This window comes from Hypanus sabinus, chromosome 23, assembly GCF_030144855.1.
Source record: "Hypanus sabinus isolate sHypSab1 chromosome 23, sHypSab1.hap1, whole genome shotgun sequence".
NCBI lineage: Eukaryota > Metazoa > Chordata > Chondrichthyes > Myliobatiformes > Dasyatidae > Hypanus > Hypanus sabinus.
Genome location: NC_082728.1, coordinates 47846048 through 48134405, shown reverse-complemented (window position 1 = coordinate 48134405; position 288358 = coordinate 47846048). Strand labels below are relative to the sequence as shown.

Genomic DNA, 288358 nt, shown 5'->3' with positions numbered 1-288358 from the left:
TTAGAAATTCCTCCCTATCACTGTGTGAATTTACAAATCCCTCCTCATCACTGAATGACTTTACAAATCCCCTCATGACTGAGTGCATTTACAAATCCCCCTTCCCCATCACTGAGTGCATTTACCAATTCCCCTTCCACATCACTGAGTGCATTTAAAAATTCCTACCCATCAGTGAGTGAATTTACAAATCCCTCCCCATCACTGAGTGAATTTACAAACCCCACCCCATCACTGTGTATTTACAAATCCCTCCCATCACTGAGTGAATTTACGAATCCCTCCCCATCACTGATCGCCTTTACAAATCCCCCACAACTCTGAGCGCATTTACGAATCCACCCCATCACTGACTGAATATACAAATCCCTCCCCATCACTGAGTGACTTTACAAATCCCCCCATGACGGAGTGCATTTACAAATCCCCCTTCCCCATCACTGAGTGCATTTACAAATCTCCCCTCCCCATCACTGAGTGAATTTGCAAATCCCTCCACATCACTGAGCGCATTTACAAATCTCTCCACATCTCTGAGCGCATTTACAAATCACCACATTATTGAGTGAAATTACAAATCCCTCCCCATTACTGTGAGAATTTACAAATCCCTCCCCATCACTGAGTGCATTTACAAATCCCCCACATCTCTGAGTGAATTTACAAATCCCTCCCCTTCACTGCGTTAATTTTCAAATTGCTCCCCATCACTGAGTGCATTTATATATCCCTCCCTCCCCCATAACTCAGTGTTTTTATAAACCCCACATCACTGTGTGAATTTACAAACCCCTCCCCATCACTGTGTGAATTTACAAATGACCAATCAGTGAGTGAATTTACAAAATCCTCCACATCACTGTGTGAATTTACAAACCCCTCCCCATCACTGTGTGAATTTACAAATGACCAATCAGTGAGTGAATTTACAAAATCCTCCACATCACTGTGCATTTACAAATCCCCACATAACTGACTGAATTTACAAATCCCACCCATTACTGAGCGCATTTACAAATCCCTCCGCATCACTGACTGAATATACAAATCCCTTCATCACTGAGTGAATTTGCAAATTCCTCAGCATCACTGAGTGCATTTACAATTCCCCCCATCACTGAGTGAATTTACAAATCCCTCCCCATTACTGAGTGAACGTACAAATCCCTCCACATCACTGAGCGAATTTACAAATCCCCCACATCACTGAGCGCATTTACAAATCGCCCCCATTACTGTGTGAATTTACAAATCCCTCCCCATTACATAATGAATTTACAAATTCCTCCACATCATAGCGCGCATTTACAAAACAGGCCGCATCACTGAGCACATTTCAAAATCCCCCCAACACCGAGTGCATTTACAAATCACCCCTCCCCATCACTGAGTGCATTTACAAATCACGCCTCCCCATCACTGAGTGCATTTACAAATCCCCCTTCCCCATCACTGAGTGCATTTACAAATCACCCCTCCCCATCACTGAGTGAATTTGCAAATTCCTCTGCATCACTAAGCGCATTTACAAATCATCCCTCCCCATCACTGAGTGAATTTGCAAATTCCGCCGCATCACTGAGCGTATTTACAAATCCCTCCCCATGACTGAGTGCATTTACAAATCCCTCCCCAACACTGTGTTAATTTACAAATCCCTCCCCATCGGTGAGTGAATTTACAAATCCCTCCACATCACTGAGCGCATTTACAAATCTCTCCACATCTCTGAGCGCATTTACAAATCCCCCCATTATTGAGTGAAATTACAAATCCCTCCCCATCACTGAGTGAATTTACAAATCCATCCCCATTACTGGTTGAAATTTCAAATCCCCCACATCACTGAGTGCATTTACAAATTTCCCCTCCCCATCACTGAGTGAATTTGCAAATTCCTCCGCATCACTGAGCGCCTTTACAAATCCCTCCCCATTGCTGAGAGAATTTACAAATCCCTCCCATTACTGAGTGAATATACAAATCCCAGCCCATTACTGAGTGAATTTACAAATCCCTCCCCATCACTGAGTGAATTTACATATCTCTCCACATCTCTGAGCGCATTTACAAATCCCCCCTTTACTGAGTGAATTGACAAATCCCTCCCCATTACTGAGAGAATTTACAAATCCCTCCCTAACACTGAGTGAATTTAAAAATCCCTCCCCATTACTGAGTGAATTTACAAATTCCTCCGCATCACTGAGCGCCATTACAAATCCCTCCCCATTGCTGAGAGAATTTACAAATTCCTCCCATTACTGAGTGAATATACAAATCCCACCCCATTACTGAGTGAATTTACAAATCCCTCCCCATCACTGTGTGAATTTACATATCTCTCCACATCTCTGAGCGCATTTACAAATCCCCCCCTTTACTGAGTGAATTGACAAATCCCCCTTCCCCATCACTGAGTTCATTTACAAATCTCCCCTCCCCATCACTGAGTGAATTTGCAAATTCCTCCCCATTATTGAGTGAACGTACAAATCCCTCCACATCACTGAGCGAATTTACAAATCCCCCACATCACTGAGCGCATTTACAAATCTCTCCACATCTCTGAGCGAATTTACAAATCGCCCCCATTACTGTGTGAATTTACAAATCCCTCCCCATCACTGCGTTCATTTTCAAATTGCTCCCCATCACTGAGTGCATTTATATATCCCTCCCTCCCCCATAACTCAGTGTTTTTATAAACCCGCATCACTGTGTGAATTTACAAACCCCTCCCCATCACTGTGTGAATTTACAAATGACCAATCAGTGAGTGAATTTACAAAATCCTCCACATCACTGTGTGAATTTACAAACCCCTCCCCATCACTGTGTGAATTTACAAATGACCAATCAGTGAGTGAATTTACAAAATCCTCCACATCACTGTGCATTTACAAATCCCCACATAACTGACTGAATTTACAAATCCCACCCATTACTGAGCGCATTTACAAATCCCTCCGCATCACTGACTGAATATACAAATCCCTTCATCACTGAGTGAATTTGCAAATTCCTAGGCATCACTGGGTGCATTTACAATTCCCCCCATCACTGAGTGAATTTACAAATCCCTCCCCATTATTGAGTGAACGTACAAATCCCTCCACATCACTGAGCGAATTTACAAATCCCCCACATCACTGAGCGCATTTACAAATCTCTCCACATCTCTGAGCGAATTTACAAATCGCCCCCATTACTGTGTGAATTTACAAATCCCTCCCCATCACTGCGTTCATTTTCAAATTGCTCCCCATCACTGAGTGCATTTATATATCCCTCCCTCCCCCATAACTCAGTGTTTTTATGAACCCGCATCACTGTGTGAATTTACAAACCCCTCCCCATCACTGTGTGAATTTACAAATGACCAATCAGTGAGTGAATTTACAAAATCCTCCACATCACTGTGTGAATTTACAAACCCCTCCCCATCACTGAGTGAATTTACAAATCCCTCCCCATTACTGATTGAATTTACAAATCCCTCCCCATTACTGGTTGAAATTTCAAATCCCCCACATCACTGAGTGCATTTACAAATTTCCCCTCCCCATCACTGAGTGAATTTGCAAATTCCTCCGCATCACTGAGCGCCTTTACAAATCCCTCCCCATTGCTGAGAGAATTTACAAATCCCTCCCATTACTGAGTGAATATACAAATCCCACCCCATTACTGAGTGAATTTACAAATCCCTCCCCATCACTGAGTGAATTTACATATCTCTCCACATCTCTGAGCGCATTTACAAATCCCCCCTTTACTGAGTGAATTGACAAATCCCTCCCCATTACTGAGAGAATTTACAAATCCCTCCCTAACACTGAGTGAATTTAAAAATCCCTCCCCATTACTGAGTGAATTTACAAATTCCTCCGCATCACTGAGCGCCATTACAAATCCCTCCCCATTGCTGAGAGAATTTACAAATTCCTCCCATTACTGAGTGAATATACAAATCCCACCCCATTACTGAGTGAATTTACAAATCCCTCCCCATCACTGAGTGAATTTACATATCTCTCCACATCTCTGAGCGCATTTACAAATCCCCCCCTTTACTGAGTGAATTGACAAATCCCCCTTCCCCATCACTGAGTTCATTTACAAATCTCCCCTCCCCATCACTGAGTGAATTTGCAAATTCCTCCGCATCACTGAGTGGATTTAAAAATTCATCCCCATCACTGTGAGAATTTACAAATTACTCCCATAACTGAGTGAATTTACAAATCCCTCGCCATCACTGAGTGAATTTTCAAATCCCTAACATCACTGAGTGAATTTACAAATTCCTCCCCATCACTGAGTGAATTTACAAATCCCTCCCCATCACTGAGTGAATTTACAAATCCCCCACATCTCTGAGTGAATTTACAAATCCCTCCCCTTCACTCAGTGTATTTACAAATCTCTCCCTATCACTGAGTGAATTTACAAATCCCTCCCCATTATTGAGTGAATTTACAAATCCCTCCCCATTACTGAGTGCATTTACAAATCCCCCTTCCCCATGACTGAGTGCATTTACAAATCCCCCTTCCCCATCACTGAGTGCATTTACAAATCACCCCTCCCCATCACTGAGTGAATTTGCAAATTCCTCCGCATCACTGAGTGGATTTAAAAATTCATCCCCATCACTGTCAGAATTTACAAATCACTCCCATAACTGAGTGAATTTACAAATCCCTCGCCATCACTGAGTGAATTTACAAATCCCTCCCCATTACTGAGTGAATTTTCAAATCCCCCACATCACTGAGTGCATTTACAAATTTCCCCTCCACATCAATGAGTGAATTTACAAATCCCTCCCCAACACTGAGTGAATTTACAAATCCCCATATCACTGAGTGCATTTACGAACCCCTCCCTATCACTGTGTGAATTTACAAATCCCTCCCCATTACTGAGTGAACTTACAAATCGCCCCATGACTGAGTGCATTTACAAATCCCACTTCCCCATCTCTGAGTGCATTTACAAATTCCTCCGCATCACTGAGTGCATTTAAAAATTCCTCCCCATCACTGAGCGCATTTGCAAATACCCCACATCTCTGAGTGCATTTCTGAATCCACCCCATCACTGATTGCATTTACAAATCCCACTTCCCCATGACTGAGTGCATTTACAAATCACTCCCCATCACTGAGTGAATTTACAAACCCCTACCTATCACTGTGTGAATTTACAAATACCTCTCCATCACTGAGTGAATTTACAAATCCCTCCCCAACACTGAGGGAAATTACAAATCCCCTCATCACTGAGTGCATTTAGAAATTCCTCCCTATCACTGTGTGAATTTACAAATCCCTCCCCATCACTGAGTGAATTTACAAACCCCACCCCATCACTGTGTATTTACAAATCCCTCCCATCACTGAGTGAATTTACGAATCCCTCCCCATCACTGATCGCCTTTACAAATCCCCCACAACTCTGAGCGCATTTACTAATCCACCCCATCACTGACTGAATTTACAAATCCCTCCCCATCACTGAGTGACTTTACAAATCCCCCCATGACGGAGTGCATTTACAAATCCCCCTTCCCCATCACTGAGTGCATTTACAAATCTCCCCTCCCCATCACTGAGTGAATTTGCAAATCCCTCCACATCACTGAGCGCATTTACAAATCTCTCCACATCTCTGAGCGCATTTACAAATCCCCCCATTATTGAGTGAAATTACAAATCCCTCCCCATTACTGTGAGAATTTACAAATCCCTCCCCATCACTGAGTGCATTTACAAATCCCCCACATCTCTGAGTGAATTTACAAATCCCTCCCCTTCACTGCGTTAATTTTCAAATTGCTCCCCATCACTGAGTGCATTTATATATCCCTCCCTCCCCCATAACTCAGTGTTTTTATAAACCCCACATCACTGTGTGAATTTACAAACCCCTCCCCATTACTGAGAGAATTTACATATCTCTCCACATCTCTGAGCGCATTTACAAATCCCCCCTTTACTGAGTGAATTGACAAATCCCTCCCCATTACTGAGAGAATTTACAAATCCCTCCCTAACACTGAGTGAATTTAAAAATCTCTCCCCATTACTGAGTGAATTTACAAATTCCTCCGCATCACTGAGCGCCATTACAAATCCCTCCCCATTGCTGAGAGAATTTACAAATTCCTCCCATTACTGAGTGAATATACAAATCCCACCCCATTACTGAGTGAATTTACAAATCCCTCCCCATCACTGAGTGAATTTACATATCTCTCCACATCTCTGAGCGCATTTACAAATCCCCCCCTTTACTGAGTGAATTGACAAATCCCCCTTCCCCATCACTGAGTTCATTTACAAATCTCCCCTCCCCTTCACTGAGTGAATTTGCAAATTCCTCCGCATCACTGAGTGGATTTAAAAATTCATCCCCATCACTGTGAGAATTTACAAATCACTCCCATAACTGAGTGAATTTACAAATCCCTCGCCATCACTGAGTGAATTTTCAAATCCCTAACATCACTGAGTGAATTTACAAATTCCTCCCCATCACTGAGTGAATTTACAAATCCCTCCCCATCACTGAGTGAATTTACAAATCCCCCACATCTCTGAGTGAATTTACAAATCCCTCCCCTTCACTCAGTGTATTTACAAATCTCTCCCTATCACTGAGTGAATTTACAAATCCCTCCCCATTATTGAGTGAATTTACAAATCCCTCCCCATTACTGAGTGCATTTACAAATCCCCCTTCCCCATGACTGAGTGCATTTACAAATCCCCCTTCCCCATCACTGAGCGCATTTACAAATCACCCCTCCCCATCACTGAGCGCATTTACAAATCCCTCCCCATCACTGAGTGACTTTACAAATCCCCCCATGACTGAGTACATTTACAAATCCCCATTCCCCATCCTGAGTTCATTTACAAATCTCCCCTCCCCATCACTGAGTGAATTTGCAAATTCCTCCGCATCACTGAGTGGATTTAAAAATTCATCCCCATCACTGTCAGAATTTACAAATCACTCCCATAACTGAGGGAATTTACAAATCCCTCCCTATCACTGTGTGAATTTACAAATCCCTCCCCATTACTGAGTGAACTTACAAATTGCCCCATGACTGAGTGCATTTACAAATCCCCCTTCCCCATCTCTGAGTGCATTTACAAATTCCTCCGCATCACTGAGTGCATTTAAAAATTCCTCCCCATCACTGAGCGCATTTGCAAATACCCCACATCTCTGAGTGCATTTCTGAATCCACCCCATCACTGATTGCATTTACAAATCCCACTTCCCCATGACTGAGTGCATTTACAAATCACTCCCCATCACTGAGTGAATTTACAAACCCCTACCTATCACTGTGTGAATTTACAAATACCTCTCCATCACTGAGTGAATTTACAAATCCCTCCCCAACACTGAGGGAAATTACAAATCCCCTCATCACTGAGTGCATTTAGAAATTCCTCCCTATCACTGTGTGAATTTACAAATCCCTCCTCATCACTGAATGACTTTACAAATCCCCTCATGACTGAGTGCATTTACAAATCCCCCTTCCCCATCACTGAGTGCATTTACCAATTCCCCTTCCACATCACTGAGTGCATTTAAAAATTCCTACCCATCAGTGAGTGAATTTACAAATCCCTCCCCATCACTGAGTGAATTTACAAACCCCACCCCATCACTGTGTATTTACAAATCCCTCCCATCACTGAGTGAATTTACGAATCCCTCCACATCACTGATCGCCTTTACAAATCCCCCACAACTCTGAGCGCATTTACGAATCCACCCCATCACTGACTGAATATACAAATCCCTCCCCATCACTGAGTGACTTTACAAATCCCCCCATGACGGAGTGCATTTACAAATCCCCCTTCCCCATCACTGAGTGCATTTACAAATCTCCCCTCCCCATCACTGAGTGAATTTGCAAATCCCTCCACATCACTGAGCGCATTTACAAATCTCTCCACATCTCTGAGCGCATTTACAAATCACCCCATTATTGAGTGAAATTACAAATCCCTCCCCATTACTGTGAGAATTTACAAATCCCTCCCCATCACTGAGTGCATTTACAAATCCCCCACATCTCTGAGTGAATTTACAAATCCCTCCCCTTCACTGCGTTAATTTTCAAATTGCTCCCCATCACTGAGTGCATTTATATATCCCTCCCTCCCCCATAACTCAGTGTTTTTATAAACCCCACATCACTGTGTGAATTTACAAACCCCTCCCCATCACTGTGTGAATTTACAAATGACCAATCAGTGAGTGAATTTACAAAATCCTCCACATCACTGTGTGAATTTACAAACCCCTCCCCATCACTGTGTGAATTTACAAATGACCAATCAGTGAGTGAATTTACAAAATCCTCCACATCACTGTGCATTTACAAATCCCCACATAACTGACTGAATTTACAAATCCCACCCATTACTGAGCGCATTTACAAATCCCTCCGCATCACTGACTGAATATACAAATCCCTTCATCACTGAGTGAATTTGCAAATTCCTCAGCATCACTGAGTGCATTTACAATTCCCCCCATCACTGAGTGAATTTACAAATCCCTCCCCATTACTGAGTGAACGTACAAATCCCTCCACATCACTGAGCGAATTTACAAATCCCCCACATCACTGAGCGCATTTACAAATCGCCCCCATTACTGTGTGAATTTACAAATCCCTCCCCATTACATAATGAATTTACAAATTCCTCCACATCATAGCGCGCATTTACAAAACCGGCCGCATCACTGAGCACATTTCAAAATCCCCCCAACACCGAGTGCATTTACAAATCACCCCTCCCCATCACTGAGTGCATTTACAAATCACGCCTCCCCATCACTGAGTGCATTTACAAATCACCCCTCCCCATCACTGAGTGAATTTGCAAATTCCTCTGCATCACTAAGCGCATTTACAAATCACCCCTCCCCATCACTGAGTGAATTTGCAAATTCCGCCGCATCACTGAGCGCATTTACAAATCCCTCCCCATGACTGAGTGCATTTACAAATCCCTCCCCAACACTGTGTTAATTTACAAATCCCTCCCCATCGGTGAGTGAATTTACAAATCCCTCCACATCACTGAGCGCATTTACAAATCTCTCCACATCTCTGAGCGCATTTACAAATCCCCCCATTATTGAGTGAAATTACAAATCCCTCCCCATCACTGAGTGAATTTACAAATCCATCCCCATTACTGGTTGAAATTTCAAATCCCCCACATCACTGAGTGCATTTACAAATTTCCCCTCCCCATCACTGAGTGAATTTGCAAATTCCTCCGCATCACTGAGCGCCTTTACAAATCCCTCCCCATTGCTGAGAGAATTTACAAATCCCTCCCATTACTGAGTGAATATACAAATCCCAGCCCATTACTGAGTGAATTTACAAATCCCTCCCCATCACTGAGTGAATTTACATATCTCTCCACATCTCTGAGCGCATTTACAAATCCCCCCTTTACTGAGTGAATTGACAAATCCCTCCCCATTACTGAGAGAATTTACAAATCCCTCCCTAACACTGAGTGAATTTAAAAATCCCTCCCCATTACTGAGTGAATTTACAAATTCCTCCGCATCACTGAGCGCCATTACAAATCCCTCCCCATTGCTGAGAGAATTTACAAATTCCTCCCATTACTGAGTGAATATACAAATCCCACCCCATTACTGAGTGAATTTACAAATCCCTCCCCATCACTGAGTGAATTTACATATCTCTCCACATCTCTGAGCGCATTTACAAATCCCCCCCTTTACTGAGTGAATTGACAAATCCCCCTTCCCCATCACTGAGTTCATTTACAAATCTCCCCTCCCCATCACTGAGTGAATTTGCAAATTCCTCCCCATTATTGAGTGAACGTACAAATCCCTCCACATCACTGAGCGAATTTACAAATCCCCCACATCACTGAGCGCATTTACAAATCTCTCCACATCTCTGAGCAAATTTACAAATCGCCCCCATTACTGTGTGAATTTACAAATCCCTCCCCATCACTGCGTTAATTTTCAAATTGCTCCCCATCACTGAGTGCATTTATATATCCCTCCCTCCCCCATAACTCAGTGTTTTTATAAACCCGCATCACTGTGTGAATTTACAAACCCCTCCCCATCACTGTGTGAATTTACAAATGACCAATCAGTGAGTGAATTTACAAAATCCTCCACATCACTGTGTGAATTTAGAAACCCCTCCCCATCACTGTGTGAATTTACAAATGACCAATCAGTGAGTGAATTTACAAAATCCTCCACATCACTGTGCATTTACAAATCCCCACATAACTGACTGAATTTACAAATCCCACCCATTACTGAGCGCATTTACAAATCCCTCCGCATCACTGACTGAATATACAAATCCCTTCATCACTGAGTGAATTTGCAAATTCCTCAGCATCACTGAGTGAATTTACATATCTCTCCACATCTCTGAGCGCATTTACAAATCCCCCCTTTACTGAGTGAATTGACAAATCCTTCCCCATTACTGAATGAATTTACAAATTACTCCACATCATAGCGCGCATTTTCAAAACCGGCCGCATCACTGAGCACATTTCAAAATCCCCCCAACACCGAGTGCATTTACATATCACCCCTCCCCATCACTGAGTGCATTTACAAATTACCCCTCCCCATCACTGAGTGAATTTGCAAATTCCTCCACATCACTGAGGGCATTTACAAATCACGCCTCCCCATCACTGAGTGCATTTACAAATCCCCCTTCCCCATCACTGAGTGCATTTACAAATCACCCCTCCCCATCACTGAGTGAATTTGCAAATTCCTCTGCATCACTAAGCGCATTTACAAATCACCCCTCCCCATCACTGAGTGAATTTGCAAATTCCGCCGCATCACTGAGCGCATTTACAAATTCCTCCCCAACACTGTGTTAATTTACAAATCCCTCCCCATCGGTGAGTGAATTTACAAATCCCTCCACATCACTGAGCGCATTTACAAATCTCTCCACATCTCTGAGCGCATTTACAAATCCCCCCATTATTGAGTGAAATTACAAATCCCTCCCCATCACTGAGTGAATTTACAAATCCATCCCCATTACTGGTTGAAATTTCAAATCCCCCACATCACTGAGTGCATTTACAAATTTCCCCTCCCCATCACTGAGTGAATTTGCAAATTCCTCCGCATCACTGAGCGCCTTTACAAATCCCTCCCCATTGCTGAGAGAATTTACAAATCCCTCCCATTACTGAGTGAATATACAAATCCCCCACATCACTGAGCGCATTTACAAATCTCTCCACATCTCTGAGCGAATTTACAAATCGCCCCCATTACTGTGTGAATTTACAAATCCCTCCCCATCACTGCGTTAATTTTCAATTTGCTCCCCATCACTGAGTGCATTTATATATCCCTCCCTCCCCCATAACTCAGTGTTTTTATGAACCCGCATCACTGTGTGAATTTACAAACCCCTCCCCATCACTGTGTGAATTTACAAATGACCAATCAGTGAGTGAATTTACAAAATCCTCCACATCACTGTGTGAATTTACAAACCCCTCCCCATCACTGTGTGAATTTACAAATGACCAATCAGTGAGTGAATTTACAAAATCCTCCACATCACTGTGCATTTACAAATCCCCACATAACTGACTGAATTTACAAATCCCACCCATTACTGAGCGCATTTACAAATCCCTCCGCATCACTGACTGAATATACAAATCCCTTCATCACTGAGTGAATTTGCAAATTCCTCAGCATCACTGAGTGCATTTACAATTCCCCCCATCACTGAGTGAATTTACAAATCCCTCCCCATTATTGAGTGAACGTACAAATCCCTCCACATCACTGAGCGAATTTACAAATCCCCCACATCACTGAGCGCATTTACAAATCTCTCCACATCTCTGAGCGAATTTACAATTCGCCCCCATTATTGTGTGAATTTACAAATCCCTCCCCATTACTGAATGAATTTACAAATTACTCCACATCATAGCGCGCATTTTCAAAACCGGCCGCATCACTGAGCACATTTCAAAATCCCCCCAACACCGAGTGCATTTACAAATCACCCCTCCCCATCACTGAGTGCATTTACAAATTACCCCTCCCCATCACTGAGTGAATTTGCAAATTCCTCCACATCACTGAGTGCATTTACAAATCACGCCTCCCCATCACTGAGTGCATTTACAAATCCCCCTTCCCCATCACTGAGTGCATTTACAAATCACCCCTCCCCATCACTGAGTGAATTTGCAAATTCCTCTGCATCACTAAGGGCATTTACAAATCACCCCTCCCCATCACTGAGTGAATTTGCAAATTCCGCCGCATCACTGAGCGCATTTACAAATCCCTCCCCATGACTGAGTGCATTTACAAATCCCTCCCCAACACTGTGTTAATTTACAAATCCCTCCCCATCGGTGAGTGAATTTACAAATCCCTCCACATCACTGAGCGCATTTACAAATCTCTCCACATCTCTGAGCGCATTTACAAATCCCCCCATTATTGAGTGAAATTACAAATCCCTCCCCATCACTGAGTGAATTTACAAATCCATCCCCATTACTGGTTGAAATTTCAAATCCCCCACATCACTGAGTGCATTTACAAATTTCCCCTCCCCATCACTGAGTGAATTTGCAAATTCCTCCGCATCACTGAGCGCCTTTACAAATCCCTCCCCATTGCTGAGAGAATTTACAAATCCCTCCCATTACTGAGTGAATATACAAATCCCAGCCCATTACTGAGTGAATTTACAAATCCCTCCCCATCACTGAGTGAATTTACATATCTCTCCACATCTCTGAGCGCATTTACAAATCCCCCCTTTACTGAGTGAATTGACAAATCCCTCCCCATTACTGAGAGAATTTACAAATCCCTCCCTAACACTGAGTGAATTTAAAAATCCCTCCCCATTACTGAGTGAATTTACAAATTCCTCCGCATCACTGAGCGCCATTACAAATCCCTCCCCATTGCTGAGAGAATTTACAAATTCCTCCCATTACTGAGTGAATATACAAATCCCACCCCATTACTGAGTGAATTTACAAATCCCTCCCCATCACTGAGTGAATTTACATATCTCTCCACATCTCTGAGCGCATTTACAAATCCCCCCCTTTACTGAGTGAATTGACAAATCCCCCTTCCCCATCACTGAGTTCATTTACAAATCTCCCCTCCCCATCACTGAGTGAATTTGCAAATTCCTCCCCATTATTGAGTGAACGTACAAATCCCTCCACATCACTGAGCGAATTTACAAATCCCCCACATCACTGAGCGCATTTACAAATCTCTCCACATCTCTGAGCGAATTTACAAATCGCCCCCATTACTGTGTGAATTTACAAATCCCTCCCCATCACTGCGTTAATTTTCAAATTGCTGCCCATCACTGAGTGCATTTATATATCCCTCCCTCCCCCATAACTCAGTGTTTTTATAAACCCGCATCACTGTGTGAATTTACAAACCCCTCCCCATCACTGTGTGAATTTACAAATGACCAATCAGTGAGTGAATTTACAAAATCCTCCACATCACTGTGTGAATTTAGAAACCCCTCCCCATCACTGTGTGAATTTACAAATGACCAATCAGTGAGTGAATTTACAAAATCCTCCACATCACTGTGCATTTACAAATCCCCACATAACTGACTGAATTTACAAATCCCACCCATTACTGAGCGCATTTACAAATCCCTCCGCATCACTGACTGAATATACAAATCCCTTCATCACTGAGTGAATTTGCAAATTCCTCAGCATCACTGAGTGCATTTACAATTCCCCCCATCACTGAGTGAATTTACAAATCCCTCCCCATTAATGAGTGAACGTACAAATCCCTCCACATCACTGAGCGAATTTACAAATCCCCCACATCACTGAGCGCATTTACAAATCTCTCCACATCTCTGAGCGAATTTACAAATCGCCCCCATTACTGTGTGAATTTACAAATCCCTCCCCATCACTGCGTTCATTTTCAAATTGCTCCCCATCACTGAGTGCATTTATATATCCCTCCCTCCCCCATAACTCAGTGTTTTTATAAACCCGCATCACTGTGTGAATTTACAAACCCCTCCCCATCACTGTGTGAATTTACAAATGACCAATCAGTGAGTGAATTTACAAAATCCTCCACATCACTGTGTGAATTTACAAACCCCTCCCCATCACTGTGTGAATTTACAAATGACCAATCAGTGAGTGAATTTACAAAATCCTCCACATCACTGTGCATTTACAAATCCCCACATAACTGACTGAATTTACAAATCCCACACATTACTGAGCGCATTTACAAATCCCTCCGCATCACTGACTGAATATACAAATCCCTTCATCACTGAGTGAATTTGCAAATTCCTCAGCATCACTGAGTGAATTTACATATCTCTCCACATCTCTGAGCGCATTTACAAATCCCCCCTTTACTGAGTGAATTGACAAATCCCTCCCCATTACTGAATGAATTTACAAATTACTCCACATCATAGCGCGCATTTTCAAAACCGGCCGCATCACTGAGCACATTTCAAAATCCCCCCAACACCGAGTGCATTTACAAATCACCCCTCCCCATCACTGAGTGCATTTACAAATTACCCCTCCCCATCACTGAGTGAATTTGCAAATTCCTCCACATCACTGAGTGCATTTACAAATCACGCCTCCCCATCACTGAGTGCATTTACAAATCCCCCTTCCCCATCACTGAGTGCATTTACAAATCACCCCTCCCCATCACTGAGTGAATTTGCAAATTCCTCTGCATCACTAAGCGCATTTACAAATCACCCCTCCCCATCACTGAGTGAATTTGCAAATTCCGCCGCATCACTGAGCGCATTTACAAATTCCTCCCCAACACTGTGTTAATTTACAAATCCCTCCCCATCGGTGAGTGAATTTACAAGTCCCTCCACATCACTGAGCGCATTTACAAATCTCTCCACATCTCTGAGCGCATTTACAAATCCCCCCATTATTGAGTGAAATTACAAATCCCTCCCCATCACTGAGTGAATTTACAAATCCATCCCCATTACTGGTTGAAATTTCAAATCCCCCACATCACTGAGTGCATTTACAAATTTCCCCTCCCCATCACTGAGTGAATTTGCAAATTCCTCCGCATCACTGAGAGCCTTTACAAATCCCTCCCCATTGCTGAGAGAATTTACAAATCCCTCCCATTACTGAGTGAATATACAAATCCCCCACATCACTGAGCGCATTTACAAATCTCTCCACATCTCTGAGCGAATTTACAAATCGCCCCCATTACTGTGTGAATTTACAAATCCCTCCCCATCACTGCGTTAATTTTCAATTTGCTCCCCATCACTGAGTGCATTTATATATCCCTCCCTTCCCCATAACTCAGTGTTTTTATGAACCCGCATCACTGTGTGAATTTACAAACCCCTCCCCATCACTGTGTGAATTTACAAATGACCAATCAGTGAGTGAATTTACAAAATCCTCCACATCACTGTGTGAATTTACAAACCCCTCCCCATCACTGTGTGAATTTACAAATGACCAATCAGTGAGTGAATTTACAAAATCCTCCACATCACTGTGCATTTACAAATCCCCACATAACTGACTGAATTTACAAATCCCACCCATTACTGAGCGCATTTACAAATCCCTCCGCATCACTGACTGAATATACAAATCCCTTCATCACTGAGTGAATTTGCAAATTCCTCAGCATCACTGAGTGCATTTACAATTCCCCCCATCACTGAGTGAATTTACAAATCCCTCCCCATTATTGAGTGAACGTACAAATCCCTCCACATCACTGAGCGAATTTACAAATCCCCCACATCACTGAGCGCATTTACAAATCTCTCCACATCTCTGAGCGAATTTACAATTCGCCCCCATTATTGTGTGAATTTACAAATCCCTCCCCATTACTGAATGAATTTACAAATTACTCCACATCATAGCGCGCATTTTCAAAACCGGCCGCATCACTGAGCACATTTCAAAATCCCCCCAACACCGAGTGCATTTACAAATCACCCCTCCCCATCACTGAGTGCATTTACAAATTACCCCTCCCCATCACTGAGTGAATTTGCAAATTCCTCCACATCACTGAGTGCATTTACAAATCACGCCTCCCCATCACTGAGTGCATTTACAAATCCCCCTTCCCCATCACTGAGTGCATTTACAAATCACCCCTCCCCATCACTGAGTGAATTTGCAAATTCCTCTGCATCACTAAGCGCATTTACAAATCACCCCTCCCCATCACTGAGTGAATTTGCAAATTCCGCCGCATCACTGAGCGCATTTACAAATCCCTCCCCATGACTGAGTGCATTTACAAATCCCTCCCCAACACTGTGTTAATTTACAAATCCCTCCCCATCGGTGAGTGAATTTACAAATCCCTCCACATCACTGAGCGCATTTACAAATCTCTCCACATCTCTGAGCGCATTTACAAATCCCCCCATTATTGAGTGAAATTACAAATCCCTCCCCATCACTGAGTGAATTTACAAATCCATCCCCATTACTGGTTGAAATTTCAAATCCCCCACATCACTGAGTGCATTTACAAATTTCCCCTCCCCATCACTGAGTGAATTTGCAAATTCCTCCGCATCACTGAGCGCCTTTACAAATCCCTCCCCATTGCTGAGAGAATTTACAAATCCCTCCCATTACTGAGTGAATATACAAATCCCAGCCCATTACTGAGTGAATTTACAAATCCCTCCCCATCACTGAGTGAATTTACATATCTCTCCACATCTCTGAGCGCATTTACAAATCCCCCCTTTACTGAGTGAATTGACAAATCCCTCCCCATTACTGAGAGAATTTACAAATCCCTCCCTAACACTGAGTGAATTTAAAAATCCCTCCCGATTACTGAGTGAATTTACAAATTCCTCCGCATCACTGAGCGCCATTACAAATCCCTCCCCATTGCTGAGAGAATTTACAAATTCCTCCCATTACTGAGTGAATATACAAATCCCACCCCATTACTGAGTGAATTTACAAATCCCTCCCCATCACTGAGTGAATTTACATATCTCTCCACATCTCTGAGCGCATTTACAAATCCCCCCCTTTACTGAGTGAATTGACAAATCCCCCTTCCCCATCACTGAGTTCATTTACAAATCTCCCCTCCCCATCACTGAGTGAATTTGCAAATTCCTCCCCATTATTGAGTGAACGTACAAATCCCTCCACATCACTGAACGAATTTACAAATCCCCCACATCACTGAGCGCATTTACAAATCTCTCCACATCTCTGAGCGAATTTACAAATCGCCCCCATTACTGTGTGAATTTACAAATCCCTCCCCATCACTGCGTTAATTTTCAAATTGCTGCCCATCACTGAGTGCATTTATATATCCCTCCCTCCCCCATAACTCAGTGTTTTTATAAACCCGCATCACTGTGTGAATTTACAAACCCCTCCCCATCACTGTGTGAATTTACAAATGACCAATCAGTGAGTGAATTTACAAAATCCTCCACATCACTGTGTGAATTTAGAAACCCCTCCCCATCACTGTGTGAATTTACAAATGACCAATCAGTGAGTGAATTTACAAAATCCTCCACATCACTGTGCATTTACAAATCCCCACATAACTGACTGAATTTACAAATCCCACCCATTACTGAGCGCATTTACAAATCCCTCCGCATCACTGACTGAATATACAAATCCCTTCATCACTGAGTGAATTTGCAAATTCCTCAGCATCACTGAGTGCATTTACAATTCCCCCCATCACTGAGTGAATTTACAAATCCCTCCCCATTAATGAGTGAACGTACAAATCCCTCCACATCACTGAGCGAATTTACAAATCCCCCACATCACTGAGCGCATTTACAAATCTCTCCACATCTCTGAGCGAATTTACAAATCGCCCCCATTACTGTGTGAATTTACAAATCCCTCCCCATCACTGCGTTCATTTTCAAATTGCTCCCCATCACTGAGTGCATTTATATATCCCTCCCTCCCCCATAACTCAGTGTTTTTATAAACCCGCATCACTGTGTGAATTTACAAACCCCTCCCCATCACTGTGTGAATTTACAAATGACCAATCAGTGAGTGAATTTACAAAATCCTCCACAGCACTGTGTGAATTTACAAACCCCTCCCCATCACTGTGTGAATTTACAAATGACCAATCAGTGAGTGAATTTACAAAATCCTCCACATCACTGTGCATTTACAAATCCCCACATAACTGACTGAATTTACAAATCCCACACATTACTGAGCGCATTTACAAATCCCTCCGCATCACTGACTGAATATACAAATCCCTTCATCACTGAGTGAATTTGCAAATTCCTCAGCATCACTGAGTGCATTTACAATTCCCCCCATCACTGAGTGAATTTACAAATCCCTCCCCATTATTGAGTGAACGTACAAATCCCTCCACATCACTGAGCGAATTTACAAATCCCCCACATCACTGAGCGCATTTACAAATCTCTCCACATCTCTGAGCGAATTTACAAATCGCCCCCATTACTGTGTGAATTTACAAATCCCTCCCCATCACTGCGTTCATTTTCAAATTGCTCCCCATCACTGAGTGCATTTATATATCCCTCCCTCCCCCATAACTCAGTGTTTTTATAAACCCGCATCACTGTGTGAATTTACAAACCCCTCCCCATCACTGTGTGAATTTACAAATGACCAATCAGTGAGTGAATTTACAAAATCCTCCACATCACTGTGTGAATTTACAAACCCCTCCCCATCACTGTGTGAATTTACAAATGACCAATCAGTGAGTGAATTTACAAAATCCTCCACATCACTGTGCATTTACAAATCCCCACATAACTGACTGAATTTACAAATCCCTCCCCATTACTGAATGAATTTACAAATTACTCCACATCATAGCGCGCATTTACAAAACCGGCCGCATCACTGAGCACATTTCAAAATCCCCCCAACACCGAGTGCATTTACAAATCACCCCTCCCCATCACTGAGTGCATTTACAAATCACGCCTCCCCATCACTGAGTGCATTTACAAATCACCCCTCCCCATCACTGAGTGCATTTACAAATTACCCCTCCCCATCACTGAGTGAATTTGCAAATACCTCCACATCACTGAGTGCATTTACAAATCACGCCTCCCCATCACTGAGTGCATTTACAAATCCCCCTTCCCCATCACTGAGTGCATTTACAAATCACCCCTCCCCATCACTGAGTGAATTTGCAAATTCCTCTGCATCACTAAGCGTATTTACAAATCACCCCTCCCCATCACTGAGTGAATTTGCAAATTCCGCCGCATCACTGAGCGCATTTACAAATCCCTCCCCATGACTGAGTGCATTTACAAGTCCCTCCCCAACACTGTTAATTTACAAATCCCTCCCCATCGGTGAGTGAATTTACAAATCGCCCCATGACTGAGTGCATTTACAAATCCCCCTTCCCCATCACTGAGTGCATTTACAAATCACCCCTCCCCATCACTGAGTGAATTTGCAAATTCCTCTGCATCACTGAGCGCATTTACAAATCACCCCTCCCCATCACTGAGTGAATTTACAAATCCCTCCCCATTATTGAGTGAATTTACAAATCCCTCCCGATTACTGAGTGCATTTACAAATCCCTCCCCATGACTGAGTACATTTACAAATCCCCATTCCCCATCCTGAGTTCATTTACAAATCTCCCCTTCCCATCACTGAGTGAATTTGCAAATTCCTCCGCATCACTGAGTGGATTTAAAAATTCATCCCCATCACTGTCAGAATTTACAAATCACTCCCATAACTGAGTGAATTTACAAATCCCTCGCCATCACTGAGTGAATTTACAAATCCCTCCCCATTACTGAGTGAATTTTCAAATCCCCCACATCACTGAGTGCATTTACAAATTTCCCCTCCCCATCAATGAGTGAATTTACAAATCCCTCCCCAACACTGAGTGAATTTACAAATCCCCATATCACTGAGTGCATTTACGAACCCCTCCCTATCACTGTGTGAATTTACAAATCCCTCCCCATTACTGAGTGAACTTACAAATCGCCCCATGACTGAGTGCATTTACAAATCCCACTTTCCCATCTCTGAGTGCATTTACAAATTCCTCCGCATCACTGAGTGCATTTAAAAATTCCTCCCCATCACTGAGCGCATTTACAAATACCCCACATCTCTGAGTGCATTTCTGAATCCACCCCATCACTGATTGCATTTACAAATCCCACTTCCCCATGACTGAGTGCATTTACAAATCACTCCCCATCACTGAGTGAATTTACAAACCCCTACCTATCACTGTGTGAATTTACAAATACCTCTCCATCACTGAGTGAATTTACAAATCCCTCCCCAACACTGAGGGAAATTACAAATCCCCTCATCACTGAGTGCATTTAGAAATTCCTCCCTATCACTGTGTGAATTTACAAATCCCTCCCCATCACTGAGTGACTTTACAAATCCCCTCATGACTGAGTGCATTTACAAATCCCCCTTCCCCATCACTGAGTGCATTTACCAATTCCCCTTCCACATCACTGAGTGCATTTAAAAATTCCTACCCATCAGTGAGTGAATTTACAAATCCCTCCCCATCACTGAGTGAATTTACAAACCCCACCCCATCACTGTGTATTTACAAATCCCTCCCATCACTGAGTGCATTTACAAATCACGCCTCCCCATCACTGAGTGCATTTACAAATCCCCCTTCCCCATCACTGAGTGCATTTACAAATCACCCCTCCCCATCACTGAGTGAATTTGCAAATTCCTCTGCATCACTGAGCGCATTTACAAATCACCCCTCCCCATCACTGAGTGAATTTACAAATCCCTCCCCATTATTGAGTGAATTTACAAATCCCTCCCGATTACTGAGTGCATTTACAAATCCCTCCCCATGACTGAGTACATTTACAAATCCCCATTCCCCATCCTGAGTTCATTTACAAATCTCCCCTCCCCATCACTGAGTGAATTTGCAAATTCCTCCGCATCACTGAGTGGATTTAAAAATTCATCCCCATCACTGTCAGAATTTACAAATCACTCCCATAACTGAGTGAATTTACAAATCCCTCGCCATTACTGAGTGAATTTACAAATCCCTCCCCATTACTGAGTGAATTTTCAAATCCCCCACATCACTGAGTGCATTTACAAATTTCCCCTCCCCATCAATGAGTGAATTTACAAATCCCTCCCCAACACTGAGTGAATTTACAAATCCCCATATCACTGAGTGCATTTACGAACCCCTCCCTATCACTGTGTGAATTTACAAATCCCTCCCCATTACTGAGTGAACGTACAAATCCCTCCACATCACTGAGCGAATTTACAAATCCCCCACATCACTGAGTGTATTTACAAATCCCTCCCATCACTGAGCGCATTTACAAATCCCCCATATCTCTGAGCGCATTTATGAATCCACCCCATCACTGAGTGAATTTACAATTCCCTCCCCATTACTGACTGATTTCACAAATCCCTCCCCATCACTGAGTGACTTTACAAATCCCCCCATGACGGAGTGCATTTACAAATCCCCCTTCCCCATCACTGAATGCATTTACAAATTTCCCCTCCCCATCACTGAGTGAATTTACAAATCCCTCCCCATTGCTGAGAGAATTTACAAATCCTTCCCATTACTGAGTGAATTTTCAAATCCCGCCCCATCACAGAGCGCATTTACACAACCCGCCGCATCACTGAGCACATTTAAGAATTCCCCCAACACTGATTGCATTTACAAATCTCCGCTCCCCTTCACTGAGTGAATTTGCAAATTCCTCCGCATCACTGAGTGCATTTACAAATCCCTCCCCATTACTGAGTGAATTTACAAATCGCTCCCCATTACTGAGTGAATTTAAAAATCCCTCCCCATCTCTGAGCAAATTTACAAATCCATCCCGATCAGTGAGCAAATTTTCAATTCCATCCCCTTCACTGATTGAATTTACAAACCCCTCCACATCACAGAACGCATTTACAAATCCCTCCCATCACTGAGTGAACTTACAAATCCCTCCCCATCACTGAGGGCATTTGCAAATCCTGCCCCATCCCTGTGTGAATTTACAAATCCCCCACATCTCTGAGTGAATTTACAAATCCCTCCCCATCACTGTGTTAATTTTCAAATTGCTCCCCATCACTGAGTGCATTTATATATCCCTCCCTCCCCCATAACTCAGTGTTTTTATAAACCCCACATCACTGTGTGAATTTACAAACCCCTCCCCATCACTGTGTGAATTTACAAATGACCAATCAGTGAGTGAATTTACAAAATCCTCCACATCACTGTGTGAATTTACAAACCCCTCCCCATCACTGTGTGAATTTACAAATGACCAATCAGTGAGTGAATTTACAAAATCCTCCACATCACTGTGCATTTACAAATCCCCACATAACTGACTGAATTTACAAATCCCACCCATTACTGAGCGCATTTACAAATCCCTCCGCATCACTGACTGAATATACAAATCCCTTCATCACTGAGTGAATTTGCAAATTCCTCAGCATCACTGAGTGCATTTACAATTCCCCCCATCACTGAGTGAATTTACAAATCCCTCCCCATTACTGAGTGAACGTACAAATCCCTCCACATCACTGAGCGAATTTACAAATCCCCAATATCACTGAGCGCATTTACAAATCTCTCCACATCTCTGAGCGAATTTACAAATCGCCCCCATTACTGTGTGAATTTACAAATCCCTCCCCATTACTGACTGAATTTACAAATCCCTCCCCTTCACTCAGTGTATTTACAAATCTCACCCTATCACTGTGTGAATTTACAAATCCCTCCCCATTATTGAATTAATTTACAAATCCCTCCCCATCACTGAGTGAATTTACAAATCCCCCACATCTCTGAGTGAATTTACAAGTCCCTCCCCATTACTGAGTGAATTTACAAATCGCTCCCCATTACTGAGTGAATTTAAAAATCCCTCCCCATCTCTGAGCAAATTTACAAATCCATCCCGATCAGTGAGCAAATTTTCAATTCCATCCCCTTCACTGATTGAATTTACAAACCCCTCCACATCACAGAACGCATTTACAAATCCCTCCCATCACTGAGTGAACTTACAAATCCCTCCCCATCACTGAGGGCATTTGCAAATCCTGCCCCATCCCTGTGTGAATTTACAAATCCCCCACATCTCTGAGTGAATTTACAAATCCCTCCCCATCACTGCGTTAATTTTCAAATTGCTCCCCATCACTGAGTGCATTTATATATCCCTCCCTCCCCCATAACTCAGTGTTTTTATAAACCCCACATCACTCTGTGAATTTACAAACCCCTCCCCATCACTGTGTGAATTTACAAATGACCAATCAGTGAGTGAATTTACAAAATCCTCCACATCACTGTGTGAATTTACAAACCCCTCCCCATCACTGTGTGAATTTACAAATGACCAATCAGTGAGTGAATTTACAAAATCCTCCACATCACTGTGCATTTACAAATCCCCACATAACTGACTGAATTTACAAATCCCACCCATTACTGAGTGCATTTACAAATCCCTCCGCATTACTGACTGAATATACAAATCCCTTCATCACTGAGTGAATTTGCAAATTCCTCAGCATCACTAAGTGCATTTACAATTCCCACCATCACTGAGTGAATTTACAAATCCCTCCCCATTACTGAGTGAACGTACAAATCCCTCCACATCACTGAGCGAATTTACAAATCCCCCACATCACTGAGCGCATTTACAAATCTCTCCACATCTCTGAGCGAATTTACAAATCGCCCCCATTACTGTGTGAATTTACAAATCCCTCCCCATTACTGACTGAATTTACAAATCCCTCCCCTTCACTCAGTGTATTTACAAATCTCACCCTATCACTGAGTGAATTTACAAATCCCTCCCCATTATTGAATTAATTTACAAATCCCTCCCCATCACTGAGTGAATTTACAAATCCCCCACATCTCTGAGTGAATTTACAAATCCCTCCCCTTCACTCAGTGTATTTACAAATCTCTCCCTATCACTGAGTGAATTTACAAATCCCTCCCCATTATTGAGTTAATTTACAAATCCCTGCCCATCGCTGAGTAAATTTCCAAATTGCTCCCCATCACTGAGTGCATTTATATATCTCTCCCTCCCCCATAACTCAGTGTTTTTATAAACCCCACATCACTGTGTGAATTTACAAATCCCTCCCCATTACTGAGAGAATTTACAAATCCCTCCCTAACACTGAGTGAAGTTAAAAATCCCCCCAACACCGAGTGCATTTACAAATCACCCCTCCCTATCACTGAGTGCATTTACAAATCACCCCTCCCCATCACTGAGTGAATTTGCAAATTCCTCCACATCACTGAGTGCAATTACAAATACCCCCATGAATGAGTGACTTTACAAATCCCTCCCCAACACTGAGGGAATTTACAAATCCCCTCATCACTGAGTACGTTTAGAAATTCCTCCCTATCACTGTGTGAATTTACATATCCCTCCCCATTACTGATTAAATTTACAAATCCCTCCCCATCACTGAGTGACTTTACAAATCCCCTCATGACTGAGTGCATTTACAAATCCCCCTTCCCCATCACTGAGGGCATTTACAAATCCCCATTCCACATCACTGAGTGCATTTAAAAATGCCTTCCCATCAGTGAGTGAATTTACAAATCCTTCCACATTTCTGAGCGCATTTACAAATCCCTCCCCATCACTGTGTATTTACAAATCCCTCCCCATCACTGAGTGAATTTACAAACCCCACCCCATCACTGAGTGTATTTACAAATCCCTCCCATCACTGAGCGCATTTACAAATCCCCCATATCTCTGAGCGCATTTATGAATCCACCCCATCACTGAGTGAATTTACAATTCCCTCCCCATTACTGACTGATTTCACAAATCCCTCCCCATCACTGAGTGACTTTACAAATCCCCCCATGACGGAGTGCATTTACAAATCCCCCTTCCCCATCACTGAATGCATTTACAAATTTCCCCTCCCCATCACTGAGTGAATTTACAAATCCCTCCCCATTGCTGAGAGAATTTACAAATCCTTCCCATTACTGAGTGAATTTTCAAATCCCTCCCCATCACAGAGCGCATTTACACAACCCGCCGCATCACTGAGCACATTTAAGAATTCCCCCAACACTGATTGCATTTACAAAACTCTGCTCCCCTTCACTGAGTGAATTTGCAAATTCCTCCGCATCACTGAGTGCATTTACAAATCCCTCCCCATTACTGAGTGAATTTACAAATCGCTCCCCATTACTGAGTGAATTTAAAAATCCCTCCCCATCTCTGAGCAAATTTACAAATCCATCCCGATCAGTGAGCAAATCTTCAATTCCATCCCCTTCACTGATTGAATTTACAAACCCCTCCACATCACAGAACGCATTTACAAATCCCTCCCATCACTGAGTGAACTTACAAATCCCTCCCCATCACTGAGGGCATTTGCAAATCCTGCCCCATCCCTGTGTGAATTTACAAATCCCCCACATCTCTGAGTGAATTTACAAATCCCTCCCCATCACTGCGTTAATTTTCAAATTGCTCCCCATCACTGAGTGCATTTATATATCCCTCCCTCCCCCATAACTCAGTGTTTTTATAAACCCCACATCACTCTGTGAATTTACAAACCCCTCCCCATCACTGTGTGAATTTACAAATGACCAATCAGTGAGTGAATTTACAAAATCCTCCACATCACTGTGTGAATTTACAAACCCCTCCCCATCACTGTGTGAATTTACAAATGACCAATCAGTGAGTGAATTTACAAAATCCTCCACATCACTGTGCATTTACAAATCCCCACATAACTGACTGAATTTACAAATCCCACCCATTACTGAGCGCATTTACAAATCCCTCCGCATCACTGACTGAATATACAAATCCCTTCATCACTGAGTGAATTTGCAAATTCCTCAGCATCACTGAGTGCATTTACAATTCCCACCATCACTGAGTGAATTTACAAATCCCTCCCCATTACTGAGTGAACGTACAAATCCCTCCACATCACTGAGCGAATTTACAAATCCCCCACATCACTGAGCGCATTTACAAATCTCTCCACATCTCTGAGCGAATTTACAAATCGCCCCCATTACTGTGTGAATTTACAAATCCCTCCCCATTACTGAATGAATTTACAAATTCCTCCACATCATAGCGCGCATTTACAAAACCGGCCGCATCACTGAGCACATTTCAAAATCCCCCCAACACCGAGTGCATTTACAAATCACCCTTCCCCATCACTGAGTGCATTTACAAATCACCCCTCCCCATCACTGAGTGAATTTGCAAATTCCTCTGCATCACTAAGCGCATTTACAAATCACCCCTCCCCATCACTGAGTGAATTTGCAAATTCCTCTGCATCACTAAGCGCATTTACAAATCACCCCTCCCCATCACTGAGTGCATTTGCAAATTCCGCCGCATCACTGAGCGCATTTACAAATCCCTCCCCAACACTGTGTTAATTTACAAATCCCTCCCCATCGGTGAGTGAATTTACAAATCCCACCCCATTACTGAGTGAATTTAGAAATCCCTCCACATCACTGAGCGCATTTACAAATCTCTCCACATCTCTGAGCGCATTTACAAATCCCCCCATTATTGAGTGAAATTACAAATCCCTCCCCATTACTGTGAGAATTTACAAATCCCTCCACATCTCTGAGTGAATTTACAAATCCCTCCCCATTACTGAATGAGCTTACAAATCCCTCCCCATTATTGAGTGAATTTACAAATCCCTCCCCATTACTGAATGAGCTTACAAATCCCTCCCCATTATTGAGTGAATTTACATATCCCTCCCCATCACTGAGTGAATTTACAAATCCCTCCCCATCACTGAGTGAATTTACAAATCCCCCACATCTCTGAGTGAATTTACAAATCCCTCCCCATCACTGTGTGAATTTACAAACCCCTCCCCATCACTGTGTGAATTTACAAATGACCAATCAGTGAGTGAATTTACAAAATCCTCCACATCACTGTGTGAATTTACAAACCCCTCCCCATCACTGTGTGAATTTACAAATGACCAATCAGTGAGTGAATTTACAAAATCCTCCACATCACTGTGCATTTACAAATCCCCACATAACTGACTGAATTTACAAATCCCACCCATTACTGAGCGCATTTACAAATCCCTCCGCATCACTGACTGAATATACAAATCCCTTCATCACTGAGTGAATTTGCAAATTCCTCAGCATCACTGAGTGCATTTACAATTCCCCCCATCACTGAGTGAATTTACAAATCCCCCACATCTCTGAGTGAATTTACAAATCCCTCCCCTTCACTCAGTGTATTTACAAATCTCTCCCTATCACTGAGTGAATTTACAAATCCCTCCCCATTATTCAGTGAATTTACAAATCCCTCCCCATTACTGAGTGCATTTACAAATCCCCCTTCCCCATCACTGAGTGCATTTACAAATCACCCCTCCCCATCACTGAGTGAATTTGCAAATTCCGCCGCATCACTGAGCGCATTTACAAATCCCTCCCCATGACTGAGTGCATTTACAAATCCCCCTTCCCCATCACTGAGTTCATTTACAAATCTCCCCTCCCCATCACTGAGTGAATTTGCAAATTCCTCCGCATCACTGAGTGGATTTAAAAATTCATCCCCATCACTGTCAGAATTTACAAATCACTCCCATAACTGAGTGAATTTACAAATCCCTCCACATTACTGAGTGAATTTTCAAATCCCCCACATCACTGAGTGCATTTACAAATTTCCCCTCCCCATCAATGAGTGAATTTACAAATCCCTCCCCAACACTGAGTGAATTTACAAATCCCCATATCACTGAGTGCATTTACGAACCCCTCCCTATCACTGTGTGAATTTACAAATCCCTCCCCATTACTGAGTGAACTTACAAATCGCCCCATGACTGAGTGCATTTACAAATCCCCCTTCCTCATCTCTGAGTGCATTTACAAATTCCTCCGCATCACTGAGTGCATTTAAAAATTCCTCCCCATCACTGAGCGCATTTACAAATACCCCACATCGCTGAGTGCATTTCTGAATCCACACCATCACTGAGTGCATTTACAAATCCCACTTCCCCATGACTGAGTGCATTTACAAATCACTCCCCATCACTGAGTGAATTTACAAACCCCTACTTATCACTGTGTGAATTTACAAATACCTCTCCATCACTGAGTGAATTTACAAATCCCTCCCCCACACTGAGGGAAATTACAAATCCCCTCATCACTGAGTGCATTTAGAAATTCCTCCCTATCACTGTGTGAATTTACATATCCCTCCCCATTACTGATTAAATTTACAAATCCCTCCCCATCACTGAGTGACTTTACAAATCCCCTCATGACTGAGTGCATTTACAAATCCCCCTTCCCCATCACTGAGTGCATTTCCCAATTCCCCTTCCACATCACTGAGTGCATTTAAAAATTCCTACCCATCAGTGAGTGAATTTACAAATCCCTCCCCATCACTGTGTGAATTTACAAACCCCACCCCATCACTGTGTATTTACAAATCCCTCCATATCACTGAGCGCACTTACAAATCCGTCCCCATTACCGATTGAATTTACAAATCCCTCCCCATCACTGAGTGAATTTACAAATCCCCCACATCTCTGAGCGCATTTACAAATGTCTCCACATCTCTGAGCGAATTTACAAATCGCCCCCATTACTGAGTGAATTTACAAATCCCTCCACATTACTGAGTGAATTTTCAAATCCCCCACATCACTGAGTGCATTTACAAATTTCCCCTCCCCATCAATGAGTGAATTTACAAATCCCTCCCCAACACTGAGTGAATTTACAAATCCCCATATCACTGAGTGCATTTACGAACCCCTCCCTATCACTGTGTGAATTTACAAATCCCTCCCCATTACTGAGTGAACTTACAAATCGCCCCATGACTGAGTGCATTTACAAATCCCCCTTCCTCATCTCTGAGTGCATTTACAAATTCCTCCGCATCACTGAGTGCATTTAAAAATTCCTCCCCATCACTGAGCGCATTTACAAATACCCCACATCGCTGAGTGCATTTCTGAATCCACACCATCACTGAGTGCATTTACAAATCCCACTTCCCCATGACTGAGTGCATTTACAAATCACTCCCCATCACTGAGTGAATTTACAAACCCCTACTTATCACTGTGTGAATTTACAAATACCTCTCCATCACTGAGTGAATTTACAAATCCCTCCCCCACACTGAGGGAAATTACAAATCCCCTCATCACTGAGTGCATTTAGAAATTCCTCCCTATCACTGTGTGAATTTACATATCCCTCCCCATTACTGATTAAATTTACAAATCCCTCCCCATCACTGAGTGACTTTACAAATCCCCTCATGACTGAGTGCATTTACAAATCCCCCTTCCCCATCACTGAGTGCATTTCCCAATTCCCCTTCCACATCACTGAGTGCATTTAAAAATTCCTACCCATCAGTGAGTGAATTTACAAATCCCTCCCCATCACTGTGTGAATTTACAAACCCCACCCCATCACTGTGTATTTACAAATCCCTCCATATCACTGAGCGCACTTACAAATCCGTCCCCATTACCGATTGAATTTACAAATCCCTCCCCATCACTGAGTGAATTTACAAATCCCCCACATCTCTGAGCGCATTTACAAATGTCTCCACATCTCTGAGCGAATTTACAAATCGCCCCCATTACTGAGTGAATTTACAAATCCCTCCCCTTCACTCAGTGTATTTACAAATCTCTCCCTATCAGTGAGTGAATTTACAAATCCCTCCCCATTATTGAGTGAATTTACAAATCCCTCCCCATTACTGAGTGCATTTACAAATCCCCCTTCCCCATCACTGAGTGCATTTACAAATCACCCCTCCCCATCACTGAGTGAATTTGCAAATTCCTCCGCATCACTGAGTGGATTTAAAAATTCATCCCCATCACTGTCAGAATTTACAAATCACTCCCATAACTGAGTGAATTTACAAATCCCTCGCCATCACTGAGTGAATTTACAAATCCCTCCCCATTACTGAATGAATTTTCAAATCCCCCACATCACTGAGTGCATTTACAAATTTCCCCTCCCCATCACTGAGTGAATTTACAAATCCCTCCCCAACACTGAGTGAATTTACAAATCCCCATATCACTGAGTGCATTTACGAACCCCTCCCTATCACTGTGTGAATTTACATATCCCTCCCCATCACTGAGGGCATTTGCAAATCCTGCCCCATCCCTGTGTGAATTTACAAATCCCCCACATCTCTGAGTGAATTTACAAATCCCTCCCCATCACTGCGTTAATTTTCAAATTGCTCCCCATCACTGAGTGCATTTATATATCCCTCCCTCCCCCATAACTCAGTGTTTTTATAAACCCCACATCACTCTGTGAATTTACAAACCCCTCCCCATCACTGTGTGAATTTACAAATGACCAATCAGTGAGTGAATTTACAAAATCCTCCACATCACTGTGTGAATTTACAAATGACCAATCAATGAGTGAATTTACAAAATCCTCCACATCACTGTGCATTTACAAATCCCCACATAACTGACTGAATTTACAAATCCCACCCATTGCTGAGCGCATTTACAAATCCCTCCGCATCACTGACTGAATATACAAATCCCTTCATCACTGAGTGAATTTGCAAATTCCTCAGCATCACTGAGTGCATTTACAATTCCCCCCATCACTGAGTGAATTTACAAATCCCTCCCCATTACTGAGTGAACGTACAAATCCCTCCACATCACTGAGCGAATTTACAAATCCCCCACATCACTGAGCGCATTTACAAATCTCTCCACATCTCTGAGCGAATTTACAAATCGCCCCCATTACTGTGTGAATTTACAAATCCCTCCCCATTACTGAATGAATTTACAAATTCCTCCACATCATAGCGCGCATTTACAAAACCGGCCGCATCACTGAGCACATTTCAAAATCCCCCCAACACCGAGTGCATTTACAAATCACCCCTCCCCATCACTGAGTGCATTTACAAATTACCCCTACCCATCACTGAGTGAATTTGCAAATTCCTCTGCATCACTAAGCACATTTACAAATCACCCCTCCCCATCACTGAGTGAATTTGCAAATTCCTCTGCATCACTGAGCGCATTTACAAATCCCTCCCCATGACTGAGTGCATTTACAAATCCCTCCCCAACACTGTGTTAATTTACAAATCCCTCCCCATCGGTGAGTGAATTTACAAATCCCACCCCATCACTGAGTGAATTTGCAAATCCCTCCACATCACTGAGCGCATTTACAAATCTCTCCACATCTCTGAGCGCATTTACAAATCCCCCCATTATTGAGTGAAATTACAAATCCCTCCCCATTACTGTGAGAATTTACAAATCCCTCCACATCTCTGAGTGCATTTACAAATCCCCCCCATTACTGACTGAATTTACAAATCCCTCCCCTTCACTCAGTGTATTTACAAATCTCTCCCTATCACTGAGTGAATTTACAAATCCCTCCCCATTATTGAGTTAATTTACAAATCCCTCCCCATCACTGAGTGAATTTACAAATCCCCCACATCTCTGAGTGAATTTGCAAATCCCTCCACATCACTGAGCGCATTTACAAATCTCTCCACATCTCTGAGCGCATTTACAAATCCCCCCATTATTGAGTGAAATTACAAATCCCTCCCCATTACTGTGAGAATTTACAAATCCCTCCACATCTCTGAGTGCATTTACAAATCCCCCCCATTACTGACTGAATTTACAAATCCCTCCCCTTCACTCAGTGTATTTACAAATCTCTCCCTATCACTGAGTGAATTTACAAATCCCTCCCCATTATTGAGTTAATTTACAAATCCCTCCCCATCACTGAGTGAATTTACAAATCCCCCACATCTCTGAGTGAATTTACAAATCCCTCCCCTTCACTCAGTGTATTTACAAATCTCTCCCTATCACTGAGTGAATTTACAAATCCCTCCCCATTATTGAGTTAATTTACAAATCCCTGCCCATCACTGAGTAAATTTCCAAATTGCTCCCCATCACTGAGTGCATTTATATATCCCTCCCTCCCCCATAACTCAGTGTTTTTATAAACCCCACATCACTGTGTGAATTTACAAATCCCTCCCCTTCACTGAGCACATTTACAAACCCCTCCCCATCACTGTGTGAATTTACAAATCCCCATCACTGAATGCATTCAAAAATCTCTCACCATCATTGAGTGCACTTACAAATCCCCCCATCACCGAGAGCATTTACAAATGACCAATCAGTGAGTGAATTTACAAAATCCTCCACAGCACTGTGAATTTACAAATCCCCACATAACTGACTGAATTTACAAATCCCACCTATCACTGAGCGCATTTTCAAATCCCTCCGCATCACTGACTGAATATACAAATCCCCCCATCACTGAGTGAATTTGCAAATTCCTCAGCATCACTGAGTGCATTTACAATTCCCCCCATCACTGAGTGAATTTACAAATCCGTCCCCATTACTGATTGAATTTACAAATCCCTCCCCTTCACTCAGTGTATTTACAAATCTCTCCCTATCACTGAGTGAATTTACAAATCCCTCCGCATTATTGAGTTAATTTACAAATCCCTCCCCATCACTGAGTGAATTTACAAATCCCCCACATCTCTGTGAATTTATAAATCCCTCCCCTTTACTCAGTGTATTTACAAATCTCTCCCTATCACTGAGTGAATTTACAAATCCCTCCCCATTATTGAGTTAATTTACAAATCCCTGCCCATCACTGAGTAAATTTCCAAATTGCTCCCCATCACTGAGTGCATTTATATATCCCTCCCTCCCCCATAACTCAATGTTTTTATAAACCCCACATCACTGTGTGAATTTACAAATCCCTCCCCTTCACTGAGCACATTTACAAACCCCTCCCCATCACTGTGTGAATTTACAAATCCCCATCACTGAACGCATTCAAAAATCTCTCACCATCATTGAGTGCACTTACAAATCCCCCCATCACTGAGAGCATTTACAAATGACCAATCAGTGAGTGAATTTACAAAATCCTCCACAGCACTGTGCATTTACAAATCCCCACATAACTGACTGAATTTACAAATCCCACCCATTACTGAGCGCATTTACAAATCCCTCCGCATCACTGACTGAATATACAAATCCCCCCATCACTGAGTGAATTTGCAAATTCCTCAGCATCACTGAGTGCATTTACAATTCCCCCCATCACTGAGTGAATTTACAAATCCCTCCCCATTACTGAGTGAACTTACAAATCCCTCCACATCACTGAGCGCACTTACAAATCCGTCCCCATTACTGATTGAATTTACAAATCCCTCCCCATCACTGAGTGAATTTACAAATGCCCCACATCACTGAGCGCATTTACAAATCTCTCCACATCTCTGAGCGAATTTACAAATCGCCCCCATTACTGAGTGAATTTACAAATCCCTCCCCATTACTGAATGAATTTACAAATTCCTCCACATCATAGCGCGCATTTACAAAACCGGCCGCATCGCTGAGCACATTTAAAAATCCCCCCAACACCGAGTGCATTTACAAATAACCCCTCCCCATCACTGAGTGCATTTACAAATCACCCCTCCCCATCACTGAGCGAATTTGCAAATTCTTCCACATCACTGAGTGCATTTACAAATACCCCCATGAATGAGTGAATTTACAAATCCCTCCCCATAAGTGAGTGAATTTACAAATCCCACCCCATTACTGATTGAATTTTCAAATCCCTCCCCATCACTGAGTGAATTTACAAATGTCTCCACATCTCTGAGCGAATTTACAAATCGCCCCCATTACTGAGTGAATTTACAAATCCCTCCCCATTACTGAGCGCATTGACAAATCCCTCAGCATCACTGACTGAATATACAAATCCCCCTCATCACTGAGTGCATTTACAATTCCCCCCATCACTGCGTTAATTTACAAATCCCTCCCCATCTCTGAGTGAATTTACAAATCCCACCCCATTACTGAGTGAATTTACAAATCCCTCCCCATCACTGAGTGAATTTACAAATCCCCCACATCTCTGAGCGCATTTACAAATGTCTCCTAATCTCTGAGCGAATTTACAAATCGCCCCCATTACTGAGTGAATTTACAAATCCCTCCCCTTCACTCAGTGTATTTACAAATCTCTCCCTATCACTGAGTGAATTTACAAATCCCTCCCCATTATTGAGTGAATTTACAAATCCCTCCCCATTACTGAGTGCATTTACAAATCCCCCTTCCCCATGACTGAGTGCATTTACAAATCCCCCTTCCTCATGACTGAGTTCATTTACAAATCACCCCTCCCCATCACTGAGTGAATTTGCTAATTCCTCTGCATCACTGAGCGCCATTACAAATCCCTCCCCATGACTGAGTGCATTTACAAATCCCCCTTCCCCATCACTGAGTTCATTTACAAATCTCCCCTCCCCATCACTGAGTGAATTTGCAAATTCCTCCGCATCACTGAGTGGATTTAAAAATTCATCCCCATCACTGTCAGAATTAACAAATCACTCCCATCACTGAGTGAATTTACAAATCCCTCGCCATCACTGAGAGAATTTACAAATCCCTCCCCATTACTGAATGAATTTTCAAATCCCCCACATCACTGAGTGCATTTACAAATTTCCCCTCCCCATCACTGAGTGAATTTACAAATCCCTCCCCAACACTGAGTGAATTTACAAATCCCCATATCACTGAGTGCATTTACGAACCCCTCCCTATCACTGTGTGAATTTACATATCCCTCCCCATCACTGAGGGCAGTTGCAAATCCTGCCCCATCCCTGTGTGAATTTACAAATCCCCCACATCTCTGAGTGAATTTACAAATCCCTCCCCATCACTGCGTTAATTTTCAAATTGCTCCCCATCACTGAGTGCATTTATATATCCCTCCCTCCCCCATAACTCAGTGTTTTTATAAACCCCACATCACTGTGTGAATTTACAAACTCCTCCCCATCACTGTGTGAATTTACAAATGACCAGTGAGTGAATTTACAAAATCCTCCACATCACTGTGTGAATTTACAAACCCCTCCCCATCACTGTGTGAATTTACAAATGACCAATCAGTGAGTGAATTTACAAAATCCTCCACATCACTGTGCATTTACAAATCCCCACATAACAGACTGAATTTACAAATCCCACCCATTACTGAGCGCATTTACAAAGCCCTCCGCATCACTGACTGAATATACAAATCCCCCCATCACTGAGTGAATTTGCAAATTCCTCAGCATCACTGAGTGCATTTACAATTCCCCCCATCACTGAGTGAATTTACAAATCCCTCCCCATTACTGAGTGAACGTACAAATCCCTCCACATCACTGAGCGAATTTACAAATCCCCCACATCACTGAGCGCATTTACAAATCTCTCCACATCTCTGAGCAAATTTACAAATCGCCCCCATTACTGTGTGAATTTACAAATCCCTCCCCATTACTGAATGAATTTACAAATTCCTACACATCATAGCGCGCATTTACAAAACCGGCCGCATCACTGAGCACATTTCAAAATCCCCCCAACACCGAGTGCATTTACAAATCACCCCTCCCCATCACTGAGTGCATTTACAAATTACCCCTCCCCATCACTGAGTGAATTTACAAATCCCCCACATCTCTGTGAATTTATAAATCCCTCCCCTTTACTCAGTGTATTTACAAATCTCTTCCTATCACTGAGTGAATTTACAAATCCCTCCCCATTATTGAGTTAATTTACAAATCCCTGCCCATCACTGAGTAAATTTCCAAATTGCTCCCCATCACTGAGTGCATTTATATATCCCTCCCTCCCCCATAACTCAATGTTTTTATAAACCCCACATCACTGTGTGAATTTACAAATCCCTCCCCTTCACTGAGCACATTTACAAACCCCTCCCCATCACTGTGTGAATTTACAAATCCCCATCACTGAACGCATTCAAAAATCTCTCACCATCATTGAGTGCACTTACAAATCCCCCCATCACTGAGAGCATTTACAAATGACCAATCAGTGAGTGAATTTACAAAATCCTCCACAGCACTGTGCATTTACAAATCCCCACATAACTGACTGAATTTACAAATCCCACCCATTACTGAGCGCATTTACAAATCCCTCCGCATCACTGACTGAATATACAAATCCCCCCATCACTGAGTGAATTTGCAAATTCCTCAGCATCACTGAGTGCATTTACAATTCCCCCCATCACTGAGTGAATTTACAAATCCCTCCCCATTACTGAGTGAACTTACAAATCCCTCCACATCACTGAGCGCACTTACAAATCCGTCCCCATTACTGATTGAATTTACAAATCCCTCCCCATCACTGAGTGAATTTACAAATGCCCCACATCACTGAGCGCATTTACAAATCTCTCCACATCTCTGAGCGAATTTACAAATCGCCCCCATTACTGAGTGAATTTACAAATCCCTCCCCATTACTGAATGAATTTACAAATTCCTCCACATCATAGCGCGCATTTACAAAACCGGCCGCATCGCTGAGCACATTTAAAAATCCCCCCAACACCGAGTGCATTTACAAATAACCCCTCCCCATCACTGAGTGCATTTACAAATCACCCCTCCCCATCACTGAGCGAATTTGCAAATTCTTCCACATCACTGAGTGCATTTACAAATACCCCCATGAATGAGTGAATTTACAAATCCCTCCCCATAAGTGAGTGAATTTACAAATCCCACCCCATTACTGATTGAATTTTCAAATCCCTCCCCATCACTGAGTGAATTTACAAATGTCTCCACATCTCTGAGCGAATTTACAAATCGCCCCCATTACTGAGTGAATTTACAAATCCCTCCCCATTACTGAGTGAATTTACAAATCCCTCCCCATTACTGAGCGCATTTACAAATCCCTCAGCATCACTGACTGAATATACAAATCCCTCTCATCACTGAGTGCATTTACAATTCCCACCATCACTGCGTTAATTTACAAATCCCTCCCCATCTCTGAGTGAATTTACAAATCCCACCCCATTACTGAGTGAATTTACAAATCCCTCCCCATCACTGAGTGAATTTACAAATCCCCCACATCTCTCAGCGCATTTACATATGTCTCCTAATCTCTGAGCGAATTTACAAATCGCACCCATTACTGAGTGAACTTACAAATCCCTCCCCTTCACTCAGTGTATTTACAAATCTCTCCCTATCACTGAGTGAATTTACAAATCCCTCCCCATTATTGAGTGAATTTACAAATCCCTCCCCATTACTGAGTGCATTTACAAATCCCCCTTCCCCATGACTGAGTGCATTTACAAATCCCCCTTCCCCATCACTGAGTGCATTTACAAATCACCCCTCCCCATTACTGAGTGAATTTACAAATCCCTCCCCATTATTGAGTGAATTTACAAATCCCTCCCCATTACTGAGTGCATTTACAAATCCCTCCCCATGACTGAGTGCATTTACAAATCCCCATTCCCCATCACTGAGTGAATTTGCAAATTCCTCCGCATCACTGAGTGGATTTAAAAATTCATTCCCATCACTGTCAGAATTTACAAATCACTCCCATAACTGAGTGAATTTACAAATCCCTCGCCATCACTGAGTTAATTTACAAATCCCTCCCCATTACTGAGTGAATTTTCAAATCCCCCACATCACTGAGTGCATTTACAAATTTCCCCTCCCCATCAATGAGTGAATTTACAAATCCCTCCCCAACACTGAGTGAATTTACAAATCCCCATATCACTGAGTGCATTTACGAACCCCTCCCTATCACTGTGTGAATTTACAAATCCCTCCCCATACTGAGTGAACTTACAAATCGCCCCATGACTGAGTGCATTTACAAATCCCCTTTCCCCATCTCTGAGTGCATTTACAAATTCCTCCGCATCACTGAGTGCATTTAAAAATTCCTCCCCATCACTGAGCGCATTTACAAATACCCCACATCTCTGAGTGCATTTCTGAATCCACCCCATCACTGAGTGCATTTACAAATCCCACTTCCCCATGACTGAGTGCATTTACAAATCACTCCCCATCACTGAGTGACTTTACAAATCCCCTCATGACTGAGTGAATTTACAAATCCCCCTTCCCCATCACTGAGTGCATTTCCCAATTCCCCTTCCACATCACTGAGTGCATTTAAAAATTCCTCCCATCAGTGAGTGAATTTACAAATCCCTCCCCATCACTGAGTGAATTTACAAACCCCACCCCATCACTGTGTATTTACAAATCCCTCCCATCACTGAGTGAATTTACGAATCACGCCCCATCACTGATCGCCTTTACAAATCCCCCACAACTCTGAGCGCATTTACGAATCCACCCCATCACTGACTGAATTTACAAATCCCTCCCCATCACTGAGTGACTTTACAAATCCCCCCATGACGGAGTGCATTTACAAATCCCCCTTCCCCATTACTGAGTGCATTTACAAATTCCTCCCCATCACTGAGTGAATTTGCAAATTCCTCCGCATCACTGAGCGCCTTTACAAATCCCTCCCCATTGCTGAGAGAATTTACAAATCCCTCCCATTACTGAGTGAATTTACAAATCCCTCCCCATTACTGATTGAATTTACAAATCCCTCCCCATTACTGGTTGAAATTACAAATCCCCCGCATTACTGAGTGCATTTACAAATTTCCCCTCCGCATCACTGAGTGCATTTACAAATTTCCCCTCCCCATCACTGAGTGAATTTGCAAATTCCTCCGCATCACTGAGCGCCTTTACAAATCCCTCCCCATTGCTGAGAGAATTTACAAATCCCTCCCATTACTGAGTGAGTATACAAATCCCACCCCATTACTGAGTGAATTTACAAATCCCTCCCCATCACTGAGTGAATTTACATATCTCTCCACATCTCTGAGCGCATTTACAAATCCCCCCTTTACTGAGTGAAATTACAAATCCCTCCCCATTACTGTGAGAATTTACAAATCCCTCCACATCTCTGAGTGCATTTACAAATCCCCCCCATTACTGACTGAATTTACAAATCCCTCCCCTTCACTCAGTGTATTTACAAATCTCTGCCTATCACTAAGTGAATTTACAAATCCCTCCCCATTATTGAGTGCATTTACAAATCCCTCCCCATTACTGAGTGCATTTACAAATCCCCCTTCCCCATCACTGAGTTCATTTACAAATCTCCCCTCCCCATCTCTGAGTGAATTTGCAAATTCCTCCGCATCACTGAGTGGATTTAAAAATTCATCCCCATCACTGTCAGAATTTACAAATCACTCCCATAACTGAGTGAATTTACAAATCCCTCGCCATCACTGAGTGAATTTACAAATCCCTCCCCATTACTGAATGAATTTTCAAATCCCCCACATCACTGAGTGCATTTACAAATTTCCCCTCCCCATCACTGAGTGAATTTACAAATCCCTCCCCAACACTGAGTGAATTTACAAATCCCCATATCACTGAGTGCATTTACGAACCCCTCCCTATCACTGTGTGAATTTACATATCCCTCCCCATCACTGAGGGCATTTGCAAATCCTGCCCCATCCCTGTGTGAATTTACAAATCCCCCACATCTCTGAGTGAATTTACAAATCCCTCCCCATCACTGCGTTAATTTTCAAATTGCTCCCCATCACTGAGTGCATTTATATATCCCTCCCTCCCCCATAACTCAGTGTTTTTATAAACCCCACATCACTCTGTGAATTTACAAACCCCTCCCCATCACTGTGTGAATTTACAAATGACCAATCAGTGAGTGAATTTACAAAATCCTCCACATCACTGTGCATTTACAAATCCCCACATAACTGACTGAATTTACAAATCCCACCCATTACTGAGCGCATTTACAAAGCCCTCCGCATCACTGACTGAATATACAAATCCCTTCATCACTGAGTGAATTTGCAAATTCCTCAGCATCACTGAGTGCATTTACAATTCCCCCCATCACTGAGTGAATTTACAAATCCCTCCCCATTACTGAGTGAACGTACAAATCCCTCCACATCACTGAGCGAATTTACAAATCCCCCACATCACTGAGCGCATTTACAAATCTCTCCACATCTCTGAGTGAATTTACGAATCCCGCCCCATCACTGATCGCCTTTACAAATCCCCCACAACTCTGAGCGCATTTACGAATCCACCCCATCACTGACTGAATTTACAAATCCCTCCCCATTACTGAGTGAATTTACAAACCCCACCCCATCACTGTGTATTTACAAATCCCTCCCATCACTGAGTGAATTTACGAATCCCGCCCCATCACTGATCGCCTTTACAAATCCCCCACATCACTGAGTGCATTTACAAATTTCCCCTCCCCATCAATGAGTGAATTTACAAATCCCTCCCCATTACTGAATGAATTTACAAATTCCTACACATCATAGCGCGCATTTACAAAACCGGCCGCATCACTGAGCACATTTCAAAAGCCCCCAACACCGAGTGCATTTACAAATCACCCCTCCCCATCACTGAGTGAATTTACAAATCCCTCCCCAACACTGAGTGAATTTACAAATCCCCATATCACTGAGTGCATTTACGAACCCCTCCCTATCACTGTGTGAATTTACAAATCCCTCCCCATTACTGAGTGAACTTACAAATCGCCCCATGACTGAGTGCATTTACAAATCCCCTTTCCCCATCTCTGAGTGCATTTACAAATTCCTCCGCATCACTGAGTGCATTTAAAAATTCCTCCCCATCACTGAGCGCATTTACAAATACCCCACATCTCTGAGTGCATTTCTGAATCCACCCCATCACTGAGTGCATTTACAAATCCCACTTCCCCTTGACTGAGTGCATTTACAAATCACTCCCCATCACTGAGTGAATTTACAAACCCCTACCTATCACTGTGTGAATTTACAAATACCTCTCCATCACTGAGTGAATTTACAAATCCCTCCCCAACACTGAGGGAAATTACAAATCCCCTCATCACTGAGTGCATTTAGAAATTCCTCCCTATCACTGTGTGAATTTACATATCCCTCCCCATTACTGATTAAATTTACAAATCCCTCCCCATCACTGAGTGACTTTACAAATCCCCTCATGACTGAGTGCATTTACAAATCCCCCTTCCCCATCAATGAGTGCATTTCCCAATTCCCCTTCCACATCACTGAGTGCATTTAAAAATTCCTACCCATCAGTGAGTGAATTTACAAATCCCTCCCCATCACTGAGTGAATTTACAAACCCCACCCCATCACTGTGTATTTACAAATCCCTCACATCACTGAGTGAATTTATGAATCACGCCCCATCACTGATCGCCTTTACAAATCCCCCACAACTCTGAGCGCATTTACGAATCCACCCCATCACTGACTGAATTTACAAATCCCTCCCCATCACTGAGTGACTTTACAAATCCCCCCATGACGGAGTGCATTTACAAATCCCCCTTCCCCATCACTGAGTGCATTTACAAATCTCCCCTCCCCATCACTGAGTGAATTTGCAAATCCCTCCACATCACTGAGCGCATTTAGAAATATCTCCACATCTCTGAGCGCATTTACAAATCCCCCCATTATTGAGTGAAATTACAAATCCCTCCCCATTACTGTGAGAATTTACAAATCTCTCCACATCTCTGAGTGCATTTACAAATCCCCCCCATTACTGACTGAATTTACAAATCCCTCCCCTTCACTCAGTGTATTTACAAATCTCTGCCTATCACTGAGTGAATTTACAAATCCCTCCCCATTATTGAGTTAATTTACAAATCCCTTCCCATCACTGAGTGAATTTACAAATCCCCCACATCTCTGAGTGAATTTACAAATCCCTCCCCTTCACTCAGTGTATTTACAAATCTCTCCCTATCACTGAGTGAATTTACAAATCCCTCCCCATTATTGAGTTAATTTACAAATCCCTGCCCATCACTGAGTAAATTTCCAAATTGCTCCCCATCACTGAGTGCATTTATATATCCCTCCCTCCCCCATAACACAGTGTTTTTATAAACCCCACATCACTGTGTGAATTTACAAATCCCTCCCCTTCACTGAGCACATTTACAAACCCCTCCCCATCACTGTGTGAATTTACAAATCCCCATCACTGAATGCATTCAAAAATCTCTCACCATCATTGAGTGCACTTACAAATCCCCCCATCACTGAGAGCATTTACAAATGACCAATCAGTGAGTGAATTTACAAAATCCTCCACAGCACTGTGCATTTACAAATCCCCACATAACTGACTGAATTTACAAATCCCACCTATCACTGAGCGCATTTACAAATCCCTCCGCATCACTGACTGAATATACAAATCCCCCATCACTGAGTGAATTTGCAAATTCCTCAGCATCACTGAGTGCATTTACAATTCCCCCCATCACTGAGTGAATTTACAAATCCGTCCCCATTACTGATTGAATTTACAAATCCCTCCACATCACTGAGTGAATTTACAAATGCCCCACATCACTGAGCGCATTTACAAATCTCTCCACATCTCTGAGTGAATTTACGAATCCCGCCCCATCACTGATCGCCTTTACAAATCCCCCACAACTCTGAGCGCATTTACGAATCCACCCCATCACTGACTGAATTTACAAATCCCTCCCAATCACTGAGTGACTTTACAAATCCCCCTTCCCCATCGGTGAGTGAATTTACAAATCCCACCCCATTACTGAGTGAATTTAGAAATCCCTCCACATCACTGAGCGCATTTACAAATCTCTCCACATCTCTGAGCGCATTTACAAATCCCCCCATTATTGAGTGAAATTACAAATCCCTCCCCATTACTGTGAGAATTTACAAATCCCTCCCCATCACTGAGTGCATTTACAAATCCCCCACATCTCTGAGTGCATTTACAAATCGCCCCCATTACTGACTGAATTTACAAATCCCTCTCTAACACTGAATTTACAAATCCCTCCCCATTACTGAATGAGCTTACAAATCCCTCCCCATTATTGAGTGAATTTACAAATCCCCCACATCTCTGAGTGAATTTACAAATCCCTCCCCTTCACTCAGTGTATTTACAAATCTCTCCCCATCACTGAGTGAATTTGCAAATTCCTCAGCATCACTGAGTGCATTTACAATTCCCCCCATCACTGAGTGAGTTTACAAATCCCTCCCCATTACTGAGTGAACGTACAAATCCCTCCACATCACTGAGCGAATTTACAAATCCCCCACATCACTGAGCGCATTTACAAATCTCTCCACATCTCTGAGCGAATTTACAAATCGCCCCCATTACTGTGTGAATTTACAAATCCCTCCCCATTACTGAATGAATTTACAAATTCCTCCACGCATTTACAAAACCGGCCGCATCACTGAGCACATTTAAAAATCCCCCCAACACCGAGTGCATTTACAAATCACCCCTCCCCATCACTGAGTGCATTTACAAATCACCCCTCCCCATCACTGAGTGAATTTGCAAATTCCTCCACATCACTGAGTGCATTTACAAATACCCCATGAATGAGTGACTTTACAAATCCCTCCCCAACACTGAGGGAATTTACAAATCCCCTCATCACTGAGTGCGTTTAGAAATTCCTCCCTATCACTGTGTGAATTTACATATCCCTCCCCATTACTGATTAAATTTACAAATCCCTCCCCATCACTGAGTGACTTTACAAATCCCCTCATGACTGAGTGCATTTACAAATCCCCCTTCCCCATCACTGAGTTCATTTACAAATCCCCCTTCCACATCACTGAGTGAATTTACAAATCACCCCTCCCCATCACTGAGTGAATTTGCAAATTCCTCCACATCACTGAGTGCATTTACAAATACCCCATGAATGAGTGACTTTACAAATCCCTCCCCAACACTGAGGGAATTTACAAATCCCCTCATCACTGAGTGCGTTTAGAAATTCCTCCCTATCACTGTGTGAATTTACATATCCCTCCCCATTACTGATTAAATTTACAAATCCCTCCCCATCACTGAGTGACTTTACAAATCCCCTCATGACTGAGTGCATTTACAAATCCCCCTTCCCCATCACTGAGTTCATTTACAAATCCCCCTTCCACATCACTGAGTGAATTTACAAATCACCCCTCCCCATCACTGAGTGAATTTGCAAATTCCTCCACATCACTGAGTGCATTTACAAATACCCCATGAATGAGTGACTTTACAAATCCCTCCCCAACACTGAGGGAATTTACAAATCCCCTCATCACTGAGTGCGTTTAGAAATTCCTCCCTATCACTGTGTGAATTTACATATCCCTCCCCATTACTGATTAAATTTACAAATCCCTCCCCATCACTGAGTGACTTTACAAATCCCCTCATGACTGAGTGCATTTACAAATCCCCCTTCCCCATCACTGAGGGCATTTACAAATCCCCTTCCACATCACTGAGTGCATTAAAAAATTCCTTCCCATCAGTGAGTGAATTTACAAATCCTTCCACATTTCTGAGCGCATTTACAAATCCCTCCCCATCACTGTGTATTTACAAATTCCTCCGCATCACTGAGTGCATTTACAAATCCCTCCCCATTACTGAGTGAATTTACAAATCGCTCCCCATTACCGAGTGAATTTAAAAATCCCTCCCCATCTCTGAGCAAATTTACAAATCCATCCCGATCAGTGAGCAAATTTTCAATTCCATCCCCTTCACTGATTGAATTTACAAACCCCTCCACATCACAGAACGCATTTACAAATCCCTCCCATCACTGAGTGAACTTACAAATCCCTCCCCATCACTGAGGGCATTTGCAAATCCTGCCCCATCCCTGTGTGAATTTACAAATCCCCCACATCTCTGAGTGAATTTACAAATCCCTCCCCATCACTGCGTTAATTTTCAAATGACCAATCAGTGAGTGAATTTACAAAATCCTCCACATCACTGTGTGAATTTACAAACCCCTCCCCATCACTGTGTGAATTTACAAATGACCAATCAGTGAGTGAATTTACAAAATCCTCCACATCACTGTGTGAATTTACAAACCCCTCCCCATCACTGTGTGAATTTACAAATGACCAATCAGTGAGTGAATTTACAAAATCCTCCACATCACTGTGCATTTACAAATCCCCACATAACTGACTGAATTTACAAATCCCACCCATTACTGAGCGCATTTACAAAGCCCTCCGCATCACTGACTGAATATACAAATCCCTTCATCACTGAGTGAATTTGCAAATTCCTCAGCATCACTGAGTGCATTTACAATTCCCCCCATCACTGAGTGAATTTACAAATCCCTCCCCATTACTGAGTGAACGTACAAATCCCTCCACATCTCTGAGTGAATTTACGAATCCCGCCCCATCACTGATCGCCTTTACAAATCCCCCACAACTCTGAGCGCATTTACGAATCCACCCCATCACTGACTGAATTTACAAATCCCTCCCAATCACTGAGTGACTTTACAAATCCCCCCATGACGGAGTGCATTTACAAATCCCCCTTCCCCATCGGTGAGTGAATTTACAAATCCCACCCCATTACTGAGTGAATTTAGAAATCCCTCCACATCACTGAGCGCATTTACAAATCTCTCCACATCTCTGAGCGCATTTACAAATCCCCCCATTATTGAGTGAAATTACAAATCCCTCCCCATTACTGTGAGAATTTACAAATCCCTCCACATCTCTGAGTACATTTACGAATCCACCCCATCACTGACTGAATTTACAAATCCCTCCCAATCACTGAGTGCATTTACAAATCCCCCTTCCCCATCGGTGAGTGAATTTACAAATCCCACCCCATTACTGAGTGAATTTAGAAATCCCTCCACATCAATGAGCGCATTTACAAATCTCTCCACATCTCTGAGCGCATTTACAAATCCCCCCATTATTGAGTGAAATTACAAATCCCTCCCCATTACTGTGAGAATTTACAAATCCCTCCACATCTCTGAGTGCATTTACAAATCGCCCCCATTACTGACTGAATTTACAAATCCCTCTCTAACACTGAGTGAATTTACAAATCCCACCCCATTACTGAATGAGCTTACAAATCCCTCCCCATTATTGAGTGAATTTACAAATCCCCCACATCTCTGAGTGAATTTACAAATCCCTCCCCTTCACTCAGTGTATTTACAAATCTCTCCCTATCACTGAGTGAATTTACAAATCCCTCCCCATTACTGAGTGCATTTACAAATCCCCCTTCCCCATGACTGAGTGCATTTACAAATCCCCCTTCCCCATCACTGAGTGCATTTACAAATCACCCCTCCCCATCACTGAGTGAATTTGCAAATTCCTCTGCATCACTGAGCGCATTTACAAATCACCCCTCCCCATCACTGAGTGAATTTGCAAATTCCGCCGCATCACTGAGGGCATTTACAAATACCCCATGAATGAGTGACTTTACAAATCCCTCCCCAACACTGAGGGAATTTACAAATCCCCTCATCACTGAGTGCGTTTAGAAATTCCTCCCTATCACTGTGTGAATTTACATATCCCTCCCCATTACTGATTAAATTTACAAATCCCTCCCCATCACTGAGTGACTTTACAAATCCCCTCATGACTGAGTGCATTTACAAATCCCCCTTCCCCATCACTGAGTTCATTTACAAATCCCCCTTCCACATCACTGAGTGAATTTACAAATCACCCCTCCCCATCACTGAGTGAATTTGCAAATTCCTCCACATCACTGAGTGCATTTACAAATACCCCATGAATGAGTGACTTTACAAATCCCTCCCCAACACTGAGGGAATTTACAAATCCCCTCATCACTGAGTGCGTTTAGAAATTCCTCCCTATCACTGTGTGAATTTACATATCCCTCCCCATTACTGATTAAATTTACAAATCCCTCCCCATCACTGAGTGACTTTACAAATCCCCTCATGACTGAGTGCATTTACAAATCCCCCTTCCCCATCACTGAGTTCATTTACAAATCCCCCTTCCACATCACTGAGTGAATTTACAAATCACCCCTCCCCATCACTGAGTGAATTTGCAAATTCCTCCACATCACTGAGTGCATTTACAAATACCCCATGAATGAGTGACTTTACAAATCCCTCCCCAACACTGAGGGAATTTACAAATCCCCTCATCACTGAGTGCGTTTAGAAATTCCTCCCTATCACTGTGTGAATTTACATATCCCTCCCCATTACTGATTAAATTTACAAATCCCTCCCCATCACTGAGTGACTTTACAAATCCCCTCATGACTGAGTGCATTTACAAATCCCCCTTCCCCATCACTGAGGGCATTTACAAATCCCCTTCCACATCACTGAGTGCATTAAAAAATTCCTTCCCATCAGTGAGTGAATTTACAAATCCTTCCACATTTCTGAGCGCATTTACAAATCCCTCCCCATCACTGTGTATTTACAAATTCCTCCGCATCACTGAGTGCATTTACAAATCCCTCCCCATTACTGAGTGAATTTACAAATCGCTCCCCATTACCGAGTGAATTTAAAAATCCCTCCCCATCTCTGAGCAAATTTACAAATCCATCCCGATCAGTGAGCAAATTTTCAATTCCATCCCCTTCACTGATTGAATTTACAAACCCCTCCACATCACAGAACGCATTTACAAATCCCTCCCATCACTGAGTGAACTTACAAATCCCTCCCCATCACTGAGGGCATTTGCAAATCCTGCCCCATCCCTGTGTGAATTTACAAATCCCCCACATCTCTGAGTGAATTTACAAATCCCTCCCCATCACTGCGTTAATTTTCAAATGACCAATCAGTGAGTGAATTTACAAAATCCTCCACATCACTGTGTGAATTTACAAACCCCTCCCCATCACTGTGTGAATTTACAAATGACCAATCAGTGAGTGAATTTACAAAATCCTCCACATCACTGTGTGAATTTACAAACCCCTCCCCATCACTGTGTGAATTTACAAATGACCAATCAGTGAGTGAATTTACAAAATCCTCCACATCACTGTGCATTTACAAATCCCCACATAACTGACTGAATTTACAAATCCCACCCATTACTGAGCGCATTTACAAAGCCCTCCGCATCACTGACTGAATATACAAATCCCTTCATCACTGAGTGAATTTGCAAATTCCTCAGCATCACTGAGTGCATTTACAATTCCCCCCATCACTGAGTGAATTTACAAATCCCTCCCCATTACTGAGTGAACGTACAAATCCCTCCACATCTCTGAGTGAATTTACGAATCCCGCCCCATCACTGATCGCCTTTACAAATCCCCCACAACTCTGAGCGCATTTACGAATCCACCCCATCACTGACTGAATTTACAAATCCCTCCCAATCACTGAGTGACTTTACAAATCCCCCCATGACGGAGTGCATTTACAAATCCCCCTTCCCCATCGGTGAGTGAATTTACAAATCCCACCCCATTACTGAGTGAATTTAGAAATCCCTCCACATCACTGAGCGCATTTACAAATCTCTCCACATCTCTGAGCGCATTTACAAATCCCCCCATTATTGAGTGAAATTACAAATCCCTCCCCATTACTGTGAGAATTTACAAATCCCTCCACATCTCTGAGTACATTTACGAATCCACCCCATCACTGACTGAATTTACAAATCCCTCCCAATCACTGAGTGCATTTACAAATCCCCCTTCCCCATCGGTGAGTGAATTTACAAATCCCACCCCATTACTGAGTGAATTTAGAAATCCCTCCACATCAATGAGCGCATTTACAAATCTCTCCACATCTCTGAGCGCATTTACAAATCCCCCCATTATTGAGTGAAATTACAAATCCCTCCCCATTACTGTGAGAATTTACAAATCCCTCCACATCTCTGAGTGCATTTACAAATCGCCCCCATTACTGACTGAATTTACAAATCCCTCTCTAACACTGAGTGAATTTACAAATCCCACCCCATTACTGAATGAGCTTACAAATCCCTCCCCATTATTGAGTGAATTTACAAATCCCCCACATCTCTGAGTGAATTTACAAATCCCTCCCCTTCACTCAGTGTATTTACAAATCTCTCCCTATCACTGAGTGAATTTACAAATCCCTCCCCATTACTGAGTGCATTTACAAATCCCCCTTCCCCATGACTGAGTGCATTTACAAATCCCCCTTCCCCATCACTGAGTGCATTTACAAATCACCCCTCCCCATCACTGAGTGAATTTGCAAATTCCTCTGCATCACTGAGCGCATTTACAAATCACCCCTCCCCATCACTGAGTGAATTTGCAAATTCCGCCGCATCACTGAGGGCATTTACAAATCCCTCCCCATGACTGAGTGCATTTACAAATCCCCCTTCCCCATCATGAGTTCATTTACAAATCTCCCCTCCCCATCACTGAGTGAATTTGCAAATCCCTCCACATCACTGAGAGCATTTAGAAATCTCTCCACATCTCTGAGCGCATTTACAAATCCCCCCATTATTGAGTGAAATTACAAATCCCTCACCATTACTGTGAGAATTTACAAATCCCTCCACATCTCTGAGTGCATTTACAAATCCCCCCCATTACTGACTGAATTTACAAATCCCTCCCCTTCACTCAGTGTATTTACAAATCTCTGCCTATCACTGAGTGAATTTACAAATCCCTCCCCATTATTGAGTTAATTTACAAATCCCTCCCCATAACTGAGTGAATTTACAAATCCCCCACATCTCTGAGTGAATTTACAAATCCCTCCCCATTATTGAGTTAATTTACAAATCCCTGCCCATCACTGAGTAAATTTCCAAATTGCTCCCCATCACTGAGTGCATTTATATATCCCTCCCTCCCCCATAACTCAATGTTTTTATAAACCCCACATCACTGTGTGAATTTACAAATCCCTCCCCTTCACTGAGCACATTTACAAACCCCTCCCCATCACTGTGTGAATTTACAAATCCCCATCACTGAATGCATTCAAAAATCTCTCACCATCATTGAGTGCACTTACAAATCCCCCCATCACTGAGAGCATTTACAAATGACCAATCAGTGAGTGAATTTACAAAATCCTCCACAGCACTGTGCATTTACAAATCCCCACATAACTGACTGAATTTACAAATCCCACCCATTACTGAGCGCATTTTCAAATCCCTCCGCATCACTGACTGAATATACAAATCCCCCCATCACTGAGTGAATTTGCAAATTCCTCAGCATCACTGAGTGCATTTACAATTCCCCCCATCACTGAGTGAATTTACAAATCCCTCCCCATTACTGAGTGAACTTACAAATCCCTCCACATCACTGAGCGCACTTACAAATCCGTCCCCATTACTGATTGAATTTACAAATCCCTCCACATCACTGAGTGAATTTACAAATGCCCCACATCACTGAGCGCATTTACAAATCTCTCCACATCTCTGAGTGAATTTACGAATCCCGCCCCATCACTGATCGCCTTTACAAATCCCCCACAACTCTGAGCGCATTTACGAATCCACCCCATCAATGACTGAATTTACAAATCCCTCCCAATCACTGAGTGCATTTACAAATCCCACTTCCCCATCGGTGAGTGAATTTACAAATCCCACCCCATTACTGAGTGAATTTAGAAATCCCTCCACATCACTGAGCGCATTTACAAATCTCTCCACATCTCTGAGCGCATTTACAAATCCCCCCATTATTGAGTTAAATTACAAATCCCTCCCCATTACTGTGAGAATTTACAAATCCCTCCACATCTCTGAGTGCATTTACAAATCGCCCCCATTACTGACTGAATTTACAAATCCCTCTCTAACACTGAGTGAATTTACAAATCCCACCCCATTACTGAATGAGCTTACAAATCCCTCCCCATTATTGAGTGAATTTACAAATCCCCCACATCTCTGAGTGAATTTACAAATCCCTCCCCTTCACTCAGTGTATTTACAAATCTCTCCCTATCACTGAGTGAATTTACAAATCCCTCCCCATTATTGAGTGAATTTACAAATCCCTCCACATTACTGAGTGCATTTACAAATCCCCCTTCCCCATGACTGAGTGCATTTACAAATCCCCCTTCCCCATCACTGAGTGCATTTACAAATCACCCCTCCCCATCGGTGAGTGAATTTACAAATCCCACCCCATTACTGAGTGAATTTAGAAATCCCTCCACATCACTGAGCGCATTTACAAATCTCTCCACATCTCTGAGCGCATTTACAAATCCCCCCATTATTGAGTGAAATTACAAATCCCTCCCCATTACTGTGAGAATTTACAAATCCCTCCACATCTCTGAGTGCATTTACGAATCCACCCCATCACTGACTGAATTTACAAATCCCTCCCAATCACTGAGTGCATTTACAAATCCCCCTTCCCCATCGGTGAGTGAATTTACAAATCCCACCCCATTACTGAGTGAATTTAGAAATCCCTCCACATCACTGAGCGCATTTACAAATCTCTCCACATCTCTGAGCGCATTTACAAATCCCCCCATTATTGAGTGAAATTACAAATCCCTCCCCATTACTGTGAGAATTTACAAATCCCTCCACATCTCTGAGTGCATTTACAAATCGCCCCCATTACTGACTGAATTTACAAATCCCTCTCTAACACTGAGTGAATTTACAAATCCCACCCCATTACTGAATGAGCTTACAAATCCCTCCCCATTATTGAGTGAATTTACAAATCCCCCACATCTCTGAGTGAATTTACAAATCCCTCCCCTTCACTCAGTGTATTTACAAATCTCTCCCTATCACTGAGTGAATTTACAAATCCCTCCCCATTATTGAGTGAATTTACAAATCCCTCCCCATTACTGAGTGCATTTACAAATCCCCCCTCCCCATGACTGAGTGCATTTACAAATCCCCCTTCCCCATCACTGAGTGCATTTACAAATCACCCCTCCCCATCACTGAGTGAATTTGCAAATTCCTCTGCATCACTGAGCGCATTTACAAATCACCCCTCCCCATCACTGAGTGAATTTGCAAATTCCGCCGCATCACTGAGGGCATTTACAAATCCCTCCCCATGACTGAGTACATTTACAAATCCCCATTCCCCATCATGAGTTCATTTACAAATCTCCCCTCCCCATCACTGAGTGAATTTGCAAATCCCTCCACATCACTGAGCGCATTTAGAAATCTCTCCACATCTCTGAGCGCATTTACAAATCCCCCCATTATTGAGTGAAATTACAAATCCCTCCCCATTACTCTGAGAATTTACAAATCCCTCCACATCTCTGAGTGCATTTACAAATCCCCCCATTACTGACTGAATTTACAAATCCCTCCCCTTCACTCAGTGTATTTACAAATCTCTGCCTATCACTGAGTGAATTTACAAATCCCTCCCCATTATTGAGTTAATTTACAAATCCCTCCCCATCACTGAGTGAATTTACAAATCCCCCACATCTCTGAGTGAATTTACAAATCCCTCCCCATTATTGAGTTAATTTACAAATCCCTGCCCATCACTGAGTAAATTTCCAAATTTCTCCCCATCACTGAGTGCTTTTATATATCCCTCCCTCCCCCATAACTCAGTGTTTTTATAAACCCCACATCACTGTGTGAATTTACAAATCCCTCCCCTTCACTGAGCACATTTACAAACCCCTCCCCATCACTGTGTGAATTTACAAATCCCCATCACTGAATGCATTCAAAAATCTCTCACCATCATTGAGTGCACTTACAAATCCCCCCATCACTGAGAGCATTTACAAATGACCAATCAGTGAGTGAATTTACAAAATCCTCCACAGCACTGTGCATTTATAAATCCCCACATAACTGACTGAATTTACAAATCCCACCTATCACTGAGCGCATTTACAAATCCCTCCGCATCACTGACTGAATATACAAATCCCCCATCACTGAGTGAATTTGCAAATTCCTCAGCATCACTGAGTGCATTTACAATTCCCCCCATCACTGAGTGAATTTACAAATCCGTCCCCATTACTGATTGAAATTACAAATCCCTCCACATCACTGAGTGAATTTACAAATGCCCCACATCACTGAGCGCATTTACAAATCTCTCCACATCTCTGAGTGAATTTACGAATCCCGCCCCATCACTGATCGCCTTTACAAATCCCCCACAACTCTGAGCGCATTTACGAATCCACCCCATCACTGACTGAATTTACAAATCCCTCCCAATCACTGAGTGACTTTACAAATCCCCCCATGACGGAATGCATTTACAAATCCCCCTTCCCCATCGGTGAGTGAATTTACAAATCCCACCCCATTACTGAGTGAATTTAGAAATCCCTCCACATCACTGAGCGCATTTACAAATCTCTCCACATCTCTGAGCGCATTTACAAATCCCCCCATTATTGAGTGAAATTACAAATCCCTCCCCATTACTGTGAGAATTTACAAATCCCTCCACATCTCTGAGTGCATTTACAAATCGCCCCCATTACTGACTGAATTTACAAATCCCTCTCTAACACTGAGTGAATTTACAAATCCCACCCCATTACTGAATGAGCTTACAAATCCCTCCCCATTATTGAGTGAATTTACAAATCCCCCACATCTCTGAGTGAATTTACAAATCCCTCCCCTTCACTCAGTGTATTTACAAATCTCTCCCTATCACTGAGTGAATTTACAAATCCCTCCCCATTATTGAGTGAATTTACAAATCCCTCCCCATTACTGAGTGCATTTACAAATCCCTCCCCATGACTGAGTGCATTCACAAATCCCCATTCCCCATCATGAGTTCATTTACAAATCTCCCCTCCCCATCACTGAGTGAATTTGCAAATCCCTCCACATCACTGAGCGCATTTAGAAATCTCTCCACATCTCTGAGCGCATTTACAAATCCCCCCATTATTGAGTGAAATTACAAATCCCTCCCCATTACTCGGAGAATTTACAAATCCCTCCACATCTCTGAGTGCATTTACAAATCCCCCCATTACTGACTGAATTTACAAATCCCTCCCCTTCACTCAGTGTATTTACAAATCTCTGCCTATCACTGAGTGAATTTACAAATCCCTCCCCATTATTGAGTTAATTTACAAATCCCTCCCCATCACTGAGTGAATTTACAAATCCCCCACATCTCTGAGTGAATTTACAAATCCCTCCCCATTATTGAGTTAATTTACAAATCCCTGCCCATCACTGAGTAAATTTCCAAATTTCTCCCCATCACTGAGTGCTTTTATATATCCCTCCCTCCCCCATAACTCAGTGTTTTTATAAACCCCACATCACTGTGTGAATTTACAAATCCCTCCCCTTCACTGAGCACATTTACAAACCCCTCCCCATCACTGTGTGAATTTACAAATCCCCATCACTGAATGCATTCAAAAATCTCTCACCATCATTGAGTGCACTTACAAATCCCCCCATCACTGAGAGCATTTACAAATGACCAATCAGTGAGTGAATTTACAAAATCCTCCACAGCACTGTGCATTTATAAATCCCCACATAACTGACTGAATTTACAAATCCCACCTATCACTGAGCGCATTTACAAATCCCTCCGCATCACTGACTGAATATACAAATCCCCCATCACTGAGTGAATTTGCAAATTCCTCAGCATCACTGAGTGCATTTACAATTCCCCCCATCACTGAGTGAATTTACAAATCCGTCCCCATTACTGATTGAAATTACAAATCCCTCCACATCACTGAGTGAATTTACAAATGCCCCACATCACTGAGCGCATTTACAAATCTCTCCACATCTCTGAGTGAATTTACGAATCCCGCCCCATCACTGATCGCCTTTACAAATCCCCCACAACTCTGAGCGCATTTACGAATCCACCCCATCACTGACTGAATTTACAAATCCCTCCCAATCACTGAGTGACTTTACAAATCCCCCCATGACGGAGTGCATTTACAATTCCCCCTTCCCCATCGGTGAGTGAATTTACAAATCCCACCCCATTACTGAGTGAATTTAGAAATCCCTCCACATCACTGAGCGCATTTACAAATCTCTCCACATCTCTGAGCGCATTTACAAATCCCCCCATTATTGAGTGAAATTACAAATCCCTCCCCATTACTGTGAGAATTTACAAATCCCTCCACATCTCTGAGTGCATTTACAAATCGCCCCCATTACTGACTGAATTTACAAATCCCTCTCTAACACTGAATTTACAAATCCCTCCCCATTACTGAATGAGCTTACAAATCCCTCCCCATTATTGAGTGAATTTACAAATCCCCCACATCTGAGTGAATTTACAAATCCCTCCCCTTCACTCAGTGTATTTACAAATCTCTCCCCATCACTGAGTGAATTTGCAAATTCCTCAGAATCACTGAGTGCATTTACAATTCCCCCCATCACTGAGTGAATTTACAAATCCCTCCCCATTACTGAGTGAACGTACAAATCCCTCCACATCACTGAGCGAATTTACAAATCCCCCACATCACTGAGCGCATTTACAAATCTCTCCACATCTCTGAGCGAATTTACAAATCGCCCCCATTACTGTGTGAATTTACAAATCCCTCCCCATTACTGAATGAATTTACAAATTCCTCCACGCATTTACAAAACCGGCCGCATCACTGAGCACATTTAAAAATCCCCCCAACACCGAGTGCATTTACAAATCACCCCTCCCCATCACCGAGTGCATTTACAAATCACCCCTCCCCATCACTGAGTGAATTTGCAAATTCCTCCACATCACTGAGTGCATTTACAAATACCCCATGAATGAGTGACTTTACAAATCCCTCCCCAACACTGAGGGAATTTACAAATCCCCTCATCACTGAGTGCGTTTAGAAATTCCTCCCTATCACTGTGTGAATTTACATATCCCTCCCCATTACTGATTAAATTTACAAATCCCTCCCCATCACTGAGTGACTTTACAAATCCCCTCATGACTGAGTGCATTTACAAATCCCCCTTCCCCATCAGTGAGTGAATTTACAAATCCTTCCACATTTCTGAGCGCATTTACAAATCCCTCCCCATCACTGTGTATTTACAAATTCCTCCGCATCACTGAGTGCATTTACAAATCCCTCCCCATTACTGAGTGAATTTACAAATCGCTCCCCATTACCGAGTGAATTTAAAAATCCCTCCCCATCTCTGAGCAAATTTACAAATCCATCCCGATCAGTGAGCAAATTTTCAATTCCATCCCCTTCACTGATTGAATTTACAAACCCCTCCACATCACAGAACGCATTTACAAATCCCTCCCATCACTGAGTGAACTTACAAATCCCTCCCCATCACTGAGGGCATTTGCAAATCCTGCCCCATCTCTGAGTGAATTTACAAATCCCTCCCCATCACTGTGTGAATTTACAAACCCCTCCCCATCACTGTGTGAATTTACAAATGACCAATCAGTGAGTGAATTTACAAAATCCTCCACATCACTGTGTGAATTTACAAACCCCTCCCCATCACTGTGTGAATTTACAAATGACCAATCAGTGAGTGAATTTACAAAATCCTCCACATCACTGTGCATTTACAAATCCCCACATAACTGACTGAATTTACAAATCCCACCCATTACTGAGCGCATTTACAAAGCCCTCCGCATCACTGACTGAATATACAAATCCCTTCATCACTGAGTGAATTTGCAAATTCCTCAGCATCACTGAGTGCATTTACAATTCCCCCCATCACTGAGTGAATTTACAAATCCCTCCCCATTACTGAGTGAACGTACAAATCCCTCCACATCACTGAGCGAATTTACAAATCCCCCACATCACTGAGCGCATTTACAAATCTCTCCACATCTCTGAGTGAATTTACGAATCCCGCCCCATCACTGATCGCCTTTACAAATCCCCCACAACTCTGAGCGCATTTACGAATCCACCCCATCACTGACTGAATTTACAAATCCCTCCCAATCACTGAGTGACTTTACAAATCCCCCCATGACGGAGTGCATTTACAAATCCCCCTTCCCCATCGGTGAGTGAATTTACAAATCCCACCCCATTACTGAGTGAATTTAGAAATCCCTCCACATCACTGAGCGCATTTACAAATCTCTCCACATCTCTGAGCGCATTTACAAATCCCCCCATTATTGAGTGAAATTACAAATCCCTCCCCATTACTGTGAGAATTTACAAATCCCTCCACATCTCTGAGTACATTTACGAATACACCCCATCACTGACTGAATTTACAAATCCCTCCCAATCACTGAGTGCATTTACAAATCCCCCTTCCCCATCGGTGAGTGAATTTACAAATCCCACCCCATTACTGAGTGAATTTAGAAATCCCTCCACATTACTGAGCGCATTTACAAATCTCTCCACATCTCTGAGCGCATTTACAAATCCCCCCATTATTGAGTGAAATTACAAATCCCTCCCCATTACTGTGAGAATTTACAAATCCCTCCACATCTCTGAGTGCATTTACAAATCGCCCCCATTACTGAATGAGCTTACAAATCCCTCCCCATTATTGAGTGAATTTACAAATCCCCCACATCTCTGAGTGAATTTACAAATCCCTCCCCTTCACTCAATGTATTTACAAATCTCTCCCTATCACTGAGTGAATTTACAAATCCCTCCCCATTATTGAGTGAATTTACAAATCCCCCTTCCCCATGACTGAGTGCATTTACAAATCCCCCTTCCCCATGACTGAGTGCATTTACAAATCCCCCTTCCCCATGACTGAGTGCATTTACAAATCACCCCTCCCCATCACTGAGTGAATTTGAAATTCCGCCGCATCACTGAGCGCATTTACAAATCCCTCCCCATGACTGAGTGCATTCACAAATCCCCATTCCCCATCACTGAGTGAATTTACAAATCTCCCCTCCCCATCACTGAGTGAATTTGCAAATTCCTCCGCATCACTGAGTGGAATTAAAAATTCATCCCCATCACTGTCAGAATTTACAAATCACTCCCATAACTGAGTGAATTTACAAATCCCTCGCCATCACTGAGTGAATTTACAAATCCTCCCCATTAGTGAATGAATTTTCAAATCCCCCACATCACTGAGTGCATTTACAAATTTCCCCTCCCCATCACTGAGTGAATTTACAAATCCCTCCCCAACACTCAGTGAATTTACAAATCCCCATATCACTGAGTGCATTTACGAACCCCTCCCTATCACTGTGTGAATTTACATATCCCTCCCCATTACTGAGTGAACTTACAAATCGCCCCATGACTGAGTGCATTTACAAATCCCCCTTCCCCATCTCTGAGTGCATTTACAAATTCCTCCGCATCACTGAGTGCATTTAAAAATTCCTCCCCATCACTGAGCGCATTTACAAATACCCCACATCTCTGAGTGCATTTCTGAATCCACCCCATCACTGAGTGCATTTACCAATCCCACTTCCCCATGACTGAGTGCATTTACAAATCACTCCCCATCACTGAGTGAATTTACAAACCCCTACCTATCACGGTGTGAATTTACAAATACCTCTCCATCACTGAGTGAATTTACAAATCCCTCCCCAACACTGAGGGAAATTACAAATCCCCTCATCACTGAGTGCATTTAGAAATTCCTCCCTATCACTGTGTGAATTTACATATCCCTCCCCATTACTGATTAAATTTACAAATCCCTTCCCATCACTGAGTGACTTACAAATCCCCTCATGATTGAGTGCATTTACAAATCCCCCTTCCCCATCACTGAGAGCATTTACAAATTCCCCTTCCACATCACTGAGTGCATTTAAAAATTCCTACCCATCAGTGAGTGAATTTACAAACCCCACCCCATCACTGTGTATTTACAAATCCCTCCCATCACTGAGTGAATTTACGAAACCCGCCCCATCACTGATCGCCTTTACAAATCCCCCACAACTCTGAGCGCATTTAAGAATCCACCCCATCACTGACTGAATTTACAAATCCCTCCCCATCACTGAGTGACTTTACAAATCCCCCCATGACGGAGTGCATTTACAAATCCCCCTTCCCCATCACTGAGTGCATTTACAAATCTCCCCTCCCCATCACTGAGTGAATTTGCAAATCCCTCCACTTCACTGAGCGCATTTAGAAATCTCTCCACATCTCTGAGCGCATTTACAAATCCCCCCATTATTGAGTGAAATTACAAATCCCTCCCCATTACTGTGAGAATTTACAAATCCCTCCCCATCACTGAGTGAATTTACAAATCCCCCACATCTCTGAGTGAATTTACAAATCCCTCCCCTTCACTCAGTGTATTTACAAATCTCTCCCTATCACTGAGTGAATTTACAAATCCCTCCCCATTATTGAGTTAATTTACAAATCCCTGCCCATCACTGAGTAAATTTCCAAATTGCTCCCCATCACTGAGTGCATTTATATATCCCTCCCTCCCCCATAACTCAGTGTTTTTATAAACCCCACATCACTGAGTGAATTTACAAATCCCTCCCCTTCACTGAGCACATTTACAAACCCCTCCCCATCACTGTGTGAATTTACAAATCCCCATCACTGAATGCATTCAAAAATCTCTCACCATCATTGAGTGCACTTACAAATCCCCCCATCACTGAGAGCATTTACAAATGACCAATCAGTGAGTGAATTTACAAAATCCTCCAAAGCACTGTGCATTTACAAATCCCCACATAACTGACTGAATTTACAAATCCCACCTATCACTGAGCGCATTTACAAATCCCTCCGCATCACTGACTGAATATACAAAACCCCCATCACTGAGTGAATTTGCAAATTCCTCAGCATCACTGAGTGCATTTACAATTCCCCCCATCACTGAGTGAATTTACAAATCCGTCCCCATTACTGATTGAATTTACAAATCCCTCTCTAACACTGAGTGAATTTACAAATCCCCCACATCACTGAGCGCATTTACAAATCTCTCCACATCTCTGAGTGAATTTACGAATCCCGCCCCATCACTGACTGAATTTACAAATCCCTCCCAATCACTGAGTGACTTTACAAATCCCCCCATGACAGAGTGCATTTACAAATCCCCCTTCCCAATGAATGAGTGCATTTACAAATCCCCCTTCCCCATCACTGAGTGCATTTACAAATCACCCCTCCCCATCACTGAGTGAATTTGCAAATTCCTCTGCATCACTGAGCGCATTTACAAATCACCCCTCCCCATCACTGAGTGAATTTGAAATTTCGCCGCATCACTGATCACATTTACAAATCCCTCCCCATGACTGAGTGCATTCCCAAATCCCCATTCCCCATCCTGAGTTCATTTACAAATCTCCCCTCCCCATCATGAGTGAATTTGCAAATTCCTCCGCATCACTGAGTGGAATTAAAAATTCATCCCCATCACTGTCAGAATTTACAAATCCCCTCATGACTGAGTGCATTTACAAATCCCCCTTCCCCATCACTGAGAGCATTTACAAATTCCCCTTCCACATCACTGAGTGTATTTAAAAATTCCTACCCATCAGTGAGTGAATTTACAAATCCCTCCCCATCACTGAGTGAATTTACAAACCCCACCCCATCACTGTGTATTTACAAATCCCTCCCATCACTGAGTGAATTTACGAATCACGCCCCATCACTGATCGCCTTTACAAATCCCCCACAACTCTGAGCGCATTTACGAATCCACCCCATCACTGACTGAATTTACAAATCCCTCCCCATTACTGAGTGAATTTACAAACCCCACCCCATCACTGTGTATTTACAAATCCCTCCCATCACTGAGTGAATTTACGAATCCCGCCCCATCACTGATCGCCTTTACAAATCCCCCACAACTCTGAGCGCATTTAAGAATCCACCCCATCACTGACTGAATTTACAAATCCCTCCCCATCACTGAGTGACTTTACAAATCCCCCCATGACTGAGTGCATTTACAAATCCCCCTTCCCCATCACTGAGTGCATTTACAAATCTCCCCTCCCCATCACTGAGTGAATTTGCAAATCCCTCCACATCACTGAGCGCATTTAGAAATCTCTCCACATCTCTGAGCGCATTTACAAATCCCCCCATTATTGAGTGAAATTACAAATCCCTCCCCATTACTGTGAGAATTTACAAATCCCTCCCCATCACTGAGTGAATTTACAAATCCCCCACATCTCTGAGTGAATTTACAAATCCCTCCCCTTCACTCAGTGTATTTACAAATCTCTCCCTATCACTGAGTGAATTTACAAATCCCTCCCCATTATTGAGTTAATTTACAAATCCCTGCCCATCACTGAGTAAATTTCCAAATTGCTCCCCATCACTGAGTGCATTTATATATCCCTCCCTCCCCCATAACTCAGTGTTTTTATAAACCCCACATCACTGAGTGAATTTACAAATCCCTCCCCTTCACTGAGCACATTTACAAACCCCTCCCCATCACTGTGTGAATTTACAAATCCCCATCACTGAATGCATTCAAAAATCTCTCACCATCATTGAGTGCACTTACAAATCCCCCCATCACTGAGAGCATTTACAAATGACCAATCAGTGAGTGAATTTACAAAATCCTCCAAAGCACTGTGCATTTACAAATCCCCACATAACTGACTGAATTTACAAATCCCACCTATCACTGAGCGCATTTACAAATCCCTCCGCATCACTGACTGAATATACAAAACCCCCATCACTGAGTGAATTTGCAAATTCCTCAGCATCACTGAGTGCATTTACAATTCCCCCCATCACTGAGTGAATTTACAAATCCCCCACAACTCTGAGCGCATTTACGAATCCACCCCATCACTGACTGAATTTACAAATCCCTCCCAATCACTGAGTGACTTTACAAATCCCCCCATGACAGAGTGCATTTACAAATCCCCCTTCCCCATTGGTGAGTGAATTTACAAATCCCACCCCATTACTGAGTGAATTTAGAAATCCCTCCACATCACTGAGCGCATTTACAAATCTCTCCACATGTCTGAGCGCATTTACAAATCCCCCCATTATTGAGTGAAATTACAAATCCCTCCCCATTACTGTGAGAATTTACAAATCCCCCACATCTCTGGGTGAATTTACAAATCCCTCCCCTTCACTCAGTGTATTTACAAATCTCTCCCTATCACTGAGTGAATTTACAAATCCCTCCCCATTATTGAGTGAATTTACAAATCCCTCCCCATTACTGAGTGCATTTACAAATCCCCCTTCCCCATGACTGAGTGCATTTACAAATCCCCCTTCCCCATCACTGAGTGCATTTACAAATCACCCCTCCCCATCACTGAGTGAATTTGCAAATTCCTCTGCATCACTGAGCGCATTTACAAATCACCCCTCCCCATCACTGAGTGAATTTGAAATTCCGCCGCATCACTGATCGCATTTACAAATCCCTCCCCATGACTGAGTGCATTCACAAATCCCCATTCCCCATCCTGAGTTCATTTACAAATCTCCCCTCCCCATCACTGAGTGAATTTGCAAATTCCTCCGCATCACTGAGTGGAATTAAAAATTCATCCCCATCACTGTCAGAATTTACAAATCCCCTCATGACTGAGTGCATTTACAAATCCCCCTTCCCCATCACTGAGAGCATTTACAAATTCCCCTTCCACATCACTGAGTGTATTTAAAAATTCCTACCCATCAGTGAGTGAATTTACAAACCCCACCCCATCACTGTGTATTTACAAATCCCTCCCATCACTGAGTGAATTTACGAATCCCGCCCCATCACTGATCGCCTTTACAAATCCCCCACAACTCTGAGCGCATTTACGAATCCACCCCATCACTGACTGAATTTACAAATCCCTCCCCATCACTGAGTGACTTTACAAATCCCCCCATGACGGAGTGCATTTACAAATCCCCCTTCCCCATCACTGAGTGCATTTACAAATCTCCCCTCCCCATCACTGAGTGAATTTGCAAATCCCTCCACATCACTGAGCGCATTTAGTAATCTCTCCACATCTCTGAGCGCATTTACAAATCCCCCCATTATTGAGTGAAATTACAAATCCCTCCCCATTACTGTGAGAATTTACAAATCCCTCCACATCTCTGAGTGCATTTACAAATCCCCCCCATTACTGACTGAATTTACAAATCCCTCCCCTTCACTCAGTGTATTTACAAATCTCTCCCTATCATTGAGTGAATTTACAAATCCCTCCCCATTATTGAGTTAATTTACAAATCCCTCCCCATCACTGAGTGAATTTACAAATCCCCCACATCTCTGAGTGAATTTACAAATCCCTCCCCTTCACTCAGTGTATTTACAAATCTCTCCCTATCACTGAGTGAATTTACAAATCCCTCCCCATTATTGAGTTAATTTACAAATCCCTGCCCATCACTGAGTAAATTTCCAAATTGCTCCCCATCACTGAGTGCATTTATATATCCCTCCCTCCCCCATAACTCAGTGTTTTTATAAACCCCACATCACTGTGTGAATTTACAAATCCCTCCCCTTCACTGAGCACATTTACAAAACCCTCCCCATCACTGTGTGAATTTACAAATCCCCATCACTGAATGCATTCAAAAATCTCTCACCATCATTGAGTGCACTTACAAATCCCCCCATCACTGAGAGCATTTACAAATGACCAATCAGTGAGTGAATTTACAAAATCCTCCACAGCACTGTGCATTTACAAATCCCCACATAACTGACTGAATTTACAAATCCCACCCATTACTGAGCGCATTTACAAATCCCTCCGCATCGCTGACTGAATATACAAATCCCCCCATCACTGAGTAAATTTGCAAATTCCTCAGCATCACTGAGTGCATTTACAATTCCCCCCATCACTGAGTGAATTTACAAATCCGTCCCCATTACTGAGTGAATTTATAAATGCCCCACATCACTGAGCGCATTTACAAATCTCTCCACATCTCTGAGCGAATTTACAAATCGCCCCCATTACTGAGTAAATTTACAAATCCCTCCCAATTACTGAATGAATTTACAAATTCCTCCACATCATAGCGCGCATTTACAAAACCGGCCGCATCGCTGAGCACATTTAAAACTCCCCCAAAACCGAGTGCATTTACAAATCACCCCTCCCCAACACTGAGTGAATTTGCAAATTCCTCCACATCACTGAGTGCATTTACAAATACCCCCATGAATGAGTGAATTTACAGATCCCTCCCCATAAGTGAGTGAATTTACAAATCCCACCCCATTACTGATTGAATTTTCAAATCCCTCCCCATCACTGAGTGAATTTACAAATGTCTCCACATCTGAGCGAATTTACAAATCGCCCCCATTACTGAGTGAATTTACAAATCCCTCCCCATTACTGAGTGAATTTACAAATCCCTCCAATTACTGAGCGCATTTACAAATCCCTCAGCATCACTGACTGAATATACAAATCCCCCTCATCACTGAGTGCATTTACAATTCCCCCCATCACTGCGTTAATTTACAAATCCCTCCCCATCTCTGAGTGAATTTACAAATCCCTCCATATCACTGAGCGCACTTACAAATCCGTCCCCATTACCGATTGAATTTACAAATCGCCCCCATTACTGAGTGAATTTACAAATCCCTCCCCTTCACTCAGTGTATTTACAAATCTCTCCCTATCACTGAGTGAATTTACAAATCCCTCCCCATTACTGAGTGCATTTACAAATCCCCCTTCCCCATGACTGAGTGCATTTACAAATCCCCCTTCCCCATCACTGAGTGAATTTGCAAATTCCTCTGCATCACTGAGCGCATTTACAAATCACCCCTCCCCATCACTGAGTGAATTTGCAAATTCCTCCGCATCACTGAGTGGATTTAAAAATTCATCCCCATCACTGTCAAAATTTACAAATCACTCCCATAACTGAGTGAATTTACAAATCCCTCGCCATCACTGAGTGAATTTACAAATCCCTCCCCATTACTGAATGAATTTTCAAATCCCCCACATCACTGAGTGCATTTACAAATTTCCCCTCCCCATCACTGAGTGAATTTACAAATCCCTCCCCAACACTGAGTGAATTTACAAATCCCCATATCACTGAGTGCATTTACGAACCCCTCCCTATCACTGTGTGAATTTACATATCCCTCCCCATTACTGAGTGAATTTACAAATCGCCCCATGACTGAGTGCATTTACAAATCCCCCTTCCCCATCTCTGAGGGCATTTACAAATTCCTCCGCATCACTGAGTGCATTTAAAAATTCCTCCCCATCACTGAGCGCATTTACAAATACCCCACATCGCTGAGTGCATTTCTGAATCCACCCCATCACTGAGTGCATTTACCAATCCCACTTCCCCATGACTGAGTGCATTTACAAATCACTCCCCATCACTGAGTGAATTTACAAACCCCTACCTATCACTGTGTGAATTTACAAATACCTCTCCATCACTGAGTGAATTTACAAATCCCTCCCCAACAATGAGGGAAATTACAAATCCCCTCATCACTGAGTGCATTTAGAAATTCCTCCCTATCACTGTGTGAATTTACATATCCCTCCCCATTACTGATTAAATTTACAAATCCCTCCCCATCACTGAGTGACTTTACAAATCCCCTCATGACTGAGTGCATTTACAAATCCCCCTTCCCCATCACTGAGAGCATTTACAAATTCCCCTTCCACATCACTCAGTGCATTTAAAAATTCCTACCCATCAGTGAGTGAATTTACAAATCCCTCCCCATCACTGAGTGAATTTACAAACCCCACCCCATCACTGTGTATTTACAAATCCCTCCCATCACTGAGTGAATTTACGAATCCCGCCCCATCACTGATCGCCTTTACAAATCCCACACAACTCTGAGCGCATTTACGAATCCACCCCATCACTGACTGAATTTACAAATCCCTCCCCATCACTGAGTGACTTTACAAATCCCCCCATGACGGAGTGCATTTACAAATACCCCTTCCCCATCACTGTGTGCATTTACAAATCTCCCCTCCCCATCACTGAGTGAATTTGCAAATCCCTCCACATCACTGAGCGCATTTACAAATCTCTCCACATCTCTGAGCGCATTTACAAATCCCCCCATTATTGAGTGAAATTACAAATCCCTCCCCATTACTGTGAGAATTTACAAATCCCTCCACATCTCTGAGTGAAATTACAAATCCCTCCCCATTACTGTGAGAATTTACAAATCCCTCTACATCTCTGAGTGCATTTACAAATCCCCCCCATTACTGACTGAATTTACAAATCCCTCCCCTTCACTCAGTGTATTTACAAATCTCTCCCTATCACTGAGTGAATTTACAAATCCCTCCCCATTATTGAGTTAATTTACAAATCCCTCCCCATCACTGAGTGAATTTACAAATCCCCCACATCTCTGAGTGAATTTACAAATCCCTCCCCTTCACTCAGAGTATTTACAAATCTCTCCCTATCACTGAGTGAATTTACAAATCCCTCCACATTACTGAGTGCATTTACAAATCCCCCTTCCCCATGACTGAGTGCATTTACAAATCCCCCTTCCCCATCACTGAGTGCATTTACAAATCACCCCTCCCCATCACTGAGTGAATTTGCAAATTCCTCTGCATCACTGAGCGCATTTACAAATCACCCCTCCCCATCACTGAGTGAATTTACAAACCCCACCCCATCACTGTGTATTTACAAATCCCTCCCATCACTGAGTGAATTTACGAATCCCGCCCCATCACTGATCGCCTTTACTAATCCCACACAACTCTGAGCGCATTTACGAATCCACCCCATCACTGACTGAATTTACAAATCCCTCCCCATCACTGAGTGACTTTACAAATCCCCCCATGACGGAGTGCATTTACAAATACCCCTTCCCCATCACTGAGTGCATTTACAAATCTCCCCTCCCCATTACTGAGTGAATTTGCAAATCACTCCACATCACTGAGCGCATTTACAAATCTCTCCACATCTCTGAGCGCATTTACAAATCCCCCCATTATTGAGTGAAATTACAAATCCCTCCCCATTACTGTGAGAATTTACAAATCCCTCTACATCTCTGAGTGCATTTACAAATCCCCCCCATTACTGACTGAATTTACAAATCCCTCCCCTTCACTCAGTGTATTTACAAATCTCTCCCTATCACTGAGTGAATTTACAAATCCCTCCCCATTATTGAGTTAATTTACAAATCCCTCCCCATCACTGAGTGAATTTACAAATCCCCCACATCTCTGAGTGAATTTACAAATCCCTCCCCTTCACTCAGTGTATTTACAAATCTCTCCCTATCACTGAGTGAATTTACAAATCCCTCCACATTACTGAGTGCATTTACAAATCCCCCTTCCCCATGACTGAGTGCATTTACAAATCCCCCTTCCCCATCACTGAGTGCATTTACAAATCACCCCTCCCCATCACTGAGTGAATTTGCAAATTCCTCCGCATCACTGAGTGGATTTAAAAATTCATCCCCATCACTGTCAGAATTTACAAATCAATCCCATAACTGAGTGAATTTACAAATCCCTCGCCATCACTGAGTGAATTTACAAATCCCTCCCCATTACTGAATGAATTTTCAAATCCCCCACATCACTGAGTGCATTTACAAATTTCCCCTCCCCATCACTGAGTGAATTTACAAATCCCTCCCCAACACTGAGTGAATTTACAAATCCCCATATCACTGAGTGCATTTACGAACCCCTCCCTATCACTGTGTGAATTTACATATCCCTCCCCATTACTGAGTGAACTTACAAATCGCCCCATGACTGAGTGCATTTACAAATCCCCCTTCCCCATCTCTGAGTGCATTTACAAATTCCTCCGCATCACTGAGTGCATTTAAAAATTCCTCCCCATCACTGAGCGCATTTACAAATACCCCACATCTCTGAGTGCATTTCTGAATCCACCCCATCACTGAGTGCATTTACCAATCCCACTTCCCCATGACTGAGTGCATTTTCAAATCACTCCCCATCACTGAGTGAATTTACAAACCCCTACCTATCACTGTGTGAATTTACAAATTCCTCTCCATCACTGAGTGAATTTACAAATCCCTCCCCAACACTGAGGGAAATTACAAATCCCCTCATCACTGAGTGCATTTAGAAATTCCTCCCTATCACTGTGTGAATTTACATATCTCTCCCCATTACTGATTAAATTTACAAATCCCTCCCTATCACTGAGTGACTTTACAAATCCCCTCATGACTGAGTGCATTTACAAATCCCCCTTCCCCATCACTGAGAGCATTTACAAATTCCCCTTCCACATCACTGAGTGCATTTAAAAACTCCTACCCATCAGTGAGTGAATTTACAAATCCCTCCCCATCACTGAGTGAATTTACAAACCCCACCCCATCACTGTGTATTTACAAATCCCTCACATCACTGAGTGAATTTACAAATCCCGCCCCATCACTGATCGCCTTTACAAATCCCACACAACTCTGAGCGCATTTACGAATCCACCGCATCACTGACTGAATTTACAAATCCCTCCCCATCACTGAGTGACTTTACAAATCCCCCCATGACGGAGTGCATTTACAAATCCCCCTTCCCCATCACTGAGTGCATTTACAAATCTCCCCTCCCCATCACTGAGTGAATTTGCAAATCCCTCCACATCACTGAGCGCATTTACAAATCTCTCCACATCTCTGAGCGCATTTACAAATCCCCCCATTGTTGAGTGAAATTACAAATCCCTCCCCATTACTGAGTGAATTTACAAATCCCTCCCCATTACTGAGCGCATTTACAAATCCCTCAGCATCACTGACTGAATATACAAATCCCCCTCATCACTGAGTGCATTTACAATTCCCCCCATCACTGCGTTAATTTACAAATCCCTCCCCATCACTGAGTGAATTTACAAATCCCCCACATCACTGAGCGCATTTACAAATGTCTCCGCATCTCTGAGCGAATTTACAAATCGCCCCCATAACTGAGTGAATTTACAAATCCCTCGCCATCACTGAGTGAATTTACAAATCCCTCCCCATTACTAAGTGAATTTTCAAATCCCCCACATCACTGAGTGCATTTACAAATTTCCCCTCCCCATCACTGAGTGAATTTACAAATCCCCCCCATTACTGACTGAATTTACAAATCCCTCCCCTTCACTGAGCACATTTACAAACCCCTCCCCCACTGTGTGAATTTACAAATCCCCATCACTGAATGCATTCAAAAATCTCTCACCATCATTGAGTGCACTTACAAATCCCCACATCACTGAGAGCATTTACAAATGACCAATCAGTGAGTGAATTTACAAAATCCTCCACAGCACTGTGCATTTACAAATCCCCACATAACTGACTGAATTTGCAAATCCCACCCATTACTGAGCGCATTTACAAATCCCTCCGCATCACTGACTGAATATACAAATCCCCCCATCACTGAGTGAATTTGCAAATGCCCCACATCACTGAGCGCATTTACAAATGTCTCCACATCATAGCGCGCATTTACAAAACCGGCCGCATCGCTGAGCACATTTAAAAATCCCCCCAACACCGAGTGCATTTACAAATAACCCCTCCCCATCACTGAGTGCATTTACAAATCACCCCTCCCCATCACTGAGTGAATTTGCAAATTCCTCCAGATCACTGAGTGCATTTACAAATACCCCCATGAATGAGTGAATTTACAAATCCCTCCCCATAAGTGAGTGAATTTACAAATCCCACCCCATTACTGATTGAATTTTCAAATCCCTCCCCATCACTGTGTGAATTTACAAATGTCTCCACATCTGAGCGAATTTACAAATCGCCCCCATTACTGAGTGAATTTACAAATCCCTCCCCATTACTGAGTGAATTTATAAATGCCACACATCTCTGAGCGCATTTACAAATGTCTCCACATCTCTGAGCGAATTTACAAATCGCCCCCATTACTGAGTGAATTTACAAATCCCTCCCCATTACTGAGTGAATTTACAAATCCCTCCCCATTACTGAGCGCATTTACAAATCCCTCAGCATCACTGACTGAATATACAAATCCCCCTCATCACTGAGTGCATTTACAATTCCCCCCATCACTGCGTTAATTTACAAATCCCTCCCCATCACTGAGTGAATTTACAAATCCCCCACATCACTGAGCGCATTTACAAATGTCTCCGCATCTCTGAGCGAATTTACAAATCGCCCCCATAACTGAGTGAATTTACAAATCCCTCGCCATCACTGAGTGAATTTACAAATCCCTCCCCATTACTGAGTGAATTTTCAAATCCCCCACATCACTGAGTGCATTTACAAATTTCCCCTCCCCATCACTGAGTGAATTTACAAATCCCTCCCCAACACTGAGTGAATTTACAAATCCCCATATCACTGAGTGCATTTACGAACCCCTCCCTATCACTGTGTGAATTTACATATCCCTCCCCATTACTGAGTGAACTTACAAATTGCCCCATGACTGAGTGCATTTACAAATCCCCCTTCCCCATCTCTGAGTGCATTTACAAATTCCTCCGCATCACTGAGCGCATTTACAAATCCCACTTCCCCATGACTGAGTGCATTTACAAATCACTCCCCATCACTGAGTGAATTTACAATCCCCTACCTATCACTGTGTGAATTTACAAATACCTCTCCATCGCTGAGTGAATTTACAAATCCCTCCCCATCACTGAGTGACTTTACAAATCCCCTCATGACTGAGTGCATTTACAAATCCCCCTTCCGCATCACTGAGAACATTTACAAATTCCCCTTCCACATCACTGAGTGCATTTAAAAATTCCTACCCATCAGTGAGTGAATTTACAAATCCCTCCCCATCACTGAGTGAATTTACAAACCCCACCACATCACTGTGTATTTACAAATCCCTCCCATCACTGAGTGAATTTACGAATCACGACCCATCACTGAGTGACTTTACAAATCCCCCCATGACGGAGTGCATTTACAAATCCCCCTGCCCCATCACTGAGAGCATTTACAAATCTCCCCTCCGCATCACTGAGTGAATTTGCAAATCCCCCACATCACTGAGCGCATTTTCAAATCTCTCCACATCTCTGAGCGCATTTACAAATCCCCCCATTATTGAGTGAAATTATAAATCCCTCCGCATCACTGACTGAATATACAAATCCCCCCATCACTGAGTGAATTTGCAAATTCCTCAGCATCACTGAGTGCATTTACAATTCCCCCCATCACTGAGTGAATTTACAAATCCCTCCCCATTACTGAGTGAACTTACAAATCCCTCCACATCACTGAGCGCACTTACAAATCCATCCCCATTACTGATTGAATTTACAAATCCCTCCCCATCACTGAGTGAATTTACAAATGCCCCACATCACTGAGCGCATTTACAAATCTCTCCACATCTCTGAGCGAATTTACAAATCGCCCCCATTACTGAGTGAATTTACAAATCCCTCCCCATTACTGAATGAATTTACAAATTCCTCCACATCATAGCGCGCATTTACAAAACTGGCCGCATCGCTGAGCACATTTAAAAATCCCCCCAACACCGAGTGCATTTACAAATAACCCCTCCCCATCACTGAGTGCATTTACAAATCACCCCTCCCCATCACTGAGTGAATTTGCAAATTCCTCCGCATCACAGTGTGCATTTACAAATACCCCCATGAATGAGTGAATTTACAAATCCCTCCCCATAAGTGAGTGAATTTACAAATCCCACCCCATTACTGATTGAATTTTTAAATCCCTCCCCATCACTGAGTGAATTTACAAATCCCCCACATCTCTGAGCGCATTTACAAATGTCTCCACATCTCTGAGCGAATTTACAAATCGCCCCCATTACTGAGTGAATTTACAAATCCCTCCCCATTACTAAGTGAATTTACAAATCCCTCCCCATTACTGAGCGCATTTACAAATCCCTCAGCATCACTGACTGAATATACAAATCCCCCTCATCACTGTGTGAATTTACAAATCCCCACTTCACTGAGTGCATTTACAACCCCTCCCTATCACTGTGTGAATTTACAAATCCCTCCCCATCACTGAGTGAATTTACAAATCCCCCACTTCACTGAGGGCATTTACAAATCCCTCCCATCACTGATGCATTTTTCAAAACTGTCCCTCCCCCATCACTGAGTGTATTTACAAATCCCAAATCAATGTGTGAATTTACAACTCCCCCCATCACTGAATGCGTTCAAAAATCTCTACCCATCATTGATTGCTTTTACAAATCACCCCCCATTACCGGCAGGCTTTACAAATCCCCCAATCACTGAGTGAATATACAAATCTCTCCCCATCACTGAGCGAATATAGAAATCCCTGCCCATCACTGAGTGACTTTACAAATCACCCCATGACTGAGTGCATTTACAAATTCTCCTTCCCCATCTCTGAGTGCATTTAAAAATTCCTCCCCATCACTGAGTGAATTTACCAATCCTGCCACATCTCTGAGCGCCTTTACAAATCCTCCACATCTCTGAGTGCATTTATGAATCCACCCCATCACTGAGTGACTTTACAAATCCCCCCATGACAAAGTGCATTTACAAATCCCCCTTCCCCATCACTGAGTGCATTTACAAACCCCCTCCCTATCACTGTGTGAATTTACAAATCCCTCCCCATCACTGAGTGAATTTACAAATCCCTCCACATCTCTGAGTGCATTTACAAATCCCCCCCATTACTGACTGAATTTACAAATCCCTCTCTAACACTGAGTGAATTTACAAATCCCTCCCCATAACTGAATGAGCTTACAAATCCCTCCCCATTATTGAGTGAATTTACAAATCCCTCCCCATCACTGAGTGAATTTACAAATCCCCCACATCTGAGTGAATTTACAAATCCCTCCCCTTCACTCAGTGTATTTACAAATCTCTCCCTATCACTGAGTGAATTTACAAATCCCTCCCCATTATTGAGTTAATTTACAAATCCCTGCCCATCACTGAGTAAATTTCCAAATTGCTCCCCATCACTGAGTGCATTTATATATCCCTCCCTCCCCCATAACTCAATGTTTTTATAAACCCCACATCACTGTGTGAATTTACAAATCCCTCCCCTTCACTGAGCACATTTACAAACCCCTCCCCATCACTGTGTGAATTTACAAATCCCCATCACTGAATGCATTCAAAAATCTCTCACCATCATTGAGTGCACTTACAAATCCCCCCATCACTGAGAGCATTTACAAATGACCAATCAGTGAGTGAATTTACAAAATCCTCCACATCACTGTGCATTTACAAATCCCCACATAACTGACTGAATTTACAAATCCCACCCATTACTGAGTGCATTTACAAATCCCTCCGCATCACTGACTGAATATACAAATCCCCCATCACTGAGTGAATTTGCAAATTCCTCAGCATCACTGAGTGCATTTACAATTCCCCCCATCACTGAGTGAATTTACAAATCCCTCCCCATTACTGAGTGAACTTACAAATCCCTCCACATCACTGAGCGCACTTACAAATCCGTCCCCATTACTGATTGAATTTACAAATCCCTCCCCATTACTGAGTGAATTTACAAATCCCTCCCCATTACTGAGTGAACTTACAAATCCCTCCACATCACTGAGCGCACTTACAAATCCGTCCCCATTACTGATTGAATTTACAAATCCCTCCCCATCACTGAGTGAATTTATAAATGCCCCACATCACTGAGCGCATTTACAAATCTCTCCACATCTCTGAGCGAATTTACAAATCGCCCCCATTACTGAGTGAATTTACAAATCCCTCCCCATTACTGAATGAATTTACAAATTCCTCCACATCACAGCGCACATTTACAAAACCGGCCGCATCACTGAGCACATTTACAAATCCCCCCAACACCGAGTGCATTTACAAATAACCCCTCCCCATCACTGAGTGCATTTACAAATCACCCCTCCCCATCACTGAGTGAATTTGCAAATTCCTCCACATCACTGAGTGCATTTACAAATACCCCCATGAATGAGTGAATTTACAAATCCCTCCCCATAAGTGAGTGAATTTACAAATCCCACCCCATTACTGATTGAATTTTCAAATCCCTCCCCATCACTGAGTGAATTTACAAATCCCCCACATCTCTGAGCGCATTTACAAATCGCCCCCATTACTGAGTGAATTTACAAATCCCTCCCCATTACTGAGAGAATTTACAAATTCCTCCCTAACACTGAGTGAATTTAAAAATCCCTCCCCATTACTGAATAAATTTAAATTCCTCCCGATCACAGCGCGTATTTACAAAACCAGCCGCATCACTGAGCACATTTAAAAATCCCCCCAACACCGAGTGCATTTACAAATCACCCCTCCCCATCACTGAGTGCATTTACAAATCACCCCTCCCCATCACTGAGTGTATTTACAAATCCCAAATCAATGTGTGAATTTACAACTCCCCCCATCACTGAATGCGTTCAAAAATCTCTACCCATCATTGATTGCCTTTACAAATCACCCCCCATTACCGGCAGGCTTTACAAATCCCCCAATCACTGAGTGAATATACAAATCTCTCCCCATCACTGAGCGAATATACAAATCCCTGCCCATCACTGAGTGACGTTACAAATCCCCCCATGACTGAGTGCATTTACAAATTCTCCTTCCCCATCTCTGAGTGCATTTAAAAATTCCTCCCCATCACTGAGTGAATTTACCAATCCTGCCCCATCTCTGAGCGCCTTTACAAATCCTCCACATCTCTGAGTGCATTTATGAATCCACCCCATCACTGAGTGACTTTACAAATCCCCCCATGACAAAGTGCATTTACAAATCCTCCTTCCCCATCACTGAGTGCATTTACAAACCCCCTCCCTATCACTGTGTGAATTTACAAATCCCTCCCCATCACTGAGTGAATTTACAAATCCCTCCACATCTCTGAGTGCATTTACAAATCCCCCCCATTACTGACTGAATTTACAAATCCCTCTCTAACACTGAGTGAATTTACAAATCCCTCCCCATTACTGAATGAGCTTACAAATCCCTCCCCATTATTGAGTGAATTTACAAATCCCTCCCCATCACTGAGTGAATTTACAAATCCCTCCCCTTCACTCAGTGTATTTACAAATCTCTCCCTATCACTGAGTGAATTTACAAATCCCTCCCCATTATTGAGTTAATTAACAAATCCCTGCCCATCACTGAGTAAATTTCCAAATTGCTCCCCATCACTGAGTGCATTTATATATCCCTCCCTCCCCCATAACTCAGTGTTTTTATAAACCCCACATCACTGTGTGAATTTATAAATCCCTCCCCTTCACTGAGCACATTTACAAACCCCTCCCCATCACTGTGTGAATTTACAAATCCCCATCACTGAATGCATTCAAAAATCTCTCACCATCATTGAGTGCACTTACAAATCCCCCCATCACTGAGAGCATTTACAAATGACCAATCAGTGAGTGAATTTACAAAATCCTCCACATCACTGTGCATTTACAAATCCCCACATAACTGACTGAATTTACAAATCCCACCCATTACTGAGTGCATTTACAAATCCCTCCGCATCACTGACTGAATATACAAATCCCCCCATCACTGAGTGAATTTGCAAATTCCTCAGCATCACTGAGTGCATTTACAATTCCCCCCATCACTGAGTGAATTTACAAATCCCTCCCCATTACTGAGTGAACTTACAAATCCCTCCACATCACTGAGCGCACTTACAAATCCGTCCCCATTACTGATTGAATTTACAAATCCCTCCCCATTACTGAGTGAATTTACAAATCCCTCCCCATTACTGAGTGAACTTACAAATCCCTCCACATCACTGAGCGCACTTACAAATCCGTCCCCATTACTGATTGAATTTACAAATCCCTCCCCATTACTGAGTGAATTTACAAATCCCTCCCCATTACTGAGTGAACTTACAAATCCCTCCACATCACTGAGCGCACTTACAAATCCGTCCCCATTACTGATTGAATTTACAAATCCCTCCCCATCACTGAGTGAATTTATAAATGCCACACATCACTGAGCGCATTTACAAATCTCTCCACATCTCTGAGCGAATTTACAAATCGCCCCCATTACTGAGTGAATTTACAAATCCCTCCCCATTACTGAATGAATTTACAAATTCCTCCACATCACAGCGCGCATTTACAAAACCGGCCGCATCACTGAGCACATTTACAAATCCCCCCAACACCGAGTGCATTTACAAATAACCCCTCCCCATCACTGAGTGCATTTACAAATCACCCCTCCCCATCACTGAGTGAATTTGCAAATTCCTCCACATCACTGAGTGCATTTACAAATACCCCCATGAATGAGTGAATTTACAAATCCCTCCCCATAAGTGAGTGAATTTACAAATCCCACCCCATTACTGAGTGAATTTACAAATCCTTCCCCATTACTGAGTGAATTTACAAATCCCTCCCCATTACTGAGAGAATTTACAAATTCCTCCCTAACACTGAGTGAATTTAAAAATCCCTCCCCATTACTGAATAAATTTAAATTCCTCCCAATCACAGCGCGTATTTACAAAACCAGCCGCATCACTGAGCACATTTAAAAATCCCCCCAACACCGAGTGCATTTACAAATCACCCCTCCCCATCACTGAGTGTATTTACAAATCCCAAATCAATGTGTGAATTTACAACTCCCCCCATCACTGAATGCGTTCAAAAATCTCTACCCATCATTGATTGCCTTTACAAATCACCCCCCATTACCGGCAGGCTTTACAAATCCCCCAATCACTGAGTGAATATACAAATCTCTCCCCATCACTGAGCGAATATACAAATCCCTGCCCATCACTGAGTGACTTTACAAATCCCCCCATGACTGAGTGCATTTACAAATTCTCCTTCCCCATCTCTGAGTGCATTTAAAGATTCCTCCCCACCACTGAGTGAATTTACCAATCCTGCCCCATCTCTGAACGCCTTTACAAATCCTCCACATCTCTGAGTGCATTTATGAATCCACCCCATCACTGAGTGACTTTACAAATCCCCCCATGACAGAGTGCATTTACAAATCCCCCTTCCCCATCACTGAGTGCATTTACAAACCCCCTCCCTATCACTGTGTGAATTTACAAATCCCTCCCCATCACTGAGTGAACTTACAAATCCCCCACTTCACTGAGGGCATTTACAAACCCCTCCCTATCACTGTGTGTATTTACAAATCCCTCCCCATCACTGAGTGAATTTATAAATCCCCACATCACTGAGTGCATTTACAAACCCCTCCCTATCACTGTGTGAATTTACAAATCCCTCCCCATCACTGAGTGAATTTATAAATCCCCACATCACTGAGTGCATTTACGAATCCCTCCCTATCACTGTGTGAATTTACATATCCCTCCCCATTACTGAGTGAACTTACAAATCGCCCCATGATTGAGTGCATTTACAAATCCCCTTTCCCCATCTCTGAGTGCATTTACAAATCCCCCTTCCACATCACTGAGTGCATTTAAAAATTCCTCCCCATCACCGAGCGCATTTACAAATACCCCACATCTCTGAGCGCATTTCTGAATCCACCCCATCACTGACTGAATTTACAAATTACTCCCCATCACTGAGTGACTTTACAAATCCCCCCATGACGGAGTGCATTACAAATCCCCCTTCCCCATCACTGAGTCCATTTACAAATCCCTCCCAATCACTGAGTGAATATACAAATCTGTCCCCATCACTGAGCGAATTTATAAATCCCTCCCCATCACTGAGTGCATTTACAAATCTCCCCTCCCCATCACTGAGTGAATTTGCAAATTCCTCCGCATCACTGAGCACATTTAAAAATCCCCCCAACACCGAGCGCATTTACAAATCCCTCCCCATGACTGAGTTCATTTACAAATCTCCCCTCCCCATCACTGTGAGAATTTACAAATCACTCCCATCACTGAGTGAATTTACAAAACACTCCCATCACTGAGTGAATTTACAAATCCCTCGCCATCACTGAGTGAATTTACAAATCCCCACATCACTGAGTGCATTTACAAATCCCTCCCCTCCCCATTACTAAGTGAACTTACAAATCGCCCCATGACTGAGTGCACTTACAAATCCCCTTTCCCCATCTCTGAGTGCATTTACAAATCCCCTTCCACATCACTGAGTGCATTTAAAAATTCCTCCCCATCACCAAGCGCATTTACAAATACCCCACATCTCTGAGCGCATTTACAAATACCCCACATCTCTGAGCGCATTTCTGAATCCACCGCATCACTGAGTGCATTTACAAATCTCCCCTCCCCATCACTGAGTGCATTTACAAATCCCTCCCCATCACTGTGAGAATTTACAAATCAGTCCCATCACTGAGTGCATTTACAAATACCTCGCAATCACTGAGTGAATTTACAAATCTCCCCTCCCCATCACTGAGTGCATTTACAAATCCACCTTCCACATCACTGAGTGCATTTAAAAATTCCTCCCCATCACCGAGCGCATTTACAAATACCCCACATCTCTGAGCGAATTTCTGAATCCACCCCATCACTGAGTGCATTTACAAATCTCCCCTCCCCATTACTGAGTGAATTTACAAATCCCTCCCCATCACTGAGTGAATTTACAAATCCCTCCCCATTACTGAGTGAATTTACAAATTCCACCCCATCACAGCACGCATTTACAAAACCGGCCGCATCACTGAGCACATTTAAAAATCCCCCCAACACCGAGTGCATTTACAAATCTCCCCTCCCCATTACTGAGTGAATTTACAAATCCCTCCCCATCACTGAGTGAATTTACAAATCCCTCCCCATGACTGAGTGCATTTACAAATCCCCATTCCCCATCCTGAGTTCATTTACAAATCCCCCTTCCCCATCCTGAGTTCATTTACAAATCTCCCCTCCCCATCACTGAGTGAATTTGCAAGTTCCTCCGCATCACTGAGTGCATTTAAAAACTCATCCCCATCACTGTGAGAATTTACAAATCACTCCCATCACTGAGTGAATTTACAAATCCCTCGCCATCACTGAGTGAATTTACAAATTCCTCCCCATCGCTGTGAACTTACAAATCACCCCATGACTGAGTGCATTTACAAATTCTCCTTCCCCATCTCTGAGTGCATTTAAAAATTCCTCCCCATCACTGAGTGAATTTACCAATCTTGCCCCATCTCTGAGCGCCTTTACAAATCCTCCACATCTCTGAGTGCATTTATGAATCCACCCCATCACTGAGTGACTTTACAAATCCCCCCATGACAGAGTGTATTTACAAATCCCCCTTCCGCATCACTGAGTGCATTTACAAACCCCTACCTATCACTGTGTGAATTTACAAATTGCTCCCCATTACTGAGTGAATTTACAAATTCCACCCCATCACAGCGCACATTTACAAAACCGGCCGCATCACTGAGCACATTTAAAAATCCCCCCAACACCGAGTGCATTTACAAATCACCCCTCCCCATCACTGAGTGAATTTGCAAATTCCGCCGCATCACTGAGCGCATTTACAAATCCCTCCCCATGACTGAGTGCATTTACAAATCCCCCTTCCCCATCCTGAGTTCATTTACAAATCTCCCCTCCCCATCACTGAGTGAATTTGCAAGTTCCTCCGCATCACTGAGTGCATTTAAAAACTCATCCCCATCACTGTGAGAATTTACAAATCACTCCCATCACTGAGTGAATTTACAAATCCCTCGACATCACTGAGTGAATTTACAAATCCCCACATCACTGAGTGCATTTACGAATCCCTCCCTATCACTGTGTGAATTTACATATCCCTCCCCATTACTGAGTGAACTTACAAATCGCCCCATGACTGAGTGCATTTACAAATCCCCCTTCCACATCACTTAGTGCATTTAAAAATTCCTCCCCATCACCGAGCGCATTTACAAATACCCCACATCTCTGAGCGCATTTCTGAATCCACCCCATCACTGAGTGCATTTACAAATCCCCCTTCCCCATCACTGAGTGCATTTACAAATCCCTCCCCATCACTGTGAGAATTTACAAATCAGTCCCATCACAGAGTGAATTTACAAATACCTCGCCATCACTGAGTGCATTTACAAATCTCTCTTCCCCATGACTGAGTGAATTTACAAATCTCCCCTCCCCATCACTGTGAGAATTTACAAATCAGTCCCATCACTGAGTGCATTTACAAATTCACCTTCCACATCACTGGGTGCATTTAAAAATTCCTCCCCATCACCGAGCGCATTTACAAATACCCCACATCTCTGAGCGCATTTCTGAATCCACCCCATCACTGACTGAATTTACAAATTCCTCCCCATCACTGAGTGACTTTACAAATCCCCCCATGACGGAGTGCATTTACAATTCCCCCTTCCCCATCACCGAGCGCATTTACAAATACCCCACATCTCTGAGCGCATTTCTGAATCCACCCCATGACTGAGTGCAGTTACAAATCCCCCTTCCACATCACTTAGTGCATTTAAAAATTCCTCCCCATCACCGAGCGCATTTACAAATACCCCTTCCCCATCCTGAGTTCATTTACAAATCTCCCCTCCCCATCACTGAGTGAATTTGCAAGTTCCTCCGCATCACTGAGTGCATTTAAAAACTCATCCCCATCACTGTGAGAATTTACAAATCACTCCCATCACTGAGTGAATTTACAAATCCCTCGACATCACTGAGTGAATTTACAAATCCCCACATCACTGAGTGCATTTACGAATCCCTCCCTATCACTGTGTGAATTTACATATCCCTCCCCATTACTGAGTGAACTTACAAATCGCCCCATGACTGAGTGCATTTACAAATCCCCCTTCCACATCACTTAGTGCATTTAAAAATTCCTCCCCATCACCGAGCGCATTTACAAATACCCCACATCTCTGAGCGCATTTCTGAATCCACCCCATCACTGAGTGCATTTACAAATCCCCCTTCCCCATCACTGAGTGCATTTACAAATCCCTCCCCATCACTGTGAGAATTTACAAATCAGTCCCATCACAGAGTGAATTTACAAATACCTCGCCATCACTGAGTGCATTTACAAATCTCTCTTCCCCATGACTGAGTGAATTTACAAATCTCCCCTCCCCATCACTGTGAGAATTTACAAATCAGTCCCATCACTGAGTGCATTTACAAATTCACCTTCCACATCACTGGGTGCATTTAAAAATTCCTCCCCATCACCGAGCGCATTTACAAATACCCCACATCTCTGAGCGCATTTCTGAATCCACCCCATCACTGACTGAATTTACAAATTCCTCCCCATCACTGAGTGACTTTACAAATCCCCCCATGACGGAGTGCATTTACAATTCCCCCTTCCCCATCACCGAGCGCATTTACAAATACCCCACATCTCTGAGCGCATTTCTGAATCCACCCCATGACTGAGTGCAGTTACAAATCCCCCTTCCACATCACTTAGTGCATTTAAAAATTCCTCCCCATCACCGAGCGCATTTACAAATACCCCTTCCCCATCCTGAGTTCATTTACAAATCTCCCCTCCCCATCACTGAGTGAATTTGCAAGTTCCTCCGCATCACTGAGTGCATTTAAAAACTCATCCCCATCACTGTGAGAATTTACAAATCACTCCCATCACTGAGTGAATTTACAAATCCCTCGACATCACTGAGTGAATTTACAAATCCCCACATCACTGAGTGCATTTACGAATCCCTCCCTATCACTGTGTGAATTTACATATCCCTCCCCATTACTGAGTGAACTTACAAATCGCCCCATGACTGAGTGCATTTACAAATCCCCCTTCCACATCACTTAGTGCATTTAAAAATTCCTCCCCATCACCGAGCGCATTTACAAATACCCCACATCTCTGAGCGCATTTCTGAATCCACCCCATCACTGAGTGCATTTACAAATCCCCCTTCCCCATCACTGAGTGCATTTACAAATCCCTCCCCATCACTGTGAGAATTTACAAATCAGTCCCATCACAGAGTGAATTTACAAATACCTCGCCATCACTGAGTGCATTTACAAATCTCTCTTCCCCATGACTGAGTGAATTTACAAATCTCCCCTCCCCATCACTGTGAGAATTTACAAATCAGTCCCATCACTGAGTGCATTTACAAATTCACCTTCCACATCACTGGGTGCATTTAAAAATTCCTCCCCATCACCGAGCGCATTTACAAATACCCCACATCTCTGAGCGCATTTCTGAATCCACCCCATCACTGACTGAATTTACAAATTCCTCCCCATCACTGAGTGACTTTACAAATCCCCCCATGACGGAGTGCATTTACAATTCCCCCTTCCCCATCACTGAGTGCATTTACAGATCTCCCCTCCCCATCACTGAGTGAATTTACAAATCAGTCCCATCATTGAGTGGATTTACAAATACCTCCCTATCACTGTGTGAATTTACAAATCCCTCCCCATTACTGACTGAATTTACAAATCCCTCCCCATCACTGAGTGACATTACAAATCCCCCCATGACGGAGTGCATTTACAAATCCCCCACATCACTGAGGGCATTTACAAAACTCTCCCATTCTCTGAGCGCATTTACCAATCTCTCCCATCATGAAGTGCATTTACAATCCCTCCCCAACACTGAGTGAATTTATAAATCCCGCCCCATCATTGAGTGAATTTACAAATCCCCCCATGACTGAGTGCATTTACAAATCCCCCTCCCCATGAATGAGTGCATTTACAAATCTCCCCTCCCCATCACTGACCGCATTTACAAATCTTTCCCCATCACTGAGAGAATTTACAAACCACCCCCATCGCTGAGTGAATTTACAAGTCCCTCCCATCACTGAGTGAATTTACAAATCTCGCCCCATCACTGAGTGAATTTAAAAATCCTCCACATCTCTGAGTGCATTTATGAATCCACCCCATCACTGAGTGAATTTACAAATCTTGCCCCATCACTGAGCGCATTTAAAAATCCTCCACATCTCTGAGTGCATTTATGAATCCACCCCATCACTGAGTGACTTTACAAATCCCCCCATGACAGAGTGCATTTACAAATCCCCCTTCCCCATCACTGAGTGCATTTACAAACCCCCTCCCTATCACTGTGTGAATTTACAAACCCCCTCCCTATCACTGTGTGAATTTACAACTCCCTCCCCATCACTGAGTGACATTACAAATCCCCCACATCACTGAGGGCATTTACAAAACTCTCTCATTCTCTGAGCGCATTTACCAATCTCTCCCATCACGAAGTGCATTTACAGATTCCTCCCCATCACTGAGTGAATTTACAAATCCCTTTCCATCACTGAGTGAATTTACAAATCCCTCCCCTTCACTGAACGCTTTTGCAAATCCCTCTCCACCTCTGAGTGAATTTCCAAATCCCACCCCATCTCTGAGCGCATTTACAAATCCTACTCCCCATCACTGAGTGAACTTACAAATCCCCCTCCATCTCTGAGTGAATTTGCAAATCCTACTCCCCATCACTGAGAGAATTTACAAATCACTCCCCATCACAGAGTGAATTTACAAATCCCATCCCAACACTGAGTTAATTTACAAATCCCTCCCAATCACTATGTAAATATACTAATCCCCCCTTATCGCTAAGTGAATTTACAAATCTCTCCCTAGTACTGAGTGAATTTACAAGTCCCTCCCCATCACTGTGTGAATTTTCAAATCCTTTTCCATCACTGAGCGCATTTTCAAATCCCTCCCCATCTCTGAGCGCATTTACAGATCCCTCCCCATCACTGAGCTCATTTACAAATCCCCCCATCACTGAGCGAATTTACAAATCCCACCCCATCACTGAATGAATTTACAAATCCCTCCCCATCACTGAGTGAATTTACAAATCCCTCCCCATCACTGAGTAAATTTGCAAAATCTTCTGCATCACTGTCTGCATTTACAAAACCCTCCCCATTACTGAGTGAATTTACAAAACCCTCCCCATCACTGAGTGTATTTACAAATCACTCCCCATTACTGAGTGAATTTACAAATCCCTCCAAATCACTGAGTGAATTTATAACTCATTCCCCATTACTGAGTGAATTTACAAATCCCACCCCATCACTGAATGAATTTACAAGTCCCTCCCCATCACTGTGTGAATTTTCAAATCCTTTTCCATCACTGAGCGCATTTTCAAATCCCTCCCCATCTCTGAGCGCATTTACAGATCCCTCCCCATCACTGAGCTCATTTACAAATCCCCCCATCACTGAGCGAATTTACAAATCCCACCCCATCACTGAATGAATTTACAAATCCCTCCCCATCACTGAGTGAATTTACAAATCCCTCCCCATCACTGAGTAAATTTGCAAAATCTTCTGCATCACTGTCTGCATTTACAAAACCCTCCCCATTACTGAGTGAATTTACAAAACCCTCCCCATCACTGAGTGTATTTACAAATCACTCCCCATTACTGAGTGAATTTACAAATCCCTCCAAATCACTGAGTGAATTTATAACTCATTCCCCATTACTGAGTGAATTTACAAATCCCACCCCATCACTGAATGAATTTACAAATCCCTCCCCATCACTGAGTGAATTTACAAATCCCTCCACATCACTGAGCGCACTTACAAATCCGTCCCCATTACTGATTGAATTTACAAATCCCTCCCCATCACTGAGTGAATTTATAAATGCCCCACATCACTGAGCGCATTTACAAATCTCTCCACATCTCTGAGCGAATTTACAAATCGCCCCCATTACTGAGTGAATTTACAAATCCCTCCCCATTACTGAATGAATTTACAAATTCCTCCACATCACAGCGCACATTTACAAAACCGGCCGCATCACTGAGCACATTTACAAATCCCCCCAACACCGAGTGCATTTACAAATAACCCCTCCCCATCACTGAGTGCATTTACAAATCACCCCTCCCCATCACTGAGTGAATTTGCAAATTCCTCCACATCACTGAGTGCATTTACAAATACCCCCATGAATGAGTGAATTTACAAATCCCTCCCCATAAGTGAGTGAATTTACAAATCCCACCCCATTACTGATTGAATTTTCAAATCCCTCCCCATCACTGAGTGAATTTACAAATCCCCCACATCTCTGAGCGCATTTACAAATCGCCCCCATTACTGAGTGAATTTACAAATCCCTCCCCATTACTGAGAGAATTTACAAATTCCTCCCTAACACTGAGTGAATTTAAAAATCCCTCCCCATTACTGAATAAATTTAAATTCCTCCCGATCACAGCGCGTATTTACAAAACCAGCCGCATCACTGAGCACATTTAAAAATCCCCCCAACACCGAGTGCATTTACAAATCACCCCTCCCCATCACTGAGTGCATTTACAAATCACCCCTCCCCATCACTGAGTGTATTTACAAATCCCAAATCAATGTGTGAATTTACAACTCCCCCCATCACTGAATGCGTTCAAAAATCTCTACCCATCATTGATTGCCTTTACAAATCACCCCCCATTACCGGCAGGCTTTACAAATCCCCCAATCACTGAGTGAATATACAAATCTCTCCCCATCACTGAGCGAATATACAAATCCCTGCCCATCACTGAGTGACGTTACAAATCCCCCCATGACTGAGTGCATTTACAAATTCTCCTTCCCCATCTCTGAGTGCATTTAAAAATTCCTCCCCATCACTGAGTGAATTTACCAATCCTGCCCCATCTCTGAGCGCCTTTACAAATCCTCCACATCTCTGAGTGCATTTATGAATCCACCCCATCACTGAGTGACTTTACAAATCCCCCCATGACAAAGTGCATTTACAAATCCTCCTTCCCCATCACTGAGTGCATTTACAAACCCCCTCCCTATCACTGTGTGAATTTACAAATCCCTCCCCATCACTGAGTGAATTTACAAATCCCTCCACATCTCTGAGTGCATTTACAAATCCCCCCCATTACTGACTGAATTTACAAATCCCTCTCTAACACTGAGTGAATTTACAAATCCCTCCCCATTACTGAATGAGCTTACAAATCCCTCCCCATTATTGAGTGAATTTACAAATCCCTCCCCATCACTGAGTGAATTTACAAATCCCTCCCCTTCACTCAGTGTATTTACAAATCTCTCCCTATCACTGAGTGAATTTACAAATCCCTCCCCATTATTGAGTTAATTAACAAATCCCTGCCCATCACTGAGTAAATTTCCAAATTGCTCCCCATCACTGAGTGCATTTATATATCCCTCCCTCCCCCATAACTCAGTGTTTTTATAAACCCCACATCACTGTGTGAATTTATAAATCCCTCCCCTTCACTGAGCACATTTACAAACCCCTCCCCATCACTGTGTGAATTTACAAATCCCCATCACTGAATGCATTCAAAAATCTCTCACCATCATTGAGTGCACTTACAAATCCCCCCATCACTGAGAGCATTTACAAATGACCAATCAGTGAGTGAATTTACAAAATCCTCCACATCACTGTGCATTTACAAATCCCCACATAACTGACTGAATTTACAAATCCCACCCATTACTGAGTGCATTTACAAATCCCTCCGCATCACTGACTGAATATACAAATCCCCCCATCACTGAGTGAATTTGCAAATTCCTCAGCATCACTGAGTGCATTTACAATTCCCCCCATCACTGAGTGAATTTACAAATCCCTCCCCATTACTGAGTGAACTTACAAATCCCTCCACATCACTGAGCGCACTTACAAATCCGTCCCCATTACTGATTGAATTTACAAATCCCTCCCCATTACTGAGTGAATTTACAAATCCCTCCCCATTACTGAGTGAACTTACAAATCCCTCCACATCACTGAGCGCACTTACAAATCCGTCCCCATTACTGATTGAATTTACAAATCCCTCCCCATTACTGAGTGAATTTACAAATCCCTCCCCATTACTGAGTGAACTTACAAATCCCTCCACATCACTGAGCGCACTTACAAATCCGTCCCCATTACTGATTGAATTTACAAATCCCTCCCCATCACTGAGTGAATTTATAAATGCCACACATCACTGAGCGCATTTACAAATCTCTCCACATCTCTGAGCGAATTTACAAATCGCCCCCATTACTGAGTGAATTTACAAATCCCTCCCCATTACTGAATGAATTTACAAATTCCTCCACATCACAGCGCGCATTTACAAAACCGGCCGCATCACTGAGCACATTTACAAATCCCCCCAACACCGAGTGCATTTACAAATAACCCCTCCCCATCACTGAGTGCATTTACAAATCACCCCTCCCCATCACTGAGTGAATTTGCAAATTCCTCCACATCACTGAGTGCATTTACAAATACCCCCATGAATGAGTGAATTTACAAATCCCTCCCCATAAGTGAGTGAATTTACAAATCCCACCCCATTACTGAGTGAATTTACAAATCCTTCCCCATTACTGAGTGAATTTACAAATCCCTCCCCATTACTGAGAGAATTTACAAATTCCTCCCTAACACTGAGTGAATTTAAAAATCCCTCCCCATTACTGAATAAATTTAAATTCCTCCCAATCACAGCGCGTATTTACAAAACCAGCCGCATCACTGAGCACATTTAAAAATCCCCCCAACACCGAGTGCATTTACAAATCACCCCTCCCCATCACTGAGTGTATTTACAAATCCCAAATCAATGTGTGAATTTACAACTCCCCCCATCACTGAATGCGTTCAAAAATCTCTACCCATCATTGATTGCCTTTACAAATCACCCCCCATTACCGGCAGGCTTTACAAATCCCCCAATCACTGAGTGAATATACAAATCTCTCCCCATCACTGAGCGAATATACAAATCCCTGCCCATCACTGAGTGACTTTACAAATCCCCCCATGACTGAGTGCATTTACAAATTCTCCTTCCCCATCTCTGAGTGCATTTAAAGATTCCTCCCCACCACTGAGTGAATTTACCAATCCTGCCCCATCTCTGAACGCCTTTACAAATCCTCCACATCTCTGAGTGCATTTATGAATCCACCCCATCACTGAGTGACTTTACAAATCCCCCCATGACAGAGTGCATTTACAAATCCCCCTTCCCCATCACTGAGTGCATTTACAAACCCCCTCCGTATCACTGTGTGAATTTACAAATCCCTCCCCATCACTGAGTGAACTTACAAATCCCCCACTTCACTGAGGGCATTTACAAACCCCTCCCTATCACTGTGTGTATTTACAAATCCCTCCCCATCACTGAGTGAATTTATAAATCCCCACATCACTGAGTGCATTTACAAACCCCTCCCTATCACTGTGTGAATTTACAAATCCCTCCCCATCACTGAGTGAATTTATAAATCCCCACATCACTGAGTGCATTTACGAATCCCTCCCTATCACTGTGTGAATTTACATATCCCTCCCCATTACTGAGTGAACTTACAAATCGCCCCATGATTGAGTGCATTTACAAATCCCCTTTCCCCATCTCTGAGTGCATTTACAAATCCCCCTTCCACATCACTGAGTGCATTTAAAAATTCCTCCCCATCACCGAGCGCATTTACAAATACCCCACATCTCTGAGCGCATTTCTGAATCCACCCCATCACTGACTGAATTTACAAATTACTCCCCATCACTGAGTGACTTTACAAATCCCCCCATGACGGAGTGCATTACAAATCCCCCTTCCCCATCACTGAGTCCATTTACAAATCCCTCCCAATCACTGAGTGAATATACAAATCTGTCCCCATCACTGAGCGAATTTATAAATCCCTCCCCATCACTGAGTGCATTTACAAATCTCCCCTCCCCATCACTGAGTGAATTTGCAAATTCCTCCGCATCACTGAGCACATTTAAAAATCCCCCCAACACCGAGCGCATTTACAAATCCCTCCCCATGACTGAGTTCATTTACAAATCTCCCCTCCCCATCACTGTGAGAATTTACAAATCACTCCCATCACTGAGTGAATTTACAAAACACTCCCATCACTGAGTGAATTTACAAATCCCTCGCCATCACTGAGTGAATTTACAAATCCCCACATCACTGAGTGCATTTACAAATCCCTCCCCTCCCCATTACTAAGTGAACTTACAAATCGCCCCATGACTGAGTGCACTTACAAATCCCCTTTCCCCATCTCTGAGTGCATTTACAAATCCCCTTCCACATCACTGAGTGCATTTAAAAATTCCTCCCCATCACCAAGCGCATTTACAAATACCCCACATCTCTGAGCGCATTTACAAATACCCCACATCTCTGAGCGCATTTCTGAATCCACCGCATCACTGAGTGCATTTACAAATCTCCCCTCCCCATCACTGAGTGCATTTACAAATCCCTCCCCATCACTGTGAGAATTTACAAATCAGTCCCATCACTGAGTGCATTTACAAATACCTCGCAATCACTGAGTGAATTTACAAATCTCCCCTCCCCATCACTGAGTGCATTTACAAATCCACCTTCCACATCACTGAGTGCATTTAAAAATTCCTCCCCATCACCGAGCGCATTTACAAATACCCCACATCTCTGAGCGAATTTCTGAATCCACCCCATCACTGAGTGCATTTACAAATCTCCCCTCCCCATTACTGAGTGAATTTACAAATCCCTCCCCATCACTGAGTGAATTTACAAATCCCTCCCCATTACTGAGTGAATTTACAAATTCCACCCCATCACAGCACGCATTTACAAAACCGGCCGCATCACTGAGCACATTTAAAAATCCCCCCAACACCGAGTGCATTTACAAATCTCCCCTCCCCATTACTGAGTGAATTTACAAATCCCTCCCCATCACTGAGTGAATTTACAAATCCCTCCCCATGACTGAGTGCATTTACAAATCCCCATTCCCCATCCTGAGTTCATTTACAAATCCCCCTTCCCCATCCTGAGTTCATTTACAAATCTCCCCTCCCCATCACTGAGTGAATTTGCAAGTTCCTCCGCATCACTGAGTGCATTTAAAAACTCATCCCCATCACTGTGAGAATTTACAAATCACTCCCATCACTGAGTGAATTTACAAATCCCTCGCCATCACTGAGTGAATTTACAAATTCCTCCCCATCGCTGTGAACTTACAAATCACCCCATGACTGAGTGCATTTACAAATTCTCCTTCCCCATCTCTGAGTGCATTTAAAAATTCCTCCCCATCACTGAGTGAATTTACCAATCTTGCCCCATCTCTGAGCGCCTTTACAAATCCTCCACATCTCTGAGTGCATTTATGAATCCACCCCATCACTGAGTGACTTTACAAATCCCCCCATGACAGAGTGTATTTACAAATCCCCCTTCCGCATCACTGAGTGCATTTACAAACCCCTACCTATCACTGTGTGAATTTACAAATTGCTCCCCATTACTGAGTGAATTTACAAATTCCACCCCATCACAGCGCACATTTACAAAACCGGCCGCATCACTGAGCACATTTAAAAATCCCCCCAACACCGAGTGCATTTACAAATCACCCCTCCCCATCACTGAGTGAATTTGCAAATTCCGCCGCATCACTGAGCGCATTTACAAATCCCTCCCCATGACTGAGTGCATTTACAAATCCCCCTTCCCCATCCTGAGTTCATTTACAAATCTCCCCTCCCCATCACTGAGTGAATTTGCAAGTTCCTCCGCATCACTGAGTGCATTTAAAAACTCATCCCCATCACTGTGAGAATTTACAAATCACTCCCATCACTGAGTGAATTTACAAATCCCTCGACATCACTGAGTAAATTTACAAATCCCCACATCACTGAGTGCATTTACGAATCCCTCCCTATCACTGTGTGAATTTACATATCCCTCCCCATTACTGAGTGAACTTACAAATCGCCCCATGACTGAGTGCATTTACAAATCCCCCTTCCACATCACTTAGTGCATTTAAAAATTCCTCCCCATCACCGAGCGCATTTACAAATACCCCACATCTCTGAGCGCATTTCTGAATCCACCCCATCACTGAGTGCATTTACAAATCCCCCTTCCCCATCACTGAGTGCATTTACAAATCCCTCCCCATCACTGTGAGAATTTACAAATCAGTCCCATCACAGAGTGAATTTACAAATACCTCGCCATCACTGAGTGCATTTACAAATCTCTCTTCCCCATGACTGAGTGAATTTACAAATCTCCCCTCCCCATCACTGTGAGAATTTACAAATCAGTCCCATCACTGAGTGCATTTACAAATTCACCTTCCACATCACTGGGTGCATTTAAAAATTCCTCCCCATCACCGAGCGCATTTACAAATACCCCACATCTCTGAGCGCATTTCTGAATCCACCCCATCACTGACTGAATTTACAAATTCCTCCCCATCACTGAGTGACTTTACAAATCCCCCCATGACGGAGTGCATTTACAATTCCCCCTTCCCCATCACCGAGCGCATTTACAAATACCCCACATCTCTGAGCGCATTTCTGAATCTACCCCATGACTGAGTGCAGTTACAAATCCCCCTTCCACATCACTTAGTGCATTTAAAAATTCCTCCCCATCACCGAGCGCATTTACAAATACCCCTTCCCCATCCTGAGTTCATTTACAAATCTCCCCTCCCCATCACTGAGTGAATTTGCAAGTTCCTCCGCATCACTGAGTGCATTTAAAAACTCATCCCCATCACTGTGAGAATTTACAAATCACTCCCATCACTGAGTGAATTTACAAATCCCTCGACATCACTGAGTGAATTTACAAATCCCCACATCACTGAGTGCATTTACGAATCCCTCCCTATCACTGTGTGAATTTACATATCCCTCCCCATTACTGAGTGAACTTACAAATCGCCCCATGACTGAGTGCATTTACAAATCCCCCTTCCACATCACTTAGTGCATTTAAAAATTCCTCCCCATCACCGAGCGCATTTACAAATACCCCACATCTCTGAGCGCATTTCTGAATCCACCCCATCACTGAGTGCATTTACAAATCCCCCTTCCCCATCACTGAGTGCATTTACAAATCCCTCCCCATCACTGTGAGAATTTACAAATCAGTCCCATCACAGAGTGAATTTACAAATACCTCGCCATCACTGAGTGCATTTACAAATCTCTCTTCCCCATGACTGAGTGAATTTACAAATCTCCCCTCCCCATCACTGTGAGAATTTACAAATCAGTCCCATCACTGAGTGCATTTACAAATTCACCTTCCACATCACTGGGTGCATTTAAAAATTCCTCCCCATCACCGAGCGCATTTACAAATACCCCACATCTCTGAGCGCATTTCTGAATCCACCCCATCACTGACTGAATTTACAAATTCCTCCCCATCACTGAGTGACTTTACAAATCCCCCCATGACGGAGTGCATTTACAATTCCCCCTTCCCCATCACCGAGCGCATTTACAAATACCCCACATCTCTGAGCGCATTTCTGAATCCACCCCATGACTGAGTGCAGTTACAAATCCCCCTTCCACATCACTTAGTGCATTTAAAAATTCCTCCCCATCACCGAGCGCATTTACAAATACCCCTTCCCCATCCTGAGTTCATTTACAAATCTCCCCTCCCCATCACTGAGTGAATTTGCAAGTTCCTCCGCATCACTGAGTGCATTTAAAAACTCATCCCCATCACTGTGAGAATTTACAAATCACTCCCATCACTGAGTGAATTTACAAATCCCTCGACATCACTGAGTGAATTTACAAATCCCCACATCACTGAGTGCATTTACGAATCCCTCCCTATCACTGTGTGAATTTACATATCCCTCCCCATTACTGAGTGAACTTACAAATCGCCCCATGACTGAGTGCATTTACAAATCCCCCTTCCACATCACTTAGTGCATTTAAAAATTCCTCCCCATCACCGAGCGCATTTACAAATACCCCACATCTCTGAGCGCATTTCTGAATCCACCCCATCACTGAGTGCATTTACAAATCCCCCTTCCCCATCACTGAGTGCATTTACAAATCCCTCCCCATCACTGTGAGAATTTACAAATCAGTCCCATCACAGAGTGAATTTACAAATACCTCGCCATCACTGAGTGCATTTACAAATCTCTCTTCCCCATGACTGAGTGAATTTACAAATCTCCCCTCCCCATCACTGTGAGAATTTACAAATCAGTCCCATCACTGAGTGCATTTACAAATTCACCTTCCACATCACTGGGTGCATTTAAAAATTCCTCCCCATCACCGAGCGCATTTACAAATACCCCACATCTCTGAGCGCATTTCTGAATCCACCCCATCACTGACTGAATTTACAAATTCCTCCCCATCACTGAGTGACTTTACAAATCCCCCCATGACGGAGTGCATTTACAATTCCCCCTTCCCCATCACTGAGTGCATTTACAGATCTCCCCTCCCCATCACTGAGTGAATTTACAAATCAGTCCCATCATTGAGTGGATTTACAAATACCTCCCTATCACTGTGTGAATTTACAAATCCCTCCCCATTACTGACTGAATTTACAAATCCCTCCCCATCACTGAGTGACATTACAAATCCCCCCATGACGGAGTGCATTTACAAATCCCCCACATCACTGAGGGCATTTACAAAACTCTCCCATTCTCTGAGCGCATTTACCAATCTCTCCCATCATGAAGTGCATTTACAAATCCCTCCCCAACACTGAGTGAATTTATAAATCCCGCCCCATCATTGAGTGAATTTACAAATCCCCCCATGACTGAGTGCATTTACAAATCCCCCTCCCCATGAATGAGTGCATTTACAAATCTCCCCTCCCCATCACTGACCGCATTTACAAATCTTTCCCCATCACTGAGAGAATTTACAAACCACCCCCATCGCTGAGTGAATTTACAAGTCCCTCCCATCACTGAGTGAATTTACAAATCTCGCCCCATCACTGAGTGAATTTAAAAATCCTCCACATCTCTGAGTGCATTTATGAATCCACCCCATCACTGAGTGAATTTACAAATCTTGCCCCATCACTGAGCGCATTTAAAAATCCTCCACATCTCTGAGTGCATTTATGAATCCACCCCATCACTGAGTGACTTTACAAATCCCCCCATGACAGAGTGCATTTACAAATCCCCCTTCCCCATCACTGAGTGCATTTACAAACCCCCTCCCTATCACTGTGTGAATTTACAAACCCCCTCCCTATCACTGTGTGAATTTACAACTCCCTCCCCATCACTGAGTGACATTACAAATCCCCCACATCACTGAGGGCATTTACAAAACTCTCTCATTCTCTGAGCGCATTTACCAATCTCTCCCATCACGAAGTGCATTTACAGATTCCTCCCCATCACTGAGTGAATTTACAAATCCCTTTCCATCACTGAGTGAATTTACAAATCCCTCCCCTTCACTGAACGCTTTTGCAAATCCCTCTCCACCTCTGAGTGAATTTCCAAATCCCACCCCATCTCTGAGCGCATTTACAAATCCTACTCCCCATCACTGAGTGAACTTACAAATCCCCCTCCATCTCTGAGTGAATTTGCAAATCCTACTCCCCATCACTGAGAGAATTTACAAATCACTCCCCATCACAGAGTGAATTTACAAATCCCATCCCAACACTGAGTTAATTTACAAATCCCTCCCAATCACTATGTAAATATACTAATCCCCCCTTATCGCTAAGTGAATTTACAAATCTCTCCCTAGTACTGAGTGAATTTACAAGTCCCTCCCCATCACTGTGTGAATTTTCAAATCCTTTTCCATCACTGAGCGCATTTTCAAATCCCTCCCCATCTCTGAGCGCATTTACAGATCCCTCCCCATCACTGAGCTCATTTACAAATCCCCCCATCACTGAGCGAATTTACAAATCCCACCCCATCACTGAATGAATTTACAAATCCCTCCCCATCACTGAGTGAATTTACAAATCCCTCCCCATCACTGAGTAAATTTGCAAAATCTTCTGCATCACTGTCTGCATTTACAAAACCCTCCCCATTACTGAGTGAATTTACAAAACCCTCCCCATCACTGAGTGTATTTACAAATCACTCCCCATTACTGAGTGAATTTACAAATCCCTCCAAATCACTGAGTGAATTTATAACTCATTCCCCATTACTGAGTGAATTTACAAATCCCACCCCATCACTGAATGAATTTACAAGTCCCTCCCCATCACTGTGTGAATTTTCAAATCCTTTTCCATCACTGAGCGCATTTTCAAATCCCTCCCCATCTCTGAGCGCATTTACAGATCCCTCCCCATCACTGAGCTCATTTACAAATCCCCCCATCACTGAGCGAATTTACAAATCCCACCCCATCACTGAATGAATTTACAAATCCCTCCCCATCACTGAGTGAATTTACAAATCCCTCCCCATCACTGAGTAAATTTGCAAAATCTTCTGCATCACTGTCTGCATTTACAAAACCCTCCCCATTACTGAGTGAATTTACAAAACCCTCCCCATCACTGAGTGTATTTACAAATCACTCCCCATTACTGAGTGAATTTACAAATCCCTCCAAATCACTGAGTGAATTTATAACTCATTCCCCATTACTGAGTGAATTTACAAATCCCACCCCATCACTGAATGAATTTACAAATCCCTCCCCATCACTGTGTGAATTTACAATCATCACCCCATCACTGAGTAAATTTACAAATCCCACCCATCACTGATCGCATTTACAATTCCCTCCGCATCAGTAAGTGAATATACAAATCCCTCCCCATCAGTGAGTGAATTTACAAATCACTCTCCGTCACTGAGTGAATTTACAAATCCCACCCATCACTGATCGCATTTACAATTCCCTCCGCATCAGTAAGTGAATATACAAATCCCTGCACATCACTGATCGCATTTACAAATCCCTCCCCACCACTGAGCGCATTTACAAATCACTCCCCGTCACCGTGCATTTACAAGTCCAGCCCTATCACTCAGTGAATTTACTAATCCCTCTCTATCACTGAGCGAATTTACTAATCCCTCCCTATCACTGAGTGAATTTGCAAATTGCTCCCAATCCCTGAACACATTTACAAATCCTTCCCCATCACTGAGTGCATTTACAAATCCCTCCTTCCTCAATCACTGAGTTTATTTATGAATCCCTCCGCCTCAGTGACTGAATTTACAAATCCCCCCCATCCTGAGTTCATTTACAAATCACCCCTCCCCATCACTGAGTGAATTTGCAAATTCCGCCGCATCACTGAGTGCATTTACGAATCCCTCCCTATCACTGTGTGAATTTACAAATCCCTCCCCATTACTGACTGAATTTACAAATCCCTCCCCATCACTGAGTGACTTTACAAATCCCCCACATCACTGAGGACATTTACAAAACTCTCCCATTCTCTGACCGCATTTAACAATCTCTCCCATCACGAAGTGCATTTACAAATCCCTCCCCAACACTGTGAGAATTTACAAATCACTCCCATCACTGAGTGCATTTACAAATCCCACTCCCCATGAATGAGTGCATTTACAAATCTCCCCTCCCCATCACTGACCGCATTTACAAATCTTTCCCCATCACTGAGAGAATTTACAAACCACCCCCATCGCTGAGTGAATTTACAAGTCCCTCGCATCACCGAGTGAAGTTACAAATCTTGCCCCATCACTGAGCGCATTTAAAAATCCTCCACATCTCTGAGTGCATTTATGAATCCACCCCATCACTGAGTGACTTTACAAATCCCCCCATGACAGAGTGCATTTACAAATCCCCCTTCCCCATCACTGAGTGCATTTACAAACCCCCTCCCTATCATTGTGTGAATTTACAAATCCCTCCCCATCACTGAGTGAATTTACAAATCCCCCACATCACTGAGGGCATTTACAAAACTCTCCCCATCTCGGAGCGCATTTAGAAATCTCTCCCATCACGGAGTGCATTTACAAATTCCTCCCCAACACTGAGTGAATTTACAAATCCCCACTTCGCTGAGTGCATTTACAAACCCCTCCCTATCTCTGTGTGAATTTACAAATCCCTCCCCATTACTGACTGAATTTACAAATTCCTCCCCATCACTGAGTGACTTTACAAATCCCCCCATGACGGAGTGCATTTACAAATCCCCCTTCCCCATCACTGAGTGAATTTACAAATTCCTCCGCATCACTGAGTGGATTTAAAAATTCCTTCCCATCACTGTGTGAATTTACAAAACACTCCCATCACTAAGTGAATTTACAAATCCCGCCCCATCACTGAGAGCCTTTACAGATCCCCCATATCTCTGAGTGCGTTTATGAATCCACCCCATCACTGAGTGAATTTACAATTCCCTCCCCATTACTGACTGAATTTACAAATCCCTCCCCATCGCTGTGAACTTACAAATCCCCCCATGACTGAGTGCATTTACAAATTCTCCTTCCCCATCTCTGAGTGCATTTAAAAATTCCTCCCCATCACTGAGTGAATTTACCAATCCTGCCCCATCTCTGAGCGCCTTTACAAATCCTCCACATCTCTGAGTGCATTTATGAATCCACCCCATCACTGAGTGACTTTACAAATCCCCCCATGACAGGGTGTATTTACAAATCCCCCTTCCCCATCACTGAGTGCATTTACAAACCCCCTCCCTATCACTGTGTGAATTTACAAATCCCTCCCCATCACTGAGTGAATTTACAAATCCCCCACTTCTCTGAGCGCATTTACAAATCTCTCCCATCACGGAGTGCATTTACAAATCCCTCCCCCTCACTGAGTGAATTTATAAATCCCCACATCACTGAGTGCATTTACAAACCCCTACCTATCACTGTGTGAATTTACAAATTGCTCCCCATTACTGTGACTGAATTTACAAATCCCTCCCCATTACTGACTGAATTTACAAATCCCTCCCCATTACTGAGTGAATTTACAAATTCCTCCCCATCACAGCGCACATTTACAAAACCGGCCGCATCACTGAGCGCATTTACAAATCCCTACCCATGACTGAGTGCATTTACAAATCCCCCTTCCCCATCCTGAGTTCATTTACAAATCTCCCCTCCCCATCACTGAGTGAATTTGCAAGTTCCTCCGCATCACTGAGTGCATTTAAAAACTCATCCCCATCACTGTGAGAATTTACAAATCACTCCCATCACTGAGTGAATTTACAAATCCCTCGACATCACTGAGTGAATTTACAAATCCCCACATCACTGAGTGCATTTACGAATCCCTCCCTATCACTGTGTGAATTTACATATCCCTCCCCATTACTGAGTGAACTTACAAATCGCCCCATGACTGAGTGCATTTACAAATCCCCCTTCCACATCACTTAGTGCATTTAAAAATTCCTCCCCATCACCGAGCGCATTTACAAATACCCCACATCTCTGAGCGCATTTCTGAATCCACCCCATGACTGAGTGCATTTACAAATTCCCCTTCCACATCACTTAGTGCATTTAAAAATTCCTCCCCATCACCGAGCGCATTTACAAATACCCCACATCTCTGAGCGCATTTCTGAATCCACCCCATCACTGAGTGCATTTACAAATCCCCCTTCCCCATCACTGAGTGTATTTACAAATCCCTCCCCATCACTGTGAGAATTTACAAATCAGTCCCATCACAGAGTGAATTTACAAATACCTCGCCATCACTGAGCGCATTTACAAATCTCTCTTCCCCATGACTGAGTGAATTTACAAATCTCCCCTCCCCATCACTGTGAGAATTTACAAATCAGTCCCATCACTGAGTGCATTTACAAATTCACCTTCCACATCATTGGGTGCATTTAAAAATTCCTCCCCATCACCGAGCGCATTTACAAATACCCCACATCTCTGAGCGCATTTCTGAATCCACCCCATCACTGAATGAATTTACAAATTCCTCCCCATCACTGAGTGACTTTACAAATCCCCCCATGACGGAGTGCATTTACAATTCCCCCTTCCCCATCACTGAGTGCATTTACAGATCTCCCCTCCCCATCACTGAGTGAATTTACAAATCAGTCCCATCATTGAGTGGATTTACAAATACCTCCCTATCACTGTGTGAATTTACAAATCCCTCCCCATTACTGACTGAATTTACAAATCCCTCCCCATCACTGAGTGAATTTACAAATCCCCCACATCACTGAGGGCATTTACAAATCCCCCACATCACTGAGGGCATTTACAAAACTCTCCCATTCTCTGACCGCATTTACCAATCTCTCCCATCATGAAGTGCATTTACAAATCCCTCCCCAACACTGAGTGAATTTATAAATCCCGCCCCATCACTGAGTGACTTTACAAATCCCCCCATGACTGAGTGCATTTACAAATCCCCCTCCCCATGAATGAGTGCATTTACAAATCTCCCCTCCCCATCACTGACCGCATTTACAAATCTTTCCCCATCACTGAGAGAATTTACAAACCACCCCCATCGCTGAGTGAATTTACAAGTCCCTCCCATCACTGAGTGAATTTACAAATCTTGCCCCATCACTGAGCGCATTTAAAAATCCTCCACATCTCTGAGTGCATTTATGAATCCACCCCATCACTGAGTGACTTTACAAATCCCCCCATGACAGAGTGCATTTACAAATCCCCCTTCCCCATCACTGAGTGCATTTACAAATCCCCCTTCCCCATCACTGAGTGACTTTACAAATCCCCCCATGACAGAGTGCATTTACAAATCCCCCTTCCCCATCACTGAGTGAATTTACAAATCTTGCCCCATCACTGAGCGCATTTAAAAATCCTCCACATCTCTGAGTGCATTTATGAATCCACCCCATCACTGAGTGACTTTACAAATCCCCTCATGACTGAGTGCATTTACAAATCCCCCTTCCCCATCACTGAGTGCATTTACAAACCCCCTCCCTATCACTGTGTGAATTTACAAATCCCTCCCCATTACTGACTGAATTTACAAATCCCTCCCCATCACTGAGTGACATTACAAATCCCCCACAACACTGAGGGCATTTACAAAACTCTCTCATTCTCTGAGCGCATTTACCAATCTCTCCCATCACGAAGTGCATTTACAAATCCCTCCCCAACACTGAGTGAATTTATAAATCCCGCCCCATCATTGAGTGAATTTACAAATCCCCCCATGACTGAGTGCATTTACAGATTCCTCCCCATCACTGAGTGAATTTACAAATCCCTCCCCTTCACTGAACGCTTTTGCAAATCCCTCTCCACCTCTGAGTGAATTTCCAAATCCCACCCCATCTCTGAGCGCATTTACAAATCCTACTCCCCATCACTGAGTGCTTACAAATCCCCCTCCATCTCTGAGTAAATTTGCAAATCCTACTCCCCATCACTGAGAGCATTTACAAATCACTCCCCATCACAGAGTGAATTTACAAAACCCATCCCAACACTGAGTTAATTTACAAATCCCTCCCAATCACTATGTAAATATACTAATCCCCCCTTATCGCTAAGTGAATTTACAAATCTCTCCCTAGTACTGAGTGAATTTACAAGTCCCTCCCCATCACTGTGTGAATTTTCAAATCCTTTCCCATCACTGAGCGCATTTTCAAATCCCTCCCCATCTCTGAGCACATTTACAGATCCCTCCCCATCACTGAGTGAATTTACAAATCCCCAGATCACAGAGTGAATTTATAAATCACCCCTCCCCATCACTGAGTGAATTTACAAATTCCTCCCCATCACTGAGCTCATTTACAAATCCCCCCATCACTGAGTGAATTTACAAATCCCCCCATCACTGAGCGAATTTACAAATCCCACCCCATCACTGAATGAATTTACAAATCCCTCCCTATCACTGAGTGAATTTACAAATCCCTTCCCATCACTGAGTAAATTTGCAAAATCTTCTGCATCACTGTCTGCATTTACAAAACCCTCCCCATTACTGAGTGAATTTACAAAACCCTCCCCATCACTGAGTGTATTTACAAATCACTCCCCATTACTGAGTGAATTTACAAATCCCTCCAAATCACTGAGTGAATTTATAACTCATTCCCCATTACTGAGTGAATTTACAAATCCCACCTCATCACTGAATGAATTTACAAATCCCTCCCCATCACTGTGTGAATTTACAATCATCACCCCATCACTGAGTGAATTTACAAATCCCACCCATCACTGATCGCATTTACAATTCCCTCCGCATCAGTAAGTGAATATACAAATCCCTCCCCATCAGTGAGTGAATTTACAAATCACTCCCCGTCACTGAGTGAATTTACAAATCCCACCCATCACTGATCGCATTTACAATTCCCTCCGCATCAGTAAGTGAATATACAAATCCCTGCACATCACTGATCGCATTTACAAATCCCTCCCCACCACTGAGCGCATTTACAAATCACTCCCCGTCACCGTGCATTTACAAGTCCAGCCCTATCACTCAGTGAATTTACTAATCCCTCTCTATCACTGAGCGAATTTACTAATCCCTTCCTATCACTGAGTGAATTTGCAAATTGCTCCCAATCCCTGAACACATTTACAAATCCTTCCCCATCACTGAGTGCATTTACAAATCCGTCCCTCCTCAATCACTGAGTTTATTTATGAATCCCTCCGCCTCAGTGACTGAATTTACAAATCCCCCCCATCACTGAGTGCGTTTACAAATCCCTCCCCATTACTGAGTGAATTTACAAATCATTCCCGTCACTGAGTACATTGACAAATCACTCCCTATAACTGAGTGAATTTACAAATCCCACCCCGTTACTGAGTGAATATACAAATATATCCCCATCACTGAGAGCATTTAGAAATCCCCCCATCACTGAGTTTATTTAGCAATCCCTCCCTCATCAATGACTGAGTGCATTTAAAAAACCTTCCGCCTCTTTGACTGAATTTCCAAATCCCCCCATTACTGAGTGCGTTTAGAAATCCCCCCTCCCCATCACTGAGTGATTTACTAATCCCTCCCTATCACTGAGTGAATTTACAAATCCCTCCCTATCAGTGAGTGAATTTACAATCCCCACCAGATCACTGAGTGAATTTACGAATCATTCCCGTCACTGAGTACATTGACAAATCACTCCCTATAACTGAGTGAATTTACAAATCCCACCCCGTTACTGAGTGAACTTCCAAATCCCTCCCCATCACTCAGTGAATTTCCAAATCCTTCCCCATCACTGAGTGAATTTACAAATATATCCCCATCACTGAGAGCATTTAGAAAACCCCCATCACTGAGTTTATTGACCAATCCCTCCCTCATCAATGACTGAGTGCATTTAAAAAACCTTCCGCCTCAGTGACTGAATTTCCAAATCCCCCCATTACTGAGTGTGTTTAGAAATCCCCCCTCCCCATCACTGAGTGAATTTACAAATCCCCACATCACTGAGTGCATTTACGAATCCCTCCCTATCACTGTGTGAATTTACATATCCCTCCCCATTACTGAGTGAACTTACAAATCGCCCCATGACTGAGTGCATTTACAAATCCCCCTTCCACATCACTTAGTGCATTTAAAAATTCCTCCCCATCACCGAGCGCATTTACAAATACCCCACATCTCTGAGCGCATTTCTGAATCCACCCCATGACTGAGTGCATTTACAAATTCCCCTTCCACATCACTTAGTGCATTTAAAAATTCCTCCCCATCACCGAGCGCATTTACAAATACCCCACATCTCTGAGCGCATTTCTGAATCCACCCCATCACTGAGTGCATTTACAAATCCCCCTTCCCCATCACTGAGTGTATTTACAAATCCCTCCCCATCACTGTGAGAATTTACAAATCAGTCCCATCACAGAGTGAATTTACAAATACCTCGCCATCACTGAGCGCATTTACAAATCTCTCTTCCCCATGACTGAGTGAATTTACAAATCTCCCCTCCCCATCACTGTGAGAATTTACAAATCAGTCCCATCACTGAGTGCATTTACAAATTCACCTTCCACATCATTGGGTGCATTTAAAAATTCCTCCCCATCACCGAGCGCATTTACAAATACCCCACATCTCTGAGCGCATTTCTGAATCCACCCCATCACTGAATGAATTTACAAATTCCTCCCCATCACTGAGTGACTTTACAAATCCCCCCATGACGGAGTGCATTTACAATTCCCCCTTCCCCATCACTGAGTGCATTTACAGATCTCCCCTCCCCATCACTGAGTGAATTTACAAATCAGTCCCATCATTGAGTGGATTTACAAATACCTCCCTATCACTGTGTGAATTTACAAATCCCTCCCCATTACTGACTGAATTTACAAATCCCTCCCCATCACTGAGTGAATTTACAAATCCCCCACATCACTGAGGGCATTTACAAATCCCCCACATCACTGAGGGCATTTACAAAACTCTCCCATTCTCTGACCGCATTTACCAATCTCTCCCATCATGAAGTGCATTTACAAATCCCTCCCCAACACTGAGTGAATTTATAAATCCCGCCCCATCACTGAGTGACTTTACAAATCCCCCCATGACTGAGTGCATTTACAAATCCCCCTCCCCATGAATGAGTGCATTTACAAATCTCCCCTCCCCATCACTGACCGCATTTACAAATCTTTCCCCATCACTGAGAGAATTTACAAACCACCCCCATCGCTGAGTGAATTTACAAGTCCCTCCCATCACTGAGTGAATTTACAAATCTTGCCCCATCACTGAGCGCATTTAAAAATCCTCCACATCTCTGAGTGCATTTATGAATCCACCCCATCACTGAGTGACTTTACAAATCCCCCCATGACAGAGTGCATTTACAAATCCCCCTTCCCCATCACTGAGTGCATTTACAAATCCCCCTTCCCCATCACTGAGTGACTTTACAAATCCCCCCATGACAGAGTGCATTTACAAATCCCACCCCATCACTGAATGAATTTACAAATCCCTCCCTATCACTGAGTGAATTTACAAATCCCTTCCCATCACTGAGTAAATTTGCAAAATCTTCTGCATCACTGTCTGCATTTACAAAACCCTCCCCATTACTGAGTGAATTTACAAAACCCTCCCCATCACTGAGTGTATTTACAAATCACTCCCCATTACTGAGTGAATTTACAAATCCCTCCAAATCACTGAGTGAATTTATAACTCATTCCCCATTACTGAGTGAATTTACAAATCCCACCTCATCACTGAATGAATTTACAAATCCCTCCCCATCACTGTGTGAATTTACAATCATCACCCCATCACTGAGTGAATTTACAAATCCCACCCATCACTGATCGCATTTACAATTCCCTCCGCATCAGTAAGTGAATATACAAATCCCTCCCCATCAGTGAGTGAATTTACAAATCACTCCCCGTCACTGAGTGAATTTACAAATCCCACCCATCACTGATCGCATTTACAATTCCCTCCGCATCAGTAAGTGAATATACAAATCCCTGCACATCACTGATCGCATTTACAAATCCCTCCCCACCACTGAGCGCATTTACAAATCACTCCCCGTCACCGTGCATTTACAAGTCCAGCCCTATCACTCAGTGAATTTACTAATCCCTCTCTATCACTGAGCGAATTTACTAATCCCTTCCTATCACTGAGTGAATTTGCAAATTGCTCCCAATCCCTGAACACATTTACAAATCCTTCCCCATCACTGAGTGCATTTACAAATCCGTCCCTCCTCAATCACTGAGTTTATTTATGAATCCCTCCGCCTCAGTGACTGAATTTACAAATCCCCCCCATCACTGAGTGCGTTTACAAATCCCTCCCCATTACTGAGTGAATTTACAAATCATTCCCGTCACTGAGTACATTGACAAATCACTCCCTATAACTGAGTGAATTTACAAATCCCACCCCGTTACTGAGTGAATATACAAATATATCCCCATCACTGAGAGCATTTAGAAATCCCCCCATCACTGAGTTTATTTAGCAATCCCTCCCTCATCAATGACTGAGTGCATTTAAAAAACCTTCCGCCTCTTTGACTGAATTTCCAAATCCCCCCATTACTGAGTGCGTTTAGAAATCCCCCCTCCCCATCACTGAGTGATTTACTAATCCCTCCCTATCACTGAGTGAATTTACAAATCCCTCCCTATCAGTGAGTGAATTTACAATCCCCACCAGATCACTGAGTGAATTTACGAATCATTCCCGTCACTGAGTACATTGACAAATCACTCCCTATAACTGAGTGAATTTACAAATCCCACCCCGTTACTGAGTGAACTTCCAAATCCCTCCCCATCACTCAGTGAATTTCCAAATCCTTCCCCATCACTGAGTGAATTTACAAATATATCCCCATCACTGAGAGCATTTAGAAAACCCCCATCACTGAGTTTATTGACCAATCCCTCCCTCATCAATGACTGAGTGCATTTAAAAAACCTTCCGCCTCAGTGACTGAATTTCCAAATCCCCCCATTACTGAGTGTGTTTAGAAATCCCCCCTCCCCATCACTGAGTGATTTACTAATCCCTCCCTATCACTGAGTGAATTTGCAAATCACTCCCTATCATTGAAGACATTTAGAAATCCGTCCCCATCACTGTGCATTTACAAATCCCTCCCCATCACTGAGTGAATTTACAAATCCCTCCCCATCACTGAGTGAATTTACAAATCCCTCTGCATTACTGAGTAAATTTACAAATCATTCCCATCACTGAATACATTGAGAAATCCTCCCTACCCATCACTGAGTAAATTTCAAAATTCTTCCGCATTACTGATCGCATTTACAAATCCCTCCCCATCACTGAATCCATTTACAAATCCCTCCCCGTCACTCTGCATTTACAAATCCAGCCCTATCACTGAGTGAATTTACAAATCCCTCCCCATCACTGAGTGCATTTACAAATCCCTCAGTATCACTGAGTGAATTTACATATCCCTCCCCATTACTGAGTGAATTTACAAATCCCTCCCCATCACTGAGTGCATTTACAAATCCTTCCCCATCACTGAGGGCATTTACAAATCCCTCCCTCCTCAATCACTGAGTGTATTTACAAATCCCTCCGCCTCAGTGACAGAATTTACAAATCCCCCCATCACTGAGTGCGTTTACAAATCCCCCCTCCCCAACACTGAGTGAATTTACAAATCCCTCCCCTTCACTGAGTGAACTTACACATCCTTCCCCATCACTGTGAATTGACAAATCCCTCCCAATACCGAGCGAATGTACAAAGCCCTCCTCAACACTGAGCACATTTACAAATCCCTCCCCATCACAGAGTGAATTTACAAATCCCATCCCAACACTGTTAATTTACAAATCCCTCGCAATTGCTAAGGAAATATACAAATCCCCCCTCATCGCTGAGCGAATTTACAAATTACTCCCATCACTGAATGAATTTACAAATCGCTCCCCATCACTGAGTGAATTTATAAATCCCCACATCACTGAGTGCATTTACAAATCCCTCCCCATCACTGAGTGCATTTACAAATCCCTCAGTATCACTGAGTGAATTTACATATCCCTCCCCATCACTGAATGAATTTACAAATCCCTCCCCATCACTGAGTGCATTTACAAATCCCTCCCCATCACTGAGTGCATTTACAAATCCCTCAGTATCACTGAGTGAATTTACATATCCCTCCCCATCACTGAATGAATTTACAAATCCCTCCCCATCACTGAGTGCATTTACAAATCCCTCCCCATCACTGAGTGAATTTACAAATCCCCCAGATCACTGAGCTAATTTACAAATCCCTCCCCATACCTGAGTGAATTTACATATCCCTCCCCATCACTGAATGAATTTACAAATCCCTCCCCATCACTGAGTGCATTTACAAATCCCTACCCATCACTGAGTGCAATTCCAAATCCCACCCCATCTCTGAGCGCATTTACAAATCCTACTCCCCATCACTGAGTGAATTTACAAATCACTCCCCATCACAGAGTGAATTGACAAATACCTCCCAATCACTAAGTAAATATACTAATCCCTCCTCAACACTGAGCGCATTTACACATCCCTCCCCATCACTGAATGAACTTACAAATCCCTCCCCATCACTGAGTGAATTTGCAAATCCCTCCCCATCACTGAGTGAATTTACAAATCCCCCAGATCACTGAGCTAATTTACAAATCCCTCCCCATACCTGAGTGAATTTACAAATCCCTCCCCATCACAGAGTGAATATACAAATCCCACCCCAACACTGAGTGATTTACAAATCCCCCAGGTCAATGTGCTAATTTGCAAATCCCTCCCCATCACTGAGTGAATTTACAAATCCCCCAGATCGCTGAGCTAATTTACAAATCCCTCCCCATCACAAAGTGAATTTATAAATCCCTCCCCATCCCTGAGTGAATTTACAAATCTCTCCCCATCACTGAATGAACTTACAAATCCCTCCCCATCACTGAGCACATTTACAAATCCCTCTCCATCACTGTGTGAATTTACAAATCCCTCCCCTTCACTGAACGCATATACTCCCTCCCCATCTCTGAGTGAATTTGCAAATCTCTCCCCATCACTGTGTTAATATCCAGATCCCTTCCCGTCACTGAGTGCAATTACAAATCCTTCCCCCATCTCTGAGTGAATTTACAAATCCCACTCCCCATCACTGAGTGAATTTACAAATCACTCCCCATTACTGAGTGAATTTACAAATCCCTCCCTATCAGTGAGTGAATTTACAATCCCCACCAGATCACTGAGCTACTTTACAAATCCCTCCCAATCACTGAGTGAACTTACAAATCCCTCCCCATCTCTGAGTGAATTTGCAAATCTCTCCCCATCACTGAGTTAATTTACAAATCACTCCCCATTACTGAGTGAATTTACAAATCCTTCCCTATCACTGAGTACATTGACAAATCCTCCCTCCACATCACTGAGTAAATTTGCAAATTCTTCCGCATCACTGAGTGCATTTACAAATCCCTCCGCATCACTGAGTGAATTTACAAATCACTCCCCAACACTGAGCGCATTTACAAATCGCACCCCATCACTGAATACATTTACAAGTCCCTCCCCGTCACTCTGCATTTACAAATCCAGCCCTATCACTGAGTGAATTTGCAAATCACTTCCAATCCCTGAACACATTTACAAATCCCTCCCCATCACTGAGTGCATTTACAAATCCTTCCCCATCACTGAGTGCATTTACAAATCCCTCCCTCCTCAATCACTGAGTGTATTTACAAATCCCTCCGCCTCAGTGACTGAATTTACAAATCCCCCCATCACTGAGTGCGTTTACAAATCCCCCCTCCCCAACACTGAGTGAATTTACAAATCGATCCCTATCACTGAACACATTTACAAATCGCTCCCCGTCACTGTGCATTTTCAAATCCCGCCCATCACTGAGTGAATTTAAAAATTCCTCCCTATCACTGAGTGAATTTGCAAATCACTCCCTATCATTGAAGACATTTAGAAATCCGTCCCCATCACTGTGCATTTACAAATCCCTCCCCATCACTGAGTGAATTTACAAATCCCTCCCCATCACTGAGTGAATTTACAAATCCCTCTGCATTACTGAGTAAATTTACAAATCATTCCCATCACTGAATACATTGAGAAATCCTCCCTACCCATCACTGAGTAAATTTCAAAATTCTTCCGCATTACTGATCGCATTTACAAATCCCTCCCCATCACTGAATCCATTTACAAATCCCTCCCCGTCACTCTGCATTTACAAATCCAGCCCTATCACTGAGTGAATTTACAAATCCCTCCCCATCACTGAGTGCATTTACAAATCCCTCAGTATCACTGAGTGAATTTACATATCCCTCCCCATTACTGAGTGAATTTACAAATCCCTCCCCATCACTGAGTGCATTTACAAATCCTTCCCCATCACTGAGGGCATTTACAAATCCCTCCCTCCTCAATCACTGAGTGTATTTACAAATCCCTCCGCCTCAGTGACAGAATTTACAAATCCCCCCATCACTGAGTGCGTTTACAAATCCCCCCTCCCCAACACTGAGTGAATTTACAAATCCCTCCCCTTCACTGAGTGAACTTACACATCCTTCCCCATCACTGTGAATTGACAAATCCCTCCCAATACCGAGCGAATGTACAAAGCCCTCCTCAACACTGAGCACATTTACAAATCCCTCCCCATCACAGAGTGAATTTACAAATCCCATCCCAACACTGTTAATTTACAAATCCCTCGCAATTGCTAAGGAAATATACAAATCCCCCCTCATCGCTGAGTGAATTTACAAATTACTCCCATCACTGAATGAATTTACAAATCGCTCCCCATCACTGAGTGAATTTATAAATCCCCACATCACTGAGTGCATTTACAAATCCCTCCCCATCACTGAGTGCATTTACAAATCCCTCAGTATCACTGAGTGAATTTACATATCCCTCCCCATCACTGAATGAATTTACAAATCCCTCCCCATCACTGAGTGCATTTACAAATCCCTCCCCATCACTGAGTGCATTTACAAATCCCTCAGTATCACTGAGTGAATTTACATATCCCTCCCCATCACTGAATGAATTTACAAATCCCTCCCCATCACTGAGTGCATTTACAAATCCCTCCCCATCACTGAGTGAATTTACAAATCCCCCAGATCACTGAGCTAATTTACAAATCCCTCCCCATACCTGAGTGAATTTACATATCCCTCCCCATCACTGAATGAATTTACAAATCCCTCCCCATCACTGAGTGCATTTACAAATCCCTACCCATCACTGAGTGCAATTCCAAATCCCACCCCATCTCTGAGCGCATTTACAAATCCTACTCCCCATCACTGAGTGAATTTACAAATCACTCCCCATCACAGAGTGAATTGACAAATACCTCCCAATCACTAAGTAAATATACTAATCCCTCCTCAACACTGAGCGCATTTACACATCCCTCCCCATCACTGAATGAACTTACAAATCCCTCCCCATCACTGAGTGAATTTGCAAATCCCTCCCCATCACTGAGTGAATTTACAAATCCCCCAGATCACTGAGCTAATTTACAAATCCCTCCCCATACCTGAGTGAATTTACAAATCCCTCCCCATCACAGAGTGAATATACAAATCCCACCCCAACACTGAGTGATTTACAAATCCCCCAGGTCAATGTGCTAATTTGCAAATCCCTCCCCATCACTGAGTGAATTTACAAATCCCCCAGATCGCTGAGCTAATTTACAAATCCCTCCCCATCACAAAGTGAATTTATAAATCCCTCCCCATCCCTGAGTGAATTTACAAATCTCTCCCCATCACTGAATGAACTTACAAATCCCTCCCCATCACTGAGCACATTTACAAATCCCTCTCCATCACTGTGTGAATTTACAAATCCCTCCCCTTCACTGAACGCATATACTCCCTCCCCATCTCTGAGTGAATTTGCAAATCTCTCCCCATCACTGTGTTAATATCCAGATCCCTTCCCGTCACTGAGTGCAATTACAAATCCTTCCCCCATCTCTGAGTGAATTTACAAATCCCACTCCCCATCACTGAGTGAATTTACAAATCACTCCCCATTACTGAGTGAATTTACAAATCCCTCCCTATCAGTGAGTGAATTTACAATCCCCACCAGATCACTGAGCTACTTTACAAATCCCTCCCAATCACTGAGTGAACTTACAAATCCCTCCCCATCTCTGAGTGAATTTGCAAATCTCTCCCCATCACTGAGTTAATTTACAAATCACTCCCCATTACTGAGTGAATTTACAAATCCTTCCCTATCACTGAGTACATTGACAAATCCTCCCTCCACATCACTGAGTAAATTTGCAAATTCTTCCGCATCACTGAGTGCATTTACAAATCCCTCCGCATCACTGAGTGAATTTACAAATCACTCCCCAACACTGAGCGCATTTACAAATCGCACCCCATCACTGAATACATTTACAAGTCCCTCCCCGTCACTCTGCATTTACAAATCCAGCCCTATCACTGAGTGAATTTGCAAATCACTTCCAATCCCTGAACACATTTACAAATCCCTCCCCATCACTGAGTGCATTTACAAATCCTTCCCCATCACTGAGTGCATTTACAAATCCCTCCCTCCTCAATCACTGAGTGTATTTACAAATCCCTCCGCCTCAGTGACTGAATTTACAAATCCCCCCATCACTGAGTGCGTTTACAAATCCCCCCTCCCCAACACTGAGTGAATTTACAAATCGATCCCTATCACTGAACACATTTACAAATCGCTCCCCGTCACTGTGCATTTTCAAATCCCGCCCATCACTGAGTGAATTTAAAAATTCCTCCCTATCACTGAGTGAATTTGCAAATCATTCACCATCACTGAACACATTTACAAATTCCTCCCAATCACTAAATAAGTATACTAATCCCCCCTCATCACTGAATGAATTTACTGATCCCACCCCATCACTGAGTGCTATTACAAATCCCTCCCCATCTCTGAGCGCATTTACAAATCCTACTCCCCATCACTGAATGAATTTACAAATCACTCCCCGTCACAGAGTGAATTTACAAATCCCATCCCAACACCGAGCGCATTTACAAATCCCTCCCCGTCACAGAGTGAATTTACAAGTCCCATCCCAACACTGAGTGAATTTACAAATCCCTCCCAATCACTAAATATACTATTCCCCCCCTCATCTCTGAGTGAATTTACAAATCTCTCCCTATTACTGAGTGAATATACAAATCCCTCCTCAACACTGAGTGCATTTACACATCCCTCCCCATCACTGACTGAACTTACAAATCCCTCCCCATCACTGAACGCATTTACTCCTCCCTCCCCATCTCTGAGTGAATTTGCAAATCTCTCCCCATCACTGTGTTAATTTACAGATCCTTTCCCATCTCTGAGTGCAATTACAAATCCCTCCCCATCTCTGAGTGAAGTTACAATCCCAGCCCATCACTGAATGAATTTACAAATCCCTCCCCATCACTGAGTGCATTTACAAATCCCTCCCCATCACTGAGTGCATTTACAAATCTCTCCCCGTCACTGTGTTAATTTACAGATCCTTTCCCATCTCTGAGTGCAATTACAAATCCCTCCCCATCTCTGAGTGAAGTTACAATCCCTCCCCATCACTGAATGAATTTACAAATCCCTCCCCATCACTGAGTGCATTTACAAATCCCTCCCCGTCACAGAGTGAATTTACAAGTCCCATCCCAACACTGAGTGAATTTACAAATCCCTCCCAATCACTAAATATACTATTCCCCCCCTCATCTCTGAGTGAATTTACAAATCTCTCCCTATTACTGAGTGAATATACAAATCCCTCCTCAACACTGAGTGCATTTACACATCCCTCCCCATCACTGACTGAACTTACAAATCCCAGCCCATCACTGAATGAACTTACAAATCCCTCCCCATCACTGAACGCATTTACTCCTCCCTCCCCATCTCTGAGTGAATTTGCAAATCTCTCCCCATCACTGTGTTAATTTACAGATCCTTTCCCGTCTCTGAGTGCAATTACAAATCCCTCCCCATCTCTGAGTGAAGTTACAATCCCAGCCCATCACTGAATGAATTTACAAATCCCTCCCCATCACTGAGTGCATTTACAAATCCCTCCCCATCACTGAGTGAATTTGCAAATCTCTCCCCATCACTGTGTTAATTTACAGATCCTTTCCCGTCTCTGAGTGCAATTACAAATCCCTCCCCATCTCTGAGTGAAGTTACAATCCCTCCCCATCACTGAATGAATTTACAAATCCCTCCCCATCACTGAGTGCATTTACAAATCCCTCCCCATCACTGAGTGAATTTACAAATCCCCCAGATCACTGAGCTAATTTACAAATCCCTCCCCATACCTGAGTGAATTTACATATCCCTCCCCATCACTGAATGAATTTACAAATCCCTCCCCATCACTGAGTGCATTTACAAATCCCTCCCCATCACTGAGTGAATTTACAAATCCCCCAGATCACTGAGCTAATTTACAAATCCCTCCCCATACCTGAGTGAATTTACATATCCCTCCCCATCACTGAATGAATTTACAAATCCCTCCCCATCACTGAGTGCATTTACAAATCCCTACCCATCTCTGAGTGCAATTCCAAATCCCACCCCATCTCTGAGTGCATTTACAAATCCTACTCCCCATCACTGAGTGAATTTACAAATCACTCCCCATCACAGAGTGAATTGACAAATACCTCCCAATCACTAAGTAAATATACTAATCCCTCCTCAACACTGAGCGCATTTACACATCCCTCCCCATCACTGAATGAACTTACAAATCCCTCCCCATCACTGAGTGAATTTGCAAATCCCTCCCCATCACTGAGTGAATTTACAAATCCCCCAGATCACTGAGCTAATTTACAAATCCCTCCCCATACCTGAGTGAATTTACATATCCCTCCCCATCACTGAATGAATTTACAAATCCCTCCCCATCACTGAGTGCATTTACAAATCCCTCCCCATCACTGAGTGAATTTACAAATCCCCCAGATCACTGAGCTAATTTACAAATCCCTCCCCATACCTGAGTGAATTTACATATCCCTCCCCATCACTGAATGAATTTACAAATCCCTCCCCATCACTGAGTGCATTTACAAATCCCTACCCATCACTGAGTGCAATTCCAAATCCCACCCCATCTCTGAGCGCATTTACAAATCCTACTCCCCATCACTGAGTGAATTTACAAATCACTCCCCATCACAGAGTGAATTGACAAATACCTCCCAATCACTAAGTAAATATACTAATCCCTCCTCAACACTGAGCGCATTTACACATCCCTCCCCATCACTGAATGAACTTACAAATCCCTCCCCATCACTGAGTGAATTTGCAAATCCCTCCCCATCACTGAGTGAATTTACAAATCCCCCAGATCACTGAGCTAATTTACAAATCCCTCCCCATACCTGAGTGAATTTACAAATCCCTCCCCATCACAGAGTGAATATACAAATCCCACCCCAACACTGAGTGATTTACAAATCCCCCAGGTCAATGTGCTAATTTGCAAATCCCTCCCCATCACTGAGTGAATTTACAAATCCCCCAGATCGCTGAGCTAATTTACAAATCCCTCCCCATCACAAAGTGAATTTATAAATCCCTCCCCATCCCTGAGTGAATTTACAAATCTCTCCCCATCACTGAATGAACTTACAAATCCCTCCCCATCACTGAGCACATTTACAAATCCCTCTCCATCACTGTGTGAATTTACAAATCCCTCCCCTTCACTGAACGCATATACTCCCTCCCCATCTCTGAGTGAATTTGCAAATCTCTCCCCATCACTGTGTTAATATCCAGATCCCTTCCCGTCACTGAGTGCAATTACAAATCCTTCCCCCATCTCTGAGTGAATTTACAAATCCCACTCCCCATCACTGAGTGAATTTACAAATCACTCCCCATTACTGAGTGAATTTACAAATCCCTCCCTATCAGTGAGTGAATTTACAATCCCCACCAGATCACTGAGCTACTTTACAAATCCCTCCCAATCACTGAGTGAACTTACAAATCCCTCCCCATCTCTGAGTGAATTTGCAAATCTCTCCCCATCACTGAGTTAATTTACAAATCACTCCCCATTACTGAGTGAATTTACAAATCCTTCCCTATCACTGAGTACATTGACAAATCCTCCCTCCACATCACTGAGTAAATTTGCAAATTCTTCCGCATCACTGAGTGCATTTACAAATCCCTCCGCATCACTGAGTGAATTTACAAATCACTCCCCAACACTGAGCGCATTTACAAATCGCACCCCATCACTGAATACATTTACAAATCCCTCCCCGTCACTCTGCATTTACAAATCCAGCCCTATCACTGAGTGAATTTGCAAATCACTTCCAATCCCTGAACACATTTACAAATCCCTCCCCATCACTGAGTGCATTTACAAATCCTTCCCCATCACTGAGTGCATTTACAAATCCCTCCCTCCTCAATCACTGAGTGTATTTACAAATCCCTCCGCCTCAGTGACTGAATTTACAAATCCCCCCATCACTGAGTGCGTTTACAAATCCCCCCTCCCCAACACTGAGTGAATTTACAAATCGATCCCTATCACTGAACACATTTACAAATCGCTCCCCGTCACTGTGCATTTTCAAATCCCGCCCATCACTGAGTGAATTTAAAAATTCCTCCCTATCACTGAGTGAATTTGCAAATCATTCACCATCACTGAACACATTTACAAATTCCTCCCAATCACTAAATAAGTATACTAATCCCCCCTCATCGCTGAATGAATTTACTGATCCCACCCCATCACTGAGTGCTATTACAAATCCCTCCCCATCTCTGAGCGCATTTACAAATCCTACTCCCCATCACTGAATGAATTTACAAATCACTCCCCGTCACAGAGTGAATTTACAAATCCCATCCCAACACCGAGCACATTTACAAATCCCTCCCCGTCACAGAGTGAATTTACAAGTCCCATCCCAACACTGAGTGAATTTACAAATCCCTCCCAATCACTAAATATACTATTCCCCCCCTCATCTCTGAGTGAATTTACAAATCTCTCCCTATTACTGAGTGAATATACAAATCCCTCCTCAACACTGAGTGCATTTACACATCCCTCCCCATCACTGACTGAACTTACAAATCCCAGCCCATCACTGAATGAACTTACAAATCCCTCCCCATCACTGAACGCATTTACTCCTCCCTCCCCATCTCTGAGTGAATTTGCAAATCTCTCCCCATCACTGTGTTAATTTACAGATCCTTTCCCGTCTCTGAGTGCAATTACAAATCCCTCCCCATCTCTGAGTGAAGTTACAATCCCAGCCCATCACTGAATGAACTTACAAATCCCTCCCCATCACTGAGAGAAGTTACAAATCCCTCCCAATCACTGGGTGAATTTACAAATCCCTCCCAATACCGAGCACATTTACAAATCCCTACTAAACACCGAGCGCATTTACAAATCCCTCCCCATCACAGAGTGAATATACAAATCCCACCCCAACACTGAGTGAATTTACAAATCCCCCAGATCAGTGAGCCAATTTGCAAATCCCTCATCACTGTGTGAATTTATAAATCCCTCCTCATCACTGAGCGCATTTACAGATTCCTCCCCATCACTGATTGAATTTACAAAACCCCAGATCACTGAGCTAATTAACAAATCCCTCCCCATCACTGGGTGAATTTACAAATCCCTCTCCATCACTCAGTGAATTTACAAATCCATCCTCTTCACTGAGTGAACTTACACATCCTTCCCCATCACTGAGTGAATTGACAAATCCCTCCCAATACCGAGCGAATTTACAAATCCCTCCTCAACACTGAGTTAATTTACAAATCCCTCCCCATCACAGAGTGAATTTACAAATCCAATCCCAACACTGAGTTAATTTACAAATCCCTCCCCATCACTGAGTGAATTTACCAATCCCTGGCAATTATTAAGTAAATATACAAATCCCCCCTCATCGCTGAGTGAATTTACAAATCGCTCCCCATCACTGGGCGCATTTAAAAATCCCTCCCCATCACAGAGTGAATTTACAAATCCCTCCCAATCACTGAGTGAACTTACAAATCCCTCACCATCTCTGAGTGAATTTGCAAATCTCTCCCCATCACTGAGTTAATTTACATATCCCTACCTGTCACTGAGTGCAATTACAAATCCCTCCCTATCTCTCAGCGCATTTTCAAATCCTACTTCCCATCACTGTGAATTTACAAATCCCTCCCAATACCGAGCGCATTTACAAATCCCTCCCCATCGCAGAGTGAATTTACAAATCCCCCAGATCAGTGAGCTAATTTATATATCCCTCCGCATCACTGAGTGAATTTACAAATCCCCGAGATCACTGAGCTAATTTACAAATCCCTCCCCATCACTGAGTGAATTTACAAATCCCTCCCCATGGCTGAGTGAACTTACAAATCCTTCCACATCACTGAGTTAATTTACAAATCACTCCCCATCACAGAGTGAATTTACAAATCCCATCCCAATACCGGGCGCATTTACAAATCCCTCGTCAACACTGAGCACATTAACACATCCCTCCCGATCACAGAGTGAATTTACAAATCCCTCCCCATCACAGAGTGAATTTACAAATCCCTCTCCATCACTCAGTGAATTTCCAAATCCATCTCCTTCACTGAGTGAACTTACACATCCTTCCCCATCGCTGAGTGAATTTACAAATCCCACCCCATCACTGAATGAATTTACAAATCCCTCCCCATCACTGTGCATTTTCAAATCCCGCCCGTCATGGAGTAAATTTCCAACTCTCTCCCCATCACTGAGTGAATTTACAATTCCCCCAGATCACTGAGCTAATTTACAAATCCCTACCCATCACTGAGTGAATTTACAAATCCCACTCCATCACTGAGTGAACATACAAATCCCTCACCATCTCTGAGTGAATTTGCAAATCTCTCCCCATCACTGAGTTAATTTACCTATCCCTACCTGTCACTGAGCGCTATTACTAATCCTTCCCTATCTCTGAGCACATTTACAAATCCTACTCCCCATCACAGAGTGAATTTACAATTCCCCCAGATCAGTGAGCTAATTTACAAATCCATCTCCTTCACTGAGTGAACTTACACATCCTTCCCCATCACTGAGTGAATTGACAAATCCCTCCCAATACCGAGCGAATTTACAAATCCCTCCTCAACACTGAGTTAATTTACAAATCCCTCCCCATCACTGTGTGAATTTACAAATCCCTCCCCATCACTAAGCGCATTTACAAATCCCTCCCCATCACTGAGTGAATTTACAAATCCCTTTCCATCACTGAGTGAATTTACAAATCCCTCCCCTTCACTGAACGCTTTTGCAAATCCCTCTCCACCTCTGAGTGAATTTACAAATCCCTCCCCATCACAGAGTGAATTTACAAATCCCATCCCATCACTGAATGCACTTACAAATCCCTCCCCATCACAGAGTGAATTTACAAATCCCATCCCATCACTGAATGCACTTACAAATCCCTCCCCATCACTAAGCGCATTTACAAATCCCTCTCCATCACTGAGTGAACTTACACATCCTTCCCCATCACTGAGTGAATTGACAAATCCCTCCCAATACCGAGCGAATTTACAAATCCCTCCTCAACACTGTTAATTTACAAATCCCACTCCCCATCACTGAGTGAATTTACAAATCCCTCCCAATACCGAGCACATTTACAAATCCCTCCCCATCACTGAGTGAATTTACAAATCCCTCCCCATCATAGAGTGAATTTACAAATCCCACTCCAACATTGAGTGAGTTCACAAATTCCTCCCCATCACTGAGTGAATTTACAAATCCCCCAGATCAGTGAGCTAATTTGCGAATCCCTCTATTGCTTTATTAGTGGATAAAATTAAAGAAATTGATAAGATTTATTCCGTGACTCCAACCAAAGAACTTCGTAAGAAGAGAGTTGAGCTTCAAATGGAGTATAGCTTATTATTAACTTCTTCAATTGAGAATCAATTAATTAGGACCAGGGCTCAATTTTATATTCATAGTGATCGAACTGGCAAATTGTTAGCTAACCAATTAAAAGCTATCTCGACTAAGCAACAAATTATTAAAATTCGTAAACAAGACGGCAATCTGACTACTGATCGTAAAGAAATCAATAACACTTTTCAAGATTTTTATAAATCTTTATATCAGTCAGAATTTGATGGCGATCTGTCCATGATGGATAACTTTTTTAACAATTTGAATATTCCCAAACTGACAGATGAAGATCGTAGCTTGTTCGATGCTCCTATCTCTTTGGCCGAAATAGGAGAGGCCATCTCATCAATGAATTCAGGGAAAGCTCCTGGTCCTGATGGTTATATTATAGAATTTTTTAAAACTTTTTCTTCTTTGCTTTCCCCTTGGTTATGTGAAATTTTTAATGATGCATTTGTTAAGAAGAGATTACCTCAGTCTTTTTATGAAGCTACTATCTCTCTAATTCTTAAAAAAGATAAGGATCCCACTCTATGTGCATCTTATCACCCTATATCACTATTAAATGTAGACTCTAAGATTCTTACAAAAATTTTAGCTATTAGGTTAGAAAAGGTACTATCACAGATTATTTCAGAAGACCAAACTGGTTTTATAAGGAATCGGTATTCCTTTTTTAATATTGGAAAATTAATTAATATAATTTATACTTCATCACCCACAATTCCAGAATGTGTTATTTCACTAGATGCTGAAAAAGCTTTTGATAGAGTTGAATGGGCATACTTATTTAACACTTTGAGATATTTTAATTTTAGTCCTAATTTTATATCATGGATCAAACTAATATATCATAAACCTGTTGCTTCTGTTCTTACAAATAATTACAGATCTTCTTTTTTTCAATTATCTTGTGGTACGAGACAAGGTTGTCCCTTAAGTCCTTTATTGTTTAATATTGCATTAGAACCTTTAGCCATTGCTATTCGTGAATCTCCTAATATTTTTGGTATTACCTGCAATGAGAAATTATACAAGTTATCACTTTATGCTGATGACTTGTTGTTATATATTTCTGATCCTGACAGGTCTATTCCCGCTATTTTATCCTTGTTGGTTCAATTTGGTAGTTTTTCTGGTTATAAACTAAACTTGGATAAGAGTGATTTATTCCCTTTAAACGCACAAACTTTATTGAATGAAAAGATACCATTGAAAGTTGTTGATGATAACTTTATCTATTTAGGTATAAAAATTACCAAGAAATATAAAGATTTATTTACATTGAATTTTTTACCTATGCTTTATCAAATTCAACAACTTACTACAAGATGGTCTCCCTTATCCTTATCATTAGTTGGTTGGATTAATGCTATTAAAATGATGATTCTACCGAAATTTTTATATTTATTTCAAGCTTTACCAATTTTTATTCCTAACATTGCCTCAAAAATTTCCTCATTTGTGTGGCAAAATAAAAACCCCAGGTTAAGTAAAAGGCAATTACAAAAATCTAAAAAAGATGGTGGTTTAGCTTTACCTAACTTTAGATTTTACTATTGGGCGAATAATATTCGTAACTTAATTTATTGGAAATCAGATTTGGATTCACCATTGTGCCCACAGTGGGTAAATTTAGAATGCAATGAGGCACAGGGATATTCTCTATTCTCTGTTCTGGATTCTTCTCTTTCTGCCGATTTAGTTAAATTCAATAAACAGATATCCAACCCTGTTGTCAAACATACATTACGAATTTGGTTTCAATTTCGTAAATTTTTTACTCTGAAAAACTTTGTTCTTGATAGCCCTATTTTACTTAATTTTTTTTTCAAACCTTCTTTGACAGATCAAGCTTTTAGCATATGGAAAAGGAAAGGTATAAAATGCTTTCGTGATCTCTTCTTTGAAGGTAGTTTGATGTCTTTCTACCAACTTTCCAACAAATTTGAGTTACCTAAATCTAACTTTTTTAGATATCTACAAATTAGAATTTTTTTTACCTAAAATTCTACCATCCTTCCCCAATTCAACCTCAATGGACTTTTTAGGTATGATTTTTACCTTAAATCCCTATCAGAAGGGATTAGTGGCTTTTATTTATAATATGATTATGAAGATACAACCAGAAATATCAGGTAGAATTAAACAAGAATGGGAAAAAGAACTTCAATATAATATATCAAAAGAAAAATGGGAAAAATTTTTACAAATGGTTAATTCTTCTTCTATATGTGCTAAACATGCGTTAATACAATTTAAAATTGTACATAGAGCTCCTATGTCTAAAGATAAACTTGCTCGATTCTACTCTCATATTAACCCTCAATGTGACAGATGTCATTCAGATGTTAGTTCATTGACCCATATGTTTTGGTCATGTCCCACCTTATATAATTATTGGAAGGACATATTTGCTCCCATTTCCTCAATTTGGAATATCGATTTACAACCTCATTTTATTACTGCAATTTTTGGTATACCAAATGAGGATGGTAATCAGTTTTCCCCTTCAATTAGATGAATGATTGCTTTTGTAACATTAATGGCCAGAAGGTCTATATTACAAAATTGGAAAGAAGTAAATCCTCCTACCACATTTCAGTGGCTCTCTCAAACTATGTCTTATCTGAGCTTGGAAAAAATTAGAAGCACTATTTTTGACTCATCAGTTAAATTTGAAGAAACTTGGGGACCGTTCATTCGACATTTTCATATGAATTAATTTGACCTCTTCCAGACCTTCTCTCTGTCTATTCTTGTTCTGGTATGGAGTTCCGGAGTTTTTGGCACTATCATATACAAATAAACTGTTATTATTGCCCATGTTAGTTTAGTTTAGTGTTTTTTTTCTTAATATATATTTTTTGCTTGTATTTTTACATTTTTTTTCTTTTTCTTTTGACGATTATTCTTATTTTTCTCATATAATTATTATAGACTTGATTGATAATGTATTTTGTTTTTCTGTTGATATTTTAATAGGATATTGTTATCCTACTATTAATTCAATTTCAAGTCTTATGCATTTATAACCTATTCATTATTATGTTATGTTTTTTTATATATGAAATTCAATAAAAAGATTGAAAAAGAAAGAATTTGCGAATCCCTCCCCATCACTGAGTGAATTTACAAATCCCTCTCCATCACTGAGTGAATTTACAAATCCCTCCCCTTCACTGAGTGAACTTACAAATCCCTCCCCATCTCTGAGTGAATTTGCAAATCTCTCCCCATCACCGAGTGAATTTACAAATCCCTCCCCATCACTGAGCACATTTACAGATTCCTCCCCATCACTGAGTGAACTTACAAATCCCCCTCCATCTCTGAGTGAATTTGCAAATCCTACTCCCCATCACTGAGTGAATTTACAAATCACTCCCCATCACAGAGTGAATTTACAAATCCCATCCCAACACTGAGTTAATTTACAAATCCCTCCCAATCACTATGTAAATATACTAATCCCCCCTTATCGCTAAGTGAATTTACAAATCTCTCCCTAGTACTGAGTGAATTTACAAGTCCCTCCCCATCACTGTGTGAATTTTCAAATCCTTCCCCATCACTGAGCGCATTTTCAAATCCCTCCCCATCTCTGAGCGCATTTACAGATCCCTCCCCATCACTGAGTGAATTTACAAATCCCCACATCACTGAGTGAATTTACAAATCACCCCTCCCCATCACTGAGTGAATTTACAAATTCCTCCCCATCACTGAGCTCATTTACAAATCCCCCCATCACTGAGTGAATTTACAAATCCCCCCATCACTGAGCGAATTTACAAATCCCACCCCATCACTGAATGAATTAACAAATCCCTCCCCATCACTGAGTGAATTTACAAATCCCTCCTGATCTCTGAGCCCATTTACAAATCCCTCCCCATCACTGAGTGAATTTACAAATCCTCCCCATCTCTGTGCACATTTACAAATCCCTCCCCATCACTGAGTACCTTTACAAGTCCCTGCCCATCACTGAGTGAATTTACAAATCTTCCCCTCTGCATCAGTGAGTGAATTTACAAATCACCCCCTTCCCGTCACTGCGTGTTTTTCCAAATCTCCCCCCCCTCCCCATCACTGAACTTATTTACAATGAGCACTGTCACAAGAATGTAGCATCCATTTTCAAGGCCACTACCATCCAGGCTATGCTCTCTTTCACTGCTACTATTGGGTAGTAGGTACAGGAGTATAGAGAGAAGAGACAATCTCCACCCAGAGAGCATCTGTCTTCAAAATCAACCTTGTCTCTACTGTTCTGGGGCAATAGTGTGCTGTGAATTTGATAAGTAGTTCTTCACAATTACAACCTGCATTTTACTAGTCACACTTAACTTTTCAAAATGGACTACATTGGTCTTAATTGACATCAAACCTGCAGAGGTATTATGCAAGAGACTAAAATCTCCTTTAAACAGATAGTTTTAAAGCAGTGTTTTATAGGGAGAGATGTAGAGATTTAGGAAAGAAATTCCAGAACATAGTTCTGAGGTGATTGAAGTGTAGCTGCCAATGCAAGCATTGTAATTGACATAAAATGTGTAAAGTGCTCATCTTTGTCAACCTGATCAATGCATGGATGCCTACCGTATGCTATGGATTCAAAACTTCACCAGTTGGCAGTGAAGTACAGAAGCTGGCTTTCCACAACCTAACCACAAATTAATCAGAGAGATGTAGTATATCTACTTTATTCTATCCTGCATCTGTCTATTTAAATGTAGCACAATAGAATATAACTTTTAAAAGCTCTGGCTATTCACCAATATTGTTGACTGGATAATGGAGTTCCTCAATACAGGTCTCTTGCTGCAGGATCCATGCAATGAACTCAGCATTGTGATTATTTCAATCAGATGTGACAGCCTGTAATTTCTTAAATGAGTCTGTCAATTATGAGTTTCTAATTGGTCTTGTCAATTTTTTAAGGACAATGAAAGGTAAGAGAAACAATTCAAACATGTCCATTGAAATGCAGATATTCCCACTTCTTGCAAAAGGAATACTAAGGGAAGCTGAGACAGATGCCCCCAGGGAACATGGAGGAAGAACTTAGTAGTGATTAATACAAATTCAAATTAATATTGTTGAAAAAACAATATTTTGGAAAATACAGATGAATAATTTGTTACATGATAACTAGCTGGTGTGGCATGCTTGGGATGGTGAAAGTTAATTTTGTACCCATGGAAACTAAAGATCTCCAACATTGCTCATGCAATTTCTGGGTCTGCTGAAGATGAATAGACTGAGACTGGCAGCTGGGATTAGTCACCGGCAATTTTATCATTATTAAGATGGCAAGAGGTGAACTGGATGGACCTTGGCCTTTTCTCAAGTAGTAAATCATCTCTGTAATGGTCCTTATGGGAAAACAAGGAAACAAATGGGATATGCAGCAGGTTATTGGTTTTCCCTTCAATAAAGTAGATCATCCAGATGAATATCCTTAACGGTGCGGATGGCCGGGATGTGTATGTGGGACTGGCACCTCTACAATTAGTACCTGCTTCAACAGCAGTCACACCCAGTGGGAAAATCCCCTGAACTTTAACCTTTTCATTGGTTTCTAAATAGAAACATCTGCATTGAAGCTAAGTGAAATAATCTCAGGACAACCAACTAATTTGTGCTCTATAATCTCCTCCATTTGGATCCTGTCTGCTAAATTAAATATTGCTCAGAGAACTGGACATAATGTCTCGTGTGAGTGCAGAAGACAAAAAACTGTGCAATAAGTAAGAAGAATATGAGATAATGAGATAACGAGTCCTTAAAGTGATATCATTGGTTGAGGGGACATTTCAATGATGGGGCAAGTGAGTGTAGTTGTCCCCTTTTATTCAAGAGTCTGAAAGTTGAGGGGTAGCAACTGTTCATGAACCTGGTGGTGAAAGTCCTGAGGCTCCTGTACCTTCTACCTGCTGGCAGTAGCAAGAAGAGACCATGGCCTGGGAGGTGGGGGTCTCTGGGAATGGATGCTGCTTTCCTACTACAGCATTTCATACAGATGTGCTCAATGACTGGGAGGACTTTACTCCTGATATCCACTACTTTTCCATTCAAAGACATCGGTGCTTCCATTCCCGGCTGTGATGCCTGGTCTGGAAACATGAGTGGGCAGTACAATAAAATGTGGTAAACATTATGCAGAGCAGGACAAACAATTCTGTTCTTCCAAAAACACGAATAATGAATACTATGGGAGATCTATGGCTGGCAAGGTCCTGAAGTCATACTTATAACCCCCTGAGTACTGAAGATTGAAAGAGTAATCTGCTTCAGGGAGAATAAAGAATCTGTTAGTGTGAATAGAAAAAAAAACTGTCTTCTCATGGGGCAGTCCACAATATGAAGGAATTGCATGACTTAAAATCGGTTAATCTAATCAGGGATAACGTCAGTAAGTAGTTTGTTACACACATAGTAACATAAATTTCGGCTGTATGTCTTTCTATCAAAAGTCAATGGGAGAAAACTACCTATGTTTATTAAAATATGGTTGAATTAATAAAATTGTGCATTGATATCACACTTTATATGGTATTAAGGGGACGAAGGGTTTAGAGGCTTGCGTGTCTGAATGACTCGAAGGGCCTTGTACTTTGACTCTCGGTAGGGTCACCTTGCCAAACAGGTCAAAGGGTCGAGGCCAGACTAAGAGTGGTCCACCAGTCCTCCAGGTTCGGAGGTTCCGCTCAGGGCTAATATCCTGACTGGTCCAAAAAAAATGTTATGGAAACAGCAATGAAGAAAACGGCAGCGCCGTAACGGGTAGTAAGTTATGGGGTATTATAGTCAGATACTTATTTATAATGTGAGAAATCGACCAGCCCATTTGTACGTACGTTCCCCAAGTTCACTTGTTTATTAATGTTGAGTGACGAATACATACGCAGAGTGCCATGAAATCTTTTACATCCATTCGAGAGAACATCCAACTATCAACACTTCCTCCGAAAGAGTGACATTCAAAATCCTGCACTCAGCATTTATAGTACGGGAGTGGGACCTCGGCCCATAATCTTCAGCAGTGACATTGCTTTGAAGGAAGCCACAGCTCGGTAAACGTGTGCCTATACAGGAACCAAAAGCAGACCCTCCAGTCCCCTGAGTCTGCACCAGTTAGATCCTGAATGATTTGTATCTCAACTTGGTTTATCGGCCTGATACCCACGTCCCTTACTATTCTTATAGAAGATTAAAAATTGGATTAGTTTTCATTAGCCCTAAGCAACACTTGGCAGATTGTCCTTTGCTTGGCACGCATTTAAATTGCCATGCTTTGCAAGAATCTTAATTTTAATCGATGTTTGAAGTTAGGCGTTGACGCAGTCCTCGTTCTTATATTCACACCGGATCTATTTGAAGCTGGATTTGACACTGACTATCGCAGCACATGACAGAAAGTTTTTTTTAAAACACCAGCATTTTGCTACAGCACGATACAATCTATATAATTATAATCAAGCCAGTGTAGTGAATCACAACATCTACTGGTCAACCAGATTGACTTCAGCTGTATAGATAGAATGAATCACTTCGCCTCTGCGCAAGTAATACAAATTTCAAGACCCGGCTTCCTCGATATAATTATGTAACGAAAGCCCGCCCCCTTTCAAATCCAGTCCAATTAGAATCCGATAGATTTACATAAACGCGCCCACAACTCCAGTCTGGGCCAATAGAAATTGCCCGTGCGCTGGTCCAGCTGGTTCGGAGTTTGTCCTGCCGGAATGAATGAATGAATCAATGAATGAAAAGTGCCGGGAGCCAGGGATGGGGAGAAGGGGAGAGCTGGAATGAAGCAGGACGGGGAGAGAGGGAGTTAGACACAGCAGACGGCTTGTTGGAGAAAACACATACATAGGCACTGACACAAACACACACAGAGACACACTGCTCCCACACGGGGTGTAAAGCAAGGGTGGGAAACAAAGTTGTATTGATGGTTTGAGGATCACTGAAGAGTTTGGTGGCGGCAGGCAATGGACTGGTGCTGAGAGCGGCGGAGAAGAGGCACTCATGCCGGAGGATGGGTGAAGATGGGAATGGCCCAGAGGAATGGCATGTAGGACCTTCCACCAACGCAGCCCGTCTACTTGTGGTGCCCGGCTCGGCAGGCTCCTGCACAAACTCTTGGCCATGCTCTCCCTTTTCACCCTCTCGCTTTTCTGCTTCTACCTGCTGGCAGGCTGTTGTGACTCCATCCCGCTGGAGCCCGGCTTGAGCCGGCAGGGGCGGCCGAGGAGGACGGTCACGGCGCAGCCGGCGGACGAGGAGCCCTCGTCCGGATCGTATACGCCGGTAGCCGTGGACGGCGCCGAGCCTCAGCAGGGCAGCGGGGCACCCGAGGCGGGACGTGTGGCGGCGGCGGCGGTCCGACCGCTCAACGGCACGGCGAGGGCGGGCGGCCGCTGGTGGTGCGCTCTCCGGCGGCTGCCCGAGGCTCTCATCATCGGCGTGAAGAAGGGAGGCACCCGCGCCTTGCTCGAGTTCATGCGGCTGCACCCGGCCGTCAGGGCGCTGGGCGCCGAGCCGCACTTCTTCGACAGGCACTACGCCAAGGGGCTGCAGTGGTACAGGTAAGGTGCCCACGGGAGGGGAGAGAAGAAGGGAGGGAGAGGCGGGAAAGGCGAATGGAGGGATCTCGGTTTGGGATGGAGAGATGTTTTTGCATGCTAGGAAAGGTCGATCCCTGAGACACTCCTCCCCTCACTCTCAGACCCCGATTTCCCACCCTCACCTGGCCCCGCACTCCAGCCTCAGAGCGAGGTCCTAACCCTGACCCCTTACTCTTCTCCATCACCTGATCCTCTACACCCCACCCTCCTTCCGGGATCACCACCAGCCTTGAGGTCACGGACTCCACTCCCTGATGGGGGTCTCATTGTCAACCCACGCCTCCCACCTTCAGACAGAAGTTCTGGCATCATCTCCCCTCCCCCACCACCTGTTCCTCCAGACCTTACCCTGGGTTCAGCGACCACTGCCTTTCCCACCACCCTGATTCACCCTTCGCCCACCTCCGCGGTCACGGATTTACTTTCTCGCCGAGGGCCCTGATACTCATACCCTCTCTCTCTCTCTCCATCCCTTCACCTGCTTGATTCACTCCTTCACCCTCAGTCCGGGTCTTATCCTTGATCATGTTATCCTCGACACATCCACCCGCACCGGAGGGTTCCTGGCCCTCCATCAACCCGGAATCACTGATTCACCCCTAACCCTCGAAGTGAGGGCCTGACCTCCACTCCTTCGCCTGATCCGGCATCTCACTCCACCCTCAGATTCCTTCACCCCACAAACCCTTCCCACTGATTTAACCCCTCACCTCATCGTTTCCCCAACATAAAGTACCCCTTCCTCTCCTGGTGCATTCTCTGGTATTAAACTATTGAACCGTTGATAAACTACCCGCCACATACGGGGTCACTAACTACACCTCCCTGATGTGGACATTTATCCTTCAGCTCCCTCCTCACACGAGGTCTCTGATTTCCCCCTCCGCCAGGGTGGGAGCGCTAACACCCCCTCCTCGAGGAGTCACTTTTTTTGTTACTACGGCGCATAAAGTTCGGCCGTTCAGCCCGTCAGGTGCAAGCCGAAAGCCGGGGAGGATCCCGTCGGCCCCACCCTTACTATTTCTCTGCACCCCTGCTTCGGCTCTCTTGATTCTCCTCTGACACTTACTCAAGGGGCCCGATTACAATTGCAAAGGGTCTCCGGCTGTGCCGTCCCAGCCCTGTCCCCCATCTCCCCCTCCCCTCCAGCCTACTATCCCAGGGCGACTGATTCCCCAGAGCAGATCCTCCGGATGCCTCACTGACGGAAGAGGTGACTACAGAGCTGCGGCACTCGCTTTACCCCGAGCTGGGTTCAGTGACTCGGTGGGAGATGGGGGAAACGATACACGGAAAGTCAACGCATTCTACTCCTCCGAGCAAGGCGTAACTTGTATTTAAATATAATTTATCCGCCGGCTCACACCACCATTCAAAATCATTATCCGGGCCCATTCGTCTTTATTTGTCTATTTATCATATCGCATTATTAGCTGCTCCTGTAAATAATCTCTAACCATTACTGTGTCATAATTTACTATGCTGATCGATATGTCCATACGGTATTTATTTCTCTATCTTTCTGCCTCACGACGTAGTACCAAATTAAAATGCCCATCTACAACTATCCCTCTTCCCCTCCCCCACTCTCTCTCCCCTCCTCCCCCTCTGTCTCTCTCTTCCCCTCCTTAACACTGTTACAATTCCTTTAGAACAGTTTGTATGTCGGATTATTTCAGCAACTCTCGTAACTGAAGGTGGTTTCGGCCGGTATATCCCCGGCTCTATCGCGGACTTCTGCCTCGCTGAATTCTACCTGACGCCCCCCTCCCACCCACTGGAATAACAGATGCGAGGACTGCTGCTGAGTTAGGAGCTAAAAATCTCCGAGATATTTATTATTGGATAACTAAAATGGAGTTGTCCCGTTCTTGTTTGGAGTTTACATAGAATCAAATGGGAACTGGCCGTTCCGCTCACCTGTGCTTCCCTCAGTCCCCGCCTCTCCCAGCCTGCCCAATTCCCCATTCCTATTCAGCTTTTGTGTAGATTGTCGGAAATTTAACTAACTCTCTGGCGAACTACTCTCCCCTCTCTTACTTCCTCCTTGCTACAGAGAAGGAGCGACTCCGACGGAGCCTAGGCCAGTCATTTGCCAACCATTTGTATAGGAGTGCACGCGTCCCTAAACAGCAGCGTGTGTACAGTCAGCAGAAGGAACTTATCAAAACTTGGGTAAACCCAAATAAAAGGGAGGCTTTTATATGCAGGACGTATCCCGAAGAGTACACGCTCGCTTCGCCTATTAAAAGTAAAAAGCACGGGCTAATGAAGTTTAATGTTCCAATGGTCTGCCCCATGTTACGGTACACCACTCCCGATCAATGCTGATCGGAAATAATACGTGTTTGCAATAATGTGTCAATCAGCATCTTTAACCCGCACCTTATAATAAATGGTCTTTTAAAAATCACTTCGCCGTTTTAAAAGGACGGGGTTTGTACTTAATGGAGTACACCCGGGCTCTGGGAATTTCACTGAGATCAGGCTGGAGATGGGTCTTTTAGTATCTATATCAATCACTGTGCATTACTTGGCGTGAAGTCCAGTCCCCCTGAGGTCTACTTATATTCGCCGATCTCAGATTTAAGGAAAGTGCTGATTAATATTTGAAAAGACAGACCGTCACCCTCTGCTACATGTTAATGGTTTCTTCACGCAACCATCATGTGCATATGTTCTCATTTGCGTGTATAGCCGATTGTAAGTCGGAGCTACGCGTTGACTGGGAGGGGAGGTCCGCGAACTGCGCGGTTTACGTTGTGAGACATCTCTGAATGTGTGTTTTCGGGCTTCCTTCGCAAGTTGAAAGCGCACACTGCGGCGCCACCTGCCGGTGTCTCGTATGTACAGGAAGGTTTACAGAAAAGGTTTAAAGTTTTTGCATTTTACTGGAATGGCATCCAATAAGTGTTTAATCAGTCCCAGCTTGAATCCTGACCTGACAAACTGCAAATGTTTGTCCAGGTTAAACCAAAAAAGGTCTTGTTTGGTTTCCTTTCAAAGATGAACCCACCTAGCACAGCATTTGATACTGGATAGTACTTTGCAAAGTAAAATTGTGTCCAGTTGTAAGAATTACTGTGCATATGTACTTGCAGCGACTTGTATTTTTATTGCATGCTCTGTGAGCTGAAAAAAAGCTTTGGATAAAAAAAAACCTCCCACATACATTAATACAATTCAACTCCAATTTATTTACTGACAAATGATCAAATGTGCCCATGTTATAGCTATCTATTTTTATTAATTAAGAACTGTTATGCAATGGTTCTTGCTTCATGATTTTAAAAAGCCCAATAGTTTTGTAGAGAGTAGACTTCAAGAACAGCTTTGTGGGGTGGTGATTGAAGTCAGTAGTGGAATCTCTCTGGGCCAGTTGCAGGCTGCTCTTAGCCACAGGCCTGTGGAGGAGGGCTGGCAGAGGCCTGGAGCACAGGTTTTTGGCACTTTGCTCTGATGTGTGGTGAGGACTCAGTGGGCATGTGTCACGTCAGTAGTAGGTGACTTTGTTGAGCATTTTAGTGCCATATGCCATGCACAGAGAGCTAATGAAACCCTTGACACAAACAATGAGCAGTTAATTACCGAAAAGTCATGAGCCCAGTATATGCCAGGTAGGAAAACAGAGGAGAACTAAACTAGGCCTGATAAGAATATTTCATTTTCCATACTTTTTTAATATATAATAATGTTGTCTAACACTGGCTTATTTTTGGCTGAACTGATTTGATGAAGTATATTTCTTTTCTAACCTACAATGCTATTATTTTGGTAATAACTGCTAATAGTCTGGAGTACAGTACATACTTGTAAATACAAAGGAGCATACAAAACTTTCAGAATCAGGTTTAACACCACTGGCATATGTCGTGAAATTTATTAACTTAGCAGCAGCAGTACATGATAATATAGAAAAAATAAGTAAATTAATATCAGTAATTATATGTTTTAAAATAGTTAAATTAAAAATAGTGCAAAAACAAAAATAATATTTTTTTAAAGTGAGGTGGTGTTCATGGGTTCAATGTCCATTTAGGAATTGGATGGCAGAGGGGAAGAAGCTGTTCCTGAATCGCTGAGTATGTGCCTTTAGGCTTCTGTACCTCCTTCCTGATGGTAACAGTGAGAAGAGGGCATGCTCTTTAACATGCATAACTTAATTCTGCTCATTTGTATTTAAAAGGCCACAGTATTTACAAATTTATGAACTGTCACGGTTTAATATACGATCAATATTATGGGCAACTCTACTGGGATATTGTGTTAATATCTTATTAAACACTACCCATCTTTAATGGTGTGGAAATTAAAAATGTGCTCTTTCTTCTGGTGTTTGGGCCATGGATGGTGCCATGTTCTCCAGATATCACTGTATTTTAACATAGTCAAGGTGCATCTAATTGGGTACATTGGGTACCTTTAAATGCAGAAGTAATCTGATCCACAATAAGTCTAGATATCCCAGCCAGCAATGGTCATGCAATATTAATGACCTGATTTGGACTTTGTCCAGTATATTCCAAGCATTGATAGGTCTATCTTAAGTAGGGTGTTTACACTGAATTTGAAAATTTGTTCTGTGAACTGAAATGTTGTCAGATTGTTGTTTACTTCTAATGTCCAAGGAAGGAAATTAACTGCTTTTGCTGTCCGAACTATACATGACTCTCATCCTGTAGCTGATTCTCAATTGCATTTTCAAGTAGCTTGTGAAACCATCCCAGGCAGAAAAGCTGGAGTGATCGAAGAAGACGTGCCACTACCTTATTAATGCAGTTAGGAATGGAAACTCGGCACAGTGATGCCAGCATAGGAATGAATTTAAATAAAGCTGTTAAGGTTGGAGGATGCAAAGCTGTGTAACGTAGACAGCAACAATCCTTACAGCATACTTCTTTTTATCGGGACAGCACTCTTACCCATCATGCACAAATATAGCAGCTTTTCAAATGATGGAGTTTTTCAGGAACTGGATACTGGTTGGGACATCCCATCTGGGAAACAGTGCTTCAGGAAGTGCCAACTGGAAAACTGATGTTCCGACGCTCATTAGAATGGTGAACTTTAAAATGTAGTGGAGAACCACTTAGAAATAGTCAGCCTGACACCATTTAGGTTGGACAACCAATAGAATTTGAAGACCTTTTGTGGTGAACTATGTGCCTGTTGGGACACGCCCCCTGCTGACTGCTCCTGTGGCTCCTCCCACAGGCCCCTGTATAAAGGAGATCTGAGGCCTGACGCTCGGCCTCAGTCTCCAGGACATAGTATGATGGACACTCACTCCTGGTTCCTTCTTCCCGTCAATAAAAGCCGATATCTCGCCTTACGTCTCAGTGTGAGTTATTGATGGTGCATCACCTTTGGAATACATTTCCAAGGACAATAACAACTAGACATTAACAATTAGAAAAATAGAGGGCCATGGGTAACCCTAGTAATTTCTAAAGTTCAGCAAAGCACTGTGGGTTGAAGGGTCTGTATTGTGCTGTAGGTTTTCTATGTTTCTAACCCTCAGTTACCTTGAATACAATATGGAATGAAATTATTTTTAAAATCCTCCTGATTTTAGAGATCTGAAATAAAAGCAAGGAATCTTGGAAACGTTCCTCAGGTCAGGATGCATCTGTGGAAAGAGAATGAGGGTTAACTTCTCAGGTGTGAGACCCTTCATTAAAACTGGGGGAAACAAGTATAATTTCAGTTGCAGAAAGGATGGACAGAACAAAGGGAAAGGATGGCGTTAAGTTTATTGTGCTGGTGATGTTGTGATGAAGCTGCTTAGTCCATAGGTTATGGTTTGTGTTGGTGCGTGGCCAAGTGGTTAAGGCGTTGCTCTAGTGATCTGAAGGTCACTAGTTCGAGCCTCAGCTAAGGTAGCGTGTCGTGTCCTTGACCAAGGCACTTAACCACATATTGCTCTGCGACGACACCAGTGCCGAGCTGTATCGGCTCTTGCCCTTCCCTTGGACAATGTTAGTGGCATGGAGAGGGGAGACTTGCAGCATGGGCAGCTCCCATACAACCCTGCCCAGGCCTGCGCCGTGGAAACTTTCCAAGGCGCAAATTCATGGTCTCTCGAGACTAACGAATGCCCATTACTATTAGTATTATGGTTTAAAAGAGAGTAAATGAACTACAGAGCATGTGAAATATAGAAATATATGCTGTAGGGAATGGCAGGAAAAACAGGACAGTTAGATATCCTGTAACAGCTCTGACCAGTTCTGATATAAATAGAGGAAGCAAGTTACTGAAACAGTTATATTCTGTGGTGATTTTAAAAAGTTGCATTGTGTCTAGATGGAAGACGAGATGCAATACAGGTGTCCCCTGCTTTATGAATGTTCGCTTTACGCCACTTTGCTTTTACAAAAGACCTACATTAGTAACCTGTTTTCGCATTATAAAGAGGATTTTCACTTTTATAAAAGTTTTTCTCGTATAAATTAATGATTCTTCACTTTATGCCATTTTGGCTTAAGAAAAGTTTCATAGGAACGCTTTACCTTTGTAAAGTGGGGGGGAACACCTGTACTTCAAACTGAAGAAATACAGTGCAGGAAGCTGGTCAATGTGGGAGTGAGATTGAGAACTAAACCAACAGACAAGGTGTTACACAACATTTTAAAATGATTTGGGTTCTCTGAAGTAGAGGACCAATGAACACCAAACAATCTACACCTGACTGAAATGTGGAATATCACTGCTTTACCTGAAAATAATGTTTTAGTCCCTACATGTTGGGAAGGGATTAGGTGAATGGACACATCATATACTTCCTGTGGTTGCTAAGGAGAATAACTAATCCGTTCAGCATTTGCAAGCGCGTTGTAGTGCAGGGTCGACTTATCAATAGGCACAATTCCCAGAGTTCCATTTACTTGTACAGCCTTCAAAGTTGGGATACAAAATTTCTTGTTCAATACTAGGTATGATGACTTAAACTATACACATCTTTTGGAAATGTTTTCCACTAGGGAAAAAAAACAGGACTTTGTTAGTAAGAAGAAATGTTTAATCTCCCACAGTCTTTATAATTTTGCTCAGAGTCTATAGTTTGAAGCAGCGTAGGATGGGAAATTAACATCTCCCAGTTGGAGAGCCTATTTTTACAAGAGTGTGTTACTCTGCAGAGGATGTGTATTTGCTGAATGTGAAATTGATGCTCCCACACTTGTCTTCTGCGTCTGTTTAGTGAAATGTATGTGGAGACATGACATGTATATATGTATGTCAAATGTATGTTTGTTGTGTATGAAAGTGCACATGTACACATCTTTGCATATCTTTTTTCTCTGTTTGCCTCAATGATTTTTCTCTATCCTCTATCTTCACTTTCTCACCTTCTCTTCTCTCTCGTTATCCCTCCAGCCCTCACTCTCCACTCATTTTTCCTTCACTTTTTAGACATCTCTCACTTTCCCTCTCCCCTCCGTATTCTGCAACTCTTTATCCCTCTCTCTCATCCCCGCGTCTCTTTCTCCTTAGAACCTACTATCCACCTCTCCCTTTATTCTCTCCATCTCTTTATCTTTCTTTATATCCCTCTTCCTTTCTTTATCCTCCCAGCTCTGTATCCTTTGGCTGTAACCTGATCATTAATCATTCTGCCATCAGTCGATGTTCCTGGTCACTAACCAACTTGCCAATTCCCTTTCTGAACCTGACAATCTCTCCATCAAAATCCAAAGATCTGAAATTCCCTTCCCTAAAGTTGTTTCATGATGATCCTGTGTCTTTAATGAGGCTAACCATTTTTATAATATCCCTTTGTAAAATGCCATGAAACTCTTTTCTGAATATGAGTGCAAGGTGTTGAAGTACCCGGTACAGACTGTTACAGCCACAAGCACAACTCAGCATTAAATTCAGGGCTGATGATAAAACAGAATCCATTTCAATAATGCTACTTAAATAAAGGTAGAGAAGCAACGTGTCCAAATATTGGAGTGGTATGGTGGTGTCGTGATTAGCGTAATGTTTTACAGCACAAACAATCGACAATAGACAAAAAACAATAGGTGCAGGAGTAGGCCATTCGGCCCTTCGAGCCAGCACTGCCATTCAATGTGATCATTGCTGATCATCCACAATCCCCATTCCTGCCTTCTCCCCATATCCCCAAACTCTGCTATCTTTAAGAGCTCTATCTAACTCTTTCTTGAAAGCATCCAGAGAATTGGCCTTCATTGCCTTCTGAGGCAGAGCATTCCATAGATCCACAACGCTCTGGTGAAAAAGTTTTTCCTCAACTCTGTTCTAAATGGCCTACCCCTTATTCTTAAATTGTGGCCTCTGGTTCTGGACTCCCCCAACTTCGGGAACATGTTTCCTGCCTCTAGCGTGTCCAATCCCTTAATAATCTTAAGGGAGGTTCAATTCCTGCTGCTGTCTGTAAGGAGTTTGTCCATTCTCCTTGTGACCTCATAGGTTTCCTCTGGGTGCTTTGGCTTCTCCCGCATTCCAAAGATGTATGGATTAGTAAACTGTGGATATGCTATGCTGGTTCTGGAATAATGGCAACACTGAATCCCCCCCCAGCTCATCTCAGACGGTGTCATTGATGTGAATGATGTTTTGATATACAGCTGGCAAATAAAAGCAAATCTTTAATCTCTATCTTTAAATATTGTGTTTGTTGTAATCTGACTAATTATGCAATGATCTAAAAAAGATCTCCATGATTAGGGGTGACCACTCACTGCAATTCGCATTCACCCAAGGTGAAGTGACATCAGGACATCCACAGCAACAACAAAAGAAGAGCACTTGCATTTCAACTTTAACAAAGCCAAGTGCCCTAAAGTATTTCTCAAGAATATTAACAAGGGAAGCATGACACAAAGCTACATAAGGAGATGGTAGGGTAGTGGAATGAAAGACTTCTCAAAGATGTAGCTTTTAAGGAGCATATTGAAAGAAGAGGGAAAGGTATAGCAGGGACTCAGAATTTAGAATTTTTGGAGCTGAAGACTTGCCTGCCAGTGATGGTGCGATTTGAAGTGAGGCAATGCAAACATTTGGAAGTCAGAGAGGTGTTGTGAAGCTGTAACATGGAGATGGATCTACTCAGAGCAGTTGTTATTGAGTTCAGCTGGATTGTACTATGTTGCTTTTCTTTCAGTACCACCAGTAGACACATTCCATGCCATTTTATTCATAGTGAAGTACTGTATGAAGTAGAGGCTCATGTACGTATAAAATTGGAACTTAGGCTTGCCCCAAGGTGAGGAGTTATTTGCTTACCTGACTTGACTGAACTCAAAACATACGGTCTATCCCAACATACACTAGTCTGAAGCCTTAAGCCCCATTAATCTAGGAACTAGACCTCATGGGTTTAAAGTAAGTCCCAGAAATCCAAAGAGGAAATCTTGAATGGAAGAATGAAGGAAGAGGATTAAATAAAAAAATTAAGAATTGAATAAGTTGAATAATTTTCATCCATATTGAATGATTCTCTTGGCTTTTCAGCAGGAGATCTTCTGGATGAGATGGAAGGGTACACCAGCAAATCAGGTTTTTTTTTCAGAGTGACAGGCTGATTTAAATCAGTTCTCCAATCCTAGATAGCATATTCATCAGCTGGTGGAGAATTGGAAGAATTTTAAAACAAATCAAAGAAATAAACACCAGCACTGACTCAGGCGTGCAACCAAATTAATTATTTGGGTTTATTAAGGTAACAGCTAGTCTCTTCTGAAGTTCCCCTTATCAGCTTTAGAACTCTCCAATTGTGTTCAGCAGGTAGAAAGAAATAGCTGAGTTCGAGCCTCTCTTTTTGATTTGGGCATTTTTCTTTATTTTTGTAGAATATTTTAATTTAACCTTATCTGACTTTTCAGAAATACATAATGTGGTCTTTTATGAATTTTGTCAGAAGTTATCTTGTTGTATGACCAAATAGTTAGATGGGGACATTTGAGCATTGGGGCTTGATTCCACAACCTTCCAACTGAGGCAGAAGTATTAACAGCTGATGTTACACAAAGGGCATCTGGTCCCCTGATACTGTCCTTTTTATGCAAGATTTCTGATATATGACTCTTTCTTTTTCAATCAGATTACTAAACCAAATCTGTAATCTCTGAGATAGGATTATCAAACTGTGTCCTTAATCTCTTACTATTTTACCAAGCAAAGATTGTAATCTTTCAAATCAGGTTATTGAATGTCTGTAACCTGTTTTATACAATTATAGTGTAGCCTGTAATCTCCCTGAATAAATTATTGTCTGGCTGTCTTCTCTCCAACTGAGATACTAGTCTGAGACTGTAATCGCTTTGACAAATTTATTGAGTGAGTCTGCAAATTTTTTACCAGATAACACAGTGACACCAGGACCTCTCTGATCAGATTATTGGGTGTGTCTTGATTATCTGTCTGATTGGATTATTGCTTTGTGCCTGAACTGAGAGTGCGAATCAATGGTGTACACTTTCCTGACACAAAACGTGTAGGTTGTCCAGTTAGTCTGTAATCCACTGGTAGTTTCCAAAGTAAAGATACCACATTTATTCTAATTTCATGTGTGAATTAGTATTGCAGATCTTCAGAGTGATTTACCCCATTTGGCAAGTTGCTGATTTGCGTGCATCGTTCACGCTGGGAGAACATGAAATGTGATGTAAATTGTCACACAATGCTGCACCAGTGCCCATCCTGCTAAATTGAATTGTGATGACCCAATTGGTACCAGGTGTGAAGCAAACTGGGGGATGGGGGGGGGGGGTGCGACTGGTATTTAGATCCTGCCGGGCTGTAGTATTCAAAGGGAAATACAATGACTTGCAGGTTGGTTGGAAGGAGTGTTAGCTGTACAGATTCCTTTATTTTCATTGCTGGATACTGGGGGAGTTTGAGATCATGAAAGGATTTTTTTGGCTTCCTTCATCTATCTGATGTCTATGCACAGGTGGTATTACAGGTTTTATTCCTAGCATTGACCTAAACTGAGATGATCTACCAGTGCAGCTTCACCATTGGCCAGCAGAAATTCCAGGCCACGCTGTCAATGAGGTGATGGAGGACCTTTCCTCTTTAATCCACCTCATCCAACGAATCCCCAAAATTCTGAAGGCAAGATCAATGGTGCTCAGATCGGGCAACGAAATGAATACAAGAGGCCAAGGTAGGACCCCTCTAAGTTCAAAAGTTCAAAGTAAATTTATTATCCAAGTACATATATGTCACCATATATAACCCTGCGATTCATTTTCTTGTGGGAATACTCAATATATTATATAATAATAAACATAATAAACTCTTGCTTCTATAGTCTGAGCTACTCATCTGCTTCAGCCAGGCTTCAGTTGTGTCAGTGCCTAAGAAGAACATGGTAACCTACCTCAATGATTATTGTCCAGGTGCACTTACATCCACTGTGATGAAGTTCTTTAAGAGGTTGGTGATGAAACATGGTAATTCCGGCCTGAGAAGTGACTTGTATCTGATCAAATTTGCTTCCCAGGACAGCAGGTCCACAGCAGATGCCAATTGATTGGCTCTTTACTCAACCCTGGAACATCTGGACAGTGAAAATGCACATATCATAATGTTCTTCATTGACTATAGTTTGTTGACTGTAGCTACAGCTCGGCATCTAATACTATCATCCCCTCAAAACTGATCAATAAGCTGCAAGACCTAGGCCTTGATATCTTCTTGTGCGACTAGATCTATGATATCCTCATTTGCAAACCCCAGTCAGTTTGGATAGGCAACATCATCTCCTCCTCAATCACCATCAACACAGGTGAACTACAGTGCTGTGTGCCTAGCTCCCTGCTCTACTTGCTTTATAGTAACGACTGTGAGGCTAAGCACAGCTCTAATGCCATTTTTAAGTTAGGTAATGACACCACTGTTGTTGGGAAAACCAAGGGTGGTGACAAGACAGTGTATAGGAGGGAGATCGAATATCTGGCTGAGTGGTACCACAACATCCATCAACTTCTCAGTCAATGTCAGAAAGTCCTCGTCGGGGGATTAGTGGTGAAGAAGATCGGCAACTTTAAATTCCGCAGTGTTATAATTTCAGAGGGTCTGCCCTGGGTCCAGAATGTAAGTGCCATAAAGGATCCAGTGCTTTCCTGGCGTATATGATGAACAAACTCTTCTCAGGCTTCCAGCCAGGTAAGTGCCATTACAAAGAGAGCACTGCAGCGCATCTACATTTTAAGAAGTTTGCAAGACTCAGCATGTCATCTAAAACTTTGACAAACTTTTATAGATGTGCGGTGGAGACTATAATGATTTGTTGAATACAGTTTGGCATGGAAACCCCAATGCCCTTGAACAGAAAGTAGAGGATACAGCCCAGTCCATCACAGGTAAAGTCCTTCCCACCATTGAGCACATCTACATGGAGTACTGTCGCAGGAAAGCAGCATCCATCATCAAGGACTCCAAACATCCAGGCAATGTGCTATTCTCACTGCTGCCATATAGAAGGAGATACAGGGGCCTCAGGGCCTACACCACCAGGTTCAGGAACAATTATTACCCCTCAACCATCAGCTTCTTGAACCAGAGGGATAACTTCACTCATGATTATCATCTTAAAGTGCCTTGCTATACGATGTGGCCAATCATGGTCTTTTGACCACGATTGAGCTTGGCAAGTTTTTTTACAGAAGTGGTTTGTCATTGCCTTCTTTTGGGCAGGGTCTTTACAAGATGGGTGACCACAGTCATTATCAGTCCTCTTCAGAGATTCTCTGCCTGGCATTAGTGGTCACGTAATGAGGACTTGTGACATGCACCAGATGTTCTTACAACAATGGCTTCACATGACGTTGACCGCAAGGGGAGTAGGGTAGGGGTTAAGCAGGTGCTGCACCTTGCTGAAGGGGGACCTGCAGGCTAGTGAAAGGAAGGAGCACCTTCACCTCCTTAGGTAGAGACGTTTCTCCACCCTACTATCCTTCACTCAACCCATCATAAAAACTTGGTCATGTTCGTAAGGTAACATAAAAGCCATGGTTAGTGGAGCCAAGGATCTTGGTTCAGTCCTGACCTCTGGCGCTGTCTATGTGGAGTGCGACTGTGTGTGTTTCCTCCTAGTGCTTTTGCCTCATCTCAAAAGGATGTGGTTTAGGGGTTCGATGCTGTTGCAAATCAACAAATTTTGCGACAAATGTCAGTGATATTAAACCTGACTCTGTTTCTGATTCTAATTGTCCACTGTAAATTGCCCCCAGTGAACAAGTGAGTGGTAGAATCTGGAGGGAGCTGGTGAGAATATGTGGTGGGGGGGACCAAAATGGGTTACAGTGCGATCAGTGCAAAAATGGGTGTTTGATGATTGGTTTCAATTTGATTGGCTAAAAGTCTTGATTCCATGCTCTAAGTTGCTATGAGACCATGAGCATGATAAAGGAGGGAAGGAAAGTGGGCAGAAAGATTTGTAGAGGGAATGCCATAAAACTGTAAGATATAGGAGTGGAATCTGGCCATTCGGCTCATCAAGTCTACTCTACAATTCAATTTTGGCCGATTTTTTTTCAACCTCTTCTCCCCATAACCCTTAACCCAATACAATCAAGAACCTATCAACTTCTGCCTTAAATGCACCCATTGACTTTGATTCCACAGCCCTTTGTGGAAATAAACTTCACAGATTCACTATCCTCTGGCTGAGGATACTCCTTCATATCTCCTTTTTAAGGGGACATCCCTTTATTCGGTGCCTTTGAAACCTATACTCTGCTATAAATTGAAATGACCTGTCCATGTCCACCCTATGCAAGCCTTTCAGTATCCAGGAGGTATCAATGTGATACCCCACTCATTCTTCTGAATTCTATCGAGTCCAGGCCCAGAGACATTAAAACATTCTCATAAGTTAACCCTTTCATTCCTCAGATCATTCTTGTGAACTTCCTCTGGATCTTCTCCAGGGCCATCACAAACTTCATTAGATGCAGGGGCCCTTAGATTTATAAACAATTGCTTATAGCAGTGGAGTGATAAGTCTTTGGGACACAGAGAAATTGGAGAAACACAAATGTCTGAGTGTTCGCAGGCTTACACAGAATCGGAGTGGCACCAATTTAGGAGATATGGGCAATCCTTCAGTCACCACTACTCTGCTGCAATTGTTGATTGACACTCACAGAATCAGGTCCTGAGCACGTGCTTTAAGATAATCGGGACATAATTATCCGTGCAGGATGCAGGTGCTGTTAAATAAAGTACAAACTTTTCCTACACCAAGTCAAATGAATGTAGGCTAATTGCACAACAGAGTCAAGTGCACCATTTCCCCCCTATAGTCTTTAGAATATGCTCATTCTTGTATTTGCCATCTGACGATTCTTCAGTTTCCTCCTCTCACTCTCCTACTCGCACCCTTATCTCCCACATTTTCTCACACTTGGCTCTCGTCGGGATTGGCGATTCCAAGTTCCCTGCTGTGTAATGGGCTTGAGCAATAACAGGCTCCACGGGGGCACTATATTCATTTTAATGTGTAGGTGTTTAATGAAAAATTGCATGTCCTGTGATAATTGCATCATAATTCACCCTGTAGTGACTGTTATTACTAAATTATATTTTGTAAAAGATTAGAGAATGGAAAGTACACTTCAAAGGACAAAAGAGTCACAGTATCCTTCCTGTGTCAAAGTGGCTGTAATACTGAATTAAGATTCCAAGTGGAAAAGGAAACAAAAATTTGACACATTCTGCTGTGCTGAAATAAAAATGAAAGACAGACCTTGATATCTATGCAGTTCTTTAAACTTTTGAGATACCTACCCTCCTTCCATTTAGCCTTCTTGCCCTGATCCTAGCACTATCACTTGTGGCTATCCCTTGGGTCAACTGAGGACGAATGCATTGTCCACCTATCATTGGAGCTCTTTGTTTCCTCATTGTCTTTCTCTGAAAATACCAATGTAGCCTGTCTGTCTGTAACTGCAGAATGGGACATGGAGCTAATCTCTTCATAGATCTTCAAAATGTTACAGGTGTAACAAGTCTTGGGAGGGAAAATTTAAACAGAGTCGGTGCTGATAAAGTGTTGGAGATATTGAATGACAAGAAAGATGATGCTAGGTAAAAATTGAGTTTAAGCAGGGCAAATAAAGAAATAGAAGGTTGCTCAAGTGGAAGTATAAGTGGAACAAAAACATCGTTTTAAACGTCTGCAGATAAGATTCATTCTTCACTTGTTGCCTTTCCTAGCTCCTCCAGGGCCATTCATGCTTCATTACTGGATATAGCTGTACTGTTGCATATTGGTTAGTAAAGTGCTATTACGGCTTGGGGTGATGGAGTTCAATTCCACTGCCGTCTGGAAGGCCTCCCCATGACTGTGTGGGTTCCCTCCATGTGTTCTAGCTTCTTCACACAGTCCAAAGACGTACTGATTAGTAGATTAATTGGTCGATGTAAATTGTCCTGTGATTAGGCCTGGGTTAAATAGGTGGATTACTGGTTTATGTGGCTCATTGGGATGGAAGGCCCTGTTCCATGCTGTATTTCTAAATTTAAAAATAAAATAAATTTAAGATTCTGTTGTTGACTTTTCAGGTAGACAAATCAGACAAGTACTAAGGTGTGGATGCAGATGAGAATGCAGACGTTGGTATCTGGAGCAGCACACAAAATGGTGGAGGAGTTCAGCAGCTCAGGTAGTATCTAAGGAGGGAAATGGACAGTCAGCATTTTGGATCAAGTTACTTCATCTGGATTCTCCGTGTAAACTGATCCCATCCAGCTGAAGTCTTGCGACCTGAAATATTGACTGTCCATTTCCTGCCAAAGATGCCGCCAAACCTGCTGCGTTGCTCCAGTGTTTTGTGTGATGTACCAAGGTGTCTCCAGCCAAGGTGATGGATCAGCTGATCACACTTCAGGAGAGAAGTCATGGAATCAGGCAATGTTGCTGCACTCACTGAGCCCAGGCATGGAGTGTGTCAAGGACAGGACGATGCCCTCCTATTGTTCGGGGCTGTATTTCATTCAGCCTCTCAAGCTATCAGATAGAGAATAGCTTACTGATGAGATGCTGGAGGGTGACAGGTTCCTGTGGAGTGATATCTCAGCATGAATCAGTGCAGCGGGGGTGGGAAGATGCATTTGGAAGAAGAATAAAGTTGCACATAATCAAGCTGTAGCTGTCTCCTTGAGCTTTCCCTTTTATTCATCTCTAGGTGGAAATAGCCGTTTAGATCTTGATTTTGTTGGAGATTGCATGGTTTGACCCCAGCTCTCTTCCACTTATAAAAGAATAAATTTATCTTTCTCTCTGGAATCCATTGAAATATAATGGGCCACTTTATTGACCTACTTCAGAGAAGCCTGTTTGTGCACATTCTTTACTGCAGTTTTATTTACTCTGGCTTGCCAATTTATGAAGATCAGTCAGTGTGATATATAATGTTGGGCAGTTAAATGTTTGCATAAGCATATCAAACATAAGCAGAAGCAGACCATTCAGTCCCTTGACTACACTGTGCTATATTATCTCTGTCTTGAGTATATTCAATTACTGATCCTCCACAAAGCTTTGAGATATTCTCCCTAGACTTACCCTCTCTGCTGGAAGATATTCCTTCTAATCTCTGTTCTAAATGACTTTGATACTCTGATCCCTATGTTCTGGACAGTCCAGTCAGGGAAAACACCAATCTAACATACAGCTGTTCAGTCCCTGAAGAATTATGCATGTGTCCCATTCTTCTAAACGCGAGAGAGTGCACCCTCATTAATGGTTCTCACCTGGTAAAACCATCACCCAGGAATCATTCAGGTGAGTATCTGATAGGGAGCCCAGATATGAACATATTCCAGGTGCTGTCCCACTGCTGTTTTATTTCATTGGAGCATGATATCTCTACTCTTGTATTCCAATTTTCTTGTAATAAAGGACAGCATCATGTTTACTTTCCTAATTGGTTGGCTAACCAGTACATTTAACTTTCACTGATTCCCTAGACAAGGTCACATAAGGTTGCTTGAGCACAACATCTTCCATCTCTCATGGTATAAAAAGTAATTTGTCTTTTCTCTTTTTTTTCCTGCGTACTTTTGTTGAATAGATTTACAGATTTTTTTTCCCCTTTCTGGCACAGTCTTAGGTAGCTCATTGCTCTCTCCTCTAAGCCAAAGTGTTGTAGATTGAAATCATTCCAGTTCACTTACATATAATCCAAATTGAAACTCTGTTGTGTTACTCTGTCACTTTACACCAATGACTGTGTGGCTAAGTACAGCTCCAACACCATATACAAGTTTGCTGATGACACCACTGTTTTGGGCTGTATCAAAGGTGGTGATGAATCAACATACAGGATGGAGATTGACAATTTGACTGAGTTGTATAATAACGACATTTCTTGCACAATGTCAACAAGACAAAGGAACTGATTGTAGACTTAAGAAGAGGGAAACCAGAGGTCCGTGAGCTAGTAATCATTGGTAAGCATTAGTAACTTTAAATTCCTGGGTGTCACTATCTCAGAGGACCTGTCCTGGACACATCTTATAAACATAGTTGTGAAGAAAGCACAACAGCGCCTCTACTTCTTCAGGAGTCTGCCGAGATTCGGCATCCCATCAGAAACCTTGGTGAACTTTTATAGATGTGTGATGGAAAGTGTGCTGACTGGCTGCAGTATGGCCTGGTATGGGAACACCAATGCCTCTGAGCAGAAAACCCTACAAAAGGTAGTGGATTCGGCCCAGTACATCATGGGTAAAGCCTCCCAACCACTGAGCACATCTACATGAAACGTTGCCGTAGAAAAGCAGCATCCATCATCAAAGATCCTCACCACCCAGGTCATGCTCTTTTCTCACTACTGTCATCAGGTAGAAGATACAAGAGCCTCAGGACTTGCACCATCAGCTTTGAGAACAGTAACTATCCCTCAAGCATCAGGCTCTTGAACAAAAAGGAGTAACTACGCTCATTTAAGGACTCTTTTATCTTGTTAATTCATGCTTAATATTTATTGCCATTTATTTATAATATGCATTTGCACAGTTGCTTTACACTTTACAGATCCTGATTACAGTTACTGTTCTATAGATTTGCTAAATATGCCTGCGGAAAAAGAATCTCGGGGTTGTATGTGGGGACATATATGTACTCTGATAGTAATTTTACTTTAACTTTGACTTTACCAAAGGCATGGAAAGTCTTCTTTCCATGGTGTTTCCAGGCTGAGGACCCTTCTTCTTAGTTTGATGCTTGTTAAACATCCAATGGCATTACCTAAAGAAGAGTAACAGAATGTTTATGAAGCAAGTCATCTAAAACTTTGACAAATTTCTTTGAACACACAGTGGAGAGTATCCTGTCTGGTTGCATCGTGGCCTGGTATGGAAACACCAATGCCCAGGAATGGAACCCCTACAAAAAGTGGTGGATACAGCCCAGTCCATCACAGGCAAAGCTCTTCCCACTATTGAGCATATCTACAAGGAGCGCTGCCACAAGAAAGCAGGATTGATCATAAGGGAACACCCACCATCCGGGCTATGTTCTCTTCTCATTACTGACATCTGAAGAGGAAAGGGGAAGAAGCCAGAATAAGAAGGTGGTGGAGGGGAAGGTTAGAAGGTGATAGGTGAAGCCTGGTGAGTGGGGCAGGGGGAATGAAGTGAGAAGGTGGAATGTTACAGGTGGAATAGGTAAAGGGCTGAAGGAGAGCAGAGTGGACCATGGAAAAAGGGAAGAGCATCAGGAGGCGGTGATGGGCAGGTGAGCAGAACAGATGTAAGAGGGGAGCCAGAATGGGGAATGGAGGTATATGGAAGATGGGGGGGGGGGGGAGATTTTCCAGCACCTTTAGAATATCTTGTGTTTAAGACTGGAAGAAAGTCAGTTGGTTATGTCTGATGTCGTTATGTGTTCCTGAACCAAACCATCAACAATACTCTTGGGTTCAAAGGTGGTACATCAGTGAGGCCTACAGAGGGTGGAATTCCTCTCACTTGGCTTTATAACCTAATGCCCAGGGGTGTTCTTTCAACTCCATTCAAGACAGATTACATATGAGTCAGAGTAATGGAGAGATACAATACAGAGACTGTGGCATCATGCTGTCGTGCTGTGAACAAAGTCACTAGAGAGAGACTGAAGCCAGGGGATATAGGAGTGTTTTATTCTACAAAAATGAGCAATAGGTACCATATTTAGATATTCTTGGAGGAAGAAGCCTCCTGATCTAATATTACATGACATTTTTTATATACTAAAGATCAAAGGTAACAGCAGGACAATTCTATAGTTAAAATGTATCTACAATGCTTCCTTTCCATTACATATAATGTTCACACACCTTCTTCTTTGCACCCACACTCCAGACATACAAAATGAATGTTAATTGGCATTGTCTGGTTTGCAATCAATTCCAGTCCACAGCTCCAGGAAAACCATTGTTCAGGGCTGCATTTAAATTCAATCCACAATCCACGTTCATCTCTGAAGATTGGTTGCCAGTGAAAGTAATATTTGTTCTATACCCTAACTCCAAAATGGAGTGTCAACCATCCATTTAATATAATCCTGCACCAACCTATTTTATTCTCCCATATTTGTATCAGCTCCCTCCAGATTCTACCACTCACCTATAAACAATGTTGGATATAGATGTGAATAATGTCTTGGACTAAGGACTTCTTTCAGTCTAATAGTTTGTTAGATTCTGTGTTTTTCGCCTGATCTTTTCCTTTTTTTGCATGCATGGAGGGGTTTTGGAGGGTGGGTGTGGGTCCATGTGCCTGTTCCATTTTTGTTTGTTTTTTTGTGCCGGGGGGGGGGGGGGATTTGGGGTTGATGATCGTGCTGCTGTTCTTTTCTTTCTTGGTCTCATGATTATCTGGAGAAGAAGAATTCCAGAGTTGTATACTTTGATCATAAATGAATCTTTGAGCCTTGGCCAATTAGTCTACCAATCTGTATATCTTTAGAATGTGGTTGGAAAGTGGAGTGCCTGGAGGAAACCCATACAGTCACAGGGACAATCCACAAACTCCACAGAGATAGCATTGGACATCAGGATTGAACCCAGATTACTCTAGCTATGAGGTAGAGGCTCTACCAGCTGCTCCATTGTGCTGTGGTTTCTGCGTCAATAAGCATGTTGTTTTAGCTGGATAAATCCATAGGTAATTGGACTTGACCAACACAAGCTTATGTTCTCTATAATTTGAGTAATAGATAATATTCTGATGTATAATGCATGCCACAACAGATAGAGAGTTTTTCTAGTGTGACTTGGAACATGGTGTGATTGTGAGTTTGAGTTGGATGCTTTCAACAGGCTAACCAAAGACATTAGGATCTATAGACTAAGTGGATTGTTTTGCATCTGTCTCAGTGATCCATGGTGTGTTAGTTGTATATTCATAATTGACCTGTTTCAATGAATTATCAGAGTTGCATTTATAACAATTATAGTCCCATTGGATTGAGAAGAACATTTCACACGTTTTAATGCTACCCTGTGGGTTTGAAACTGATGAGTTTTTGCTGATTCAGCATGTGACAGGACGTACCGCATCACAAGTACATAGAATGCCAATATTGACCTTCTTTAGTTTAGATTGGCCCCACATGACCAATTTTGCACTACACAGAATGGGTTTAGAGAATAAACTGGTTTGTATTGTTTACCTACTAGCAAAATTAACCTGCAGAGTTATTGTATAGTATCTGATTTTTAAAATCTGATCCAGCATGTTCATTTTCTTGTAGGAGTTGTTGATAAGTGGGACAAACAATAAGTCATGAATAATATGCATTGATCTACCACAGTTTACTACCTTATGGCCCATGGTATTTTAAACTCACTTGTTGAAGAGCCTTCTTTGTTAAAATGTGAAAAGCACACCAGCCAAATGTTGAATAGAAGAATAACTACTAGTAATGGAATATAACATTGACAATATACAAGGGAGAATTTCCTGCTTTTTTAACTGAATTAATCCTTTGGGCTCTTTCTAAATTCACCTGAAGGGGGCAGGCATGGACATAATGTAATGCAACATCCTAAAGGTGGCAAGGGCATTCATTGCAGCTGTCCTCTTGGTCTTGTATTTGTGTTTCTGCCCAGATTTTGTGCTCAAGCCATTTCTTGTTTCACGACGTATCCCAGATATGAAAGAGAGTTCTCATTCTAATTGCTTTATTGCACAAATCCTTTACGCAATACCTGCAGGTGTCTGTAACGTTAAGTGTTGATGGAGAGAAAGGAAAAAAGAGGGGAAGATTTGCCCTAACAAACAGTATCAGGACATTAGGAATACTTCCCTGGGGACAACTTTGAAAGGCATATCCAGTGGTTCTGTAACATATTAAGTTTCTGCATACAGCAAAAAACATATTCTAAAAAATTACTTAGAAAAAAAGTCCTAATTATTTACAAAATGATTTTTTTAAAAACTGTTTCAGTTGCAGACAAGAGAAACAAGCAGATTGTTTAGTACTTTCAGACTAAAATTTCATCTTCTGACTGCTGCTGTCTGCTCCTTCATTATCTCTTGAATTTCTTCAGTTAACTCCTCAGTAGTTGAATTCCTCCACATCAATGGTTGCCTACTAGCCAGGAAAACAATATCATTCTTGATATTAGTTGCATCAGGGACCCCTTTGAGGTCACTTGCTGAGGTCATCAGGCTATAATGCAGCTAAACTGCATTCATTGTCACTTGTTTCACTTCATTCCAATGGCTACCATAGAACCAAATATATTTCTTTAAGATAGAATTTTTTTCTTATCACTTAATGCAAATAATAAGCCTTAAGTGTTGAAATTACATATTGTCCTATGACATGCTTAGTTAGCAAAGATCACAATAATGCTACATACTTCAGTAGTTTACTTCGGGGGATCAGGGACATCACTGATGATCAATGAAGCCTTGTTACCCATTTTCTTTCCTCCTTAAGATATAATCCAATTTAATGCTGAACATATCCTTTCATATAGTTGATGTATATGCTTGCTGTCATCCAGGTCACACTATTTAGAGATATAGAAATACCTTTGAAATTTCTTTTCAATGCCTTGGGGTTTTCTGAGTATAGATAACATGAAATCATTATTGCCTCCAAGAACTAGGATCAAACACTCCTTGGCTGCTTTAAATCTCAACACAGACATTTAGTCTGTGATATGGCTTCTGCCACTTATAGCAAGTGACAAAACAATCAGTGGCATTGCTGCTTCAGTCCGTAGATGTAGACACATCACCATCTTGCTTTTTAAGGTCCCGTTAATATCATGTGTGCCCTCACTTAAGAGATTAGATTAGTGACTGGTGTTTTCATGTTCTCTATCTCCTTCAGCATCCAGTCTCTGTTTCTTTATGGCAAGCACCAAGAATCAGGGAACGCTATGCTATCTTCTTCATTGCTTAGCTGCTTTTCACAATGGCAATAGTGCCCTAGCCTGTGACCAAGTAATAATGGATATCATCTCATCTTACCTTCCTTTCCACAATATCCAGTGTACATGACAGATCTTAACCCATGACGTTCACTGTCAGTATCCCTCTACAGAAGCTGCCTGACCAGCTGAGTTCTCCAAACTTTATGTGTCACTCTAAATGCCCAACATACTGGTTTTTCCTGTTTGGGATGGATGATGCTCTTTGTCTGGAGGTCAATCTTATTTTTAAAGATAAAGATAAGCTTTATTAGCCACATGCAAGTCAAAATATGCAAGGAATTGCACCATTTGTGTCCAATCAAATCAGTGAGGAATGTGTTGGGTGGTCCATAAATGTTGCTATGCTTCTGGTGCCAACCTAGCATGCCCACAGCTCACTAGCCCTAACTATATTTCTTTCAGAAATATAGGAAGGAAACTCAGGCAAGCATGGGGTGAATGTTCACACTCCTTACAGAGATCTCCAGGAATCACACCCTAATCTAACAGCTGGAGTTACAAAGCATGGTGCTAACCATTATGCTATGATGCCTTTTACTGGTTGAAGTTATAAAAATGTTTTACAATGCTTAGCTTTGGAAACCGATGCATGTGGAATGCTTCTAATTCATAAACTGATGCTCTGACTTTATTTGCAGACCAGAAACGATGTGTGTGATAGGAGGGAATTATAAAATAGCTTCCCCACCTTTGTTGTGGCCAACAAGACTTAATTTAAGCAATAAGTTAAATTAAATTATATCTGTTATAACAGTAGAGATTTGTTCAGTGAATGTTTACTCTCTGCGAGAAACCTGGTACATTATTGTGTTTGAGTCTCCTGTTGAGAAACCACTGCTCTTCTTCCTCAGCAATCAGCAATATTTGTTAACGAGGTTCCCTCTCTCACTGCCACTTCTTTCTCTCTGTCGTCTCTTTCTCCCATTTGTGGACCAGGCATCTGGAACTGTGAAAGTCAGTGTGTGAGGTGGCTGGGATTAAACAAGGGCCCCCTTGCCAAAGTTTTGCAATGGAAGCCTAATATTATAGAATCACCATTTCTCCAACATCGTAGTTAAGTCAAGACTTGCCTAGCAGCCAATTATTAAATTAAAAAGTTTCCATTTGAAGGACTTTCATCAATTCTCCACTTACTTAATAGACAAAATTAACACAGATGTCTTTGGCACAAAGAGGTCCTTCAAGTTTACTAATACATAGGGTAATTAGATACACATTGACCAATTTCTGGATTTTCTTCCCTGCTTTTTTCTTATTATATTTTGCTGGTTCTTCTTAAATGAGAATATTTAATTAACTTTCTTTAATACAAGGTAAAGATAAATATACTTATTATCCCAGTATTTGGTCTTGGTTTTATTTGCTTTAATCATGCTACTGTTCAAATAGCTAACCCCTTTCAATCACCTTGAGCAGCTTAAATATTGTAAATATCTGGAGTGAAGTTTTTAATTTCAACTAAATAAATGAACATGCTATTTGTACCTTCCCTTTAACTATAAAATCTTAACGCTTCATTTTTAAATGTTACTTACCAGTATTTTGAGTGGAAAATTATTTCCATTTGCAATTCAATATAGCCCAACTATAAGTGTATGATTCACCTCTTTCAGTCTGTACTTTCCCCATCACACTAAGCATGGGGGTCAATAATGCTTCCACTGATTGGCTGCAAGATATCTTATGGTGATGGGTCCCTCGATGATACCAGAATGAGAATATAACATGATAATGGACAGGACCAATAACTGCAGCACTAGGCTAAATAAAGAGCGGACATTTAATGAATAAAAATACAATAAACAAAGAAACCAAATTGCAAACATAATTGAAGTGAGATTGACTGGAAGTAATGGAAATTGTTAGTCCAATTGACACAACTGGGAATGGATTGGAACCTTGCCCAGATCCTCTTTCAACCTAAACCCTCAATTGTCTCACTGAGTCTTGATATGGCGAGCCAGTGTATGCACAGATCTATCATTTCTTGGCAATGTGTAGGATTCATTTGTCAGATTACTGAAATATACTTGGCCTAAGCCAAGAAAAATTAATGGCTTCTTCTTTTTGCATCTGGCTGACAATGAAAATAAAAGCAATGACAGATAGCATTAAAGGTTTATTGCTACACAGTGCACAATGTGTTATTTTGTGCTCATTCATCTGTCATTGTCAGGAGGAGTAAAGGTTAATGGCTGTTGGAGGTGCATATTGTCAGTACACAGTGTGCAGAAAGGACAGGTGAGGTAGAGAACAAAACAAAATCCTTTTTAATCATGTTTGCATCATGAAAGTAGAAGATAAAGGCATGATTAACCGGCAACACACCGCAGCAGAGTCCAGAAACTCCTTTCTGTTGAATCAGTGACAACACTCAATGCTAAGCACTGAACAGAAGCTTGAAAGGTAGCCAGTTTCATTTAGATATCATTGCCTTTTCCATGGTTATTGAGAAGTGTATGTCACAGGTGACTTCCACAGGGAGATGGCTGATTTTCTGTTTACTTCAATCAAGCTGGTCAGATAACATTCAGATTTCTGCTTTGCTCCCGGGATTTGGCTGACACCTGCAATGTTGTCCTGGATATCCTGATGTCACTTTGAATTGCTGCAGACTTTATAGTGATGTTGCTGTGTAACAGTATGAATGGAAGGATTTGATGACATTGACCTAGTGCCAATAATGGTACATCAACGTAGTTGGAATAGCATGTGATTTGGAGGTGTTCTCACATATTATTGCTGTATTATTTGATGGTAAAGGTTATAGATGAGATTTGGTGCTTTGTTGCTGTGATTGTATGCTATAAAAGCCATATACCGTCATTTCCATTTAACTGTGGTGGATGTTTGGTCTGGAGCCAGGGCACCAGTCATGTGAGTTCCTCCAGTATTGTTACAACTGCAGCTGTTCAGTCTCTTGCTGAGTTTCCTATCACTCTCCAGACCTGAAACTTGTATGTGCGATGGACTGTTCCTGAAGTTTGCAGGTGAGCTGGAGTAACCTGTCACCAACTCCTTGACTATAGGAGAACTCAGCAAAGGTGCTGCCATTGATGGTTAAGGGGATGTGGCTGGACTTGCCTCATTTTGTGCCAAGATGAAGCTACCCACAGGGTGGAAGAGCAACACCTTATATTCTGTCTGCGTAATCTCCAAACTGAGGGTATGAATATTGATTTCTCCTTCTAGTAAAAAAAATTCGCCCCCTCTCCTCTTCTTCTATGCCGCATTCTGACCTTTTACCTCTTCTTACCTGCCTATCACTTCTTCTGGGTCCCCTCCCACTTCCCTTTCCCCTACGGTCCACTCTTTTCTTCTGTCAGATTCCTTCTGCTCCAGCCTTTGACCTTTCCCACCCACCTAGCAACTTCCAGATCACTCCTTTCCCCTCCCACCACCTTTTATTCTGGTGTCTTCCCCTTTCCTTCTGAGTCCTGCCTGAAGAAAGGTCTCAGCCCAAAATGCTGACTGTTTTTTTCATTTCTATAGATGCTGTCTGACCTACTGAGTTTCTCTGGCATTTTGTGTATGTTGCTTTGGACTTGGTCCCGATGGCTTTGCCCAACACTGCATGACGTACAGATATTGACAGTTATTTTACCTTTCCAAGTCTGATCATTATCCATACACAGCTGCAGGTTAGCTTGGGCTCCTTCATTGTGAAAGAAGCAGTGAATGGAGTTGGAAAGATAGTATTGCTAACAAACTATCTTCATGGTGGGTAAGCAAGCAATAATGAAAGTGATTGAGCTAAGGATTGTTTTTCAAATAAATTACCACAGCAATGCCCTGAGGTGATAAAATTTGTCCTCAAAAGTCAACTTTGTTTTGCGAGGAATCACTTGAACCATTGGAATTTTTTTACTATTTTACTGATGTCAGTTTCTCTTATTTGGAGGAACTCCCCCATACCTTGGTTCATTGTATGCCAGATAATATGACATATGCGATCATGGTATTTCCATGACGGTGATTGTTCTTGGCAAAATTTTCTACAGAAGTGGTTTGTCATTGCCTTCTTTTGGTCAGTGTCTTTACAAGATGGGTGACCCCAGCCAATATCATTACCCTTCAAAGATTGTCTGCCGGGTATCAGTGGTCACATGATCAGGACTTGAGGTATACGCCTGCTGCTCATACGACCATCCACCACCACCTGCTCCCATGGCTACACGTGACCCTGACCGGGGAAATAAGCAAGTGCAGTCTAGTGGTTGAGACGAGTCTCCAACTTGACAGCCTATTCCCCCAATAATTTGGGTATTTACTCTTATTTCCCTCTTGAAATCCAGGTCTTGTACACCTGTCTAAGTAATGGTTTTGTAGCAGAATGCTTTTAATTTGGAATTAGTGAGTAGCTAATGGCACTACTGACAAGAAAGGCACACAAGAAGGAACTTTAATGATATGCATCAATAAGATAATACATATTATATCATTCTATTTTGCATTACAATGAAACATAAAGCCATGAAATTTAACACAGGACACACTGAGAGGCACAACAAATCCACTTCGTTGCAGATATAAAGTTTTATATATAATATTCTAACCTAACATGTAAATGGTGCCAATTTTTTGCAAATTCTTTTAAAATGGATTTCCAAGTATCGTCTGGGGAAAAACTAATATTGCTGCTTTCTATCTGATAAAGTTGGCCCAATCACTTTTATTTCTGCTTATTCCTAATGGATAGTTGCCAAAGTAGAGGAGTAACCAGCTTTAAGCCAATGGTTGTTACAACTAGGGGTATCCTGCCAGGACAAGACGGAAGCTGAGGCTTTGAAATCCATTTCCAACAACAATACTGTTTTATTTATTGCAGCAGGAAATACTTTGTCTTTCTTTCTGTGCCAGCTTGACTTGAAGAGCTGACATCCCAGGTTAGAATGGTGTTCTGTTGCTTTAATATTTAGATTTATCTGGAGGCTTACTGAGCATTCCATGAAAGCTTTTCGAGTAGCATTAGTCATCACTGACACTTGATCCAAGTCAAGTTAAAGAAACAGCAACTTTTATATTTTTGTTGATTTAACAACCTAACATCACTATCCAATGTTTGATTCTGTCCAAGCTTCATGGTTAATAAATATACTTTAGTATTTAACCCAAATTAATAGTCTTTGAGGTAGGAGTTTCTTCCAAGTCAATCAAAAATTATTCCCGATGCCCTTAAATTCGAAATAGACTGAGGTAATGAGTTCCATTAGTTTCAGATCTTATGGAAAAGAATCACTGGCATCAAAATGGTGCAATGAGTCAATGTAAGAAGAGAGAAAGAAGAAAGATAAGGGAATATAAAATAACACATTGATAACACGAGAGTAAAGCTTAGCAAGGTATAGGTTGCAAAGTTTCTGTAAATAGAAAGTGCTGAGAAAAATGTGATGGACAGGCTAACCTCAGTTCGATTTATGCGTCAATGCTCTGAAATTTAACTTGGATTTTGTTTTTTTTGCAAATGATTAAAGGCAAACTATCTGATTACTACACACTAATATTCCCCACTGTTTTAAAATAAACTACCTCTCTGCAAAGATATCTGCTTTGGTTCGCACCGTATAATGTCTTCAACAGTAAAAACTTACTGCTCTTAAAGGGAAAAGTTAGTCATCACAGAATAACAGTGTAATACCATATAATATTCAAGTGCTCATGCTGACACAAAAATGGAGTCAGTGAAGCTAAGAAAAGTTATCTCATCGACCCTCATATGATTGCTATACCTTTAGACAACTCAGAGTTTATAAGCAAGAACACTACCCACCATGGATTACAACCGAAGAAGCTTCTTGGATGAGTGGTGAAACATCTTCTAGACACACAGCAAGTCCAGTTTCCTTGATTTACTATGGCTTGATAATGGTCACCTTCTTTCTCAAATGGACATTAAAAAACAATTCCCATGTAAAACAAAGGGTTCTCTCAATATCCTGGGCTTATCCCTCAACAAAGGTTAGAATGTAATAGAATGGCCATTATCAACTTGCCTGTTGTGGGACCTTGTCATGGACAAAATGTTTGACCTTGCTTCAATTAATATGTTTCAAAACTTTTTATATATGCCTTGCTTTGGTGTGTCTTTCTAAATAACTTATTACTCTTAATAACAGGGTTTGGCTTAATCAAAATTACTCTTGGAGATAGATGTTCAGTTGATCAAAGCATATCAGCTCTGGAAACAGAAATGTCACTTTCAGCACCAGTACCAAGTATTCCATAGTTAGATGGTATGTGTAAACTTGTTCCTAGAATGTGCTGTAATGGACAGGACCAGCAACTGCAGCTGCACCACAGTGTGAATTCTTCTGCGCTACAAATTGGCCAATCCCTCTCCTGAAAGTGATAATTAATTTGGTGTCAATTTGAATTGCATGTCACATTCTGCACTGGCCTGGGATTCCAGTTGTAGTTCCTTGCAGTTTTCAGAGGAAACTCAGCACATTGCTGGGACTAAATAGAAATCAGGCTCAATTATATGATCACTTCTAAAAGGACTGAACTGAAATGATTGTATATCTCCAAGGACCTCGAGGATTTTCTTGAAATCCTGTTTTAAAAGCTGATAGTTATTTATAAGAACATGCTTGTAATTGAATAAATCTTTCAAGTTTGACTATTTTTTTCTTTTACTCCAAGAACTGTAAATAAAAGCTGAACTAATAACCCTTCATATCATGAAAAGGTCTCCATGTTAAATGCTCCCTCAGTATTTCACTTTTATGTTTTTATACAAAAGAATAGATACAACGTGAAGTTCCGAGAGTGAGCAAGGATAGAAATTATATGTGGTAGCTTGAAGGTTGAAATTTCCAGATTCTCCATGATTTTAGTTACTTACTTTTCTTTAGTTATTTCTATTTCTGCTTGTGTTTTCCTCCTTATTTTTTATGAAGCACCTTCCTATAGGCAGTGTAATATCTCAAGCAAACCCAATAACAAAGAATTGGGCTATTTAGTCCTATCATAGGAAGGATCTGAAATGAATAGATGGCAGATTAGTAAAAAAAAATCCTAAGTGTATTGTATCCTATTATTTACAGTGCTGGTCTCCTTCTTTAAAGAAGGACATGAATGTTTTAGAAGCAATTCAGAAGAGTATTACTAGACTGATATCCTGAAGGGGCAGGTTCCTAATGAGTATTGGTTTGTAAATTTCAAAAGAGAGAGTGAGAACCTGATTGAAACATATTAGATAATGACAGGCTGTGACAAGGAAGATATGGAAAGCATCCTCCCTCTTGTACAAGAATTTAAACTAGGGATTACTAGTTGAAAATAAAGAGTCAGCCATTTAAAACAGAGAGATGAGACAAAATATTTTCCTCATAGTGTCATGAGTCTTTGGTATTCTCCTCCTTAAAGGAGGGGCGGGTGGAAGCATATATTTTGAATAATTTTCAAGACCATGGTAGATAGGCTCTTAATAAGCAAGGGTTGAAAGGGTAGATGGCATTGTTGGATGGGAATGCTGGATTTTGGTTAGTCACATCCACTATTGAATAATCAAAAATGTAGAACCGAGCTGTTCCTACAATATTTCATCACTCTGTTCCCAGAAGAATAACCTCAAATACACTTTTCCCTACTCTTTCCTCCACTATGCTCCCTTCCTTGGCAAAGTTTGCTAATGGATCGGAATCCAGCAACAAAAAAAAATTGCTTTATATCCAAAATATGTCCATTCTGACTCAAAAATAAATGTAAGTATATTAATTACCCAGCAGTTGTCTGACATCTGCTCGGTATCAGACAGCCTCTCAGCATAAGTCCTAAACCTCACTGGCAATTGGGAATAATTGTGCAAATTATATTAACCAGGGGACATGGTATTCTATTATCAAGCAACCTTGCGGGTTACATTTGCACCAGTTCTTAACCAACTTGGGCTAAATTTTGCTGGGACAGAAAATTCTATTTCCTTGTCGAAAGTCATCAATCAATCCAAGTACATACACTCTGAATGATTAATTAACGATCCAGCTAATTCCCAGACATATTCCTTGGAAGCATCATGAAGTCTGATGTTGCATATATCCCCTGTTGAAAGCACTGATTGTAATATTTAAAGGAAGATTCTAATCTCTCTGAAACAGACAATTTTAAAGCTTGAAATTCTGGTGGATCTGACCATGACTTTGTTGGGGAATAAAATGGTGATCACCTGGGTTTTGTAGTGAAGGGAATATAATTAGAATATCCACTGACAAAGTGCAGGAGTCAATGTGAAATGACATGTAGTGACAGAGTTGGTTGGTCTGTTTATGTTGCAAATTCAAGGGCCAGACCTTCAGGTAGTTAATAATCCATTCAGCAAACAATACACTGATGTTTAATTATAGCATTTATAGTTATTGATTTTAATGATTTTTTCATTTAAATATGTTTTCCACTCATTGAAAGTAAACTGTAGTTTGAAAAGGCAGAAACTTGTGTTACTGCACAGAAGAGTTACTACAAGTATGGGCACAAAATTCCGTTGACTGTCAGCCACAATGTGAGTATTGGTGAATGTGGTCTCAGCAAATAAAACCAAAATTTCTATCTTGGTATTTACTCAGATATTTGCTTGCATCAGCCTAATACACACAAGGCACAGAGGGACACATTTCTAAATAATAAGCTTCACACTATACTGAAGGCATGAATTGTAACACTGTCACTCCAGTAAATGAAAATTGGTTCTTTCTGTGCCACCTTTGCATTAATGATCATTTCTCAACTTTTCTGTTGTTTCTGGACAGCCATTTTGGAAGGATGAGTGGTATCCAGTTCACTATTCTCCTGAAGACTTTGCCTCATTTTTAGCTTGAGTCACCCTCTGGAGGTCTTCTGAAACCCTTTTTGTTTAGTTATTCTACATGAGTTGAATTAGCAATGAGGTGATAGATGGTCTTTCCAAAACGTCAGGGAACATCATAAGTAAAGATGATCACCCCCTTCCTTGGAGAAATATGATTTCTGGACTTCATACAGAGGAGATATTATCTCTCTCAAACTACCAAACCCAAACTCAGTGATACTTTGGCAACTGTAGATGCAACCTCTTAAACTGCTCAAGCAGACTGAGGGACATTTTCAGACATGTATCAACTCATTACAAACCATTACAAATCCGAGCCCCATTCAGCCCCCTGATTGATGATTTATATTGTACCTTCATTCTCATATATATACTGTGTTTACAAATCCTACCATTGCTTCACCCCCTTTCGGTCTCGATCACACCTTCCATTTAAACCCTGACAGCCCTGGACTCCTGCAGTGCTGGTCTCTGATTTCCTCTTCCCACAGTTAACAATCATCTCTTCATCAGAAATATTCTCACTTTCCCTCTCTCTTTGTGTCTTCTAACTCCAAGCTGTCCTTTAAAAGAAGCACTTTAAAACCTACCTCTTTGAGCTTTTAATTTTCTGTCCTATTGCTTCCTGCTTTGGCTGAATGACAGTTTTTCCTAATTACATCTCAATGAGATGCTTTTGGACATATCACAGACTCCAAATAAATGCACAATGTGCAATTAAATGCTTGCAGAGAAAACTGTGTGAAGTAACTGTATGTCTTCATACAGTTGAATAAAACAGACTCGTCTGCAAGTTAATGACATGTAGCACCTTTTATTTTATACAAGACAAGGAGGCATGGAAAATTGTCCCTTATGGGATTTTGTCGCTCTGCGGGTTAAAACATCCATCATATCAGGCCTTCCATCTGGTGTTGTTTATAAAGTTCCTTTTAGCCAGCTGAAATCTGTGGTAGTGAAACAGAGGAGGCTGGTGGGAACTAGAATGTGCATTAGTTATAGAGACCAGGTACTGTAGAGTTTGAAAATTCAGGGAATCAAGTCAGCTCTGAATGAAAGGGTTAATGTAAACAAAGTTTCCTCTCAACCTCACGATCACAATGAAAGCTGTTAATCCATTCACTTTTCTGTGTATTGGCCCCTATAATTCTGTCAGATTTAATAGGGCATTATTGATGCTCATGTAGCAAGCAGCTTTCACCAGGCGAGAACTTTATTTGCTGCAAATGAATGATTTTGTTGGTTTTAGTGCAAAAAGCAGCATGATGCAAAGCGTGTGTTTCATGGGACAACACATTATACACTGGGTTAATTGCTTGTATTGAAGCCAGACTTGCTCTATTTGCATATGAGCAAAGGAGGTATTTTTGAGTGCAGGCGTGGACACAGCTGTTGTCTATAATCTCCACCCTGCAAATCCTTTTATGGTAATTACACCCTAACTGAGAATAATCAATCATATAATCAATGGCAATTTAACAAAAGGCACATCACTGCAGGCTTGTGATGAGCTGTGCTGGCTGTGTGTCTGAACGCTCTATCGAAGAATGTGCACTCGATCCTGGGCCACCCAAGATTTTGTCAGTTTCAGTCCTTTTCCCTCTCCTTGAAGGAGGAGAATCCAGCTGCCATTTGGTTCTGTGAATGTAATTTCCTCACCTTAATCCCATCTCTGCAACTCCCACCTCTCCTTCTGGTACCTTTAACAATGTCCCTTTCCTCTATACGTGACCACTTGCAATTGGCTTGTTGACCGTGATGAGTTGGTACCAAAAGGCCCATTTTTCCCTTTATCTACACTCAAATTAGTGTAGTGGTAGCACAATGCTTTACAGTACCAATGACTTCAGTTCAATTCTGGCCACTGCCTGAAGGAGTTTGTATGTTCCCCTCATGACTGCGTGGATATCCTCCCACAGTCAATTTGGCGTTGTAAATTGTCCCATGAGTAGGCTAGGATTAAATCAGGGAATTGCTGTGTAGCGTGGCTTGAAAGGCTGGAAGGGCTTATTCTGCACTGTATTTCAATAATTAAACAAACAAATAATTGAATAATATGTATTTTTTGTTTATTCATTTTTCAAGACCTGCACTCGCCCATCCTCATTTATCCTTGAGAAGGTGGTGATGAGCCACTTTCTTGAACAGTTGTAGTCCTATTGATAAAGATGCTCCCAGAATGTTGTTGGGTAGAGAGTTCTGGGATTTTAATCCAGCAACCATGGCAGAATGGTGATATGCTTCCAAGCAGGATGGTGTGCAGACAGGTGTTCCTGTGCATCCGCGCACCTTATCCTTTGTGTCGGAGTTTGCAGATTTTGGAGGTGCTATCTAACCAAATAATTGCAGTGGATTAAAAATAATTAAGTCATCTACACTGCAAACATGGTGTACCAGTAGTGGAGGGAATGGCTGTTAGGCGGCATAATGAAAAGTAAGTTAAAAATGAATGCCTGTTTTTACCGCAGGGAATCAAGATCAAAAATAAATTCAAAGTTGAGTTAATTATCAATTACACAAGCATGTCTCTGCACAGGTGCAGTGAAAAACTTACTTGCAGCAACATCAGATAAGCAGCATTTACACAAGGAAAACATAAATTAAACACTATTTTTAGAAGAAGGAGTACAATTTGCACTAAAAAGCACTAAGGCTAAATTAGTGCGAGGTTATTTGACTGGTCATAGGGTTTCTAAACTGTAATGTTGTTTAGGGTTTTTATGGTTAGTTCAAGGACTGAATGGTTAAAGGGAAATAGCTGTTCATGAACTTGTCTTGGATTTCAGACTTCTGTACCTCCTGCCCAATGGTAATTGCAAGAAGATGGCATGTCTGGATGGTAAGGATCTTTGATGATAAATGTTGCCTTCTTGAGTTTGTGTCTCAGGTAGATGTTACTGATGTACCAGTGATGTATTGGGCAGAGTCCATGATGCTTTGCAGTCTCTTACATCTCCGTGAATTTGAATTGTTGCACTGGACCATGATGCACCTGATTGGGATACCCTCAAATAATGTGCCCGGAGATACAGGCCCCGTTTGACATACAGACTATTTTTATAAAGCTTTATTCGCAGAGTTTCACCCCACGTGTAATATCATCTTATCCACTATGGGAGGACTCCAGGGCATCCACTCCCCGCTTACCTTTGCACCTCACTCAGAAATTTAGTGAGACTAGAGCTTGGCTAAACTTTTGTTCCTCTCTGCTCAAGAGCAGAAAAGGAAATCTGTAGGGAGTACAAATCATACTGGTTGTGTAGAGGTAAATAAATTAAAGCAACAGATTGTTCTTATTAGAATTACTAACAATAGCTTACATTTAGAGAAGGCATTTCTTATTATTAAAAAGTGTAACACTAATATGTTGGAAAATTAAACTGGTGTAAACAGAGGTGTGCACATAGAGCAAACATTGATTACATGAGGACTCGAGTGAAGAAGAAAAATTGGCTGCAACAGAACGTTGATCTTTGGCAAAATGTGTAAGGCAGTGGTGGAGCCAAGTGTAATGTACAACGACTGGAGAAGTCAATGTTGAAGGGCGTCTTGGAGAATATGGATGCTGACTAATGGAGGTTGGGCAAACAGTGAAGGCTAGAGACAACAGGGTTTGGATATTAAATGGAATCGAACTCAAGAAGACATTGATATTTATGTAGGATGCCATGTTAGAGGTTGGAAAGGAAATCAAACCTTGAATTAACAAAATGCATGATCAAAGTGGAAGTTTACATCTGGGCATTCCTAACAGACTTTTTACCACACACGGTAATATGACTGACATGAAACAGCTTGAGAGCAGTTCATTTGTACTGGACAGAACTCAGAAGGGATACATTTACAGCTGGTACAAAATTGGTCACATTTGCAATGAATGAATAGGGTTAGTAAAGGCAGACTGGAACTGAGCCAATCCCACCAGAAGGTGCCAGGTTTAGTTTTCAGGGTGTGTCATTTTAATCATAACAATTATGGCTTGAACTGTGTTAGCGAGCAGGAGCAAAATCAGTGGGAATTCTCACTGGTCTCTGTGGAAATGTGGGTGACTGGATCGAGCTCTGTATTCAGACCAGCTCAAGAATGATAAAGCTGACAATGTTTTGGGCTTTTTTATTGTGAAAAGTAGCAACTTTAGATAGAAGCAAGATGATACTTTATTCTGTAGGGCAAGTTGATATTTCAGGAGAGGGAATGATAGGAAGTTAAATTGTATGGTTAAAGTCAGTAATGTATTTTATTTATATGCTTAAGCTCTTTCTAATTACTTATTCACTGTGTGAATATAGCAAAGAGCTAATGAAGACCCATGAAATGCAGTTTGTGGTGTTAATCATATGTCCCACAAATGATGATTAACCAATTATCAGATTAATCCATTCAATTGGGCACAAGTACTATTTTAACGGTTCGTTATCATCTATGTGCTGCACAGATGCAGCTACACAATTTCACCAATTGGTAAGCATCAAATCCTGGGACAAAATAATGCAAGCACCTTGATGAATACACATGCAAAATGCTGGAGGAACTCAGCAGGCCAGCCTGCATTTATGGAAAAGAGGGTGGTGATGGGCAACTTCTCGTATTTCCCCTCACTTTCCTTCACCATTCCCCATTCCTGTTTTCCCCTCTCACTTACCTGCCCTTCACCTCCCTCCTGGGCTACTCCTCCTTCTGTTTCCAAGGTCTTCTACCCTCTTATATCAGATTCCCAATCCTCCAGCCCTTTATCTCATTCACCAATCAACTTCCCAGTCTTTATTTCATCCCCTCCCCCTCTTCTAGTTTCACCTATCACCTACCACCTTGTACTTCTTACTGCCCTCCCCACACCTTCTTACTCTGACCTCAACTTTTCTTCCAGTCCTGATGAAGGGTCTCAAGGATATAACTTTGACCCTTTATAAAGCACTGGAGAGGCCTCACTTGGGGTATTATGAATGGTTTTTTGCCCCTTATCATAGAATGGATGTGCTGAAACTGGAGAGGATTCAAATGAGGTTCACAGAAATGATTCCAGGATTAAATGGCTTGTCATATGAAGAGCGGTTGATGGCTCTGGGCCTATATTCACCAGAATTCAGAAGAATGAGGAGTTACCTCATTGAAACCCATCAAATGGTGAAAGTCCTTGATTGAGCGGATGTGGAAAAGATGTTTCCTATGGTGGGAGTGTCTAAGACCAAAGGGCACAACCTCAGAATAGAGGGGTATCCTTTTAGAATGGAGATGAGAAGGAATTTCATTAGTCAGAGAGTAGTGAATCTATGGAATTCATTGCAACAACTGCAGTTTCCAAGTCTTTATGTCCATCGAAGGCAGAGGTTGATAGATTCTTGATTGGTCAGGGCAGGAAGGGATATGGGGGGGTGGTGGGAGGCAGGAGATTGGGACTAAGAGCAAAACTAAGAGTAAAATGGATGATGAAGTGGGAGAGAATATTTGATGGGCCAAATGGCCTAATTCTGCTCCAATATCTTATAGTCTCAGCTCAAAAAGTTGACTCTTTTCTATGGATGCTGCCTGGCCTACTGAGCTCCTCCAGCATTTTGGATCTGTTGCTTTTGGATTTCCAGCATCTGCAGATTTTTCTCACATTTGTGACCTTGTTGAATAGTGTGGTTATGAACTGAGGCAGAGACAGGAGACAGTTTAGCCCAGTCTCATGCAAGTCCATATGTAAAAGTTCTGGTAGAAATATCTCTAGGTGTTGGGAATGCTCCCTATCAATTCTGAGACCTGCTCATCTTCTATTTCTTGCAGCAGGCATGCTTTGGTGGAACAGTAATGTAGCAGTTAGAATGACATTATTATAACATGGAGCATCAGAGTTCGGAGTTCAATTCCAATGTCATCTTTAAGCAGAATGAAACCTTTCCCGTGGAAAGCATTGGTTTTCTCCAGGTTCTCCGGCTTCATCCCACAGTCCGAAGATGCACCAGTTAGTAGGTGAATGAGTCATTGTAAGTTGTCCCATGTTTAGACTAGGGTTAAATCGGAGAATTCTGGGTGGTGCAGCTCGAAAGGCTGGAAAGACATATTCTGTGCTGTATTTCAATAAGCAATAAGCATTAAACCTGATTGCAAAATTCACGTGGAGTAGGCATTTGGATGCAGATTTAATGCAAATTAAAGAGACATTGTTGCAAACCTTGTTTTACAAGTATCGTACTACTAAGAATGAAAATTTTGTACCATTTTTTCAAACTTTTACATATGTGTCTTTTGGAAATGTCTGTCTCTTAGCAGCCTTACTGTTCCAAAGCAATGCTGAAGAGTCATTCATAGTTTAACTTTTCGTTTGTAGACATACTGTAGGTTCAGATTGCAACTAATAATTCCTGTTCACCAACACATTGCAGGCACAATGCCCGCAGTTTCCTGATCATTCAGTTTAAGCAGACAGAACATGATTGGAAGTGAATTTGGAATCTCCTGAAATAGTAGTGCTTATATTATTGATGCACTAAACTGATTTCAAATCAGCTTCTGTTTTTTCATGGTCAAAATCATCTGGCCACCACGACCAGTCGGTTTCACTGTCTAACGAGATTGCCCACACTCCTATCTCTGCTGAAAGCTTCACACCTAAAACCCTAAGCCATCTTATCTCTTCTCAAGGCTGACAGGCTCTCTGCAGCCTTTGCAATTTTTCTTCTTCATTTATAACTCTATTGTTTAGGTACATTTTGAATTACAAAGAAAATACAATTCCTAATCTAGTTCATGCGAAGCAATTATGTCCAGAGACTGCTTTGGGCCTCATAGGTATAAATCAACAGAATAAATTTTTTATGGGTTGTTCAGAATTCTCTGTGGACTGGCAAGAGGCTTTACTTTTTTAAAATTTAATTACAATTATTAATTTGTTCCATTTTGTTATATTTTCTACAATACACCAAGGGACAGGAATCCTCTGATCTGTTGTTAATGCTTATTAAGATGTTCTATCTTCTTTCACAAATTTATGCAACAAAGTTAATGCTGCACGAAAGACTTCCATTTTCCATGGCAGTCATTCAGGCACTATTATTCAGCATAATAAAGGAAATCTTGTTCTGCGTGGCACTTCACTGTTGCCTGGCTTGCAAAGCATGAATGGATTTTCATGTTGCACTTATTATAATTTTAGCTTCCATAAACACCCCAGTAGGTTTTACATACCCTATTCAACTTATTTGCCTCTGAAGATTAAGTTATTAAATTGGTAAGTTGGTTTATTACAATCACGTACTGAGGTAAGGTGAAAAACTTGTTTCATTACAATAGGCTTATGAGAACACAATAACAGGCTTATCATATGAGAAGCATATGATGGCACTGGGCCTGTACTGATTAGAATGGGGGGGATCTCATTGAAACCTTTCAAATGTTGAAAGGCCTCGATAGAATGGATATGTTGAGGGTGTTTCATATGGTGGAGTCTAAGACTGAGGGCACAGCCTTAGAACAGAGGGCCATTCAACTCAAACGGAGATGAGGAGGAATTTCTTTAGCCAGAGTGTGGTGAATCTGTGGAATTCGTTTGCCATAGGCAGCTGAAAAGGCCATGTCATTGGGTACGTTTAAGGCAGAGTGATATATTCTTGATTAGTCAGGGCATGAAGGGATAGGGGGAGAAGGCAGGAGGTTGGGGTTGAGAGGGAAATGGATCAGCCATGATGAAATGATGGAGAATACTCGATGGGCCAAATGACCTAATCCTGCTCCTATATTTTATGGTTTTCTGGTCTTAAATGCAGAATGAAGAGAAAGTCAGTGCAGTAAGCCAATAAGGAGAAAGGCCATGATGGAGTAGACTGTGAGGTCAAAAGCTCATCTTATCATAATAGGGTGCTATTCAATGGTCTTCTAACAGCAGGATGGAAGCTATTGTTGAACCTGGTGGGACATGCTTTCAGGCTTTTGTATCTTCTGCTCTGTGGGAGGATGGGGAAAATAGAATGTCAGAGGTGGGTAGGGTCTTTGATTATTTGGCTGTGTTTTACTGAGGTAGCAGGAAGTGAAGACAAAGTCCATGGAGGGGAGGTTGGTTTCAGTGAGGTACTGAGCTGTATCCAAGCCCTCTGAAGTGTCTTGCGGTCTCGGCAGAGCAGTTACTGAATCATATATTAATGAAAACAAAGTAACACCAGTCAATAAGGAGTGTATTCTGAGCAGTTTTACCCCTTATCTAAGTAAAGACATGCTGACATTGGAGAGGGTGCAGAGGAAGTTCATGAAAGTTATTCCAGGAATGGAAGGGTTAATGGATGAGGAGCATTTGATGGCTCTCGGCCTGTACTCACTGGAGTTCGGAAGAATGAAACGGGATCTCTTTGAAATCTGTAGAATATTGAAGGGCCTGGATGAAGTGGATGTGGAAAAGATGTTTACTATACTGGGGGAGTACTAACACAGCCTCAGAATAGAGGAATGTCCCTTTACAGCAGATATGAGGAGGAATTTCTTCAGCCTGAGAGTGGAGATACTGTAGAATTCATCACCACAGAGGACAGGTTTAAGGTACTTGGAAGTAGGTACAGAGGAGATGTCAGGGGTTTAAGTTTTTTACGCAGAGAGTGGTGAGTACATGAAATGAGCTGGCGACGATGGTGGTGGAGGTGGATACGACAGGGTCTTTTAAGAGACTCTTGGATAGGTACACGGAGCTTAGGAAAATAGAGGGCTATAGGTAACCCGAGGCAATTTCTGAAGTAAGTACTATACATGTTCGGCGCAGCATTGTGGGCCAAAGGGCCTGTATTGTGCTATAGGTTTTCTATGTTTCTAGATGGGCCAGGAGATCAAGTAATTGGGTATATGTAAATGAGGTTGATATGTTATTAATTAGTTAGTGTGTCAAAGAATTTGGGGAGAAGTCAGGAGAACGGGGTTGAGAGCAGGATAACAAATCATCCTTGACAGAATATCGGAGGAGACTGGCCTAATTCCATTCCTATATCTTATAGTCTTGTGGTCTCATGGCAGCCAACTGTGATGGCTGTTGCAAATTTCCTGAATCATTGGATGGTAGAGTCAAAGTTGAGCAGCTGAACTGATAATGGAATTGGTTATTGTCACATGTACTGAGATACAGTGAAAAACTTGTCCTGCATACTGTCTGTACTCTTGTATACAGTTGCCAGAATTTAGTGGGGAAACATCTCTCGTTTGTGCAGGGGAAGAGATGTACAAAGACAAAATGTGTGCAGGAAACAAGGGTCTGCAGATACTGGGATCCGGAGTAATAAACAATCTGCTAGAGGAACTCAACAGGTCAAGCAACATCTGTGAGAGGAAAGGAATTGTCAACATATCCAGTCGAAACCCCATATAAGGACTGATACAGGGTTTTGACCCAAAATATCGACAGTTCCTTTCTTCCCTCAGGTGCTGTGTAATGTGAGCTGTTGTGCTTAAACTGTAGACATTTCCCAACAAAAAGGAGGGAATTAGAAATCTCTGGTGCTAACTGTAGTCTAAACTGAATTTACTTTTGAAGCTTAATTGAGAGCCTAAAAAGAAGCAAGGAGGTTTTTAGTGAGCTCTCTAAATTCTTCACAACATGGCTTAGAAAACGTGTTTGCTACTGTCTGAATGAATCAGCCGACTGCAATATAAGATCCACCCTTCAGGGAACCAAATGTGGGAGGGACAACAAGCCCCAGTGGAAGCCAAAGGTTACAAACAGGTCATTTGACCATCTTGTTATTCAATTTTTATGGAGCATTAACATCCATAGATTTTGACTTACCACAATTTGTGAGATGCGTATGTTGCTGAGCACTTGTATTGCTGTCGTCGAAAGGTTTTTAGCCTGGAATGAGTCAACAATGCTGTAAATTAATTCAAAGGAAAGATGAGTTGTTACACATTTCCACTTTGCTGCATCAGATGAACCCATCTGCTGTGTACAGCTCCAAATGCCCTGATGAATGGCTATTTAACATCAATGAGACTGGGCGTGAAAGGAGCTAAATTTGATAGCCCCAGAAATGGTTGTGGTGTTGGAAGTGTGCAATTGATCCATTGATTGTAATGCAAGAATCACACCTGATCATTATGGTGATTTTGCAATGACCCTGTGCTGACTTTGTTGGGAGTGTAGCAAGCACCAGCTCAGTCTAACCTGTGTTACTTAAAACCAATGAGCTCCCATTAGAATGGAGATCATCATGACTGGAGCAGGTATTGGGAGATGATCAACCAATGAATCTGATGTGGAGGAAAAAATGAGGAATGGGACAATGTAGGAGAGGCTGCCTTCCGTGTTAAAGAGATTGATGACAATTTGTTGCAGGCCTTTCCAGAGTTGGGAGCTCATTATTTCTAATGTCTAAGTGATGGAACAATTATTAGTTTAACCAAGGTACACACATTGATGACTGGTGATGTTACCTCTGGTGCATATGTTGCAATGCTGCAGTGGAAACTCACATTACTTTACGATGGTGGTGAATATTGGTAGCCCGGGTGTTTGCCGAGCTTGGCAATTAGCTTGTAGACATTTCATCACAGGTCAGGGTGACGTCCTTAGTGTGCAGTTGTTGGTGTTCTCTCTGGGAGAGTTTGCATTTATATCGCACCCCCCCTCCCATTAGCTTGCCTTGGTTCTGATTGGCTATCCCTTTAGTTGACCTTTGGCTTGCATTTCTTTGGCTCTTAGGGGCTCATAGATGACATCTATTTCAGTATAAGCAGCACACACAAAATGGTGGAGGAACTCAGCAGGCCTGGCAGCATCCATGGAAAAGAGTAGACAGTCAATGTTTTGGGCCAAAGCCCTTTATCAATCTTTTTCAATGTGTTTGTTCACGGAGTTATCAGCAGAAAACAACACTTCTAAAAATTCTCATGCCTGCCTCATGTTTGCCTGTGTCAACTGAAGGTGTAACCAACCAGGACTGAGGCAAGCCCATTCTTCGTAAACTCTAGAGATTGTTGTGCATGAAAATCCCAGGAAATCACCAGTTTCTGAGATACTCAAACCACCCTGTCTGGCACCAACAATCATTCCACGGTCAAATTCACTTAGATCACATTTCTTCCCTATTCTGATGTTTGGGCTGAACAACAAGTCAACTGCTTGACCATGCCTGCATGCTTTTATGCAATGAGCTGCTGCCAAGTGATTGGGTGATTAGATATTTGCATTAATAAGCAGCTGCACAGGTGGACCTAAAAAAGTGGTTGCTGAGTGTATATATTCTTTCACGTTCGGGTATGGTTAGAATTAGAACTAGGATAAGTGGCTGTCGCCCCATGCATGCTAGCCAAGAGTGTGTAAGATGATCATTAGTCTGCAGCTAAGCCACCCCTGGAAACCTTTTGTTAGTTGTGGTGGCGACAGTGCAGCTGGCACAAGAGACTGCCAGAAAATAAAGTCTGCAAAGTAATTATTGTTGACCTGCACTATTTCTTACCTATAGTCATTTGGCAGTTGGTCAGAGAAGGTGAGGAATCTCCTTTCTCTTCAACTATAAAGCAGAGAGGGCAAGCATTGCATACAAAGTGATGTACAGGTAATCGGTGCCCCCCTCCCCCCACACTACGGGATGAACCGTTGAGAAGATATATAGGCTTTCAGTCCACTGTAATCCCTTGCAGTGCTATTTCTTCACTAATATTGATTTTATTAAGCTCTTCATTTCCAGTGATACCTGGTCTTTCTGCTATATCCAAACTGTTTTTCATTTTTGTTGTGAGCAGGTACAAAATCTTCCCCCATTTAAAATTTCTCTATCAGTAAGTGACCACTTCTTTCTAATTTCTGTCTTGTTACATTCTGACTGAAACTTTCACAAGTCATTTTATTTTTCCCCGTATTATGTTTTTTTCATTTAGCTCTTATATTGTCATTCTCCCTCTAGCTCAGTCAGAATCAGAACTGGGTTTATGATCTCTAGGTGTTGTGAAATTTGTTGTTTTTTTTTTGGCAGCAGTACATTGCAATACATAATAATAAAAATGCAATAAGAAATATGTGTGTGTATATATATATATATTCAAAAAATGTGCATAAAGAGAGCAAAAAAAAAAGAAAAAAATAGTCAAGTAGTGTATGTGGGTTCATCGTCCATTCAGAAGTCTTGATGTCTGTGGGGAAGAAGCTGTTGCTAAAATGTTGAGTGTGTGTCTTCAGGCTCCTGCACCACCACCTTGATGGTAGCAATGAGAAGAGGGTATGTCCTGGGTTTAGGTCCTTAATGACAGATGCTACCATTCTGAGACATCTCCTTTTGAAGATGTCCTCGATGGTGAGGAAGCTAGTGTCCAATGTGGAGTTAGCTGAGTTTACAACTTCCTGCAGCTTTTCCTGATCCTGTGCAGTCAGCCCTCCATGCCAGAGAATGCTCTCCATGGTACTTTTGTAGATATTTGCAAGAGTTTTTGGTATCCAAGTCTCCTCAAACTAATGAACTATAGTTGCTGTCACGCATTCTTTGTAATTGCATCAAGAAGGATCTTCAGAGATGATGACACACAGGAGCTTGAAACTACTCACAGTTTCCACTGCTAATCCCTCAGTGACTGGTGTGTGTTACCTCAACCTCCCCTTGCTGAAGTCCACAATCAATCCCATGGTCTTATTGAAGTTGAGTACAAGGTTATTGCTCTCCCACTGCCAATCCTCCTCTCTCTTTCTCTTCATCGATATCCTCATTATGTTTTGCTAAATTTTAAATTTCTTCCAGGTACTACTTTGTCATCTTATGTTATAAAAGCCATGATCTAAGTTAAAACTTTTTCTTCTTTCTTTGTTCGCTCTTTTTCCTCCTTTGGTAGTTTCTTTATTTCTCAATTATTTGTCTGTCTCTGAGTCAAACTGCGCATTTCAAAACAAAACATATATCAACCATCAGAAGGCAGTGCCACCCAGAAGTCAAAGCTGTCATTAATGCTACACAAAGGATGAAACAGCTTAGATTTATTACCTTTCTGTTTTCTCACTGAGGTATCAACCTGTTCATTTCAAATGGCTTAATGCCTCCATTAAGAACAGCAGTAAAGGACATTGGGTAGTCTTTATGAGATACTGCAAGCAGTAGCTTCCAACATTTGACTTTGTCAGGGCTTAAGAGATGGGATGGTGATGGATTCTAATTGGCTGTGGAAGTTGTCCACTGAGATGACTATTACATCCATTCCCACAGAAACGGGAAGCACAAAATTCCAATTACCCTGAGAAGAATTCCAGAGTCAGTCATGCTAAATGCCCTATTTTAGAATAGCTGTGCATTTCAGTCTACTTCAAGAATTGAAGTAGACTGGAATTAATTAAGTGTTACATGCACAAGAGATTCTGCCGATGTTGGAAATCCAGAGTAACAACACACAAATTGCGCAAGGAACTGGGCAGGCCAGGCAGTATACGTGGAAAGGAATAAAGAGTTGTTGTTTTGGGATGAGACCCTGAACCAGGAAATTGGAAGCGTGATGTTACACAGGAGTTACTCGGAGTAGAACATACAGGTAAAATTACAGGGGAATTTGAGAAATCAAAAATAAGGTATGGCAAAAAGAACGTCAAAATAGCAGGAGGATTACTAAGGAAATAGTAGGGTCTACAGGGGAATAAGATGGCAAGTGGTTTATGAAGAAGGAAGAGAATCTCAGTTAGAGCCATTGTATTGTAGAAAGAGAGGAAAACGCACAATGCATGCATAGAAAAACTGCCTAATTGTGCACAGTCAAGTCTGACAAACAGCAATGTATTAATAACTGGATAATGAGTTCTGGAGACAGTGATTGAGTGGAAATATTAGGCTGCATACAGGGGGAAAACATCTTTAAGTTGATGCTGAAGAAACCATTGCTGAGCAGGCAGTGAAAGTCTTAATTTAACAGCTCTCTGGAAAACCAAACCTTTTGACAGTACCACCACTGCATAATCACAAAGAAGTAATATTATTGGAAGGAGGTTTTTGTCTATTTCAGTACTGCAAGTGACTGGAGCTTGTTAAGATAATGCTATTGGTCTAAATTGCATGTGGCAAGGTTCCAAATAACAGGTATGGAAGAAAGGTCAGTCCAAACAATGGACCTAGCTTTTGCTGAGCTGTCACAGTGAATGAAATAGGAAATGCAGGGTTTTGAACCAGATTTGTTTTGCTGTATACAGCTTATTTTCTACACACTCATGTCTCACTGATAAATAGCAGAGGTGCCAATTTACGATATTCACCAGAGGTGACGCTGCCTTACAAAGATGAGCACTCAAAAATAAAGTGCAACTTCACCAAGTACCTGGAATAAATCACTGTGAAGAAAGGCTCTACTTCAAAGTGATGTACTGGTTCCTCTATCTGGATCAAATTGCTGGATCCATGGCAGTGTTCTGGGATCACATTCTGCTGCTTGTTATCCTGCTGAAACAGAAGCCTGATTGATCTTTGGGATGCCAAAGTGAGCTCAGAGGTGGTTTTGTAGCTAAAACTACTGATGGTCCCAATGTTCCGTTGTTTGAATCATGTGGGGCAGAGGGATAAATGGGCAGGGCTGCAAGACACAGCACTCCTTTGGCAGCATGTCCTACATTCAATTTTATTGGAAGCAGCGATATTGAAACTGTCTTGTGGCATGTTATACACATCCTGCTGGCATCTGATTAATCCTCCCCCTAGTGGGAGTGTTTTTGCCCTGGTGAATTTCAGAAATATTGAAAATAGAAAGTGAATTTTGTAGGAAGATCATGGTGTCTGATGAAGCCATTAAGGCACAGCACCTGGACTTGCATTACAGCTTTCATACCATGTTGTTGTTCAATGATAGGTACTCTGTGGAAATCAACAATCTCTGTAATGGGATGTTTTACTGTTTGATGTGATATTGTCATCACTGATAATAAAATTAAGTAACTAAAATAACTGGGCCCAGAATACACACACACTCTGATGACTCGAGCATCCTTTTTATTTTACCTGTTCACAAGGAGAAAAGCATAGGCCACTGTCACCCACACTGCTCTGAAGTCTGAACAGAAAACTGCTATTTTTACATGGAATTGGCTTGTCAGTTAAGATATTCACCATTCTAAATTGTTTATGTTTGAATTCCTTACTCACCAGATCAATCGCCATTCACAATAGAGAGGTCAATCAAAACTTTAAGTGGACAGCTGATGATGTTTTGAAGTTAGTGAAGACAATAGAGCCTTAGATGTTGGGTATGTTTCTCATCCCTCTATTACCCTTATATGAGCCAGTCTGGCAGGTTCCCTGAACAAGGAGACTACAATCTAGCAACAGTCAGTCTCCATAGTTCTTCAGTGGCAGCCCCACACAATAGGATAGAGAGTGTGGACAGGTGGTACATCTATGGTACTACGTAGGCCAGGTAACAACAAACCCTCCATGGCATTGGTTCAGGGCAAAGATCCCATTTTAGAAGGGATATCATTGACAGCCAGTGATAGGCCTGTCAACCATATAACCAGTAAGTGCTGTTAATTGGATTCACAGTCATAGAGGCATTGTACATGCTGTTTCTAGTCCCATCTCTTTATGGATACTTCACCCTATCCCCATGAAGCTGCTTCAGGGTGGGGTGGGGGAGGTGTGGGTCATGCAATCATTGAAAGTTGGTTGACACTAGCCCTCACATCAGTTCCATTTTAAAGAGTCATTCCTATGGGTGCCATGCTAATTTTGTTATCAAAGTAAAACACAGAATCAAACTCACTGTGAGCCAAGGGTATAAACAAGTTGACAACCCACCTTCTGAATGTATATACACTCTCTAGAGCACACCCACCAACCTGAGTGGTTGCTACTCACTGCATATTCATGACTAAGGCAAAGAAAAGTGTTGTAAGTATTAGTATGGTGAGGTACTTCCACATTTAGGCAGAAAATAAACATCCAGATTACCCAAAATGTATAATGCATAGTGATTACTCATGGTGGCAAATAACAAAGTGAAGAGTTCAATCCATTGATACTTATCATCAAAGATCTTCTGGCCACCAGTTCTCTGATACAGTGGCAGTACTGGCTTTGGGTGTGAGGCACATACCAACCTGCAACAGGCGTTCACTCAAAATCTGGATCATCGTATAACTTTACACATAAAGTGAAGGCTGTTACCACTTGAGATTTTCTTGGGATCCCAAACCAAAGAATAAAAAAAAACAGTTACAGCGTTATTTCTCTGAGTTGGATAGGCTTTTACCCATGGAGATACCAAACAAAATAGCAAGTGCTTGTACACAACCCACACATCTAGGTGACCAGAAGTCCATATAGAGACACACAAGTGAATTCCAGGGGCGGGGGCAGATACCAGCAGTCTTTGGCAAAACATACTGTTACCTTTCTTGACATGGTCGAGAATCTCTCATATTGGATTATACACATCACCCTTGCACATTGAGTGTTTTAGTCAATAAAGTCCTTTCAGCCTCTGACATATCACACTGTAACTGTACTAGTTCACCAAAAGCATTTGGAAAGTACTTGCCGCCTGATCTAGGTGGCCATAAAGATGTGCCGTTGCTCCCTTAGCAAAGGAGTCAGCTCGTTTGTTCCCTCCAGTTATTTCATCCTTCCCGTTAGTATGAGGCACATGGTTTATAACAGCAATTGCAGTAAGCAACTGAAAATCAGTAAAAAGGTTCATGGTTAAATTCACAGCGCCTTATCGGAGATCTGAAGAGGTGAGAAACCCACTTAATTTCCATAAATGTCGTGCGCTATTCCTGAAGCGTAACGGGATTCAGTGCACCGGCTGCAAGAGTGCCGGCTTTTGTAAGGTAAAAGGGTCCAGCCGCTTGAGCAGAACACGAAGGAAGGCAGCAGTGTCGGCTCGACTTCTATGACATGCGCGCATCGCATATCCATTGAAAACCTGAAACGTCGACTATATTTTTTATATATAAATGCTGCATTCCCTACTGAGTTACTCCACCATTTTGTGTGTGTTGCTTGGATTTCCAGCATCTGCAGAATTTCCCTTGTTTGTCACTAAAATATCCCACTAGTTCTCTTTCAGTATCAAATTTGGAAGAAAAGCCGTCAAATAAAAATTACACGCGGGTTTACCTCAGGTGGAATTTCACAGCCGGCAGAATTAAAATACTACAAATTCTGAAATACACTTCGGAAACGGATTATTTAAACTGCGTAGTTATGTTGCTGCTGGCGATGGAGGTGGAGACTGTTAGCAAAGTTGCCTTGGCCCGAGGGCATCTTCGAGCCCAGTGGCAAAGCTGTCTGTAAACAAAAATGTACCCCTCACAGACATCCCCCCCATGTCCCCTAACTTGTCCGTCGTCTCATTCCCACGTTTGTTGAATACAAAAAAAAAGCCCACACATTTAAATGTTTTTTATATAACAAACTATGCTGTTCACAGTAAATATTACCAAGTACAAATGGGTCGCATTTATACAACAGGTAATGTTGGACCCAAGATTTACAGTGAAATTTTAAGTAGAAGTTAATCTGGTAACGACTAGCCAAAATTTAGTTACTGTCAATTTGGTGAAGTATAAAACAAAGCTATAACATTCAAACTATATAGGGCAGTACTTTAAAAGTAATGTACAGTATTGCCCATAGGCTATAGTAGAGCAGTCCAGGAAGTCTCACACATACATTGTCCACATTCCCCCTAACTGCTTTAAATCCATTGATACTGTGAATGCTTTTGGCAATTCTGTATTGTAAAACACTTCCAATTTTACGTAACTCTCATCTCATACAAGTAACAGAATATATTTTTTCCTTTAATGTAGGTTGTATCTTATTTACACACACATTTAATAAAACGGAGTCCTCAGTTGTGGAGTTAATCGAGATACTTCTGGAAGTATTCATGCACGCATCCTACATATTCGTTAATATCTTTGTTTCCTGCCTGACACTTTTTTTGTGAATCTACAGTGTGAGATCCATTTTCTCTGAGATCCAAATAAATCCGTTCAAAGTACATTTAAATCAACATTTCACTCATCCCTCCGCACTTCCCTACATCCCGCCTCCCGTGGTGCCATTGGGAACCGCCACCTGTGTCAGGCACCAGCTGGCTTCAGGTGGGATTCCAGCCCGGACCACGGCAGCACCTCGTCCGGGACTCGAACCACAACCACATCAACACGTCCCTGGACCATGACAACACCTCCAACCCAGACCTGTGGCAACACCTCGAGTGAGCGAAACTCCATCCTGGACTATGACAACACCTCGAGTGAGTGAAACTCCATCCTGGACTATGACAACACCTCGAGTGAGCGAAACTCCATCCTGGACTATGACAACACCTCGAGCGAGTGAAACTCCATCCTGGACTATGACAACACCTCGAGTGAGTGAAACTCCATCCTGGACTATGACAACACCTCGAGTGAGCGAAACTCCATCCTGGACTATGACAACACCTCGAGCGAGTGAAACTCCATCCTGGACTATGGTAACACCTCGAGCGAGTGAAACTCCATCCTGGACCATGACAACATCTCGAGTGAGCGAAACTCCATCCTGGACCATGACAACATCTCGAGTGAGCGAAACTCCATCCTGGACTATGACAACACCTCGAGCGAGTGAAACTCCATCCTGGACTATGGTAACACCTCGAGTGAGTGAAACTCCATCCTGGACTATGACAACACCTCGAGTGAGCGAAACTCCATCCTGGACTATGACAACACCTCGAGTGAGCGAAACTCCATCCTGGACTATGACAACACCTCGAGCGAGTGAAACTCCATCCTGGACTATGGTAACACCTCGAGCGAGTGAAACTCCATCCTGGACCATGACAACATCTCGAGTGAGCGAAACTCCATCCTGGACTATGACAACACCTCGAGTGAGTGAAACTCCATCCTGGACTATGACAACACCTCGAGTGAGCGAAACTCCATCCTGGACTATGACAACACCTCGAGCGAGTGAAACTCCATCCTGGACTATGGTAACACCTCGAGCGAGTGAAACTCCATCCTGGACCATGACAACATCTCGAGTGAGCGAAACTCCATCCTGGACCATGACAACATCTCGAGTGAGCGAAACTCCATCCTGGACTATGACAACACCTCGAGCGAGTGAAACTCCATCCTGGACTATGACAACACCTTGAGTGAGCGAAACTCCATCCTGGACTATGGTAACACCTCGAGTGAGTGAAACTCCATCCTGGACTATGACAACACCTCAAGCGAGTGAAACTCCATCCTGGACCATGACAACATCTCGAGCGAGCGAAACTCCATCCTGGACCATGACAACATCTCGAGCGAGCGAAACTCCATCCTGGACCATGACATCACCTGGTGCTGGTCTCCAACCCGGACTTGTGGTAACTTCACATGCGGGAAAACAACTAGGACAATGGCAACCTCGATTTTATAAAAGTGCTACAGCTTTCCTGTGTCGGCGACTCAGATGGTGTACCTTGACTACTCCACGCAGGAGGAAATTTGTGTTCCAGCAGTGGACTCAGTCCCTTGCTCAAATATGAGCAGCCTAGGAATTAGGACTAATCAGTTACCGGGGCTAAAGTTGTTCCTCCCGTATAACGAAGCCAAGGTTTAGCCATCTCATGGAACCAAGTAACTGTCATCACGGATAATAAAATAAATAAACTGGGCCCCCAACACACGCACTCTTATGACTCAGACATCCTTTTTATTTTACTTGTGCAAAAGGAGAATGGAGCTTAGTAAAATAGAGGGCTATGGGTAAGTCTAGTTATTTCTAAGGTAGGGCATGTTCCACACAACTTTGTGGGCCAGAGGGCCTGCATTGCACTGTAGGTTTTCTAGGTTTCTATGAGAACGACATGGCCCCTGTCACCAACATTGTTCTGAAGCAGGACAGAAAACTTGCTATTTTTTACAGAAATGTCTTATCTGTGATGCATATTGACCATTTGGTAAATTGTATTTGTTGAATTCCTTATTTGCAAGATCAAGCATTATTCATAATAAGGGTGTGAAAGTCAATTCAAACTACAAACGGACAGCCCATGATATTTTGAAGATAGTAAGGAAAATGGAGCCTTACTTGTTGACTATGTTTCACATTCTTCTGTTACCTCATCTACCTCCGGGGGGAACCCTCTGTTGTGTAATGGAATGCTATGCCTCAGGAAGAACTCTCACATAAAGTCTCACTACAGAGGCCTCACTCATTTGGCTTGAGTTCACACGGCTGCAGTCAACCCTGCCTGTCTCATCTGTAGTAAGCAGAGGTGTCTCCAGCGGCCTCTCTGCAAAGGACTCGCTTGACAACAACTGCCCCAGTCTAGCCTTGCCTTACTGCAACTTCCACAATATTACACAAAAATCTGATCAGGATGGCTGGCCAGTTCATCTAATATTTCAGGGCGCCTCCAAGTAACTGGTAAGCCAACCATAACAGATAAGCCAATTCTCTACTGTATAAAACTATCAAGTTTTCTGTCCTGGCTTCAGAACATTGCTGGTGACAGGGGCAATGTCGTTCTCCTTGTGCACAAGTGAAATACTAAGAATGTTTGAGTCATAACACCACATGTGATCAGTTATTTTAGTTACTTGTTATCGGTGATGACAGCTACTTGGAGGTTCTACCAAGATGGCTAAACCTACAGGGTATTCTCACTCATGACTACCCTGAAAATTGCCAATATACACTGCTTTGTTTCCACAAGAGTAAGACATACAAAATGTTGGAGGAATTGCCTGAGCTGCTGAGTTCCTCCACCATTTTATGTGTGTACTCTGGATTTCCAGCATCTGCAGGATCTCTTGTGTTTTTGTTTTCACAGTATGTGATTGAATTAGGAGTGTATTGCATTTCCAGATCAAAATGGAAGAAGCATAACATTCAAAAGGGAATCAGAGTACTTCCTTTGGCCATTAGGGGTTCATCAAATTATCTCATTCTCTGCAGTATTTGGGCATTGGAGGAGCTCATGGATCAGTCATGTTCTGCTGGTTCTGTTGTCACATCATGAGTAGATTATCCAAGGAAATGGCTTCCAATGAGTGTGAGTAGAGGAAGTTGACGGGACTGTTGGTACAGTAAAATTGAAATATAGAGAAACTATATTTGACGCTGACATGTACATGGTTTTTCCACGCTGTATGATCCTGATGATAGAAAGTACAGCAAAAAAGCAGGAGCTTCGGCCCATCTAGTTCACGCTGAACCATTTAACCTGCCTACTCCTATCGACCTGCACTCGTACCATAACCCTCTATACTCCTACCATTCATGTACCTATCTCTTAGATATTGAAATCAAGCTCATCAATGCACCACTTGTGCTTTCAGCTCATTCCATGCTGTCATGATCTTCTAAGTGAAGAAATTTTCCTGCATGTTCCCCTTACATTTTAACCTTTTACCCTTAACCCATGACCTCTAATTGTGGTCCAACCCAATCTCAGTGGGAAAAGCCTGCTTGCATTTACCCTATCTATACCTCTCATAATTTTGCATACCTCTGTCAAATCTCCCCTCAAACTTCTATGTTGTGAGGAAAAAAGGCCTAACCTTTTCTTATAACTCAGGTCCTTGAGTTACGGCAACATCCCTGTAAATTTTCTCTGTACCCCTTTAAACTTATTTATATCTTTCCTGTAGATAGGTGTCCAAAACTGCACACAATTCTACAAATAATGCCTCAGTGATGTCTTATACAATTTCAAAATAACATCTCCTGTGCTCAATATTTTGTATTAAGTATTAATAGGTATACTTTTTATACTAAATTCCTTTAGCAAAACTATCAGAGAGGATTTAACATAATCCTGTATGGGGATTCTGCACTTTTTTTTTCATTTTCTATCACAGGTGAGGTCAGCCCTTACAGCTTGTCCTGAACTGTCCTTCAGGATGGTTGTGCTCAGCTGATTCTTGAGCCACAGCAACCCTTCTGGTGAAAGTACTCCTACAGTGCCATTTTGATGAAGCAACAATGAAAGACCAGTAATATCTGAGATGGAAGGTTCATGAGAAGTGAGGTCAAAGACAAAGGAGTATGACCATAGAGTTGGAGGACACTGTATTTGAGGCAGAGCAGAGTGAATGAGGTTGGAAGGCAGGCTAAGAAGATTTGAAGGAAGGCTTTGGGACTGAACACATCTGAGTTGATGGCAAGCTATAGGAGAGAACTATCCTAAAATATTTTCATAGAATTCTTGTTTTTTGTTTGTCTTTTTCAATCAGTGCTTCAAAGGAAGATAAAGAGAACACAGTCTGGTTGTGGGTGAATTGTTTTACTTTTCTACACTCAGACAAACCCTGTGTTTATTTCCACCGATCAGAAACTCATGATCACTTGTGGCGGGGTTACATTTAAATTGTGACACCAGCCATACACTTTGTTTCCATCTTTTCCATTGCCTACGTTCAGATGCCCGACCATAGCCAAACATGAATGACTTGAATCAAATTTGGGAAGAAACAAAATTTGTAGAATATATTTTACAAATCTCTTTATTTTGGACACTGTGTTTAAATAGTCTGATAACAATGTAAAAATTAACTTCTGCAAGCAGGTATAAGGAATTTACTACAGCCCCATTTTAATCAACCATTTTTTTCTTGGTTGCCAAATCTGCAACAGTCTCTAGGCAATCCAAGTGAAACAGATTGATTGGGGTTGTAAACCCCGATGTGTAGTGCCTCTTATTCTCTAAATTGGAAAAGTTAGTCATTGAGGAGGCATTCTCTGCTGTCAATATGTTCAGTAATTTTCATTAAAACCACTGACTTGAGCATACCCAACAAGATGGATGTTGGGAGCTGTAATGACTTCCAGATGTCTTTGCAGTAGGTTAAACACAGCTTGTTGTACTTTTACTTTCATGCCACATCCATCAAGCTGGAAGCAGCAGTGGGAGATGGCGATGAAGAAATCAGTAAACATTCATTTTAAACTTCCAGGCATTCCAACTGGTTTCCTTTAAGTACAGGTTTACAACCTACCGGGAAAAGAGATCTGCGTGAAGCTTGTTATCTCTGAAGGAAGAGGTCAGTGACTTGTTTATTTCCTCCTGGTCCTGAGCTTAAACCTGTCCTTTGAAGGCATCACTGCAGTTCAATTTAGCTTACAATTCTGCCTTCCTCAAGGTCACTTTACATGTATTTTCTTTGGGAGGGAAAGGCGGATGGGGTGGAGGTTGAGCACTTCCACACCATCTGCCACATGCAGGACTTCCCGGCAGCCAGACATTTAAATTCCTATTCCCATTCCCATTCTGACATGTCAGTCATGGCCTCTTCTTGTGCTAAGGTGAGGCCAACTTATATTCTGTCTGGGACCCTTCAACCTGGTGGCATGAATATCAATTTCTCCTTCCGGTGAACAAATACCATCCCCCTTTCCTTTATTTCCCACTCTGACCTTTTACTTCTTCTCACTTCCCTATTACTTCCCCCAGGTCCCCTTCTACTTCCATTTCTCCTATGGTCCACTCTCCTCTCCTATTAGATTCCTTCTTCTCCAGCCCATGACCCTTCCCACCCACCTGGCTTCACCTATCACCTTCCAGCTAGCCTCCTTCCCCTCCCCCTTCCTTTTTATTCTGGCATCTTCCCCCTTCCTTCTCAGTCCTGAAGAAGGGTGTTGGCCTGAAACATCAACTATCTATTCAGATCCATTGATGCATCCAGCATTTTGTATGTGTTGCTTTGGATTTCCAAACTCTCTCATGTTTAAGGTGTTTTTCTCCCTGTTTAAGGAGCATTTTCTTCCCATGAATGTAAATTACTTTGCATGCAGTTCATGAACTATCAAAATACTCATTATTGAGCCCATATTCTCAGAGTATGTCTGATGACTGGATTAACCATTGATTTTGGCAAATGGCAAGGAAGTGCGGAAATGGAGAGATTCTTATTGGAGTTCAACTCCATTGCCATTCATATTGGGCAGTCAGACTGATTACAAAAGTAAGACCAAAAGATAGGACAACATATGTTGGCTGCCCAGTAATATATACAAAAATCGGGCAAGGCCATTACACCTACCGTTTTAGGTTTTTGAAGGTGAGCTTTATTTAGTCTGGGACATTTGCCCTTCCATAGATAGGACGAAATAATAGAATCTAATGAGTCAAAAAAGCTTTAGAAATAAAAATTGGTAAAGATTGAAATAAGTATAAAAATTTAGGAAGGATATACATTTTAACAATTCAACCTATCAGAGACATGGACAAGGGTGACCACTGTGCTAAACTCTGTATTATATGATTTAAAATATTAGTGAAATTTTCTCCAAAAAGGTGCTTATAATTCCTTGTAATGCCATTTACAATGTTGATTATTTACTACTTTAAAAAGGAGGTTAAGAAATTCTAATATTTGTGTTTCAGTTCAGAAAATATAATGGACTTCATGGTTTCTCTCTTTCTACATAATCATCTTTTTCAGCCTTCTATGCAGGATTTAACATTTCTAGACTGGCACAGAAAGGGCATTAGGTGTTTTGAAGATCTTTTCATAGACATATACATAAATGATCTGGATGATGGGGTGGTAAATTGGATTAGTAAGTATGCCGATGATACTAAGGTAGGAGGTGTTGTGGATAATGAGGTGGGTTTTCAAAGCTTGCAGGTTAGAAGAATGGGCTGAACGTTGGCAGATGGAGTTTAATGCTGAGAAGTGTGAGGTTCTACATTTTGGCAGGAATAATCCAAATAGAACATACATGGTAAATGGTAAGGAATTGAGGAATGCAGAGGAACAGAGAGATCTAGGAATAACAGTGCATAGTTCCCTGAAGGTGGAGTCTCATGTAGATAAGGTGGTGAAGAAAGCTTTTGGAACGCTGGCCTTTATAAATCAAAGCATTGAGTACAGAAGTTGGGATGTAATGTTAAAATTGTACAAGGCATTGGTAAGGCCAAATTTGGAATATTGTGTACAGTTCTGGTCACCGAATTATAGGAAAGATATCAATAAATTAGAGAGGGTGCAGAGACAATTTACTAGGATGTTACCTGGGTTTCAGCACTTAAGTTACAGAGAAAGGTTGAACAAGTTAGGTCTCTATTCATTGGAGCGTAGAAGGTTGAGGGGGGGATTTGATCGAGGTATTTAAAATTTTGAGAGGGATAGATAGAGTTGACGTGAATAGGCTGTTTCCATTGAGAGTAGGGGAGATTCAAACGAGAGGACATGATTTGAGAGTTAGGGGGCAGAAGTTTAAGGGAAACACGAGGGGGTATTTCTTTACTCAGAGAGTGATAATTGTGTGGAATGAGCTTCCTGTAGAAGTAGTAGAGGCCAGTTCAGTTGTGTCATTTAAGGTAAAATTGGATAGGTATATGGACAGGAAAGGAGTGGAGGGTTATGGGCTGAGTGCGGGTAGGTGGGACTAGGTGAGATTAAGAGTTCAGCACGGACTAGGAGGGCCGAGATGGCCTGTTTCCGTGCTGTGATTGTTATATGGTTATATGGTTATACAAGTGCTTTACAGCTTTTGAATATCTGTCTAAAGTTTGGCCTACCCAACACTCATTTCTTTAGATATCTCCAAATTAGACATTTTATCAACCCTTTAATACCAAACTTTCCTGAGGTAACCGATAAAAATGTTGGGACTTTACTTTATTGTCGCCAAACAATTGATAATAGAGCATACAATCATCACAGCAATATTTGATTCTGCGCTTCATGCTCCCTGGAGTACAAATCAATAGTAAATATGATAAAAATTTAAATTATACGTCATAAATAAAAACATAGAAAAGGGAAATTAAGTTAGTGCAAAAAAAAACTGAGAGACAGGTCCAGATATTTGGAAGGTGCGGCCCAGTCCGGGTCAGGATCCGTTCAGCAGTCTTATCACAGTTGGAAAGAAGCTGTTCCCAATCTGGCTGTACGAGTCTTTAAGGAGTGGAAGACCAAAGTTATCTGATTGTGGTGTTTAAAATAACAAATAACAATCTCTAGTACTGCTAGAGAGAATGCTGGTTGGGATATGGAATCAAGGATATTTGGTCCAAAGTGAAAAATAGAGTCAGGCTAGTTTGGAAGCCCAAAGAGAGACAGAAAAATAATCGGCCTTGGAAAGCTATGGAAGCTTGGGACAAAAGCGCTATGAAGGTTGAAATGGACAGATAGTTGTTGGTTAAAGAAATTGAGGAGTATTGAGTGTGGGGAGTTAAGATCAGCTTAGTTATGATCTTATCAAAGGGCTGATTGAGTACTTCCTGCTACTTATTCACTCCTTTAAAAAGTGCTACGAGTTAGAAATGTGGAATCTTGGGAAAAGGGGTGGGAGTTTTTCCACTAGTTCTTCCCATCATGAAAAGCTAAAGAAATTAGTTCTATATTCTTTGGAACTTGGAAAATGAGGTGCAATCTTATTGAAAAACAGAAGATTCTCAAGGGGCAGAGCAGGATAGTCCAACATATAATTCTTCGTAACTTACGGGATCCCACTACCAAACACATTTTTCCCTGGCCCCCCCCCCCCCACTTTCTGCTTTTCGCAGGGATTGCTCCCTACGCGACTCCCTTGTCCACTCGTCCCCCCCATCCCTTCGCACCGATCTCCCTCCTGGCACTTATCCTTGTAAACGGAACAAGTGCTACACCTGCCCTTACACTTCCTCCCTCACCACCATTCAGGGCCCCAGACTGTCCTTCCAGGTGAGGCGACACTTCACCTGTGAGTTGGCTGGTGTGGTATACTGCGTCCGGTGCTCCTGGTGTGGCCTTTTATATATTGGTGAGACCTGACGCAGACTGGGAGCCCGTTTCGTGGAACACCTACGCTCGGTCCGCCAGAAAAAGCAGGATCTCCCAGTGGCCACACATTTTAATTCCACGTCCCATTCCCATTCTGATATGTTTATCCATGGCCTCCTTTATTGTCAAAATGAATCCAAACTCAGGTTGGAGGAACAACACCTTATATACCGGCTGGGTAGCCTCCAACCTGATGGCATGAACATTGACTTCTCTAACTTCCGTTAATGCCCCTCCTCCCCTTCTTACCCCATCACTGACATTGTAACGTTCTCCTTCGGGTGTACTAATAACGCCGAATTCAACGTCCGGATAAACCACAGTCAATGAAACCAGATCGCAGTAAGATTAACCATTTACTGTTCACTCTTCACATTAACATATGGTGAAAACTGTTGATAAAACAATACAAGATTGATACAGTATTTGTTCCTTCCTTAATATCACATTTCAAGCGTAAATACTTGCAAAGGTGACTATAACTACATTACACTAAGGTGCAGTATACAGGGAGAGTTTACCTGCTCCATTGACTACTTTAAATACACTTCCATGCAAACTATCCGCGACTCTTTAACTAACGAAAGCATAAACATTATCTACCGTCGTTACTTCTAACAGGATCGGCATTAACATCTTAGTTCAATATATCGATTATCTATTAACTTACAGCGTTGCTCTCACTGTGATTTCTCATGCCTGCAAACAACTTCTGCTCAGGTGAGCCTCGTGGAAAGCCCCCACCCTCGCGCTAATTTCAAACCGGTGTTTTCCCACAAGACGCGGCGAAACCGGATGTGACGTCATCACATGCTGATATATTTTACATGCAATGAATATACTTTAAACACTTCTAATTCTAACTAGAAAATACTATTGAATGAATTACTAAGCGAAAATATTATAAACTAAATAACTGTCGTAAAGACAGCACACTCCCCGCTTGACCTTCGTAAGGTCACAATGAGCAGAGTACAAAACTTAGTCTCTTAATCAGTCATTGGGTAGAAGTAGAATAACTTCTGTAACTGGCCTTTGGTAAACTTTCACATCGCCTTGGTCGGTAGTCTTCAATTCGATCTTCCTGACATGTCCATCCTCGCTAGGGAATGTAGCAGTGATTCTGGCCATTGGCCAGCTGTTGCGGGTGATCTGCTTGTCCTTGAGCAGGACTAAGTCTCCAACTTGAAGATTCCTGCGGGGTTCTGTCCACTTTTGTCTCTGTTGCAACAAAGGTAGATATTCCTGTCTCCAGCGGGACCAGAACTGATTTGCCAGAGCCTGGACTTGTCTCCATTGCTTTGTGTACAAATCCTTGTCTGAGAAGTCTCCTGGTGGAGGAGGTGCTCCTGCCTTCTGCGTAAGGAGCGTTGATGGCGAAAGTATAAAGGGGTTTTCTGGGTCAGAAGACACAGGTAGGAATGATTGTGCGTTTATAATGGCTGTGACCTCTGCCATTAGGGTGCACAGTACCTCGTGGGCCAATCGGGTGCGTTGCTGCATCTCAGGTTTCCTTTTCCGGGTTTTCCGTAAGGACGTGAACCGTTTGACTGCCTGCTCTTTGTTATCTGGTGAGCGCTGGCGTGGTTCTCTGAAAGGCAATGGGGCAACCCCATTATTTGCTCCATCTCCGAAGACCTTGGTGTCTTTGGTTTTTAAAGAAATGGTATCTTGAGCTGATTGTGCAAGTTTGTTTCCGTGCTCGGTTCGAACGAAAACTGACTGGCCCAGCGACTCGTCGCTTGCCTCGCGCTTGTTAACGCCTTGTTGTGCTTCCTTGATATACATGGAACTTGTGCAGGGTTGAAAAATCGAATGGCGGCCACTCTCTAGCACATTGGTCTTGAGTGTGTCGACCGTCGGTTTGTGTACGTCACCGAGACACACCTCTCCTATCACCACCCAGCCCAGATCCAGACGTTGCGCGAAGGGGGCGTCGAGTGGTCCATTGACCTGCTGCCTAACCTTGTGTACCTGGATAACATCTCTTCCTAATAGCAGGAGTATTTCCGCTTTCGGATCCAGTTCTGGGATGTGTTTGGCGATGTGGTGGAGATGCGGCTGGTGTAGCACCGCACTTGGTGTCGGGATCTCAGCGCGGTTATTCATGATTTCATTGCACTCTAAGAGCGGAGGGAGACAGATGACGACTTTACCATCCAGGGACTTGATCTGGATGCCTTCTGCCTTCCTTCCTTGGGTTTTCATGTTGCCTGAACAAGTTTTGAGGTAGTATGGGAACCGCTCACTCTCAATGTTGAACAATTTAAAGAACTCTGGACTGACTAGTGAACAATTGCTCTGATCGTCCAGAATCACATAGGCTTTGATGGCCTTGTCTTTGGCTCCTTTAGGGTACACCTTAGTGAGGCAGATCTTGGAACAAGAATGGCTTGACCGAGCTTGACCGCAGACTTCTGTACAGTTCGAGCTGACAACTGTTGTCCTGGGGTGAGCCTCTCCCTCCCCGCCGTCCTGTTGTGGGGGAGAAGGAGCGCTGTCGGTTTGCGGTGACAGGCCGGGATGCATGGCCCCGACGTGATCCGTGCTATCACATTCCGGACACTTCACGGCGATCGTACACTCTCTGGCGAGGTGAGAGGTTGAGGAACAGCATCTAAAACATATTCTTTTCTCCTTGAGAAGAGCCGTCCTCTCTTCAAGGGGTTTTTCCCTAAACATTCTGCATGCTTTCAGGGGGTGAGGTTTGTTATGCAATGGACAATACTCGCCAGGGTCGTTGTTAGTTGTAAGGGCTTCAGTCTTGAGCACTGACACGGGTTTATCAATGTTGAAAACATTCGAAGAGGATCTACCTGGACCCACGAGGCTAGGGTCGTTTCGCCTCTTCGCCTCCTTGCGCACAAACTCAGTGAGGTGCTCAAAGGGAGGAAATCGACCACCGTGTTCTTCCTTGTACTCTGAGGCAACAGTCAGCCACTTGTCCTGCAGCCCAAATGGAAGTTTGTCCACAATTGGTCTAATCCCGGATGGAGTATCTAGGTATACTAGACCAGCTGAATAGCCATCTTCTTTGGCGCCTTGGATCTCCATGAGTAAATCTCCGAATTCTCTTAACTTAAAGTGATCTTTGGCTGACACCTTAGGAAAGTTTTCCAGACGTCGATATAGCGCCGCTTCAATAATGTCGGGGGCCCCATATCTCTCCCAAAGTCTCTCCCACGCTTCGCTTAAGGCTAGCTCGGGTTTGTTGATGTACACTGAACGCATGCGTCTCACCTGGTCGCGTGATTCTTTCCCCAGCCATTTCGCCATAAGGTCCAACCTTTGGGTTGCACTGAGCTGGACCCCGTCGATCACGTTGGTGAATGTGGAGTGCCAAGCACGGTAATTTTCGGGTTTATCGTCAAACTGGTACAGTCCCGAAGTGACGAGATCCCGTCGTGCTAAATACTGCAGCGTGGGATCGGCTGCAAGCGGCATGCGGGCTGGAGAAGTACGTTGGCGCCTATATGACTGAGAACGCACGTTTCTCATGGAATTTGCCATCCTGGATTCAACCTCCACGTCTCTTCGCATCGAATTTTGTAACTTTGGTGTCAAAGAATATCGGTTGTCAGCTCTTTCATTCTTGACTTCATCGCGGAGCCGCGAGGGTAAATTCTCTTCCTCGTAGCTGGGGAAGTTATCGAATAGGTATGGAGAGGGGAGACGAGCCTGCCAGTCCGTTTGATATTGTACATAGTCGCTCGTGCGTTCCAGTCTGGTCCTTTCTAAAGCAGAACTTGCTTCGGTCAGATCACGCGACCCTTCAGCTTCTTCTATGTACTCTGCTTCCACCATGGCAGCTTCTCCTTCTCTTTCTAGCTGCAGCACTTGCAACTCTGTCGATATTTTTGTCATTTCCAACTGGGTTTCGGCTTCTCTGGCGGCCCCTTCTCTTTGTCTGGCAGCCTCTTCGGCTTCTCTGGCGGCCCTTTCTTTCTGGATTACGGCTTCTCTGGCAGCTTCTTCTCTTTGTCTGGCGACCCTTTCTTTCTGGATTGCGGCTTCTCTGGCAGCCTCTTCTCTTTGTCTGGCGGCCCTTTCTTTCTGGATTTCGGCTTCTCTTGCAGCCTCTTCTCTTTGTCTGGCGGCCCTTTCGGCTTCTCTGGCGGCCTTTTCTTTCTGGATTTCGACTTCTCTGGTGGCCTGTTTCATTTTCAAAACTGCTTCTTGTTTGGCGTAATGCAGTAGCACCTTGGCGGCTTCTGCCTTGGCTCTTGCCTGTGTGGACTTACTTGATGTCGTTCTACTGCCCTTGTCGCTGGGCGCCATCGACTTGATCCCGGATCGAGCTGACATTGCAGCACTTGGAACACCTGATAACGCCCGGGTGGGCTTACTTGATGTCAGTTTACTGCCCCTGTCGCTGGGCGGCCTCGACTTGATGCTGGATTGAGCTGACATTGCAGCACTTGAAACACCTGATAATGCCGCTTTTTCACTGTAACGTTCTCCTTCGGGTGTACTAATAACGCTGAATTCAACGTCCGGATAAACCACAGTCAATGAAACCAGATCGCAGTAAGATTAACCATTTACTGTTCACTCTTCACATTAACATATGGTGAAAACTGTTGATAAAACAATACAAGATTGATACAGTATTTGTTCCTTCCTTAATATCACATTTCAAGTGTAAATACTTGCAAAGGTGACTATAACTACATTACACTAAGGTGCAGTATACAGGGAGAGTTTACCTGCTCCATTGACTACTTTAAATACACTTCCATGCAAACTATCCGCGACTCTTTAACTAACGAAAGCATAAACATTATCTACCGTCGTTACTTCTAACAGGATCGGCATTAACATCTTAGTTCAATATATCGATTATCTATTAACTTACAGCGTTGCTCTCACTGTGATTTCTCATGCCTGCAAACTGCTTCTGCTCAGGTGAGCCTCGTGGTGAGCCCCCACCCTCGCGCTAATTTCAAACCGGTATTTTCCCACAAGACGCGGCGAAACCGGATGTGACGTCATCACATGCCGATATATTTTACATGCAATGAATATACTTTAAACACTTCTAATTCTAACTAGAAAATACTATTGAATGAATTACTAAGCGAAAATATTATAAACTAAATAACTGTCGTAAAGACAGCACAGACATATTTAGTTGTTTGCCTGTTCTCCATCTTCCTCCGGTGCTCCCCCTCCCCCCACCTTTCTTTCTCCCGAGGCTTCCCGTCCCATGATCCTTTCCCTTCTCCAGCTCTGTATCACTTTTGCCAATCACCTTTCCAGCTTTTAGCTTCATCCCACCCCCTCCAGTCTTCTCCTATCATTTCGCATTTCCCTCTCCCCCCACTACTTTCAAATCTCTTACTATCTTTCCTTTCGGTTAGTCCTGACAAAGGGTCTTGGCCCGAAACGTCGACAGGGCTTCTCCCTATAGATGCTGCCTGGCCTGCTGTGTTCTACCAGCATTTTGTGTGTGTTGTTGCTTGAATTTCCAGCATCTGCAGATTTCCTCGTGTTTGTAGATACTGTGATGCTTTCTCCAGTGACAGAAATGTAAATGAGAGGTATATTTACAACAGTAAGGGACAGTCATTTAAAAATTGTGCACCTGCAACAACTTCTAGAAGCTCTGGAATTCTTATCCTGCACATTTGTGGAAGATGGATTATTTGGGATATATAAAGAGGATGTAGGTATTTGTTTGAAAGATTAGGGAATTAAGGGCAATGGGGAACTGGCATAGAAGAACTGATGAGGCCCATGACAGATCTGTCATAATCATACTGAATGGTGGGGCAGGCCTGAGATGACCACTGGCCTACACCTGCATCTCTTTTCTTATTTTCTCATATTTTAGTTACAACTTCACTAGTGGGTAGCTTCAATCTATCTTCAGTGTGTTTCATGTAACATTTGGTCATCTTCAGTTTTGAAATGTTTATCTTGACTCTTGCCTCAACACCATTTGTGGGAAGAGAGTCCTAATATTTCTAATACATTTGTAGGATCTGCTTTCTGTCCCCTCCCTTAAATAGTTGAGCTTCATTTAGGCTCTAGTTCTGGGTTCAAAAGCTAGAGGAAACAACTTCACTCCTTTCTCTTAAATATCTCAATAGATCTCATCTTAATCTTCGGCATTTGAGGAGTGCAAATCAAAGGAACCTGTCCTCCTCTAGCCCCAGAACAACTCTGCTGAATGTACACTTAACGTTTTCCACTACACATACTAACAACCACATCTATCGAGGATAAATTACCTTCCTGAGAGGCAATGCTCAGCACCGAAGCAACGTACTAAAATACTAATAGCTGGAGTGTGTTTCACTAACTCTACCTCTGGCGTTGCACCCTTTTGAGATAAAAGGGAAGAAATCCATAATATAAATAGGACTTTCTTCACTGCAAGCAATGGGCAAAATCTTTCTTTCTGAGGCACAATGACTCATAAAAGCTGATTTCTGCTACTGATAAAATGACGCATTGTCCAGATTATGTTGCTATTCATAATGCTCTGCCCGAGACTACAAAAAGGATACAGAGAGTCAGGAACACAGCTCAGCACATCTCGAAAACCAGCCTCTCCTTCACTGTCTCCTTCCGCCATCTCTGGACCCACTTTGGCTCTGGCTGCAAGGCTGAGACCTTCTATCCTGTCAGTGGGTCCTACTCATCTTCTTCCACCACCATTCTCTATCCCTATCCCTTGTTCTCCACACTCCCCCACTCATTTGAGCCCAGTCAACCCGAACCCAGCTCCAACCCTTGCCGTGTCCCCTCCAACCTTCACTCTCTGAAGCAAAACATTCTGCCCTTATCAGGGGCATTATCTCTGAATTCATTGTCCTCACCACACTAATCCCAACCTCCTGTTCCCTATCCCAGGACCACTGTCTCCTGCGTCAACACTGACATCATTACTTTTGTGGATTTCCCTCCTAGACTTTAGCCTCATTGTTCCCCAACCCTGCACTGCCCATTTCTACCTACTACTGATGAAAGGTCTTGACCCAAGGTGTTGACTCTCCATGACCTTCCATAGACATTGCCTGCCCCATTTAGTTCCCCCAGTGTTGCTCCCATCCATGAACTTCCTGCTACCTCAGTAAGGCACCAGACGTTCTCTCTTCTCCCCTTTCCATCAGGCATGAGATACAAAGGCCTCAGGGCACCTACTGTCTGGTTCCAAATTCTACCCTGTTGTCATAAAGCTATTGAATGGTCCTCCAATGCGACAAGAAGATTTCCTAACCTCACAATCTAGCTTGCCACAGCCTTGAACCATTTTATTTTCTGCTTCTCCAGCACTTTCTCTGTAGCTGTAACACTATTCTGTTTTCTGTTATTGCCTTACCCTTGTATTCCCTTGATGTACTGACATGATGAAATTATCTGAATAGAAGGGATGCAAAACAGGTTTACCACAGTACCTCAGGACATGTGACAGTAATAAACCAATTTACCAATTTGCAATCGTTATGCATTACCCTCCTGCTAACATCATTTGCAGCTACATCATTTAAATTTGTAGCTTTAGGAATGTGTATTTGAAGTGCTCAACATTTAAAAATTGCACTATTTTGTTTTTATTTAACTGCAATTAACTAGTATGAATTTCACTGGGCAAAAGCTAATTTTTAACTACAGTTAAAAAAAATGAAACAAAAGATCATACAAGATGAAGTTGACATTCTGGCCATGCTCAGATTTAGAAATCTATGAACAAACTCAGGGCAGTAATTTATTTTACAATGAAGTGTTGAAGCTGAATATTTATAGGAAGATATAAGTACATATCGGGCTCGTTAAGACTGTGGCAGACCATAAACTTAGCGCTGATTTACTTTACCTTGAAGATAGCTGAGTTGCAGAGACAATTTAAGACCAGCAAAATGAGTTCTGGCATTGGCTTGGACTGGTCAGAATATAGTTTGCCAGTTGCTAATCATTGTTATTGATGGGTGCAGACTAGTATTAGAGTACAGGCAAAGGCAAACAGAAAAGCTGTTGACACGTGCACTGATTTTAAGTAGAACCTACAACGGGTCATTAGCCATAATTTGGAAAAGCTTTTAAAAGTCAATGAGAATTGAGAGATGTAAGTGATTAGGTACGGGATTGCAGAAAGTATGGAATAGAGGGACACGAATATAGATCAGTCTGCAAATCAGTGGATTCATGATGCTGGGATACAACCGAGGATATGCTTGGACATATCGTCAGTGATGTTACCTGGGGTTATCAGGTGTTTTGGGTCTTTCGACATCAGACCCTCTCGCCCGGGTGACCCAGCCAGGGTTGATCAGGCTCTGGCTTGTGTCCCAGCAACATTGGTCCACGGGTCACACCTCTTGATCCATAGCTCGCTCAGCAGCCTCTGTGACGGTCCTGATGGCTCTTCTCTTTGCAGCCCCCGTAATGCCAAGGAGAGAGTAGTTTCTGCAGAGCTGACAGCAAAACGTCTATACCCCATCTCTTTGGGTTCACAATGTGCCCTCCACTCTTGTCTCTGGCACTGCTCTACCAGCTCCTGGTAATTGGCTTTCTTACGCTCAAATGCCTCCTCAATCTGGTTTTCCCAAGGACAGTTATTTTCTCGTTAAAGAATGTTGTTGTTTACGAGCATAAACAAAATTGAGGTACTTGTCCATTGATCATAATCAGCTTATACAGACCTATTAACCATTGTACCATGTTAATGCAACAATAACTACATTTTGCTAGTGCACTCCTTTTTAAAGGGTCTTTAGTTCACTTATAGAATATACTTTTGCTTTCATTGGGTATGTTTACATTGATTGCTAACCAAGTACACAGAACTTGAAGAAACTGGAAGCTTTGCATGTATGTGGGACTTTATCACACCTCCCAGTAAGATTTCAGAGGTCTGCACATGATGTTACTGTGGCTATATGGGAAAAACCCAGATCTCGCAGTCACTCACAATGCAGATGGCTATTGAATCTGCCGGTTGAGGTAGTGAGGTAAGAACAAAGGCAGAATGAGATGGCTGCATGTGATCAGTGGTTGTCAACTAACTCCTCTTTGATACTTTGAATTTTAGGTTTGCACTTTATGTGCACCATATGACTTAAAATAATGGAAAACCTGGTTAGAGCAGTGTAGATTGAAATGTGGAGTCCCAATCCCTGATCCAGGTTTCAAATTGTTAGCATATGAATCAAGCTAACAGTTTTGATCGTAATTCAAATGACAAGAGTAATAGACAGACAAATAGATATTGACAGATTTTTGAAGAGTTGAAAGGGTTATTGAGCTCATAACAGATGTGGCTGAAATATCAACACCTTTTTTGACAATAGCGTTTCATCCTTCTTTGCTAATATTCAACATCTGTCAATCATTTCAAACCCTTTCCTTGCAAAGCGTTCTGTGTTTCTGTATAACTTTTGGTCTGTGCTTGTGGTTATCTAATACAAGCGCAAACATTGAGGACAACAAAAAATGCAACACGGCTAACTGTATGTGCACACTGCCTGGGATCAATGGACACCCCATTTGACCTTGAGTTAAAATGGATATCAAAATGCTTAGCCCTGGTCAGTGGATATTCAGTTACAATTAGCAGGGGTCACATCCTGCTTCAATCTAATTTGTGCATTCTCCACGGGGATTCATGTTCCACATGTAAGAACTCCTTGATTTTACAGAATGTCAATAGGCTGCAGATTTTATTGGAACACTGGCAAAGTCTCTGAAGCAGTCAGAAGCTCCGTGGAACCAGTAACAACAGAGAAGCGGATTAAATCCCGAGCGTTGGCCTCATGGGATGTTTCAGGGAAAGAAACTTCCCTGAGAATAACTTAAAAATAAATGTAGATACATAGTATAACAAAAACAGAACATGCCAAAAATAGTCGGTAAATACGGCAGCATGGATAGACTATTTAGCCTCTCAATATTGCATATCCTTCGTCAAGACTGAAGACATAATGTCTGGGCATCTGGATTGCTGACTAACTTCATTTCTTCTCTGGTGCTGCTCAATCTTTTAAATATTTTATTCATTTTCTTTTTAATGTTTTGTGTATCACTATCGGGGTGGCACAGTGACACAACAGTTAGCGCAATTGATTTACAGCACCAATGATCATTGATTGAAGTTCGATTCCCACTCTGGGTTTTCCTCTGAATGAGTTGGCTTCCTCCCACATTCCAAACACCTATGGTAATGGTTAGGAAGTTGTGGGCATGTTATGTTGGTGCCAGGAACTTGGTGACACTCATGGGCTACCTCCAGCGCAATCCTTACTGAAACAACACACACAAAATGCTGATGAAGGGTCTTGGCCCGAAACGTCGACAGTGCTTCTCCCTATAGATGCTGCCTGGCCTGCTGTGCTCCACCAGCATTTTGTGTGTGTTGTTTGAATTTCCATCATCTGCAGATTTCCTCGTGTTCAATCCTTACTGACTTGATTTGATGCAAATGATGCATTTCACCATATGTTTGAATGAACATGTGACAAATTCTGATTATATCTCTCTTGTTTTGCTGAATATGAACATACTACAACACAGAAGGAGCCTATATTCATTATATTCACGCTGGCCCTAAATGGAGCAATCACATTCTCACCCCTCCCCCCAGTCTTTATAACCTTTAAATCACATGTCCATCAACCACCTGTTGGTTTCTTTGCCACATTCTACATAAGGGGTAACTTACAGAAGCCAATTAACCTACAAGCATAGCTCTAAGATGTGAAAAGAAACTGGGGGACAATTTGTGTGGCCACAAGAAGAACACACAAACATCACACAGACATTAAAATAGAGACATAAGAGACTGCAGATGCTGGAATCCAGAAATATCAACTCTCTCAACAGAGGATGCCTAGTTCACTAAGTTCTTCTGGTACTTTTTGTAATGCCCTACACGGACAGCACCCAGGTCCAGAATGGATCCATTATTCTGGAGTTGTAAGGCTCCAGCACTAACTCTACTGTGCCATCCATGTCTATCATTGCCCAATTGTACTGGGTTTTTACATTCAATATCACTTGTTGGGTTAATTCCCTATCTTAGATGATATAGATGCACTTTAATAAAATGTAGTCGCAACTCAATGCATCCACTCCAAAGGGGTATATCTGACTGGCATGGTGAGGCAGGACTGCAGCTTCCATTAGAGCTGTTCCCTTTTGGCTAAGCATTGTGGCCAAAAAAACATAGAGACCATTGTGATGATGAAACAGTTTATTCTAAACCTCACTAGTCAGAAATAGACTTTACATAAAAAGGAGATGAAATATTGGGGACCATATTAAAAATTAATAATATAAAAATGAAATGCTGCCTATTGTATGGAAATAATTGGTTTGTTCCTGGGTAAGCCTCATTGCAAAACATGAATTGTTAGTTGCAGTCTTGTAAAATCCATTACTAGTTTATTACATTTTGAATAGAAATATGTTTAATGAGAATGGTATTCATCATATTACAGATAATGTGGGGAATCTGAATGCCCCTGTGAAAAGAGTGTGAAATGTAATTTATCTTACAGAAAATGATTTGACTCGAGAAACAAATGGAAAAACTGCAGTTTCTTTTGCATAATTATATTATTAATGCACTTTAAACATTGATGTATAGCTCCCAGCTATGAATATCAGCTAGCCAGTTCTCTACTTGCTGCTATCAACAAAGAAAAATGTAATAGAGGTCATTAGTTGCAGTCTTAACATTATTTATTAAATTAGTTTGCATTCATTTGTTTTGCCTTCATGTAATTAGTTTCCTTTCAGAATCTGTACTGCCTTTAAAGAGCTATTGAGGTAGGTTTAACTTGAACTGAACGTTAATCAAAGGTTTATAACCATTTCCACTCAATACAATTACTGTCGCAATCATTCTCTGCATCTTTCAGCAGTCATGATATCCAGCATTCTGTTTATAAAGGATAAGTTTCAACATTCAACTGACTCTTTAATCAGTTCAAGAAGAATGTGGATTTTATGTCTGGCTGATCTCTTTGAAGTATGTGTTGAAACGAGCTGATCTGAAGATGCTAATCATAAAGAGCTTCTGAATTTGTAAGCTTAGAGTCAACAATACACTCATGTAGACTGAGGGGCAGAAAAAAATATTTCAGAGCTAGTGGACACGGTTAAAATTAAATTCAATACATTTAGAAGGGAAATCAGGAAGCAGTTCACACAAAAATTAGTAGAAACGTGGAACCCTCTCACCTGAAGTTTATGGATGTTTTGGGGAATTCTGAGCTTTCAATCTAGAATGTTAGAGGTTTCATTAAGTGACATGGGACAACAGTAGTTAAATCGAGTTGAGGCATTTGTGGTCTAAAGTTGAAGTATTGTTTTCTGGCTGAACAAAACACATCTATTCCTATTATATATAAGGCAATGCATGTCTTGTTGCCTGCTTGGGACACATATAACAATTCTTAAACCATTAGGTGTTAAAGTAAGAACCTGCCACACACCATTTTCTTTTCAATAATTATGCAACACCTCCTGTGTGCTGACTTGTCAGTTATGAGCTTACTGTGCAAATACGGTCAAACTTTTACAAAGTAAATTTGGATTAATCATTTATAACTGTGTATAATTCCCAATTAGTGCACATAATTGAAATAATGCACAATTTACTTAGGCAAAGAAGAACACATTGAATCTGGAAAGATACGTAAAATATTATAATCCCAAGGTAAGGTTATTAGAAAGATTAGGATAAAAATCACTCTGAAAAGGCTACCTTCTTCTTGAGGTGAAAATAAAGTTCTTTTTTTAAAATTGTAGGATAAACAGCCATCTGCAGGAAAATTGATATGTAAAGTTGACAAGCAATTCTAGCATCTTTCTTGTGTTACCTAATTGTAGTTGGGGCTACTGATAAACTGCATCTTAAATCAATATTAAAATTGAATGACCATCAATGTACAGACTTATGTTCAGAGTAAAACCTTTCCCTCACTGACTTATGCAGTCCCATCAATTTCAAGAGTGAGTGATAAGAGATTTTTAAAAGTGCATCAATGAACATTGAGTTGAATTTAGGGTTAGGATTTTCAACATCCAACGCTATTCAGATTGTTGCAAATTTTCACAAAGAATCTACCAAATGGATTCTAAACCAAATTACCAATTACTTTGATGCATATATCAGCAATTAAAACCTCACAGTCTAAGTTAAATTCTAATCAAGGTAATGCTTCTAAAAGTGTTCCAAACACACACTGATAATTGGCTCCATTTTACATTCAAGAATTAAAGGCTATTGAAAATGTTCCATGCCCATTGGAATAGAAGTGGCAGCTTCTTTGAAAGTTATATTCAATGGTGGTGCCATTAGGAATCTGGCTGGTGGCACAAGTTATATTGGAATTTGCACTTTCTATCCTTGTTTGGTGACCACATGACACAGTACCATACAGCTTTCCTTTTAATGTAGTTGTTTGTAATTTGTTATCACAAATATTACTGAACTGTAAATAATTTTTGCATGTATCTACAGCTAGTTATCAAGGTTACCTATTTATAACCTCTAGCCTCTGTTTTTCTCTGTCATATGTTTCCTTGTAACTTTCAATTTGATAACACTGCCTTTCATTCTTTTTCCTTTCAAATGCAAAATCGTACTGTCTCTACTTCACAAGTATATTTTGTGTTGATATTGAGTTCATTCTAACCTGGCTTGAGGGATGGAGTATAACATCGGTTTTCAACCTTGCCTAATTTTATGTTATACAATGGAGAATAACTGGGTTGTGTGTAGAGCAACGTTTCCCGTCAGATTGCTGACAGATGGGTTGCATTAAAATTATCTTCCAGTCAACTACTCATTCCTTGAGGTACTCAGATTGCACAAGGCATTGACCATATAAAATCAACTGTGAGGAGAAGATGGAATAGAGGGACTGAAGGGATCATGTGACCTTAAAGAAAACCAAAAGGAAACTCCTTTCATTCTTTGAAATAAGTATAACTGGGAATATTATTCACATTTTTAAGCTGTGTCTAGTTGTTGGTCATTTGTCAGAAAGAGAAATTGGCACCTTCCAATCACCTTTTCCCTCAATTTTGGTTCCTTCAACCTGTTTCCTCAGTTATAAAAGACTTATTTATAAAGGTGATCCTGAAAATCGTTTTCATTAACAGAGGACACAAAGAAAGGAACATTAAAAGGACTCCATATGTTGAGTCAGTCTGGACAATATAGTTGTAAGCATCAGAATTATAAACAGGTGAATATACTGTATATCTGGAGGATCCTGGACATCATAAAACCACTGATTTTTTTTTTCTCGGAAGTAAATGGATTGAGATAGAGAGTAGGGAAGTTGAGGGTCAATAAGAGATTGAATATTCATTGTGTATTCAAGTTCCTTGCTGAAATCCATTATAAATTTCCAAAGATCACTTTTAAGTTTTCCCAGAGCTAGTAGATCCAGTACTGTAGATAGAATAAATTAACATTTGTACAATATGTTGTATAAAATAAAGTTTTCAAAAGCAAAGAATTATATACACATAATATTTATGAAGTCATTGAGTACTATTGTACGGAAACAGAACTTCTGGCCTATCTAGTCTATGACAAGCTGATTTTTTGCCTATTGCCTCCTACCTGCACCTGGACCATATTTCTCCATGCCTCTCTTATCTCCACACCTATCCAAACTTCTCTTAAATGTTACAATTGAACCTACATCCACTCTTCCACACTAGCACCACCCTTTGAGTGAAGAAGTTTACCCTCAAATTCCATCAAATATTTCACCTTTCACTCAAAGACTATGACCTCCAATTTCAGTCTCAACCAACCCGAGTGTAAAAAGCCTGTATGGGTTCACCCTATTCTTTAACACTCATAATTTAGTAGCCCTATGTACAACCTCCCCTTATTCTCCTGCCCTCCGTGGAGCAGTTCAACTTTTCCATACAACTCAGGTCCTGAAGTTCTGGCAACATCCCTGTAAATCTTCTCAATACTCTTTTCAACATTATTGATTTCCTTCCTGTAGGTAGGTGACCAGAACTGCACAAAATGCTCTAAATTATCCTCACAAATGTCTTTTACCTTCAACATAACATCCCAACTCCTGTACTTACTGCTCTGATTTATGAAGGCCAGTGGGTTACAAGTTCTCGTTACTACCTTATCTACTTGTAATGCCTCTTTCAAGGGATTATGGATCCATTTTCCAAGGTGTTTTTGTTCTACCACACAAGTTCACAGTCCTACCATTCACTGTGTAAGTCTTGCCCTCTCAAAGTGCGATACCTCACACTTATCTGCATTAAATACCACATTGCCATTTTTCAGCCCATCTTCCCAGCTGAGCAAGGTGATGCTGCAAGCTTTGACAGCCTTCCTCACTGACAACTATGCACCCAGTCTTGGTGTTATCTGCAAATTTGCTGAGCCAGTTTACCACATTGTTGTCTAAAATAGATGATAAACAACTATGGACCCATCACTGATTCCTGCAGTCCTCCAGTCAGAGATTTACTGTAAGAAACTGCTGGAACTACTCAATAGGCAAGCAGCATCTGTGGGAAGAGAAGCAGGCAAAAGATTTCAGGTCAAATATTATTTTAGATATCCTGCATCTACAGTTTTGAGTTGCATTTATAAATTACATTGGGTACGCCAAAAGCACACCTGCTCAATACTGATACAGATCAGCACCTGTGATTCATGCTGCAAGTACTGATCATTCTCCAATTATTCTGGTTAGAGATTTGTGCTGAGTCAAAGCCAGTACCATGTCTTAGCCAATTTTTCTTAACTTTTATCCCACTATGACACAAGTTACACACTCACAGTTTGAACACAGGACAGTGGGATGATGTAATGGTCTTGTAAGTGGGATGGTGTTATGTCACATGACCGTGGGGTGTTGTTATGTCCCGTGATGGCATGTTCCAAATAGTATTTAAACCAAGCCCGCGGTCTGTGATGCAGTTTTCATTTTTATTTTTGTGCAAGGTTGTTGTTGCTGGTCGGAGGTGTGGAGGCTCCACTGGTTTTGTTTGTTGCACATTTATTTTTCCCTTACAGTCCAGTATCAGAGAATGAAGGCATTACCGGAGTTATCCGGGTTCAAAGGATTGGATAAAGTTAATGTTGTTCAGTGTCTTGGGAAGGATAGACCTTTGTGACTTCATTCAGGAATTGTGCCAGGCACATTTGAGTTAAACACCTGCCGGGTCAGGAAGGTTTGTGCAGTGACCACCCTCCAGTCAAAAGGTCAGTTCCTTTTATTTCCTCATGTTTTTTTTCAAATAAGGCATCTCCCGGCTGTGGAATTAGCAGATTTGTTGTTACTTCAAAGGAATCGTTGTTTTGGGGAAGCCTTTCCTTAATGACTGTATAAATCACATGGACTTTTGAATTTACCACTTTAAGTCTGTGCTTGGATGAGAACTCGTTAAGAACAGTTTCTACATTTGACTGTTTGTTAGATATTGCCACCTAATTGTTAACTTGTGGTTAAGTTAGTAATTTGTTTACTTTTCTAAGTTTTAAGCAGAGGTTAATAAATCTCGGGATTTCTTTGTAAACCCTGTCTCAGTTTCATATCGATTGCTGCTGAAATCATAACATATCACTGTGGAGTGATTTTCATTTGTCTCTTCATTTTGTTATTCAGTGGTTTATTGAATCACAAATCCATAACCCTGGTAAACTGCAGCAAAATAACATTAATTAATATTCTATGATGAAATGACCACTCATCATAGCCTCAGAGCCGACTATCACACATACACTACAAGTAAATCAGAAACCTTCCACAAATAAAGCAGTAGATATTATGACAATTGGCCCAGGAATTGGGTTGTAAGACAGAATTTAATTATTTAAGTCATATAGCAGTTATTAAATATGGGAGCCTCCCGATTACTGCCTCATAACTAATTTCTACTTTTCTATTTATAATTACATCAAGTATTGTTTTGGTTCCTTTGTGTAAGTAATATCACAAGCATATTATTATAGAATACATTAACAATGACACTACAAACAGCTCTCCACAGGCATTAGTTTGCCCATAGATTGAAGCATTTGACAGTTCTTTATGTGGTAATTCTGTGATCTAGATGTTCCGCAGGGAAGCACTGCCCATAAGGAGCATCTTTTCAATGTGCTGCCTTTATTGCTTTCTCCATTCATTTACTAAAAGTGATGGAGTTGTGTGCAACATGTGTTCTCATCATGTGTTAGTCATAGTGGAAATATCCAATCTCTCAGCTGTGCCCAAGATCAGTGGGGCCCATACACTGAAAAGTTTATTGAAAATTTTGCCATTAATAGAGACGTATGTTCCACAGTGCTTTACAGAATTAAGATGGGCTAGGAAATGGTTACATTTATTGTAAGATCACTCAACAAAGTAAGGCATCACAGCAGGGTAATAAAGCAGAAGGATTAGTCTATATGAAGGAATAAGGAAGGATGTAGTGCTTTTGAAGGTCACAGAAGCAAGGGAGGATGAAACCACAGAGGGAACCAAGTACACTGTTAAGGATGTTAGATCTGAGGCATTGAGAAGACCTGTACTGAATGTGTGTATAAGGACAGAGATGAGCTGGTTCTGAAATAATATTGAGTTTAGTTCCTTTTTTTACATTCTCTATTCCACTCTGGTCACATTGACCTCAGTGAATTTATGAAGTTAACCTGTGCCTCTGACATGCCACCATAGCCTGGTTTTGGCTGACAGTGTGTACGTTGGGCAGGGCCATTCGACCCTAAGGTTCTGCATCCTCACGTTCAATTAACATAAAGCCATTGTGGAAGTAATTTTCCATCCTCTATTCCATCTCCCTTTGTATCCTAACATTGCAAAGTCTATCAGTCTCAGTCTTGAAAACTGAAGTAGCCAAACAAACAGTGTTGATAGAGAGAGAAATCCAAATTTTCAATGTGCAAAGAGAAATTCATTTGAGACTTTCAGCCTACTTTCACTTCTCTGGATCCTCTCATCTGCAGAAACGTCTTTTCTTTACCGATCTTACTCATTCTTCCTTGTTACTGTCATCTTCTTATGTTACTTACTGTTGCTCAGAACTTAACCCTCTATATCCTAACACTAGTGTTGCCCCCCCTCAGTGTCAATTACATTCCTCACTTGCAGTGTTCAAAATTGTACAATATATGCCAGTTGAAATCTTTATGATGCAAGTATAACATCTTCTTTAATGTCACTCACAAACACGAGAAAGTCTGCCGATGCTGGAAATCCAAGCAACACACACAAAATGTTGGATGAACTGAGCAGGGCAGGCAGCATCTGTGCAGAAGAGTATAGTTGACAAACTTGTGGTAATGCTCTCCCCTTCACCATTCCCCATTTCTTTTTCCTTCTCTCGCCTTATCTGCTTAACTGCCCGTCACCTCACTCTGGTGCTTCTCCCTCCATTTCTTGCTTCCATGGCCTTCTGTCCTCTCCTATTAGATTCCCCCTTCTCCTTTCACCAATCAACTTCCCAGCTCTTTACTTCACCCTTCCCCGTCCCAATTTCACCTACCTCCTTGTGTTCCTTCCTCCCCTTCACTCACCTTCTAACTCTGACTCCTCATCTTCATTTCTGCAGTCCTGCTGAAGGGTGTCAGCCTGAAGTGCTGATTGTACTCTTTTCCATAGATGCTGCCTAGCCTGCTGAGTTCCTCCAGCATTTTGTGTGTGTTGCTCAGACTTGTATTTGTTCTCTTTCTGATTAAGTAGAGTCTTTGTGGAGTAAAGGTCATACAGTTCAGAAACTGGCCCTGCCAATCACCCAGTGCCAAGTGCCAATCTCCAATGATCCCCTTTACCAGCACTTATACACTTACACTTCTACATTTAGTGATTTGTATACAGGGATACCAAATCTCTTTGTTCCTCCAGTTCCTTATCTTATAGAGATTGCTTCTGCAGTTCATTCCTAATAAGTTAAACCCATGTTATTCAATAGTCTGAACTTAATGATTTATTGGTGTCAAAATCACAACATAAATGCAGCAAGGGATCACATTTTTTCTTATTCCATAATCAGCCTCAAATAAAGGCCATGAGAGGGGACTTGATAGAGGGCTACAAGATTATGAGAGGCATAGATACGGTGGATAGCCAGTACCTGTTTCCCAGGGAGTGAAAAGCAAACACCAGAGGGCATATGTACAAAATTACGGGAGGGATGTTAGGGGAGACATCAGGGGTAAGTTTTTTACACAGAGGGTTGTGGGTGCCTGGAATGACTTGCCAGGGATGGTGGTGGAGGCTAAAACATTAGGGGTGTTTATGAGCCTCTTGGACAGGCACATGTATGAAAGAAGAATAGAGGGTTATGGGGGTAGTGTGGGTTTAGTACTTTCTTTTAAGGAATATATGGGTCGGCACAACATGGAGGGCCGAAGGGCCTGTACTGTGCTGTAGTGTTCTACTATCTAGTGTCTAACTGCAGCAAGGTGCTTTTACAAATGTTAATTTGTAAAGCAATCTGCTTAATACAGGGGTGGGATATACTTCACAATATTATCTGCTTAATGATTTGGGTGTTTTCTTTACGCTGCTGGTCCTTTAAGATGACAGTCTCTGCTTGTTTTTAGTCCACCTGTGCCAAAGGCAGCTTGAATCTGCATAGCGACTTTGTTGAGCTAATCCTTCTTCACTAGGCACGGAAGAGAGATGGAAATAGTTAAAAGTTAGTCAAAGGAGAAAACTTAATTATGGGTAGGGAGCTCATAAGAGAAGTTGCGGAGCTGTTGGGTATTTACTACAGCACAATCACACACTAACATTCATCTCACCCTATTACAGATGTTCTTTCTCTTATCCGTTCCTCTGACCATCTTCTCGACAGTTAAAATTTACCTTTCTTTTTAATCTCTTTCCCAATTCTGAGAAACCCTACTTGCTAATTCTATCTCTTTTACAGAGTTCACCTGACCTCCAGAGTATAGCTGCATTTTCTGCTCTTATTTCAGATTACAGCATCTGCAGAATTTATTTTTGATTTTCATTTACTGATGGAATGTTGCTTAATAAATTTTATTTCATCAGGAAAGGGAGGCCTAAGGGTTGTTTGGAGCATTAAGCCATAGGTTCAATTTGACTCTTTGATGCCTTGCCAATTATCAAGCAGCTATTTACACCAATCCTGTACCACTTTCATTTTAGTCTCCCCATATTCGCATCAGTTTTTTCTCAGAGTACACACTAGTACATCTACACACTAGAGCTAATCTACAGTGGCCAATTAAATTACCAACAAACATACTTTTGGGATGTGGGAGGAACCAGGAGCGCCATAGAAACATAGAAAATAGGTGCAGGAGTAGGCCATTCGGCCCTTTGAGCCTGCACCGACATTCAGTATGATCATGGCTGGACATCCAATTCAGAACCCTGTACCTGCTTTCTCTCCATACCCCCTGATCCCTTTAGTCACAAGGGCCACATCTAACCTCCTCTTAAATATAGCCAATGAACCGGTGAATTCCACAGATTCACCACTCTCTGTGTGAAGAAGTTTTTCCTCATCTTGGTCCTAAAAGGCTTCCCCTTTATCCTTAAACTGTGACCCCTCGCTCTGGACTTCCCCAACATCGGAAACAATCTTCTTGCATCTAGCCTGTCCAATCCCTTTAGAATTTTATACGTTTCAATAAGATCCCCCCTCAATCTTCTAAATTCCAGTGAGTATATGCCCAGTCGGTCCAGTTTTTCTTCATATGAGAGTCCTGCCATCCCAGGAATCAATCTGGTGAACCTTCTCTGTACTCCCTCTATGGCAATAATGTCTTTCCTCAGATTAGGGGACCAAAACTGCACACAATACTCACCAAGTATTGTGGTCTCACCAAGGCTTTGTACAACTGCAGTAGAACCTCCCTGCTCCTGTACTCAAATCCTTTTGCTATGAATGCCAACATACCATTTGCCTTTTTCACCGCCTGCTTTACCTGCATGCCCACCTTCAATGACTGGTGTACAATGACACCCAGGTCTCGTTGCACCTCCCCTTTTCCTAATCGTCCACCATTCAGATAATAATCTGTTTTCCTGTTCTTGCAACCAAAGTGGATAACCTCACATTTATCCACATTAAATTGCATCTGCCATGAATTTGCCCACTCACCTAACCTATCCAAGTCACCCTGCATCCTCTTAGCATCCTCCTCACAGCTAACACCGCTGCCCAGCTTCGTGTCATCCGCAAACTTGGAGATGCTGCATTTAATACCCTCGTCTAAATCATTAATATATATTGTAAACAACTGGGGTCGCAGCACGGAGTATTGTGGTGTCCCACTAGTCACTGCCTGCCATTCTGAAAAGGTCCCATTTATTCCCACTCTTTGCTTCCTGAGGAAGTAAATCCTTCAAAGTTGTCATGCAAGTAGGTAGAGTGGTTAAGAAGATGTATGGTGTGTTGGCTCTCCTTAATCAGCAGATTGTGTTCAAGAACCACGAGGTAATCTTGCAGCTTTGTCAAACTCTGGTTAGACCACACTTCGAGTATTATGTTTGGTTCTGGCTGTCTCATTTTAGGAGCATGAGAACGCTTCTTGAGAGGGTGCAGAGGAGATTTACCAGGATGCTTCCTGGATAAGAGAGGATGTCTTATGAGGAAAGGCTGAGTGAGTTAGGACTTGCCCCTTTGGAGCACAGGAGGATAAGATGTGACGATAGAGGTGTGAAAGATGATAAGAGGCATAGATAGAGTGGACAGCCAGCACCTTTCCCCAGGATGGATATGGCTTATACAAGAGGGTATAATTTTAAGGTGATTGGAGGGAAATCTGGGCAAAATGTCAGAGGTAGGTCTTTTTACACAGAATGATGGGAGCATCGAACATTCTGCTCCCTTACATACATTAAGGACATTTAGGACATTTAAGAAATTTAATACATTAAGGACATTTAAGAGACTGTTAGATAAGCTCATGGATAAAAGAAAAATGGAGGGCTTTGTGTGAGGGAAGTGTTAGATTGATCTTGGAGTAGGTTGAAAGTTGGTACAACATCATGGCCAAAGAGCCTGTACTTTGCTGCATTATTCTATGATCCATGAAATCCACCGAGTCACGGGGAGAAGGTGCAAATTCCACATAGAGAGGAATGAACCTGGTTGGCCACTGCCATGAAACAATAACACCACTGGTGCTCAAGATCCTTGGCGGTTAAATATTTTCCTGGGTTGGGTTTAAGTTAAAGTGGTCAGAGATAAAAATGGAAGGGTTTGATGAGAGGTGATGCAAGGGAGATTCAGATTGAATTAAGGTTGTTAAGGTACAGTATTTGAAAATGGGGATTTTAATCAGGAAGAGTGGATGGCCAGGTAGTGCTAAGGGTTAGAGAACATACAGTTACATTTTGGGTAAGGACCTTCATGGAAAGTGAAGAATAGAAAGGCTGAAATGTTAATATTCAAGCAAATCTGAAGGTGAGAGCTGAGGTAAGGAAAACAAAGTTTCTGCTCTCTGGTTCAGTGAGGGAAATGGAGTGGATTCTCTGTTGGGCATCAGCAACAACTTTGCTGGCCTTTCTGTGGTTCATCTGACAGAGCATACTATGGATCCCCCATAACAGAGTTTGTGACACGATCATGTTTTCCCTGGATATTAGTGTCTGTCACCCACTTGGCTGAGAGTGAGGGCAAGTTGTTCACATCAGGAGGCAGATCAGCTTGATCGACCAATGGACATCAGAAATTAATGATCGGGAATGGAATAGTAATCTAACCTAATCCCCCCCCCCACATAATCCATTGACGATGAAATCAGAAGTGAACCCACTTATTGAGGTGGGGATTAAGGGGGATTCTGATGGAAACCTTCTGAAAGAACACAAAAGGAATTTTGATGAGGCAGAATTTCACTACTTTAAATCAGATGACTTTATTCCCCTGTCCTTCTTCCACACCTCATGGCCCCTCCCTTGATGTCTATTCCAAGAAGTATAACAGAACTGACAACACAGCAGAGAATTGTAGACACTGGCTTCAAGTCTTTTAACAGCATTGCTAAGTTATGTTACGCAGGCAACTCTTGTTCATCTTCCAACTGGCCTGTAGTCATGATTGCCTCATCAGACTGGTGTAATGTTCTACAAAAGGCACATTGCAGCTTGGGTCATTTTTAGTGACAAGGACTTCAGCTACTTGTGTAATGAGAACCCTCTGCCCCACTTAGTAAGGAAATCTTTTACAAGGCTGAAGATGAGAAGGATGAGATATTTCTTCAAATGCAAAAGGTTTAGAATGGAGGCAGAGACCTCTGCTTGTTGGTTGCAAGGTTGTAGAATTGTCATACAATTGAAGCAGAAAATAACTCAATTGCAAAGATGAAATTGACAGATAAAGAGAGTTGTGAAGAAAGTGACTAACTGGGGATAGATTATTTGCTTACAAAAAGGTACATACTGACTTGAAATAATTGGCCAAAGGGATATGGGATAAACTCTGTGTTATTATGTATGTTTCTGAGTCACAAGGAGAGAAATTAGTCCAATAGCTTTCTTTCCTTTGGAGAAGAATTGGTATGGAAGGGACCAATTTCATAATTAATTCCACCCACTCCATGTTGCACCGACAGTCAAACTGCAAGCTATTGACTTCAAGCTGTGTGAGGTCCTCACCAGGAGTAGATCCAAGGACCCCTTAAAAGTAAATAGATTCATTTGGGTCTTAACATCTCCTGTTTCCTATAAATGGAACTTATTTCATTATAGTACCTTTCTCATCCTTAGTTTATCCTCAAACCATTTCCATACTTTGAGAAGTAATTGGCAAAGCAGCAGTTCAAAAGAACCAACTCTGAAATAATTCACAGCATCTTTTATATCAGTCTGAGGAAAATGGGGTTTCTGGTCAATGTCTCATCTAAAACACATAACAAGTTCTAAGCAGAACCACATTAATTCAAAACGCCTTTCATATTAAGCATCAGCCTAAGCTTTTAAACTAAATTTTTGGGAGAAAGATTAGAACTCATGAAATTCCAGGGCAGAGATACATTTTCTGTTCGCATTTCGTGAATCTGAGCCTTGCTTCCAAGAAATTAAAATAAAATGCAATGCACCTTGTGACCCATGTCTCTGGATCATTCACAATGTAACCTATGACCCTCAATAGGGCAAGAGTGTTAACAATCGGTGAAAAGATAAATATAGCAGTATACCCATCAATGGAGATATGCTCTTGGGCAGCTTTGTTTCTATAGTTGTGTTGACCCAGACACAAAGGTAACTTAATGCCGCTCAGGTAAAAAAGGATCAAAGCAGCTACTGACCATGATCCCAGTCCTAGTCAGCCCCAGTTTCCAGTCCCCAGCTCCCCTCCCAGTGCAGTTAGACAAGAGTTGTTTTAAGATAGAGGCAACAGCAAGGAAGTGAGGGAAATAGCACTTCTAGAAAAATACTTTGGAGAATTTGAAAACAGAGGAGAAGTGACCTGTTGGAATGGAGCTTCAAAAGAAACATATTAATTGTACTTTCAAAGTCGAAGTCACATGTACAAGTACATGTGTGCACATACGTAATGAAGAACTTACTTGCAGCAGTATCACAGACCATTTATTATCTCCAGAATGAAGTAAATTGGAAAAACCCTTTGATTTCCTCATAATATTGAAACAATGGGAGACTCATCCTCAGTTCAAAATGGTGAGCAGGAATCCCCGTCAGTAGTAAACAGAAAATACTCTGCAGATGCTGGCGTCAAAGCAACACACACAACACGCTGGAGGAACAGCAGGTCAGTCAGCATCCGTGAAAATGAACAGTCAATGTTTCGGGCCGAAACCCTTTGTCAGGACCAAAGAGTTAGGGGGCAGGGGCCCTATAAGGAAGGTGGGGGGACGGTGGGAGGGAGAAGGCTGGGAGGGAACGATCCCTGTGGAAAGCAGAGACCCACTTCAACTCTGCTTCACATTCCCATTCGGTTATATCCATGCATGGCCTCCTCTACTGCCATACACCCACCTCTTGATCTTTCCCCTTACTGCTTTTTCACCTGGCACCTACCAGCCTTCTCCTTATAAAGAAGTTTATAAAGAAATAAATGTTATCTCTGGTGTGCTCTTTTGGATGGAAACATGCCACTATCCTTGGGTTGAAATCAGCTCCAAGGCAAATTTAGTGTGTGTATCATTAGGACATGATCCATTGTAATGTCGAAACAGTTCAAGGTCTGAAGGGAAACTGAAAATATTCAGCAGATCCGGCAGCATCTGTGGAGAAAGAATCAGGGTTGGTATGTCCTGACGAAGGGTCTCTGCCCGAAACGTCGATATCGCTTCTCCCTATAGATGTTGCCTGGCCTGCTGTGTTCCACCAGCATTTTGTGTGTGTTGTTGTTGGTATTTCAGGTCCAGTTTTGAACTTAAACATTATTTTTCATGCCTCAATGCTGCTGGGGGATTGGTTGAGGCAATGGTCTTCTCATTGTTTTGTGAGTTATACTGAAGGCTCTTCGAACTCTGAAGGGGATAATCTGACTGAAACAGGGATGTTACATTGTTGGAACAAGTTCAACACTGAGCAGAAGAGTCTCATTTCCTTTTTTTAAGTTGCATAAGTGTAAGTAGTGTAAATTAGTTATAATATGCTAAATATTTTGTGAGTCATCTTTTCTCTATTATTTGGTTCTGTTATGAAATGTAGCTGTTAAGAATACCTTTGGAGAACATCTTAAGAAGATGAACTATGTAAAGGTATTTGAAATAATAATTTCAATTGAAAATGAATATCATACACCAGCAACTGAGAGCATCCGGAATCATCTAAAAAGCTCAAGACATAGGTCTTCTTTTCAATTTCTGTTCTGGTTTGAGCAGTTCAAGTGAGCCATGTGCAAAAAGCTTTATTGCATCAAAATTGTAACAGAAAATCAAGCAGGATTCCTATACTTCAATATCTGTTGTGTAACCTTGTAGACTTTGAAAAAGGATATGCCTGAGTTGTTATGTGGCCACAGTTAAGTAGCATATTTTAGTGCACACATTATCCTGGGTCCTAAGCTGTGCCAGTTGTCACAATGGATTTCTGAACACCTCTCCTGGACACCTAAAACCTACCAACCACAGACAGCTGACTGGAGGTGTAGTAACATCAGCACTGGACTTTGAGGTGAATTGGTCCTGGGTTCAAATTTGGCTGGCCCCTTGCATGCTTTCCCTCCATGCTGGGTTGAGCATCCTGCCTCGTAAAAAAACTGACAAGTGCTGTGGAAATGGCAAAACAAATGCTGCCTGATGCCCCATGGGGCATGGAAAAGGAAGAACACAACCACAAGTATAAATCCCACACCCAAATCATGGTTCATATGGTATAGATGCAGAGGTGATATGGCATAATATGGGGAGTAGAATTGATACAGTTTTGTTTCTGCTGTAGGACTCTTGTGGACATTTTCTTCCCATTAACAGGAATTGGGTCAATTCCTAAATGAAAATCCAGCTCTCAGACACCAAGGGAAAAGCTTGCCAGCTTACCGTGGGTGACAACTCAGTCATGTATCAGTAGGGGATAGATGCCACTTATTTTTTCAAGCATTAATTCCGGGTGTATCTCGGATTAGCAATACATGTGTGTAGAACAGGGTGGGGGTCAATGGTGAGAGGCAAGAAAGTCTTTTAAGCCAAAGTGAACATGTATTGTTTAATAAGTAATCATACTGTGATTTTGAATATGTATTTTGGGAGATGCCTGTGGTCAATGCAACTGCTTGTGTTTGCATACATATTGTATCAGAACAGACCTATCTATGCTGCGGGGTTGAGGGGGAGGGTTCTGCAAGTGCCCTACAATTTAAGCAAGGCTGGTAGATAACAGCTGAAGGGAAAATGGCCCTGTAATTGAGGCACATCTGCTACAGCACAACAAGCAGCTGATGGGGGATCAGCCCTGGTCTGTGTACACACTCCAGCTGCCAGCTTTTAACCAGCTGAGACTTGCATTAGCATAAGCAGCCTGCATTAATCAGGAGTATGTGACAAAGTTAGTGATTTTGACCTAATTCGCGACACGCTTATTAGGGTGCGTTGACTAAATGATGTTGTAACACGACTGCAGCCAGCAATATTGAGTTGGTGACCTTTGAACCTTGCAACGGGTTCTCAGCCTTTATGCACTATGATTAGCAAATAAGATGCTCTTTTTTTCATTTGAATGGGTATCTAAGGGGCTGTAGATATTTAATTAAAAATTCTGGCATCAGAAATTCACAGCTTAAAATGTTTCCGATCAAATACACTTCAAAATGGCAAAGGTTCTTCATTGCTTGAAAGGGGTAAATAAAGACTTCAGTAGCTACGTTATATGGCAGATCTTAATTTTCTTTAGGGTGCGGATCTGAAAGCAATAATTATAGGATTCTGTCTGACCCCATTTATACTGAGGAAGACACTCATTTGGGAAAGTCTGACTGCGGAACGGTACCCTCACTGGTAACTAAATAACCGCATCAAGTTGAGCAAGCAGTTGGCTGCACTGCTGATATTAACAACAGTTAACAACCAAAGTTTAGACAGTATGCTGGAAGGCTTAAAAGCCAGTTTACTGCAGCTGCTGCAGTATTGAAGTGGTGTGCGGCTGAAAGCGATTTGCATGGTTATTGAACCTTTCAGGACTTTACAAAGTGCTTGAAGCTTTAAAAAAATTCCAGATGGAAATCTGAAATAAAAATAAAATATTCTGGAAAGCTTGAGCACGAAAGAGAAACAGTTAGTAATTCAGGTCAAAGGTGCTTCATCACAACACAGAAAGGGGGACAGCAAGTTTGTCTAAGCGGCCACATCATTTCACTTTATTACATTTCTTCCTTTTATTCCACCCACTGCCCTCCTCCACCTTTTTTGTCACAGAAACCAACTCACTTTCATTACCTAAGTGTCTGAGCCTATCAGTAACATAATCACCTTGTATTTGGGAATGGACTTGCCCTGAGCACCCTCGTCCTCTGCATTATTTACTCAGATAAAACATTTATGTCTTTCTGATGTACTAATTGAGGTCTCCTATACTTAATAGTAACCACCAAGTCATCCGATAGAAGTACCAGCCATTTTGATTGTCTTGTGGCGACCCACTTTCTGCGCAGGCGAACCGACTCACAAATAGCCAGCGTGCGGGGAGAGACTTTGGTAATGCACCTCTGATGTCTTTTCCACCCGAAGAGGTTGAGCGCTAGGGATTAAATGCCAGCGCCGCAAAGTTTGAATAAACTAGTCTCGAAACGATTTATTTCAGTGCTGAAACGTGTCGTTATTTCAGCGCTGTGTGTAGCACATCGCTACATTGGTGACCCCGACGGTCCAAACGGGATTTGGACCAAAGATGACTGACTCTTCATCTGTTCACCCAGTTTTGCTAAAACTGCCGACTTTCTGGACGCTGCGACCACGCGTGTGGTTTAGCCAAGCAGAAGCCCAGTTCCAGATTCGGCAGATATCTTCTGATTCTACGCATTACTATCACTTTTCTTGGTGGTGGGTCTATTTATCCTCAGTCCATTGTGCAGTATGATTATGTCTACAGGTGATGGTGCCATATTGTACGCCCATAAAAATGAATCTCAGGGTTGTATATGGTGACATAAATGTACAATGAACTTTCTGTGATGTTGATGCTAATATTGTTTGCGAATTATGGCCTTCCTGAAGAGGTATTCTGTTTAGATCTCTAGCTCTGCCTTATAATTGATGCTTTTGGTGACACAGAGGTGTCCAAATGCTACAGTAGAGGTACTCAATGTGTTTTTAACTTCAACAAATATCTGTGGCAGAATGGATTGACATACACATGGGATGTGTGAAACATAAACAAGTGTTTTGACCCACAATGTCTGTGTTCAGCATGATGCCAAGTTAAACTAATCCCTTCTGCCTGCATGTGATTCATATCTCTCCATTCCCTGCGTATTCAAGGACCTGTTAAATGCCATTATTGTACTCCATTCCACTCCCAGCAGTGCGTTCTGGGTACATACTGCTCTCTGTGTAAAAAAAGACTTGCCCCATACATCTCCCTTAAAATGATCCATTCTCACCTTGATACTATGATTTTGGCGGTCTCCCCTACCTATACCTCTCATAATTTTATGAAGTCCTGTCAGGTCTCCCTTCAGCTTCTCAGGCTCCAGAGAAAATAATCCCAAATTAGTCTAACTGCTTGTTATGGCTATTACCCTCTAATCCAGGTAGTGTCCTGGCAAGCCTCTTTTGAATCCTCTCCAGCATCTCCACACCCTTCAGCAACGGGCTGACCAAAAACTGTACCGAATACTTCAAGTGTGGCCTAACCAAAGTTTTATACAACTGCAACAGAGCATCTTGATTCATAGCCTGTTTCCGTAGCAATGAATGCATACGTGAATGCATCGCTTCTTGATGCATTCTCCATGTCCATAGTGTGAACACAAATGTGTCATATACTTTCTTTATTTTTATTTAGTTAGAGAATCAGAACAGACCCTTCCGGCACTTCGAGCTGTGCTGCCCAGCAGCCGACAGATTTAACCCTAGCCCCATCAGGGGACAATTTATAGTGACCAATTAACTGATAGGTCTTTGGACTGTGGGAGGAAAGCGGAGCACCAGGAGGAAAACCACGCGCACGTGGACAGGAACATACAAACTTGCTTTCACAGGATGCTGGAGCTGAACTCTGAACTCTGACGCCTCAAGCTGTAATAGGTCTGAGTTACCTGCTACATCATCGTGGTACCCTGACTACTACTTCGCTAGTTTACCTATTCAAGTTTTTAGAGTATTCTACAAAACAACTCAGAGAGCAGCTGGTCAGAGCACATGATCCTTAAACGGATGAGACCTGTAAACAGGGGTTTCCAACCTGAGGCCCATGGAACCCTCTGTTTATTGGAAGGACCCATGGCATAAGATAGTTTGGGAACCCCCTGCCTTAACCATTATTATTCTTAATCAACAATACATGCTCCACGCAAGTGAATTTGTTGGTCTTTGGAGAGGCAAATGTGCTCTTGCTTAATGAGATGGAACGGACACATTTTTGGAGGCCTGAAAGATCAAGTTTTAACTTTATTGATAATTATTGGTGATGAGTTTAGTGTGCCTCTCTCTGAGTCTCCTTGGGCATCCCTCTGACAATCCAGCACTCTCTTGGGAATACTCAAAGTCTCGAGAAACCAACGTTACCTAATGGATCCAATGAGGTGTTATAATTGACACTGTTCATTTGGGCCACGTTGAGTTTTGAATATGGGTGTGGCCAGGCCAATAAACTGGTGCTTTGGATTGGAGAACTCTACCTATTCTCACTTCCCCTGAGCAACCTGCACTAGCTGTTTTGGGATCAAGTACTGAAGGCACCAACACACCCCTGAAGCAGGCGCTGACCTGTTCATTTTCTTTCACAGAGAAGTGGTGTTCTCTTGGTTAGGTAAGCAAACGTAGCTGTAAAATGTTTCAGCTGTTTCTTATTCATGAGTGGTGATGTCTTCGCAGTCTGGACCTGTTTCTGGCTCTGTTGATTAGAATGCTGTCAGAGCATGATATGCTGGCATACAACAGCACCTGATCAGTATTCAGCCTTACTTCCAGTGCAGCACATTGGGCACATTAGTGTCCAATTTTTATATGCAAATCACACAATAATCAGTTTAACCTTGAGTAGATCATACTAGCAATAATTTCTTGGTGAAATCATGGCAAAATTAGGACATGCAAATGTCACTTTTCCTCCAAAACATTTTGACAGATATGTGACTAATTCCATCACTAAGCTTCCATTGCTGTCCTCGCAGAAATAAATTGGAGCTATAGGATTCAACCCACAACTATCCTGCTATCATTACAAGCACTCTTAGAAAAGGACAGCATGGAAACATGAACTTTAGCCCAAAAGGAATGAAGGATCTTGTCAGCAGTGGGGTTTGAACTTGCATCAACAAACTGACTGGAATCTAATTCCAATGCCTTAGATAGCTTGGTATGTTTTTGAGTGTAAGCGACACTAACACTGTTTTAAAAATCATTTTTGATCATTTCCTATTTTTATTGTGAGGAATCTGAATGGATTTTGCTGCTAAGTTGTACATTCAGTGCTTCAAGAAATGGTGAAGCTCAGTTTCTACGCTTTTAGCCAAATAAAACGTGCAAACTGCTGGTGGAATAGCATTTGTGAAGGCAAAGGGATTGTCAAGATTCTGGGTGGAGGCTTTTTTGGGCTGAGAGGGGTGGGGCAGTATCTGAGCATTAGCCTTTGGTCTCACCACCACATGGTGTGCCATCAACTGAGATGTATAGTCCTCTGCATACATCCCTTTTGCATGTATTGTGCAGATGATGTGTCATTGTACCTGACTTCTCACACACAATTTCCCCTCAATGATTGGCAGCGCAAGGAATAGGCTCTTCTGGAGTAGTCCATGAATCAGTCTGATTCTAAATGGGATGCAAACAGTTTTGATCCTGGTTAAGCACCACATTAACCCAACAAACACAGACGATACATTAGCTGACCCATTAGTTCCTCTGAGCTAGCATTGCAGGTGTAGAAATAATTAAACCCAGCCAAACATGTGATTAACTTTTCTTGGCTAGTCATCAGAATGTTTCATCTTGATGACTTTATTCAAGTCTTTGTGATTTGAGCATCACCATAGCAACATGGCTATGATGATCTTAGCAGTTGCAGGTTCCTTGCTGTGTGACTGGCTTTTCACCTTGTTGGGCAGTCATTCTTTTGTGCTTCAGCATTAAATTCATCTATCAGATTACCTGTGCAGACAGAAACATCTCTGAACTCATTAATGGTCTGTTATTGTTCTCTGTTCATAAAGCACTGGCAGGCAGCAAGATCTTAATAGACTTGAAACATTTTCTTGTGCAGTCAGTCAGGTGGAGCTCTGATAGTGGTTGTCAATGCACTGTGTAGATTCTCAGTTGCTACTGTTTGCTCCCACCTCGACTTACAACAAGTTATCGCATTCAGCCTGCTGTACCTGACTACTGTACCTTGCTAATGACCCACCTGCTCCACGATTCAAAGAAGTAATTTATCAATTCTTTCATTGTCAACTTGCCTATATTATTAGGTGTTGAATAACCATTTCATTCAGATCATCTTCTGCAAAGGAGGCACTATGTATTACCCTATAACTCAAATCATTCCTCCCACCCCCATTTATTCCCCCACACCCTTCCAGTCTCTGCTTCATAACACCACTGATTGTCCTAATCAGCTCCCTTTCCACACCAATTCCCATTCTCCCCTTTCAGTTGCTCAGCCACAGTCCTTCACGGATGGTTTCTGAATTGGCACATTCTTAAACACAAGAAAGTCTGCAGGTGCTGGAAATCCAAAGCAATCCCCAGAAAATGCTGGAAGAACTCAGCAATTCAGGCAGCATCAATGGAAGTGAATGGATAGTCAAAGTCCCACTTTTTTTTCCTGGCATCTTCCCCTTTCCTTCTCAGTCCTGAAGAAGTGCCTCGGCCCGAAGCGTCAACTATCTATTTATCTCCATAAATGCTGCCTGACCCGCTGAGTTCCTCCAGTATTTTGTGTGTGTTGAAGCACATTCTTACCTAGATTGCTGCCTATTTCCTCCCTCTAATAATGCACCCTGCTAAAGAATCCAGTCTCCACTGTATCACACGGTCCAGGGAAGTAGTTATTAACATGCCAAAGGAGTTGACGTCAAATCTATCTGTGCAATGGCTTTATGTAAATAAGCTTGCTGAAACTATGCTTAATCTTTGAGTTATGAATTAACTTCATTTGAAATTAGTTTTAGATTTAGAGATTAGAATCCACAGTGACTTCTGAATAATGTCTGCATTAGTGTTAGCAACTGCATCATTCATCACAGCCTCACTATATGAACACAAGGAAATAAGACAATATATAATAAGACAAACTGATCAGGAGGAGGAGCTAAGTAACACTACCATTTATTTATTTTATTAGCTGTTTGCCAAAGAGAGGGAGAGATACAGTATTATAAAACTCACTGTTCGCCTTCAGAGGCTCACTTATGTAGAGGCTGGATCTTGCTTTGATTTTCATGTGCACTTCTATCTTGTGGGGTTGATGCTTGCTGTGATAGCCTGTACCTTAATAATAAATGTTGGCTCTCTATCTCATTTTATAACCAAATCTGTCATGAATAAAGGAATGATTTCTACATCCTCTGGGAGTCTACAAGAATAATTTGAGTTTTACTTTTGCGAGACAGCCCAAGGAACTGACGGAGCACTGATCTGTACAGGTGATGGTCTGTCCAAAACTAAACTGGAAATCTACATATTAGCCTTGCCATAGGATTGATTAACATATTAGAAGCCTCTGATATCTGAATAGCTGGGATCTTTGAACACCTGGACCTTTAAATTGGGTTTGGCTGCTTCCCCAATGTTGATGGTACAAAAGGCCACTGACGGTTTAGAAGCTGGTACCACCCTGATAAAACAAAAAGTAACAACTTCACTTGTCTTCACAACCAGCATTTCCAGACTGTCCATTTTCCTAGTCTTACCTTTTATTTCCTCTGCTTTCAAATAGCTCCGTTTTTTTTAAACTTTTCTCTGCTTTCATTAATTGTCAGTTTTGCATGAAAAATGCCACTTCCATTGGAGACTGTCCACGAGATACACTGTCTGCTCACAGTTCAAAACATTCTTCAGTGTGGCTCCTGCTCTGGCTGAGGATGAAAAGGCTTTTAGCAACAGTGCTGTTCTGTGTTCTGAACTGGGTGGGTGGCAGCAAGTGAGGGGTGGGTGATATCATGCTACAAAGAGAAGTGTAACAAGGACACTCGGTCTGCAAACTCGCCACTCCATGTGTAGCATGATAGTGGACAGATGCCTCTATTCTCACTAGTTAGTGGAGCAGCCCAGAATTGTGTACTGATTAGCACAATGCTTTACAGTAGAGACTACGTGGGTTCAAGTCCCACCGCCGCCTGTAAGGAGTTTTGTACATGCTCTCCAGGAACATGAGGGTTCCTCCTGGAGCTCTGGATTCCTCCAGAGTCCAAAGACACACCAGATGATAGGTTAATTGGTGGTTGTAAATTGTTCCATGATTGGGCTGGGCTTGAAGGGCTGGAAGGACTTACTCCATGACATATCTCAATAAATAAAAAAATCGAGCCTTTGCCACAAATTGAAGTACACACCAATCTGCACTCAGCCTACCCAATTCCCTCCTTCAGAACCAGAATCAGCTTTTATATCACCGGCATAAGTCATCTAACCATATACCAATTACAGCATGGAAACAGGCCATCTCAGCCCTTCTAGTCCCTGCTGAACGTGAAATTTGTTGTCTTTGTGGCAGCAGCACAATGCAATATATAATAATAGAGAAAAATAAAAACTGTGAAGGAAAAAAAATACATATATTTAATTGTTAAATTAAATAAGTAGTGCAAAATGTCTTGGATACTATGAAGGCTAGTACCCATGATGGAGCTAACTAAGTTGAGAAAGTTCCTTTTACTCCATTTCTGCCTGTGATCTGCTCCTAAGCTCCCGTTCAGTTTAGTCTTTCTTTGTAATTCCTTCTGAGATTTGCACATGCACTTGTACTGACACTGACACGCAGGGATCCCATGCTGAGGTTGGTGAAGATAAGCTTAAGGAACGCTCTATTCTTAGGCAGTGTGGGTGAAAATTATTTCTGTCCTGAGGAATGGTGGCAGGTGAGTGTTTGGGAAAGGTCAGGGGTTATGGAGTGAAACGTTGTCACAGGAACAAGTAACCAGCTATTTGGCTCCAGTACCTTGGATATATTATAACTGAGCTGGGTTTTAACTGTATTCATATATTTCTCTTGGCGAACAAAATCCAAGGGATTCATCTCTTTGTGTGAATTGACATCACTGCAAAAACTTCTTCAGGGAAAGGACTGCGGCATTCCACTGAAGGAATGCTGCTGACCTTGCTGTGATTTTGGGAATGAGGAAGAAGAGAGAACTTGGAACAGAAAACAATGCCACAGCTTAGCAGAGATGGTACTGCAGAGGAAAACAACCTGGGGCAGGAATTGGAGAGGGGAGAGGCAAGAGAAGCCATAGAAAAGTAGCCCAGGGCAGAGCAGCAAGTTGCCAAACTGTTTTCTTGAAGGAAGTGCAGGAACAGTGTAAGGTATTGTATAGGGACTGGTAGAGAGACTGTGGGAAGCTCAGAGCAGTGCTGGGAAATAGCATGCTCCTAGGAAAAAATACATCTTTCCTCAACTTCAGTTGGTGTTTGACATTCATTGAAGGAAATAAGAGAATCGCCATTAGTTGAATTCAGTAGCTCATAGCCTAAAGCATATCCAGTGAAATTATTTTCTTTATTATCTTGTAGATATTAATTTTGAGCTGTTTTTTTTCAGGCTTTAGCAATAGGGGGTCTACATCAATGTTTTCTCATTGTTGGTCAGCTTTTGCTGATCAGAACAGGAGAATTTTCCACCTCACTCACAGGCAAAACATTCTGGAAATACACAGCACACCAGGCAGAGAACAGAGTTAATGTTTCAGGTTATAGACTGTTCAACAGAACTGGAAACCACACAATATTTTAATTATTTTTCTCAGTCTTTGTGTGTCTTTGGCCTTTATTTCTGATTCTCGCTCTCTCTTTCTCAATCTTTCTCCTTCTCCCGACCTCTATCTACTTTCCCTGTCCCTCTCTGTCGCTTTCTCTCCCACCCACTCCCTGTATATCCCTACCTTTTCTCTTCTCTTAGTCCTCTTTGCCTTTCCTGCTCTGCTCTCTTTCCTCTTATCACTCTTCTGCCTGTCTCTTACTCTTTACCCTTTGTTCTCATTTCCTTTTTTCTTCACCCCTCTATTCTATGCTTTTTCCAAACCCTCTGTCTCCCTTAACCTCCCTTTCTCTCTTCCTTATCCACCCTCAACCTCGTCACTCCCTCTTTGCAGTTCTCTCTCTCTTTCCTTCTTTCTTTAAGTCCTCCCCTCCCCATCCACTTCACAGACTCTGCCTGGCCTTTTGAGTATTTTCAATTCTCCAGGATTTTACACACACAAAATGCTGGAGGAACTCAGCAGATCAGGCAGCGTCAATGACAATGAAGAAACAGATGATGTTACGGGCTGAGACTCTTCTACAGGACTGAGGAAGGGGGAAGATACCAGAATAATAAGATGAGGGGAAGCGGAAGGAGGTTAGCTGGAAGGTAAAAGCAGAAGCCAGGTGGGCTGGAAAGGTCAAGGTCTGGAATAAAAAGAATTGTTTAGAAGAGGAGAGTGGACCATAGGAGAAAAAGAAGGAGGAGGGGACCCAGGGGGAAGTGGCAGACAGGTGAAAAGAGGTAAGAGGTCAGAGTGGGAAATAGAGGAATGAGGGAAGGGGGAAATTTTACATTCATATTTAATTATATTTATAATAATATATTTATATATATATATATATTTAGCATTTATATTAGGTGACATTCATGACTTCATGAAATTTTCAAACTATATTGCAAATTAGATTTTTGTTCATAGAATTACCACAAATACAATCACTACTTTCTGCTCATTTTTGTTGCTTTGCTCAATGTGTTCCTTTAAGGAAATATCAAAAGTTATATCATTGGGAGTAGGTTAAGCGAAGATGCCAAGGGAGACATGTCATTAACATCAGCATAAGCAGCCGGAACTGCTAGTGTGTGTTCAGCTCTCTTACATTTTCTGCCGTGGGCCAGTGCTCCAGTGAACAAATTGGCAAACACTGCTGAAAGAAGTCCACTGAGAGAAAGTGGCGGAGGTGGTGTCAGAGGCGGCTCTGCAAGAGAAAGCAAGCTGACATTCTGAAAGGTGAATAAGCCAGTGATGCACTTTCATCCACAGGAAGCTGTAATGAGGTGGGTTCCTTTTTCAGTAGCTCACTCAGTCAGCATGATCCAATTTCCTTTACAGTGAGACATCACATACTTGCCACTTAAGAAAAGAAAAAGTCTATTAACACCCACAAAACTATCCATTCTTATATGTCTCAAGCTTCCTTCTTGATATGCCTCTCAATACATCCCACTCAGAATTACATCCAAATTACCATACATCACATTTATCCAATGCTTCTAAGGGCTTACCTTATGATAATATGTTCCTTTACCCTATTAGTCTTTGTTGGGAAAGGGTCAGCCTAATTTCACTTTCTTGTAACCTGCATTTGGCATGGATTAAATTACTTTGCCTTAATGAACAACTTGTCTGAATCAATTTTGCTGTGATCTTCTGTTGCCCTTTAAAACACTTCTTTTGCTTATATCTAACACATTTTTCTCAACTGAGTTCAAGGGAAAAGTTTAATTTCCTCATTAAAAGGCCATTATTCATGGCTCTATGTCTTGCTGAGTAAGGGGTGCCAGATTTATACTCTGACAGTCACATGTACCATACTGGCTTTGCAAAAGGTGGCCTTACTGTTTGAGACCACATGCTGAATCATAGGCAGTGCTGGAGATCAATGAAATGTAACACGGGTCATCCAGAGCTAGCTGTCTGTTAGAGATCTTCACAGCTTTTGATGCTTTTGTTGGATTCTGATGTTTTTAATCCAAGGTTCTTTCAATGGTCAGAATCGATGCATAAAACTTGTTGCCTCATGATCATTTTATTAAGTACTATTAGGAAAAAAAGAAAATTGGAAATGGACAGTGACAGTAACAGGAACTAGAAAGGGAGAGTAACAAATGGTGGCAGAGCTGTTATATACCACATAGATAAGAAACATTCCATTCAAATTTGCAGGTAAGAGTCAACCAATCAGATGGCCCTTAGTCAAATAATGCAACACTAGAGAAGATTCCAGAGCTTTCCAGAATGATTCAAAAAATTGTAACCACTGGGGAACACACTGAACAACAGCACATACATACTGTGACCACTAGGAAACATACTAAACAGTTATAGTACTGTGAAGAAGTCTGAAAACATATATCTAACTAGGGTGCCTAAGACTTTTGTACAGTACTGTGTACTGGTTAAAACTGGAAGGTAGTTGGGAAACCGAAACAAGAGTATTCAGCATTCTATTAGCTCAGTAGTATTAACTGTTATTTGGTAACTGGAAAGACATACTATACAGTACTGTGCAAAAGTCATCTGAATGTCTGTCATACTTGAAATTTATTAAAACAAATACTGAATTTAAAAAGAAAGTAGAATCATATCCCTTATCTTCCTTACTGTTGTAATATCTCCAATGAAAGCACAACGAAAAACATTTACACTAGAGGGATCAGATAATTCATCCCTTTGAGCAAGCTCTGTTGTTCAATATGAAAATAACTGATCCTCTATCTCAATATTCATATTCTCCTCATCCCTTTTCATGTTTTCTATGTCTTGATAATTCCAGTATTTACTTCTTTCTCTAGCACAGGCTTTGGTGGTAGAGAATTCTACAGGTATGCCATCCTCTGAGCGATGAAATTTTTACTTTTTCATAGTCCTAAATAGTATTCATAGTATTCTAAGACTGTGTTGCCTTGTCCTGGATCTCTCATCATCAAGTCTGTCCTACTCTGTCAGAAATATGGTCATTTTGATGTGATCCATACTCATTCCTCTAAGCTCTAGTGATTATAGGCTTAGTTAACATAATCTCTCCTAGATGGTAGCCCCACCAGGAATTTGACTGAAGAATTTTCATTACATGGCCTCTATGGCAAGCCTATATCCCCCCTTAGGTGAGGAGACCAAAACTGCACATATGGCCCCTATTCAAATAATGCAACACTAGAAAAGATTCCAGAGCTTTCCAGAATGATTCAAAAAATTGTAACCACTGGGGAACACACTGAACAACAACACATACATACTGTGACCACTAGGAAACATACTATGACCACTAGGAAATATACTAAACAGTTAACTAAACAGTTTGGTTTCAGGAAGGTGATGTATGATGATAGTAAGACACCCTTTTTCCTGTAGTCTGAACCTCCCTCAATGAAGGCAAGCATACCATCTGCTGGCTTAGCTGAGAGGAAAGCCCTTGCATATCACGAGCCAGCTCTAACCTAGAATAGGAGCAAAGGGCAAGTCCCACTGCGTGTGGAATCTAGTACTGAGGTAGAGCAAGTCAGTACTAGCAGAGTCACCCACTGCAACATGCTCCCTCATTCATCGTGGAGCCTCATATTGGCTGCACAAAACTGCTGGAAAAAGTTACTAAAAGTCCTGCCCATATAAGCATCACAGAGATACCATAAATGAAATCAAATACTTAAGGTGTGTTTTAAAATTATTTTCAAATGTGAAAATCATTACTAACGTCAGGTTCAGAGTAAAGAATGTACTTCCCAATTGTTGGACTGAATTCCCATTTTTGCTATTGGTGGAGGGCAATAGCCTTCGAGGAAACTCATCACTACAGATGATGCACAAGGAAATAGGAATTGTAACATTGCCTCCTTTTCATTTTGTCTTTGCTTTTGGATTCTGACCTATCACCCCCTGGACTATAACCTTATTGCCATTTCACAATTGTCCACTGCTCTTACAATTGTTGAGATCACTCAAGTTAAGGGGTAACTGATACTTAATATAATAATAATAATCATAATAAAAGGCTAAATGAGACCCCTGTGCAACTGGATTTTAGATTTCCTCAGTTATAGAGGTCCATGAGCCAGTCCTCATCAGGGGATCAAAGAATGGGGAAAGTGATAAATGGAATGCAGTGTTGGAAAATGTATGGTCATGCATTTTAGTAGAAAGAGTAAAAGCAAAGACTATTTCTAAATGGGGAGAAAGTTTAAAAATCTGAGTTTTAAGGGGACTTAGGAGTCCATGTGCTGGATTCCCTAAAAGTTAATTTGCAGTATGAGTCAATGCCGAGGAAGGTAAATGTAATGTTGGCATTCATTCTGATAGAGGTCTACAAGATTATGACAGGCATAGATAGGTTGGATAGTCAGTACCTGTTTCCCAGGGCACCAATAGCAAACAACAGAGGGCATGTGTACAAAATTAAGGGAGGAAAGTTTAGGGGAGACATCAGGGTAAGTTTTTTTACACAGAGGGTTGTGAGTGCCTGGAATGACTTGCCAGGGATGGTGGTGGAGGCTAAAACATTAGGGGTATTTATGAGCCTCTTAGACAGGCACATGGATGAAAGAAAAATGGAGGGTTACGGGGTAGTGTGGGTTTAGTATTTTTTTAAGGATTTTATGGGTTAGCACAACATGGAGGGCTGAAGGGCCTGTACTGTGCCGTAGTGTTCTATGGTTCTATGATTCTATTTTGGCAGGACTTGAATATAAAAGTAAAGCTGTAACGTTGAGGCTTTCTAAAGCAATGGTGAGGCCTCACTTGGAGTATTATGAGCAATTTAGGGGCCCTTATTTTAGAAAGGATGTGCAGACATTAGAGAGGGTTCAGAGAGGTTTGCAAGTATAATTTTGGGAATTAAAGGCTTATTGTATGAGGGGTGATGGATGGTTCTGGGCCTATACTTGCTGGAATTTAGAAGAATGAATCATATTGATTGTTGAACGGCCTAGATAGATTGGATGCATGGAGTATGCTTCCTCTGCTGAGGGTATCTAGGACCAGAGGGTACAACCTCAAAACAGAGTGACATCCATTTAGAATGGAGATGAGGAGGAATTTCTTTAGCTGGAAGGTGATGAATCTGTGCAATTTACCTCCACAGGTGGCTGTGAAGGCCAGGTTATTGTGTGTATTTAAGGTGGAGGTTGATAGGCTCTTGATTAGTCAGGATGCTTATGGGGAGAAGGCAGGAGAATGGGATTGACAGGGAAATGGATCAGCCACGACGAAATGGTGGAGCAGACTTGATGGGCTGAATGGCTTAATTCTGCTCCTGTGTCTTATGGTCTTATTTATTTATTTGTTTATTTATTAATTATTCATTCCTTCTTACAGTTTGTTTTCTTTTGCATGTTAATTGTTTGTCCTGTTGGGTGTGATCTTCCATTGATTCTATTGAGTTTCTTGTATTTACTGTGAATACCCACAATAAAACAAATCTCATATATGTACTATGATTAGAAATTTACTTTGAACTTTAATCTAGGCAGAGGAAGATTACACTGTGTGGAAACTTCAACTTCCCAGTGATTTAATGGACACAATGCAAAAGTCCTGACTTTACTGCAGCAGCTTCCTTGCGGAGTGCCCCAGGCTCTCCCACTCTTCACTCCCTCTTAGTTGACTGACGTCAAAGTTGGTAGCAGATCAACAAAAGACTAGCTGGCACATTAGTGAACTGGGTGTCTATAACATATATCACTTCAATCGTTGATAAGAAAAACTGACATGAAAAAATAGACAGTGCAAGAAACACACAGCAGATCAGGCAACATCTGTGAATAATGAAACAGTGTTAATATTTCTGATTGAATTTCCATGGTTCAATAGTTCAGTTTATTATCAGAGAAAGTATACACGATACAACCCGAAATACTTAGTCTGCAGACATCCACGAGAAACAGAAGAACCCCAAAGGAATAAATGACAGGAAAATGTTAGAGCCCCAAAGACCCCTCTCCCCCCCCCCATACAAGTAGCAGCAAGCATCAACATAATGTTGCAGCTGTATAGGACCCTGGTCAGACTCCACTTGGAGTACTGTGCTCAGCTCTGGTCACCTCACTACAGGAAGGATGTGGAAGACATAGAAAGGGTGCAGAGGAGATTTACAAGGATGTTGCCTGAATTGGGGAGCATGCCTTATGAGAATAGGTCAAGTGAACTTGGCCTTTTCTCCTTGGAGTGACGGACAATGAGAGGTGACCTGATAGAGGTGTATAAGATGATGAGAGGCATTGATCGTGTGGATAGTCAGAGGCTTTTTCCCAGGGCTGAAATGGTTGTCACAAGAGGACACAGTTTTAAGGTGCTGGGGACTAGGTACAGAGGAGATGTCAGGGGTAAGTTTTTTTTACGCAGAGAGTGGTGAGTGCATGGAATGGGCTGCTGGCAACTGTGGGGGAGGCGGATACGATAGGGTCTGTAAAGAGGCTTTTAGATAGGTACTTGGAGCTTAGTAAAATAGAGGGCTATAGGTAAGCCTAGTAATTTCTAAGGTAGGGGCGTGTTCGGCAGAAATTAGTGGGCCAAAGACCTGTATTGTGCTGTAGGTTTTCTATGTTTCTATGTTTCTATCCCCCCTTCCCCTCCACCCACAAAGCAATAGCAAAAGCCCCAAAGAGACATCATGATCTGCAGTCAATGAAAGCTATTGTTTACCTGACAGTTCAACATGCCGCAGATTCTCTCTCACTAACAAAGGATAGAGAGGTGTCACAGTGAAAGCGGAGTCTAACAGTTGCTGTTATAATGTTGTAGTCTGCTACGATGCTTTTTATTCTAAGATTCTTTCAGTGGAGAATCGACAGCAAACTCTCCCCACGATTAAGATAAAGAAAGAGTGTGGTCGCTCGACTACAGAAATCTTTGTCCACAGCATCCGAGTGTTCCTTTTCCCTTGATGCCTCAGTTAGCAGCACCGGCCTGGAATCAACGGATTCAACGGATGCTGCCCGACCTGCTGAGTTCATCCAGCTTGTTTGTACGGCCTGGAATCAGTTGTTCAAGTAGGGCCGCATCCCAGCATCTTCAATGACACCCCTGGAGAACGCTGGAAAGCAGCTGGTCAGTCAGTGAAACTAATCATCGTGGGGGAAAAAAATGCAGTTTTGAATGCTGTTGCAGATCAGGGACCTCGATAAAACCCCAACCACCTTGAAAAGGATAAAAGAGACATTGAGAAGAGAAATTTAAGCTGTTTCCACAGATGAGCTTGAAGAGGTCGTCATTTGGCGCTATCTTAACTCCGTCCAAGAAGGATTTGACTAGGTTCTGAAGTATCTTCATTTTCACTTTTACCTTAATTATCAGGATTTAATGATAAAGAGAAAAATGGAGGAATGACTGGACTGGAGCAAATCAGAATGACTGAATTAAATATGCAAGTAAAAATAGATGGAAAGGAATTTAAAGACCTATAGTAATTTACAACTGCAGAACCAGGCTCGAGAGCTTCCATTACTCCTTTCCCGTCTCAGGGAGGCTGAGTGGCAATGCGGAATCATAAATCTCCTCATTAAAATGCATGCACGCTATTAAGCACTGGCCACCTCTGAAATGAGTTTAATGGGCAATTAAAGTGCAAAAGCAGCAACTTCGTGGGTCTCCAGTGTGATTGTGAGTTAACTGCAGTTTTATGCCTGGAGGTGCTATCATCCATAGTTTATGGGGTTCAGATTCCATGAATAATTCCTCTTCACTACATGATGCTGATCTATTTACACAATAATATGGTGAGCATTAATGAACTTCTTACTTTGGCAGCGTATTCTGTGCCATGGGGTTCCTTTCATTTCCCAACTCGCACTGCATTCTTTATTCATTAACCCCTAGAAAGATCCTGTATTAGGTTTGTCTTACCTGTTGCACATTCATATTTTCTCCCAGAGGTTATTGGTTGGCATGGTATCCCTGGACTCTACTGAACTTCACCCACAGCAATGGCCTCAATAAGGTGAAAGTTGAGAAGTAATTTGGATTTAAGAAGTGTACTTGTTGTGAAAAAGAAGTAAGGACTTTAAAATTAAGACGAAACCACCTCAGGGGATATTAAAAAAATAAAATAAAATAAAGGTGTAGAAAGCTTCCATTTTTAAAATGGAAGGTTTCAAAGTGCCAGAAGTACTAATCAGGTCAGGCAGCATCTCAGAGAAACAAAGTTGTTTTAAGCTGAAGATCCCTCAGCTGAACTAAGAGAGAGAAAACAAGAGTGTTTTAAGTCACAGTGGGATTGGGGGAGTGCATAGAGAGAATAGAGGACGTATCTAGATTGGCTGAGCAAAGAGAAAATTACTGGAAGAACTCAGCAGGTCCAGTAGCATCGGAAGAGGCTGAGAGATTGCTCACGTTTCAGGTCAACACCTTGAATTAGGATTGAAAATATTGCACTACCATGTCGGTCCTCCTTTAGACATTGCCTTTCTTTCCCCACCCCCCCACCACAACCCCCTTATCTCCACAACATAACATCCACTTCTTTTAATACCTTTCCAGTTCTTATAGAAGATCAGTCCCTCTGAAACATTAACTGCTGCATGACCCTCTGAATATCTCCTGTTCCAGTACTTTGTTTTCTTTTTAACTTCAGGAGATATTAAGACTTTAATAAGGATCTTAAGAATTGGAAGATTCAGGAGGAAATTTCACAGTTTTGCTAACAGGTGGTTGAAGAAAAAAGCACTACTCAAAGTCAGGGATGTTGAACAGGCCAGGTTGTAGGACTAAATTTTAGAATGGTAATGGCTAGGGTTATGGATTTAAAGAATATTAAAGCCAAAGATTTGTTAGCTCAGTGAGCACTCAGAAAGCAGCCAATTAATCTCCTCAAACAGACAACAAAGAACATCTATTGGCCAGTTTAGTGAACAAAGCCATTGAGAATTTTTTCTCTCTGACTGCTAATGATCAGAACATAAAATTTTAATGGCATTCTTCAATGGGATTGGACCAGGTAATGGTGCATTTTGAAGATGCTTAATGGTTTATGGATAATGGTTGGGGACGTTATCTGAATTCTACAGGCACATTTCTGGGCACCGATGACAAAAGCCAAACTTTATTTTAAAAAAAGTGGAGTGGTTTTCTAAAAGGTAGATGGAGCTTTGGAGCCTGGAATGTGAAGAGATAGAATAGGGGAGGGATAGGACAACTTTTGTTTTACACAGAAGGTAATACATATAAAGTTCAAAGTTCAAAGTAGCAGCATTATCAAAGTTCATATATGCTACCATATTCAACACTGAAATTCATTTTCTCTGGGAATACTCAATAAATCCATAGAATAATAACCATACAGAATCAATGAAAGACCACACCAGCTTAGGAGTTCAACCAGAGTGCAAAAGACACAAACTGTAGAAATACAAAAAGAAATAATAATAATAATATATAAGCAAAAAATATGGATAAAATGAGATGAAGAGTCCTTGAAAATGAGTCCATAGATTGTGGGACCATTTCCATTAATGTGGCAAGTGAAGTTGATTGAAGCAATAAAAACACAAAATGCTGGCAGCACTCAACAGGCCAGACAGCATCTATGGGAGGAGGTAGTGACGACGTTTCATCAGGAGGGTTGAAGGGTTTCAGCCCAAAACGTCGTCACTACCTCCTCCATAGATGTTGTCTGGCCTGCTGAGTTCTGCCAGCATTTTGTGTTTTTATTTATTTCCAACATCTGCAGATTCACTCGTGTTGACTGAAGCTATCCTCTTTGGTTCAAGAGCCTGATGGTTAATAACTATTTCTGAAGCTGGTGGTGTGGGTACTGAGGCTCCTGCACCTTCTTTCTGATAGCAGCAGTGAGAAGGGAGCATGTCCTGGGTGGTGGAGGATCCCTGATGATGGATGCTGCTTTCCTACAACACTGTTTCATGTAGATGTGCTCAGTGGTGGGATGGGCTTTACCCATGATGAACTGGGCCATGTCAACTACTTTTAGTAGGATTTTCCATTGATGTTTTCATACCAGGCTGCAATGTAGCCAGTCAATATACTCTCCACTAAACATCTACAGAAGTTTGTCAAAGTTTTAGATATCATGCCAAATCTTTGTAAACTCCTAGGGAAGTAGAGGTGCTGCTGTAGTGTCTTTATAATTGCACCGCTGTTCTGGGCCCAGGACAGTTCCTCCGAGATAATAACACTGAGGAATTTATAATTGCTGATCCTCTTCATCTCCAAAGAGGACTGGCTCATGGACCTCTGGTTTCCTCTCCTGAAGTCAATAATCAGCTCCTTGGTCCTTGCTGATATTGAGTAGGAGATTGTCGTTGAACTACTGTGTTGGCACCACTCAGCCAGATTATCAATATCCCATCTATATACTGATTCATCACCACCTTTGATTTGGCCTATGAAAAAGGTGTCATCAGCAAACTTGAATATGGCATTGGAGCTGTGCTTAGCCACACAGTCATAAGTGTAAAATGAATAGAGCAGGGGGCTGAGCACAGAGCCTTGTAGTGCACCTGTGCTGATGGAGATCATGGAGGAGATGTTGTTGCCAGTCCAAACTGACTGAGGTCTGCAAGTGAGGAAATTAAGTATAGCACAATTGCACAAGGGGGCATAGAGGCCAAGATCTTGGAGCTTATTGATTAGTTTTGAGTGGTTGATGGTATTGACTGCCAAGCTGTAGTCAATAAAGAGCATCCTGTTGTACGCATCTTTGCAGCCCTGATGTTCCAGGATTGAGTGAAGAGCCCATGAGGTGGCATCTGCTATGGATCTGTTGAACTGGTAAGCAAACTGGAGTGGTCCAAGTTGCCTCTCAGGCGGGAATTGGTATGTTAAATCACCAAATCTGTGCATTTAGTATTTAAGTAACATATTGGTTGCTTAAGCATTCCTGTTCATTTAAGTATTTCACTATGGGTTATATATATATTAATATGTGAATGCATATGTCCCCATGCTACTACAAGACATGTACGCACCTCACATGAAGTTAAAGATGAAGTTACACCCAGATTTCAGATTCCCGTGTTTCCTTGAATTAGTTCACTGTTTTGAAGTTACAAAACATAATACTGGCGATGAGGTATTTTTAAAACAAACCCAACAGGTCTCTTGACCTGTTGCAGTGAGACTTGAAATAAAATAAAATGCAGCAAGAGTAAGGTCGATATAGAGCGTATTCTTTGGAAGGGAAGACAACATCGAGTTTTTAAAAATACCATAGATAGAAGAATTTAGGATTCATATAGAATGAGATAGGGTGATAATAATCATTAAAAAAATCAGAAATAGCTGCCTACATCAGAAATAATTGGCAAGTTCGATTACACAATGGGTAATTGGTTCACGTATATTGAGCTATTGGAACAGTATTCTGAAGCCAATGAAATAGCCAATGAAAAGTGCATGCCAGTTTTCTTGAAGGCATATAGATGGCTTCAAAGATTGACTACTCCAACCGAACCTGCAGAAATGAGCTTTCCTGATATTGGCAGAGTGAAGGAGGAATAGTTAGAACTGAAGCCATTGTTGATTGCAGAATGCTTTAGGTTTCAAAAGCAGAATCAAACAAAGGGAAGTCCATTTCGGCAAATGTTGTTGAATTGAAGAGACTGAGCATTGTCAGTTTGATAATGGACTTGATACACTGAGAGATTGTTCAGTTTGTGAAGTCTAAAAAGAAAGCATTCAAATGCAGCTCCTAACTGAAGTATAACTTTCAGTTCAAAAAGCTATTGAAATTGCTGTTTCAATGGAAACTACAGACAGGGATGTGATTGAGTTGCAGTCAGGAATAAATGTGAGCCTGAACAAAATTGCAGCATTTAAACAGAAACCAGCCTGATCAAACAAATTGTGTTACCATTGTAGCTGGTGCTCATATACTCCAAACAAATGCAGATTTAAAGTTGAAACTTGCAGAAAATACAACAAAGTAGGTCACTTTCAAAAACCATGTTAGGCAGACAAAAATAAATGGGCTGCACAGAAAAGGGAAAAAGATAAAAAAGTCAAGTTGCAGTTTCAAAAAAAGCTCTAATCTGCATGCAGTTGATGAAAAATCTGATAATGATGATAGCGACACAGGATGTGTAGCTTTAAGACTTACAGTGTAAAAATTAACAATGGGCAGACAATATGGCTTACACCAGAAGTGGACACTGGTTCAGCTGTTTCAGTCATTCCACAAAATGAGTTTGAACGGCATTTCAAAGATGCTAAACAGAAGCCTGTGGAAATCCAACAAAGAACTTATGCTGGAGAAAAGATAACTCATCTGGGACTGACATTCGTGACAGTGAAATACAACAATCAACAAGCCATATTGAGCTTGTCTGTTGTAAAAACAAAAGGACCAGCATTATGGGGGCATGATTGGCTGAGACAACAACAACTTAATTGGAGATCCATCCATGATTTGCACACCACATCCCAATGAAACCATCAGGAAGCGAATTAAGAAGGGTACTGGGTGATGTCACTACTGTATCTTGAAGAAGGGTCTCAGCCTGAAATGTCAACTATCCATTCATTTCCATAGAAACTGCCTAACCTGCTGAGTTCCTCCAGCATTTTGTGCGTGTTGCTTTGAAATCAAAGAACTACTGGGGGCTTTAAGAGTTCATGATGGTTCCTCCATGTTTTGATGGTCAAAGCAAGCATAGAAGGCATTGAACTCATCTGGAAGTGAAGCCCTGCTGACACCTATATTGCTTGATTTAACTTTATAAGAAGTGATAGTACTCCAGTTCTTCCACAACTGTGGACAATCCTTCAATAATTCAAGTTTAGGTCTGGTATTGCTACTTAGCCCATGCGACGGCTTGCCAGAGATCATACCTGGACCTCTTGTAACTTTCATGGTCACCATACTGGAATGCCTTTGATCTGGCCCTCAGCAGATTGTGATCTCACAATTCATCCAGGGTTTATGTTTGGGGAAGACTCTGAATGATTTTGTGGGGACACACTTGTCTACAACTGTTTCAATACAGTCCATGACAACCATGGTATATTCATTCAGATCCGCAGATGAGTCCTTGAACACAGCCTGGTGTACTTACTTGAAGCAATCCCGGGCTGCTGCTCTGCCTCCCATGACCTCCCCCTGTTGTCCTAATCTCTGAAGCTTTGTCCTTTAGCCTTTGCTCTGCCTGTATGCATGTAGGAGGAGTACAGCCAATTGATACGATTCACCAAAATGCACTCTGAGCATGGAATGGTAGGCATTCCTTATCTTCGTTAAAACAGCGGTCCAGTGAGTGGGTCCTCTGGTGCTGCAGGCTATATGCTGATGGTAATTGGGTAGGGTTTTATTCAAACAAGCCTGGTACTATGATTTGAAATGCATTGGGATGGACTGTTTCTTGGAAATGGCATCATGCAGAATCTCAAGCACTTGATCATAGTTGGCTGCTGGTGGTATGTAAACAGGGTAGAGGTATATAAACTGCTGTTCTGATTATGGAGGAGAACTCCCTTGGTAAATAGAGTGGGTGTCATTTGATCATTAGGTATCCAAGCTCAGGGAAACAGGAGTTTGACAAAACTGCCACATTGGAGCACTAACAAGATTTTATCATGAAAAACACACATCCACCTTTTGTCTCCACCATATAACCATATAACAATTACAGCACGGAAACAGGCCATCTCTGCCCTTATTGTCTGTGCCAAACGCTTACTCTCACCTAGTCCCACTGACTCGCACTCAGCCCATAACCCTCCATTCCTTTCCTATCCATATACCTATCCAATTTTACTTTACATGACAATATCGAACCTGCCTCTACCACTTCTACTGGAAGCTCATTCCACACAGCTACCACTCACTGAGTAAAGTAATTCTCCCTCGTGTTACCCTTAAACTTTTGCCCTCTAACTCTCAAATCATGTCCTCTTGTTTGAATCTCCCCTACTCTCAATGGAAAAAGCCTATCCACGTCAATTCGATCTATCCCCCTCATTATTTTAAATACCTCTATCAAGTCCCCCCTCAACCTTTTACACTCCAAAGAATAAAGACCTAACTTGTTCAACCTTTCCCTGTAAGTTAGGTGCTGAAACCCAGGTAACATCCTAGTAAATCTTCTCTGTACTCTCTCTATTTTGTTGATAACTTTCCTATAATTCGGTGACCAGAACTGTACACAATACTCCAAATTCAGCCTTACCAATGCCTTGTACAATTTTAACATTACATCCCAACTCCTGTACTCAATGCTCTGATTTATAAAGGCCGGCATACCAAAAGCTTTCTTCATCACCCTATCTACATGAGACTCCACCTTCAGGGAACTATGCACCATTATTCCTAGATCACTCTGTTCTACTGCATTCCTCAATGCCCTACCATTTACCATGTATGTCCTATTTGGATTATCCCTGCCAAAATGTAGCACCTCACACTTATCCACATGAAACTCCGTCTGCCATCGTTCAGCCCACTCTTCTAACTGGCCTAAATCTCACTGCAAGCTTTGAAAACCTACTTCATTATCCACAAAGCCTCCTACCTTAGTATCATCTAAACACTTACTAATCCAGTTTACCACCCAGCATCCAGACCACGAGAGGAATGAACTGCCAGAGGAAGTGAAGTATTGTGACAACTTCTAAAAGACAATTGAATAGCTACTTGGAAGGAAAGGGGTTAAGGCTATGGGCCAAATTCTGGCAAAAGGGACCAGCTTGAAAAGGCAACTTGGACAGTATGGAACCGATGGGCCATTGGCCTATTTCTGTGCTGTTTGACTATCACTCAATGACTTTGGCAGTTGGGGGCTGAGGAAAGGAGTTAGGCATTGAGGCAGTGAAGAAAGTGAGGATGGAGGAGGAGGAGCAGAATTAGAAGAGGAAAGCAAAGTTGAAGAGTGACTGGAGCAAAGGGGGAGGTTGGGGTTGAGAAGAGGAATGAAGTGTGCGATACATGTTGAGGAGAAAGAGAGCGTGAGCACAAAAGAGATGGAGGCTGAGAGGAGAGGGAGCTGACTGTTGGGGAGAGAAGAAGATGGGAATTAAGGAAAAGAGGGAGGAGTGTAAGCAGTATTGAAGATATTGGGGTGATGTTCAAGAAGAGATAGGGAGAGGATATAGTTTGAGGGGGAGAAGGGTAGGAGTTGAGAAGCCAGCTCCAAAGTGCCTAGAAATATTGTATCAAATAGGAGCAAGAGAATGGTATGGAGTTAGTTGAAGTGATACTGGACATTTTGAAAACCTGAAGGTAGCAGTGGGGTAGGTGGGAAGCGGCCTACAAGTATGTTACACAGGCTGAGGTCAAACATTGTGCAATCACTGATCCAGACTGCAGCATGGAGAACGTGGTGCAGCTGTAATCACTGGGCTGCAATACCCCAAGTCTTAAAACCTGTAAAAGTTACTGCATCAATGAGGAAGGGCCAAATGTTAGCGAGAATCAAACTGTCTGATTCCGATCAGCTGGTCAGTACTCTTGATATCATGAAATGCCTGCCCCCATTGTCAATCAAATGACAGCAAAAATACAAAGCTTATCCAGCTAATTTGTCAAAAGACATAGTCGGCATCTGGACCATGTGTCTCACATCTGCGTCCGTCATGGGGAATGAAGATGGATGACCATCGTGTCTAACACAATGGTCACAAAGCAGGTGCACAACCTCAATAGGGAAAGGGGGGGGGATGGTCGCTCTCTGTGTGCCTGTCACTTTTAACCCTTCAGCCTCTGTTTCACCCTTCCTGCTTCTACTTACCTATTTTGTTGCTTTGTTTCTGCCTGCTTCGGTCATGGATCTTGAATCATCTCACCTCTTGGTGAAGAATCCAACAACCATTCATGAGTGTAGACAGTAATTACCGACAGCTTTGGAGAGCCAAGGTACTTTGACTGCAACGGCCATCTTAAGCTTCCAGTTGTGTGTCATTTCATCTCCCTCCCCTTTCCTAAACCGACCTGTCTATCCTCTGCCTTCTCTACTGCCCAGCAGAGAAACTGGAGAATATTACTTCTCATTCTCCTTCTGTAAACTACAGCTGAATAATGTGAAAACCAAATTTTCCATTTTCCTTGTCCATTCTGTCAGTTTACCCATCTCTTCCTTCACACACCTCACTATCTAAATATTCTGCTCCTCTTTCCACCTGCCCAAATCTCAGATACCTATGTACCTGGGCTTCTCCTTTGGTTCACCTTTCCTATCCTCCTCCCCCATTGGTTCCATCTCCTCACCAAACCTCCCTCAACCACCCATCATCTGCCACCTTGCCCTTCTCACCTCCATTTGGTTTTATCTGCTCACACACTCATCCCTTGCCTGGTCTACTCATCACTTACCAACTACCTTACCCTTTTCTCGCATCTCTCTCGGTCCTGATGGAGAGTCTCGACCTGAAAGGTTGACCATCACTTTGCCCCACTGATGCTGCTTGATCTACTGAGTACTTTCAGCAGTCTATCCTTTTTGCTTCAGATGCCAGCAAATAAAATTTTGTATCTCTGGAACGGGGGTTCTCAACAGACCCCTCAGTTAATAGTTGGGCTCCATGGCAAAAAAATGGTTGGGAACCCCTGTTCTAGACAATGAACATTATGTTTAGTTGACCATGAAGCAAATTAAATGCTCTTCTTGGTATATGGTATTATGGTTAATGCTCACAATAATTACAAGGTGCTGTTCCTGTCTCATCTGTAGACAGAAACCTTCCATTTAGAGCTCACTTGAGACCATGGATCTTGATTATCTTGGTTATCTCCCCATCCTCTTTAAACCTTCTCAATTGTGGAGCATTGATGAAGGTCAGTCGGTGGCACTAGTTGAAAGTGTATGCTGGGATCATAGTTGACCATAAGAGTCTAGTCACATAGAAACCTATTATTTGGAGGGCAGCAGAGTAGAGTAGCAGTGAGCACAATATTATTACAGTACCACCTGTAAAACCAGGGTTCGACTCCTGCTGCTGTCTGTAAGGAGTTAGTAGATTTTCCTGGTCACCACGTGGGTTTCCTCTAGGTGTTTAGTTTCCTCCCATATTCCAAAGATGTATGGTTAAGGTTAATGAATTGTAAACATACTATGTTAGTGCTGGAAGTTTGCCAACATTTACAGGCTGATTTGAAGCTGATTTGATTTGACACTAAAACAGGCACATTTCACTACGTCTTTTAACATACGTGTGGAAAATAACGCAAATCTTAGATATTAAAAATATTTTTCATCTGAAGGACAAAACATCATGATTGTAACACTGGAAGCTAATAAAAGTGACAACTGGAGAAAAAAAAACACAAAATAACTTAGAGATTGACATTGAAATAAGGTAGGGGGATTATAGGAGGAAGGAGTTACTGAAGGAGGTAAATATTGCTCTGATGCAACTAGCCTTCATTCATTCATAGTATCATCAGAGGATTCATTTCCTTTGATGATGTCCTTACGGGCTTTAGTGTTATGTTCCGCACATGGAAACCCTCCTGGTGATAAAGTGTCCTATTTAGTAGTAACAAAGGAACTGATGCACAGTTTGAGTCCAGAGTGATTCTCCCATTTTGTCATCCTGTACAGACCCATGGGCGAGCTCTTCATAGAAATAGCATTTGTATGCAGATCTCTCATCTTCAAATTGTCTAAAATGATATTTCCCAGCTGACTTCATTTGTCCACTCCCTGAAAAACATTACTGAGGAGTTTGTCAATCCCAAGCAACATCCTAATGGGCAGAATGAAGCAGCTAATTCTCTAGCTTAGTAAATGTAATGATAAAAGAGTTTTGCACTTTATTATACCATTGGTAATGACCAGTGGGTATTCGACCACTGTAAAATATTCTGCTGCTGCATAGTATATAAACTCCGGTTGATTTTGTTTATAACACTGATTGGATTGTACAAAGATTTTTTCCATGATTGAGTAGTAAACCTAATTATCATTATTCCAGGAAAATACACGAGAGTATTATTTGGTATTCCAGGACAATATCTACAAAAAATTCTTACGCAGTGGTAAAATGTTAATATTTGGTCTGTTATATTTTTTCCAGAAATGTACATTTTCTCCACGTCAGTGAACCTTTTGTAACACAGAGGAGAAAAAGTTTGTTAGTGCATTAAAAACTCAGAGAACAGCAAATTTTACATTATGTGCAATAATTTGATGCAATTGTCTTCCTAGAACCTAATATATAGACACAGTGTTTTATTTAATCCAGAAATGGGCTTCTTAATCAAACATTAGAAGTGGGCATGAACATTTGAATTTGTAGCTTCATTTGCATATTAAATGTCACTTGAGATTAACTTACACTTCAGCAACATCTTTCATGGTAGTGGACAAATTGCCTGTAGGAAGTTTGTAACCGCATCACGAGTTCCCTTCGGGTGCTCCAGATTCCACCTAGAGTCCAAGGACGTACCGGTTGGTAGGTTAGTTGGTCATTGAAAATTGTCCCATGGATTAAACTGGGAGTTTGCTGGCCAGAAGAGCCTATTCTGTGCTGAATCTCAATAATAAAAGAAATGTACTAGGAAATACCGTTTTTAGACAATCTGCAGGGAAATGTTACTTTTACAAAGAGCTCACCTTTGGGACTGTGCAGGATGACAAAATGGGAGAAGCACAGTGGACTTAAACTGCACATCAATTCTTTTGTTACCACTAAAAAGGACTTTTTATCAACAAGAGAGCTCCACTGTGATGAATGTAACACTAAGCCTCTGAGGACAACATCAAAGGAAATATCCTCTACTGATAATTCCATGAATGAATGAATGGCTAGTTTTTCAGTTTACCATCCATAAATGCAATCATTGTATAAGTGGCATTGAGCCAGAATACACAGCTTTGTCTCATTAAAAAGACTAATGTCAGAAAGCAATGCAAGTGTTTGTAGTAGTAATCCTCCCCCTACTGAACACACTATGAGAGGAGGCAAGACAATGACACCTATGGAAAACAATCAGGAAGATCTGAGATGAGAGAGGACCACCAGGCTCTACAACCACTAAAGGCAGTTCAGGCAGTTGGGAGGCCATTGCTAAACTGTGCCATCTTCTTTAACAATAGGGCAATGCTACCGCAGTGCCCATTGTTTAGATGGCCTTTATTTTTTGTCTCTTAACATGGCAATGACAGGAGAGTTACCGAGGGTTAAGGTGATTGGTGCTGCAACACAGTGTAGCTTGCCTTGCACATTAGCAAAGCTGTGCTAGTAAGAATTCAGCAAGTTTAATGAAAGGGATGTCAGTGCAAGGATATCACCAGCAACTCAATATCATATAATTAAATATCACATAGATACAAGCCTTGCTGCAGAGACTTGTACAGGCTGGCACTCCTAGCTCATTCTGAGTGTGTGCTGCGTAGTCAGACAAGCAGTGTTTCAGGGACATAATGTGGAGGGTGTGGATGCAAGAAACACTATATCACCATTCCAAACGGGAGCAGGGATTTATCCTGGCCAATATCCCTCTGAAGTATCCAGGGCATCTTCAAGGAGCATGTGATGTAATGTTGAAGCAGGTTCACGGGTTTGGTGAGTGAGACAGAAACCACTGACTGTGAGTAAGTGTATTAATTATATACTTCCAAACGGTTAAAAATTCAACCAAACATTCAAGATACACAGACTACAGAACTAAATATTCCACGAACAGATACTTGGTTGAAAGTAAGCGTGGAGCGTACTGTACCTTCCTGACAGTTCTGGGGACAAGGGGAAAAGGAGAGCATCCCTCACACGTGCTACTCTTTATACCCTGAGGTGTTTGACACTGGACACTGCATGCCGTGGCATGCAAGCTAGCCAATGGAAAGAGCAGCTGCAGTTTTTAAACTGACCAATCACTATCAACACAATGGTAGAGGCTTTTGACAGCAAATAAGCCCTGCACCCCACCCCCACAAGACGGAGTGATGCCTCAAAAATGCAGCATCCATTGTTAATGATCCCCATCATCCAGGACGTGCCCTCTTCTTATTTCTAACATCAGGAAGGAGGTACGGTGTCCTGAAGGCTCACACTCAGCAATTCAGGATCAACTTCTTTCTTTTTGCCATTCAATTTCTGAATGGGCATTGAACCCATGAACACTACCTCACTACCCCTTTTAATTTTTATTTTGGTACTACTTACTCTACTGAACTTATTTGTTCTTCAAGCTTTTCTGAAGTTACTGTTAATGAATAAACTTTCATGAAAGAGCAGAATACAATATGTACAGTATTCTTGCCGAACCACATACATCCTTACCTCTTCTTGTTGTGAACTAAACTCATGTAAGAGTTAAAAGTCCACTACCAGCTATATAGAGGGTCTCATCTCAAGTCATTGACTTTTTACTCCTTTCCATTGATGCTACCTGGGCTGCTGAGTTCCTCCAGCATTTTGTGTGTTACTCTGGGTTTCCAGCAGCTCCAGAACCTCTTGTGTTTACCAATCGTGTTAACCTTTACTATTCCAGGCACTACATATTTGTCTTGCGACCTGAAATATTTCAATCTCTTTGTGGCTAATTGGAAAATGTGTTTCCTTTGTCCCGCTAACTATCCAGGTGGACCTTCCTTGGACTGACTGCTTCAAAGGGTGTCCATGAGATAAACACAAGCTTTATATCCTTCAGTTTTATACTGTGGATAATTGCCAAACAAGTTTAACACCTTTAATGAAGATAGAGCTGGTGAAGCACAGTGACAACTTGCTGGCAGCAAACAAAACTACTAATTACTTTATAGATCACACTTTTTCTCAAAAATGATCTCTGCTATCAATAGCCTGTTACTACCCTTTTTGAACTGAGCTTTTGACTTGGCATTTTTTGCAGTGTGAACTGAAGCCTTGAAAGTGCAGGATGGCTGTGTCACGGCGTGTATGGGCCACATCAAGGTGGCAGAACCTGGGCACAAGAGTGAGGAACCTGCCAGTGTATGGCCCTTGATGTATGGTAGTACCAAGGTGAGGCAGAGTCAAGATGGCGGGGCCCAGGCCTGAGAGTGAGAACAAGCTGATGTTTGACCAATTTAAGTGCTAGGGCAGATTGGAAAGGTCAGCAATGGGCCAAATTAAGGTACTGGTCCTGGGCCTTGGAGTGTATCGAAATGGTAGGTCCTAGGACTGAAAGCGAGGAATGACCTGCTGTTTGGCCAAATTAAGTGCTGGGCCAGATTGAAAAGGTCAGGGTGTCATGGCCAGCGATGAGAGAGGTTGGTGTTCAGCTCATCACTACACAAGGTTTACTGGTCTCTGAAATGAACTGAGGCTACAGCCCATAACCAACAGGCTCCTGGATTGGCTGTGACTGGATTTGTTGCTGTGAACTTCAGTTGTAAATGTTATTTCCTTACTTTTATTGCTTGCACAATTTGATTCTTTTTCTGCATGTTAGATGTTTGAGGACTTCATTTTAAATGAGTTCTATTGGGTTTCTTTGTTTTGTTGCTGCCTGTAAGGAGATGAATATCAAAGTTGTATATGGTATACATACTTTGATAATAAATGTACTTTTAACTGCGAAGTATCACTGCCTTTCTTACTACTCCCTTTCCTCCCACTCCTCTTTATTCTTTGATATGACGCTAAGATACCTGAGAGCTTGATTAGCTGCACTCCTGCTGGATATATTGACTAAAACCCAATGTGCAGTAAAGCTGCAAACTGCTACGTGATGTACTCAACAACTTCCCACCCACTGTCTTGACGTTAATGTGATTTGCAAGGATACATAGTTTTGATAGCTGTTTCATTTGGTATTCTGCCTAATTGTCTTAATCTACTTTTAAGATGGCTTTCTGTGGCTCAGGGAGTTAACAATGTAATCAGATTAAGGTAACATAAAATGAAAAGAAGCAGTTCCACTTCAGTTAAATTATGTAAACATCCTAAAATGAAAATGCATAAATATGATCAGAAGCTTTATAAATCACTCTCTAAAGCTAGATTCATGCCCACAATATTTTTGCCTTATGTTTTTAATTTACATGTTGGATGTGATTTTTCTGGCTGGATCAGCACTTACTGTCCATTCCAAATTGTGGCTGAACACAGTGCCTTGTCAGGCCATTTTAGAGGGTAGTTACTGTAAGTACCAGCCACTTATCAACCAGTTGGGTAAGGAGGGCAGCAGTTCTTTTCCTTCCCCGAAGCACATTGATTGATCTTTTATAAAAATTTAAGTGCGTCACCCTCATCCTTGCTGATATTAACTTTTTAATTCCAGGTTGAATTTATCAGTTGAGTTTATGTTCCCCAGCACCCATGGTTGGATTCAAAGCTACAGCTCTAGATAATTAGCCCAAAGCACTGGATGTCACTGTGATCTGCATTATTGCCATGATGCAAATGGGACTGGGATCATTGCTGAAGGGTCAGATTTGCTATTGGTGAGACTCTGGTGAAGTTGAGCACAATCAAATCATCATTTTTATATTCATTGTATCAGAAAATTATGTAGAATGAGGAAACCAATCCGCCCAATGAGCTGAGTCTATGAAGAAGCTAGACAATTTCCCAACCAATCAAATAAAATGAGAATAGGGAGACTGATAGCAGTGAAACCCTTTTACAACAACTCCAGGGATATAGTTATCCCAACTCTATGTCATTTTTCCCAATGATTTCTAAATTCACCTTTTCTTCACTTCCTTTCTCCGTATTACACCATAAACCACTATATTAGTAAATAAGTAACAGGCAACTAAAATATATGAACTCTGAAAATACCAACAGAATCAGAAATTACGGCCTTGCTTTCTACTGCTTCTCTTGAGGTGCAGTATCAACAAAAACTGAAGCAAGTTAGCAATGCTCTTCATTTGTGTTCACCAAAGTCTTTCGGTTTATCAAGTTCAATATTGAAAAGTTCATGAAATCACTTTCAGTGTTTGTCAAGGTACTTTATATTTTGCCCCAGGAATAGACATACCTTACATATTCTGAAACTACAGTAACTCAGTCCTTTGAGGGGCAGACTTTAGGCCTTATTAAGATTTATTTTACCATCTATTCCTCTTGCATTTAGTTAGAATAGAAGTTTTGACCAGACAGAACCCATTGCTATATCAATACAGTGCCTTTATACCAGGCCTGGGAACATGCAATCAAAGATAAAGCAAAGTAAAATCAAAGATAAAGATAAAGTAGAGGGGTCAGAACAATAGAGTGAAAAAGACATTGGCCCTCGCAGAGATATTGAGCTTGCAAAGAGCAGTGTCTGAATAATTGATGGGCTTCTCTAATAGACTTCATGGCTCCCTAATGGGACAGGGTAAACACTGAAATGTTTGAAAGAAACACTGGCAGGACTGAAGGAACAGATAAATGTAAGCTGGTGGGAGATTCAATGAGCTCCCACTGAATTTCATGTACTAAGCAGTCTTAGTGTCAGCTGTAGGCTCTTCCTACAAATCAATATCAGTACCAAATAGAAGCGAAATCTGGACAATAAAAGAATCTGTTAACTGGAGAGAAATTTGTAAATAATCTTCCTAAAGCTACCTTCATTTTTAAAAAATTATATTTGATTTCCACTCACCCTGCATGATCCAGGCATTCACTAGGTTTTGTGTTTAAAAGAGTTTATTCAATATGAACGAGAGAATGATGGTGGGGGGTATGTGCTGGTGTGCAGAAAAGCTGCTTCAAATGCCCCCTTCTTTCAATAATTTCCCCTCTAATATCCTCTACTTTACTGAGCTCTCCAATTTGCACTGGGGGTGCCAGCCCTGGTCAGTCATCATCCAGGAGGCTTCAGCACTTTATCATTTGATGTGTGAATCCATGTAATCCCATCACAAACAAGAGAAAACAAGAAGACATCCTGCCAAAGAGTCTCAGCCCAAAACGTCGACTTTTCCACAGATGTTGTCTGGCCAGTTGAGTTCCTCCAGCATTTTGTGTGTGTTGCTCCCTTGTAATCTCGCCTCTTCACATCTGAGTTAGAATCAGGTTTCATATCACCTGCATGTGTTGTGAAGCTTGTTGTCTTTGCAGCAGCAGTATAATGCAATACATCATGTAACTCAGTTTTTTCTCTTTCATTAAGCATATATATTTTAAATAGTTACATTAAGTAAGTAGTGCAAAATAAAAATAATAGAAGTAGTAAGTTAGTGTTCATGGGTTCAATGTTCATTCAGAAATTGGATGGTAGATGGAAAGAAGCTGTTCCTGAATCACTGAGTCTGTGCCTTCAGCTTCAGTAGAAAAATACATTCTTCATACTAAGTTAAATGATTCAGACCAACAGATTTCTTACCTTTTTTTAAACACTGATTATAGAAAATGCCAAAGCAATGTTAAAATAAATATTTTAATGTTGGAAAGATTCTCTTCTGGTCTGCATGTGGTCCAGGAGTTCAGTACATGTGAGCCATGCAGAAGTGCAGAAAAGGCAAACCTGCTCTGGGTTTGTTTTTTTGTACCCTGCCTGCTAAGGGAAATAATGCAGGGAATTGCAAAACAAAGTTTCAGAAGATTAGGAGATAAAGTACATCAATCTTTACCTCTCCTGGAGGGCCTAGTTAGTTCCCTGGAAGGTGGTGAGGGCAAAGTTGTAAGAGAAGAGCAAGTGTTATATCTCCTGTTAGTGCAAAAGAAGTGCCAAGGGTCAGGGAGAGCTGAGCTGGCATGTGTAGACTAGGGAGTCACAGAGAACAGAGAGCGTGGACTTTGCAAAACTAAGGAGGAGAAGATTTTGTTGCCCCTGGTAGAAGTGACAAAGGGCAAAATGATGGATGTGGAGGCTCATGGAGTGAAAAGTGAAAACCAGAACTGGTGGAAATGCAAAGGATAGTTCCAGACATCTGAAAAGCAGGTTTGAATGTGCCTGACTACCAGAGAGTAGTTAAATCCTGACCACCCATGCTTACATCACAGCCAAAGCCACAGGTTTAGGGCTCTCCCCAAACTCCAGTCCTTCTGAGGCCTCAATGAACACTGGCCTGCTTGAGGTCAGCTCATTAACTAAACCGAAGAACTGATAGGAAATCTACCATCTGCCTCAGTTTCCACCTCAGCTAGCCAGTTAACATTAGCCTGTGGTCTATGAAGCCAGCTTTAAATGTCTTTGGAAGAATAGCAAATGCCTTTGGAAGAAGCCAAGGTTTCAACTGTGGTTGTCAATAGCAACATCTTGAAGTATCATTAGTCACATTGGAGTGAGAAGATTGGGATGCACTCAGTGTAAATTCTAAATTGAGTTACCTTTTATAATGCTGAGGGAGTGCATGTTTTTTCAGAGATGTTGTCTTTCAGTTGAGTTTCAGCTTCATGTTTGAGAGTATCTATGAAAAAAGTCACAAGGCATAGCTCTGATGACGAATAGTTGGAAATTCACTCCAATAGCTTAATTAGTTTGAAATGACATTGTACACTGAAAGGAGCCATACTCTTCTATTTTGTATGTTCTAATAGTTATTTATTAACCAATATTCCATGATTATTTTTGGGAGCTTGGTATCTGTAGTTGACGCCCATGTGTCTTACATGGCAATTGTTAATTGTTTGGAGAACGCTTGGCATGTTTTGAAGTGGTGAAAGAAACTAAATAATTGCCAGCCCTCGTTGCAAAGCCGTTTTCCACTGAATTGCTTACTAATATTAAGTCAGTATCATAAATGCAAATACTGCATTATCGACACCCCAACCTAGCAATGGCACCTTAATCAAGCCTTTGCAGTGAAAAAGCTCCCACGGAGCTTGAAAGAAATGAATTAACAGGAAATAATTAAGGGATTGGCACAAACTGAGCTTTCAGTCACAGATATTAACAATTTACTCTGGTGTGTAAGTCTATATTTGAAACCCTGGTGTTGCCAGCTTGAGCTCAGTGGGTGGCACTGACTTAGATTGCTTCATCAAACCTTTTCCAAGAACTGGGCACAGCATCCAGGATGCCAACTCACCCCATTACTGAGGGAGTACATTACCACAAAAATAGTATACTATCTGCATGTTTGCAAGTAGGTTGAAGCACAAGCAGGAGCTCCAATAAATGCAATACAATATGATAGCTTATTTCCAAACTTCTTCACTTCCTCAGTCCCAACAACCACAGAGGCTCCTGGCCTCTCATCTCAGCTCTCTCTCTCTCTGTGAAGTGAAGCCAATCGGGCCATCGGTTCCATGCCAGCCACTTGAAAGAACAATCTAATTGGTCCCAGATCCCTACTGTTTCTGCAAAGAACTAAATGTTTTCCCTTTGCTAAGAACTTATCTAATTCTCTTTTGAAAGTCCCAATTGAATCTTTTTCCATCATCCTTTCCTATAACACTCTCAAGATCATAGCAACTCGCTGTACAAAAGAAAATACATCTCCCTTTTATTGTATGAATGCTGATTATTAAGTACTCCCTTGTTTACTGTCATTGGACACAAAAGAGGGCCCAGTGCTAACTCACAGAGTTACACTCAAAGATTCTATACATTGCCTTTCTTCTTTAACCAATTTTAATCCACCTACAATATACATTCATCTACCACTTAAAATTGCACCGTCTTCACAAAGACAATTTGTTGCAACATTTGACTGAATAATAAAATTCCTTTTCTTTGGCTTGGTTCCTTTCTCCTGCTGCTTGTCCCACTGAAGATTGTTTGAGTCAGGGTGAACTTTCTGTTGTCTTTTCTCCAAGTCACAGATCTTCCTGTGTGAGCCAGAATGATGAGCTTGGCTGAGCAACATTATAGTCTACACAGATGCACCTTGCGAATTTTGCCAATAGTGTAGAGCAAGCGTGTGGTCACTAGATAGTGGCTTGGTGGAAAATTTGGCCACCGCTACTTCTAGCTTAAACCCTAGCAACTGAGTGGTAACCTCTCCAACCAGCAGCCCCAACTCCACACCCTTTCTCAGCAAATGAGGAACGGAGTTATAGGCTGATCGCATTAGCAAAAGACACTGAGGTGGTGATCATAAAGAAGTTTATAATATCATGACAGACATAGTTAGGGTGAATGTACTCTGTCCTTTTGTTTTCCAGGTTGAGAATCTCTAACTGGAAGTCATAGGTTTAAGGTGAAAGAGGAAAGATCTAATAGGAATGTGAGGGGCAGCCTTTTTTACATATATGGAATGAGCAGTCAGATGAAATGGTCAAGGCAGGTACAATAATGACTTTTAAAAGACATTTGGACAGGTGTATAGACAGGAAAGGCTTAGAAGGACCTTGACCAAGCATGAGCAAATAGGACTGGTCTGGATGGGCATCTTGGTTGATATAGTCCAGCTGGGCCAAAGGGCCTGTTACTTTGCCATATATTGCCATGATTCTCTATGTCAAAATGATGAGGACAGTCATTTGCATAGAAATCTGAGTATTTCAACCATCACATTTCTGAAGCATGCAATACCGGCAATCATGTCAGCAAACCAGAATGTATTAGCATGGCAATTTTCACCCATGTCCTGAGATACCATGTCTTTGGGAAATTTTTGTAAAGTTAATTAATTTTGCCATATTACACCGGAAATGGCCTCCAAGCTTCCAGCTGCAAGTCAGCTGTTTGCCTGAGGCTGTGGGCTTTTCCCTTAGAGAACACATGGTGTGAGCCTGACCTCAATTCTTCTCATTCTCTTGGTATGGAGAAATAAAGAGAATCCGTGGAAGATTAGGATCAAAGGGCATGGAGCCGGGAGGTCATAAAAGGAAGAAAGACTTGCATTTATGTATAGCATCTCTCATGACCTCCGGATGCCACCACAGCCTTAAAGTTGATTAAATACTTTTGAAGTCACTTGTGGAAAACAAAATACAAAAGTGTTATTTTGTAGGTGACAGCTAATATTACATGTTTGGCATTCTTACAGAAAATTAAAATGATTTCTCACCCTACTCACCTCATGAATCTGTTGATAAATTCAGTAATAACGCACATTTGTGAATCTGATCAAAGACCTGAGTGGTATCTTTTCTCTACCAAGCCATCGCAATAGACAATGACAACAAAAGTAGGCGAATTGGTTATTCACCTCACTGCTTTTGTAGTATTTCTATTCAATGCGTCATATTGCCATAGAATCAAAGAGCCATAGGGCACAGAAACTCTCTCCCATCTTGTTTATGCTAGCCCTTTTGTCTATTTACATAAATTCCATTTGCCTGCATTAGGACTGTAGCATTCTCTATAGTTAATTACCTGCCTATATGCCTCTTAAGTGCTGTAATTTTATTTGATTCCATTATCTCTAGAAGCACATTCCTGTTATCAACCACTGTCTGTATGTAAAAATACTCACCCCTAAGGTCACTTTTAAAAGACCATTCTCTCACTTTTGTTTTTGATATGTTTGCCGAAGGGGAAAGATGATTTTGACTATCCACCCTTTCTGTATCTCACATAATCTTCATACCTTTATCTGGTCACCTCGGCCTCCTTCACTCCAGAGAAAGTAAGCCCAGTTTATCCCATCTTTTCTCATCAGTAAAGTGTGACAGTACAGGCAAACCCTCCTGATGAATCTCCTCTGCACTCTCTCCAGCACAATCAAACTCTTTTGTGGGTCCCAACATGATACCTCAGAATAATCATTTATTTTCAAGACAAAAGAAGTGCAGCAGTATTGAACATTTTTCTATTTTGCCTTATAAGGATTATCAATGGATGTACTTAGATGACGTAGTCAACAAAATCAAGTTCACCCTTTAGGTTGGATGTAGTTGGATGTAGTTGGATGTAGTTGCTGTGATGGGCAAAAAAAAAGAAATACTTGGATAGGTATATGGACAGGAAAGGAATGGAAGGTTATGGGCTGAGTGCAGGTCAGTGGGACTAGGTGAGTGTAAGCGTTCAGCACGGATTAGAAGGGCTGAGATGGCCTGTTTCAGTGTTGTAATTGTTATATAATTATATGGTTATCTGGTTATGGGGTAGGTGGAACAGTTTGAAACCAGCATACTAGTTCCAATAGTCCCATGTCACTGTGTTTCCATTGATGTAGACTAGCCTCTAGAAACCCACCTTCGAATTTGTTCTTCCCTTGTGGGTCTGGAGAATGAACAATTTTAGGATATTCCTTCCAAAAGGGAATATTTAGGGTCTTGATCTGGATGGAATAGCTGTGTTGACTCCCAACTATTTTCACTTAATACTCACTACATTGCCATCAAGTCCCCTCAGATTCTGTCACTCACTTTTCAAGAATTTGCAGTGGCCTGTTATTCTACCAATCCACAGGTCTATGGGAGATGAGATAAAATCAGAGCAGACAGTCACAGGAAGAATGTGCAAACTCCATGGGGAGAAGCAGAGGGTGGTACTAAACCCAGGGTGCAGGAGCTGTGGGGCCCAAGTCAATGATCAAGAGTCCTGGCTGAGCCTTTCCTGTACAACACTCTGCTGGGTCGACCAAGCCATCACCAGTGGAGAAAATTAGGTGCTGAGATTATCCAGGTTCATAAACCTCCATCTTTCATTCAGTGTAATCCTTTGAAAAATATAAGAGTGCACATAATGGAAAAAGAGAGTTCCATAATTATTTCACTGTGATTTGTTTCAGAGATGTTAGAAGTCTTGGCATCTGACAGCATTTCTGAGAAGCATGCTGGCACGGGTTGCTGAAATAGCAGAGATCTGGAGGCAGCTAACATTATTCTGCAGTGGCAGTGTGTTGTACAGGTTCAGCTGTAGTCCGTGGTGGAGTGACCTGAGGCATATTCTTGCTTGTGTCCCTTCCATTCTCATTCCATTGAAGATCTGCCTGCATTAACTTCACACAAGTTTTAAAACCTTTTAAGTTGAAATGAGAGATTTCTACATCTTGGTAAATTAATACAAAAGAACCCATGGCACCATTTCAAAGAGGAGCAGGGGATTTTTTTTCCCTGATTGGCTGACCAATGTATATCTCTCAACTTATACATAAAGCAAAATATTTGGTTAATCATTTCATGGGGCCACACCATACGTGGATTTGTGTATACTAATGACAAATACTATAAGTCAAAAAATAATCCATTGGTTTGATTAATCACTGCATTGGCTGAAAAACAAAATTCCATCAGGTGTATATGTGTACATCAATAGATGTGAAATTTACATCACTGATTGAAAAAAATGTATATATTAGTTGTAAAGGAATATGCCATTGAATGTTAAAACATTCAATTGATTATAAAATAAATTACTCAATTAGTTATAGAAATGTATTCTAGTGGTTTTAAAATGCGTTGGACAATCCTTGCTATGCATGTTCTCTCATTCCCTGAGATCGTTCTCATGCAATTACTTTCTCCCTGTATTTGCCTTGTGCTTCAGAAAACTAAGACAAAATGTATCAGATTCTAGCTAGACATCTCAATCACCTTGCTGTCTTCAACAAGAACAATCTTGGAGTCAGCTAAATATCTTGAAGTCTTTTTGACCTTGATATGTTTTAGCACTGTGGATTTGATTCTGCACTTTCTATTCAATTTATGAAAAAAATAATAATAATAGGTTATTTTACGGACGGAATTCGCAGCCAATTCTTCTGATCCCATATGCTGTTTTATTGTGGATAAATCTATCCATAATGTTGCATTCACACCACCAGGGAGATGCCATTATGGGTAGATGGCATTACTGGGATCTGTTTGCACTATGCAGCTGTGCAGTGCAGCTTTTTTTTTTGGCTCCATACTGGAGGATAAGTGTCTGTCTGAGGTTGGTGCCAGGATGATGCACTGAGTTAATTACAAGCCACAGCTGTGGAGTGCAAGCTGGCACACAAGGCTGCCAAAGAACTGAGCAATGGCATCCGCCCGATGGTGAAACAAAATCCTGTGCAGCTAACTGGAATGTGTTTGCAGTTTCTGCTTCTAGTGTTCTACATCTCACACTATGTCTGCAGCCTCCCTCTGCCACTTAGCAGGTGAAACATCAAGGCCAGGAGATGTGGGACATCACCATTAGAGCATAATCACACAACCGAATTGGGGATCCAACTGGCATCTCCCTGGCTGGAATGACTCCATCCCATCGTAGATGAAGCAACTTCTTAAAACTGCCGGAAAGCACATACAAGGTTCTGTCATACCACATTGCAAAGTGCAGTACCATGAAACATTTTAGATGGAATGTCAGGACGCTGTTAGACGCTGTTAGAATCTGTTAGATTCCTACCTTCCCAAACCTAAAGCTCCGACCCACAACCCTTTCCAACATGGTCTCATATCCAAAATCTACCAAAAATGTTAGGTTGGGACAGTCTAGGTACTGTGGAGCTTGAAGACTTACATTTATAAGCATTTACTTAACAAAGTAACTTTTAGCTTTATTGTATTAGCAGAACCTGTCGGTCATGATCCAAGACTATTATCAGATCCCAATCATCTTTAAAGGCCAAGACACACATTATGTAACGCCATAAATTGGTCACAGTGAAAAACAAGGAACATTTCATTTGAATAATTTATACTCAGATTACTGTTATTTTCAACTTTGTTATTAAAGATATTTCCCAATCTGTTAGTGACTAATTCAGATTCAAGTTTGACACCCCTCCCCCCACCAATCAATGTGATTTGGTTATTGCTAGATTCCAAATTCAGATGTGTAATTCCCCTCCAATGGTGATGCAGACCCTCTGCCAATTACCCCAGCCTTCATGCTTTACCTCCCGGGGAAGTTGTGGGAGGGTCTGCACATAAGAGCACAAAGAGTCGGAGGGCATCAGGTACCAAGAACAGGACAAACAGAAGCTGAGAAACTTAGGTAGAGATGTGGGTTCTTTGTTTTGGGTGATGGTACAATTGGAAGATGGTTGGTGGAGGATATAGAACTGAAATTTTTCTGTCTACTTACCAAATTGCTCTCAGCCTGCCAACTTGGTTTGCAGGTACACTTGACTATAACTTTCCCATTACCACCAAGTCCTTTGCATTTTGATCACAAAGCAAAGTACAGGGCTTATTTTTTGATGAGTGCGATATTTCTTTATGTACCCACTCTCCAAGTTTCAGAACGGGGATGCTGTGAGAGTATTGAGTTTGCTGACAGTGAAGTTCTAAACTCAAATGAAGACCTTAAGCCCTATCTGACAGAGATAGCTAGGGGTACTAAAGGGAAATTATACTGTATCTACCCAATCTTCAATGATGTTTATTCTCCACTGCGAGTTTAGCTGCCAGTATTCACTATTAGAGTGGTGGGTCCTCTCTCCCTACCAAGGAGAAGATACTTACAGCTAACGAAGTAGTTTAAAACACAATTAATTTATTTTCAGTGATACGCATTTAAATCAAAGCAACATTCCTAAAACACATTTAAAACTCAGAGAATTTAAATCCTAAACATTTCCAAATTCTCAGAGGATTTCAATCATACATTTCCAAATTAGAAAACAATTTTCTAAACAAAAAGCACAATGCACAAAACATTTCTAAGACACAAAGGACAAAGGATTTGCAAAATACAGGTACAATTTATATAAATTAAAAAGACATATACACAATGTAGACAATGTCACAGAAGCCAAAGCTGGAGGAATGAATTCTCATTCACCCCAAGGTTTTTCATATTTCTCCTTGACGTTCATTACTCCATTCCTGATAATCCTCAACTGCTCTCTTCACACAGTTTTCTCCCACTTGAGTGAATTCTCAAGCATATGATATTTCCTCAGATATCCTTTAAACACAAACAGTCTAAGAGCATTTTGGAGATATAGATCTCAATTAATGCTATAAAGCTAATATAAAACTTCTGTTTTATATTAGTTATCAGTTATGTTATCAGTTACTGATATGCTTAATGATACTAACCATCTGTTCTGCAAGCTTCCTTGAGCTAAGCAATTTAAGAATCATCTTGTCTGTTTTGAAACAATCCACTGTCATACACTATACCCTGAGAAATAATAAAGCAGATGTAGTGACTTTCCTCAGACGGAGTGTCTTCTGTCTACAAAGTTGTGTTTTTAACTTCAAGCTGAATACTGCTTTCCATTTCCACTTCCCGTTTTAGAACTGAAGACTGACTTCCATCTCTGACCAAAAGTTAAACAAAACACAGCTGGAAGTTTACTTAGAACTGTTTTTGATCTTACAAGAGGCAGCTGTTAATCAGAAAGCAAACTTAGCAAACATGAGAAAGAACCCTAGGACAGTGGCTATCCATCACAACACAGCAGATCACAGTAATAATGTGATTTCAGAAATAGGGAAGGGTACAACCATAACTTCAACCTGTACTGAGTGAATCTGAAGTGAATGCTTAGCTTATTCCTACTGCCAGCCAGGTCATCAGGTGGTATAGAGGGATGGGTCTTTTTGTTATTATATTTTGAAACACATTTCATTTTGAAGGCTAGAAAATTAAATCCTTGAGGGGTGTTGAATGCTAATAAAGAAAACATGAAGCACGAAGGATAAAGATGTCATTATGTGCAGCCTGTCTAATGAAGTGAAAAATAAGCTACAACAGGGATGTTCACGGAGCTTGAGCGCTAATCACTCAATCAGTTACACCTGTGTCTGACCCATTAATTGATCGGTTGAAAGTGTGGATGATCAGAAGGTTCAACATCGATGATTTATCCCACTGTTGTCAAGCTGTCAGTAAAAAAAAAGACCCTTTAGCGCATCCAGCTGCTGCCCCTTAACCATTAACATTATTCAATGGAAAGATGGATTGTACAAGTATCTAATCAACTGCACTTGTCCACATAGGGATAGATATATAAACAGAGGTCTGCAGCAGAGAGCAACCTTTATGCTCTTCTCAACAAAATTATACTTCAAAACTAAGAATTTTTGATGCATTGAACTTTAGAAAATCCATACCTCTTATTAAAAAGTTAAAAACATGACCAAAGCTCCACCTGGATTGAAGTGAAAGAGCATATATTAGGAAATATTATTTTAATTGTGACATATTTAAGATGGTTGTATAATTCAGTTTGGCAAGTTTTTAAATAATCTCTGCAATTTCAGCTGGTTAAATTATAAGAGTATTTCAAAGGATAGAGGACTCATGAACCTTGGCTAGTTTATACTGTACCTATACCTTGGTAACTGGGTTTTGTCTTCTACAAAGGGAGAGTGCACCCCTTCAAACAAGACAAATGCCAACTATTTAAGGATATTGGTATTGTCAGCAACACCCAATACATACAACATCAACTTATCAATGATCTCAGCAAAGCTGAACCATTGTAGAGAATTACAGAAATTGGGATATTTTCATGAGTTTGTTTTGCCTGTGCTCAATATAAACTCTTATCAAATTCCTAAGGACAAGTTTTGTTCATTAGTCACTTTCTTCTTTTTGTATCACCACCCAACATTGACTTTCCTCGATGTTGATATGTTCTCTACATTGATCATTAGCTTGGCTTAGATGTTCTGCAATTCTATGCCTTTCTGATTCTTTTTCTCTCTACCCTAAATATTCAACATTTAATCTTCCATTTATTTTCCTCTCATTCTAGTTCTTGACAAAGTACAAGTTAAATAATTATAACCTTTAACCTTATTGAAATGCAACCCACTTTTTAGCATAATTTATTTAAGAACTGTCACTGCGAAGGAAGGAGGTTATTACTTCCTTTCTTTGCTACTGAGACTTCGCTATTGCTCAAAAGTACTAGGCTGCAGCACGGGAAGAAATAAAAAACTGAGAAACAGCACTGATGCACTCAATAAAGTTGTTTGCAGAACTTTGCAGGATATGTTCCAATGATTCCTGTCACACAGGGCTCATCTGTAGTGTCTTTGAACTGTGAAGGTGTATCTGAAGCTGCTCTGAAACTGTGGAAGCTACCTTTGTTCTTCCCTTTAACTGACTTGCCTAATAATGCCTATGCTGAAATATGAGCTTTAAATTTTTGGATCTAATATCCTCTGACTCTAACTAAAACAGATCAGCTGAGTCTCAATACTCTGCTGTTTATGGGTCTGTATTGAGTAGAAACAGAGGACTATAACTTCCACATTACTTTAGTGACAAGTACTTTAGTACTTGATTGTAAAGTTACAGTTGATCTGAGCTTGGCTATTAATCATTTAAGAAGGATTCAAAAGTTTATTTGTTGACACTTTAAAATACTTTCATTATTTATGGATGTTAATTTCTTTGTTAAGAGTTTACAAATGCTTCTTGGTGTCAAAAACAGGTAGAAATGCATTCTTTGGTCTTTGGTGGATACATTTCTGGCAGTCAAAGACTTCCAGTGGAATTTGACAGCAGTCTGGTTCTGGCCTATGTACGTCTCCCTATTATGTTGTTTAAGGCCCTGACACTGCTTGGTTCTGAGCACCAAGATCAAATGGGCAGGTCTTTGGGTCTAAAGAGGTTACATCTGGGAAAACATGAGACACCATTTGGATGACAGGTCTGTTCGGGAAAATCAGGGCCTCTGGCAAAATCTGCAGATAAAGTGACTACATATGGGTCATGAAGACGAGCAGGTGCAGTGATAGAGATTTTCTATGTGATCTTAATGAACAGCACATCAGATAGAAGAAAGCACAGGCGGGTCCTAAAGCAGTTTTACATGCCGATTTTGTGCAGTCATCAAGTCCAGCCTTCTCTGTGAGACCCTGGAATGCAGATTAGATAATTGTGCTGCCCTTGCCCACTTAGAGATGAAAAGAAAGCCCCCCTCAGACCATTTGTCTTTTTCTTGTATGTCAACAGCTTATCATGATTAATGTTACGCAGAGCCCGACATCTGCCTCCTAAACACTAGTATTAATGTGGATGTTAGGGACAATAGTGTTTAGAGCCTTGTCATGCATTATGAAGGATGGCATTGATGTTCTCTGAACCACGTCGAATGTCCACTGTGGATGGAAGTTGGCAACTTGGGTCACATCTGTTCCTGTGGCTCACAGAACAGGATTTTCTTGTCCTGCTCATTTTAGATTGGATGTAGAGTGTTGGAATGAGCTGGGAGATGAGGGCAGGTCAAGGTCTCTGCTTGTAATTGAGGGTCTAGTGCTATTCTAATATCTCAGAAATGATATATACATACCGAGTAGTTTTCTGAACACTAGTCTATGTATAAAATTCTCCTTTGTCACAGCATATCATGTCACTTGATAAACTGTCTCTCAAGTTTCTACTTATGCATTAACATATAGAAGCTAACACTGAAAGAAACCACGTCCCTGAACAACTTCAGCTTTGCCGTAACTAAGCAACACAAACAAAATGGTGGAGGAATTCAGCAGGCAGCAGCTATGGAAAAGAGTAAACAGTTGACGTTTTTGGCCGAGACACTTCATCATCTCTAGGGAAAAGAAGATGAGAAATTAGAGTAAGATGCTGGGGGAAGGGATGAGGAAGTACAAGGTGACAGGAGATAGATGAAACTGGGAGAGGACGGGGGTGAATTAAAAAGATGTGAGGTTGATCGGTGAAAGAGATAAAGGGCTGGAGAAGGGGGAATCCGATAGAAGAGAGTAGAAGACCCTGGAAGAAAGGAATGAGGGAGGAGCACCTGAGAGAAGTGATGGGTAGGTAAAGAATTAAGGTGAGAGAGGGAAGTGGCAATGGGGAATGGTGAAGGAAGGATGAGGTGCAATTACTGGAAGTTCGAGAAATCGATGTTTTATGCCATCAGGTTGGAGGCTACCCAGATGGATTATAAGGTTTTGCTATTCGAACCCAAGTATGGCCTCATCACAGCAGTACAGGATGCTATGAGCTGACATGTCAAACTGGGAATGGGGAATAGGATTGAAATGGATGGCCACAAGGAGATCCCACTTTTTCCAGTGGACTTGGCAAAGCTACATCGGGTCTCACCAATATACAGGATGGGTGCACCAGACACAGTAGGTGACCGCAACAGACTCACAGGTGAAACATCACCTCACCTGGAAGGAACGTTTGGGGTCCTAAATGCCAGAACAAGTTTCCATTCACCTGGTACCTTTTATAGCCCCAGGATGTCCAAAATCCCTTCATTGTCAATAAGGTACACTTAGTTGTGTAGTATGCTGGAAACTTCACATTTCATTGACTGTCAGAAGTAGGGTTAGTCAGCAAAATATTTGAAGATTGGGAGTATACCATACTGCTAGGTGGGTGCCTCACACCCCCTTGGGAGAGCCAATTCTCCTGTCCCACTTGAATACTTGGAAATTTATAAGCAATATCCCTGTTTACTTTTTTTCCCATCTTTATCCTTTATTACTTTGTAATAACATTCAGGTCAACTTAGTTGATTAGCACTGCGGAAGTCACATAAAAGTTGAGAGTTTTAACAGTTGAGAGTTGAACAGGATTGTTGGGTGCTGAGCCTCCTTGTGTAATGCTGCCATTGTTTATTTCAGAAAGGTGTGTTTTATCAAGGTTCTTGCAACTGCCAGCACTTAGCCCAGCAGCTGTGCCGTCTACAGCCAGCTCTTAAAGGACTGGGCAATAATGAAACCCCACTATTTTCCTTCCCTGGAGTAATATCATTCAGAAGGAAGAGGGAAATGATATTGATTATAATTGTTGATGAACAAGATGTGCTGTCATACTTGAACTCCAACAGTCCAGAGAGCAGAACAGAGGAATTAACGGAGGATGGACCAGGTTCCAGTGACCAAAGCTCTATCACCTAGGTCACCTCTAGGTCTGAAATGTGTGAAGTGGCCTCAATGCCAACTGATCAGTTCATCATTGTCAAGCCTGCACCCCGAGAGGCTGCTTTAAGTGTTGGTACAGATATTGATGTTGTTCTTATAAGAAGATCAATTCATCCCTCTATCAATTGATAAAATAGTCCAGGTTATTAAGGAATCCTTATCGATAGCTGTGTGCTATTTCTCTAATGTGGTTGCACAGATTTTTGACTATGTTTATGCAACAGGAGAAATATGAAGCTCTTTAAAATGGAACTTTTAGATCTCTCTGGATATACAGAGAAAGTTGGACTCAACCGGCTGTGGTTCATTTGCTTGCCTCTACCTAATATTTAATCCTTCCTTGTTGGGAGTCTTGAGTTCCCAAGGGAAGGTAGCGATGAGCTAAGTTCTATAACCACTTGATACAGTAAAGAGTTCACCATATTTCCATGACTCATATTTGGAATTTTCTTACGCAATCAGAAAAGTAAATGTGGGGTGGGGAAGAAAACATCAAACAATTGGAAAACAAAATGCAATTTAATGATTAGTCAGGAATAATTTACTTACAGAATTGATGGTTAAACTTGTATACCAATCTTTGTCCGTTTAATAAGAAGTTGTTGCACACTTAGCTCTTCTCCCAGACTTAAGGCAATCAGGGGAAGTAAATTCACTTGTGCCAAGCATGTGCTTCAATGCTGCAAATTAGACCTCTTTGTTTTCTTTCATTGGTACGGGAGGGTGTTCACATACACTTGGATTTACAGTTTATGAACTATAAAATCAATAGGTAATACTGAATTTCAGGTATACTACAAAGTAATTACTCATATACTAACCAAAGAATGTGGCATTTGGGCCATAACTGAAGTTACAAGCCCGGGACACATTGGTGTTTACTAATGGGTAACTTGAAGCTGATAGACCGGTATGTAGAGCTGGGAGGATGTTAAACCAAATCTCTGTATGGCTTCAATCAGTTAGTTTAAGTGTGCTAAACTCTCATTCATTTCACAGTATAATGCCCAACTCACGCCTCCCTAATTAAACACTAATTACTGTTTTCAGTGATATTAGATCACTAGAACAGATTATTAAATGGTTTTCTCAAGAGTACTTAATAACCAATTAAAACTTGTAAGCCTGTGGGGAAGTAATTAATGAATTCAAACCTTCTGTTGTGTGCAATGCTGAAGGATTAATAAATACTATTATTGGGAATATTTAACTTGTACAGAAATATCATGGTAACATCCCGAGTATTTTTACTCGCATTGATGTATGCCAAAACCATAGTAATTGGGAAAGGAAATTAAGACCCTCTACAGTATCAGAAACAATTTTTAATCACTAATGACTTTACCATAGTCCATTAGTGCAGTGGGCAATTTTTAAAGAAGTCTTTCTTTGAGAATTGATATCTTCTTGGAGAGGGGCACATTTGAATCTCTTGATATACATCTAAAATGAAAAAGAGTTATGTTTTTTAAAAAATGTTACACTGCATAGAATAGGAGAAATGGCAAGGTAAATCAGGAAGAAAGCCTAACTTGCTTTTAAATCCTGTAAGACAAGAAGAGAAAGTCAGAAGTGGTCTTAAGTTAAAAAGGAAGTGATGGGTCTTTACTTCAATTCATTTTTTGCTGCATAGTATTCAGAATGTGTGTAAGACAGCAGGAAAATTAAGGGGAGAATTAGAAGAACATTCAACAGAACAATGGACAATTTATGTCAAGCTAGGGTTAGCTCAGTTAATAATGTAACATGGATATTTAAACAGCTACTCTAATGGTAAGGGAGATAGATGAATCATTTCAGGATTGAACAAGCTTGAAACAAACTTTTTCCATCTGCACGCAAGCCCAAACCCTTTAGAAGACTTTAATACCAGGAGGAACAGTTCAGATTCAGGAACAATGTTCCCAGTTGTTGTTTCTTACTGAGACTCGGACTCTAGGAGTATAAGTCTGGGACTTGTACCCAATGTACAAGTGGTGACAATACAGCTTGAAAATCTGGCTGAATGGTGTCTCAGCAACAACCTCTCACTCAACATCAGCAAAACCAAAGACCTGATTGTTGACCCACTCAAAAAGCTTGGGAAACTCAGCAGGCCAGGCAGCATCTATAGGAAACAGTAAACAGTTGACGTTTTGAGTGGATGATAAGTCCTTACAAAGGGTCTCAACCTGAAACGTCGACTGTTTATTCATTTCCATAGATGCTGCCTGGCCTGCTGAGTTCCTCCAACATTTTGTGTGTGTTGCTCGGATTTCCAGCACCTGCAGGTTTCCTCGTGTCCCTGATTATTGACTACTGGAGGTCCACGTGCCAGCCCTCATCAGGGGATCAGAGGTGGAGAGGCTCAGTGATTAAATCTTTATAATTTCCGAGGATCTGTCCTGGGTCCAGCATTTAAGTGCCATTACAGGGAAGGCACAACTGCATGGTGGAGAGCATACTGACTGGTTGTATCATGGTCTGGTATGAAAACGCCAATGCCCTTGCATGGACAAGCTGACAAAAGTAGTGGATACAACTCAGTCCAACGCAGGAAAAGCCCTCCCCACCACTGTTCACATCCTCATGGAGCCCTGTCGCAGGAAAGCAGCATCCATCAGCAAGGACCCCTATCACCCAAGTCATGCTCTCTTCTCACTGCTGCCACCAGGAAGGAAATGTAGGAGCCTTAGGTTCCACACCACCAGGTTCAGGAACAGTTATTACCCTCAGCTACCAGGTATTTGAACCACAGTGCATAACTTCACTCACCCCAACACTGAACTGATTCCACAACCTACGGACTGACTTACAAGGACTCTACAACATATGTTTTCAATATTTATTATTATTTTGCTTTTTTCCCTTTTTTGTACTTACACAATTTTCTGTCTTTTGCACATTGAGGTTGTTTGTCCATTTTATTGTGTGCAGTTTATCATTGATTCCTGTGTTTTTCTTTATCTACTAACATGTATATACTTTGATAACTTACTTTGAACTTCGACTGTGCACCAGAGTTGACAGTGACCATTTATTCCTTATTGGACATGTGCAAGTAATGCAGTGGAAAGTACAGGTGGGAATTGTGCCCTCAAATTTCTCTTCCATGCCTAGGAGACTGAGACTTAAACAAATTTTAAAACTATACATTGAAGATCTTGTGAAGCAAAGGGTTTTTTTAAATCAACGTTTTTATAAATGTATCTCCCACCCTAGCTAATTAAACCAGGTATCTGACACTTGTTTCCAGGATTTTTTTGCATTATTTTTCAATCCTTTAGTAGCCAGTCTACTTTCAAGAGAAATTATTTTCTCTTGCATTCATGTTAGGGGAGATGGAGGGTACATTGGAGGCAGGGACAAGCCGGTGTGCGCAGGGAAACCATTGCTCTGTCTGTTATGGTCACTTGACACAATGGCCCCATAATACTGAGGATGCCCAATTTGTGCCTTTCTGGAAGTGGTCAACTTGTATCTGTATTCAGGCTCCTGCATTACTCTGGCTTTTAAAATACACCTTTGTTCAACTCTTTGGGATAGAGTCTGACTTTGTACGATTGTATAAAGTAGAGGACAATAAGCCAGCAATATTCTTCCCAAATTTTATTTATATCAATATCCATAAGAAAGGATATAAAGCAGGAGTCAACTTACAAACCCCATTTCCAGAAAAGTTGGGATATTTTCCAAAATGCAATAAAAACAAAATTCTATGATATGTTAATTCACGTGAACCTTTATTTAACTGACAAAAGTACAAAGAAAAGATTTTCAATAGTTTTCCTGACCAACTTAATTGTATTTTGTAAATATACACAAATTTAGAATTTGATGGTTGCAACACACTCAACAAAAGTTGGGACAGAGGCATGTTTACCATTGTGTTATATCACCTTTCCTTTTAATAACATTTTTTAATCATTTTGGAATTGAGGATACTGATTGTAGTAGATTTGCAATTGGAAATTTTGTCCATTCTTGCTTGATATAAGACTTCAGCTGCTTAACAGTCCGTGGTCTCCGTTATCTGATTCTCCTCTTCGTGATGCGCCATACATTCTCAATAGGAGATAGATCTGGACTGGCAGCAGGCCAGTCAAGCTCACGCACTCTGTGTCTACAAAGCCACACTGCTGTAGCCCGTGCAGAATGTGGTCTGGCATTGTCCTGCTGAAATAAGCATGGACGTCCCGGGAAGAGACGTCGCCTTGATGGCAACATATGTCTCTCTAAAATCCTAATATACATCTCAGAGTCAATGGTACCTTCACATACATGCAACTCTCTCATGCCGTGGGCACTGATGTACCCCCATACCATCACAGATGCTGGCTTTTGCACCTTTTGCTGATAACAATCAGGATGGTCATTTTCAACTTTGGCACGGAGAACTCGATGCCCGTTTCTTCCAAAAACTAGCTGAAATGTAGACTCATCTGACCACAGCACACTGTTCCATAGTCTTTCGGTCCATCTGAGATGAGCTCGGGCCCAGAGAACTCGCCGGCGTTTCTGCATAGAGTTGATGTATGGCTTTCTCCCTGCGTAATACAGTTTCAAGTTGCATTTCTGGATGCAGTGACGGACTGTGTTAAGTGACAATGGTTTTCTGAAGTACTCCCGAGCCCAGGTGGCTATAATTGTCACAGTAGCATGACGGTTTCTTAGGCAGTGCCGCCTGAGGGCTCGAAGATCATACGCATTCAACAGTGGTTTCCAACCTTGCCCTTTACACACTGAGATGTCTCTGAATTCTCTGAATCTTTTCACAATATTATGTACTGTAGATGTTGAAAGACCTAAATTCTCTGCAATCTTGCTTTGGAAAATGTTCCTTTTGAACTGACTATTTTGGCACAAAGGGGTGAGCCACGACCTATCCTTGCTTGCTAAGACTGAGCTTTGATGGACGCTACTTTTATACCCAGTCATGATACCTCACCTACTACCAATTAGCCTGTTTAATGTGAAGTCATCCAAACCGGTGTTACTTGAATATTCCGTGCACTTTTCAATCTTATTTTAACTCTGTCCCAACTTTTGTTGAACGTGTTGTAGCCATCAAATTCTAAATTTGTGTATATTTACAAAATACAATTTAGTTGGTCAGGAAAACTATTGAAAATCTTTTCTTTGTACTTTTGTCAGTTAAATAAAGGTTCACGTGAATTAACATATCATAGAATTTTGTTTTTATTGCATTTTGGAAAATATCCCAACTTTTCTGGAAATGGGGTTTGTACTTATCACACATTTTACATGATTCTACAAATCAATATTACCCCACTGATTCAACTCTGAACTCCATATATTAAGTTTTTCCATGATCGCAGCACACATTCGCCACCGCCCCCCCCCCCCCATCTCCCACCCTGTGTGAAGCACTGTGGGAATTAAAACCAGTGTAAATGCAACTTATGGCAACCTCACTGAAAGCAAATGGCTCAATCTAATATCAGAGAACATATACAGTATACAGTCTAAAAATCTTACTCTTTGCAGACATCCATGAAACAGGAAAAAAACCTAAAGAATGAATGACAGAAAATGTTAGAAGCTCACATCCCCCCTCCCTCTCCCATACACAAGCAATAACAAAAGCATCAAAACTCACCCCACTTGGCTCCAGCAAAACCACTGACCCCAATCCCCGCCTTGCAAGCAATAACAAAGCCCCTGAATAGAGTACATCGAAAAACTACTGTCCATCACAACACTTTAACATTTCAGACAGGCTCTCTCTCACTAGCCAGGGGGAAAGAAATATTGGTCCTGCAACAAATGAAAGTAGGAGACCAGCAGGGAGTATATTAAACAGTGTCATTTCATTAAAATCAGAATCAGATTTAACATCATTGGCACATGTCATCAGAGTTGATATTTTGCAGTAGCAGTACATTCCAACAGATAATGATAAGAACTGTAAACTTGCAATAAAAGGTATATATTAAAATGAATAGTAAAATAAATGAGTAGTGCCAAGAAAGAGGGGAAATGTGTTCATGTGTTCATTCAGACTCCTTTACCTCTCCCTTGATGGTAGCATTGAGAAGATGGCATGTCTTGTCTTGGGTGATGGGCGTACTTAATGATGAATGCCACCATTTTGAGGCACCGGCATTTGAAGGTGTCCTGGATGCTGGGGAGGCTAGTGCCCATGATGGAGATGACTGAGTGGGCTAAGCACCCATCTTTGAGGTGCCCTCGTATTGATTGTTAATGAGAAGGAGATGTTATTTCCGATTTGCACTGACTGTGGTTTCCTGATGAGGAAGTCAAGGATCTAGTTGCAGAGGGAAGTACTGAGGCCCTGGTTTTAGAGCTTATTGATTAGTATGACTAGCAAACAGTTAGAGGCAACAAGCTGGTTATATGTCACTAAATTTCATAGAATTTATAAACTGAATTCAAACATTTCCTGAGGAAACAGAGAACCATTGAAAGACATTGTTCCATTGACAGCAGATCCCTTTCCAGCAGTTACTGTGCCAGGGGTAAAGCTTAGCTTGGAGCAGTAATAACAACATAGTTATGACCAGGAAAATTCAGTCACAAGAAAGTTATCACCTCTTACCCTTTATTCCAACATATTATCTAGTCATGGGATTACACTTCACCACTAACCTTACAGAACTGGCTTGGGCCGAAGTTCATAACTGAAATCAAACCTATGAGTCATTAATCTATTGTCATTCTGTCATTGCTAATTAGGCATGCAAAACCGGGAGGAAATTGAGCACAGTGAAGAGTTAAAGAAACAAGTAAATATTTAATCCACAGTTGACAAAATTCGCCACTGTAACAGGGTTTCAAACCAAGTGGGGTGGGGGACCACTTCCATTTGTCTGGATTTTTCCATTATCATCACTTAATACATCCAACTCTCAGCTCCCAATTCTCAAGTGATTACACAATGGAATTTAAAGGAAGAGAAGCAAAGTCTCTGGTGTAGGAATCAAACCCTGATTAACAGATGACATTAGTGTCCTGTATATGTAAACAGTCTTCATTCCTCCACAGTTCTTTAAAATATATAAAATATTACCCTTGAAGAGAGAAACAAGTTCAGTTTCTCAGATTAATTTTATCTTCTCGCCTCCCAACTTCCCATCTCTGCATCTTGAAACATGCTTTATGTCTAACTTCTCTGATGAAAGGTCATTGACTTGAAACATTAACTCCATACCTTGATATAGATGCTGCCCAACTTGTTGAGATTTTCCAGCCTTCTCTGTTATTTATCAGATTTCTGGCACCTGCAATCTTGCTTTCGTTCTCCAAGATTGTTTATTGTCATACTTAAGTACATGAGTGTAAAGGAGAAAGAAATGAATGTTACTCCAGATCTGATCGAGCATAAAAAAACACAATAAGCATAAAGAATACAATAAAAGAAACAAAAAATACAATAAAAATAAATATCAATCCTATAAAACACAATGTACAATTAACTGTTTTATCCATAGTCTGATGGTATGTATATAAAGTGACGCTAGGTGATGTGTATGTGCAAGTGGAGATGTTGATCAGCCTGATGGCTTGTGGGAGTTAACTTTTTTTAGTCTAGTGGTCCTGGCATGGATGCTGTGTAGCCTCTTCCCTGATGGGTGTGGGACAAGCTGTCCATAAGCAGGGTAGGTGGGATCCTCCATGATTTAGCTGGCCTTTTCCCTGCACCTTTCTGGATATATGAACTTGATGGTGGGCGGACTGGTGCAGATGATGCATTAGACATTTGGTTCTGTTATGGAGCCCTCCCGTCTGCCACAGTGCTGTTGCTGTACCACACAGTGATGCAGCACGTTGGAATGGTCTCCACCGCACATTTGTAGAAGGTTATGAGTGTCGGTGTGCCTATACCAACACTCTTCAGCCTCATCAGAAAGTAGAGGCATTGGTGAGCTTTGGACTGTGGAGGATGTGATCCAGGATCGTGAGAGGTTGTGTGTGACATGCACTGCCAGGAGTTTGAAACTGCTTACGATGTCACTGCTGTGCTGCCAGTGTGAGTGGTGCAGGTTTCTGAAATCAAAACAATTTACTTGGTTGATATTGAGGAAGAGAGACCCTGAGATCTTATGCCTTTTTTCTGTAGGCCATCTCTTCAAGCCCCAACACTGCTGTGTCATTAGCAAATTTGTGATTGTTCAGGTGTTTGGGCCATGCAGTTGTCAGTGCACAGAGTGTACAACCCTGGGGCTGGAGGTTTGGGGGGAGGGGAGGAGTGGTTGTGCATCCTGATTGTTCTTGCGTTCATAGTGGTTGGTTTTCAATTTTTACATTCCCTTTCCCACATATTAGACCACTCACTGCACTCTAGCATGCATTCTACATACGGCCATTGTTGCCTATCAGCGTTTGAATGCTAAAAGACAAGTTTATTGTCAAATGCCCAAGTACGCATATGTACAGGAAAACTTTCAGCAGCAACATAGGCATAATGCATCATATAAGCAGCCTTCACAAGAAAATCATAAATTAAGCACAATTTTTACAATAAAGAACACAATTAGAACAAAAAGAGAAGTCCACTTTAATGCAAAGTGATCATAAGGGTCACAGTGTAGCTTAGATCCAGTGATTAACGTTGTGCAGGCTGGTTCAAGAAATGAATGGTTGAAGGAAAATAGCTTTGATTGAAGCTGGAGGTGTGAGACCAGCCTTCGGTACCTCTTAAACACAAGAAATTCTGCAGGTGCAAACCAACACACACAAAATGTAGGAGGAACTCTGCAGGCCAGGCAGCCTGCCGGATGGTAGCAGTGAAAAAACTGGCATGACTCGAATGGTGGGGGTTGTTGTTGATGGGTGTTGCCTTCTTGGGTCAGTGCCTCCTGTAGATATTACCGATGATGGGAGGGGATGTGACAGCGACATATTGGGTTGAGTCTACTGCCCTGTGCTGTACCTTTCATTTGTGCATTTTTGAATCGCTGCACCAATCTACTATGCAACCTGGCAGGTTACACTCCTGACTGACAGAATTTCAATTTTTTTTTTTGGAATTCATTCCTATACCTTTATGCTCCTTCATAAGACATAGGAGCAGAATCAGCCCAACAAATTCACTTTGCCATTCAATCATGGCTAATTTATTTTCTCTCTTAACCCCATTCTCCTGCCTCCTCTCCATAACCTTCGATACCCTCACTAATCAAGCACCTATCAAGCACTGCTTTAACCAGAAACCCCCACGACCATCTGAGTTCCATATATTCACCACCTTCTGTCTAAGTAGTGGATCCCTGGTCCTGGACTCCTCTACCACTGGAAACATCCTCTCCACTCCATCTCAGCCTTCCAATATTTGATAAGTTTCAATGAGATCCTCCCTCATTCTTCTAAACTCCAGCAAGTACAAGCCATATTTATATTTTCATTCTGTCCTTTTCCCTTCTGTTCACATTTGCTTTAAGGATCTTGCATAAATGTGAGTTGCTAATGTGTTATGGCACTGTAAACGTGTGCTTCTTTGCTTTACAATGCTCACACAAGAGTTGCGCCACTTGTTATTCTGAAAACTAAACTACATATTTATAAACTATGGGACTTAAAGCTTTCTCTCTACACAACACAAAGCCTTTATAAATCTTACAATTTCTAGAATTATTTTGCTGGGCCATGATCATAATTACATTAGTCTGCTCTTTACACAATTTTTAAAGAAACAATTGAAAGCATAACATAGAAAAGGACACTCTTTATATACTCAACTGTAGTATTATTTACTGAAATATTAAGTCTTTTCTGCCTTTCATCAAAGTAATTTTCAGTTAAACATAATGAATATACAGCATCCTCTGCAAACAGATTAGTGAAGCTGTGAGCCGCTTCACATTTTCAAAGGCCAACTATTGCCAACTAGTGTTTTAATATTCTAAGTGCACCCTTGTAAGTGCCTGAAAGTATGCTGAGATCAAAAATTCATGTGAATGCCCTCTCCCACAGGCAAGGCAAATGCTTGTGCAGTCATTAAATCTCTGTCAGATTTTTTAAAAACACTTTATTCTATGGGTTCTGAGTGCATGCCTAATTGGAAATCTATTGATAGTTTCAATGGAGTCAATCAGCAAGAGCATCCCTGTCAGTCCTCTGTAAAGATAAGAGACTGTTCAACGAAGGCTAAAAGGCTGCATTACAAAGAGAGCATCAGGAGCAACATTAGGATGAACATTCCCTAACCACAGACCTCCCTTTCATCTGCAAAATATTCTGTGATGTAAATGTTACAGGAAATTGATTTTTTTTAACTTTACATTGGGATATCTGAATGGCATTAATGCTTTATATTGGGATTGCAATATTACATTAAGACTTTACAGCTGGGCATTTAAATGGCATTAACTCTTTACATGAGCTCTTCTAAACGGTCTGAACCAGTATGATGGAATGGTATTAACTCTTTACAACCAGGACTCACAAAGTCAGTAATCCAGACATTGTTAACATAAAGTACATGGAGTACTTGTTTTTAGGCAACAATCCTTTTCTAAAAAATCAGATCAGAGGGCTTGAATAGCTGAATGTAGATGAACTGTGAGGTCTCACCCTATTTCACTCTGGGAAGTCGGAACCTCACTTCAGCTTCAGTTTAAGTTTATATCAATGACACTAAGCAAAGCTGCTTCACAGCAGTTCCAGAGTAGTATAAATCCATGCTGTTTAATATCCACTTAACTATGGGTGTCCGACAACTTGTTTAATGCTGGCTGCTTAGCCAGAGAATAGAGGCTGAGAACAGACATTGAATAGAATTGAATAGAATAGTTGCAGAATAGAGGGTGGCTTGAACCATTTCCTTGTCATTTAACCTTGCACTACAGAAATCTTTGTATCAAGACTGAGCATCCTATTTAGTCTCCTTAGGGAAGATTTGGGAACAGAAGCTCAAAGTCATGCCTCTGGCATTTTAGCAACTTGGAATTCATAACCTCGCACGTGACTGCTCTCTCTCTCTCACACACACACACACACACACACACACACACACCTTCAAACTACCAATAACAGTCGTTTCAGTATTGTGTTTGCTCTTCAAATCTGACCTGCCTATATATACTTTTTTTTACAATACTCCAGAGTTCCAAAACAAACTTTTATAACACATACCAGTTGGTGCTGTAATTTATTCATTGGCAGGAACTGGAAGTCACCATTTAATGCTCACTTCTTATTGCCCTTGAGATGTAGATAGTGAGGTTTTTCCTGAACAACTGTTATGACAGTGGGTCACAGTATTTTTAGGGAGGGTTCTGACTTACTAATATGTGGGTAAGTTATATATTTAAAGAGAACGTTGTCTTTACTCACAGCATTAAACTCAATTGAGAGCACCAGCATTCATCTCCAGTTCCTTTCTGATAATTTTGATGATAATCACAGGTGAATTTTTCTGCCCTTTCCATGTTAGATTTTCACTTCATTAAATTTTCACTCCTCTAAGTTGTTGTCACTCACCAATAAGCATGTGGCTGCATCTACTTAAATGATGACATTTTTCCAGTAGTCAGATTCATCTCTTTCCCATGTCACAATAACGAATCCTACCAAAACCCCATTCAGCTTTAATCATAGACAAAACACTGCCTCTTTTCTCCAACCTGGAGAAGCATTCTTTGATATTTTCTGCATCAATCAATTCTCCTTGCAACTAGTAGATTGAGAAAATTGTGAGCTGCCCACAAAATGCCGCCAGTTTATTGTTAGTGCCAGTTTTTTAAAGACTCCTGCCATCCAGGCCATGCTCTCTTCTTGCTAGTAGCATTGAGCAGGACGGACAGGAAACCTAGGTCCCACAGCACCAGTTTCAGCAAACACTTATTACTCCTGAGCCAGCGTGGGAACGTCATTCACCATTACACTGAATGATTCTACAACATACAGACTCACTTTCAAAAGCTCTTTACAACTCATGTCCTTAGTATTTTTTTATTTGCTCAGTTTGCCCTCTTTTGCACATTGATTGTTTGTTAGTCAGTATAATTTTTTGTAAAATTCAATTGTATTTTTCCCTGTAAGTACCTGCAATAAAATGAATTTCAAGGTAGGATGAGTTAACATATATGTACTTTGATAATAAGTTTACTTAGGATTTTGACCTACGATCACTGTATTTTCAGTCTCTGGCTCTATGTGATTATTCAGCAATGAGCTCCACCAAAAAAATGGAAGTGTTATGTGTACTTTCTAACAAACGTCTGCTCTATGTTGTGGATGCAGTGCACTCCCTTGAAGATTGGGACACCTGTCTGGTTGTCCATCATGTCATCTTATCTAATTGTCTTTGTATTTCCTACTTAGCCATCAAGGTAGACCATTGCACTACCTCAATACACTGTTGTGGTGAATCACTCTGGATGAATATGCAAAACAAGTTTCTTCATTGTACACAGGGCAAAAATAAAACAATTTAACACTTAGCAACTTTGAAAAGGCTGTTCCCATAACTTTACATCATTGGTGCCTGTTTCTGAAGGTCTGATATAAAGCAGAGCTGCGAGTCAGGTCAGCAGGTTATCAGGTGAATGGTAAGCCATCCAAGCCTTGCAGATTTTTCAACATCAGTCTCATCCTCCTGAGATGTATCTGTAGCTTGTCAGTACATTTCAGAATGTTAGGTGATGGGAATAGTTCCAACCGCTTGAGCAAGTAATTGGTTGGCTAGACATTTCTGTTGTTGTGTAGGGTTGCTGGGGTGGGGAAGGAGGGTCTGGGAATTGTCACAAGAGAGGGAGAGCCTCTGTTGCCCATGGGGATAAAGAAACTTGTCTTCACTCATTTGGCTGCACACACTTTTCAACAGAGGTTGGCCTGGGGGGGGGGGTGGTGGGGGGATATCTTGGTAGCTTGCAACTGTCTGGCTTTAGGTCGAAACCCACAGGTAGGCAGCTAAATCAGTGCAGGGGAGTTCTACAGCCCACTTTCATTGCACTGTATTACCTGTTGTTAGGCAGAGTTTAGAACTGGAATTGAACTATTTGGCTCAGCCTCACTTTCCACCTCCTTTACTGAGAGTTGCCCAAATAATCTTTAGCTCCAAGATTAATGGCAAACATCTTTGCAAAGGGAAGAAATAGTACCAGTTCCCTTGCACTCAATGTGCACCACCCACAGTAACAACAGTGAGTACTCTTGGTCAATTCAGACAGGCAAGTTCAAAGTGTTGGGGGTTGACCATAAAATGACCTTTGAACTGCTGTCAGTTTTGTATCTGCTACTGAGCCAAGTTGTCACTTCTCCTGTGACGAAAGGCTCTACTTTGTACTCATGAGAAGTTCTTGAGGTCCTGAAGAGGATTCAAAGCAAAACAGCAAAATACAGAACAACGATGAGGATGAAGAACCACAGCTGACTTCTGGGGAAAAAATATATTAAGGGATTTTGCCATTCAAAGGGAGAATCAATTAACATGTTTAGTGGAGGCATTTTGCTCAGAGCAAGAGACCTAGGGGATCAAAATTCACTTGCAGCGTTAACATTCTGTCCAGCTTCCCACCTATGATTCAAACCTTGACTATTTGCATAATTGTTTCCAGTTAAGTAAAAGATTGATTTGACATTGGTAACTTATCATTGCTTGTAGGTTGATGTTAATATTCTTCAGGCGTACTGCAACAAGCATCTGGTTAGCAAAAATATTGGCTGTATCTTCTTTAATTTATTCCAACCATATGTTGTGTGTAGGAAGAAGAGCTGAGCATTGAAGCTGGGAGGATAGAAAGCATGCTGGACCTGGTTTCTGGGCGCAGACTTGGCACGGTACAGTCAGTGCCTGCCCAACCAATAGGCCCGTGTGGAGATTTGGTGTATGGATTTTATCTGTGCATACACTTTCAACTCTGGTTGTTGATCCCCAGTAACTCTCCCGGGCAAAGCTTCCTGTCCTTGTTTTCATTTCTAAAAATATGCTTTATTCATAATATGTATAATAAATGTAATCATGGTAAGTCTTCCTCTACGTTTGTTGCACCAACAATTCAATGGTCTTGTTGAGCCCTTAGGGGAGCAAGCATTAGAGCAGCTTACTAAAGGAGGAGGGGTGGGGAGGAATGATCGATCACTAGGCCTTTAGATCAGAGCTCACTACCCTCTTCCTCCAGCTCAACAGGAACGATTTTTATTATTAAAAATATTCATAACTGACCTTTGCTACAGACTTCAGGGATTTAGAATAATTTCATTCTTCAGTGGAAAAACCTCTTCTCATTTATATTTTCAAGGATCGGATGCTGCCTGCAGCTGTCCACTAAGAGTGTTTCATTAGAAAGATCTGGAATATTTAACACTAAGGACCTGCTGAAGAGGGCATGAAGCCAGTTTTTTCTTGGTTTATTGTAATTTTTGAGCTCCTTTCATCAGATAACTCCAACCTCTGGCTTATTTTTAGTTGTTTCTGTATTTCAAAATCATTTATATTTTCTTACTCCATTGCAGGCTTGTCAGTCCATTCAGGCTTTGCTGGATCTCGACAAACCCAGTTGCCCACTGACTTCCATGGAACCTAATCTCTCTTATGTGCCCTATCAATACCTGCTCTACTCACATCCAGCTTTCTTAACTGCCCTGGATACATTGTTAGTTACTGTAGTCATCTAACCTACCAGCACACCTTTGGACAGTTGCTGAAGCATCTGTGGAAAACCCACCTGGTTCAAGGGAGAAGGTGCAAGTTCCACAAAGACAGCACCAGAGTTCAGGATCGAACATCTGTCACTACTGCACTGTGTTGGCCTGGACAGGCATTGGTAAACAGTAGAATCTTGGGTATCTCACATGTTACAGTCTGGTGTGCTCTAGCAGCTGGTGGACAGAGCTGAGGGAACTCAATGGAGGGGGTGGGCTGAGGAAATATCCGACCAATGGAGTAACTCAGCCGCCTCTTAATTAACCAGATAACTGACCTCTGACTGTAAATCACGTGATAAACTGCCAAAGTCACACAAACATAGAGGTCCTCGACTTGCTAAGCGAGGAAGTCTAATGGGGATTGTAATACTTAACACATTAAGTGGTAGTTTTTTGAATCAAATGTTGGTCACTAACTGCAATGCTGCCCTTAGCATGCATGATGCATGTGCAAAGAGGACACAGCCCCCTTGCTCAGGGGGCCAATGTGCAATTCTGGTCCTGTGTACTCTACATGCAGGTCAAATCACTGCACAGTGAATTGAAGTAGCAGACGGAAAAACAATAACAGAGGGCAGAATGGAACGCCATGACTGCAGTTTATTCTGCATTCTCTTATTGTTTTACCCCAATGCATTATGCAATGAGCATCAAGCAAGACAAGGTTTTCACAGCACCTCGGTACAGATGGCAACAATAAACCAATGCCAATCCCAGTCGGTTCCACCTGATGTTGTGTTAGTAACATACAGTGGGCGCACCTGCTTTGCAAGCAATGTTGCACTTAATGCTGGAGAAGGAGACAGCCAGAGAGCGGAGGGCTGCTCCCCCTGGGTTGGCTGTGATGGAAAAGGGGGGGGGGGGTGGAATCAGTCAGGCAGCACCTGAGGCCTTTGATGGTAATCCTGATGTCATCCTTCTCCAAGGTAAAGCTGCGTTACAATCAGACATGTAGCACAGAAACAGGCTCTCTAGACCACCTTGTCCAGGCCGGACATCCATTACTTGTCTACCCCAATAAAACACAGAACAGTACAGCACACAAACAGGCTCTTCAATCCACCTTGTTTCTGCCAATCACCCATTAACTTGTTGACACCATAGAACACAGAACAGATTAGCACAGGATCAGACCCTTTGGCCCACAACATAGTACTGAACCAGTTGTTACTTACTAGACTTCTATGCCTTTGCAATTCACCTGCTTGGCTTAGTTGGTGGGAGGTCTTAACCATGGTGATCCCATATAGTTGGCTTGAAGCCTCATCAATTATTGGAGATAAGTGGAGGCCAGCACCACTTACCACTAATCAAGAAAACTTCTGTCCCAAAGCAGAACTGCTATTTAATGAACTCCTTCTGTTCCTGTAGGATTATACACAAAAAGGTCAGAATCTGTGATTCATCTGAGCACAAAGTGTGTGTGCACAATGGACTGGATTGATCAGAGCCAACAATTTGAATGTCCAGAAGATGTGGTAGTAAGTGTGCAAGCTCAGCAAAGTAACTACTTTATTGTCATAAAACAAACAACAATAATCCACGCAAAATACCACTCAGCCAGTCACAAACATTTCTGAGCTCAATTGCTGCTGTCGGAAGCATACCAATTTCTACTTGCTCGTGAATCCAACCCTTGATCCCAGACACCAATTGCGATTTCTGGTCCCATCTGAAGTCCAAAGAAAATCTCAAAAAGCAGGTCAAGTTTCACTAGCACAGTCATCAAGAGACAAACATGCTCTTTGATCTTTTGTTCTCGTGTCTTCATGGTGAGACACAACATTCCTGGGTTTACATTACAGGTACATTACAGGTTTACACCAATAAGTGATAAACCCAAATCCACACAGACATTCACATTTTTATGGTTACTAATTTTTATTTCATTTCATTCATTCCTTGACATCCAGTCACAATACTTGGGCTTTCAAAGTACTTTAAAGGTTACATATAAACAATAAACACAGCAATCAAACCATTTCACAGATATTCTCAGTGTTTATTGCGGTTCACATGCTACAAGTTTCAAAAAGAATTAAGTTGTCATTTGACCTGACAGATATTCATTCCATGTTTTACAAAACTTAATATGCTAGATTGTGGGAATATTAGTCTCTTTCAGCCATTGATTCTATTACAGGTCTACAGCACAGAATAATTTTTATGTTATTGTACCTAATGTACCGAATGATGGACAGATAGCATGAAACTTTAACCTTCAGATTTAAGAGATCAGGATAGGACACAGAATCAGAAACATGTTTCATTCACTAGCATACTGTATGCCATGTTGTTTCGTGGCAGTACTACATTACAATCTTCTTTGTCATGTGCCTTGCGTGTTACACGTTTGGGCGATCATGGCTTTCCACATCGAACAATCAATGATATCTCGCACATGTAGATCTATTAGTTCTTTCACAGTGTCCATATATTTTCTTCTTTGCCTTCCTCTTCCACGTTTCCCAGGCATACGGCCTTGTATTGTAAGGCATTACAATACATAACAATAAAACTATAAATTATAATATGAAGTATATATATCAAGAAGAAAATTAAATGGTGGAAAAAGAGAGGGAAAATGAAATACCAAGGTATGAGTTCATGGGTTCATTGTCCTTTGACAAATCTGATGGCGGATAGCAGCATAGTGACTTGGTGGAGAGTGCTTTGATTCCTAGGCTACCTATAGATCCACATTTCCCTACTTTAATTAACAATTGATAACCTGCAAGACAGTACATGAGCTGCTTTAACCATAAGGGGTAACAATCCAGAGTGCCAGTCCTGAAGAAAGTCAGATTGGGCATCGTGGTATCTAGGACAGAAAGCAAGCTGCTAGTGGAACTCAGGGGTTAGGCATCATCTATGGATGAAACTGGACAGTCAGTGTTTGCGTTAAGGCTTCTGTCCATTTCCTTCCACAGATGCTGCCAGATCCAATGACTTTCTCCAGCAGTTTGTTTTTTTTTTGCTCCATATTTCAGCTTCTGCAGTGTTGTGAGAACACCCAGCTTAACGTAGCTGCCCATGAAATTTGTCAGGGATCCAATAGTGGAACTAGAACCCTCAGGATTGCAGAATCCTAAAAAGGTGCACTATGTGGTGGCCGTCACCACATTCATGGGCCCATTGCTGCAGGGTGAACCATATCCTGGTTCACTGGGGTTGCATCTTTTCCCAGCTCATTAGTCTGACCATATGCCTACCTGAGCTAGTATTATTTGCCTGCATTTGACCCTCATCCCTCGAAACATTTCCTAGCCATATACATTTCCTAGCCTGTCTAAATGTTTTTAAATGCATTAATTGTATCTATAGCTTCTTTTGACAGCTTGTTCCACATACCCACAACCCTCTGTGTGAAATTGTTTCCCCTCAGGTCCCTATTAAGTCTTTCCTTCTGATTTTGCTTTGTGCTAGTTGGCAAGTTATGTTTAGAATCAAGACATCACCATCAATGCCAATATTTATTTCCCATCCTCTCCCTGTAAAGAAGAAGGAAGTGAACAACAAGTATAAGCAACAAGGAACAAATGAGGCACTTGAGGAATATAAACAATGCAAGAGAACACTTACGAGGGAAGAAAGCAGGCATGGGTTTGCTTTGGCATACAAGAGAAGGAGAATCCCAAGGGCTTCTAGAGATATATTAAGAGCAAAGGGGTAGCAAGGGACAAAATTGGTCTACTTCAAGTTCAACACAGTCATCTATGTGGACCCAATATAGATGGGGGAGATCTTAAATGGATATTGTATTTAATTAGGAGATGGACACAGAGTCTGTAGAAGTGAGGCAAAATGGCAGTGGAGTCATGGATGATATATAGTGATACATAGATTACAGAGGAGGAGGTCCTTGCTGACTTGATGAAAATTAGAGTGGTAAGACCCCAGCGCTTGACAAGGTGCCCCCTCGGACCACGTGCGAGGCTAGTGCAGAGAATGTATTTAAAAATATCCTTAGCCATGGGTGAGGTGCTGGGAGATAGCTAACATTGTTCCACTGTTCTAGAAATTCTCTTAGAATAAGCCAGGAAATTCTCAACCAGCGATCCTGACATCAGTAGTGAGGAAATTATTTGAAAGCATACTAAAGGGCAGGATATCTAAGTATTTGAATAGAGAGGGCCTGATTAGGGTTAGTAAACATGGCTTTGTATGTGGTAGATCTTGTCTAACTAATCTTATAGAGCTTTTCAAGGAGGTTAGAAGGAAAGATGATGAAGGAAAGACAGTATTTGTTGTCTACATGGACTTTAGCAAGGCATTTAATGAAGACCCATCTCGGATGATGGTCCAGAAGGTTCAGTTGCTTGGCATTTAGGATGAGGTAATAAATTGGATTCAACATTGGTTAAGCGGGAGAAGTCAGAGAATGGTACAGTAGTAGATGATTACCCCATTGACTGGTGGTGTGTGCCTAGAGGAGCAGCACTGGGATCGGTGCTGGGTTCATTGTTGTTTGTCATTAATATATTAATGATTTTGATGATAATGTGGTAAACTGGATCAGCAGATTTGCAGATAACATAGGATTAGGGGTTCTAGTGAATAGCGAGAAAGGCTTTCAAAGCTTGAAGTGGGATCTGGACCAGCTGGAAAAATGGCAGATGGAACTTAATGCAGACAAGTGTGTACTTTGGGAGGACAGACCAGGGTAGGGTAGGGGTCCGGGAAGCAAAGTACCAGTAAAAGAGAGGGATTTGGGAATATGGCTCCATAATTCCTTGACATCGCAGGTAGACAGGGATATAAAGAGAGCTTTCAGCACACTGGCCTTCATAAATCAGAAGAGTATTGAGTACAAGAATTTGGATTTTATGTTAAATTTTATAAGAGTAGAACTAAAGGTCATAGGCTAATGGTAAAAGGTGAAATATTTAAGGGGGAACTTGAGGCAAACTTCTTCACCCAGAAGGTGGTGCGGGTGGAATGAGCTGCCAATGGAAGTGTTGGATGTGTGTTTAATTGCAACATTTAAAAGAATTTTGGATATTGACCTGGACAGGGGAGGTACAAAGGGCTGCGGTCCAGCTAAAGGTGAATGGGACTAGGCAGAATAGTAATTTGACACAAACTGGATGGGCCGTACAGCCTGTTTCTATGCCGTAGTGCTCTTTGACTCAATTGCTCCCGGTGCTGTTGAAGCATTGTGGTCCTTTTGGCCAAAATGCCCCCAGAATATAGTTGTGAAGGAAATTCAAGGGCTCAGACCCAGTAATAATGAAGTAACAGTGATGTACATTGATTGGCCACTTTGTTAGGTACAACCGTATCCTTACACTTTAATGCAAATATCTATCCAGCTAATCATGTGGCAGCAAGTCAATGTACAAAAGCATGTAGACATAGTATAGAGGTTTAGAACAAACATAGGAATGGGAAGAAATTTGGTCTAAGTGACTTTGACTCTGGAATGATTATTGGTGCCAGACGGAGTGGTTTGAGTATCTCAGGAGCTGCTGATCACCTGGGATTGCAGGAGATCCCTAATAAAGTGGGCACTAAATGTAGTTCAAGCTAGGATGGCATGTGATTTGGAGGGGAATCTGCAGGTGGTGGACGTCCGATATACCAGTGTCTTTCATGGTGTTAGGGACCGCAGGTTTGGCAGGTGCTGTAGATGTTCAACAGTTGGAGTTCAAAAGCACTTTGGGGGACTTGGGGTATGGGAAGATGGGCATCGGATGGGCAAGGTGGAGAAGGGTTCTCTGGGAGTTGAGTTGACCATCAGGGAGACTGAGAACTTTCTAGAAGAGGCATTTAAGGAATCTGATGAGTTTTCAATCAGTGATTGGGGAAGTATTTGTGCTCTGAGTGATAGAACCATCCGATTCAGGAGCCTTAGGTGACCGTGTGATTAGGTAGGTCAGAAGATTGGATTATCAGTGCCGTGGTTAATGCAGGAGATCACTGGGCAGTGGTAGGGTAAAATTCCCAGAAGAATTATGAGTATTTCTGTGGACCTCATTCCCAGCATTCCTCCAAAAGTGTGTGGAACAGGGAGTAGCAGGAGTGTTATCATTGAAATTCTCCGTAAGAAAAGAATATTTTCAATAGTGTAATATTGAAATAGATAAATGGGATTCCTTGTTCAGATTCTTCTACTAATTCCTTAACTCCTCTTGCCCAATAAATCCAATTGCAGAGTCTTGCTCAAACTGTCTATTTTATCTACACCTCAAAATGCAGGAAAATTGATACAGGTTTTTGATTTTAGCCAATTACATTATTGTAATGCCCTCTTTTCAGCAGTGGCAAAGAAAGATATAAATTGGCTGCAGCTTGTTCAAAATGCAGCAGCAAGAACAAGAAAACCTGAGCGAATTTCACTTGTTTTGGCATCATTACACTGGCTGCCTGTGACCTCTAGGATCAATTTTAAAATACCCTTAATTGTATATTAGAACATAGAACATAGAATATAGAATAGTACAGCACATTACAGGCCCTTCGGCCCACAATGTTGTGCCGACCCTCAAACTCTGCCTCCCATATAACCCCCCCCCCCACCTTAAATTCCTCCATATACCTGTCTAGTAGTCGCTTAAACTTCACTAGTGTATCTGCCTCCACCACTGACTCAGGCAGTGCATTCCATGCACCAACCACTCTCTGAATAAAAAACTTTCCTCCAATATCCCTCTTGAACTTTCCTCCCCTTACCTTAAAGCCATGTCGTCTTGTACTGAGCAGTGGTGCCCTGGGGAAGAGGCGCTGGCTGTCCACTCTGTCTATTCCTCTTAATATCTTGTACACCTCTATCATGTCTCCTCTCATCCTCCTTCTCTCCAAAGAGTAAAGCCCTAGCTCCCTTAATCTCTGATCATAATCCATACTCTCTAAACCAGGCAGCATCCTGGTAAATCTCCTCTATACCCTTTCCAATGCTTCCACGTCCTTCCTATACTGAGGCAACCAGAACTGGACACAATACTCCAAGTGTGGCCTAACTAGAGTTTTATAGAGCTGCATCATTACATTGCGTCTCTTAAACTCTGTCCCTCGACTTATGAAAGCTAACACCCCATAAGCTTCCTTAACTACCCTATCTACCTGGGAGGCAACTTTCAGGGATCTGTGAACATGTACCCCCAGATCCCTCTGCTCCTCCACACTACCAGGTATCCTGCCATTTACTTTGTACTCTGCCTTGGAGTTTGTCCTTCCAAAGTGTACCACCTCACACTTCTCCAGGTTGAACTCCATCTGCCACTTCTCAGCCCACTTCTGCATCCTATCAAAGTCTCTCTGCAATCTTCGACAATCCTCTACACTACCTACAACACCACCAACCTTTGTGTTGTCTGCAAACTTGCCAAACCACCCTTCTACCCCCACATCCAGGTCGTTAATAAAAGTCACGAAAAGTAGAACCGATCCTCGTGGGACACAACCAGTCACAACCCTCCAATCTGAATGTACTCCCTCCACCATGACCCTCTGCTTTCTGCAGGCAAGCCAATTCTGAATCCACCTGGCCAAACTTCCCTGGATCCCATGCTTTCTGACTTTCTGAATAAGCCTACCGTGTGGAACCTTGTCAAATGCCTTACTAAAATCCATGTAGATCACATCCACTACATTATCCTCATCTATATGCCTGGTCACTTCCTCAAAGAACTTTATCAGGCTTGTTAGACATGATCTTCCCTTCACAAAGTCATGCTGACTGTCCCTGATCAGACCATGATTCCCTAACCACCCATAGATTCTATCTCTAAGAATCTTTTCAAACAGCTTTCCCACCACAGATGTAAGGCTCACTGGTCTGTAATTACCTGGACTATCCCTACCACCTTTTTTGAACAAGGGGACACCATTTGCCTCCCTCCAATCCTCCAGTACCATTCCTGTGGACAATGAGGACATAAAGATCCAAGCCAGAGGCTCAGCAATCTCTTTCCTCACTTCGTGGAGCAGCCTGGGGAATATTCCGTCAGGCCCTGGAGACTTATCCATCCTAATGTATTTTAACAACTCCAACACCTCCTCTCCCTTAATATCAACATGCTCCAGAACATCAACCTCACTCATATTGTCCTCACCATCATTAAGTTCCCTCTCATTGGTGAATACTGAAGAGGTATTCATTGAGGACCTCGCTCACTTCCACAGCCTCCAGGCACATCTTTCCACTTTTATCTCTAATCAGTCCTACCTTCATTCCTGTCATCCTTTTGTTCTTCACATAATTAAAGAATGCCTTGGGGTTTTCTTTTACCCTACTCGCCAAGGCCTTCTCATGCCCCCTTCTTGCTCTTCTCAGCCCCTTCTTAAGATCCTTTCTTGCTACCCTAAATTCCTCAATAGACCCATCTGATCCTTGCTTCCTAAACCTCATGTATGCTGCCTTCTTCCACCTGACTAGATTTTCCACCTCACTTGTCACTCACGGTTCCTTCACCCTTACCGTTCTTTCTCTTCCTCACCGGGACAAATTTATCCCTAACATCCTACAAGAGATCCTTAAACATTGACCACATGTCCATAGTACATTTCCCTGCAAAAACATCATCCCAATTCACACCCGCAAGTTCTAGCCTTATAGCCTCATAATTTGCCCTTCCCCAATTAAAAATTTTCCTGTTCTCTCTGATTCTGTCCTTTTCCATGACAATGCTAAATGCCAGGGAGCGGTGATCACTGTCCCCCAGATGCTCACCCACTGACAGATCTGTGACCTGACCCAGTTCGTTACCTAATACTAGATCTAGTATGGCATTCCCCCTAGTTGGCCTGTCAACATACTGTGACAGGAATCCATCCTGGACACACTTAACAAATTCTGCCCCATCTAAACCCTTGGAAGTAATCAAGTGCCAATCAATATTAGGGAAGTTAAAGTCACCCATGATAACAACCCTGTTATTTCTGCACCTTTCCAAAATCTGCCTCCCAATCTGCTCCTTGGTATCTCTGCTGCTACCAGGGGGCCTATAGAATACCCCCAGTAGAGTAACTGCTCCCTTCCTCTTCCTGACTTGCACCTCTTACTGACTCAAAAGAGGATCCTGCTACATTACCCACCCTTTCTGTAGCTGTAATAGTGTCCCTGACCAGTAATGCCACCCATCCTCCCCTTCTCCTCACTCTATCCCTTTCAAAGCACTGAAATACAGGCATATTGAGAATCCATTGCTGCCCCGGTGCCAGACAAGACTCTGTAATGGCCACTACATCATAATTCCATGTATGTATCCAAGCATACATCATACATACATACATACATACTCTCAGTTCAGCACCCTTGTTCCTGATGCTTCTTGCATTGAAGTACACACACTTTAGCCCTTCTACCTTACTACCTTTACACCCTTTATTCTACTGCTCTTTCCTCAAAGCGTCTCTATATGTTAGATCACTCTATGCCCTTCATCTAACATATTAAGCTCTGAATAAACCAGCTCCTCGGTATATTCTGAAGTGTCTATCTCCTTACATCCCTAATCGTAATCTTAGATCCATAAATACTGATTTGCTTAGTGTTGCTAGAGCAAAGCACATGAGAACTGGTGACGTGGCCGTTTGCTCTTATGCACCAAATATCTTGAATCTCTACCAACAGTGATACACCAGGCTATTGCTGTGGAACATGTCAAAACACTTCCAAAAAGCTACTTCTTTAAACCTGGCCTATTTAATACCTGATGAGGTTGATTACATTTATATAATTTGATATACTTGATTACATTTTATTCTCTATAATGTTTGTCTTTATTTATGCTTATTAATTTTGTCTTCTATTTTTATGACTATTGAATTATCTTTACAATCTATGTAAACCACTTTGTGTCTGCATCTTAATGTATAAAAGGTGTTACATAATTAAGTTATTATTATTCATGTTTTTGTCTTTCTTTTTGGGTTGAAATATAAACAGAAAGTTCAGGACAGAAGAAGGTAGGACTCCCTTCAGAATCTGTCATGTCATCCACCTTGGTGTAGTAGCACCACCTTCTGAATACTGAATTACTACCAACAGTTTCTGTTTTGGTTTCCAATTTCTACCATCTGCTGGGAAAAATTCCACTAACAGCTCAAATCTTATCAAAGTGTTGGTGTTAATTATGTGTGTGTCAAATCACTGGCCTTGATTGCTGTAAACTTGAAGTTTCTCTTACTCTGATTTGGAAGCCCAATAAGGAGAAAGCATTGACAAACTCATAAAAATAACAATCAAACAGAAGCTTTTCATAGTGTCTTTACTTGTCGTTGACTTAGAAGGAAGACTTCTGACATTTAACTACAAAGTGTGTTGTGCTTTGTTGCAGGAATCTGATGCCCAAAGCACTTGATGGTCAGATTGTGATGGAGAAAACGCCCAGATACTTTGTGACAGCAGAGGCACCAGCCCGCATTCATGCCATGTCCAAGGACACCAAGCTGATCGTGGTTGTGCGGGACCCAGTGACCAGAGCCATCTCAGACTATACCCAGATCATCTCAAAAGCAGCGGACATCCCTGGCTTTGAAACTCTCACTTTCAAAAACAGGACTACGGGTCTGGTTGATGCATCATGGAGCCCAATATGGATTGGGATCTACGCTCAGCACTTAGAGAACTGGCTGCAGTATTTCCCCTTGTCGCAGATGCACTTTGTCAGTGGGGAGAGGCTGATCACTGACCCAGCTGGAGAGCTGGGTAAAGTCCAGGACTTCCTTGGCCTGCAGAGGCTTATAACAGATGACCACTTCTTCTTCAATGAGACCAAGGGCTTCCCCTGCCTGAAGAAGCCACAGGGCAATGGCAAACCTCACTGCCTGGGCAAAACAAAAGGCAGGATCCATCCGAACATTGATCCAGGAGTGGTCCAGAAACTGCGGGACTTCTACCGCCCCTTTAACAGGCATTTCTATCAAATGACTGGGCAAAACTTTGGCTGGGAGTGATAGGAGGGCAGGGGAGGTGGGGTGGAGTCCGTGATGATGAACTGAACAATTGCAGAAGCAAAGGAAACTAACCAAGTCTGCATGTCAAGTCAGAGGTGTAGCACGTTCATTTATAATCCGTAGGAGCTGTGCTGGGACTGTGCGCATTCTGCATCTGCTGCTTTACAGATCTTGAAGACATTTCAAAGAACTGTGGGGGACTTCTTCACTCAATATTTACCCAAGTCTTCATCACATCTCAAAAGGGCGATATCCATCTTGTGAGGACTTTATTTTTGCTTTCAGTGGTCCCAAGCAATGGTTGTTGATTTTTTAATATATACATATGTATAAATATATATATAGATATCTATTAAGAGTTATGTCATAAAAGTGAGTAACATCAGGGCTGATACCTCTTAGTTTCTCTTTAGCACTCACTCACTGCACCACAGGAAATGTCGTCATTTTTATGAAGCAATGTGTGGGTGTCCTGGGCCACACTGTGCTGTGGATTATCACTCCCTTTGTATCATTACAGTTACTGCTTTATTGTAACAGCAACATCCTGACATTATAGGAGCCTAACTGCTTGGATTGTTTTACTTTATTTTTCAATAAACTAATTTACTTCCTCTTATCTTACCACCTGAGATATACGTTAATGGAAACCATTCAATCACTTATTCCCAGTGGGGTATGGTGTATGGGGAGGGAGGAACGGTTTATAACTCACTTGTGCTTGGACCTTCAATGCCCTCCCTGTTGAATTAGACTAAATTCAACTTTCTATTCTTCCTGGTGGGTTACTATAAATTCTATTTATGTGAATGTTTTCTGCTAGTCCCAGTGTTTTCACAGTTCCAGTAAGGTCCACATTTGAGGCATGTTACTATTGCTTCTTTTTGTCTTTTAAAAAAAACTCATGCAGTTCCCAATCTAATGCTGCATCGTTGGATGTTGATGCAAATTTGGTGGGTCATGGATGTCTTATTGGAAACTCCTTGCAGACATCAATACAGTCCAATGCATTCTTGTCCTACCTGAAGATCCTGCACCATGGAGGTGAATGAAGAAGGCCCACATCAAATTTTGTATGACAAAGCATGACACAGATATCTTTTATACGCACTGACTTAATAAAGTATGCACTAGCACTGGAGACAGTGCAAAGTGGACTCATTAGGCTAATTCTGGGTATAAGAGGATTGTCCTATCATTAATGGCTAAAGATGTTGGAGCTAAAAAATGAACTGCTTGAGGAACTCAGCAGGTCAGGCAGCATCAATGGGAGCAGATGCATAGTTAGCATTTCAGGTTTACACCCTGCATCATGAACCTCATTCTAGTGATACCCTTCTGCATCCACATAAGCTGCCTGACCAACTGAGCTCTGCCGGCAGGTTTTTATTTGCTCCAGATCCTAGCATCAGCAGTTTCTTGTGTGTATGTCTTTCTCTAAGGAATGCTGGATCTATATTCTTTGAAGTTTAGAAGTTTACTGAAGTATATTGACGAGTCTTAATGGGGGTAAATATCAAGACATTGCCACTATTGTGGGAGGTTGGAATGAAGGGGCATAGTTACAAAAATGGTTGGTGATATTTAAAACTGAAGTGAAATCCCTGGAATTCTCTGCCCTCAAGGGTTGTGGTAGTGAAGTCATTGGAGGTTTTTAAAAAAGGAGCGGAGGAAGACTGGGAAGTTGACAGAGTTGGGGAACTGGAACAGAAGAAGTTGAAACCCATGGCATATCGGTCTTAATGAAGACAAGACAGGCTTTAGGGGATAAGTGGCCTACTCCTAACTCCCTATTTATTGTATTCATGTGAATTTTATCAGATTAACCTAAATACAGTCATGAATTACAGTATTGACTTGAAGGATGAGGTGGATCAGAAACCCTGGGGCACTCATTGCATAATGGCAGCAAAACTGGTGAGTGTATCATAGGGACGCCAGGGGTCACTCTGGCTTAGAAACTAGCACAAGACAACAGATGTGCCAAGGGAAATAATGGAAGAAATGTTTCTATTGTTGCAGAGAAACAACAGAAATCATAACCCATATGTTAACAAATCTGGAAATGAGATAATTTCATTGATCTTCCATGATTTCCTGAAGGACTTTGACTTGGAGAACATAGGCTCTTAATTAAGGTCTAATTGCAAGCAGCAATGATTGAGGTGTGATATAATGCTATTACGTGTTCTTGTTGGCAAGCAATGTGCTAGTTACTGAGCTGATTGGAGTGATAATAAATCTTTTGACTTCCTTACGACACACTTACTAACTTAGTTAACAACCTCTCTTCAAATGTATGTGAGGAGTTTCATCTATCACCCTTATAAATACACCAATGGGTTTAAATAATTCATGATTACTAGGAGTTTAAATAAAAGTTACTTTTGGGTTTATTTATAATATCTGTCTTTTGCTTCTACTCTCTTTATTTGGAGCTTGGGCTCCATTTTCTCCAGCCTGTGAGAAACCAAACAAAGATTCAAGCTCAGCTTGATGTTTCTGATGTGTTATGCCCTTACTTGAGATAAATCTCCAAAAGTCAGCCGTCTCCTTTGTGGCTAGTATAAAATGTCCAACACTTTTGTGTAATCCAGCCATATCTATGCCAAATACAACTTGGGAAAAAAAATCATGTTTAACCCCAGGTGGTTAAATTCATCTTCTGCGACTCTCCCTCCTTCTACAAAGGAGACTGCTCTGAGCAGGAAGAATGCACAGTCACAAGGACAACGTCAGCAGTTCTGCTGCAAGTGGGGCAGGTGAGATGTGGAGGTTGTGATGTACTCCAAGGTTGTCCTTGGATTCTGCTGGAGTTCCAGTAACAACAATTCCATGATATGGGGCCCAAGCAAAGGTGTTCACTCTAACAGCAAGTTTGACCTCAACTTGTCCTTGTCTTTGACATTATACTTGCCCCTAAAAGTGACAAATTTGGGACTTCCTCATAACATACAGTTGTCTATGACTCAACAACATGATTTCAGAGTCAGGAATAGATTCATTAACAAAGATTAATTTCATGTCTTTGGCAAGCATTTTGCTGTGATGACATTATCAACGTTATTCCCAATACAAAGTTCTGAGGCTGCAGGTTTTGGAGTACTTCGCTAACGTCCTATTGCAGAGTGTCCTACTTACTCACTAGTTTGATGACTCTAATTCTCTATCTCTCTCAGAGAAAATACTTGACTCAGCACCCTTTCCTTTATTTTCTGCTCAGTTATTCTCTGGCCTAAGTAAGGCTGGAGCAAGCTGAATGGCATGAAAGGCATGAATGCTTTTGTACCTCTCCCAGATAAAACCAGTAGAAACCTTTCAAGTCATATGACAGCTGATTGTACGAGACTGTTTATTCTCCCTAGAAACTGGCAAACCTAAAAAGAAAAATTGAACGTAATGAGTTTGTGGCAAGCAGCTTGAACTCAATCCTTTTGGTTCTCTGGCCATACATGAACCTACCCCTGCATGTGCAGCTAGAAACTCTATATGTTTATCTTCTGGTCTCTGAATGAAACATTACAATCACAGTTTCAGCCACCTTTTGAGTTTTTGTGTCTGTTTTGTTGCTATCTCTTGTCTCAAATGGCTGCATGTTGAGGCATTTTCCAGCTTATAGCCTTCTTTGCAAACAAGGTATCTGTAGTTTTCCAAGCTGACATGTTATTGAGTGTGCAATAGAATTTAGACTTCATTTCCATAAGTAATATTGCTTTCTTTTGCTACCTCACTGCAACATTTATTGCCTGTGTGCTTGTAGCAACACCTTCCACCTGAATGAAGTTACTGGGAAGAAGAACAACTCCATCCTCTCCACAGAGATTATTGTTGCCCTACTCACCCTTCCAAATGAAGCCTCTTTGTGTTTGAGTTGCATTTTCTTTATTTTCCTGTTATCACAGTGCTGCCATCCTGAATCTTTTCCCTCTAATACAATATAATTTGCAAAGTAGCACTGTATTCCTGGCCTTAGTTTTACTTTAAAATATGTTACTGTGCTTTCGAAATTATGTAATATTGTACAAACACGTAAATTAAGTAAATAGAGTTGCTTTTCGCCTCCTTGTTTGTGTGGAGGATTACAAATACCCGGGGATATGAATTGACAATAAACTGGACTGGACAAAGAACACTGAGGCTGCCTTCAAGAAGGGTCAGAGCCGTCTCTACTTCCTGAGGAGACTGAGGTCCTTTAACATCTGCCGGACGATGCTGAGGATGTTCTATGAGTCTGTGGTGGCCAGTGCTATCATGTTTGCTGTTGTGTGCTGGGGCAGCAGGCTGAGGGTAGCAGACACCAACAGAATCAACAAACTCATTCGTAAGGCCAGTGATGTTGTGGGGGTGGAACTGGACTCTCTGACGGTGGTGTCTGAAAAGAGGATGCTGTCCAAGTTGCATGCCATCTTGGACAATGACTCCCATCCACTCCATAATGTACTGGTTAGGCACAGGAGTACATTCAGCCAGAGACTCATTCCACCGAGATGTAACACTGAG

At 41.8% G+C, this 288358-nt stretch overlaps 1 protein-coding gene across 1 annotated transcript; it reads left to right on the top strand.

Moving 5' to 3' along the window:
* Window positions 1-126913: 126913 nt before the first annotated feature.
* On the top strand, window positions 126914-283858 carry hs3st3l (heparan sulfate (glucosamine) 3-O-sulfotransferase 3-like). The gene is made up of 2 exons (XM_059948842.1): window positions 126914-127434; window positions 283240-283858. Exons 1-2 carry the CDS (start codon window positions 126914-126916, stop codon window positions 283856-283858), a joined length of 1140 nt encoding a protein of 379 aa, XP_059804825.1.
* Window positions 283859-288358: the final 4500 nt, after the last annotated feature.

What these genes read in the sequence shown, in the direction of transcription:
- hs3st3l (XM_059948842.1), top strand. Translation starts at nt 126,914, where the DNA reads ATGGCATGTAGGACCTTCCACCAACGCAGCCCGTCTACTTGTGGTGCC. An exon ending in AAGGGGCTGCAGTGGTACAG is followed by an intron (nt 127,435 to 283,239) that starts GTAAGGTGCCCA and finishes GCTTTGTTGCAG; the next exon opens with GAATCTGATGCCCAAAGCAC.